The 241,801-nt window shown below is 43.2% G+C and overlaps 3 protein-coding genes across 8 annotated transcripts; 1 reads left to right on the plus strand and 2 right to left on the minus strand.

Moving 5' to 3' along the window:
- Nucleotides 1-54,185: 54,185 nt before the first annotated feature.
- cd276 (CD276 molecule) lies at nt 54,186-116,910 on the minus strand. 2 transcript variants are annotated; one of them, XR_013772600.1, is made up of 8 exons: nt 116,682-116,910; nt 112,241-112,336; nt 101,753-102,103; nt 99,164-99,460; nt 76,003-76,135; nt 72,822-72,863; nt 65,528-65,566; nt 54,186-55,057 (listed from the first exon to the last, which is right to left on the minus strand). XR_013772600.1 is itself a non-coding variant. In XM_079283899.1 (8 exons), the coding sequence occupies exons 2-7, from the start codon at nt 112,284-112,286 to the stop codon at nt 65,544-65,546; spliced, it is 897 nt and encodes a 298-aa protein (XP_079140025.1). In that variant the 5' UTR covers nt 112,287-112,336; nt 116,682-116,910; the 3' UTR covers nt 54,186-55,057; nt 65,528-65,543. The 2 variants fall into 2 exon arrangements, 1 of the variants encoding a protein (XP_079140025.1); XM_079283899.1 differs by having other exon boundaries at nt 76,003-76,140.
- On the plus strand, nt 104,532-121,581 carry LOC306788365 (ubiquitin-like protein 7). Of its 3 annotated transcripts, none has more exons than XM_079283866.1 (11): nt 104,532-104,603; nt 118,167-118,347; nt 118,448-118,567; nt 118,666-118,751; nt 119,578-119,662; nt 119,750-119,807; nt 119,930-120,063; nt 120,186-120,235; nt 120,334-120,510; nt 120,657-120,770; nt 120,962-121,581. In XM_079283866.1, the coding sequence occupies exons 1-11, from the start codon at nt 104,535-104,537 to the stop codon at nt 121,100-121,102; spliced, it is 1,215 nt and encodes a 404-aa protein (XP_079139992.1). In that variant the 5' UTR covers nt 104,532-104,534; the 3' UTR covers nt 121,103-121,581. The 3 variants fall into 3 exon arrangements, with proteins under 3 accessions (XP_079139992.1, XP_079139994.1, XP_079139993.1); XM_079283868.1 differs by having other exon boundaries at nt 104,564-104,690; XM_079283867.1 differs by lacking the exon at nt 104,532-104,603 and adding an exon at nt 117,633-117,664.
- Nucleotides 121,582-125,014: 3,433 nt separating this feature from the next.
- Nucleotides 125,015-209,983, minus strand: shf (Src homology 2 domain containing F). 3 transcript variants are annotated; one of them, XM_079284942.1, is made up of 7 exons: nt 209,443-209,983; nt 194,438-194,570; nt 150,577-150,795; nt 140,092-140,238; nt 133,968-134,142; nt 133,673-133,792; nt 125,015-128,221 (listed from the first exon to the last, which is right to left on the minus strand). In XM_079284942.1, exons 1-7 carry the CDS (start codon nt 209,872-209,874, stop codon nt 128,035-128,037), a joined length of 1,413 nt encoding a protein of 470 aa, XP_079141068.1. In that variant the 5' UTR covers nt 209,875-209,983; the 3' UTR covers nt 125,015-128,034. The 3 variants fall into 3 exon arrangements, with proteins under 3 accessions (XP_079141068.1, XP_079141069.1, XP_079141070.1); XM_079284943.1 differs by lacking the exon at nt 140,092-140,238 and adding an exon at nt 149,449-149,547; XM_079284944.1 differs by lacking the exon at nt 140,092-140,238.
- Nucleotides 209,984-241,801: the final 31,818 nt, after the last annotated feature.

The following is a 241,801-nucleotide window of genomic DNA, read 5'->3' on the forward strand; positions in this document are numbered from 1 at the left end:
TTAGCATTTGGTATGCAGTGTAAATGTCATTGACTGATGGAAGTGTTTACTGAAGTGATGAAGTTAGACAGCATTGGTATTGTCGACCAGTGTACCCCGACAAACAAAATCAACACTTCTCGGAAGCAGAATACAGAATTGACTTTCCCCGAGCACAGTGTATGTGCCATTTTTAGCGTTTCCCTACTGTTTACCATACAGATGGATATTAATAAAGAATAAATAAATATTTATTAAAAACTGTTGTGGATTTCACCTTTAAAGGTCATGCTTTTCGAAGAAAAAGTTATGCAGTCATAAATCCTTTTTCCCCTCAGCTTCCATTTTTCCCTCTGCCTTCCTTTTTTATAGAGGCAGCTGCTCACGTACTTATTCATTCATTCATCCACCCAAAAAAGAAGTAGTGCATTGAGAAAAGGAGATCCCTTTCTCAGGCCATTACCAACTATTTCCCCCGAGGTGCTAACCCCATCACACAGTGTTTTTAGAGACTGTGAGAAAGAGACTTGGCAGGGTAGAAGAATACATTTCTGCTTAATGAATCCCATTCCTTACTTTAGGTATTAAAAGGCAATGGTCTGTTTAACAACTTTCGGCGACACTAAACGGGTAATTAGTCACAGCCTAATCATATTTCATACATTTTATGGGTATGTCCAGGGCGGGGTGTGCTCCCTGGAGGGTCATCCCGTTAGACACCTCACTTATTCCACGCCCTTTTCAAAGCTCCCTATACCTCCACACAGGATTAAGCCATTCCCTTTCTTCTCAGCAGGTTTGTGATTAAAAAGTGTTATGCTCTGTGATCAGATACCCACACCTCAGTAGCCCTTACCTCCGGATCCAACCACCTGCTTCTAATAGCATTGGACACAAACCTTCCTCAATGTGGGACAGCTAGAGGCGGTGTGTGTGAGGTAGAAACCATTTTCTCCAAAATGAAGAGGAAAAAAAACCCAGAATGGCAGTGGGAGCCTGGGCACAATCAACTGTGGCACATGGACTTGCAGCTTGTGCCAGCTGTTGCAGGCAGCCAATCCTAAAGCTCAATACAGCGTTTGTGAAATGTATTCAAATGCTTCGGAAATTAGTACCACTTAAATGGTGAGAGTCGCCCACTGCCCAGGTGTAAATACGATTTAAATAATGCTTTCTGTTCTCGAAATAAGCACAGCTGCTCAGACACACAGCCAGGATTCTGAATTCAAAACATATTTTCTGAGAGAATAAAGATAAAAATAGCTGAATACACCAGTGATAGCTTTAATCTTGGCTTGGTAAAAAGCTTTAAGCGCCCACAGAAGCAGAGGCTAAAGACAAAATCAGTTAAACAAAAGACAAAATCAGTTAAACAAAAGTGCCCATCTTCACAGCCAACTCCAACATCCGTTTGAGAATTAAGATCAGCGGAGTCCTCTATATTCATGCAAAACATCTACATCTTTTTGCTACATTACCAAACTGGACCTACAAAGATGAGATGAACATATAAATGTAACTGATGGTGCTGTTAGATTGCTGCTAGACCACCTCATGAATACATGTATCATGTAACAACGTCTCAGTGTTGTTGACCGTGATGACAGTGTTGTTTTTGAAAGGCTAAACTCCAACATCTATAGATTGTTTGAATTCCATTGAAAGAGAGAGAAGGTGGACTACTCCACGCATTGTTTCTGTAAGTTATTAAAAATAATAACAATGAGAATGTCAACATTATGAACGAAGCTTCAAACTATTCGGTACAGCCATGGAAATGAATTGGATTTGTGATGATAACGTTAAACGCTGTGATACTGTCCCAGCAAACACACAATACTTTAAAGGAAAACTGTTGTTTGAATAGGAGACACTGCTATTAAATACTTTTCATGTTTAGATATTCTGAATAAATTCAGGAATATTTAATTCCGTGACTGACTGTATTGCTTGCAAAGAGCTTCATGGTTCTATTATCCCAAAGCTTCATCGGGTGTTGAGCCACCCGGCTGCCCGACAACACCAGCTGCAAGACTCCAGGGCCTCGACCTCAGCCGGAGAGCCTCTACTGGACAGCTTGGCTGTACCATGTGTAATCCACCTCTGGCTAGTCGTGGTCAGCACATATTGCTACTTTTGTTACATTTTCATCAGCCGTTTATTGTCAACAGCCAAACCACCCAAGATCATTTCAACCAGGCCATTTCATTTTGCTAACAACAGCAAAAATCAATCAGCCTCAACCTAAAGCCTGTGCTATTAACCCCTAAAACGCTGAGGTCATATCTGAGCGGATCATACAACACAGTCTCATGCATCAAGCAGGCTAACACCCCCCCCCCCCCCCCCAAAGCGCATGTCACTGCTGCTAATGTCACATTGCTATGTGCCGTCTGCAGTGACTGCAGCAGTTACACTAATATTGTTCATTCTTCACAGCTCTATTTCACACTATATCTGTGATTTTCCGACAGCTTTTTTCTGCAGCTCTCTATGACATTTGTCTACAAATCAGTGAACATGGTGAGCAGTATGTAGCAGCAAAAACAGCAACAAGTGGCTTTACCACAGAGCATCCATCGCTCCCCACTCACCATTAACCTTTAAACATCCAATAGACCTTTTCTCACAGCAGGCCTTCTGACCTGCAGGAATAGCACAGCTGTAGCAAATCACATTAACGTAACATTAAAGTGTGTACCGTTGGACAGAAAGTGTCAAAAATTTGCATGTTGTGGATCGCGGATTTACAACACAGGTGTCATTAAAACATTGGGATCAAAGCAAGGCTGTTTCTAGATTATTATCTATTTGAGCAACACAAATAACATGTAACATTAAATGACAGACCATGTAATTACATCCAAAAAACTCGGTGGCAAAAATTACAATTGCAACTGTTGTATTATGAATGCTTAAAAGGGGAGCAGGGTACGAGTAATGTGAGGTAGTTATATTAATTATGCAAAAGGTGCTTATCTCCAAAAGGCAGAGATGTAAGAAGAAGAAGAAATCAATACTCTGGTTGGACACTGATCTTCACACAGCTGGACAGTGGTGTCACATCAAGACAGACGTCTCCTTGTAACCCTCTTGTATAGAATATGTATACATAGTAATTGACATGGACAGATTGTAAAGAAAAAAATAAAGACTGCAGTGAAAGTCTTTTACTTTCAGGTACCATGAAAGGTATGAGACTGCACTTGGGGATCTTTTAAAAAAGAGCCCATGAAGGTGGGACCTTAAGAGGACCTGAAGGAAAGGCTGAACCTGCACCTCCTCCGAGAACTAAAGCGCTCAATCTTCACATGTGGAGTTCATTCCTGTCCAATATTAACAGTCCAGAAATGTTGACGTGGAAGAATCCTGGAGGTGCATGACATAGGTGGAGCTGCTCAGCTAGACAGGCAAGCACATCTGCAGGTTATAAGACTGATTAACAGCCTCATTAATAGGCTGTAATGATTGTCTTACGATAAACACGGCCGAAGCACTTTACTCTAAAACAGCTCAACTGATGCATTTTTAAATCCTTGACAATAGTTCCATGTCAAGCAGATATCACTGCACATACTCAAGGGTTGCAGTTCCCCGTTTACCCTGCCGAGAGGAAAGAATCTACACAAGTTGTTTATTTTTGTAATGAAGGAATATGGCTCTGTTAAGATGGAATTCTATGGCACAGATCCATAAGTTCCAGCTGTGGTTACGCTGAATACTTACTGCTGAAGATATTCGTTTGATTTCATCTTTACTTGAAATTAGTTTGAGCAGGGCCTTAAAACACACATGCTGCATTATGGCTGAATACCCCAAGTTGACTGATGCAGACGCAGTGAAGGCTCAAGTATTAGGACTATTTGGCAAAAGAAAGTGTATTTACTGCTACTAGATCTTGAAGACCCTGGAATTCAAATTCAAAGTGTCTCTTAAGTGAAGTGAGAACGCAAAGTGGTTTTTGTTCGGGTTTTTTCATCGCATATGATTTGTTTGATCACAGCAGGGACCAAATGCATTTATTATTAATGGTTTTGGAAAAATGTCAGAGCCCCTGTCTGTTTATTGCTTTACAAGGCTCCTGTGTTGTTGTTAATCCTCTTGCCTTTAATTAACATAACAAAATTATTAATGCCTCCTTTTTATCTTTATTACCGTCTTTTAAATCCCTTTAGCAGCCGAGAAGCATGCCTAATCACGAGGAAATGGGTTGTGATATTTCAGCTTGTTTTCCAACTTGCAGCTGCAGTTAAATAAACTGAACCGGGGCTCGTATTCATCCAGCATCTTAGTGGAGCTAATTCGTCCTAACTGGCCCAACATTCTCACAGTGACGTATATTTGTTCTTACGTTCAGACGAGTGACATTGTTCATCAAATTGTCTTTTAAATTACACATCTTCAGGATTTAAGACCGCTGCAGAGCTATGCCCAACGTTCCCATCAGGTAACCATTGATCAGAAAAGCATGCATGCACAGACTGGATGATCTGGAAATATGAACATTTGACTGAAATGACAAGCTTTTTTTAAAACACATTGAAGGAGCTTGTGGTGACTAATTCTGTCCAGAATAATTGCTCCAGTATTAATTGTGACAAGTTATATATGTTACTAAAAATATATCTGTTGCAATGCATGGCTGATCCATACAAGCAAAGATTGTCATAAAAAAAAAATGAAATCGCTGCACTGGCTTAACTTGTGATTTCAGCTATTTAAAGATGAATGTTATTATGTTATAATTTTTCTTTTGTGCAACTAACTTCTCATAAAAGATGCCACCATCTTCCCTGCATCACATTGAATTCAGATCAGCTTTTTGATTGCACACTGGAAGAAAAAATACAAGCCATCAATAATTGCATCGTGTTGTCACACTGCAATGTCAGTCACTATCACCAATAAGAAAAAAAAGACAAATTCTCCTTCTTTCACTTTCAGATGGAAAACAATATATTTTGGCATTCCAGCCATCCTTTAGTGAAGAGCAGAAGACACCTGCTGTTATTCCTTAGAGAATTAAATCATTTTTAAATCAACAACTGAAGTGAAGAATAAAAGTCTGGTTGAATCAAGGCTTTTGAATGCTACCTGTAAGCGGGGATCTTCCAGCGCTTCTGCACTGACTAGGCTGAAAATGTGAAGTGAAATCAGGTTGGTGAGGCGCTATCTTGCAAGAAAATCTGTTGAATCACATAGGAAGTGAAGCCACACGCTGTTTTAGCTCCGATGCATCATTTATTAGAATTAAACCAACATTTTGGAGCTACAGAAGTATGTGGCCTTTATTCTGGCAGGCGAACACAACTATGCCCTCCCTCAAACCTTACTGTGAATTTACCAACACAAATTGGTCCCCTACTTACACATGAATGCAACGTACTAAGTAAGTACAACTACGCAAAACAATCATCCATACCGACGAGAACACCGCCGTCCTTTCTTTTATGTTCCTGAACTGCTTCAACACTCAATCCGCAGCCACTCAGATAATGGCAAAGCTGTTTCATATTTGGATTCTGAACTTAATGTCCCTGAGCGGATTGAAGTGATCCAGCAGCAGAGATAAATTAAGGACAAGAAAGGATGTTAGAAATGGAAACAACAAGGCTCGAGTATCCTGTGGATTTGAAGGACAGCCGTACGGCAGGGAGAGGCTGATAGGAATGTAGCGCCAGCGTGTTTTCAGTGTGCAGATAAAGAGATGGAGACCTGCAGGTGAGAAAGAATGTGTGTGCAGGACAGAGTGAAATAAAAAGAGCGAGTATGTGTGTGCATGTGTGACAGAGGTGCAGATAGAAAGACGAGTATGTTTGCGGGAGGAAGTTGAGTGATGCGTACTCCCCGCTGGAAAGAATCTTTATAATATCCTGTATTCTGTGATGCTCTGCTATTTTCTAATCTTGTAGTTTGAGAGCGTTCATGATTCGCGAGCAGATAAATCCTTCCTAAAACATAAAACATTCCTCTTTATGCGCACTGTGAAACCCAAAATCAGGCTGGATTTGTTAAACTCCTGTAATCTGAGCAAAGCTTTAAAAGGTGTCTTTATCAGGTTTGTGAATTTGTCTGCAGAGAAAACTCTTAGCTTGAAGCTTTTAATACCATTTAGGGGATTATGTTAAAGGTAAATTAATTCATGAATATACTGTAGCTCCTGGTCTCAGAGGGGTAAAAATGTACGTCTATATTCTTACCTATAAGTGAAACATCTCAAGCGTGACTTCCATTCTAACATTTTGAATGATCAATTTAAATGTCCAGTTGATAAACATGGTAAATATCAACTCTATGTTCATTCTTCAATGTTGCAGTGTCCAGTTGTTGTTGTGATTCCTCTGTCTGCACTTACCACCTGCAACAGCTTTGGTGAGATATTTCAAATGCTAAACGAATTGATCCCTTTATGTATTGTGTGTCAATTTCTAAAATGAATAACGAATATAAATATTTATAATTTTGCAGTGGTCATAAATGTTAGAATTTCAATACCTTTTCATTGTTTTTTCTTTTCATACAGATACAGTACAAGCATTAATCAGCAAAACCAGCATATACCAACTAAAATAACATTGATATATTATGATGTCTATACAGTACCAGGCACAACGTCTGCGTCTGAAAGGTGAAGGCAATGTTGAAGTGCCTTAAAGTTGCATTCTTTCTAATCAGTGGTCGACTCCTCTGGTGACAAAAATAAATCAGATTATATAGAATTCTATGAGAAAATGATCCTACTTCTCACTTGATTTATTACCTCAGTAAACATTAACATGAGTTTAAGATCCAAATTGCTAGTTTCAAGTCTTCTTCAACACTTCTTCAAAATAGATGATAAAGCAGGGTATGCTTTAGGACGTGCCTACCCTGTGATTGTGGCGTTGTCTTACTCAGCGTTCTGTTGTACTTAGCTCCGCCCTCTCATGTCACCCCAACCCTAACCCATTCACATCTTCTATACAAGAAGGATGTTACTTCCACAGATCATAGTCACCTTTACTCTGAAGTCCCTGGAGCTGCCAACGGTGTACTAGTTCATACACTGCAATACACTACTCCTGGAAAGCAAAGTTTTTTCAATGCTCCAGAAAAACGACTTTATGTGTAAGCAGTCTTCATACGGCTTTGTAACCTGCATATATCATAGGGTTACAACCCAACTATAACTTCACACTGGGTCTCTTCATCAGGTGCTGTGATGCCTAGTGTGAATTTCAGTATCAGCACAATGTGTACAAAGCAGTAAATCAGGCTTTATGTGTGTGTGTGTGTGTGTGTGTGTGTGTGTGTGTGTGCCTGAAGAGTATATTGGTACGATGCGCAGACAGGAGCCACCACTGACATTAAGTTGAAAGAGACAATGCGATTACAATTGATTAAACGCTGCTTTGTTGTTTCCCTCTCTGGTGGGTGTTCATGGTATTTAGTTAGAAAGAAGGTGCACTTCATAAACAACTCCTCAGTGCCAAATCAGCTGGTAAGGGCCACATGAAGTGACTGACGTGTTCGTTTTGTGTAGTTTGGAACATAACATCTATTGGATAAGTTTCATTTTTTTTCAGCTCATCTAAATGATGTGACTATTTGTGACTTTTAATGTCAATAAACCCTTCATGTGCACATATCTCTTCAGAGAACCATACTTGCAAAAAGTGTTTCATTACCTTGTAAATTGATTGTTTAATGCCCTATTATAGTGAATGAGTCATGTTAATCATCAAAAGCACTTGCAACTTGCTGAACATTTGCAAAATCTTAACACACTTGTCAAACGTCATCTTCAACATCACATTGTATATTATATTCAAGCTTGTGGCTTTTTCAATTGAAAATACATTAAATCTGTGTTGGGATGCTCAGTATAATAGTACAGCCGAACACAACCCTCAGCATCCCAATAGAACGTCAGTTCTGCACACACAATAAACATTAATACAGGTGTGTTAACGTACGGTATGGAGACACACAGTGAGAGAAACGATATTCACATATTGCAGGGTTCAGTCGCTTCAGTTAACATTTACTCATGCACCATTGAGTGAAATTAGCCTACTTTAGGCCATAGCAACACAGTCAATTCAGTGTGAGAGATGCTTCCCTAGAAGTCAATAGAATGTATTGTATTACACGCTGGCAATGATGAGGGGAGCAGTCCAAAGGGATAATACAGACTGAAATGCTGCATACCTTCGAGGGTTACAGTGGAATCTGCAGTATAATATGGGCAAGCAGAAAAATAACAGCCCCACTCTGTGGAGTGGAACCGGAGGATTCAGAGATCAAATAGATAAGCCACTTCAGACCTTTCCATTTCAGCGCATGACAGAGCTCACGTCTCTAAATTCCTGCTTGGCAAATCATCCCTTTCCCTATTTAGTCCGGGAGCCGTGGGGTCGAACCTTGTTTTGTCGGATAAAGTTTTTTTCTTTGCTGTTTCTTGTAGCTTAGGGATACGTATTCAAAATACAAGAGGGTGCTCGGTGATATCCCTTGAGCATTTTCAGATATTAACCCCTTCTTGCCCAAAATCATGCAAAAACTAGATTTATGATATTTCATGCAATATACTTGATTTAAATGCATATAATTTGTTGCCTACAGTGATTATTACAAGCTAAAAACACTCAGTTAATTCATATAGTGAGTGCATTGTGTCTGTGTATGCCTGTATTGTCACATTTTTGTTTTTTTCCAATTACAAGACAGCCATGTGCTTCGTTTAAGACCATTTTTTGTTTACAACTGGTCACTGCTTACAACAGCTGCCATCAAAAAACAAGGTAAAAACACTGTAAAAGCTGGCAGTGAGATTGGTTATGGATTCAGAAGTGTTCTGTTGGAGGTTCACCTGCGAAGAGAATAACAAGCTGTTCAATTGAAAAAGAGGAGAGTAAAGCCAGGGTTATGGCAGACGCCAAGGACAGGGCTAGACTTTGTCAGAAACTGGATGCCTGCCTCCATCCATTGGAACCCTACGAACATCCAGCAGACAGCATTGTGAACATCACCAGCGGGAAGATAGCCCCACCACCTGTCAATGTAGACAATGCCGTGCAGATTGGAGAGGCCATGTTAGAACATTTTGAAAAGACCTTGCCTGAGGGATTCTACTCCACCATCTCAAAGAAAGTGAAAACAATGACACTAACAAAGAAATCCATCCAGGTTGGAGACTCCAACTTGTGTGATATAAATGTAATCTACTCAAGGGTCATCGCACTGTTCTCCAGTGACCGCAGTGTTGACGTGAAGGATGTTCTTGCCTACGAGCTGGCACCAGTCCCAACTGCCATGTTTACAGAGGAAGGAATGCGACTTTGCAAAGGCAAGTCCACATTGAAGAAGTCACTCCAGGTGGAAGTCTCAAAGAGGAAAGCCGGTGATGCAGACATCACTGTCATTGATGGGTCAGCGCTTCTTTGGACCATTCACTGGCCAGCTGATGGCACTGTAGCTGATTTCATCAAGAATGTCAAGGCACGGCTAACTTCATACCTGCTAGAGAGTGATGTCTACCTTATCTTTGACAGATACTACGACTACAGCATCAAGTCCGTCACTAGAGATGTCAGGGAGACATTGGTCATCAAGAAACATCATCTTCTCCTAACAACCAAGCTACCGGCTCAGAAGGTTGTCCTGTCCTCCATTGAAAACAAGAAACAGCTGAACAGATTACTATGTGATGAACTGAGCAAAGACAGGCTATTCCATCTACAGAGCACAAAAAAACACAAGTTGGTGGTGACAGGTGAGGACCCATGTCCCATCGAGATCAGCATGGAAGAAAAGTTGACCCGATATGATCTAGAAAATCAACAAGAAGAAGCTGACACCATCATTGTCCAACAGGTCCTGAGGTGTGCTGGAGAAGCCCATCAAATCACTGTGGTTTCAGATGATACAGATGTGTTTGTCCTACTCCTTCACCATTACCATGAGGCAAGGCTGGATGTACCCCTCATCATGGAATCCCCACGAAAGGAAAGAGTAATAGTGGACATCAAGTCAACACTGGCCAAGCAGACACAAATTGTTGAACATCTTTTACCAGCCCATGCCATTTCGGGATGTGACACTGTAGCGTCTTACTACGGGGTGGGGAAAGGCTCTGTCATCAAAGCCCTGAAAGCTGGTTACGACCTATCGGCCATTGGCAATTTGGATGCACCATTCCAGCAAGTCCTTAATCAAGCCACTGCCTTTATCTCAGCCTGTTATGGCGTAACAGAGAGCACAGACATGTCGCACACAAGGCTACTTGTCTGGGGAAAAAAGAATGGGAAAGGCCACATGTCTGCACCTAATCTAGCTGCTCTACCTCCAACAAAGGAAGCATTCGTTGAAAATGTTAAGAGGGCCCACTTCCAAGCATACCTGTGGCGAAACCTCAATATGAATCAGTCAATAGTACAGAACCCGGAGGAATTTGGATGGAAGAAAGACAAATGCAACAGGTCACTAATTCCAACCCACCTACCAGAGGACACCAAACTTGTGCCAGACTATATTCTAAAGATGATCCGATGTGGCTGCAAGAGTAACACCCCTTGCAACTCCAAGAAATGCAGCTGTAAAGAGCATGGTTTGCCATGCACAATGTTCTGTGCATGTTTCATGGTAGGATGCTCAAGATCCTAATACCAGACTGCAAGATGTGTCCTAACCAGGAAGTTACTGCTGTTGTTTTTGAGTGTTATTCTGTTTGGTATTGGTATTGTATTTTGTCCTTATTGTCTTGTTATGTCTTAAATTTCTAAAATCAAAATAAACATTGTAAAAAAAAAAGGAAGTCACTAAAGTTTCATTCAAGTTGTGTAATGTTGAAAATAACTCCTGCTACCAAAACGGTTTTGCTGGCATGGCCTGAAAGGGTTAATATTCATAGATTTGTAGTGCAAGACATTTTTACATCACCCTTTGTATGAATAAACACTAGAAAAAGCTAATTTGATTTGTTACTTCAATATATTGCATGAAATGTCATGAATCTTGGTTTTTGTGTGATTTTAGTGATTTGGCCATGAAAGGGTTAATATCTCAAAATGCTCAAGGGATATCACCGAGCACCCTCCTGGATTTTGAAGAGGTACCCCTAAGCTACAAGAAACAGAAAAAAAAAAAACTTTATCCGACAAAACAAGGTTCATCAAAAAATCAGGCTTTGGCTCCCGGACTAATTTGATCTCTGCTACTGATGCTTAGAGTACAAAGCTCGACAGTGTTAGAAGATAGTGATCCAAACTTAAGCTTAATTAAATTCTTAATTATTCAATTGACCCAGCAGCTGGTGATCAGTGGAAATGAAGCATGAAGAGGGTGTTTTATTAAAACCCGTAATGTTAAATTATATAAGCAATGTCAACTCAAATGTGCATTAGTCGGCTTCTGCATGATGCTAATTAGAACAGGAACTAAGTACACATCTTATTAAAAATCACAGTTCGTGCCGGCGTCTCTCGCTCGCACAGTGAGTAAACTCCAGCGCTGAAGTCACGAAATAAATAGATGAACTAAAGACTGGTAATGAAATTACAGACAGGACTATTTCTGGACGGGATCCAGGATAAACTGAAAATAATTAATCCATCAGCCTTTCATGGAGGTTCTCCCGTGCACACTTCGCCCTTTGTGTCGAGCATCGCTAACGGCTCACGGCACCTGTGCTACACCACCACTGAGAGTATGGCAGGCAAGCGGAGGAAGCACTTAAGTCGGGGTTTACTCCCCTTCAAGGACTTCATTGTGCATCATACTTCCTCCCGGTGTCCCAGAGTTGGGGCCCCATTTCTGTTTGTCAACAACACATTTTGCAGAAAACTGTGAGCTGTAGAGAAAAATAAACCTGATTACAGAATCCCGAGTCCTGCTTTCACAGTAAAGACACCGTTTTGATTTTTCATAGCAGAGCTAATGTGCAGAGTGGCATGTGAGGCCAAGAGTATTCTTCTTTGTTCCGCTGTCAAATGAAAACTTTTTATCTCTTAATTCTTCCAGGACTTAAACCCTTAGACCCTAAATGCAGAAGCAACAGTCATCCCACTCCCAGCTTAGTTTATTTTATGATTTCTCCTCAGTTCACCAGATTTACAACACTTCTCACTTTTGTACTGAGCTTTTGAGGGCTTTCGATATTAAGGAACCATCCGCCTACTCAGTTTTGTAAACAGGTTTGAATATTGCTATTCCAGGTTTTCTTGGTGCGTGTTTACACGTGTAAATTGGATTTCCAGTGGACTTGATTCCTGCAGTAATATTCCCCCTGTTTAGTGACATGAGGGTTTGCATAGTGACAGTTTCACAGGGGCCTAGAGCGTCGATAAAGGCCAGATGTTTCCCCTGAACAGACATCAGCAGAGCATGGGGAGGATCCCTGTGGAATCGTGCTGCTCATTGGCATGTCTGATTGGACACTACTCTGACACAGAAGCCCAATAAGTGGCACATTTGACTTGTATCATCAGCCGTAATTACCTTCCCACCAACCTGGTGAGAAGAGATGAACAGATTGCAGGTGTTGTGCCTGCACACTATCAGTGATAAATCTACAAAGTACTATGTCCTTTCTTGGCATTTTGAACTCAAACTCATCAAGGGATTGCCGCTCACTTTGATGTGTTTCAATGAAACACTTGTAATTATCTTGTTTGTGAAGCATTACAGGTTGTTATTTTGAAAGAGACATTTGATCATCCTCAATTTTTGTTAGAGTAGGCCTGCATGCCAGTAGTTACAGTGATGGACAGGAGAAGAAACTGACAGCAACATTATCTGGTGCATTGCCTTTAGAAATGTTTATCATTGGTTTGCAGGATAGTTTAGCTTTCTGCTTCTATAAAGAGCTCAGTCTGTAATAGGCTTGGAATGTTGATTTTCTTATTTCTTTAGCTATTGCTATTTGGAAGAGACGCATCCAGCATTTCACAAAGGTCGCCAGCCTGTGTGCTTCTCTAACCTTGGCTGTCCAGTAATATCTCCAGCCCCTTGCTGAGTGTGACCAGATGGAACCACATCAAAACGGTGGGAAATGAAGGAAAAACATTTGAGTCTTTTGGGCCGACAGGACTGGGACTGAGCCAGACAAGCTACAATATGGTTCGAGCCATGTTCGACATATGTGCTGCTATTTCAGTGTTTTCCAGGAGGGAGCATATGTCCTGACCCACATGGCCCAATATCCTGCAAACAGACTGGGATGTCAAAGACCTGGTGCCATTTGAATGGCGACAGGAGTGCGACCCAAGTGCCACCAACTCGCTGGCAATTCCCCTGCTTTCCTGACAAAGCAAAGCTTTAAAGATCACATGAAATCACAAACAAATTATTCAAACCTATCTGTGACTTTTCTACACTTCTTGCATTTTATTACATCGCTATGCAAAAGGTGTCTGTAATCAAACCGTAGGTGATTGTAATCAAAGACAAGACATGGTGTTTACTGAACTGCCTCATATTTGATGAATATGCGTGAAATGTCAGGTGTATGCTCTCAGTTGTGTTTGTACGAGTATTGATTTTATGACGCCAAGTATCCAAAGACAATACTTCGACTTATTTTGTAAAAGGACAATGACATTTCATAGAAAGGCTAACTGATTACACACCTTCTCCAGTATTGGAGCTGCAACGACTGGTTCATTCATCGTTTAGTTGATCTACAAAGAACTTCTTTACATTTGATAATTGGTTAATCAATTCAGTCATTTTTTTTTAGAAGAAATGGAAAAACATTTGAGCTGCTCATGTAGTGTATGCATTTGGTTTTGTGTGCTTTTCTCTGACAAATCAAATTCTAAATCAACATGTTGATGCAGCCATGCGGCAACCTCCGGTTCTGAAAAGTGAAGCAAATGCTGAAGTTCCTTAAACTTGCATTCTCCCTACTGGCCATCAGGGGGCGACTCCTCTGGTTGCAAAAAAAACGAAAATCTGATAGTATGGAAGTCTATAAGAAAATGACCCTACTACTCACTGGATTTATTACCGCAGTAAACATTGTGAACATGAGTTTATTGTCTCGATCGCCAGTTTCAAGTCTTCTTCAATACAGCATGATGTTCTTTTTAGTAAATTTTAATCCTATTAAGAGTAAAATAGACTTAGCTACCTTGTAATTGACAGAGCCATATACAGCATCTCTACATCACTCCTCCGCAGTCTAAATATGGTTCATTCACTGGTTGCAAAACAAAAGAAAGATGGGGACGGACAAAATGCCTCACTCGAGGCTTCAAAACCACTCTCCACAAACCAATGGATCAATATATATATCTATATACATATATATACAGATATAGATATAAAATGCAGGGATTAAGACTAGGACTAGCATATTGAGTAAAAGTTTCTTATTCATTAACAATTGGATGTGTCTCTATATCCTCAGGAATGTGGATGTCCGTAACCAGTTGGGGTCATAAAACATTAAGTGACCCCAAGTCCTATCTCGAGTTTGTCCAGACACATGGCAAATTAAGAGTCTAACTTAGTGCCCTATGGGTCGTGAGAGTAGTTCCTGAAAGAAGTTCATCAGTTAAGATTGTTTCCTTGTTTGTCCACTTTCCACGAATGTCCGCTACATACAGTATATTCGATTTCTATTGTATTCTATTTTACACATCAACGTTTGCAGGTCTTGAGGAGTACTACTACTGCATACTGTTGGTGAAAATAACTTGCATTCAGCTTTTTGTGGCTCCTCTTGAATCGTTTACCATCCTGTTGGCGGCGAGTTGCATTGTAGGTAATGTAGGCTCCAGGTTTCGACAACGAGGAACAATGTGTGGAATAAAAAAGATGATACATCTGGTTTGGCACCATCATTTTTTTGTTTAAACTGTCGATTGGGAGTCTGAGCGTAGTGCTAAATAAGTACTCTTTAACAAGAAGGTAATGTCATAGTTGAGAATCCGAGTACATCCCTCAGCTGAGCGTTAGCATTTGAGCTTGAAGCTAAAGGACTCTTGATAATACAGGACTGCAGGCCTCAGCTTGACCCTCACAACTGGAGGCCCATTTCTTCTCCTACAGGCTTTTAGTTTGGTTAAGTGAGCTGGGCCGTGGGGCAGGTGGTTGTAGGTAAGTGGGGGACCGACAGAAAAGGCAGAAAAAAAGCTGTGAATTCAGTGACCTCTCTGAGTCTCTCGCTCTCTCGCTCTCTGATGGATGATTTGAGAGGGATCTGAGATTTCCCTGAGAGCCTTACCTTGGTCTCAGAGTGACACATTTATTGCCTGCTATCTCAGACAAGAGGCCGGGGAAGAAATACTGTGCATCCACTGCTCGCACACACACACCAATGAAGTCACATCCTACATCATATATGGCCAAATTGAATAGCCAAAATATGGCCTATTAACAACCATGATGATAATGATCATGATTCCTATTTTTGCTAATATGCAGAAAGGTTACAGATAATCACTTCAGCGTCGCCACGCTTTAAGTTAAGCTCAAAGTGAAATGCAGCTGGAATTAAATAATGATGTGTTTTAGGTGTTGGGGATTAATTGAGGAGAGCTGGGAGTTTTGTGTGATTGGAGAAGAAGTTGACTGCAGGCACAGAATGGGGATTAGACAGGGCTTTGCTTCTCCCATCCACACACTTGTAACCTTAGGCATGGCTTTCTTTTTTTTACCTCCTCCTAGGAGACTGGACACATGAATGAGTTTATTAGACCGTTATCAATCACCGAACTCCCATAGCAAAGCCCAGGTAAAAGCAGAATCATATTAATTAAAAAAAAGAAGAAAAACAAAATGAATCATCTGCTTTTTTTTTCTTTTTAAACGTCATTATGATCTTGTCATTGGCTCTTCTTAACCCCCAAAAAGTTAAAATGATGATCAGACTCCATTGCTTTGGTCTCACCAGGATGCAGGTTTGGTGCTGTGCTGGTAGTATGTCGTACGGGACTATGGACCTGTGCACACTTGCATTAGTTTCAGGGAGTTGTGGTTCCACCCTGAAAAGAGGCAGTATAATAATGACATGAGAGTAGTATTCATCACATGAAATAATTATTCCTCCCCGACGCTAAAGCAGACCGTATCCCTCCAAGCCATCTACACAAGAGTGACTATAAAATCCAACGTTCATCTGAGCATGGCATATAATACCATTGGAAAGATATCATATGCTGGCCAGCTCATGCACAAAGCCTCACATGCGCATGGACATCTACCACTGCTCTCCAAAAGGAATCTTGGCAAATATTATATATACACTTCATCAAGCCATTATACCTGAGCACACATAAGATGTGTGGATCCATGTTTCATATTAAAAGGGGAAATCAATAGGTTGCCGCAATAAGGCTCCAGGCTATAATGGTGCTGTAGGTCCAGTTTACATCTCAGCATTGTTATTACAGTGTACAGTACTAAAAAGCCTGCATAGTGTGGTCTGCATTTAAAGATACATTGACAGAAGCCATTTTGAAATTCATATTGAGCAGCACGTATTTACTTTGAGCATGCCACCTGCACACTCTCAATGCAAAGGCATTCCTTGCGTTACACACCACCACATCGCACATACACTCGCTGTGCATTTTTTCCAAATTGGTCACAGAAAGGTGGGTTGAAAAGCTACGGCTCATTCAGAGGCAGCGTACCTGTTTTTTTTTTTACTTGCTGAATGTGCTGCAATTTTCCTTTACCTTCCAGAAACCCTCTTTCATGCAGAACCAATGTGTGCAGATTGCCGAGTTATCTTCTGTATTCATCGTCGGGTCCCTTTGCGAATGGTTGTCATGGAAATGCTTTTCCAGACCATGACCTGTACCGATTAACTGTACATTGACCTTCAAAATAGAAAATACAATTATCTGAAAGGAGAAGTGGTGAAAGAAGAACAACAGCAATCCCCTCCAAAAAAAGAAAGTCTAGCGGTGGTTTCAGTAAGGTTCCTAGAAAAGCCCTAAACTGATGGCTATCTGTAAGACCCTTGAATTCAAGTATGTTGAAAATAGCAGCGAAGTATGAAAGAAGAAAAAAAAGGATGACAGGGTTAACTGAGGCTTTTTCACACAACAGTGAAGTTGCAGTAGATTTTTTGGACAGAGAGCCATAATGTCTGGCGTTGCAAAATCAAAAACAAAAGCTGCCGGAGGGAGTTTTGTTATCAGCTCCCTGAGAAATGTATTTGATGTTTTTTTTATGGCCCCCCCGATTGCTCAATGGCAGAAAAAGGGTATTAATATGGCACACTTGCTTACAGTGGTCATCTAAAATAAAAAAACATAAATTAGGAATGCAGAATAAATCCCACAAGTGAATCCCTTTTAATACTTTCATCCAGGAAAATGGTCATCCTCCTACTAACTGTACATCCCCATCACAACTGAATATCTACCCAGTACATTCAGGCTCTTACATTTGCTACACATCCGGTGGGGGAACTGGGCAAACATCCTTTTGAGCATAACAACTAATGAGCGTTACACTTCATGCAGTGGAAACATGTTTATTTTTAATAAATGAAAGAACTGGTAATTCAGCATAAGGCGGTGGCCGTCAGAGGAAAGACACAAGAAAAAAAGAAAAACATCCAGATGTACACACTGTACCGATTGACTGACAACCAATCTCCACACGGTGAAACAATCACTTCTCAGCACTCATCACCAAATGCATTTTAGTATAAGTAGTGCAGATACTTCCCCAATACTCTCCTGAACCGATGAGGCAACTTGATGTTTGATAGTCCATCCATCACGAGTACGTGTGTCATAGTAGTGGTCGATTATATAGTGTGCTGGACTCTCACGGAGAGTATACCACCATGACAAAGCATTAGCAGAGAGAGCAATAATAATTGAGCATTTAATAATAATTGAGCATTTGCAGGGCTATTCTCTCCATGCAATGTCTGGGCTAAACCGAGAAGCAAAGTATTAGGAGACAATTTGCATTGGGGAATGAGGAGCTATAGGGGCAGCCATCTCTGCCAGCTCTCTTAATTTGTCTCACTGTCATTTCTTCTCTCAATCACTGAGACGCCACAGACATTATCGGCGGGCCATGGACTCTGCTGGGAGTGCAAACAGTGATGGGTATCAGTATTGACATTGGTCTAAAAGGATCAGTTCGTCTTCTCCTTACCCTGCAGGCCTCACCATTTCCTATTCATAGAAAAACAGCCTGCAAATGTGCCTCTGCCCTGGTGCTCCTATACTCTCCGGTGATCTCTACAAAACACAAGGAGCACTACTGCCTAATGCCCCATAAAGTTCTGACATCACCTTTCCACAGGAGAGGAGGACACACTCGATTTGATGGGCTAATTGTGTGTGGCATAATTAATCAACGTCTCCTGAACGACAAATTCCCACATGCACACTCCCAATGTCGCGTGAATGCCGATGAAAGCACAGGGGGTAATTGAATTTACATAATATTTATTCTCCTTCATCAAGTGGTTTAGTCGTTACTGGCAGATATCCATTACTATTCCTCACAGAGAAACAAATGCCATCACAACTGTGCAAGACGGACTAAGTTTACCTTCAGCAGGGCAAGACGAGTTGAAGGCCTTCGACATCATTCGAGTCCGGTTATTTCTTAATGACTCAGAGAGAGAGGAGCATCAAAACGTGAAAACCTGCTCTTCATGTTGTTTCGCACAGGGATCTGTCGTGCTAAAACATTTTTGACCATCAATACAAGGAGTCATCTGCGTAATCTCTACTCTATATTTAATCTTTAATCTAAATATGAAAGCTTAATCAACATGTGATATGAGCATGTGGTATGGATCCGTGAGTCAAATCTGAAAGCTTCAGTGGATCCAAAAGAGGTGAAAAGAAGCAGCTATACAAGACGAGCAAAAACTTGGCATTTTTGACCACCAGCAGCGCTATGTAGCAACATTAAGGCAAAAACGTTTGTGTGATAACAAAAAAAAAACTCCACTGAAATGTTTAGGTTCAGCTATCATTACATTAACAAAGTCTACCAATTGAATCCTGCAGTGGATTGGATTTCCATTGCTCGGCAAACAGATCAATTTTAATTGGCTCTTCACTTAGTCGTTCACTGCATTATGGAAAAAACAAGCCATCACTGTGTGCATCTAGTACTGTGTACCTGCACTAGCAATAAATAAATAAATCTCATCAACAGAAGATTGGTCGATTGGTTGCTGTGGGTGGAGTGGGACTATATTGTTGATGCTGAACTTCAGTGGTAAGGGATTATTATTATTGTCATTATAGAAATTACTGTATATTGGTTGGGCTGATGAGTTGCCTTTTGTGTCATTAAAATTCCATTGATTGGCAGAAATGGCTGCAAGTCAGCTAAACGAAGAGTGACGTGAGGGATCGAATGTGGCAGAAGACGGCTCATTTTTCACGCTGCCTCTTCAAGGTCCCCATGAAACCACCACTTATCGAAAATATGTTTAAGTCACATCAAGTAAACTGCATACCGTACAGAAAAATGAAGAAGTCACATAAATCACACCCCTACTATTTCAGGTGTGTCATTCCCATTTCCGTTTTTTTGCACAGCTAACACTCTTCTTCTGAGTGAATCCCAGGATGGCAAACAGTCGAATAAGCTTAATTTCCGGGAGCAATCGCAAAGAACAGGGAGTCATTTCAGCAGTAGTGCAAGCTACAGATTAACTGCAACCCTGATGAGGAAACTGTAAATATTATTCTGACCCCAAAATGGTCGTGTGAGAAAAAGGGTTTAAATTACTTTTTCAATGGGACGTGATAAAAAAATAACACATTATAGCTGAAGGGACCTTTGAGTTACAGTTCAGCAATTTAGTCATGGGGAAGGAAAAGGTGATGTTAAAGTTCAAACATTTACACAGACAGCGCAAATTAGAATTGGCAGAGGCAGTCGTACCGTTCTACAAGGTTTGGTGATTTCTATATATGGAAAGGTACATTTTCTGTCCAAAGTCATTCATACTAGAGGATAATGAAATTCAAAAATGTGTTATTGGTGCTATGTTTACTGAGGTATAGTACAATTTCAATATCTTTGATCAACGCATATGCACAGTATGTACAAACTCAGACAGTTGGCATTACAAAGGATAGAAAGCATTAAAAAAGGTACCCTGTTGAGTTTCTTGTAAACAACTCACCAAAACGCAGCGAACACATTCCATTCTGCATAAAACATAACACTTCTTGAATATATTGAATCCTCTGTTGTTCACATCTATGTTTACTAGCTTGCAGTCTTCTTCTTCTTTGGCACATTTATACCTATTTGCACACGACTGCCAACTGATTGTTGAATAGATGCAAACAGAGCACTGACCCGTTGGGAAATTGAGCTCAGCAGCCATTGGTCATCTGTTATAAAGGTCATTTTACACTGACAACATTTGTGGAAAAGGATATAGTGCGAGGAGGCATATGCACATTGCCTGAAAGCATTACGTCTGGAGTGAGTACAGTAGTTCATTTTGTAAAATGGATTTCCCGTTTGATTCATTGTCAGTCGTATAGTAAAAAGCCAAACAGAGCCTCTTTTTCTCATCTTTTGTTATTCATATGCTGATAGCTACGGGCAGTGCTGTACTTTTACGTGTGTTAACTGTGCTAACTGTGGGCTGCTGGCTGGCAGTCTGTGATGTAGGAAGCAACAATCTCACAGCATTTCTGTGTCGAGATTACTGACCAGCCGAAGAGAAACGGAGAGATGCTGTTTGACATCCTCTCAGAGTATATGAAATGCAGCACCGCTTGTAGCTGGGTGTCTGACTTTGGGAGGACAGATCTCTTTGATGGTTGCAAAGATCAAAGGCAGGAGATTTGCTACCATCTGCAGTCATTTCAGAGACCCCCCCCCCTCACACATACACACACACACACACTTCTATACACTCACCCTCCCTCACCCTCCCTTAATCTAGTTTTCTTAAACAAAACATTCAATACAGTCCATGTTCATACAAAAAGAAACAGTATCACCAATGACTTTTTTTTCTTTCTTCTTTTGACAAGATAAACATTAGAATTAATATGAAGACTGTTTTGCCTTATAATGTCAAATGTATTGAAGTAAAAGGGACAACATACATCTTTTCATCACATATCCCTATTTCCCCTTCCACCAGCTCTCTGTCTGCGTTCAGTGCCTCTTCTCCTCTGTGTGCGCGATGCAGACTGATGTCACCGCGCATTGAGCACCACCTCTCCGGCAGCGGCCTGGCTTCAAGCCCGTGCGTGATGGAGCCTCCGGAGGCTCCCACTCAGCCCCGTGTAGCACGTATGCACCACGCCCGGTGTAAATGCAATCAGGTTAAATCATAACCAGATACAATCTTGATGCAAGACATATTTCAATGCAAGGTGTGAAAGGGGGTCACAGCGTGAGTTATTCTGAAAGAACTGGCAAGAGTTGAGGTGGACAGGGAATAGCCAGATGTTACTGCACTATCATGCACTGCTATAAAACACTCATGAGCCATGAGGGGGAGGGGTGCCTACCAGGTGAATTTAGTAACACAAGGCCCACTGCTCTATTCATTTATTAAAAAAAAAAAAAAAAATCTTCAAGAAGTATTTGCACATGCAAGCATTCATGCGACTTATCAAGTAACCTGTAAAGCACATGCTGACAATATATTACTCCGCGTCCTGACAGAGATGAAACATTTTCCGTGTGTCCTCTGCGAGAACATGCAGTGAGCGGATATCACACGGCCCTCTTCACTGCATCATGTCAGCTGAGAGGCCAGATATGGAAGCTGGAGCCCTATTTCCTAAGAGAGATTTCTCTGTAAGAAGGTGACTTTGTTCTCTTGGTGTCCGTTATATTACTTTCCACATTTTTGCAGCTAAGTCGAGATCTCATTTCAGCATCGTGCCTGAGAGAAGAGGCTTAGGGGAGATGACAGGCCAGATTTCCGTGCCAGGAAAATTAGGGTTACACAATTACACACGGTTCCACAAGTGTCACCAAAGATCCCTCTTCGTAATTGGATCCGTTTAGCGGGTTTAAAGCCCGCTTCTTTGAGATATACAGTCAGCGCAACCCTAGGAACAGAATTCATCCTCCTCTCTCACTCTCAATTTTTTTTGCATTTAGATTGGCCCGAGGATGCAACATGTCACTTTAAATCGGAATAATTATATCAGCTTCTATTTTTATTTTTGTTTATTTTCTATACCAAAAAGAAAAGACACCTCTGTCATGTCCCACAGACCTGGGGAATGCTGACTGATATGACAATATAATGCAATGAACTGCATATAGCAGTTCTATTTTGAGCATGAATTGCTTCTCCAGAGAGCTTTTTCCAGTGTTTCACAAAGAAAGCTTGGATACATGGAGGTCAAATTACAATGCTGAGTTCAGATTTCAGTCAAGCCTAATACTGAATATCACTCTTCATAAATTAATAAAGAGAAGTGCACACAACTGCTTTTAGTTGTCGACAAGAAATGAGGCTCAACTGATGAAAGAATCATATTAAAACATCCCAATGTTGCAATCCTTTAGATTCTCATTGGTGTATTTGCATTCTGAGATTACTCTATTAAGCAGATTCACCGGCGGAAATAATGTATTCACAAACTCAATGTCACCGTTTTTACCAAAGCAGTACCAGAGTTGTATTTGTTACTGGTGCAAACCCATGATTTCATAATGCTGCTGCTTTACAACAATAGAGCTCAACTGGGGAATCATGTTGTGGAATTTAATATGAAACAGCCACAGGGAATAGGAAACGTCAATCAAAACATCTTTCACAACCTGAGTGCTATTGACTCTTTATTCGAATAAGTGTATCTACAACCTCATTGTAGTTCTTTATGAAATAAATTAAAACCTAAACATTAAAACATTAATAATGGCTACATTTCAGTCAGGTGGTCCAGTACCAGGGCCTTGCTGTTTTACATAATAATCTACTGGACAGCCTTTATGGTAAGCTGTACATTTATGTTTCGCAGTTGGTTGGTTTGCAGTAGTTTAGAACAACAGTTGAGCAAAATTTACAACAGAAAATCATATTTTTCAGGGAGAGTCACTTAAAGTTTGTTCCTGCACACATGCACTGAGTCACAGATTGTGCCTTTAACTATTGTAAGGCTGAAAGTAGAAGATGGGCCTTTCAAAGCAGAATAAAAAGTCAGTAATTGCTAAAAGACAATGAAAATGTCTTGCTGGCTTTATGAGAAAAGGTCCTTCAGAGCCTGTAGGCCGGGGCTGAAATGGAACAAGCTCAACTGAGCACAGCACTGCCTGAAGATCTCAGGCTGAGCTTCGGCTCGTAGCACGGGTGGAGAAAATGATTAAGAGGAGTCAGGAGCGAGAATTAACGCATGAAAAGCTTGAAAGAATGTACAGTTAATTTCATTTTGCAACAAAATACAGGCTATCTACAGAAAAGTATGCAACATACTGTACACTCATCAGTGTTGAAACAACCAATTTAGTGGTCGGAGGAGCAGAAAATTCTTGAAAAATGTGTTTTGATAAACTGTAGACCAACCTACACACTGCAGCTTTCATACCGATTAGATCCTTCAGTCTTTAATGTCAAGTGAAAGAAATGCATTCACGACAAAGTAGGCTATCACTTCTGTCGTGTCACAAAACCCCAACTGCATGTCACCTTGTGCTCCCCTGGGTGCTTATTTCAGCCCCTGGGGATCACACCGTCTGGGGGAGACTATAAAGGTGATTGCGGCGTTCATGAGAACGAATTTAAATCAGGAAAACACAGTAGAGTGACTTTTCTCTTGAGCACAAACAGGGATAATTGCACAAAGAGTGATAATTGCAGCTCATCTGAAATGACTGTTTTCGCACTCGCTCTCAAGTTGCATCTCCTACGTGCGCACGGTTTGCTAACTGTGCATGACTTGAGGAAGTAGTTGAACACAATGAGATACAGTTACTGGTGCACAATGTCATTCCCCTCAGGCAAGGTGAAATCAAACTTTATCAAAAGCCTGTAAACTTGCAGTTTTGTGCTTGGCAAGGTTAGATGATTTGTGCGTCGGTTAAAGAGAAGACATTTGGATCCTTCTGTGTTTGTTCAATGTTGAGCTTTCATGTTATACAGTGAGAGTTGGGCAAACAGAGAGAGAGTCGTCACACACGGCCACACAAGGCCATCCACACCTACTGTAAACCAACACATAGAAGCTTCATTAAGGTACCTCACTCTCCTCCCTCGCCCACAACACACACACCACCGCAACCCTTCATCCTCTCTTCATTTTCATCAAAACATTGCAGATGAGGTCCTGAGCTCAATTAATCATTCTGCAGCCCTCCTGCACTGCCCCCATATTAATCACCAAGCCCACCACACTGCAGGGCCAGGCCTCAGACACCATTCTCTCTGAGAGTGGTTGTTTTGTCAGTGGAATCGAAAGGCAACGGAATATTTTGAGGGATAGCAACGGCAACAGCAACGGTAACAGCAACGGTAACAGCAACGGTAACAGCAACGGCAACAGCAACGGGCATGGCTTAGCAAACGGTTAATTGAAGAAGACTCTTCGACCTCGAACCGTTTCTCTCCCTGCCGATGGGGAAATACCAAACACAAGAAGTATGCCTTGAGTTTGGGTTTAAAAAGACATGGATGAACTTCTTAGGTGTTGTTTTTTCATCTTGTAAAACAGATATAATAAATGACCTAAAAATCTTTCGACTGAATGAACAACAAAGCACATTTAACAAGGATTGTGGGGCAAAGAAGTGTATAGCTGAAACAACTTTCCACCTCGGCCTAATAATGTGTCATGCAGCTCCTCGTACACCTGCCGTCCAAGTGTCCCAATGTCTTTCTACGATATTTAAAAAGGTGATTTCTGAAGACTTTCATGTGATCACAATTATCCTTGATATTAACTCTTCTACCTTAAATTAGCGCAGCAGATTTGACCGGTATTTATTTATCATGTCTTGCCTTCCTTTGCTCGTCTGGTCTGTTGTTTCGAATGGAAGTAGATAGTACAACAGCTTGAGAGGCAGGGGCAGCTTGCTTAATTCTAATACATTTGTGGCTCTTATCTGTCCTACGTCAACCTTGGCAATTTTTACTGCACTTCCTTTACTACTCGCTCCTCCAAGGCACAGAAAACATTCATCTTTGCGTCAAATATCTGCTTAAAACACAAGACAAAGCCTTATCTACAGGAAGCTGTGAGCGTGCTAAGAGAGCAAATGATTCACTTGCTCAGTACAACACAACTTGGCCTGTGATGCATTGGATTTCTCAGCATTCAAGTGATGCTACGCTCTCATTTTAAGAATAGACATATTTAAATTATTTCTTACCGGTGCGACTGATATTTACCAGGTCTGTCTCTCTTTGTCAAAAAGTAAAGGTAATAACAATGAAAGACAACCATTGATTGTTTTTTTCCCCCCATCAAGAAAAATGCTGCGTTACCCGTTGCACCCCGACATCATCGGCAGAGGTAGCTGCTCCACCACCAGTCTCTCCTGTTCCCTAATCCAATTGAGAAGCTTAAAATGCATTATTGCAGCGCCGAAAAGGAACAGTGAAAATGTTTCGGGAGCACCTAAATTATGTGCTGGTGTGCCTAAATGAAAAAGTTAGGCATAGCAGTGCAACCAATGTAAAAAGTTAGTAAGGAGCCCTATAATCATCTTTCGTCATCATACATGACTCTAAAACCTGATTGAAATCCACCTGCGACAAATTCAATACGCACTTTTCACTCCTGTGTAACAAATGGCACGATGGTCCAACTCCATCCCGGGCCCCGGAACGCCTAAATGGAATGTAGCTGGAATGTTATTTCACGTAAACGCCCAATCTTTTATTCAATCTGTCAAAGTTTAGCATGAATACATGTTACATTTTGCCTTTGTACATTTTGCCTTTGGTATAACTGTTTTTTAAAATAATAACTGCAAAACCTTAAATACACGTAACTCTGCTTTGATGCCATAATCTGCATCACAGCATTTATTGCACAGTGGACTGGAGAAGATCCTGAAACTAGCAGCCCGATGACGCCTTCTGAATCAAGAATTGATTTTGAATCAGGAATGGTTGTGAATAGAGATCAGATTTTGAATCAAATCATGACCGCATGAATCAACATGTAATCACAGCCCTATTTGCAGCCATTAATGTTATTAGTTGCACTTGTGTTAGACAAGTCAAAATGTCCCCTGTACATTTCATGTTCGACTAAAACAAAGAAAACAAGCCTTTATGTCCACAAAACTCTAGATATGCCTCCGACATAGATTGCTTGAAGCTCCACTGAGCTCCAATTTCTCACATTTCTCAGTGAATAGCGGTGTCCATCACTTTCTGTTCATCCACGTGCCAAAAGGTCTTCTGGTAGTCGTCTCCAGATGCAGCACCAGCATGCGAGTAGCTTGTAAAGCTGTGGTTGGCGCACACATGGGATGTGTCGGCCCCTTTGCTGTGCAATGTGTTTGACAGCTGCTTAACTACAGCTGCTTGACTACAACTGGCAATGCATAATGCAAGTGAAATAAACTATGTCTTTGATTACAAGCTGATCAAAGGGTCATCCACAAATTCAAAGCATATAAATCTGACAAAATAATTCATTTCAGCTCAGTTCGCCAGGTCATCGATAGGACGCTAGGTTGCAGTTATGAAATAGTAGAGAATGCAGAGCGATACTGTCAGCAAATGTGAGGCAGCAGCTTACGCTGATATGCAGCTACTGTAAACTGTATGTCTTTTCTAGTTTAATAAAATACTAGGCCATGGTAAAACTTCATAAGGCCTTATTATTAAGAGTGTAATAACATCAATAAAGATTCCTGCTTTAGTTGCATTTATTTTAACTCTGGCTATATTCACCATGACTGTTTACGTCATTCAAAAAGGACTGTGTTGCAATTTCCAGTTCTGCTTCTATTTAAAAGGCAATTCCTCACTGCAAGGCGTATAAGCTCTGCCTCCAATAAAAATGGAGAGCAGCCTCTACAATTACACCCGATGCTTTTATATCAGTGTTGTGTTGTTGAATACACTCAGTCCTCCACCGGGTTCAAGCCGTGACAGGTGAAACGCGTTCTCTTTAGGCTCACATTCATTCCTTCTCTAATAAAGTTTCTTGACTCCACAGGGAAGGCAATTAACAGAAAAGCAGTGGTGTGCACATTTGCAGTGCCCCAAAATCCTCATTTGCACATCAAACAGCCTCCGCCTTCATCCCTGTCAATTTGCATATAAAACCACAAAGGTGCATCAATGTCAAATACAAGTCTTCATCCCAATGCAACAGATATGTCTCCTCTGCTGGGATGCTGTGGTAGGTGCAGCTGATCTACACGAAGCACTGAGTAAAATGAAAGAACAGGGGGTCAGGTAAGGAATAACACACTTCTTCTGCTTCCACTCCTGAAATTGTGTGTTATACTTATATAACTTATATATAGTAATCATGTTGAATCATCAGAGAGATGAAGGCTGCTTTCACATATCCATGTTTCTTTTTCTGGATGCTGGAGCTTCTATGACTGTGGCCTGGGCTCTGTCTAATAGATTGAGCTCAGGATTCGGGCAAAATCCAGTTCAAATCGATGCCCATCAAAGCGGAAGAATGAAGGTTCAGTCGGGGATAGAGGCAAGAACTGAAATCACTCTCTGCAACAATACATGATAATTATCACACTCAGATAACATTATTGAATAACTGCTACAATCCATAAAAAATGAATAAAAAAAAAGACCTAAGTCAATGTCGTTAGTCGTGTGAAATGGTCATCATAAATTGTTCAGTATAAGCACCGTATGCCATAAAATCTAAAATCATAAATAAAATAAAAAGCTGAAACATCATTGCATTGTATTTTCTATGCACATTTCAAGTCAGATGGGTATCTACCGGCATAGACTAGTAATATGGACTCATAATTTCAACCAAAATAAAATAAGTCATCAGAAGTGTAAATGTTGAATTCTAAGAACATAACATTTTATTGTGGTTAAATTGTGCACAGTGTAGCAGTTATACAACAACACTGGTGGTAATAGCAGTAGCATGGGTGACCTGTGCTCCACGAGATGAGAAAGGCTTTCAGTCAACGAAGTAAACAGAACATAATGACAGCAGTGTTACTCCACTTAACGCTAAGAGATCTGGTCTTCACATAGTGGATTCTGCACACACACACATATACCGTGCATACACACACAAACAAAGATGTGGTATAACCTGGTCAACACACTCATTTATTTTCACACAATCCAAAGAAATATATTCATCACAAATCTGAGGGGAAAAGACAATGTAACCACTGACTGTAGTTACACTTTAACTACCCAGCTAGCATAACACACTGGTTTGGATGCATGCATTATTCATGCCTCTCCTCAGAAGGACACATTAAATATTTGTTAACTTATAAAAGCATCATGCAACACTCAGGGCTATTCATTTTCCACACACGCCTCGTTGTAAAGCTCCATCTGCTAGGACACTGGTCCTATTAAGGCGAGGAAGGAGGGCTCGAATATTGGAGGGGAACAGTTAAACCTCAAAGACGGAGGGGAACACGAGGGAGAGATTCTATATCCACAAATAAATAAAGGCAACACTGCGCAGTCACTCTCAAACAACTATTGCGACATCTGAGTCCCAGGGATGTTGTATATTGGCAAGGAGTACACAACAGTACTGCAGAACAAGACGCATGGCAGAGTGACTTTGAACTTTGGGCTGGTGGCTCTGATGGACAAAACAATAACCAGTCCAGTTGAAGTCGAGTTGAACAGCCAATGTTTGTTTACTGTGAAGGAAATGGGACTGAATGCCACAATGATTTCCTTAGTTGTTAAAATCAACTGTCTTTGGGATATCTTTTAATATTGTCAGGATTTCAATATTCTGTTAGGATTACAAGTCGGAGTGTGCATCACATTGGTTATTGTTTTAATTTGTATTCCTTAAAAAGTCCCAATAAATCATCTTTAATCACCAAACACCCAATCCAAGTATCCCTAATTCCATTATATGCATGCGGACTAATTACAGTGCATCATGAATAGAATTAGGTTCTCATCTGCAGTGATTAATTAGGTTCTATGTTTCACCATGGAAACGATATTACAGATGCAAACATGTTTGGACTCAAAGCAAATGAAGATGAAAGAAACCACATATCAGATTACTGTTGAATCGTACACTGAGTTCAGGGATCATGGGAATTCATTCAATTCAAAAGAATTTAACCCAAAGTGATCAGATGTTTCACATTCCATCCGAGCCTCAATTGACCACGGTACTGTAACTCCAGATCATCTGGCTGATGTAACCTCATTTCTGACTCGTGTTAATATCATTATTATTAATCATAATATTATTAACAATGATACTAATGATCCTATATATTATATTAAATACAGGCTATTATGAACCTAGCTTTTCAGATTAGTTGCTCAATCAGACATTTATAAACTATCATGGATATTCTGCTTCCGTCTTGCTTAGAATCGGTAGAGTAGCATATATTTATGTTGACAATATGCAGTTGAATAAATTGGCAAATATCTGGGATCACCAACAGCTTTTCAAAACCGTTTGCGATTCCAACACTTGAATTGGTCACGCACAAATCTTTAATACAGTCTGTCAGCAGCCGCTGGCGTGGAGCTCCAGACAGAAACAAACACAAAGGACTGTAGAAGGTGCTGTCTCACCTGTCTTCATTTCCTTCTACCAGCACACATCTGTGTATGGACATGGGACTGTGCATTTCTCACTGTGTGATTCCTGTGTCTACTAATTAAATTTGACAGTGACTACAATATAAAAAACTATTCTATTTTTTTTTTTTTTGATTTTAAGAAGCTATATTGTCATCAACAAGACCAGCCGGCGAGCAAGTCCTGCTAGTTTGAACAAATCAGATCGGAAATTGTGGGAGGATGTGAAATTTTATGATTTAAAGTATTAAAATACAATTGCACATTATTCTCTGCTCCAACGCAGAATCTGCACTAATACTTTTAAAACTTAAAATGTAGTATTTGGTGTGAATGCAACAAGTCTTTGTTTCTGATCAACTCACAGGGACGAAGCTAGAGGAACCTGCCACATGCAGTTTTCCTGAAAAAGGTCTTCGTAACTTAACGGTAAACTTACAAAATGAAACCGCTTTCCTCAGAGTGACAGCAAGTCAATTGGTGATTAGGTGCTGATTTACTGCATGTAACTGTTCAGAGGGGAATGTAGTATCAGTTCATTTTTTTTAAAGAGTTTTGATTGCATTGCATCATCAAAAGTTCCGTTGCTTCATTAGTACACCCACTAGAAATCATTTTAAAGCGCCAACAGGAAATGTTTTAAAGGCAACATTGACAACCACCTCCCTGGAGTAAAATGTGCTCTTCCTCTCTGCAGTTTAACCTCCGGACACAATCGAGGCCCGTTATTCAAATGTTCTTTTTACCCTTGTGTTTACATTTCAAACCTTTATAACTCCTCTTGTTTTTAGTGGATAAGCCATTTCATTGGGAAGCAATTTAACACTCCAGCTCCTTTCCTCTTGGCATAATTAACATATCCAGTGTTTCTCTAATGAAGCAATCTAGATATGCCCATTAGTAACTTGTAAAAATAAAAAATACACTGTAATAATATCATCGCCCATTTCTTTTTATAAAATGTTATGGGGTATCAATTTCCATCTCCCTGTTAATTGAAAATATGTTTCAGAGATTCAGTGAAAATATTCTATGCCGGCAGGAAAGGATTATCCCAGCTGAGCATATCAGAAATACAGATCAAGACGTGGAAGCTGACTTCAAAAATGTAGGATGTTCATCCTGCGTATTGTCGCGACGGAAATGGGGCGCAAAGGATTTCATCAAGCTGTTAATACAATGTCTGCTCCATCATCCTGCAGTGAAAAGTCCACGGCAGGCAAGAATAAAAGGCCACTAAACAAACAGGCAGAGTTTAAAAGGCTGGCTTACGCTGCCCAGAGGCTCATTAAAGCAGCGTGCCTCTCTTCTTAAAAGCAGCTCCACCGGCTGAGTTGCACGTAGAAACTCCAAACTGACAGGATATTTCATTAGAAGCCTTGAATATTTCATTTGAATACACATCTTCGAATGCATTTCCTTTTCCACTCATACATTATGAATTAGGCGCTGCGACAATTAAAAAACGCACTCATCTGCAAATGAAGCGCAGCCTATAATCTGCGCTCAGTGAATGCAATCCCAGCCTGCGTTTAGAAACCCGGCCTATATAGAAAGGGATTGAAGGGATGGAGCCTCCATGAAATCCCAAACCTGGGGAGTTAGGTCCGAGGCCAGTCACAAGGCTCATTACAGCCCCGGCTACTCCGCACCCCCGTCTGATGTCCTGTGGCCCAGAGAAACAACATCACGCACCTCCCGGCCCGTACGCCTCTGCATCACCATGGCAACCGCTTTCTCGCTCATGACCCCTCAAATATAGATATATATTTTTTCCCAACCACAGCTACATTTTCTGAAGGCTAGTTCCAAGCATGACAGCTCGGCATCTAACTGGCGTTAAAGCTCTTCAAGGTGAAGTTGTGGCACCACGTCATGATCCCCCCCCCCCCCCCACCACCACCTCCCAAAAAAAAGAAAGCAGCAAGGCAGATGAAAATAATTCACAGCTGTGTTATAATCATTGTAGAACTGATCTCATAAGTGCATTACCATAATGCATTGAAGCCATTCTTCTGAGATGTGGTAACCATCTTGTTGTATCTTAGCCACTTGGTTTTCTGTAGCTGCTGCTTATTTATGATGTATGCCGACTGCTTCAGCACTCAACCTCAGCACCAGATTGCCATTACAAAAGGAAAAGAGGCTTGAAGTGAAACTAATCAGAGTATATTCTTGTTTTTTTCCAATCATGCATATATTATAGTTATGTCGATTTGCATGGCTTATTATTCCACTCCACCATCCAACCAATAAAATGATATTTCACATGCTATCAATATAAAATCATCTTAAACATACAGCATTTGTAGACTGGGAGAGTTTTTATGAAATATTGTCATTCGATGATGCAGCATAACTAAAGTCAACAATGTGTTTTACAATCATCCATGACATTTAAAATTTCATTTTTGCTGATGAGAATCTTGTACTTTTTTTTTACTTTACATCCAACTGTCTCTCGGGTTACAGAGAATGCTGCGGTCTAGTACAATCCAGCAGCAACACAGATCATACCTCGACTGAAAGTGGATCATAACAGGATAATATGGACGTAATAGCAGAGGTCATCTTCAGTTGTTGCCGACAAATATCAATGCAACGTTCGTGAAACAAGTTATATTCTAACGTTTTTCACCAGGAACAAATGCTAAGATGTCTCAAATAAAGCCTTTGTTATGTCCAGTGTGCAGGTGGCATTTCATTGCAATAATCGAGGCATACCATAGTGACATCGCATTCGTGATTGCTCCTATTTTGCTTTTGTGCTATTGCATGTTGAGTCAATTATGCAAGTTAAACAGCACATCATCACTAAATCTTTAAAAGGTCAATATCTAGTTACTGAGATGTCTTCTACGACTAAAATAATTGACCAGCCATTAATTGTGGCAGTGACCTGGTTCTGTAGATGTTTACTCCCTCACTCGATTCACGAATTTTCTTCGTTTCAGTGTCCGTGTCCTGTTGTCTACGACACTCGCTGTTCAAGCTGCACATGCCATTTAGACTGACATGATGACAAGCTTTACGTTTGAAACTGACAGCTGCTGACACCTCAGGCCTCGTCACCTTTGCTATTAAAAGGCAAACTGTGACAAATCTGTTAACTTCAACACTATAAAAACAGCATTGGTCATTTATTCAAAGAGTGCTGTGGACAGTCAATATTGGTTTCTGTAAACCATGAAGCTGATCTCCCAATCTTAAACAAGTACTCTGTTTGCCCTCTAAAATCTAAAAAAGCTGGTTTCAAAAAATAACTATTGCCAATAAAGCCACAACCGAAGTGACTTCATTATTCCCAACAGAGCCCCAGTCTAGTCAGTGAGAGGAGCAAAAAGACAGAAATACGTGATGTAAAACGACGAAAACTCAAACTTTTGCAAAGAATGTGGTGTTCTCACGATACGATATACTTTATTGTCCCCATAGGGAAATTTGTCTTGGACTTAAATGCTACACACATGGCATATTGTCTCATCATCATCAGCCTCCATGTTGCCTCCCATCACTCAGTTTCTTATTTTTTAACAACAATGTAATAAAGTCAAAATGAAGAAGACATAATTCAGCATATTATAGTACTACAAGTGCGTGCTAACAGACACTTTGAGGTGCACTGGCTGCCCGAGTATTGCCCTCCAGCCTCCAAATACATGTGCATTGTGCAGGGCTCACTGTGCCATTCGAACACCGCAGTAGATGAGGCATAAGAAAAGAACAAATGTTTCCTGCTTTAATTCCAGCCGGCTGTGTTACAGTCGGCTATCATGAGCTTGTATCAGTGGTCAGTTTAAAAACACACTGCTGTTCTCAAAGCTTTCATTTGCAACCGAATGATGGCACCATCTGGTACCACAAAGAGGAAGAGCTTGAATTTTCAAAAAAGGATTTCCATGGAAAAAAATGATCACCTCGATGCAATATTGAGGCAGTGATGCCACTTAAAATTCCATTCGAGTCATCCTTTCATGATTCTGGTTTCTTTGTGTAGTCACATACTAAACTGTATGGAAAGGGTGCAATCACCACTACAGATTAAACAACTACAGTTATGATTAGATATTTATATTTAAGCTTGGCATAAAATAAAGTCTCATTGTAAAGCAAAATGAATATGCAAAAGTACAGTGTGTTGCGCTATCCTCTCTTCAGAAGTGGTTTTATTGGACCATATTTCATGTCTATAATACAAATGTTGCTGTCTAATCTCATGCAATTTTGAATATGGTTAGATATAATTGAGGACATGTTCAATTGGCCCAAGAAGAAATTCTCCATCCACGTATAGTGAGGTCTGTTCTAAATGCCATTGGTTTATCGTGAAAGCGGCGGCGCCGTTTGTAGCAGTTGCGTCTGTGGGAGCGTCTTTTGTGGACATCGCTATAAATATCGCATGCTTCAGATGCGTTTTATATGACGACATATGACAGCCGGCCGCAGCGCGTGAAGCTGCAGTGCATTCTAGATGGTGCTTTTGGGTCAGAGACAGATCATGACGTCTCTGAGCAGACAGAAATCTGGTATCAAAGAGCTGCCTTGGAGAGGCGACACACAGGGAGAGCGCCTTATCGTGTCAAAAGCTTGAAATATGTATCCGATACAATAGACACTTATGGTTGCTGTTGTTGAAGTGTGACATGATTGAAAACCATGGCAAGCTATCAATGTTTCACGTGTGCTTATGAGTAATAGATGAACCAGACCCATTTCTTTTTTTTTATTCTCATATTATTTATATAGTCAACAAAGACGTGGGGGTAATTCATCATTTTGCTCACTTTTCTCCCCATTTTTCTGCCTTGACAGTGTTGTTCACTGAACATATTGTTTCAACTCAAGGCGCCGCCTTAAATTAATTCTTATTAGCCATCTAAAAATAGTCTCCTGGTTTCAGGGTCTAGGCTGCCTGTAATCGGACAAGCACAGAGGGATCATCATAACCAGCCAGCTGCCAGAGCCTCAATGAAAAAAAAAACATAAGGAATGTTGGCATTGTATTATAAATCTCTCGTGGAATATCAGTAGCTGTTAGGAAAGATTTCTCGCTGATCATTAGCGCTGGCAAATCAATATGAGGAGACAGCCATTGTTTAGTTTATGTCGTACAGTAAATGACTGCAGTTCTGTTGACGATGCTGTAAATCTGCCCATTTATGTACCAATATATACATATATATATATATACATATACATACATACATACATATATACATACATATATACATATATATACATACATACATACACATATATATATACATACATACATACATACATACACATATATATATATATACATACATACATACATACATACACATATATATATATATATATATATATATATATATATATATATATATATATATATATATATATATATATATACATACATATATATATATATATATATATATATATATACATACATACATACATACATACATACATACATACATACATATATATATATATATATATATATATATATATATGTCTATTGTCTTACTGGATGGTTTTGCAGAGTTTGTGTTGATGTTTGCAGCTTACTCGCATTACCAACTGTAGAAATATTCAGAAAACACATCAGCCAGAATAATCCATCCATCCGGACTTGATCACCATTCTATTGCCGGACTAACACATATAGGAAACACGACCACACTCATTTCCATGGTGTCTATAGGGGCCGTTTATAATCTTCAGTTAACCTAAACATGCAGGTCTTTGAATTACAGGAAGAAATCAAAGCACCCAGAGAAAAAAACATCCACCGAACTCCACACGAAATGGACCACATGATGTCCACTGCAAAAGCCCCAGTGCCCCTTGACATTCTATAAATGCTTGGTAAAAAAATGTTTATGAATCTGAATCTTTATTACTTCAAGTTATGCTGATGCAGTATAGTAAATGTGCAATGTAAACTGCGTCAATGCATTTTTGTGGCAATTATTTCTCAGACGCTCGTGGTGCAAGAGTCACCAAACTCAACTCAAAAGTCAACAGTGAAGATCAAAGTCAGAGGTAGTGGGATGAATGTGGAGTTTGTGAAAGAAAAACAGAACCCTTCACAAGATCATTTCTATGACTTCACTCATGGGATCCGGAATCAAACGGCAATGTGATCAACATGCACAGTAGAGATAGATGGTGAGCTCAGAGGGAGTAACTGCTTTAAAATCTGTGTCTTTGAGTGCATTCGGTCTCCCTGTATCCCCTTCAGTTACCATAGGCAAGCTACTATGTCTGACTCTGACGTGCAGCGACCTGGATTCCAATCCACTGGGATGAAGGTGGGGACGCAGGATAACAGACTGCACAAGGGACCTCGGCAAGGATTGGCTTTAACACATGCACCAATTACAGCGAGCACAGCGTGCACCTTTTTCCAAACACTGCTGAGCGCGCCACACACCCCCTGAGAAAACATCTGCTTCTGTACACAGATCCCAATTCTACTCCCACATACACACACAAGTTGTATTCTGGTACACGAGAGCACATGACACACACCTAGTTAACACAAATAATAACAAACAAAATAATAACATCTTTTTGGTAAATGATCACTCGCATTTTAATTTCCGTCTTTCACAATAGAACAAATAGAGCTGTAATGCACTTGTCTGTTGCTATTATCCCGATGTTCACCAACTGTGAAATTAAAATTTACTTCAAAAAGCACCAAAACAATGAGTCTCATACAATCTTTCATAAGTTCTATTTTCATACAAATGAATAAAACCATTTGATGAATGTTCAATAAAAATTAAACTTTGCAAGTCTGTGTTATTTACAGACACAGTGCTGTATGTCCAACATGCATGCCTTTCCTCAGACATTTAAGTCTGGATCTACCTTTTGAATCATGTTTTAGTTTCTCTTTGGCTTCAGTTCAATGAAGCAAGACTCACGGACAGAATTATATTAAGCTTTGTAGTCAATGATAACATATTCAAGTCAATCAATAAAAAACAATAAATGTAAAACAGTGTTTAATTTAAATCAACAATAACAACATTCTCTGATTGGATAGATCTTTATTTGCCCACTCAATAAAATATTGTCTCATTATAACTTAATTAAGCACTGCTGCAAAGAAGACAAACAACCCAATTTGCATGCAGATGGATTATTGGGGAAACAATGACGACAAAATCAAGATGGCTATGCCAAGGCCTAGAACTTAATATATGCAACAGTGTATACGCCTAATTCAGACCCTAAATAAGAAAAGGTATACACTCTATGTTATTATGTCTTCAGGTTGTGACATCTGATTGAGTTTCTTTAAAATCAATCATGTTTAAAAGCTGCTGTAGCAATGAGGAGTACAAGTCTTTACCCTTTCTAATATCTTTAAGGTGCTAAATTCAGGTCAGGATGTCATCATCGGCCGTAGCCGCCGTGTGAGCACAGTGCAGAGCGGCAGCCTTGAGCTAGCCAGTGTGGCACACTCGCATGCAGTAATAGGCACGCATGGCCCGGCCCAGCTGTGTGACTCCTCGATTACAAATAGTTGTTTGATGCGATATTAACGCTCTGAATATCATATCAAGAAACTTCAATCATAAGCTCAGCGCGTGTGGACACACTGCTCACATTGGGTGGAGTGTACAGCTGAGGTTTTTGCAGATAAGGTGACACAGTGGAGATTTGGACACCAGTTTTGACTTCAATTTGTACTCTTGTTACTGCCCATGCAGATAGTTTCTTGAACTAAAAGCACTGCACATCACCGTCGAGTCATGGATACCATGACTCGACGGTGATGTAGGTCAGCACCCTCTGACAGGCTCTATATGCTCAGGGGGGTGTAGCAGAACATTGTAGATGGAGCTCATGCACAGAAATACAGATACATGTGCACACACACACACACACACACACGTAGTTACTTCTCAACCATTACAAATGCTAAACACAGTGAGGACAGGTACACAAAAAGATCATCCCAGCACTCTGAAGCAGACGATTTGGCTCTACAGCAGTGTAGGAGATGAGGATGCAGCATCAGCACACAGCTCACTTCATTTCACTAGACTACAGGAAGATAATGAGAGTATCCAGGAAGCTTAAAATACAGAGCCCATGCAACACCACAATTTTGCTCAGCGATAAGGGCAAGATAAAAATCTGCTTACAACACAGAATTATGTTGCGATCCAAACTAACAACATACATAAACTCTTGTTCCAGAGGATCAGTAAGTAATACAAAAAAATGTAGTCATTCGGAGACATGATAGGCAATAACACAGAGCGATTTCAGCCCTCACCGTAACTCTAATACATTGGCAGGTTCATAAATGTAAGAAGAATTATTAGGAAAGAGCCACAATGCACTGGCCATAAGGCAGGAGTCCCTAATTACTGCCTTGTGGGGCCTTGCTTATCATCAGCAGCCATTTTTGTGTGGCAAATATTCCCACAACAGCCTTTGATGTAATTACATTCCAAACAGCTCCCCTCTAGCCAATATCCTGTTCTAAATTCATGGCTTGGCTTGTTTGCAACGTCACTGGAACACACACGCTTTTCATTTGCTGCCCTGTAGAGAGCAGAGACACTGCAGCTCCGCTGACACTAGGAAGCGAAACCAACTATATTCTCCACTCCAGTGAAGTATAGACGACTGGAAGCACACTAGAAAAACAGTGCTTTATAAATAATCAAAAAGGGTTGAGATGGCCAATTTTTGACTTTGTCAGGAAGCAATGTAAGATAGAGGTAAGGAGGTAGCTCCTCTGAGGAGTAGGAGCGAACCAACCGACCTGCCGTGAGCTTCATCACCAAAATACTGAGCGATAAGAGGACAGAACAGCAGCAAGCCTGCCATCGACTCTTCTTTCTCCAAACAGAGCCGACGGATAACGCTCATTATTTTCTCGACAGATGGAACTTGTGTTCCATCATACATATTCCATAAGGAGAATCCCCAGGGCTAAAATATTTTCATGATTTGTTGTTAAAGTAAAATGTCCATATTCATATGAAAGTGACACAAATCTCCACAAAATATTTATACAATTTAAAAGAGACAAAGCCTTAAAATCCACTGTCAATCACTGAATTGAGCTGGAAGGCAGCGAGTAGACTGAACGGGATAAAAGCAAACAGAAGAAAAGTTGTTGCCTCTGTTGCACATCTTAGATTAAACTACATTACTGCTAGTGCGTTAGCAGCTCAGTGAGTGCGAAATCGAATGAAAGTAGTTATATTGCTATATCCTTTCTATGGAGTTATAAAATAGTCAGGTACGCTATTGTCTTATTCTTGCTTTGAGGCCCCCCCCCCCTGAACTTGTATCTTCCCCATTCTTTGTTTGTTGTTATTGATATTTCTATAGAATACAGGTTGATTACATTTTACACAAACCCCCCCTTACTTAATATACCTGTCCAATTATGCAACTGTTTTATAAAAAGGGTGGAGAAGTGATGATGAATAAACTGACGTTCCAGGCCGGTGAGCATGTTTGATTAATAACACACGTCTCTGGAAGCAGAATATGAGGAACAAAATGCTTTGTAAATTAAGCTCAGAGAGGCTTTAAAAGCATGCTAAATTATGGGGTTTTTCCATTACAATGGCACTATGTAGGGAGGGGGAGCTTGGAAAAAAATGCGTCCGTGTGTTCAACATGTGGACGCCATAACACATGGTCTCGTGTCAGCATTGTCATGTGAAAAAAAAGATAGGAATAATTTGATAGATTTTTCATTCAGCAAACTGTCTGAAAGTCTCTCTGTCCCCCGCCACATATATTGTGTTTCGAGGATTGACTTATGAATAGCGAAATGTGCCTTTTGAAAAATCCCTTCATTCATGTACTGTTTATGTAGCAATAAATCAAACCTAAATAAGTCTCATTGTAATGTAGAAGAAAGTGTTTTGGTGCCTTTCATCACATTTTATGACGATTGCAACTTTATTGGTGACCAAAGTGTTCAGCCAGGCCATTGACCTTGACAAAAGTGCACAATCCAATTTCCCTTCTAGCTTCGAAAAAAAACACCCAAAATGATCATTTTAAACAACCAGACGTAATTCTGCCTAATGGAATACATTAGCACATTGCGATAGCCAGTTCGTCTTTTTGTCATGTCTGTTGATTGTCATGTCCTGGGTCATATTTGCAGTCACACGCACTATAAAAGTACAGTTCACAAACTGGAGGTTTTTAAATGAAAGAAAGTATTTGTCAATGCTTTCACAGACGCATCCCCATTTTCATAATGACTTGATGAAATCTGCTTCAAAGGACACTTTCATATTTAGGGGGGGGGGGGGGGGTGGAAGACGGCAATGCATTTCTGCTCATGTAACTTGACAAATTGTGCTTCAAGGTTTCTATTTATATCTTTCTCATCTCACGGGGAGGGAAGAATCTTCCCAATTCCCTTGCTGTTTGCCAGAGGCTTAGTGTGACATATTGCTAATCTGGTTATTATGCAATTCATCAGCAGTCTCTCTTTTACAGCCATGCATGGATATTATGCAGGTTTCTTATGACCCTAACTGCAATAACACTGCACGGAGCTAATGAGCAGCCGCTACTACTGTGGTAATACGTCTCAAGTCACTTCAGGGTATTCTTGTTGCAACAACTTGTTAGTCTAAGTCACTCCATTAAACTAACCAAATTATTTTTCTGCTAATGATACAGAGAGCCTCTCAGGCTGGAACCAATGAATTGTGACCAAAACAAGGGAGGAAGAAGTCATCAGAGTCCACGGCTTGACAGCGAAATACTTCAGGAAAGAGAAGTTACAGACTTTGCTGCAGACCAAAAGTCTCACATAGCCGATACCCAGAATTGATGCGAGGGATCAGGCGTCTCAGCCAGGATTCATTATTGCCACTGGCACGGCTCAACATATGAGGTATGGCCGCAGCCTCGAGAGGAAGCTTGTATTTTGCAATGTGAGCGCGGCTTGATACGGATTACGGATGGCGAGCGGCCCGAAGCAAACATCAGCTCGAGCATTAGACGGTCATCCTTTTTTCAGCACTAGCTGTGTTTTTGCGCCATCAGCTAATTAAGGGTGGCCTATCATTAAAGACGCGTAAATCAAACCTTAATGTGACTCGGGAGTCGTTGTTTGAGACACCGGGCGGGAAGAATGTGGTCCTCTGATTTAATGGGCCCTGAGCTGAAGGGGGTATAAGTCTTGATAATGATAGCCAAGTGCAGTGTATTGATCACCGCTCCCTCTGGTGTATATGTGGGTTAAAGCAGCCAGGACGGAAATTGAACTGGGATTTCTCAACTGTGTGGAGCAAGCTTTCGCAGGGTGGTCAAAATAACTTGACTAATGTGTTTGTATAGGACCACTCTGGTTCACTTTGTCATTTCTACAAGATGCCCACTCATTTGTCCATCTGGCCACAACTGTGACAAGAATAAGTAAATTCCCGTGAGTGCTTTTCTATTGGGGGGGGGGGGGGCAGACTAACTTTAGCTCACTTGCACAAGACAACTGTCCTGGAAACACGAAGGATTGCGTTCTTTGTAAGTAGGTCTATGATTTGTAACCCTTCAATTGTCAACAGGATAAACAATCCCACACCAGCTAAGTAGTGAATTAATGGTAAACTCTTCAATGTGCAGTCCAATAGTGTTCCTCACACAATTCCCTTCCCTGTCACCGCTCTTTCATGAGAGTGCTAAACGCTGGCAGAGGCTGCACTGGGAAATTAGACGGAGACAGCGAGAGCGTCCTCTAATTACTAGACAACTGCAGCAAAAGTTTGACAGTTAGTGGTTTGGCATTTTGCATTCCCATCATTATTGTAATGAAACATTAAATATTTATCATATACGAGTCAGGGGGGAATAATTTTGCCCAGTGTCATTAAGATTTTGGTTAATTATCACGGCCCATTTGGTCCAGCACCTCCTGCAATGTGCTACTGCCCTCCGTCCATTATCCACTGTGTAATTATCAACACCACTCTGTCTAGCCACCATCACGGCATTTGCTCTTGGAAAACATGTTCATAATCACGCCAAGAGGTTGATTTGGTAAAGCTCGTGTTAGTTGGCCTGGTATTGCAATCAAAAGGCATTTACGGCGACACGTTGGGAGTCCTATGAACAATTCCCTGTCCCAGCAGCTCCCAAATGTCTGTGTTTTCAAAACTGCTGTCCTAATGCATTGTCATCAGCTTGTCAGATAGAAGTACAATGATAATGTCCCATCTTGGTGTAGTGATTGATTTATACGGTCTGTCATGTAGGTTTCAAAAATGTGGGTTTTTTTACCATCCATCATGATACTGCATAATTCTCACATTATGGGATGCTGCTTGTATACTTGTAAATACAGAATAGTGTCAGGAAATCACACGGACACAACATCCAAAGAAAGAGCTGATGAATAAAACCTACCGGACAGGAATGGAGCAGACCTTGGGCAAGTCTCACAGAGAAGGATCCCACTTCCAACCAGCCCTTTCCTGGGTACAACATAATGAGCAGAAAAATATGGAAAGTCCCTTGAGAGCACATATGATGAAACAGACATTTCATAGATATATTAAACATGGATATATTACTAGACATATCATGAAGGAATATTAAGTTACTCTCTTGAAGCATGACAGCTGTAACGTATCTGTCAACAGTAGGTAACAATTGGAGCATTCAATGTGTCCAGTCAATGTAACATTACGGTTGTTGTTTTTTTCCAGAAATGGTGTGTCGATCATTATTTAACACTGCACAACTCGAAGTATTTGTATGTCTGTAAAAGTTTATTTTTAACCACTGATGTAACCACTGACCATGCAAACTTTTTTCATCTCCATCTGCCATGTATTGTTTGTGCAAAATGACCTTTTCCATCACTAATCACCACATAGGTTTTGCATTTGAGATATGTCCTACAAAAGTGTGCATTTGTGCGATACATGAACAATATACAATATGTTAACTCCAGACACCTTGCTGAACTACATTCAGAATCCAGAATATTTTACAAGACCAAACAATTGTATAACAGGCTAGAATTTGGCCCAATGAGAACAGCTCCCTCTTGGCCCCAAAACTGTCAAGTATCTGAAGTACAATCATGGCATGTTCCACAGCCATCAGGTTGGCAAAGCATCTTTTAGTGTAACTGTGACATTTTCCACATCATTTATTGAAACAAAAGCAGACAAGGAAGGTTTGGGTGAATAAAAAAATGTAAATCCAATTCACTTCACCCTGATACGAGAGTGAGAAACCCACTCCTTGTATTCATTTTAGGATCGTGCATTCTTCTCCGCTTCCACGAGTTGTGCCGTTATACTTTCTGTTTTTGTCTCACTTGAAACACACTCAATTTTTAATGGTGCTCACTCCTGAAACACGTAAATTCCTTTGAACAGCAGCACATCAGCAGCAGATAACTGTGAACTCCAAGGGAAGCTTTGTGGCGTTAAATCCTCCAAATAGTTCTGCGGGTGTATCCAGGCTTGATGTAGGCACCATCGAAGTAAAAGTCTCTGGCTATTGAATGTGCCTCAGTGGCTCAGAGAAAAATGATCCATGCATCGTCTTGAATCTGACATAATAGCCTTTTGTCATGCCAGTTTTGTTCCTTTCTTTTCTTTTGACTCATTTCCATTGTATTTTTGAATAATGCTGACATGCTGTAGAAATGTAACAGAGTAGTTTCACATTTGGAAAATATCCTTATTTGCTTTATTGCTGAGCGTTAGATGAGAAGATCAATAGGACTCTCGTACCTGCGTGGTAAAAAGGTAATGGTAAAGGTAAATCCAGCCGCTAGCTATCTTAGCGCAGCATAAAGATTGGAAATCGGGGGGAATAGAGTGCTGCAGGGATGACGTAAGGCCAACCCCAGAATGCATTGCGCTGGTTCCCTCAACAAAATGCCAATGGGATTTTTCCGTTGGATTTTTGATTATTTTATAAACAGGCTCTGTGGCAAATACAAGTTCATTACACTTACACGTTTTGTTCAGCAAAATATTCTTCACAAAATAACACTTTTATGATTTTTGAAGTGTGAATGGAATTGGCAGAAGTAAAAAGCTAATGTTCGGCTACAAACGTACTTCACCATGAAGGCGAGTTTACACAACAAGGCTGTAAAGGTGGACTAGTTGGCGTGATGACGTTATGTAGCCTCATTTGGTCTCTTGCAACTGCCATTTTTAAGACAAAGAATTCATGAGAGGGGTCTTTATTGATATATTTTATGTCATAGAACAAAACGTTAAGATCTCTTAAACTGGTTTTAACCAGAGACCTTATTTTAAGCAACCATCTAATCTAAAACTCTTTTTTTTTTAAAACACTGACTTTGAGATGCAAATGCAAAAGTGCTTGCTGATTTCTTGGTGCTAGGACTCATTCCCTGCAGCACTCTATGGCTGACCTTCCACACTAAACCATACATGACTTCAACATGTTATATTTTGTGTGTTGCACAAGTTGCATTTGCAGGGTTTTGGGGTTTTTCATGAAGCAGAACAGCGACTAGATGAAGATTACTTCTTCAGCGGTGCCACAACAAGTTCATCAAGACAGCCACTGGGGTTCAGCTTTCATAATGAAACATCCCATGAGAAATGCAGCCATGTTGAGGGATTTGTGGATGCTGAACTCCAGAGAGTTCCCCAAATCCAAACACATTGTTACCGTATACTTGCTGTGTTAGTGTGCTGCATTTTGTAAGTGTTAGTTTGATGTCAACAGAAAATAGTTTTCTGGAAGGTTCTGGAGGCAAATAAGGTATAAAATTCTTGTTTTTTTTCTTGAATGAATCAAATATGTACATGACTCCTCACAGTTTTTTTTTGTCATAGCTTTATTGTAATTTGCAACAGTAGATCCGTAAAGGGGATTCATGAGGAGTCCCCACAGGGAAGGACTGGACTAGTTTCATCACCAAACACAGCTGCCAGCATCCCAAAAAATAGGCAAAAAGAGATACAGGCCTCAATATAAAACTTAAATGACTTTTACTTTTATTTTCCCCCAGCTATTCATAGAGAAAGGGGTCATGGAGATGAATGCCAATGCACATGTTTATTCATTATTCTCATGCAGAGTGATAATCCAAAGTTTATCTGATATGGATTGCTGAGAGCAAAGACACGCCATAGGAAGGCATGGATAAAGCAAGCACCCCCACCCCTAACCCCAAAGTACTCAAAGTATAAGTACACCACACAATAGTTTAGCAGGCACTATTTATTTTATGACATTTCCTTTTATTTTCGGCTCCATTGCTGAGACAAACACCCCAGGCACAATGGCTGAAGATGAAAGAGCAAAAATAAATCAAAGTGCTAATATATTATGACCATAGCCTTGTGCGCTACACCGTTGCCTGCGTACAATATAAGCGCTATTTTTATCCCTTGTTAACATATTAGTGGGTGCTCCAGCTATGTTGATGATTGATTAACATGTCAAATTAAATCACTGTCAAAGTAACATTAGCAGTGCTGATATTCCAAACAGTCCAATTACAGCCATTAATTGAGTGAACCCACTCAGCTCTCAAGGACAACAGGAAAGCCTTGACAACCACACTATCTGTAACCACCAGTTACATCTTTGGTGTGGTTTATTAAAAAAAAAATAAGTCGACTAATTCGCTTTTCTTGGTCCAAAACCTATTGCAATAGCTCAGACAGAAAAATGATGTCAAATTTAGACTTTCAAGAAGATGAAAAACAGAAAGTATTCCAAAATTGTGTTAAAAAGGGGACATCAAAACATATGACGGCTAACGTGCAAATATTGAACAATCATGGATTTCACTGATGTTGTGACTCGTAAATTTAGTAAAGAGTTAGTAAAATAGCATAACAATATATATTCTGAAGAATAACAACGATGGCGAATGTGGCTCAGTGGTAGAGCAGGGTCGTGGGGTGAAAATCTGTGTACTACATCATGACTGACAGGCTGTAAGCTCAATCAGTATCTTTCTGGTGTACGTTATAACTGACTGATATATCACTGTATACAACATCAATAAGTTATTGTACAATACCCCTTGCTGCATCTTTCGGAATGTATATAAATTATGTCAATTACGTGAAATATGGTAACATTTTAATAACCAAACTACTGGGGCAATATCTACAGTATTTTCAAACTCTGCAGTCGATTTAAACATTTTTTTTTATTATATCTTATCTCTGCTGCAGGATCCATTTCCCATATTGGAAGTGGGTATTGCGTATCGATTTGCCATCTTGATATTGCACATCCATTTTTTATATCAGTAATGTACATCTCAGTGTCCATTTCACAAAAAGACATGTTTTTTTTATTACAATCTTGTGATATTGCATCGTCATAGTGCATTCTGTCATGCGCTGTGGGACTCCTAGTTGGTTCTCAGTGCGTTCAATCCACAATTTAAATAGATTATTATTATCCTCTATCGCCATATCCATCTCACTAAAAGCATAAAATACTTGGGAACTGAGATTGCCCTTCAACATAATATAATAATAAGAATATTCCTTCACTTTATGAGAAAAAAAACTGAACAGCGTGTGCAACTAATTACACTGTTTTGCAAGCTTTTTTATTTCTGCCTCAGGAAAAGAGAGACCATCGTCACTATTGGAAGAAAACAACAATGTTCAGCTCAAAAGGAAAATGGTTTGGAGATTTGACAGCCCTGTGGTAATTTGTCAGGGTCACTCTCCATGAGCGTCTCTACATCGTCCCCACACTTCATACAGGAAATTATTCATCTGCATCCAGGAGAGAAGTTGAGCACCATTTCTAAATTACCTATGAGTTATCTCCTCAATAACTTCTAATCAGACAGCTGCCGTTTGCTCCACTGTAAACAAAAGTAATTACAGTAGATGTGATGGATGGAAAGAATAAGACAGCTTCTGCATGCTCAGGACCAGTCTGGGACTCTGTAGAGCAGAACACTTTAATTAGGGATGGCCTAGCCCAGCACAACTGAATGAGTCTGACAAAGCACACATTTCAGTTGCTAAAATAAGCCTCTGCTTATGCACTGTATTTTGTTTCCACAAGTTTGGACCAGTGATTTACGTCAGGGCCTCTGAGGAAGCTGTTTTGACAAGGGAATAGAATCTAGCATGATATCACTTCATCCTGATTAAAAGTAATGAGATTTTAAATAGAATTTAGAAGAAAAATCAAATATGCAACCACGGAGTCCAATAAAAGCTGCAGTTTTCATTGGCGGAGCAGGAGTGTCATTACTTATATGCTCTTCGATGCAGTAGGTAATTGATCATTGTTTATGAAATATTAAAACTCTGAGCGGATACAGTACAGTTGGGAGACAAATAAAATCCAGATCTTGTATGAATTCAATATTTTGTATATGGACAAGCAGGAGGGAAAAGTCTGCTCTCAGTGCATTTATTATACTATATTGACCAGGTTTTCTCAGGTAAAGCAACTGGGGTGGCTTCAGAAAAAAATAAAAGCTTTTCTGTTACGCAACTTAGTTATACACTTAAAAACACCAGAAATTTACAGTGAATGACTATCACAATATAATATTTAATAAATGAATTCAGCTAAACATACATTATTTGTGGAGCCTAGTGAGAACTAATAGAGGTAGCGTTGGCATTTTACGAAGAGAGTGACATTACTCTATATCATTACATAGCAAATAGGTGTTTGCTGTTATATCAACGCTCTAAAAGCTAAATACACTTCCTCTAAGGTCTGGTAATGTTGAGGTAAATAACACTAGTTGAAGTCATGGAGAGGTTACCCTCATGGTTGGAATCAATCAATATTTTACTGTTTCAGGAGATGGAACTCAAACCACAGTTTCCTGTGGTCAACCTTCCACCCCATTCTCAACACTGCTTTACAAGAATCAGCAGCTCATTTGATTTCACTTCGAAAAAACCTTCAAAATGTCTAAGGCTGCAAAAAGGCTCTGCATACCAACCTCAGATTTATTCCCCTGTGGTGTGCATCAAATAAAGTTAAAAATGAACCTGAAATGGAAAGTATCAACTGTAAATATTGGTATCCTGTCCCAACATAATGTGACACAGACGAGCAGTGATTCAACTTTAATGCCATTACAATTAAGGAAATGCTTTTACTTTATTAAAATGCAAACATATAGAAATGGATAAAGTGTGTCATTGGAAAGAAACACAATTGTGGACATCTTAGATATAAATGAGAGGTTTTAAGTGAAAATATTGAGTCATGAATTTGGTATTTATTGATTAGGATATGGTGGATGAATATCTCAGCTAGAAAACCTTTGGATTGGATCCCTGCCATACCTTTTGAGCCTGAGGTCATGTATGCATCCAGTATTGTGAAGTATTTGGGTTTTACTGTATATGTTGTTTAAGCTGCTGTTCATTCACATTGTCCTTCTGTAAGAACTACTTGTGTACATTTTGTGTTTGCAACCTGTATGTGATAGTAGTGCTATTGTCTGTATGGGCTATTTAGAAAGTGCACAATATATCGCCATTTCCTCCGGGACCGAGTTCGTGCAAGGCGTACACGATAAAACGCAGATCGGCAGAAATCTTTTCCAGACGTGGTTTGTGTGCGAGTAATTGCAGAATTGCGGCAGTGTATGGTTGATTGCGTGCAGCGTAATGTCTCAGGGAGACATCGATTATTGTTTCAATGTATGTTTTAAATCTCCTTTACTTTTGCCTTTATGCTTTGAATGGTTTCATGTGAAGCACTTTGAATTACCTTGTTGTTGAAATGTGCTATACAAATAAACTTGCCTTGCCTTGCCTATTGTCTGCAAAGTTAAGAGAAAAACATGCAAGTTCAAAATACATTATGACTGCTTTGAATTTGTTCTATGCACATGGGCTTTCCCCCTTTGTTGGACCTTTGACTCCATGGACATTGATGATTAATATTTCCTTTCATGTTCACTGTAGTATCAAGGGATTTCCAGCTGACCTTTTCTTCATGTCTCTACTGGCGTCTTTAGAGACGAACATGTATAGGACTTTGCATTTTTTTTCTTTTACAGAGCACCGATCAGAGAATGCTCGTTGAAATTGCAGCGCGCTGAAAAAACACGCGTCCATGTTGGTGTAGAGGACATGTGCTGTGACTCGTTCGTTTGGCAAATGATGGTATTCTGATGAACTGTCCTGCCAAGTTAAGTTAGCAGGGGGGGGGGGATTCAGACGTTTTATTTCATTTTACAGGGAGCCAAAAGTAGTGATGCCAATTTCAGTGGGCAAGGTTTCAACAGAATAAGTGTAAAAAGGTCAGGTGCAGTTAGCACCTGTTAGATGTGTAGGTAGGCAGTCTGTGCAGATTGCACACTGATATGAATGCATGTGTGCTTGATTTTTGAGTGTAGTATATCAAGGAACAGCAATTGCTCGCGGGGGGAAACTCCTTCATCTTTCATGTCCGGGCTGCAATTCAAAATTCAGGTTAATTCTATGGCCATGGTGACTGATTACCAATAATTACACAAATAATTGAACACTCACAATATACAGTTTATCTCCCCGTAACTGTCACACTGAGTTTGGCCTTAGCGCCCTTTGACCCCGAAGACATGGATGCACTTCAATTGAGCTGTTCAGTCAGACAAAACAGCATGGGAGCAAAAAGGAGCATGAGTGCAATTTTAATTATAACCATTAACATTTTTCACGGAAGTTGCTTTTCAATTCAAAATTAAATGACACTTCACAGTGACTTTTCTATCGACCCTGAATACTGCATAGCAGGCTTATTTATTCACACTGACCACGTCCTCGGTACTTTTAAAGCTCTATTTAGTCATATTATTATGGTAATAATGTTGAATGAGATTCAAAACCCTTTTGAGAGAAAGGAGCGCTAGATGAAGAACCGTGGCACATATTGACCCAGTACGTAATGCACCCGTTCTCAGTAACTGACATTACAGAATAGCCAAAACCTTTAGTTTTCCACTCAACCATTTTCCACTGCTGACCTGGGGGGGGGGGGGGGGGGGGGGGGATCCTAAGACCTGCCCAGGCCTTTGTGTTCTTTATCTGCCCAGGGGTCTCCTCCCAGTTGGACGTGCCCCGAACATCTCCATGGGGAAGATTCCCAGCGGCTTCCTGATTCGATGCCCATACCACCTCATCCTTTGATGCAATGTAGCAGGGGAGCAACTCTGAGCTGTGATTCAACATGCAAACTTATCTTTTCTGTCACGACAGAGACTTACTCAGAGCTCTCGAATGATATCTGTTGCTAAACCAAGAGCTTTTCTTTCAGGCTCAGCCTCCTCTTCACCAACGCCCACCATATTATTAGTGGCGTACCGATCCATGATCTTATTCTCTATCTCGCCCATGCAAATATTAGTTGTCTTTACGCAGTAGAGTAACGGTAGAGACATCAAAAGGACTGACGTGACAGCGCAACCTGAAAGCAATACAAAAATCCCTGTGTATATATTCTGGTATTCTTGAAAATGTTGGATCGAGGCTTTAATTCTCAGCACCTCAATTGTCTCTTTTTCTTTCATTGTTGCTTGGCATGTCTGCCCTCCAAATATAAACTTTCATTTTCTTACTCCCTTAAATCCTTGTGTCAACATCTCATGCCCAGTAAGGCTGCTTGCCATTCAAGGTGGAGGATCAGAGTGTTATGAATGTGCTTTCAAGTTTTGTTTTGTTTATTTTCTTACTTTCACAATGTGATTCACTCAAGGAATTTTGATCTAACCTCGAAAGCAACTCCTTTGTCCTTGAAGATATACGAGTAGCGACGTACAGCTCTTCTTCCCAACGATCCCCACAAATGATACTTACTGACAGGAGGTATAATTAAAGGTCAGTCATTTAAATGTTATTCATTTGTGTAATCTCACCAAAAAAGTGATTAATGAAACATGGAGGTGTATTTGTCTGAATTTGTTCTGTTGTTTGCACTGGTACCATACTACTTTAACTCCCAAAACCCAAAGTTCTATCAAAGGACTATCATGATCATGTTACTTGTGTCTTACCCATTTATACAACGTTTCTGTCACACATTATTTTTTACTTCTTATTTGGTAACCTTATAAAGAGCTGGATGAATTGTCTGACATTTTTTACGCGTATTCGCTTTTTTTGCTGCCTTAAAACTAATAAAAGCAGAAGGAAACTGCAAGCACGGCTTTGTCCAGTGGTAAAACAATCCGGATGTTTTTCATCACCACAGTAAGTGAGTTGTAGGGGCACCGCTGGGCTTTAACCATTGGGCAGACCGAGGGTAGCTGCTTCCAACTGTTTTCAGTCTTTATGCTAAGCTAAGCTAAGTTAACCATGTCCTGGCTGTAGCTTCATTTTTAAGGTTATGGCCAATGGAGAGGGGGATGGTTAACAAGGGGGATGCATTTTGAACGTTTTGCTAACAAGGAGGACGGCATCCCCCGTCATCTACTATTAAATCATCTCATTGTTGAAACAATTATTCCATAGAAAAAGTATGTAATAATAAGTTCAGTTATTCTAGAAGTTATGCCAATGGCTGATTGTTCCAAAATGTTTCGAATGAAATTTGGATTGAAATGAACTTGGATTAATAAATGTAAACTAATACATAATATAAACGTAACATGAATATTCTTAGAGCCTTAATATTGGTCACAGCATCAGCTTTCAAAACCTCATAATGGTGGATCACTATATCAGTTGATTTGCCTGTTTTATGTTCACTCCCGCCTCTGCATACTAAATACATCATCGAGCCTCCTCAGGAGAAATAAAACAGCGTAAAATGCTGGCAGTGTTTTCTCCTTAAGCGGTGAACAAACCCAGCAGATCGTAAAAATGATGCAAGGATGCCCACAGTGAGCAGAATTCGCAGTAAGTGTTTACACACCACGCTTACATCCAGAGTTAACTGATTACCGGCCACAGCCCAAGCTATTTACATGCACCTTGATAACTTGTGATAGAGTATCCCAGGATCCCATGAATAAACCAATTACACAGTGCTCTTCAATCCTGATCCTGGTTCCTTCTTTACTGCCGCGTGCTTAATTGCATTCACTTGCTGTCCCTGGTGTGAAACGGTCCCTGATTAGACTGCTAGAATAGAGCCGACAGAGCTCTGGGCGTGGAGTACTTGGACTGAGAGCCACAGACCTCAGGTGTTCTGTACCAAACAGAACATGGGCCACTCGCTGACAGCTGCTTCCTCTCCATTTGACTGAGGTCTCTTTTGATAGAGGGGAAAGAAATGATTAATGTAGTATTGAAAGGATGTACGTATACATGCGTACCTTGAAGTATCTGCTAAACAAATGAGGGGAGATAAAGGAGGATATTTACTAAAGAGCACAGTAAGCATTTACTGTGTACTCAAATTTAGGAGCACATCGGGCCCCATTTCAGTGACTACTTTATTGGGACCTCATGTTCAAATCAAGACAAATACATCTACTGCATGATTGGACCACAGTCTGAGCCAGGGTATGTGAGCTCTGCGGAGTGTGGAGAGATTTCTGAAAAATAGCTGCATTGGTGTTCTCTCACGCTCCAAGATACTGCTTGATCCGGTCTGCATTAATAGCACATTTTTGCCTAATTCTATTTGAGTGAATTTGACAGCTGGAGTGTTTGTTCAGTCTGTGTTTTTTGGCCACTAATATAGCCGCCCGATGTGTTCCCAATAATATGCTCCAACTTAGTGCGTGAAGTGTGCCTGTATGTATGAGTGTGGCAGTTTAAGCTTTACGTTGACTCCTGTCTCTTGGTCTACTTGCACATATTTCTTTTTTTTTTGCCAATGTGAGCACACCCACATATTTGCCCGAATCTGTGCTGCCTCGGACAAATCTGCTGTTTTTCTCTGTTTGGGTTTCTTGACTGACTCGTATGAACTCACACCAGTAAGCATTGGACCTGTACATGCAAACACCACACCAAGCCGTTACCAGCTTTCAGGGTGTTTGAACTGGAGACAATGTAATCTGTGAAAGGTTGTGTGTGTGTGTGTGTGTGTGTGTGTGTGTGTGTGTGTGTGTGTGTGTGTGTGTGTGTGTGTGTGTGTAGGTGTGTGTGTGTGTGTGTGTGTGTGTGTGTGTGTGTGTGTGTGTGTGTGAAGTAGCGCAAGGCTTGGTTGTGGGGCAACTCGAAACCCTGCCAAGGGTTTTATTTTGATAGTTAAATAAAAATGTGACATGAGCATCTTAAATGTTTATCCTCTTGTGGCCGAGTCCGTGAGAGGTGACATTAAGTGCGACCAATTACGCATGTGAAGTAAGTTAAGTGAAGAACTGTAGTTGGCAGGTGAAGGCAACTGCAGCAGGCTTGTGATGCGTGCTGCTTAGTATCTGCACACATTCAAACTGAATTTGAAATCTGAACCTGCTCTTTAAGTTGGAAGTTGTATTTACCAACTTTATTAACACAGTTGTCTTAACTTCACCTTTCCAACAGTAACCAATTGATGGTCACTCGTAACTGAATGTTGTTTAAAGTAAATGTAATTTGGAATTAAGGATTGTGAAAGGCTTGACAGACTTCCAAATTAATGAGGGCTTGGCATTTGTTTCTTTTGTCTCACAAGAATGATTTTTTTTAATTCCCAAGGTGTTCATTCAGCAGTGAGCTTCTGTTTCATCAGAGTTCCCCCAGTTCGACTTTGGTTTTCTTTCTAATTTACTTCCAAGAAACCATTTTTTCGCATTTCCCAAATCCCAAATTTACACTAGCCCCATGTCCCTTCTTAACTGCGATGTAAGATTTAGAAGTCTTTGCAGACATTTTCGGGGACCATTGGCTCCAGTGCTCACAGTCAGAAGAAAATGTCTTCCAGACATTTTTCAGGCATTTTCTTCCTTAAATCCCACGACATTTTTTTTTTCAGTCCCAGAAATGAGCGCTTCTCAGAGAGGGGCCAACCAAATAAACCCCCTCTGTGGGCCTGGAGCCACTAATCTGTCATTTAATTTCAGGCGGGTGTCTGGGCCATGAGGACACACAGCAAGGTCAAGAGCTACTGTACAGAGAGATCTGCACATTTGGGCACAGCGTGGGGTTTGATCAACAGTCTCATCCAGCTCAACAAGAGGACACAGTGTGTGTGTGTGTGCTCCTGTGCATGTGTGTGTGTGTGTGTTGGGGAGGTATTTCTGCACTACTCATACAAGTCAGACTTGATGCAAGGTAGCTATTTCACATACGACAGCAACAAACAATCACAGAGAAAATCCATTATTCAAAACAAGTCAAATGTTTGGGATGACTGAGCATCTGCAAACAGAGAGGGATTAGCCCTAAAATAGGACTGTGTCTAACTGGCAACAATTCAACATGTCAGTGTTGATCTGCATGGAAATTAATTATTTGTGTCGCTTTGACCATAATTCATGTTTTACTCATTATGTAGAATAGTCTAGTCGGCAGATAAATCAACCACTGGAAAAGTGGAAGGGTGAATTTGAGCAGCATGGCTAATCCTGTGGATGAAGAAATGTCTGTAATATACTCGACCTTGTTCTGCCCGAACAAGCAGAAAGTGGCCCCAGGAATGGGACCAATAATTACCAATGACCAGGCAGTTTCACCATGTCTCTTTAATGTAAATAGGCACTGGGTTATCTGGAACAGAAATGGCTTTGGCATTCACACATGGACATATGGCACAGGGACTTGTTTAAGTACCTAAAGAAATGCAATAAAACAACCAGTACATCCGCTTGTCTGGAACAGATGAAATGTTCCACGCCAGCAGTAAAAACTTGCGGAGATACTCTGTGTTCATTAAAAACAATTTCTCACATATAAGGCTGTCGGGTCAGTGAGAGAATCAGGGTGTATCCCATGCACCATTTGCAGTTTGTCGGAGCTTAGCTGGCATTCAATTTCAATTCCCTCAAGTTACTGAATATAGGAGAACGGCACACACTGACAGGTACCAGTTACTCCAGCGACAGACGCTAATTAGCAAGTGCAGGAGTAATGGAAGAGCCAAGCTCCCTCTCTGGCAGAGAGACAGTGATGGCAACCGAGGCGGGGTCATCTCTTTAATTGTCTCACTTCCTATTAGGCAGGAGATCTCTGGCACATGCCCCCATCACAGCCCATACAGCATGACGTCATCGACGGAGGAAGGATCCTGTCACATCCTGTGGGTTTCAAACAGAGCTTCTCTTCTGCATGCGGCATATGGGCACCCCCACTCAACTGTGTTCACTCACTGCTGTGAACTTCCATTGACGGAAAAAGGGGGAGGCAGGGCGATAGAAAATAATGGCACATGATGTGTTTTGATGGAAACTTGCGGGAAAGTCTGAGAAAGACGATGATGGACTCATCTGCTGCTCAGCGAGGCTCTGACATTCTGTAGGGGACGCTGGAAATAGTCTCCAGGTTGATGGATAGATGGAGTGGGATTACCTGCCAGACTCATCTCCTCCCCGCCGTCTAGCCCCGACTCCTGGAAGAAAAAAAAAGACACAAAAACACAATATGTATAATGTCAGGCTGTTCACCGTCGGAGAGAGGTTATTAGCTTTGAAAAATAATGAAACACTGCAGGATGGTTACAGTAACCAACAGCAAAATCAAAGGCACTCCCACCACTAAAATCTAGTCTCATGTGCATATTACTAATAATTGTCTCCTCTCATCTTTATAAATAAGGGTAAAATAATGAATAAAACAACAAACAAAGCAAATTTGCCGTTATTAAAATGAACAATCGCGCCAACAGGAAGCTGCGTTGTCCAAGGATGCTGCAACCTTCTAGTCTGTCTCCGTCTGCACATCCTCCGTATCACACGTGTCTTTCTCAACTTCTAATGCTTCTCCTCACTCGTAGCCCCCGCGGACCAACCCACCGCTGGCACAGCGAAAGAAATGGTTCTCCCTGCATCATTAAACAGTTTGAATTAACTTGGGTTGAATTTAATTATGTCACACATGAAGCTCTCCTACTTGAAGCTTTTAAAAGCAATATAGTTGGCTGTATGCTTGGAGGTTCGGCTTTTAGATACATCATTCAAGTCGGTCAGCTGTGACTGCATGCGACTGGACTTCTAAATGAAAACAGTAAACTTTGGGATCGTTTCATTTGTGCTTCCTGGAGAGATATCCAGCATAAACGCCCTGCTCATTCTCTGTATCCCATGAAGACCTCAGCTGCACTTGTCTAAACCGGTCATGAATACACTCTTGATTTAGATGTACTGTAAACTTGAATAGCTTTGTCTCTTCGCACATGTATCCTGGCGTTTGAAGCACTCGCTTGTGTCTATCCCAATTCTTCATCTCAGAGAATACAAAATTAGTTCTGCTAGTGAGCGTTCTCCTGCCTCCTAATCATTATCATCCCTTTATTACATTTTACACATGACAGGCTGGTGTGATGCGGTTAAATCCTACATAAAACCCTAAGGGGAATTGCTAACAGCTTCAAAATGTCGAAGCAAAAAAACTGAAACAGTTATTAAAGTCTGTCATTCTAAATGATTCAAGTCTTTGCATCTTGCAAACATATATTGCAAGGCACTTTTCACACACGCATGTTTTTCATCAGATTCGAATACCCCTAGTTTTCCCCAAGAGAGATCTAAAGATCTGTATTTCGAAGAGGAGTCTCGCTCGCCGTGGAGTCCAGAGGTCAGAGGTGAAATGAAAGACTTCTGCGGAGAAACTGGATGAACATCTGCAGCACAGTGATTTAGAATCTTACGAAACAACCAGGCTGAGAGGAAAGAAAAAAAAAAGATTTTGTCTGGGATTGTTAACACAGGCAATCAGAAAGTAAACTCCAACTTAAGTGTTTAACAAACAGCTTCTCTCCGTCCGAGAATCCAAAGCAGCGCCGGACCGCTGCTGCTCTCCATCACCTGAGACACAAGCTGATGGACGGATCCATTTACAGCTGGTACACGAGATTGCACAGTAATTTGCTCGGGCTATAGGAGATTGTTCACGTGAAAGATACAGCGGCACAGTGGATTCAATCCAACGGACCGTTGTAAATCCACACTCTGCCCATTTCTTTCCTCATTTACATTGAAATGTACGCGTTCATTTTTCATTCTCCGCGACGGTAACTTTGCCCTGTTTTGATATTTATATACTTGTGTAACACAACACCTGAAAACAGCAGGCCTGCTGCTTTTTGACACAGGCAGAAACAACAACAATCTGAGTAACTATCAAAGACAAACAGCAGGCATGGGACTGTGAAAGTATCACCTTGGAGAAGTATTCAGGATAACGAGAAAGAAGCTAAACTCGGTGACACTTAAAGATCATTACCAGATCATCAAACACACCGTGGCAATTTCTCTGTGCAAGAATGTCAAATGATACTTCAAAGATCTGCTTTTATGGATGCATTTACATTGCAACAAATCCCGTATTTTAGGTATTCTCAACAACTGGTGGGCCTCAGAGCGCCATCTAGTGGGCTGCGTAGGTACTGCCAAACGGTTGGATAAGAAATAAAAAACGTTCTGTCTAAACGTGCTCAATAATTCATAGTAAAACATAGCAATTGAAACGAAACATTGAATATCACCACGCCAATCGGGACACATCGGGTCGAGACAAAGGTGTTTTGCCGTGTCAGCTAACTAACATTCCCTCGCATGCAGTGACACAAAAAGAATAATTCTTTCGATACAAAATGGAGAGGGAGACAACCCTGTGCCAGTAAAAGCTTCAAAGCTTTTAAGGAAGGAAGCAAGGAATTTAATAAATACATTGAATTTGGATTTTTAATGGCAGGCAGTGGTAGGTGAAGGTGACAGTGGCTTAACAGGTATTTACAGGCCAGTTTATTTTTTCTCTCCTTTTTTTTGGTCACGTTAATTCTCATTTATTGGGCACAATGGCATCAGGTGACAGACCCACATCTTTAAAAGGAGCCAAAAATGTTTTTAATATCGCTTGTTATGTTATGGGCGTGCCGCAGTGGACCTCGTCCAATGGGAAACTAAGATTTAAACTCAAACCAAATCTCACACTCAGGTGAGCCCAGCAGGATCTGGTTGAGTCTTAGCTTTGTATAATTGGTCAACACTCACGTACTCACCCACATGGGAGATCCAAAAAAAAGGAAGAGTTTGACATTTTGGGAAATTTGCTTTCTTGCCGAGAGTTAGACGAGAATATTATGATATAACTGTTAAATTGTGAGCTGAAGAGGTGTTGAGATTGGGGTTTGTTTTACTGTTGGACGTAGCTAGGTTAGATATTTTCAGTCTTTGTGCTAAGTTTCTGTTTTTCCATGATAAAGGCTGCAGGTAGTATTTGGGAGCTGATAGTCAAAGACAATCTTCTCTCGTATGACCCGGGACATCCCGCAGAAACCATGCGCAAAAATGGCAGCCTGCAAAAGTGAGCCGTTGAATGAACAAAGTGCAGACGTTCCCCTGTACGGCTGCTGATGAAAAGATTCAGTGTGGGGTTGATAATGTCGAGGCAATTACGCGGTGCTGCCTCAGTGATAATTCACATCGGACAAAACGTATAACAATGATAGCTATGAATGACGCAGATGTGCTGCAGCTCTTGCTACGGGCCCCTCCACTTTTTTTCCAATAATAATACGCCAGAGTGAGTTTTTCTGTTACCATTCCACTATTATTCCAAAGCAACAGGACACATCACCCTCTAAAAACCTCACACCTTTATCAGCTCTTTTTCTACGGTCGAGGAACCCCGCCCTCGACCTCTCTCCAAAAGCAGCCTGCAGCCCCCTGGTGTTAATTATAAGACTTCCCCCCCCCCCCTGGAGCCTGGGTGGGACGTGAAAGTGCATTAATCTTGATTCTCCACTTCAGACTTAAGGATCATTTGAAGAGACTCCTGTAGTAAGCCCCCAAAGGCGAGGTGATTCAGAAGAAAGGAGGAAGGTAAAAGGAGTGGAACAGAAGTCGCAGTTTATTCTGTGCTCACACTGGGATGCCAGCCTCCTCAAGAGGAAAGCCAGTCATTTATCCAAAACCCACTAATATTCCCAGGATGTTAATCTTGATGAATATTAAGAGTCGCACAGGTTGACACAAACGTCCGTCCTCCACCTGTGCCCGTTCCCTGATGCAGCATGAAGGTGACCGTCACCCGATAGGATGAACGGAGAAGACCTGACAGCGGCTAAAGGACTGCGACGTGCCGATGAGTTGACATTCAGCCCCGTTTCATTGCACACTTCAGCCCATCGCCGGTATGCAGCGGAGTCAATGCGGCCCCTTTTGCAGTGACACCACAACCACAAACCATAGCGGAGGGACATTTACCATTTCTAGTCGCATTCTGCAAATGCATCTTTTTGTTTTTTTCTAAATGATGTTTTAATGATGTTGCATGCAAGAATGTTTCATGATGTGTAAAATAGTTTGGGACTCATTTTATACCATTAGGCACATTGATGCCTGATGCACAATTGCTGATTCCCTACTGCGTCCCTACACCTTTTTGTTGCCAACTCTAAAACGTAGAAATGGAAATGACACAGACACTCAGGTGATTGCTTAAATATGAGACAGCAGTGAGCCAACAAAAAAAAGCCAAAAGTTATAGATGGTGGTCTGAATGCGCATGCTTTGGGGCGACCGTCATCTCATTAGTTACTCTACGTCTACAGTAAAACAACAACAACACTGAGGCAGTTAGTCGGCAGAGACATGCAAGTGTAAGCTCCCACTATATGAGCATGTGCACCTTCTCCTGCAGTTTCGGGATAATGTGAACACACTTCAAAAAGCTGCACATTAAAGTCATCTCACCATTCAATAGGCAACATGATGTATGCATATTCCCATCACCGTCGGGGGGGGGGCGGGGAGAGGACTGTTCAGTATTTAGGTTTGTGCCATCTGTAAATTCTCCGGTGCTGAACAGACTCTCTTTGATAGCTATCCATTGTAAAATTGTAAAAAAAAAAAAAAAGATAGGCTCATTTAGATTCAAAAACGATACTCGGCATTGTTGGTTGCCGTGAATTGAACATTTCCAATGTGCAAAAATGTAAGAGATTGAAGAGAAACATCCAGACATCATCACATTGCCCAAACAGCAGACGCTTTGGTTGGGAGGAAAACTTGCAGCAATCGGCCTGAGTGAGGGATGTTAAGTGATAAGGGCCATGGCACACCAAAAGAAAACCATCACCACGGAGCTCTCTAATGCCCACAACAACATATATATATATATATATATATATATATTAAAAATAATTACAGGTTATCGTGGAGACTATAGAATCAGTACAGCCTTTTTCTTTTAATACATCAGTTTTCATTGCTCCATCTGATGTCCATAAAAGTACTGCAAAGAATATATGTTTGTCCGTGCAGAAAATGTCTGTTTTTATTATTGGGATCATGACTTTCATTAAAGTAGATACAGGACATCATTTTGCTTGTTACGGCCCATTTTTGTGGAGCAGCTTTTATCGACGATACATTGATGGCATGTCTCAGCACACAGTGTCCCAGTTGTCTGTATCCATGCATGCAGCATTTTTTGTGTGTTTTTCCGACATCGCCACACCGCTGATCCTGTACACAGTCTCTCATCTGCATTATGAGTCGTATTCTATGGTAGTTAATTGAGCCCAGAGGCAGTTGGTTTCAATGAGGGCTCCTGTGCTTTTCTGGCAAAAACAGGAGAAAAAGAGACCTCTAGAGAAGGCAGCGCTCTGTCGAGAGGCAAACAGAGCAGAACTCCTGCCGTGTTCATTAGCTGTCATTGATCAGCGATTCAGTGGCTGCGCAACTCCTACCACAGCTCACATATTACCAGTTTCATCTCTTATGAAACGAATATGAAGGTAAGAAAGAGGAGCCAGCGCAGCATTCTCCTCGTTTATATTTTATTTTTCAATGTACTATTTTGATGTGAATGGATGTTTGCCACGGTTCTCATCAACGGTATATGCAGAGACTGCTGTGCAGCACACTTGTCCATTCTACAGTTTTCTGATATCAATATGAGCTACTATATTCAGTTATTGGCTTCCCTCGGAGGCTATCATCGCTGCAGCCTCTTCCGTCACACGAGATGTACTGTAGAATGAGGCTGCAAGGTATAAAAATGCTGATAAATGTCTCAGACAAAAGCATAAATCATGCAGAGATCACAGATACTGGAATACTGAGTCAAACTCCACTTCAAGACACCTCCCTGAGAGGCCAACATAAGTGTCCTGTCTGACATCATCAGTGTCTGCAGGGCCTCACCTGACACATACAGCAGAGAGGAACTGGAGGAGCCTACCTCTCCTCGTCTAAAAGACTCACATCCCATCTTTCATACAGCTGCAGCACGCTTTTAATTCAGACTAGTGTTCTTCTTTCAAATTTCACTCCATTTAACCCCTTTTTGACGTGTCCCCATCCTTTGAGAAAAGACTGCCCGTATGCATGCTGCACTTAAAACTATAACAAAGTAAACCCTGAGCTATTACTGCAAACGACTATAACAACGGGACATATTCTCCAAAGCTGAAGGGAATATATAGGGGCAAATTAAATCAATATTTCACGCTGCTTAAAGAGCTGGGAAAGGGCTATTATGTATCACTAACTGCACCGATAGGGCCTCTCTTTAAAAAGGGAAAAAAATGAATCTCTCATTGGAATTCATCAAAAGTCACCAGGCAGATAACAGGGATCGTACATGCTGCTCCTCATTTCTTTATTCTCTTAATGTCCCTCCCTTTGCAAATTTACTCATTTGCAGCAATCTATGTCTAGGCCAAGGTTCTGCACAATATTATTCTCTGTTGACCCTTTACGCATAAAAGAAACTAACAAGAACATTGGAAATTATGAACAAAAGTTTGAGCAGCCCAATGCAGAAGTTGTAAGGTTTCTCTCGACGATGTTACTTCAAAGACATTCCTCTGTTTAGTCAGTTGAGTCAGCTGTGCGATGTGACGCACTGACTCCAGTGCCCAAAGAACAACAGCACTATTCAACACTGTGGTTACGCAACAATCATTGAGTGTCCTTCCACTGGGGAATGCAAACTAAAACTAGAAGGAGAACTTTGGAAAATAACCAGCTGACTCACTCAGTGGTGAGTATGAAGAGGAAGATACATTTGTGCAACCAACCATCTGCGAACAGGGGGAAGTTGCATTCACTCAACAGGACGACTTCTACTAATCTCTAAGTTCCCTGGGCCACAAAGTTGCCATAATGATCAGTATGTAGTATTTATGATTGCACACAGCAAGTATGAGCCACTAACGATGGCTACAATCTACAAAGATATTGAGTGCGCTGCAGTTAGCCATTTACTATGTTATCTGTGCTGGGCTGCCAGTAATGAAACAATAAAAGTTTGAGTGGCCGGAACATAAGTCACGAATGAACAAATGCATCGATGTGGCAAATGTTTATGAAACCAAAGTGCCGCCTCACCCTCAAACGACTTAATTAAATGCAGAGCCTGGCTCTATTAAATAAGATATGCTGCACTCTGCATAAATGCATTAATCGATAGAAAAGCCGCCATACAAATAGTAGAAAAATTGATCCAGGATGATTCAGCAGCAGAGAGGTCGAGGGGTTTGCAGGATATTACCTCGCAATAACAGTCTCCGTGAAGGTCAGTGGATACTACAGCAAAGACAAATGTCCTCTCTTCGACTCCTGCTGGCCAGACTTTATTTTGGCTAGTTACAGGAAATTACTTTCTGCACCTTCCCTCACCTTCTACACATTCTGCATGCTGTGGCTTTACGGCAATCACCAGTCAGGGTATCATAAAAACAAGCTGTAACTGTCCAACTGTGTTGTAATAAAAAGTATTCACACAAGTGACACCAAACTGCTGGTTATTAAAAGTAAGACTTAGAGGAACAGTGAACAGATACAGTGTAGGTCCATACTGTAACTGTGACTCTTAAAAACAGCGGCGGGGACTTCTAGTACAGGTTTTCCTTAGTGGCAGAATACATTTCAAATTGTAACAAATAACAGGAATTATTTACTAATAACTAAACTTATCAAATTGTGTCTCATTTTCTGACAAATGACAGAGCAGCTACACCATCCTGTTATCACTCCAGGGCCGTTGTGACAAAAACTTCCAACATTATCTTTTTAAATCAAAATTGATGGAGCGCCTCTAAAATATCTCTAAAAATATCAGCAACCATGTCACAACAACAACAATTACACAGATATTTTGCTTTTCAGAAAAAAAAAGCTTTGAACACAAAAATATCCCCTTCCCTCCTGACTCAAGCCCTTTGTTGGTTACAGCAATGTAGCTTCCCCAAAAATAGCTTGAGGTTTTTGTGCTTTCCTGGCCTATAGACGTCCATGTGGTGGGTCCAGGGAGGGATATAGTGTCTGACACAGGCTGGTGAACATGTGCCCAGCAGGAGGTACCACAGAGAGGGAGTTGCAGTGAAGTCAGGAAAAGGCATGGACGCATCTCTCATCAAGTACTCCAGAGATGCCGTACAGCATGTGGTATTATATCATTTGATGACTCCATGTAATGTGGCTGTACCGAGGAGGTTTACTCTCGGTCTTGTCACACCATTTCTTAGATTACATCACGATTCTCCACAGGTCCTTCAGGGAAAATCCAGTTACTAATCCGTTTGTCTGTGTTCCCAGTTATCAACACTCGTCCTTCTTTCAGGTCGTTTATCTGGGTCATCTACTAATACAGAACAAGTCACAGTTCAAATCAAGCAGGTCAGTTACAGTACCAGTACCCAGTCGGAGCGCACTCCTGTCTGCCTCTTCAGCATGGGACAGTCCAATAACAGCAAAAATGCAAAAAAAGTGATCATTAATAAGAAATAGGAAATCTATCCATGTCAACAAGCAACATCAACAGGACATTTGAGATTAGTTTCTCACCTTCCTTCAGGCACCGTCTTCTACTGTGTGAGAAGAGGAGCTGTCCATGGTACTGAATGCCTGGTCACAGTACATATGAAGAGCTCTGAGGAATATATATTCGTCTGTAAAATATGCTTTATGTTGCTACTGTTGTTGGACATCCAACTCCATCTGTCACTCAAACCCAGCGAGGCATTCACATTAACTCGGCTCCTGGACTGTGTCAATGCCATCAGAGACTGGACGGCAGAAAACTGCCTGCAACTCAACGACTCTAAGACGGAGGTCCTAGTTATTGCTCCAGAGGAGTTTGTACCCATGATCAGGCAGATTATTAGTCCACTCTCCTCTGCTGCCCATTGCGCAATCTTGGGATTTTCTTTGATCGATCCATGTCATTTGACCCTCATGTTAAGCAGCTGTCCAGGTCATGTTTCTTCCATCTAAGAAATATCAGTAAACTGAGATCTGTATTATCAACACCTGAATTAGAAATTATCATACACACATTTATCTCTTCACGCATTGACTACTGCAACTCACTTTTCACATCACTCAGTGTATCTGCTCTTAACCGTCTGCAGGTCATCCAAAATGCTGCCGCCAGATTACTCACCAGGACAAATCGACGGTCTCACATCACCCCCGTACTCCGATCTCTCCACTGGCTTCCTGTAGCATCTAGGATACACTTTAAAATTCTCACCATCACTTACAGAGCACTTCACGGTCAGGCTCCGGCTTATGTAGCTGATCTACTTCGCCCCTATTCACCCGGCCGCACTCTCAGGTCAAACGCTCTAGGTCTTCTGTCAGTCCCACGCACACGATTTAAGAGCCGTGGTGACCGAGCCTTTGAGGCAGTGGCCCCGAGGCTCTGGAATGCTCTGCCTGCAACTCTGCACCTCGCAGATACTGTGGATACTTTTAAAAGCCAGCTCAAAACCCACCTGTTTAGGCTGGCGTTTGTGTAAAAGTAAACCCATGTCCTAGACCTGCTCTTAAAATATGTTTTACAGTTTTATTTTAGTTTTTTATTATTATTATTTTTTTTTTTTTTAATTTTCTCTGTGTAGATAATTTATTGACCCTTGGGTCACATTGTGTTTTTTTATGCTTTTAAATGTCTGCTCTGTTAAGCACTTTGTGATACGCCTGTCTGTGAAAAGCGCTATATGAATAAAATTCATTCATTCATTCATACTATGGGGGACATTGTTATACTTCGCTATGTTTCTTTAGATATCGGTTTGTATTGAAGTGTCCCTCAACCAATAGTGCTTTAACCAACACATGTATTTATAAGCTACTGGCAGCTACAGGTGTGGCTTAGGTGTGTGTGAGACGACATAGAGAGGCGACTGCTCATTCAAACAATGCTGCAATAGCATCACTTATATCACAACTGGATAGTACTTCTTCATTGAAAGAAGTGCAAAGAACGACATTGAATGCTTTTCTCTTATATTATCGCGCAAGTTCCACAGTAAATATTTCTCTCCTCCAATGCTGGCTACATTTGACTGAGATTTGCTTGTAAATGTAATGTGCCAGAGTGGCCAAACATCCATAAAAAACATGCTATTAAAATTATGATGTTAGGCTTTTACTGTGTACACCAAAATGAACTGCCACAGCTCTTCACAAGCTAAAGTTGGCAGATTGAAAACATCACGAGGATGACACAGAATATGCACAGTTTCAGACAGAACAAAATAGAAAGACACGACTCACACCTTGAATGTTTACCATTAATCAGACTCTTACAGTGGCTTTGAGTAGGGCAGGGAATTTGTGTTTGCATGCCTGATAGAAATGAAATAGATTTGTCATATCAGTCAGTGACCCTGTGATTCCTGAAATCAAAATGTCAAGACTTCACATATCCCCCACTGTCTGCCGAATTAATGCAGCCGAGCCTCATTACAGCAGCACTTACCCATAACCTACAGAGGCACTGTGTCCTCCAGAGCATTACTGCTGAGAAAACCAGGCAATTGGGATAAGCAGAAAAAAAAGCGTACTGAGCGACACAGAGTTGTACTTAAAGACACATTTAGACATATTTGAACCGTACTCACCTCTATTCTCTCTGCCTTAGCTGTTCAGTAGTGTCATGGCTGAAACAGAGGAAAACAAGCAAGAATGAATACTTGAGCTCAAAATATTGTGTCATTGAAGGATCTGTGAGAAATACAATGACAGTAAAGTGGTCGTGCAAATCATTCTCTAATATCTCCGACTACTCCATTAACTGGAGTAAATCATCCATCCTTCCATTAGATAGTAACAGTTGGGATGGGGCAGCCCACACACCACCTATCCCTTTCTGCACAGGTGCCATCACGTATTTGGGAATACATATTTCCCCCAGGCTGTCAGAGCTGTTCACACTCAACTTCACTCCATTACTTAAAACAATAAAGGACGACCTCCTCCGCTGGATGAACCTACCATTGTCACTCATGGGCAGAATAGCTACAGTTAAAATGACAATACTTCCTAAAATAAATTACCGATTCACAATGATACCATCTCAACCCACCCACTCCTGGTTCAAGTCGCTTGACTCAATCGTTACTCAATTCTACTGGAAAAATAAAACACCAAGAATTAAACTGGCCACTCTACAAAAACCAAAAACACAAGGAGGACTTGTAGCTCCACATTTTTTTCACTACTCTCTAGCAAATAAACTTCAGTACATTCTTAAATGGATCCACCCCAGCCAATCAGACAACACATGGTTAGATATAGAACAGACAGTTTGTGAGGACATTCAGATTTCTGACCTACCATTTTTAAGCCAATCTATCAAACGCCATCCTTGTTTCAAAATACTAACAACAGCAGAAACTCTGACAGCCTGGTGGAAATTCCACAAACTTTTTTTCCCTCCATCTCAAAAGGCTCAAGGACATTCTCACACACACACACACGCACACATACACACACACTGACTATATGATATTTGCTGGCTTTTATCCCACTGTTCTTGTCATCCTCTTGTTGTGATGTCTATGTATTGTCTTAATATTGTCTCGTGTTTTTCAATAAAAAATTTATAAAAAATAAAATAAAAAAAGTGGTCGTGCCAGCGTCAACGTAACTTTGTCTGTTGCCTAAGCATCATTACAGGCTCGGTAGTTGTTATTGTGTCCCCTCCTCCTCCTCTGCTCCATCTCTGTGCACCAACCTTGCCATGGCTAACAGGAAGCAGAGGGCACATCGCTTTATTTAATTAGTCACAGCAGCTGAGTGCTCATGTGGAACCAAACAGGGGAGGCAGATTGGGGTAGTGAGATGGATAGGCACTCTCCCACCGGGCCTTGGCTGTGCTGTCAGAGGAGCGTAGATTACATGACAGAAGGGGGAATGGGGGGTGCGGGGGGGAGGTGGATGGCAGGAGGATGTAAATGGCATCTGTACAGGGGGATCATCCCAGGAAAAGAATTGCCTTCACTCCTAAAGTACCCCAGTGTTCTCACAAAAGCAGTTACTTTTGTCTGATATGCAAACCAGCCAGCAGTGGGTTTGGCCCGTTGTTGTGATGAACAGCACTGAGTGGTTTGACTGCTTTTATTAACTGTGACAACATTCATTATTCCAAATGATTTAGGAGCTGCTATTTTTCTTCTATCTCGTCTGACAATGATCGGTTGGCCTTTTCCTCACGGACCGGCAGATAACCTCTGAGAGGTTGCAAAAGTAGCTCAGTGTGCAGCACATCTTCGATGAGCTCCTTCCCAAGCTCAAAGCAAAGGACGGAGAAAAAGGGAGAGAAGAAAGTTTCTCAGCAACTGACAATCTCCTTTTGGAATCAAAGCCTTTGTCATGTTCAAGGTGGGAAATAAGAGAAAGAAGCAACCACAGGAAATAAGACTGTACATAACTTGATCTTCAACACCATCTCTCAGGGTTCACCCTTGGAGACAACACAAACATGTAGCTTATGCTATGGTGCTGAACCAGCAAGGAACATGAGTGCAGTGCTTGAGTGGTACGTGTGTGCAACTACCAAGCAATGGTGTGCTGGGAGCTTTTTTAATTAGTGCTCTTGAAGTTATCCAGTGACCCACATCTAATAATGAAGGCAACATGAATGCTCTATTTACATATCTTTAGTCGGTAATGTGTGACCGCTGGGAGAGCCCAGTGGCTGAATATGTGCTGGCAGTGAAAAAAAGGGAGGGCATGTCAAGCAGAGCTGCCTGGGGGCTGCTTTCCAAGGCCCTCTCAATTCAAACTGAAGTAATGTGGAATGGTGTGTTATTGACCTGCAGGTCTGTCAAACTGGGTTATGTTGTAAGAATACTTTATGCACCTTTTTAATAAGCCTTGGGCTTGTAAAGCCATGTGTCTAGAGCGTTTTTTAAGTACGCATTTATAACTCAACCACCTGCAATCTATACTGTGTGGCTTGGATTGGGCTGTAAATGTACGTCAATACACTATTAAGAAAAACAAACTCACTTAAAAGGTGCCCTGTGGAGTTTTTTTTTGCAAACACACAAAACATTAAATTTCTCGCCAAAACCCATTGTGTGTATCCTTGAGGTTCAGCAAACATGTTGAGTGCATTTCCCTCCACATTTACGAAGCCAATGTTAACAAAATATCTTAAATAGTGCATGCACTGTTTACATCCATCAGTGTGTTCATCAGCATATGCTTTCTTTCTACTTTTAATGCATACTGCATTAACTAATCTGTACTGCATCCATTGTACGAATTGCATTCAATTGGGACAAACTACATCATAACGTTGCACCTCAAACTTTGACTCTCTAGCTCATATATCCACTACACAGAGGATTGTGGGTCAGAACAGCCTCAAAAGCATGCTGCAAAATGTGACCAGATGCAGTCCAGGACATCCTGGTATTTTTGGCATAACCATGTTTTGCGGGAATCTATTTCGGCACATTACCACCAACTGCCAGTGGACCAGTATAAAACCTGCAGGATGCGAATTGAGTGGCCAGCAAATAAAGAAAACGGGACCCGCGTGTAAAATCATTGCGCTGCTTGTGGTCAAAAACAACCATGTTTGGCAAAAACAAATCCATTACATTCATTTATTTTGTTGTTACTGGTTGCCTACAATTATCCAATTCCCTACCATGCTGTGTTTATGGATAAATGGACAGACTATAATTAAACTGTAACCACTAAAAGTAATTTACCCATTCATACACTGACCCATCACAACTGTCTAACCGTTGAAACCCATTCATTCACCGCCTACGGGAGACATTTGGGGTTAAGTGTCTTGCCCAAGGACACATCGAAAAAGTATTGAACCGCCGACCCTCTGACTGAAGGACGACGCGACCACTGAGCCACAGTCGCCCAAACATCACCGCCATACTCTGTTCTGAAATATTTAACAAGGCACTCCATTCACACGCGATGCGACACTTTGATTCCCATGAGAGAGGGGATATTATGTTCCTCACACATTAAGGTGCTGTATTTCCATTACAATGTGAATAACTCAATAGACAGGACAGAGAGTGGGATATAATAAGCACAGAGGTGACTTTGACTCTGGTACAGCGGTCATTGTTTCTGGCTGTCTGCTCAAAAGTCACCTTTCCACAGCCTTCGCAAGCTAGCTTCTTAAAATCATTTAGGCCAATGAGCTACTGGGCTTGAAGCTTTAATACGATTTAGCAACTGTCATCCATCTTTTCAGTGGTGGCCTTTGCATGAAGGAACCGTAATATGGTAAAGAGTGTGGCTTCCTCGTGCTATCGAGCTTCATACGGCCCGCTATTCCCTAACCTTCCACCTTCATGGGACTTTGCTCAAGAAGGGTTAAGAAAACAGTTTTTTCGCGTGAAGCTCCCTTTTCAGAGGGCGTGTCAAATTCTCCTTTCAGACAATTCTTTGTCTATGAAAGAACTGGGTCACTGACTCACCCTCTCTTCCAGGGCCTCGTTGCTAAGGCCTGACTCCTTAGAGTCTAGGATTTAGGGAGACAGGGGCTAGTGCACACAAACTAAAGCCAGCTTCTAACAGGAGGAGCTGCACGAGTGACTGCAGCCCCCTCATGCTCAGATTATTGAACACATTTCAGACAGAAGGTGGGTAGGTGAGGGATGAAGCCAGCAAGAACTGTACACACTGCACATCCCTGCATGTGGATGTAGATGAGTGTATAGCACATAGACTGTATATCGCCATGTTGGCTTTTTGCAACCAGAAGTGACACAAAAGGGTTTTAGCTAAGTACAACCCAATCCTAAATCAGACATTTTTAAGGCAACCAAGTAGAGTACAATTAACTTTCATGAACTGAAAACACACAGAGAAAGGTATAAAGTGATAAGACGGAAATAAACGGACATGTCAATCAAAAGTTAGCCACGCCCTAAAGCAATACCCGCTTCAATTATACTCTAAATTGGACAATTACTTACAAAATGAACATGAATTAAAGGCTTGAAACTAGCGATTGACACAATCATACTTTTTTTCACAACCAGAAGAGTTGCCCACTGCTCGCTATTAGTTAGAATGCAAGTTTAAGACAATTCCGTATAGTCTTCATTTTTCAGACCTGGAAGTAGCTGCCTGGTATAACGGTGCTTCTTTCTGTGTGTGGTGTGTGTCCCCCTTTGCATGTGTAGACCTGTCAGTGTGTGTGAAGGGGTTGCTCTTGGCTTTAGCACCTGCAAATAAATCCAGAGTTTGAGCTCCACTCTTTGTTAAACATTTGCCTCTGCTGTAAAGGCAACAAAAGGTTCCTACCCAATTGCAAATGAATGAGCCCAGGTCCCTAGTTATCACTAGTTATTGTTCAAATCAGGCTGGCTTTGAAAGGGGAGGCATGCTCTCCTCTGGACAGCTCATTAAGATAACACACAAACGTGGCTCCCCCGTCATCCTGGGTTTATTAAAGTGGGACTCATTTCAGCTCCTTTGTCTCGTGCAAGAACCTCTGCCTTTGTCAGTGAATTGAAGCCAGATGGCAAAACAAAGCTTCCTGTCTGTAGTGCTTACAGCGTGATCTCCGAAGGCAGAATCATGCGCTTGATTTCACCAGCTCACCACCCACAACGTCCACCTGGCTCAACCAGGTGCATGGACGAAGACGAGAGGCGGAGGCAGCGAAGGTGGCTGCCTTCTCGCTGGAGCACAGGCATACTACAGTCTCCCAGCATTGTTCTCCTTTGCCCCGTTAACGAAAGCTGAAGTATTTATGCCTTGTTTCCATTGCATGGTTTGGCTGGACTCAACTGGTACCGGGTCCTTTTTGTCGATTTCGTTTTCCACTGCGGGTAGTACCCCCTCAACGTAGGTGACGTCATCGTCAACGCAACATTCGTCCCTTCGTCGGCGACCAAACAGAGGACCGTCTGAACTTCCTCTATGCTTTTTGCGTTTTGCATTGCATTCTCGAAAAATTGTTCGAGTGAATATAAAAAAATGACAGTCACTATTGATGGTTGCTTGGCTATTTAAAAATGCCGGGTTTGTACAGGATGTCCCATGCTGCGCTCGAGATGAGTCTCTCCAACCAATCAGTGGCTTGCAGTGTTTTCACTCCATCTTCTGGCATCGGCTCAGCTCAAACAGAACCGAAAACGGAGAACCACGGCCGAGGTGACAACACAAAAAAACACCAGGTACGAGCCACTACTTTTGCAAATGGAAAACCGAAAAATAAAAAGCGGTTCCATGTGAGTCCAGTTGAATAGAGCTGTGCCGTAGCATGCAGTGGAAATGCAGCACAAGTCTCACCAGTGTGTGTGTGTGTGTGGGATGGCTGACCCCACTCCTGGCTGCACGGATCTCTCTGAAACATTCATGAGCGAGGCATTAGAGAGTGAAAGTCATTGTCCCCCTTCACTCAGAGACTCTCCTTCACCTCTCAGCTTATTAAAATCGCATGGTATTAACTTTACCGTTCACAGAAAGGCTAAATAATTCAATCAGACTATAGACGGAGTCAAATGAATGACTCTAATGACATTAATGCTTGAGGGAGAACTGTGAGGGGCAGCCACCGAGGCTGGGCAGGCAGAAGAAGCTTGCCCTGCTTGCTAATAGCTAAATTAATTCTGGGCTCATACTCTCAACACAGAAAAGGAAGCACACCAGCATCATGGAAAGCAAAAGATGAATGATGACAGAAAAACGATAACTTATTTTAAAGTGAAAGGAATCTCCTGAAATCCCTCTGACCGTACCTCTCATTGTGAGGATGTCAGCATGCAGCATGACATGAACATTGAGCTGGAAGCACCACTCTGGTTTAGTAAAGCCTCACAGTGTGGCTGTATACTTTGAACAGTCTATTCTATACAGCTCCTTCTGGCCATTGCCTTTGCGGAGTGATTCCAACTAGTTTGTTTCGAAAGAATAGGCACTTGCCAAACTCCGTGTAGCATTAAGTGGTGCAAGAACTGTCAGAGTGGTTGTCTGTCCATTCGGCTGGATGATTCATCGTAACAATCCAAAAGAAACTCGTGACAATAATATGCACAACACATTTCAGTCAGGACAATTGCAAAATCAATCGGGCTCGGTAAACAGGATCATTTGAGTGCAGGACACGGCAGCACCATTGCTGGCATTTTGTGGAACTTGTTACCATTAAATTTATAGACAAGATAGATTTCACTGTTATAGCTGTAGCTTTCGGGGAACCTATAATGTAAAACAGCTTGTTGGCATCACTAAATTAGTGCGCCCGTCTCCCTGTCTCTGCTGTAAACACACACACACACAGAATGGAAGAGTTATGCCACTGGGTTGCTGTGTTGAATGGATCTCGAGCCTGGAGCTGGTTTTCACGTGCACACATTCTTCATCAGAGTTCCTTCACACTTAAACAAACTTAACATTCAGATACTTGTTCTGTTGGGTCCCTACCATCCTGCCACCTGGACTTCTTTTTAAAGAAGACAGGCTAAACTGTGTATGTGGAAGTGTGTGTGTGTGTGTGTGTGTGTGTGTGTGTGTAGGGGGGTTGTTTGATATCTATTCAACTTAAATACTTTGCACAGTACATCGAAATGCATTTTTATAAAAAAAAAAAAAGAATTCTGGATCAAGCGTGAGATTTTGCATGTGTACAGTTCATCAGCCTGGTGTTCCTGCCCACTTGATCCACGCTCCAGTGGATAAAACGCACTGTTGCCTGTTGCTGACATTGTTTACAGCCTTGCGTCATTACACTGCTCAGAGTGCCGAATGCAAAAGATATTCCAGTGTTTCAATATCGGTTTTAGCTCGGAGGTGGAACTGTAACGGGTGGAGTTTCAACTGCTTCCTGACCAGAATTTGCCACAAGCACCCTGCACAGCAGCGGCTAGTGAAAACATACAGCGGAGGCTGAGCTTGACCAGGTGTGGATTGACTGACCTGTCTTTGACTCCCCTTCTTCCAGTTCCTTGGCCTCTTCAGCTGTGGGGAGACAGAGGAGCAATGTTCAGTGGGAGCCACAGTTCATCACGAGCCTATGGTGAGCTGATCCTTCACAGCTAAAAGGACACGCTGTGGTGAGAGGCCTATATGGCGACGACGCTCCATAAAAATGCCACATATCACACAAACACTCACGCACGCACGCACACACACACACACACACACACACACACACACACCCACACACACACACACACACACACACACACACACACACACACGCACACACAACTTAACCTCCTATCCAGCCGTTTCGCAAAGACAGTAATCATATTAGGCTTTAGCTGCTGGCTCTCTGGAAACCCACTGTCAACAGAGTTAGGGAGGCGACCCAGTGATGGCTGTCACACTTACACACGTGGGGTGCATGTGCGCACATTCATATGGGCTAAAAATAGGTCTGACACAGGGTATCCAGGGACTGATATAAATTATTTGACACGATTCTCACAGCAATTGGGCTCGAGATCCAATATTTAGTGTCTGATACATGAGATTAAACTGATAATTGAACCAAATTTAATGTCAAGGCTACACAATCCATGTTTATATTCCTATACGTTTGCCTGATCTTCTTTGACAGCAGAGACTATAATCCTTATATATATATTACAGCAGCAGAACATGCTGAGTATCCACATTCAAACAGGCTGTACACAGAATGCATAAGTCTACCCGAACCACATTCCACATCTTTTCTTTCTGTGTTAGCCATGTTGTATTTTGAAAATCTGATTTCATATAATTACATATTACTGTAGTCCACAGGATATGTGGAAATAGGAAGAAGGGTGGTTATGGCTTCAGCACAAAAGCTGGACAAACCACATAAAAGGCGACAGAGTCAGGGGAAAGAAAGCTACTCACTGAAGCCAGAAGACTGTTACTGTTCCTCATCATCCTTTCTTCTGCCTCCATGTCTCCTCGACACAGAACTGGGGCAGCCCTACTCTGAATCGCCAAAGAAGCCACTGCTGTGACATCATGAGTGTTTCAAATGTAGAAGCAAAAGCAAACAGCCTGTTGGTAAACCTCTCGCACTATAAATACACTGATAAGTCGGTCTAATTCATTTATTCTTGCACGCCAGAAACAGCAAAACCTTCTTTTTCAAACCTTTGTGCGTATTAAGACATACGGCTTAATGACAGGAGCATTTGTGCTGCGGCGGCTTTAATTCATTTTCTCTCCCTTTGAATATCAACTCGTGTTGATTGAATTTGGCTCATTTGAAAAAAAAGAGGAGGCACGAGGAACAAAACGCTTTCTTTTGCCAATAATTTGATCAGGGATTTTTATAAATGTCTGTTTCTGTGAGCATTTGCTCAATAGACTGGGAGTGAAATAAATCTGCGTGGCGGCTATTTAATGTGAGTCGCATGCACACGAAGGCGATGAATGAACAGCATTTGGTCCGCGGTAAACCTGAGGGTTAACACCCCTGTGAAATATGTGCACCGCTGTGGTCAAAAGGGGGGGAACGTCCCTCATGACTTTCATCTGTCACACAGGGGAGATCTGTCCCATGTCACCTACACATGATATCCAAGCACAAGTCAGATTAAATCATATGCTTATCTCAATGCATAAAATATGCCTTGGAGAAATGGAGCAGCAGCCCCGGCTCGGACGCTTAAAGATTACCGGTAGATACATTAGTAATTACGGTATGTAAGGAAGGACAGAAGTGAAGGAAATAAAATCTCAGAGAGCACAGAACCACGCCGGTGTTGAGATACAACACTGCCCCAGGAATTGAGAGTCCACAAGCTGCTCTGCTCTCTCTTACGATACACATTCAGGTGCGCCACATCCATCATGACAGGTAAGAAAAATGACTTACTCACTTCTCCACTCTCACTGACCCTTCCACCCTCGCTACCCAGACACGGTGAAGAGAGAGAGTCAACTTCAATCTGGCCGTACCCCGGAACGCCATTAAAAGATAAGACAACCACAATTAGGTTGCACCTCCCTGCTTCCTGTTCTCCCCACAGCTCCGGATATGTGCATACCAATCCTATTTTAAGCCCCTACACATCTGTATTCATACAGTACCATTCTATCAGGAGTACAAGAGTCTGCATGATATGTGAATAAGTCAGCGTTCACACTCTTTAGCTTTGTGCTTGAAGAACACCAAAGACTGCTGAAGCATTGCTGGCAGGGGACAGAATGAGAGTTAACAGTTCAATCAGGCGGACAGTGGACGGCCACATAATCAATCCTGCCTTTGGTGGCGGTGCCTCTTTGCCTGTGGGAGGAACTGCATTATATTTCTCTCTTTCCATTCCATTTGATTTCATATGTTCCATGGAGCTATTTACTCTTTCCTCTGAGTCTGTGTCACTTCCATATTTATTTTTAAACCTCCGGGCCGTGGTGCAGACACTGGCTGACCTTTATTTAAATGTCTTCTCCACTCTGAGCGGATCTCATTACAGCAGAGCTGGTGGCTCTGCACTATCTGTCTCATTTCAAAAACTTTTTCTCGTTGCACTTGCGGCAATCCTCGGCTATTTCGCAATGCTAATTACTGGACCCGAGTAATGATGTTCCTCTTTGCCGAAGATATGTTTTTCCACCATTCGAGATCCTGCCCATCGCATTAGGCAGAACTCCCGCTGGAATCTCAATGCTCCTTGAGCAGCTAACATCTCATCACTGCTTTCTGCTCGATCTCTCCCGCTCTCGTTGTGCCTCCCACATGATCGAGGCAACATGTCGCAATTATGCATATCATCTACTGGACCACTATGTGAAGAGTTTAAGGAGTCATTCTGCATTTTAATGAAGGCCCTGAGAAGGGTTGAAAGGGCCTGAGAACATGATAGGTCAGCATCCATTATTCATCAAGACCTTAAAACGTGTATACAGTAGGCTAACACGTAATCATTTCATTACTTCATTTTTTGTGCATATAGCTCCAAAGTTGCATTCATATTGCCCCTAATGAAGGCAAGTCAACCCAAAAACAGGCTTTTATTTAACCATGAGGATTGAACATGGATTTTTCAAGAGTCATCACTCATGAATTGTACTCGTAGTGAGACTATCCACTGGTGCTGAATGTGATGAGCCACCTCTCCCTCCCCCTCTCCTCTTCCATTCGCTTTACCTTCTCTCCTGGCCTCCTCGCAGCTCTCCTTGATCTTCCTGCGGCAGACAGCAGCCAGGGCAACTAGCAGCACCAGCAGACACACGGCCAGGCCAACCGTTACCCACAGAGCCACCGGGGGGAACGCGATGTTCTGACCTGAAGCAAAGGGCGGAGGGAGAGGGGGGGGGGCAGAGAAGGGAGAGCCTCATTATTCACTCTGGCAGACCTAAAATAGGAGCACAACTGTCACGGATGTCTCCATCACCATTATTTCACCATTTGACAATTTTGCTGTTTGCATTCGTTGTCATAAAAATCCTGAATTATCCAGACGGCAGAACATGAAGCCCAACATGATGACACATCTCTGTCATCATCGTCCGCATCGTCAAATCATCTCCGTATAACGTTTTGCTCTCAAAGACAGTCGGACTGTCAGAGGAAAGACAAATGAGTGACGACCTTTTGCTTAATGTGAACAAAGTAAGAGCTTCTTTACTTGCGTCCAATTAAGACACTTGAGTCATTTAATTGAGTCCAGATGGCAGATGGCTGAGCAGCCGCACAAGACTGTGTTGTCGTTTCACTCAAACAGCATTGGCACCGGCATTAAGAGGACGTTGGCGCTAACTATCCCACCCCCTGCCTTCTGTTACGCATCGCTCAAGCGACTGAAGTTCTGATGCGTTTGCTTTAATTAATATTCTCTAATTTCTTAACGTCTATAATATCATCAACAGTATACAACAGGAAGGAAAAGTCAATATTCGGTAATATATTTGGAATAGCAACAAAGTAAATAAAGAAGCAAATATGCATGGTAGATATTTTTGACTTTTTTTATTGCACAATATTGTATATCTTTCAGCACACCACTAAAATTACGTTGGAGTCAATTATACATGAAAATGAGTGACAGAATGTTGGCAAACTGCGAACTGATGAGGAACAGAAAACTGGTCAGCGGGACAAAGAAAGATATCAGAGACACAGCCAGATCTCCCTCGGGTATCCAGACTGAACAGAGGGAGAAGAAAGGAAAACAGCAGAGCCACTAAATAGCTGTGAGCCTGGCTGTAGCACAAACAGGCCTCCCTCAGAGAGCGCCCGCTCTGGGCAGATAATATATATATTTTTTTTTAAAAGGCTGAGAAATGACTGGCACAGGAAAGAGGAAATGATGAAGCATCTGTAAGGACTTGGCATCAGCTATACAGACAGACTACAATACAGGCCAGCTGAGATTTACAGAGGCGTCCTTTTGGAGGTGATCAATTCTCAAATGGAAATCCAGTCCATCTGATGCTGAGCAGCAAATGTACCCGATTGTTCCACGAGACAGAATTAATGAAAGGCCATAGAAGGGAGGAAGAGAAGGAACATGTACTTACCGATGATAGAAAATGTCAGTTCAGCCTTTATGCTGCTGTTGTTTTGGATGACAATGCCAATCTGTCGGTTCTGGTCTGTCCACCACTTAGGTCCAGACTGATATATCTCAACTACCATTAGATGGATTGCCATGAAACTTTGTACAGATATTTCCATGGTCCACACAATTTGAAGTCCAATGATGTTGATGATCCACTGACTTTTCTTCCAGCTCCAACATGAGGTTACTTTTTGTCGTTTTGAGTGAAATGTGTCAACAACTTTAAAGGGTGCTCCGATTGCTCGACCACCGATTGTTATCAGACGATTTTCCCTTTTGATCTGTAGTGAATTTATGAACTCTGAGACCTTTGTAAAGGCTGATCTCACAGGGTTTAATGACCCCACCTTTTCGGTTTTACGAGCATCCACATTCCTGAGGGACACATCAGAACTGGGGTTCCAGGCATTGAGCTGGTAACTACGTGAATACTGGACCGGGCTGGAATCACAATGAGGTTTTGTGGTATTAGGCCACTCTCAACTCCTAAGCCGTCTCATGTCAGACTGCTACTGACCTTTCCTGGGTGGAAAGTTGGCTCACAGTCCAAAGACTTGATGCAAAATAACATGTACCTTAATTGATATGCTAGTCCTATTAAGTCCTTCCATTTTATATATTTTAATCTACCTCAGAGTAACAGACTCTTGACTGTTCTGTTTGCATTTATTCTAATCTTGTTCTGTAGTCAAACAAAACCCATCTTACATTACTGACTCACTATAGTGTGTCTTTTTACAGTAATTATGCAAGTTTAAAGTTGTGTCATGAGAACATTTTCCATCTGTGTTTTGTAATTTTGTAATTGTAATTGTTTAATTCAATTCTGTGTTTAATTGATCAGGTTTAATTCAGTGATTTATATCAAACTGTTTAGTACCATTCTGCAGCTGAGACAGTCCAGCGTTCAAATATGAAATAATTAAATAGACTATGTAAAATAAGGTTAAATGAAATAATCAAGACAGTGGTTCGGAAGTAGTTTGCTGTTCCCACCATACACTTCTTTCTCAGAAATAGTCAGAAGAAACCTCGCCCTTTTCGACTCCGGACTTCGATGCTGAAGGGTGATCTCTGAAACCAAAATGATTAATAAGAAATTTTAAAGTTTTCCCAATTATTCCAAAATTGGATGAAAAAGCTCCACGAAGACGGTTAACATAGTTAATAGTATACCTGCCTAACATTAGCATGTTAGCCTGATGCCATTAGTATTTAGCCCAAAGCACCGCTGTGCTTAAGTACAGCCCCACAGAGCTGCCAGCATGGCTGATTCGCAGTCTTGTTAATACGACTTGGTTAAATGTCAGCAACAGATTCAAAAGAATGCCTCCATTATAATATATAGGCAATTTGATGCGGAGACAGATATTAATATATATTAGATGTTATACATTTCAAATAATGATTGTAATCCTGAATGATTTTACTAACTACAGTATATCTATTTTGAGAGACACTCTCAATACAAAAGGCACGACAAAGACTCTCTGGTACTGCTGCAAAGCAGAATAAACAAGCAAATGTCACAGAGAAAGGATAACATCTGGAAAGTCAATCTTGTCATTTTGATGAAGCTGCATATGCCTCCCCAGGCTAGTCATGACTGATGGTGCTGTGGCTCGCTGTCCACCCAGCCCTTCACTCTGTTATATTTAAAGAATGACCATCTGAGAGCCACTTTCTACGAACAGCAAAACCACAAAACATGTATGAAAAGAGGAATAATCACACACAAAGCTGCTCACCTCAGACAAATCACAAATGTGTCAAGCTCTTTGTGGCGAGTAAAGAAGACGCCGTGCTCTTTGTTTCCGTCCTCTTTCTCACTCTCTTTTTATTCTCACACCTTCCCGCCACACTCTCCCTCCCTCAAGGCAGACTGATAAAGACAAATGCCATAGTCGGCTATCATTGCTACGCCGGGGCCCACAGGGCTGCAGGATCATATTTTTCTTTTTCTCTTGTTTGATGATGTGATTTTGTTTTCTTCAGAAATAGATTTGTCTCTAATGGCTCTGTTTATCTATCCTTTCTCTCTCTCTCCCCCTTTTCCCTCTGTGCAAGGGTAAGGATGGAGTGCTTCGGGCTGCACTGTCACATTACCAAGAGCCTGCAGATTTCAGAGTTGCAGCAAACGGGCCAAACTTCACGACGCACAGGTTTTCTTCGACGCGATGAATGTGTAGCACACATCGGAATACGCACCACAGAAGTGGAAAGTGTGTCTATAACGAGCAAACATGATATGATCGAGAATGACACCCGCTCACCAGGGTTCCTGTCTGTATAAACTTCCACTTTTGCTGATGTCAACACTCAATGTCAGTTGACTCGTAAACATAAAATGGATAAGGGCTCAAGTATGTATGAACCATGTCAGTGTCGATAAAATGACACGACAACTTTCAGTTTTTGTCATTCTGCACATTTCAGCACATTCAAACCGTGTGCCTCATTTATGAATTTAGTTTATATGATATATGATTGATGTGTGTGTCAGTAAAACTGCACTTGGTAACACGTCAGCACTGTCTGCCACCGCATGCAGTGGTTAGAGTTTGCTGCCACTACTTTCCATGAATCCTTCCCCAGAGACATGTTGTCACATCACAATTCAACAGTGATTATTTTCAGAGGTATATTAATCTATTTTGGTCATTCAAAATGCCACAAATAACACTGCGAAGGTCACATCTGCCTCAGACATTACTGATCCAGGAGGTGGACACAATTACAGGATCACCTTCACAATATACTGCAAATGCAATATAGTAGTCGACTTAAAATCTAATTTTCACAAGTTCAGATTTTATTGAAACTGGGTCTGCGAGATATCGAGTCAACACGATGGCAGTTCCAGAGGCTATAAAATGGTTCTGTTGTATTATGTTCTATTATAATGTACATATAATGTGATTTGTTTTTGTGGCCATCCCTCGCAGTTATTTTGTTGTTGGGGGTCTATCAGACGTATATATAAAAATTATATATCATGAAAAGGTACAACTGGTAGATACAAACGCACCTTCAATTAATGTTTGCAACATTTTTTACAGGTTGTATATCGACCACACCTGGGGGCGCATCCTCTACTGTTACTCCTTATAGGTGGTGCTTCGCCCGTAGGTGTTTTGTGTATCAGAGGAGGCCGCGGTAGACTGCTACGGTAAAAATAGATATTTAATGGGGGCAGGCAAGAGTATGATAAAACACCAGCTCCATATGGAGCCTCGAACACAGGGCACATCACCAGTGAGAAATGAGGCTCCCTTAGTCTCTGGAAGATACTATAGGGGGACTCGCAAGGGGCCAGCTTAGGTATTGTTTGGGCTTCAGTGAATGTGAAAGCCAAGATTTGCAGGCACTTTTACAAGCCTGAGTGTTTTCTCTCCAGCACCTTTGGTGGAATAAAGTGCTCCTAAGACTCCCTTGCCTGTCATCTTGGTTCTGCAATGTGAAGACGGTGGAGATCAAAGCTGCTTTCCCTCCAACTGTCAGGCCAGTTTTACCTGCCAAGCAGAAACCTAGCCTCGTAAGCTGTGACCAAAGGAGAATAATGTCCCTTGACAGAAGGATGGCTTCGGGCTAAAAAGAGCCTCAAGGCTCATTGTAGACAAGCTGGAAGGATGAGGAAGAGGAGAGGAAAAGTCAATTAGGTTTTTCTTTCATTGTCAGGATGAACAACCTGACCTTATTCTGCCTGGTTGTGAAAATTGAGGAAAAGAGAGAGGGGGGGAGTGTTGATCAGAGAAGAACGAGGTGGACTAGAGGCTAGCCCAGGGGTTGAGCAGCAGCAGGGCTGGGCCCTGCTGGAGGGCCTATACAGCCCTGGAGACCAGAGAGGCACAGCCAGGCTCAGCACTCAAGGCTTATATATCTCTCGAACAATGAGTCGCATGGCAGAGATAAAGACATGCATTCAGACAATACAGTAAGACTGGGAAGAAACAGTAAAGTGAACGAGATATAAAACTCAGTGAGACAAAACAGGAGCTCACACTTCAATCAATTTCAGCCAACTCTGGCGAGGTGATTGATGCATACGCGAGTGCAAGCAGGCTCGCCGTCGTTGCCGATCCGAACTTCTTTATTCAGTGTCTGTGTAGCGCCGTCGATCTCGCAGGAAAGAGATCGGCAGAAACAATAACAACGGCGCTCATGGAAAGAAGATGGCCTCTGTGTCAGAGGACACGGATTAGTCAGAATGGAAAACATGAGCATGAATATTAGGCTTACATTGAACGAATGACTTTGAATTTGTGTCAGCTTCAGTTTCAATTACAAGCCTTTATTATCCACCTTAAAGGTGTCCATCAAAATCAAATCCCGGTATGAAAAGCGTGTGAGCACACAGGCACGCCAACTGTTATTGCAATATTTCTAAGAAAGACCTCTCCTCTCTGAGAGAGGACAAGAAGCTCACTTATTGAGGCAAAACTTGGCAAACTGAGATGGATGGCGACAGGTTTTTCTCCTGTCAGCATCTTTGCTCTGAGCCTTCTCTCCTCTTTTTGCATTTCAACAAATTGCTTTTCAGCGAGATGCTACCTCGCTGTCTTATTGGCATGCAGGGAAGGAAATGCGCTCGTCTCTAGGACGACATAGCGCCCATTTACTTACACAATTTGTCTGACATTATTGCCCTTCCCTTGACGCCATGGGGTCGTGGCAAACACGAGTGTATGATGTGCAGACGTGCACATTAACACAGAGTAATGGCTCTGCATTTACAGGAATAAAGTTTCTAACAGCCCTCTTTTTTTCTCAGCGGGAGAACTATAAAAGCCATCTGGTGGTGGTGGGGGAAGTGGTGGGGGGGGGGCGAGCGGGAGAGTAAGGAGGATGAGTTAGTGAGTCGGTGAAGGTTGGAGAGATGGGGTAAGCGGGTGAGTGACCAAGCGACCCAAGAAAGGGGGAAAAACAAGCGGTTGAATGAGTTTTTGGGTTGTGGGTTTGCAAGCAAGCAGGCATTGAGCTGGTAACTACCGGTACGTGAATACTGGACCAGGCTGGAATCACAATGAGGTTTTGTGGTATTAGGCCACTCGCAACTCCTAAGCTGTCTCTCAGACATGTCCGACTGCTACTGACCTTTCCTGGGTGGAAAGTTGGCTCACAGTCCAGAACTACTCTGCCTATAGAGCACAGTGCTATGGACTTAATCGTTAAGCTTAAATCTGATCGATCCAGGTGAATATTCCCTGCCATCCAACGGTCACACACTACTGAGAAGCTCCAAAGAGGGTTAGAGACGGACTGAGCTTGAGTTCAAATTGACCGCTCGCTAAGCCGCATGCCGCTACTCCCGTCAAGGTGGCAGAGCGACTGTGCACTTAATGCACTCCTTGAATAAATATGATCTAATATCTAGAACAATTAAAAAGCTATTTAGTAAAGAAGCAGACAGAAGGGTCTACAATATGCATTTGTGAAATTGATAAAGCAGCGAAAACGGGTTCAAAAGATCACAGTGTGAAAGTCAACCACCACATCACCTGGCAAGCGAGACAAAAGACAACGCAGTTATGGAACAACACTGTTCCTGGAAAGCCAGGCTGGAGTATCTCTTTAATTAAGATGGACCACTGGTGACTTTAAGTACTACCGGTACACATTGGGCTGCCCTTTATTTATATTAGCAAATCATGTGTGCATTTTTAGACACACATACATCACGTTATTTAAAACGTTATTTAAAACATTATTTAAAACACAGAGATGTGTGACTGACATTAACAATCCATGTCATCGGACAGGCTTTTTCCCCCACAAAATGTCACAGTGCCTGAAATACAAATGAGTGAAACTGAATCATTGAAGTAATCTCAATAACTGCCAGGAAGCTTTTTGTGTATTCCTACAGTAAACAACAAGACCAACACATGACAGCCAGTGATTTGTCTGGGAGGGCGAAGCTAACTCGCAGGTATATTTAAAGGTCTGATTTCAAGTCTCACTCAGATATGCCAGGGGCAAGGTTAGAGGGAGTTTTCTCATCTTTACAGTTGAAGGTAATCTCATACCCAGTAGACTGGCTAATTAACTGAAGATACAGCTCAGAGCACGGTTGTCGTGTTAGCAAGGCAGAGGCTACATTACAGGCAGAGAGGTGTGAGAATGTGTAATAGCTCTGTGCTGGGATATATAAACAATGGCCTGAGGTAGCGGTGGGCAGTATAACCAGAATAAAACTTCACGGTGGATATACGAGGCCTGATGTGGATCTGGCTACATCTTTTGTTCTGGGTGCAGAATGGAAATGAAATGTCACATCAAATTGCACCTCGAGCCTCAGCTTACTGCATGTTAACCAGTGGGCATAAGCTTCCCTTTTACTCTGAAACAAACGCACACTTGCATGCTAAGAAAAGGGCGGGTGAAGAAATGGAGTCAGACAGCTCAATAGAGACAGGAGCAAACCATGTGGAAGCATTTCAGCAAGTATGAGCAATGTTTGAAAATGTGCTCCAGCTCTTGCACAAGTAGCAATGGCAACACTGGCAACACTGGCAACAATGGCAACGCATTGTTGACAGAGTCCCTGTCCTAAGGATGAGACAAGTCAGACGTGGAAAGACATGGTGAAAACACAGGATCCATGGTATGTAAAGCAGAATGGGAAACATTTCACCCAAAACAAAATCCTGGAATTGTACTGCCTGCAGCTGTTCTGAGAAAGTGAAGCAAACAGCGCGCGCACACACACACACACAGCTGTGGCGTGTAATAAGCTCTTCCACCAGGTATGAAACTCTCCTCCACAACTGCTGTAATCTACATTAACAGTTAACTGATCATAACTTCAGCTACTACATTGTCACTATACCAGTCTGTCCTGACTTTGAATCTCATTCGATTGAAATTATGAGAGAAAAATATATACCATCAATATTGACAATATACTGCGACGTAAATTTCATGTCATGCTGCCAAGTGCTGCTCTGGGAGAAGGATGAAAGTGGGGCGACAATATCGTCTCACAACCGGCCTTCCCACCTCATCTTACACTGGCCCGGGCTAGCTCTCTCAACATCTCCCACGTCCCTCCCAGCCCCACTGGGGCCTCAATTAAAAACTCCTCTGATGTCTAGTAACTGACAGAGACTCCATCACTTCCACACACCCCTCTCCACTGAGAGTGGCATTAAGATGTTGGAGGCAGAGTGGACTATTGATTTTTCTTTGGGGTTGCTTTTTCTTTTTTCTGGTTGCTCCATTTCTTCACCTGGCCATCTTTGCAATGCAGGCGGAACTTGGGTAGAATACTCGGTTTACAACATTGTGTTGTGTCTAAATTGTTAATTAGCTTTTAAAGCAAGAGCTGCCTGTGAGATGCTGAGGATGTGTAGGAGAGAATCACTAGTGACAGCTATCAGTACCACAACAGGCTGGCTAGTTGATAATGCCAAGTAGAGGAGCTGGGAGAGCAGAGTGACAAGGACAAATAGCTATGAAAGGATTAAAGAGCCATTTAAAACAAAGAGTATGCATTGATCCTGCTAAAAAAAAAAAAAACTGAATTCTTCAACTGAGCTACATCGAGGCCCTCTTCAGGCAGGATTAATTATTTGTCTAGCCCCGGTGGGGCGTTGCAATAAGCTGTAAACACAACATTGACTTATTATCATCCAAACAAGCTGTTATGACAAACGGCTACCTATTAACACATAACATGAGCACTCACTTGCAGTTGTGTTTTTGGCAAAGCGCACAAATATAAGTCCAATATTCAATCGTTCTGTTTTGGTCTCCACCACGAAGAGAAACGTCTTGATCCTCAGCTGCTCATTGCTCACCAGCTACTTGGCTAACATTGCCAGCCTGCCATTTAGTGCTCGGCAAGTCGTGTACATTGTGCTCTGCCTCTTTGCTTAAAACAGCTGCTTGCTGCTGCTGCTGGAAACAACACAGATGAGAGCGGAGAGACTCAACCAAACAATACAATTGTGGGCCATAAAACCAAAACAACGAGCTGAAAGTCGCTAAAATTCCACGTAGAGCTGGGGGCAACTACATAGTGGGGTAATAATTCGCTGTGGGTTTGTTACAACGCGCAACTCCTTTCACACAACATTCATGAATTCAATCCATTTTCGTTCGCAAAAATATGAATTGTGCAGCTTTAAACTGGGATCCGGTTCCTACTTTGTTGTTTTATCAGTGGGTATTCACATGCTGCTTGTGGGAAATGACTTTAAGAAATAAAGTGCACAGCTAAAAGCATAAACAGGGCTCATTACACGTAGAATACTTCAATGACATAAAGACGAGTAAATAATATTTAGTCCCTGTATAACAGAGAACCACTAACATGGTAGATGAGCCACAACATTGCGCTCATTGGACCAAGTACAAACTGCAGCTTGAAACTCTCTGCAGACAGCCTGTGAAGTGCACACCTATTGCTGAAACAACTCCTGTGTTACATCAGTATAGTGCAAAGTGGGTAAAAAATATCACCCACCATATAAACTAAAACATGACACTTGAACCATCCATTTAAGCGTTCATTTAAGGCAGGAACACGCCGAGTAGTTGCACTTTCCTCTTTCCTCTTTGCCTCTTTAGATTGCTATGAATCTGTAATTGAACAGCTAAACAGCATCAACACTTACTCCTTGTATCAAATGTGCTCAGTCTAGTTATAAAATTGCCGTCAAATTATCATCTTTACAATTTGTTTTTTTTTACATCCGTTGTTGATTATGTCTGATTCAAATGATCAATGTTTCGTTATGAGTAAACAAAGCCACAGCTCAAATCCACAGGAACAGTTGCTGCTTACATGATAACATCTGAATACAAAATGACCCGATATGAGATTAACCCTATATCACAAGGCCGTGCGGGCTCTATCAAAACATTAAAGAACTGCCTGGACGCCTTCAAAGAGCAGGAGTTCTTAGTATGCTTCTCCCTCTGCAGTATTACTCGGAGAATATATAATGACAGATTTTTTTAAAAGACATATCTCTGTATGTCTTTGCCTAGGGCTCTCATTATAAAACAGCATTTCTCATTTTCCTCCGCTGCACTCTTTGGTGGTTACTGGAGAGACAGATGAATATTTTCAAAGCACTTAATCACAGGATTAAATGACTACAGGCCCGTCGCCCTGACGTCTGTAGTCATGAAATCCTTTGAAAGACTGGTGTTGACCCATCTGAAGAACATCACAGGACCCCTGCTGGATCCCCTGCAGTTTGCCTACCGTGCAAACAGGTCGGTGGATGATGCAGTCAACATGGGACTGCATTACATGCTGCAACACCTCGACTCCCCAGGGACATATGCAAGGTTTCTGTTCGTGGACTTCAGCTCCGCCTTCAACAGCATCATCCCAGCAAGACTGAAATCCAAACTCTCCCAGCTCACTGTGCCAGCCTCCACCTGTCAGTGGATCACAAACTTCCTGACTGATAGGACGCAGCAGGTGAGGCTGGGAAAAAACACATCCAGCACCCGGACCATCAGCACTGGCGCCCCCCAGGGATGTGTGCGCTCCCCACTGCTCTTCTTCCATCACTGTGTGGTTTGGATCGGCCACCAAGCAGAACAGAAACAGACTGCAACGGATTGTTAGGTCTGCGGAGAGGATCATTGGTTCCAGCCTGCCCTCCATCCTGGACTTGTACACATCCAGAGTCAGGAAATGTGCAGGAAAGATCACTGCAGACCCATCACACCCTGGACACAAGCTGTTCCAACTCCTCCCCACAGGGCTCTGTACGCCAAGACCACCAGACACAGGAACAGCTTCTTTCCACTGGCCATCGCTCTCATGAACAATAAATAGGTTATACTACACTATTACCACCACTTACAACTCATGCCATTGTCTATAGGTTGATGTTCACATGTATGTATATATATATATATATACACACTTTTCTTCTCTTGGATATATATTTATACTTATATTATAGCTAAATGTTTATACCTACATCCGTTCTACTTTTTTTGCTGCCCTTTTTGATTCTTTATACATATATTTTTCTTGTTTATTGTAAATTTGTGTTTGTACATTGTGTTTGTACATTGAGAGCGGAGTGGAAACCGGAGACAAATTCCATGTATGCGTAAGCACACATGGCCAATAAAGCTGATTCTGATTCTGATTAAGCTGGACAAAGCTCAGATTTTGGAGAAGGTCAGCTCATCCCTCTTAGCCATTCATCTCAAGAACAAACCTCTCCACATGATTGCACTATCATTTGATGAGTTTAAATGCAAATACAAAATAAAGACTGTTGAAACCACACAGCTGTTGTCTTCAGGGAGGTCAGAGGTCTGATTTAGCGATTGACTAACACCCCTAACAGCGTTATTATTAACCCCACTGCCGTTCTTGGTGAGACCCGCCCTGCGAATAATTCAAGTGCTTGGATTGGTCAGGAGTCCAGGTTCGCAGAGGCCAGGGTAAGCCTATCTGTTCAGGTCCTATGCCCTGACCAATGGGCTACCCTGACCGTAACTACGATGCTTAACCCGAACCAATCGGCTCTGCCTGACCCAGCTACATAGGGCGGAACTTGCCAAACAATGCAGTGGGATTCATAATATCCCTGAACGCTCTTGGTGCTAGCAGGGATACAGTGTCTTCTCTGAGGACAGGGCAGTCTAATTAGTGCCCATCTTGCTGGAGGGTAATAACGTAGCCTTGTTCATCTACATCTCAACTATCTTTTAAAATATGACTGCAATCCAGAAGCTAGCACTTGGATCTTTTGTGATATAAAATGATACAAAAGGAGACATTTTAGAGATTTTAACACTTTTAAATTGCTGAAACATTTGTCCATTTTCCATCATGCCTCAGCCGCATCAACACATACAGCTCCTTTTATAATATATGGTCTTTTATTGAGTTTAAATCATGAAAAGTTTCTTCACTCAATTTTAATTGAGTGTGTTTGACGTTCTTGTGAAATACCTTGTAACCTAAAACCACCACTTAAACCGATAAAAGTATGATTATTTATTGCAGAAATGACATTAAAATATAACATTCATGGCACACTTACATTCATTTTTTATCGCAGTCATTTTACAAAAAGCTAAAAAGCTACTCGGAGCTGTGCTTTGACAGGTCTTTTAGAAGAGTCATTAACAATGCCTTTAAGCCACGGGTCTCAAACTCATTTTCACTCCGGGCCACATCAGCATCATGGTCGCCCACAAAGGGCCGGTTGTAAATGTAACTATTCGTAACATATTGTTAAATAACTCTGCATTCAGTTTAAAGTAGTCTTCAATGTACTCACAAACATTTCCATGTTAAATGTACAGTAACCAGCCAAAGAGCTGCTTCTATAACTGTGTGTTTAAGTATCTCATCATTTTGACTTTCAATCTCATCATTTTGACTTTCTACTCAGAATTATGACTTCCTATCATAGTTATGACTTGCTATCTCATAACTTTGACTTTCTATCTCATAATTTCGACTATGGGGATATATTTATTATCAAGTCTAACTTTAAAAAAAATAATAATATTTTTCTTTTTTTAACTTTTCTTTTTTTTTTTGGCTGGCTGATTCGCGGGCCACATAAAATGACGTGGCGGGCCGCATTCGGCCCGCGGGCCGGGAGTTTGACACCCCTGCTTTAAGCTGTTCCAGAATCACTGTCAAGTGCAGCTTCTCATGGCTCATTGCTTAAATATACTTTGTCTCCTTCCAGCACTTTCAAAATATGATATCTTGGACAGACTGAAAAAAATGACTTTGTAAATCTCTCTCTCAGTGGAATATAGCGAATCACAGTCTCACAACTTGTGCGTAGCGAAGTCATTTAGCGTGAGAAAATGCTCAGCTGCTGGCTGAGAAAGGAGTCAGGGACAATATGTTCATACCAGTGTCCCACAAGGGTAGCACTTCCCACAAAACGAATACATTATTGCTAAAACAAGGCTAGCTAATGCACAAATGAGGACGTTTATTCTCTCATTCCACATACGATATCTACACTCAGGGCTTAGAGCAAGTTTAGTAGGTTCTGAAAAAGACTAAAGGGAGAGATAAAACAAAAGATTAAAGCCTATGTTGCCCAACTTTTACGCATCTTACGATAATCAAAGTGTCAACAAATGAATAATAATTGCTGCTAGCCTTGAATAAATAAATGCAGAACAACGTAGGGAAAAAGAAAGAGGAAGAGAGAGAGAGAGGCAAGGAAGAGTGAAACTGATGGGAAAATTAGATCCTTTTCTGGTTTTTGAAAGTTGACATGGCAGAAAACAATTTACAAGGCTGCAGGCTACTGTTGCGCTGTCCTCGAGTTGGGCATTAACCCCTACAACTCTCCTGTGGAGCTGCTCAGTGACTGACAGAACAGGTTTGTGGTTTCTCCCGGGTGTGAGGGAACGTGTGATCCAGGCCACCGCTATAAACAGCATGCATGCTCAGCAAGCGTTTTCTGGGGGAAACAAAAACAGAAAATGACTCTTTCACTTGGGCCATGACTTTGAGACAATTTTCTTCCAACAGAACAATGGATGCATGGGTAGTCAGCCCACTATAACAGGGTTGGTGCGGGGCTGGATTATAATGTAAACCAACAGAGTGGAGTAGTGAGCCGTACACTTCACAAAATGACTACTACTTTAAAAAACAACGAGAAGCTCATAAGTCAAATTGACTATATGTGACGGCTGATGTGTCAAACACACCCACCTTAACAGCACACATACAGAACGGGAGATCATTACTTCTACCAGCAACTAGATCCCGACACTCTGTATTGTTATTTTGTTGGATACACAGAAGGCCTCGATAGCCCCCGTGGTGAGGAAAGGACACCTTGAAGCAACTGTAAAAAGGAGCCTGCCCTCTTTTCCCTCCTTTTTATCGCTCTTTGACATCATTATGATGCTCACTTCTGCCCATCTTTGAAGCTGTCTGCCCCATGCTTTAAGAATGTATGATGAACAACAAGAAAATACTGTGAGAAACATTATTTAGGACATTCTTGTAAATCAATGGCAGATTTACAATGCACAGGATTACAACTTGAATCCTATTTTACTCTGTAACCTTGACAGCTTCTTTCTCTGCTTTGGAGCACCAGCACTAATTATTCTCGTGGTACACAATACAAAACAGGACACACTTACTTTCATCTCCGGATGTAAGTCATCACTCTGCTGAAGCAGCACATATTTCAAAACTACAACCAGTTACATGATCGCGCCCACAATGTCATCACTCTATGTCACATGGCTTTATGGAGATGAGGTGAAATATTGAATTCCAAGGACACCGGTCTGCCTGCACATGTCATTTAGCAGCCTGCAACAACTCATTCAATCTGTGGGATGTCAAATGAGAGATTTCGTTGAAAATTAGAAATTATTTTTGTTTGAATATACAGTACAAAAATGTCGAATACACGTGTGTGTGCCTCATTAATTGATTTGTCAGAAATAGGCTTATATGCTTTTTGGCTGAGAACAGCCAGTTAGCTTAGCTCAGCGAGCCTGGCTCTGTCTAAAGGTAACACAGTCTGCCTTACAGCACCTCTAAAGAAGTTACCTTTGGGCAAATCCAGGCTAGCTGGTTCCCCTGCTTCCAGTCATGCTAAGCTAACTACCTGCTGGCTCCAGCGCCACAGCAAATGCACAGATATGAGAGTTGTATCGATCTTCTCATTTAACTCCCCAGCAGAAGGCGAAAAAGTGCATTTGCCAAAATGTTGAAATACTTCCTCAAATCATACGTAATGCATCAATTCCAACTCCCTTTCCAAACATTAGCCCTCAGCTTGGTTGAACTAAATGTCTTGGTTCCACAACACAGCCACGGTACTCCGACACAGTCTTAGCAGTGTAACCCCGTTTGGATGGCTTAACCCCTCTGACAACCACATCAGGAAACGGACCCGCCATTACAAATGGCATCACTCTTCATCTGGTGGAGTAAGTGGGCGAAAGCATCGAGACAGATACATTATAGATATGACAGACTCTTGCGGTGTGGGTCACCGAGCTGTCTCTGCCGTTGACAGAGAGTTGCACTCACTGCGGCAACGCACACGCGGAGAGTAAGCGATGAAATTAAACACAGTTGACAATATTAATAAGGTAAGAGGAGCGAGTTTGTTTCCTCGTGGACAGTTTGTCTGTAATGAGCTGCAAGTTGTCAGGCTCCGGGGAGACAGGCGTGGCTACCGAGTGCGAGCCAGTGGGAAGATATTAACGCAACCTGAAGAGGGGGTGAGTCATCGCGAGCCTGCTGTCCGTTCAAACTGGTATCATAAGGATCAGGGCCGCAGCGTGGCTTAATCACAGTCATTACTGTGGTATTTGACACTGGGGTTGAAATAAAGGGCTCTGTAATAGGTGTTCCTTATCACGCAGTGAGTCAGTGGGTGCTTATACGTATTTCAGAGTCAAGCTGTCAGTACAGGGGGAGGTGAGCCAGTACCAACGCTACGCCTGCTTGAAAACTCCTGTCCTCTGGGACGCAGCCACACTCCGTCCTTAACTTCCATTTCACACATGGTAATCAATTACCGGTCTCTAGAGCCATCGAAGAAAAGAGCCACCTATCCTGAGAATAAGCTAAATCTCTCAAGGCCTCCGAATTGAAAACACATTATATTGCTAGACAATGCTCTTTGTGTGTAGCCAGCCACTAATTTGGCCTGTTTACATGCAGAGAACAAAGCAATTTACTGAGGTTGCAAACATCCTTTGCAAGGACAATAACTCACGGTGTTATCAGGCGCAGAGTTTAAACGGGCTGAATAACTAAATAAGCAAACTTTGAAGGCGTGCCCAGCTTGTTCGTTGGTGGCTATTCTCCCAGTGACTCTGACAAGCTGAAACTAATATGATTTCATATCGCGACGCCAAAGACCGATGCCAGACCTCCCGAAACCAATCCCTCTTACAGGACTTAGCAGGAGCTGTGTGGCCCCACTGGTCCCGATGATAGTCAAATCAAAATGAACCCGATCAATGACAAAAGAGGGCTTTTGTGTGTTTACTGCCATCATAAATACAGTGCCCTGAAAAGGAAAGCGAGGGAGGACAGAGAAAGACAGGTTTCCACCAGGCCGGGGACGGGCATAAAGATGTCAGACTGCTGTGTGAGAGAAGGTGGCAGTGGGGAGGATCACATGCATGTTGACATGCAGAGGACAGGAGTAAACTCAAGGTGTATGCACGTGACACAACAACACCTACTGTACAGAATGTATCCACAAACAGACACTGACGCCCTTTTCTTACAGAACAAATGCCAAACCTGTGCTTACACTGAATGGCAATTCTTTGGTTGATGGGATTTTCTGGTTTGTTTAAAGTATGTTGTCTCTTTTATGTGATTTTTAGTCTGCTAATTGTGTTTTTTATGTGGTGCTTGTGAAACTTTTACGCTGCCTTCTTGGCCAGAACCCTCTTGCAAATGAGATTCAACATCTCGATGCGGTTATCCTGCTAAATTAAAAATAACATTGGAAAAAAGGGGGGGGGGGGGGGAAGCATCTTCCAGGAGGAAGTACTATCGCACCGTGGCTTTGAACTGTGACAAAGAAAAGCATTTTGACACCGAACAAGAGCAACAAGAACCTTTAATGCCAAAAAGTCAAGATGGCGGAGAGGGAACGAGAATAAAGCAAAAAAATAAATCCCAGCACAAAAGAGAGGAGCTCACTTTATCTTTCCGATTGTGCCGTTCTAAAAGAGCAGTGCACAGGCCGGAAAGTGCCCACGTCTGAATCCAACAATCCCTCAGAGTCGCTAACAGTGAGACCGGGAGCATGACAAATAACATTGCCCGGGCCATAATACAGGGATAAAATTCCCTCCACTGATGGCCCAGCAGAGAACACTCAAACGTCTTAAGAGTGCTGACAGCTGCAAGTGGCCCGGGTTGATAATCCTGATAGGAATTAATGTGCTTACAATGGTGCCATTGCTGCCTACCTGAATGTATTTTAGATTGCCTACATTACTTCATCTGTCTATTCGCTTGTTTTCCCTGGCTGGGCTCCTGATAAGACAGAGCAAGCATTCAGCAAGAGAAAGAAGGCCCGTCTGTGCACTGGACACTAATTAATATCGTGCTCCGGCGGGAAAGTTGCCTGCTTGCTGCTCTACTGACAACAGATTCATTCACACTGCTGTTTTCTGCTTCCACGAAGGCTCTGTTAATTGCATTTAAATTAGACTGTGTTCGGCAGAGAGCGAGGACCAGCACAGTGGTTTGTTACAGAAGCTGCAAGCAAAAACATGATCGTGGCCAATATATTACCTCGAAGTCGATTGACAGAGCTTTTGATCGAAGGTCCTACTCCGACCAGAGAAATGGCCCAAACCTGCTTGTAGTATATTTCATGAATAATTTCAATGACTGCAATTTCAACCCCAACAGTTGCTCTAATGAGAGAATCTTTGAACCAGTAGATCACTGCATCTTTCTGCTTGGGCACAAACATGTTTAATGTAAGGGACTTCTTAGAAGCAAAAGAAGAATGAGCGCTTAATGGCTGGAGTAAGCATGGCAGGGAGCTATTTAAATGGCAATGTGATGCCAGGATCAAGCTTTGAAGACTTATAATAACAGTCAGGGAAAAGGGGCAAGACAGAAAAGAAAGCTCGCCCACAAATAACGAAGAAAAAAAAGTGGAATAAATCGCTGAATGCTCTCACGCAGACCACCAGCAAAAAGATTCCATCTTCACAGCAAAGGTCAATGTTTATACAGCAATTAAAGATGTGTTTTAACCTTGATTTACCCAGTAAAGGTTGGTTTATGATGCACGTGCTTCATAATCATTCAGTAACAAACGGTCTCCTTGGGGGAATGTGCCCCACAAAAACGGTGCGGTACCTGGAGTTGAATAAATCACCTTAACAAAAAAAAGACTCTGAAGGAAACCAGAAGGATCTGACATTAATTCTCAGCGACCGTGTGTATTGCATGTTCATTCCCGCAAGGGAATAAACACTGGAATAAGCGACCGTGTTTATTCCTCCACACGGGCCTTTGATGAAGTTGATTGAGTTGGGCAATCCTTTAGAGAGCGGGGGACTCCTGTAGATTCAGGGGAGATTAATACGAGCAGCAAAGCCGGGCTGGGTCCATGACAGTCGGTTAAAGAAGCATTTGACAAACAAGGGCACGCGGCGTTGTTGATGCACCGCCTCTAAAACGTGGCCCGGACAATTTAACCGAGTTGTGCCACCTATGCGCGACACACCAACAGCAGGTTACATTTACATAACACCAACTACTGTTGGACATTAAGCTTTGTTGATGTACTTCTGTGCTTTTTCAACACCTACTAAGTGCCATTATCAAGCTCCTACTTACTTAGAGTAGTATTCTCACCACATAATAAAAAGGAGAGGGTCTTGCATTAGCCGTCTTTTATTTCATGGGTCCATTATAAAATAATTAGCAATATTCTAAAAGGGTAACATTTTGAGGTCTGGGAGACAAAATACAGAAAAAAATGACGATTAGGAACATGAACTATAGAAAATGTGAACAAGCGAGGAAACAAAGGGATGGGAGGAAACCCACAGTAACACAAGAAAGCAAGCCAATGACACACAGACAGGACTGGGACTGGGAAGGACATCTGGGATCCTCTCACTGTGCAGCAACAGTGCTAACCGCTGAGCCAGAGAATGCCAGCTAGATAGTAAAATTCAGCAAAAAGCCTTCCACACCATGTGGGGTGAGCTCCCTCCCCTTCAGCGAGTCCATCTCCCGCCTGTCAGGCCGTAGTGCCACAACTCTGAGCTCAGCAAACGTTTTCGTCTCCATCTTGCTTTCTGTCATCCACTTCTCACCCCTCCTAACCCTGTCTCCCTAGCTCCCTCTCTCTCTATCTCCCTCCCTCATCTCGCTGTCTCCTTCCTTTCCCCACTCTATATATCTCCATCCTGCACACTGTTCACTGTAAATGCTGTGCCAGCAGAGTGATGCCGGGGAAATGGCGCCATCCTCATTGAGAGAGAGCAAGCAGACGGAGTGGGGGTGGCACTGGAGGGGCTTGTTCGGTGACAGGCCCTGAAACCCAGCCATGAGAAAACACACTGCAGCAATCACACAGCTCCAGTAGATGGGATACACGGCTAAAGCTCCACATTCAGAGAAGGATCAGTACCAAAAATGATAGGATATAGACTCTTGATCCCCCAAAACTCCAACAACATTATTCTTTTTGTGAGTGGAACAAAGTGGTCGAAATAGGGTGGGAGTGTGAGACAGTGCAAGCCGTCAAGACAGGTGGAGGAGGAGGAGGAGGAGGGGGAGGAGGAGGGGGAGGACAGGGGTTGGTTCATAAGCAAGCTGGCCAGGCAAGCAGACAGGCCACGGTTCATTTGAGGACTGAAGCTGCTCCTTTCCATCATTCGACTGTTTATTAATACCAGCTGTTCCTATGGGTCTCCCCGCAACTAAGCCTTGCTGCACTCTGCAAAAACCTATCAATATCCCAGCGACACAAAAACACTGCCTATTGCAGAGCGCGGCTTAAAAAAACAACAACTGTCCAGCGCTCCACCACAGGGCGTGTTTACAGAAATGGCCGTCTCTCCGAGATGCCTGATAATAGGGCGTGTGCGTACGTTATTGACAGGCTGGATGCTTCTGGTGAGGTAGTTAAATGGGTGGTGACTACAAAAGAGGTGAGAATGACACGGGTCACTTAACACAGACTCTGAAAAAGGTGGCTCATGCCAGCCCACATAGTGCTCGGCTCAGTGTGTGTAAAGGGTTCAGTTTCTCAAAATTAACCTTGTCAAACTCTGGTTCTGCGTGGGGGGGGAGATTTGCATGACTCATGCTAATTTTTCAATCGGAGATTGTGGGGGGGGGAGTGTGTCATTTGAACATGCTCGTTCACCTTCTTACCATCATTGTGCATTCTTTTTCTTCCCTCCCGTAGTCCATTTCGGAATTTTAAGCAGATTTGACCCATTCATAGCACAGGATTCTCCACTTCCTGAGTGTGGCACGCGGTGTTGTGTGTTTGGAAGTGCATACAGCGAGCCAGCGTGTTCCCCATATCAACTCAAGCTCGGCACACTCCACACTCTGCTACTCCACAGCGGAAGAGTTCTGCTGGGTCAAAATTAATTAGAGAAGCTGTTAAGCACACACCAGCTGTTGTAAACAAATGCAACTACATTTGCAGTCCAAACAAGCCCCCCTTTTATCACAGCACACACTGTAAATCTTCTGCGTGTTTACCAACAACTTGGGCCATCATCAAGCAGGTTTTTCCCCCACTTCATTTGTGGATTTGTTCCTATCACAGTCCCTCTTTCAATCTTTGCTTCATCACACTTCAATGACTCCACGCTTTTTGGCTGGTTTTGCTCTTGGACTCTTTCTTTGACAGGATCTGTTCTGACCAATTCCTTTTCATTTTTTGAAGTTTGGGGAACAGCAGGACCATGACACTCTGAGTAAGGGAGATGACAATCAAAGCCTATATACACGGCTATGATCCTTCCAGTGTTAGGGCTGCGATCAGCAATTACTTTCATAAAATAGTGAAAATGGACGTTACATTTTCCCACAGAACAAGGCAGCGTGTCAATGTCAAATGTCTTGTTCTGTCTGACTGTATGTCCATATTCAGTTTACATCATGTAGGACAGAGACAAGCATCAAATCCTCCCATTTAAGAGGATAGAAACAGAAAATTTGCTGAGAAATTGACTGAAATGATGAGCTGCACAAAAAAAACTCCACAAATTCTCCTACTGTAGTACAGATGGCTCCCGCAGAGAGAGTTCATCTGCACCATGAAGAAGAAAAGGCCGGGGGGGCCTGGAGGATCTGGTCGGGGTGAAAGCCCCATTCTGTACTACACAATCAGGGACTCAGAAAGGCAATGCAAGGTGTTTCTCATCCACATTAAACAGTGCAAAGCTTTAGAAGCACAGCACACACTATTTGGTTATTATAGAAAACTGACAGTTTTTGGGTTGCACATAAAAAAAAAGGAAAGAGAAGAATGCTGCCAATCCATCACTCACAGGGAGTTTAGACTCTTATCACACTGGCTATGACAATGTGAACGGTAGAACGCCTGTTCTCCGCACAGCACAGCACAGCAGGGCACCCATGCTGACAAGTCGTCTTAACTGTTTGTAGCTACTTTGTATTCCAAAGAGAGATGACAGAGACATTGGACTATGATGACATTATTGCATCCCTGAGGACCAAGCCACTATGTTTTGCACTGTGAAGCCATCTAATAAGAATATACAAGATGATTCAACTTTGGTACTGTATATAACTAACTGTTTCTGCTGAGTTGTCAAATTGTCCACCATTGGGGAACCAACCTGCGGAGTTAAAAGGTTTGGCTCAAAATGCATGATTTGAAACCCTATGGGATTGAAGAAAAGGAAAGACCAACTTGGAGACGTCATTGCCACTGATTCACAGTGACTCGCCGTCCCCGAAAAAAGACAAAGATTCACGACTATTTAAATGACCAATCCAGCTGACTCAATCAACATTTCTTCAAAATGAGAGTTTCACTTGTAGAGGGGAAATAGAGGAGACAAAAACGGAGATTGGGAGGTAATAAAAAGATCATATCAATTTCAACCAAACCTGAAGTAGTGCATCAATCTGGCAAAGGTCAAAGGGTAATAGCAGCCACAGACTACTTTACCACTGGTACCTTGCGGTCATATTTCATTCTCACTGTGTGTTGAGTGACTTTCCACTACCCCAATGGCCCCTCTGACTGGTTATCTGTGCTGTTTTCAAAGAGGCCCGACCAAACTGTTCGAAAGGCCAACCTCCCTCAGCCGTCCGGCAAGCCTGACTTGCCAATCGGCCATCCTGTTTCCAGACAGCACAGTCATTTCCCAGCCCAGTGGAGCAGCACTCCCTGACCTCTGCCTCAACAGCCCGAGTTCCAGCACCAGCTCCAGCCCAGAGAGCAGGCACAGGCCACCTCGACTTATTTATGAGCCATTTCACACAGTGCTGCTCCCATTAGAGACCCAGCCTTGGCCCACCTTACACGGCACTCTCCTTGCACTTAACACATACAGTACACCAGCAGGACCAGGGGGACATGGGCGGGCGGGCGGGTCGAGGAGACCATTGGACCTCGGTACTGTCACACACCCAGCTAAAGAGTACATCAAACAATCAGAGAATGACAAACGCGTCAATCTACTTCCTAGTTGGCAGACATTTCCTGCGGACAGCTGCTACGACGCCAATCACTCCATCGAACGCAATCTTTTGTCTCCTTTGTATTACTGGATTGCCTTCTGAAATCTGTAATGACCCTATTCAGGGACGTGATCACCCACTGATCTAATTTACTGACGCAAAAGAACCGATGGGTTTCGCTTATTGAACCATAATTGGACATTTCTTTCTTTCTCATTCATTTGGTTGGAGCTGAACTGTTACTCTCAGCAGGAAACAGAAAGACAAAGAAAAAAGTCTCAACAGCATAAAACTTTGATTGATGGATTGATTCACAAAAAGCATAGCAGAACCATAATAAGAAACTCTGCTCATGCATGACTGAGAACAAGATTAGCCTGAGCTGGTAACATTCTAAAACTACAGGAAGCCAGTAAATATTAGCTTGTTTACTTTGCACACCGAATGAAGGTGACAACGTTGATTGGAAGACCTGGGAGCTATTTAGAGAGAGAGAGAGAGAGAGAGAGAGAGAGAGAGAGAGAGAGAGAGAGAGAGAGAGAGAGAGAGAGAGAGAGAGAGACGAAGACGACACCCACCTGTGATCGTGACAAAGGCGTAGCCCTCGCCGCCCAGCAGTGGATTGATCAGTCCGCAGCTGTAGGTGCTATTGGGCTCGAGCACCACTGTCAGCACGCTGGTCATCGTGAACAGCCCTTCCTCATTGGCCACCAATGAAGTGGTGATATTGTCTGTCAGGTTGCGCCCGCCCCCATCTTTCCATATCACGTTAGCTTCAGGATAACCACCGTAGGCCACACAGGTCAGGGCCACCTCATCACCTGGTCGCAGGTTGGCTTCAGTCTGCAAAGTCACCACGGGTTTGGAGTACGGGGCTGAAACAAGGCAAGAGTACACAGGAGGAGGGGGAGGAGGGGAGGGGTTGGAGGGGGGAGAAAAAGAGGTGTGGGGTGGGTGAGGTTGGAGAGGGGATAAGGGAACATCAGACACATACTGAATTTAGTTGAAGTATCTGCAGTGAGAGTCACCCTGGGAACTGTTTGACATGATTCCCATTAAATTCTTAATTATATTTAGGGAGCTTAGCATAACACAGTGCTTAAGATCCCACAGACACAGACAGCATCTGTGGCACATCGTGACGCTGCACTCTTAATGCTGCTCTCTCTCTCTCTCTCTCTCTCTCTCTCTCTCTCTCTCTCTCTCTCTCTCTCTCTCTCTCTCTCTCTCTCTCTCTCTCTCTCTCGAGACCCAGACCGCCGAGCCCCTCCCAGAAAGGGAATACGGTGCAAGGCAGGAGGTGGGGGTGGACAGGCCTCGGATGAAACTGGCAGGCCCAGAAATCTGGGGCGACTCAGCGGATAACATGGAAAAGAGCGTAGCGGGGTGGAGGTGAGGGGTGAATTGTCCGCCTCGGCTGAAATCACGCTCCTCCAATCCCTTGAGCTAAAACACGAGTATAGAGGTGGTGGAGAAATAGGCTGCTGTATTCCCAGAGCCAATCATTGCACAGCAAACAATGGGGTGGAGCTGAGGGCGAGATTAAAGAAGTTTGCCTGAGCTGCTTTTTGAAAAGTGGACTCTCAACACAAAGACAGATTTAGCGTGGTACACACTAACTTCCCCAGCTGTCCATTTGACTGACAGGCAGATATCCAGCGAGGGATCCTTTCATTTCCTTCCAGCACAGCATGAAGGAAGTCGACAATGTTCACCGTAAATGTTGGCTAAAAATAGAACATCTATAAATTCAATCGCATAAAATGGAACCAATTTGTCACTGTTGGAGACATTGTTTTCTCTGTCCCAAGCCAGGAGGGAAAACAAAAAAAATGTTGTTCATTAACACTGCCGAATGCACATCCGTCCTTGGAGGATACAGGAACAATCTCACAACAGATATAGAAATGGGAGAGGGAAGGAAAGGCACACAGCATCATTATAAATAAATAAAAGGCTCTCAGCTGTGAAGGCGAGAGATGTAGTCACACGGCGGAGAAGATGTTAGTGATGGCTGATTGACCCGAACAACAGCTAATAATCAAAGTCAGCAGATATTGACCATGACAGACCACAAACAGTGCTTATTGACCAAAAACACTGCTCAACAGCCCCGAGGAAACTATTTATCGCCTACTCACGGAGAAGAGAGGAAATTATCATGAATCACCATCTCCATCGGTAATTGCATATTACACTTTACTACATACTATTAGTGTATATGTCTGTATAAGTGCTGAGGTTAAATCACTTGCAATACGATCAATTCAAGTGTAAAGTGAAACTATAACACAATCATTCTGCAATTAAAGAGCATATATATGTTTATGGGAGCATTATAATTATCCTGGACTTTAAAACAATAAACCTGTGTGTGTGTGTGTGTGTGTGGTGTGTGTGTGTGTGCGAGTGTTGTGTTTTTATATGAATCTGGAGTCAACCAATGTTTGTGCTTGTAGATAAAGTCTAGACAGCCTGCAGTACAGTCTGGGGGTGTGGAGATTAGAAGATATGGGCCGCTAACAGGCAGAAAAAGCAGAACAAAATATGCTAATAGGTTGCATCATGGGAGATGTAGACGTTTTTCGGATTCTAACCCGTACACCCGTACCACGGCCCCCCCCCCCTGACTAAAAGGTCAAGATTTAAGGGCTTGAATGTTTGAATCTGTCTCTTGTGAATACCCAAACTTTAAATTGCTTGAATGTCCCTATAAAAGGGAATTAATGCAAATAAAAACCTGGGCTGTAACACATTATTTTATCATCAATTCATCCTTCAATTGTTTTTCTATGTATTTCAATTCATCATTCATCTGTAAAACATCAGGAATTTTTTGCGAAGTGTAAATAATGAGCGTACGGTTGCCTGTTTTGTGACTTTTTTGATTGTGAAAGAGAATTTAAGTGAATATCAATTATAAATGTTGATTAAAGTCAGTCTTGGTGTGTGTTTGTATATTTAACAGGAACAATACAAGTAAACAATGTTCTAAAAGGAAAAGGACGTAATGACCTTCATAGAAGCTGTCTAGCTGAAGGTAATTTGCAGTCCGTCCCTGCTTGTGTTTTTGTGTGTATCCACTTTCTATATGCCACTGGTCGCAAGTGGCCATGTGCGTGTCGATCTTGTTCTACACGTGTCGTGGACGTCGCGGCTGGACTCACCGGCCACCTGCAGCAGCAAAGCAGCGCTGTCGTAGTCCTGCACCCTGACGAAGCAGGTATAGCTGCCTTCATCAGCCACCACCACCCTGCTGAGCAGGAGCGAAGCGTTGCAGAGGCCCAGCTGAGCGGGGAATAGGCCGGTACGGTTGGCGAATCTCTCGGCCTGGTCCGTCAGCTGGTCGCGTTCCCCCCAGTACCCGTGCACACTGCGTTTGGTGTCCGTCAGCTGCCAGAAGACGCTCAGATCAGACAAGTTGAAGGAGTTGGCGTGGCTGAAGGAGCAGTTGAGTGTGGCATCCCTGCCGTGCAGCGCCACCACTGGCTGCTCCGGGACGAGCACTTCCATCACAGCTACAAGAGAGGAGGTGGGACATATGAGTAATGCTCATTAAAAGATTGACATCCTTGAATTGAATGACAAAATAATTGTGTTTTTATTTACTTAGAGATGGCCGTGTTTTGCTGCATGTTAAAAGAAATGTCAGGTATGTCATAAAAATGTCAGGTAACATACAGTATTCACTGAATCACAGCAGTAATTCAGTGTGCTGTGTTGAAATGTGACAGACTGAAACCTACTCAAATTTGAATACCTTAAAAAAAAAATCATCAATGCAGTATTTTGAAATATATGCTGTGCCTGCTTCAGAAACATCCACTCTGTTTGTGCAGCATGTTAGCACGGAGCAGGTGAGGCAGGATGAAGGCGAGGGGGAAGAAGAGGAGGGGGAAGAAGAGGAGGGGGAAGAAGAGGAGGGGGAAGAAGAGGAGGGGGAAGAAGAGGAGGGATCTGGCGGTAAGCGTTAGGACGTTGTTTGCGCTCTTATAGGCTTTGCCTCCTAGCGATGGCTCAGCGTGCCGAAACTCAGCGATGAAAGCACCAACATCTGTGTAGCTTTTTGTTTGTTTGTTTGTTCGTTAAAGGTTAAAAAAAACATATGTTGTGGGGTGGGGTATAACTTCAGCAAAACTCTTGAGTGTGTGTGTGTGTGTGCCTTTGTAGGAATGAAAAGTGACTCTGCTTCTCTCAAAAACGCTTCACAAAGGCTGCAAATTTTGTTCTGTGCATCTCTGGGTGTGTGTGTGTGTGTGTGCACTTGTGTGTATTGTTTGTCTAGACTAGGCCAAGAGAGCAAATAGTACACTACATCATCATTCTGAATTAGTAGCCATCTCAGGCGGTCCAGAGTACATCCATAGTATTCTCAAGAGTCAGCATTCTCCATTGATCCCTGCCTGCTCTTATACAACTCTGAAACACTCATCACTATCACAGGGGAGGAAAGAAGTCAGCCGGCCCCTGGAGCAATGCACTCTACTCTATGCTCAGCCTCTCTAATTGTTATAATCACAGTGGCATTTTAGCCTCCTCACCCATTTTTAAGCTCCGTCAGCCACACAGCCAGCATCAATGTCGAAGTGCTGTCGAGGAGATTTGAGTGACTGCTTTCCCTATCAACAACAAACAAGTCTTTCACCTGAGAGCGTTCATATATGGCCGGGTATTGCTAAGTCAAGGCAGACCTATTTTCAATCACATTCAAGCCATTCCCAGCTAGGTAGCCCCTCCACATCACACCACAAACAAGCCTGCTCGTCCTGTAGGAACAGTGCCACCTATTGGTCAACTCCAAGTGCAGAAAGTGCTACAGACAAATGCACAGATTGCTGTACAAATACCACAGGAATGCCATATCTAAAACAGGGTGCCGGGCCCAAACTGCTCCGCCTTTTCAGAGTGAAAAGAGTATTTTAGATCATTTAATAATCGCGGTATACAATCATGTAAGTAAGTGATGGCCACTTTTTGTGTCCTTCTCAATAAATGCTTCCCCTGAAAACAGAAGCAGGATACATCGGGGAAACAATCATGGGGTATTACTCTTTGAGGAAAATGATGCTCTCAATTTTAGAAGTCTTTTTTTCCCTTTACTGCGATTACAAAAGCTCTCTTGGTGCTGCGGGGGTTGTGCCCACATTCACTCCGCTGGGCTACGGCACGGCAGACAATCCAGAAGAGTTATCAAGGCAAAGCATGAGAGGAGCGGTATTGTGCCGCCATCAAAAGGGATAACGGAGCACATTTTCTGGAGTGTGTATTTATGCTGTCTTTGGAGGTGGCCCAACCTTCGCGGTAATGAATAGGTTGCTGGTGGGGTTTTTTTTTTGTAGGAGTGGAGGGTCAGTGACAGCCCTCTGTTTGACGTGCATGTTGAAGGAGGAGGAGAGAGAGCAATTAAATCACTCCCCGAGCAGCCTGGGATGACTCACACCACTGAGTTCATACAGGAAGGGGGGGGGGGGGAGGGAAACTGAGAGAAAGAGAGGCGAGTGTCGACCTCACACTTAAAGATAATATCTGGAAACAAGCCAAGGGAGCGACTGTGGTAGAGCCTCGCCCACTAATCCCTCAACACAGACCAAAGCCATGTCAGAGAGGAGAAAGAGATAGAAACTCCCCCTTTCTAATTCCACATCTCTCCACTCACTGCTGCTTTCAAACCAGTGACCTACCGCGGCTCTACCCGGGGACCTTGTGTAGAGACGGCCGACCTGCACTTGGAGAGAAAATTCAAGGGGAGCGTTTTGCAATGCATAGAGGGACAGGAGAGGAGGGCAAGCTAGGCCGGCTGACGTCATGGAAAGCGCGCATCTGATGTCCTATTCGTCAGAGGTGAAATACCACAAGCCAAAGTGAATCACTGCGCACACTTGGCTGTTTTTTGTTTTTTGATCTGCTGCTGCCGTTTGCACCAAACAGCATGCTCGGTATACTAGCCGCATGTTTGATCGTCTCTCCTCGGGTCTGCTCTCGAACATGAAAAGAAAGGCATTCTCCAAAGAGACAAGTGTAAGTAGAAGAGGTTAAAGATTACAACACAAGGTGAAGGGGGCCGGGCCAGCACCTTGCAGCCAGGCCCGCGGTGTCTTCTCAGGGGTAAGTGGGGATCTCACCTCTCCCTTCTCCCTTTTTTCCCCCGATAAAGAGATGCTCAGAAGCCATAGAGGGCAGGCTGGGAGACGTCAGGCTGTAGGGATTTACACGCTGCACTTTGTGTTTATGGGCCTCAGCTCTGTTTGAGTGCCTGCGAGACAGAGACGGGCACTTTCACAGCCGACATGAAATAAACTCATTACCAGCCTTCGCGAGCGCTGGCAACGGGCCCCGCTTAGCAGCGAGGCGGAGGGCTGGCTAGAAAAAGGCTGCAAGTGATCTTCACACTGCTCTCCATTCTACTTTCAAGAGTACACACCACCTTGTCACCATCAAACCTCCTTCCATCTTGCGTTCCCCCGGGTCTGCAAGGCATGGGTGCTGCTGGATTTGCCTCCGCGATGTTATTGGTATCGTGAAAACTGATGCTAGCTGGGTCAAGTGGGGTGAGTGTGGAGGCTGAGTGTGAGACAGAGACAGCGTAGGATGCAAGCAGACAGCGAATAGGAGGATCACAGCTTTCACAGGGGAGGGTGCGTGCAGGGTGACTCACGAGGCTGTTGGTAAATAAAATCTTGTATTTCGTATGTATGTTCCCAAAATCAGATAACTGGAGTGAGATTATACCAGTCAATCGAGGCAGTTATTTGACTGATGTGATGCGCACACCTTAAATGAAACAAACCTGTGTTGGTTTTACGGTTGCGCAAACTTCCATCTAAACTGAACAGATGATATCTAAAGCTCAGGCGCAGCTCAGGTTCTCTGTATTTCACTAAAATAACAACATACGTGAACTGAATAGCTACTGTATGATCACTATGAAGTGAGGTAAGTGGTAAGGTCGGTGCCTCCTTAACATGCCTTTTTCATGGCGGACATTTTTACATTTTTACAGGAAGAGAGCTGTAGTAATAACGAATCAATAACGGCCACGTGCCATTCAAATATATTAGTTCTGGCGCACTGGTATTGCGGCAAAGCCTACTGGGACACTGTGACATTAATATCTGTGAGTCTGTCTTTTCATTCATGTTTTATTTATCGTAAAAATTGTACATATATCATCTAACCTTGAATTATTAATGTTTTCAGTGAATGACAGGCTAGAAAGACATGGTAGACTTTCAATGAGAGGAGTAGGGATACATTCATTTTACATGTATTCTGCTGTATTTGTATATTTTCATTGTGGACATTGTCATAGACGCCTGGGTTATTATTCTGTTATTTGGGGTTTTCAGCAGCTTTATACTTTGCAAAACTCGGACTTATTGTGCTGATACCGTGCACATTGGGAAAGTTTAAATGTACTCAACAAAGACAAATGAACCACATGAATGTAGACTCATCAAATGCAATACAGACGCAAGGATCCAGGCAAGACATGGATTTATAGACCACAAAGTAACGAACCAGACTGCAGCCACAATGCGCGATCTTGTAAATAAGACTTTCTAAACGGCAAGTGTGCACTGATTACTGGGAAGTAACTCACTTTCATCTTGTCACTCACTCACAAATGTGCACCGTAAGCAGGCAAATGTGTGGCACAGCAGAATGTGCAGAGAGCTGCATCCTTATTCCATCGACTCATTTTTACACCGACCCTTTCTGACTTCTTATCCTGCAGCCGCTAAACGTGTGTCAACACATGGCAGACGTAGGAATGTGTGCTCGCACACCTTGTTTTACACACAAGTACACACACCTAGGGATGATACTCGAGAAGTGGAGCCAAATGATCGCATATTTTCTCTCACATTCCCTCACAGCGTAGCATAAACACACTAATAAGTCCAACGGACACAGAGATTGACAACAATATGTATGAGAAAATGAATGTTGTGAACTATTTAATGGTCATTTGTTGGTTTTTGTCCCATTGTGGAAACTGGCTACGTTTAGAATCCGTTAACTGACATGAAAATAAACTTTCTACGGCCACATTTCAAGCCTACAATACTCAAATTAAAGCAATTCAATAGAAAGGACTTGAGAAAAGTCTTTCTCAGAGGCTGAAATAATTCCTTTGATCATCCTTCATTTATATCCCAGCTCACTAGAGCCACAACATGCTCCAGTAGTAGGGAGTTGTATCAAACTGTTGATCATTGCACCACTCTATCAGCTTATCCCTTCTGTGATAAAAACAAATACTCCGCATTTCAAAATACCCAATCGTGCCAGAAATGATCAGTTCAGTATGAGTGCGAGTCAGATTTTTAACTTATGGTTATTTCAGTTCTGCTTTTGTTTATTGATTTTACAACTTGAGAGGAACGCCTTTGCACTTTGTGCGGAAGCAGTAACAAGAAGTAAACATAAAGTATCGCAAAGGATTGTCTTAGTCTTGCTGGAAAAAGGAAACAAGGTACAAGTACAAGTATTAGTTAGCATTGGCTTTCATCAGCGGTATCAGCATCCATAAACTCTGAACAATATCCAGAACGCACACACCTTGCCACACTTGATTTCATGCAGAAACAGACTCCCACAGGCCAGAGAATGCATTGATATTCCACACCTGTATGACTCCTGACAGCTGCACAGCAACACAGTCGGAGGAATTGGACACGAGGTACTCTGACACTACAATGGAGATGCTGGTACAAAGCTGCTCTGGGGCAGAGGTTCCCATCAGCATGACCAGCAACAGCCAAATAAACAAATACACACACGTGTATGCGGCACTAGTACACAGGTACACAAGTCGACACACACACACGCACACACACACACACGCCAACAACAGCCAAGCAGATTTATTCAAGTTAGTCATTTCTAGAGCTATCTGCAAGGATTATTTTCACAATTCACTGACTTCAGCTGCGATTCATACATTGATGCCCGGCACACACGAAGACATACATTTGAACAATTTAATACCAAATTCATGGCCTTCCAGCTCAATAAGCAATTCAACTTCACTCCCAACTTGACTCAGTCCGATACCAACAACAGCCGCACAAAGCCTCTCCGCATAGGAGGGAGAAATGGCGACTCAATAACAGCCGGTGAACAGTTATATCCACCCAATCATTTGGGTTTGTTAAATACAATAAGTACGCATGTTTAAAGGGTCTCGCTCAAACCACGTGGAAACCAATGACATGGAAGGAAGAACAACTGGGATGTCACACATAGAGAGAACTGAGCCCGAGCACTGGAGGGGGCGATATTGACACAGCAAAGTAAACAGGTGCAATACTAACAGACCGCAATGACAGTCGGGCTCAGTCGGACAAGCAGACAAGCAGCAGGGGATATGCTTTTACAACGCTGCCCCCCTCTGTTGATGAATGGAACTGCAGCCCAACTCATTTTCACTCTGGACATTTTGCACCACCTGAACATCAAAGGGTTTTGCTCAAAGGATCCGTGAGCCCTTTCATACCGATTATTCTTATGATATAACCAATCCCTGTAAAAGTCTTAGGGGAAAGCCGAGCTTTTGATTCCATGCTGACAGGAGCAGATGTCCATAATACTCCCATTCGGAAAAAATAATCTGGAAAAAACATTAAACGGAGCGATGGCAGTGCGTGCACAGTACGCATGATTTGGTCCGAAAATTTGCGATCTGAAAAAGAGTGTGTCTTGAGAAGGTTTTTTTTTTTTTTTTTTTTTTTTAAATGGCACCTCAGTGGAAGAGGCACACTGTGGATGAGATTAAGTGAGACTTGAAGCCTTCTGCGGTGTAAAGGGGTCACTTTCAACATTAAGCTCTGAACATAATCTCTTCCTCTCCCATTTTTGCTGCAGGAACTCATCATGGAGTGTGAGTGCCCTCACTCAGAGAGAAATACAGGTGATGGCAGATAGCGATGTCATCAATCAAGAAGGGTCTCACTTTTGTGCTATTCTCGCCCCCTTTTTTTCCCGCTCCCTATCTCTGCTCCCTCTGTCGTGCCTCCTTCATAGATGTATGCCATCTCATTTCCCGTCAATAACCTGGTAATGGGCTCCCGCAGTCCGATAATATGGCCGGCTGACGAACAGTGGAAAGATAAGGACACGTTTCTGCCTTTACGAACCTGAGAGACAGACAGAGAGCCTTTGATGAGCGGGAGGCCGGTGATGGAAAGGGGGTGAGCGCCGTGGTGTAAAATGAAGGGTCATAATGTCAGATCTGACTTGAGTGCAGCTAGTTTCTCTTAATGGCATACATCCACCATGCTCATCATTACAGAGGAGGCAGAAAGAGTTGATGAGGCAGGCGTTACCATCTGCTGTCTTATAAAATGATTTTTCAAGCGCGTTCACAGGTTCATATACTTTGCTGATTCATGGTTTCATGCACCAGGAGCGATGCGAGGTTAAGCACGGGTCAGCTCGTCGCAAGCTGCGCGTCGTCTCGATGACAGAGCCCCCCCCCCCCCCCCCCTCCCCGGGTGGGTGTCTCCCTGTGTCAGCTGCCGTTGTGTTGCTTCGTCAGTGAGGCCGCGATGCCTTCCAAGCACAGATCGGCATCCGTTCAACCAGTTCATCACAGCCCACTGGGCACACACAACAGACCCACATATGGCTCCAGGCCCCCCTCTTCCCCTCCGGAACTGCAATCTCGGCATATTAACCGTATCAATGTTTTAACGATCTCACGAGGCGGAATTTTTAGGACTTGTTGAAATAATCATGAGGCGCTTGTTGGGTAAATGCACTCAGTTTCAATGAGCACACTGTGAGAAAAGGCAGAGCTGGGAACCGGTGAGACAGAGGCGAGCCAACGGAGACTGGTCATTACGTATTCATTGCGGCGAAACCAATCTTTGTTGAGCCTGTCCTCGACTGTTTTTAAAAGGATACTTCACTGGACGCAATCAAATTAGCCAGAACATCACCGATATGGGGTAATAACCCTAAATTGAATTTCTGCACACGCTAAAGTGTCCCCTCTCTGCAGAATCAATTGCTGTGAAGAGAAAAGGAGGACAGGAAGAGGGCATTCATAGTTAGCAGACCTTTAAAAAGTACACCAGAGAGATGCAGGCATGAGCGGGCTATTTTCACGCTCCGGAGCCCTGCCATAATGTGTGCCTGCTGACTACTATGCTCGATGTAATCTATCCAATTATGCTCATTAATTTGAATTACCTTACAGCTCCCCATCACTGGGAGGGAAATTGGGTCAGCTTTCCATTTCTGCAGTTGCATGAATGTAATTCTCCTCCATTGTTTGGGTGCTAAGAGCCGCACACGGCGAGCTCTGGCAGCCGAGCAGCTGCGCTAACTGAACAGAGACTGACAACAACAAGCAATTAGCTCGACAGCCTCCCGTTAGCTCTGCCACTGGCTGACACTGCTGTGTGCCGTGCTGGAGTGAGCCAAGGATGCTACTGTTCAGTCATTACTGTACATATGCAATGACATTTCACACATTTTGTAGCCACTTCGGGTTATAATGAGTGCGGTAAAAAATAAACCTGAGCCATTGTAAGCAACCAGCGGTGTCAAGGGTCAAAGCCAGACTGGGCCGGAGACGCACACTTTTTTCTTGCTTTCGGCATCTTCAATAGTGCATTTCAGCACAAGCACAACAACCCCTTGCAGACAAGCCTCCTGCCTGCCGCAGTGACACAACAGCTGTGCAGCGCTGTACGAGCAACATCGTGGAGAGGTTTCCCAGAGAATGATCCATCATCTGACTACTGAGTCAGGATACAGCTGGGAGCTACAGAGGCAACGTTGCTGCGTCGGGCATGACAGCGTTGTCGTGCGCTGTCCTTGTGTTTGTCTTCCACAGATACTGTTGTCATGATAGGAAGCGCGTTGCCAGAGACCACAAAGTGTAATCGGGTCTACTGATATGGCCACTTGCAGGAGTTATTGAGCAATGACACGGCTGAACACAGGGAAGATGACAGCCAGGGAGGGACCTGGAGACCTGGGAGACCCTGAATCATATCGACACACACACACACACACACACACACAGCTGACACAAGTCTGTAGGGTTTCTGTTTGGGTGGCCAACAGCAGCAAATTGACCTTTAATTAGGCAACCAAATTGACCTTTAATTAGTTACCCAGATAATTACTGTTGTCGTAAACAGATAAAAAAATAAGACTCTGCATTAATTTGTCTGCCCACAAGTTGATCAAGTTCGTGCCACTGCATTCCAAATATTCATTAACTCAGAATGAAAAATGAAGCGGGATTGTTTTTGTCTGTATTGCTCCGAAATGCGACTGAAACTCTTTGAAGCTGGCGGCACAGTTACAAATATTACACTGAGTCCTATCAGCTCCAATGAGCAAGTGGTGTTTTTTGTGTCAGCATACAATGTCACACATGTGCAGACCATATAGCATGAAACTATCGACTCCAGCTAATTCACTCAGTGCTCCAGTTAGCAGAGAGAAACTGAATCATGGTGTGAGCTACAATAGCCCATTACCCGCGAGTTAAAGAGCTCCATCAGTCCCCGACACCTCCTCCTCCTCCTCCTCCTCTTCTTCCCTCCCGGTGAGGGGAGCGAGTTTGCGGACGCCACACAGCCAGTAATGAGCAGGCCGCCGGCCCATTTGTGCTGGGAGAGAGAATAGGTCCCTAATGAACCACCGGAGACACTTATGTCCACTGAGTCAAGATTGAAATGTGCCACTGATGGCTGATAGGAGGTTGTGTCAGCTCAACCAGCGAGAGCAGAAAAGGCGAAAAATAGCTCTTTTGAAATGATGGTGTTTTGGACGATAAAAGTTCTTTGTGAACTTTGTGGGTTGTATGTAGCTTCTAGTATACAGAGTCCAGTTTGGGCATGTAGAAAAAAACAACTTTTAGAGCTAAATTCCTCCTTCTTCTTTAGGCTACTCATTAATATAAAGGAATAGCATTTGCTATAATATGTTAGTTTGCATGATGTGTCAGCCACACACCGACTGGGAAAAGGTTGGTGTTAAAATACATGCACTGTCGATCCCTCCTTTGACATTCCCAATTCCCCTTCTTTTATTCACCGCGTCTTGAGACCTTATCAGGCCCGCACAGGCTATTTGTCTCTCTTTTTTTACGATGACTCAAGTTTTTCTTCGAGCACTATTTTCTACTGAAGTAAAACTTTTGAGTGCGTGAGTTATGACTCCTCAGTTGCTACGTCAACCACCAGCCAGCTTCCCGGTGTTATAAATATAAGAGGATGACCTCCCTGAGTCACAGCAGGAAAAACTGCACTTTTAGCACTTTTCATCGAGGGCCTCACCCTAGCCCCAAGATCTATTCCTCACCTGTCTGGAAAAGGGCAAAGCTATTCTGTTTTACAAGCTGAATTATCACAAAAATATATAAAACACACACACAGTTGTAACCCTGTAAAAACTCAACTTAAAAATGAAAAATGCGTCTATTTTACTCCCTGAGGCAGGGCGTCGACACATAAATAAGACGATGTTCATTGTCCACTTGTCTGGATGGCTTTAAAGTTTAAACAAGGAAGGGTTTATAACTTTTAAAGTATTGGCACATTATTTTTGGGAGTAGCCTCATTTGAGCTGTTGTTTTGCTCAGCGCGGTGACTCTGATCTAATGGCAGGGCAGAGGCGGGGGCGACACCCACCCATTGCTTGGATGGTCAGCATTGCGGGAAGCAGGAGGGACAGCATGCTCTTCCAGGGTGGATTGGAACCGCAGGTCAACTTCTTCAGACACAGCGCTGCAGGGGGGGAAAACACAGACGTCTGAGGAGGTGGAAGACTGTAATAACATGGAACACAACAGCAGTACAATATAAGACTAGAAGTGGACAGAAGGCTGATTAAGGAGTGAGACGTAAAGGAGTTTTATGTCTGTCTCAGCTTGCTTTGTCTCTCAAGAGGGTTCCTTCCAAAGTCGACAGGAAACAGCTGAGCCAAGTCATCCTCTGCTTTCTAAAGGGGAAAACACGACTTCAAGAGGGAGCAGAGGCAGACAACACTGTCCTCTCCCCGTCTACGTCCGCTCTACCTCACATGAAACATTGATGAGGTATCATTTTCAGAGAGATTGGTAGAGGTCACTATTTGTTTCTGTTTCTAGAAAGATTCTACGGACATTTGAGTCACTGCATATCTTCTCCAGGTAACTCTATTGTGTTATAATGTGCGAGACATAAAGCAGAATAGAATGTGAGCATCTAGTGTGACGACATTTCTTAGCACAAGAGCACGTGGTTCTGCTTCCTTCCTGTTTCTTTACACTCATTTCCTTGTGGTCAGTTATTCACGTCATGTCTCCTGATGGCAAATGTGTTATAGAGAAACGAGTCAATCTTGGGGAAAGGTTGCGTGGACTACGTGTTGCTTTCAGCACATTGATCTCAGCCTCTCACATGGTCAGATTGGGTGCGTACGTAGATACCGGGTGCTTTACTCTCAGCAGCAGTGTCTTCAGATCAGTTGGGGTGTTTTATTACTATATAAATGATCATATTCGATGTCAGCTGTAGCTCCACCTCCGGCTGAACGAAAACCTTTTCCATGTATGGCTTCAGCAGAGAGGATGTGGGCAGCAGTGCAGCTTCATCACTAAGTTTCCATAAAAGAACACTCACCATTCTCTCTCTGGACTCTCAGAAGGCATTCGCTTGCCGGAGAGACGAACTCAACAGAGACGCTTGTAACACGGTCTGAATCTCCCAAGATATGTACCCTCAGAGGCAGAAGACTGTGGGTCGTTCACTGCACAGGCATTCAAAGATGCGCATAAATATTCAGCGAAGAAAAGGCCAGAAGGGCCAAGATTACTGTAAATACATCTGTTCAGTGTCCTATGAACTGAAATGCGCCAACACACCAAACCACAGTCTGTGCCCGTGTTGTCCAGACACCAGGAAGCCATCAAAGAGTATTTTACTGAATGACTCAAGTGCTTTACCGACCCCGTGTCAGCAAGTAAACGCTGTGTTCTTCCTTTCATTTTAACGATTCAACATTTTAACGACTCACTTCAACGTCAGAGATCAAAAGAAGCTGACCGCACTTAAACCGCAAACTCAAAAATATAATGACACAATTAAAATGGAAGTTTATGATCACTGAAAGTTGTACTTTTAAAAAGCTATGTTATCCATCACTATATCACACCAACATATCAAAACTACTGCTGCTTCTTCATTCAGATTCCAATACCTGCTCAGTAAATGAACGAATAACGGTGCTCCTTAAGTTGAAGACCATTAAAATGGAAATAGGAACGGTCACCGAGAGACTGTTTAAAACAGTCTGAACGTCTTGAAGATCCTTTAGTGATCAGTCGGCAGCTTTTGGGCCATAATCAGCAGTGTATTTCATTTTGACGCTGCGCTAAGGATTATTAAGCTTCTTACTGAGGTCAAAGGAAAGAGAAATGACTGTGAGGTATCACAGAACATTAAGATTTACTATTTCGCCACAGTCGCTGCGCCGTCGCAGTATACTTTGGAGAAATCTGACAGTTTGTCTTTTTACTGACGCTGTACTGCTCTTGAGTCCACTTCTTCTCTTCGACGAAAGGGCCGTTCTTAAACACCATTAATATAATGAATCTGACTGACCTTCTGCTCAAATGTCTCATTGGCATATGGCTGGCACCATTGCCGAGCTTCTCAAACCATTGGGAACCATTCAACCCTCGGCTATAGGGACATTCCCAGCCTGGAAGACACCGGCTCCATAAAAAGGGCCGCATCACGGGACGAGAGTGAGCCTTTCAAAATCCATATGGCAGCGGTGGGGAGAGTTGAGCAAGCCCTCGGGTGACTGAATTCACTGCATGGTGGGAAACGTTCCCCCATAGCAGTCAAGTCAATTCGTCAAATTATACATTTAGCTTGTCAAACTAAAGAAAGAAGAGCTCCATAAACTTCTCAAGAAAGCTTTATGGGTCAGATGTTGTCTGAAAGTTTTACTTGACAACTTTCTTTTTAACACTCAAATGTAGCATTCACACTAGGCCATGCATCATATCATACAGCAATGCAATACTAAACGAGAACGCAGTATATTAGACGGTCTACTTTTATCTCACTGATAAGCAACAACTGGGCCGACGTGTCTTCTGAACACCAGTGAAGTGTGTAGGATCAGTATGCAGTGGGACGGATACTCCAACATCCTACTTTTGTAAAGCCACAGGAGCCAATTTAGAGTAACCTTTACCTTACGGCAGCTGGACATATATGTGTAATAATATGGAGATTAAATAATACTGTGAACTATCAAACTGCAATCACATCCCTGGCATTGTGTACAGTGTAAAATAACATCATTATCTCTCCACTATGTCAGGAATCATTTCCTACACAAGTCCGAACGGTAAATACAACATCCTCACACATTGCACAGGAAGCGTTACCTGCCAGCAGACCACAGCTGCACTATCATGCGATAAGGGCAGCATGAGGCCAGGCACCAGCCTCACTGCATCTCCTATTATAATGGCTCCCAACCTTTTCTGTGTGTGATAGGCCAGGAAGAAAGAAGCATAGTTCGGTGTCGCAGGAATATCTATTTTATACGTCAGCTAAACTTCTCTATTGTGTTAATTATTTATTGACCCTTAAGATTTGTCTTGTGACCCCTTGTTGGGTCTTGAACCTCAAGTTGGGAACCACTGTCCCCTAGCTTATTCTGATACAGTTAATTTAATCCACAGAGGGCGAGAGGGCGAGACAGAGGGAGAGAGACAGAGGGAGAGAGAGGGAGAGAAAGAGAGAGAGAAAGAGAGACAGAGAGAAAGAAAGAGAAAGAGAGAAAGAGAGAGAGAGAGAGAGAAGAAAGCATACTTGTAGACGTTTTTACTTATTGAAGTTCATACGTTTAGTTGTAAGTTGTAAGTTATTGCACTGACTGAGTGAGGATTTATTAAAAAAAAGAATAAAGAAAAAACAGACTAACATATGATGCATGACTGGGGATACAGTAACCTTTCAAAATCAAACTTCATTTGTTTATTTTTTTTTCAGAACTGTAATAACACACATGTTTGACTGTCAAATGTAATGTTAGATCTCAGGCCACGAGGTATACTGAACATGGTTCACATGAGTGGGCTAACATGGCTGAAAGTAACAGGATTGAGTTTTTAGTACAAATACATGAGCAAATACAGGAAAAGTAGTCACGTGACATCAATGGTAATAAGCATGAGAACACTTAGCACCTCTAAATTATTTACTCAGACTATTTTTGAAAAAAGACACAAAAACATTAAGAAATAATTTAGGTAACAGGACTACACTTTGAGACTGACCTACTCAGTCATATTTACAATGTGATAAAAAAAAATTAAAAAATGGAGTGAGAGAACTTGCTACTGGTCTTCAGGAGACCCAAATGATGCTGCTTCCTGTTGATCATATGACTTGTGTGATGGCCCACATTTTAACCCCCCCCCCCCCCTGAGGACAATTATTAAACCTGAGAACATGACTAAAATCTATATTTTAACATATTATTATTATAAATGTCTGATGAGATCATGTATTTGTCATCACACACACATTGGGGCTGAAATGCTACTTTTGCAGTGTTATAGGTTGTTTTTGAGGTTTTACATGATCAGCAATCAGGAGAAGGAGCAGGACACTTTACTTGACAATATAGTGTTTAGTATGCGTCTCCTGCATATTTATGCAAATAATGTGCTGGCCCAAATGTAAACGTAGAACTGTTACTTGCATGTGACCATCTTGAGTTATGGAAGTCCCCGTTACACAGATTAAATTGCTGCAGTGTTTACTTTCTGTCAAACGGGGGCGCAGTCGACTTCACTCACAGATGTTATGATAGCGCCATCTGTGAAACTGTATACCTACTGTGTAGCTTAGCACAACTACAAACTAAATAGCAGACATGACACAGAGCCAATGAATGGAGCCAACTATGCGGAACAGTCACCCTACACTGAGCTCACGGAGGTTCCTCTGCCAGCTGTTGAACATCTTTGACAATAACGGAAGTTCAAAGTGATCGATTTAATTCGATATGATAACCTTTCTGTTAGCTCGTGCTCTGCTCTCTACCACATTATTTACGGCTTACCATATTAGGAGGGCGAAACTTAGAAACCACCAAGCATCCAGCGGCGGTGACTCTTTTCTTCTTCTGTTATTTCCCAGAGTAGTTCATTCCTCTCACAACAAAGCGCTGTAGAACTGCTGCCGATGGGCTCGTACTTTGTCTCGACGGTGGATAAAGCTCTTGTGTATGTATTTTTTTCCAGTGTGTGGGTAACGTTATATGTTGCATTGCTTTTGGGACTGTTCTCACTCAGAAACCCCTCCTTGCTGCTTTGTCCAGCAGTGATGTCATACCGAGGGGAGAAAACCGACTCGAGAGTCCCGACCCCCGGGTTAACCATTTGTGAACACACCGATATCTACTTTGTTTTATTACCACATACAGTAGACTCTACTGTATTACAAATGCGAGTTTTTTAAATCACACTAAGCTTTTCTTTGTACAGCTGAAACTATTTTTCTTTGTATCTGATAAGTTGGATGTTGACTTATCATATGGTCCTTGAACGTATCACTGCAACTGCAGCCTATGCCGTTGATGAAGCACACAGTTTTACCTGCCTACTTTTAGTTAAATTGACCTCAAATGTGACATGCTTAGCATGAAATTACGTTTAACCAAGACGCGACAACTTAAGGACATCTTGAATATGCAGCAGGAAAATAAATTGGGAACTTGGTGATATTTTACTCTTAAAACAAAATAGGTAACGCTGGTGTTCGACTACGGGCACAGTGTTTATAAAAGCCGGGGCAGTGATTTAAATTGGCTTAACAATGCTATTTTTGTCTAGAGGAGTGTATGTGCGCGAGAGAGAGGGCGAAATGGGAGAATTTAGGATTGCCAATGGTTAAAAATACAATTAAGGACAGGGATAAATAAAAAAAAACTCCTTGGTTTGGATCATGGATGTTTAAAGAAAACGGTTTGGACCAGTGGACTTAAACGTAACGTACACCACGTGACTAAAACCAGGAAGTGGTTTGACTGTCAACATTACAATGGTGAGTGAGTGTGCTGTTCTTTTACAAAGACAGTGGTCGTCGTGGTGTTGATGTTTGACATGTCTTTTGAGTGTATGAAGTGATTGTTCTTTAGCAGGCACACTTTACGAATAGAAAACGTGTAATTTAGCGAATCGGTATGTTTGTTTTTTAGCTAAGCTAACCAGCTAACCGGGGTTAACGTTAGGTCTGCTAACGTCGCTCTTCATGTCAAAACCCCCCAAAAAAGTTAAATGAGGGGATAAAATGCGTTTTGTCCCGAGTCAATCCTCTAGAGTCTAGAATAATCGTTGTCTTATTCGTCTAACGTTTTTTTTTCTTACGTATGAGCGAGGTACTGAATAAAGATACAAGTATCATTATTTTATCTGACATATCTTCAAATGAAAGGACAGTGACATTCTATAATACAATTTAGCTTTTAGCTGACTCAGTCTTACTCCAGTAATTACTGATCAAATCTGTACACCATGTTAAGGTTTTGTTCTGTTTGTGGAAAAAGGTGGAGATGACTTCTTCAGAGTGGCACCTGTCCTTGAAGCTGGTGAATCATCCCAAATCCACCTTCCACTTCCCGGACATGATGCCAGGGGATGTTCCCCCTGGAGGATACAGGATCGCTACTTTAAAACAACTCGTTGCAGCACAGATCCCAGACTCCATCCCAGATCCTGAACTCATGGGTGTGTTACAGCTGCAGATGTTTGAACACAATAAATCAGCTGTTAATTAAATGTTTCAGCGTTTTAAAAATGTTCCATCTCTGTTCATGTCTCGTATCAGAGCTGGTCCACTGTGGGAGGAAGCTTAAGGACGACTTAACTCTGGATTCCTGTGGGATTCAATCGGGAGCCACCTTACACATCCTCAAAAAGATTTGGCCAGAGCCAGTGAGCAATTCCGGTATGTTTGTCATTTAAGTATTGGAATACATGTAGCTTAAGCTGTACTGTTAATGCAATTAAAAAGCGTGGATCTGAATGTGTGTGTTTCCTTTCTAGAGCCTGTAAACAGAGCAACTGCAGCCAGGGAGTTCAGGGTGTTTCATGCTGCTCTTCACTCTCTAAACTCTGCCTACAGAGACTCAGTGAGTGGAAAACACACACAAACAGGGGCATGCATGCTGCCCATGACCCCCCCCCCCCCCCTACAATATGTGGTCCAAACTGTTTAAATTATGTCCCATTTGCTCTGCTTGGGTGCTTAATTTTAGAACATTATTTTAAGGTAGTAGATGTACTGTGTATTTATATCTCTTTATTTTTGTTTATACATATTTGCACATTTGCAAGTAGCCATAAAGCTAGAGAAGAGGGTAGTTGTTTATATTGAGGTCATTCTCTCCAGTAGGGTCTGGTAGCTTTGTCATGCCTTTCACACAGTAAAAAGTTAAATAATCGGTAAATAAGTTGTCCTTCACTGCCAGATGTAGGAATGCATTTGTGTGTTTGCACTAAACACATTTTTGGACAAACACCTTGAGACTATTTGTCTTGGGTGATTGGATTTTCCTCCACAGTCCGCTGGGTGCAGACACCTGTGCTCACAGCCGTTTACCTCTGATTGGATCCCCCTCGATGCATTTCAGGGTATGGGAGAACAGGACCCTGGTTCTCCTCAACAGGAACAGGTTTAGCTGTTCTAGACTGGCAGCTTTCCACAAACAGATTTAGAATACTTAAAACGTGTGACCGAGGGATCGTTCAGATGAGAATGTGCATAAGCGTATACAGTATGAGCTACTCACTTGTATTGATATTGATCCAATATTGGTTGTCAGCAGCACATGGGATCAGTTGTGAAACCTTTTAAATCACAAAACGGGACTCTATCAATGTTTCTACTTGCTGAATGATAGAGAAATGGTTCTAAAAACAATCTCTCGGGACTAACTTGTCTTTCCCCACACGTAGGTATATAAAATGCTGACAAATAAAGAGTCTCTGGATCAGATCATCGTGGCTACACCAGGGCTCAGGTCAGACCCAGTCGCTCTAGGTAAGACCTGCTAAGTTGTCTCTTATGCCATCTCATTGTGCCATGCAAATAGTAACATTTCCCCTAACGCCCCTTTTCTGTGTTCAGGGGTGCTCCAAGACAAAGATCTCTTCGTGCAGTTCACAGACCCTAACATGCTGGATATGTGAGTGTGGCTCATCTTTGTCATTGGCTCTGATGCGACGCATAATCGGGGGAATACGGCGAAGACACACAAGTGGAAGGTAATTCAAAATTCACATCCAAGCTCTTCTGTCTGTTTTGCAGATTGATCAGTTCCCACCCAGCCCTCGTCAACGCCATCATCCTGGTCCTGCACTCTGTGGCAGGCAGCATACCTGCCCAGTCCAGCGCCAGCTCCTCTCGCAATGTCTCTGCCAGTTCCTACAGTGATATGCCAGGTGAGGAAGCGCGATCGCACAGTAAAAAACAGCGAAATCGATGACGAGCAAGAGAGGAATCGGGACAGCTACTTGCACGCCAGTGTCTTGTTTTCACTCTAAATGTTCTTTTTATCTGGCAGGAGGCTTCATGTTTGAGGGCATGTCTGATGAGGAGGACGATTTCCAGTCCGTGAGTCACTCTGCTCGATACTCAACATCAGATATTGTGTACGTGAGATCTGACGGTGCTCTAGGGGCTAATTCTGTGTGTGTGTGTGTGTGTAACAGGGGAGCCCAGCAGGTCCCTCCAACAGAGCAGGAGGCTCAGCGGGAATCCGACCGGTGTCTCTGAGCCACAGCGGAGCAACAGGCCCTCGACCAATCACGCAAAGCGAGCTGGCGATGGCTTTGGCCCTCGCCAGCACTCCCGACAGCAGTGCGGTCACTCCTACAACTTCAAGCCAGGTGAGGTGTATTTACATTTCACGACTGAAACAATGTCGAATTTACTGATACAAATTTAGCACATTAAAGACATGTATATGTGTTGAAAACAGGATCTCTGACACATATATTTATCTTTTTGTTTTTCTTTTCTGTGTTTAATACAGGCGGACCCCTCCAGCGGCGTGGCCCCTATGCCAGCAGGGACCCCAGTCAGTAACGATCTCTTCAGCCAGGCTCTACAGCAAGCTCTGCAAGCCTCCAACATGTCTGCTCTACAGGTGAGGCTGTCAACTCCCAGACTAAACCCCACATCTTCAATTCATTGAGGGAATACACTTAGGTATACACTATAGCGGTAGATGATTTATGCAGGGCTAAAATGAGGCGGGACGGAAAATGATTGGCGCTTTAGACTGATTGGTCTTTGGATAATATACTTATTCAGTGAATGTGTTTTTTGGTTTGCTAGGGCCGCTGGCAGTCCCAAATGCAGCAGCTCAGGGACATGGGGATCCAGGATGAGGATCTGATGCTGAGGGCACTGCAGGCCACAGATGGGGACATCCAGGCTGCACTGGAGCTCATATTTGCTGGAGGCCCAGGACTCTGAGTTCATACCCCAACACAGACTACGGCCTTCATAAAGCAGAGAGAGCAGGAAAAAGTTCAGCATCCTATTGCCCAGACATTAGAAATGATGGCTTTAGACATACAGGATACATATTCTTTTTAATTATGACCCTGTTTACCCAATTTACATACAGTATCATATCTGAGCTCAATGTTGATGACAGCTTTTTCTTGTTGAAAGGAAGTATAATAAATGCAGTTATGTTTACCGCATCACCTCCTGAGCCTGTCTTCCTGTTTAACAGGGATTGATTGGAAACGTATTGCATTGGTCCAGTCGGTCTGAGTGCTCTATTGAGCTGTGTAGAAATCCAGATGTGCAATTATAAGATTACTCTTTACTTGTGTGTTTACTTTTGAATCGTACAAACGTATATTCAGAAGTACCGGGTTGCAGTATTAAAATGTGTGGCTCTAAAAAAAATAAAAAACAGATGTAATTCATCTATTTGTACACTAGATGGCAATGCAGTAGTTCATTTCTATCCAGACATGACTGATTATCATCGTCATCCGAGCAGACATTGTGCTCCTTATTTGAGCTTTCCTCAATTTCAACTCGTGATCTCTGTTGAACAGTTGATACATTTGTATTTGTAGCTGTGGAAGAGGAAGTTGTGCAGTTAACGTGAAAGGTTCATTAACATCCACTGAGATGTTTCTGTGCTTGTCAGAGCATTGGTAACATTAGCAGAGCCCCCTCCGTCCCCCCCCTTCAGCCTTATTACAGAAGGCTACATTTGCTTTGTCTCGTTGTCTTTCCCCCCCCCCCCGCTATCTGTTCTCCATCTACAGTAATTGCCTTGTTTAGTTTTATGACTGCATCTGTGAATGCGACAGCTCAATCAGCGGCTTGCCCTTTCATGAGCACAGCACCCAAACAGCGCTTTGTGTCAGTCTGTCCCCATTACCGTTTTATATGCACGCACACCTGCGGGCAATTTCCACCTCCATCTGCCTCCAAGGGTATTTTAAAAATAAAGCATTCCCACTGTGCTGAAGGTTTCAACAAAAACGGTGAATAAAAAAAATGAAAACTCATTGCTTTTCTAGGTAATTAAAAAAGGAGACAACTCGCCCAGATAGAATCCAACCATGCAGGAGTGATGTCGAGTCGTCTTCCCATTGATGTCCATTACTTGCTGTTCTGTACTTCTGTTGCTAAGCGTCAAATGTTGTGCGTGTTGCAGCATTTACAGTCGTGTTTTGTGTCCGTTTACTGTTATGCAGAGACTACCATCACCAGCCTCACATCAGCTTTCAAGATATTCTAAACTGTGAACATTCATGTGAAGTTGTCATGGAAACACTGAGATGCCGTCACGCATATGGGATAGAAAAGCTGGTATTGCAAACCATATTCAGGTCCAGTGTGTCGTCAAACTGAGAGTAGTATTGACTATAGGTAATCTCTCAGGGCCTTGCCTGATATTAAATCCACCCTTTTTGTCACGAGAGAACTGATATTGCTTTACACACTATATGAAGTATTGTTTGCACCTGCCGATAATTTTAAAACCTCTTCATCAATGTTAGATCTGGCTATTCCAAAACCATCGAGAGTATATTCATTCCACTAAAATCACAGGAGTAACAACCAACTTTTAAGATCTTTGACGGAGCGGAAATAATGAAAAACATGCTATTTCTGTTTATTCCAAAGGTATATTCCCACCGTCAAAGCTGTGAAGAGTCACATTCTCCCTCAACGTTTGTGAGACTTTCTCTTTGTGTTATTTCCATTTTGAAATGTTATCACAATGGCACTGTGGTGGACACCCACTTCTGAGCAGGAACAGGAAATGCCTTTAAAGAACCGGTGGAGAGATGTCTTCTTAATGAATAAAGCCCGGAGCGTCGAAGCTGCCCAACTACTCAGTGACCTGGGGTTCACGTAATGAGCAAGGTTTTGCACCATGTCATTATAGGCAATATGTTAAGCCAATATAAATCATCAATGGAAGACCTTTTGAGATGGTGTAAAAGCTCCAATCAAGCCCTCACAGACGGGCAGAACAATACCAACACTATTCTCTCCAGATGAAATCCTCCAATGTGCCAGAGGAGGAGGAGAGGATGGAGGAGGAGGATGGAGTTGGTACAATGGCCTCCATCCGCTTTTGTCTTTTTCAAAAGGAGGCAACTCATGTGTTATTAACATAAGGTCTGTTACCTGAGATTGCTTTCTACCTGGCATGACTGAGCAGAATATGAAATGAGCTTCTGGTGGACACGAGGCCATTTTATCGCCTCGACGGCCATTCATTGCTTTCAAGCCTTGCTCTTATTCTTCCTCTTCTTTTTGTCCACAATGGCGTCTTTGATGCATTTCATCCCAGGTGCTTTAACCCTTGATGGAGCTTCCCTGGAGGGGAACAGAGCTGCAGGAGACGGAGAGGCAGAATAAACCACCGGGAGAAATTCTAAATAGCAACGTCAGTCCTTGTTTTCGTCTGAAGACGTGGATTTGATTAAGATGAGAGATATGAGGGAAAATCAACAACTGAATCTAAAATGTAATTTTGAATTTCTCAATAATTCAGTGCATAAGCATGTTGGTAGACAGTGCTGAGATTGAACGAGTTATTAATTCTCTTTTAATGTGGAAATTTACAAGGCCATTTCCAAAGGAAAGCGGCCAAAAACAAGCAGACCGGTGCAATAACATCTATCGCGTCACTCATCATAAAAATGTTCATTATTGCACGCAGACAAATGCAGAAAACAGTTTCACTGTGAGCCGCACAGACAGAGTCCACACTGTCTGACTCTCAGAAGTTAAACTCGAGGTGTGTGCGTTACAGATTCTGCCTACGAGCAAGAAACTCGAGCGGCTGTGAATGTTCAATGTTTCTTTTCACCAGCTCGCTGCTCGTGCTCTTTCTGAATGCCTGCCAGATGTTGTGGGGCCAGAATGTGCATGTGTAAAAGCTGCTTTTGCTTTCCACAATGCAGCAGTTCTGAAAGGGATTTTTTTTAGGGTATAAGATTCGGGATCGCTCTGTTAAAATTGGCTTTAAACCGAACTAAACGCTGGACTCTGAGCAGTTCCATTTACACGTAGCAGTACCACCCGACGGTGTGATACCTTGTAAGTATCATAGTGATGTGTCTGGCTGAAAAATATCCACAAACAGGTAAGAATGCAGTGCAAAAAGTACAGCTTGTGCAGGAGAAATTCAATAGAGGCAAACAATTAGGACAATCAACAAGATGTTGTAGCAAAACGTCTATAAAACATGGATTTGGTCTGATCTGGTATTCCCCTGTGTCTATGGAGCTTTGTAATTCAGCTATAACACAGACATCGTTTACTTGGTACACCTCCAGTTAATTAATTCAAAATAACCTCTAGCATAACCTAGATGGTCTTTTTTTTCAGTACTCAGCAGGACATCCGAACATGCAAAAAAATGGAAAATATGTCTACATGCAAGCGTCGAACATTAACATATCCTGCATTCATAACAACGCTTCCATGAACTTCTTTATTGGAAAAAAAAAAGGCCAGAGAACCTCATTGCACGGTAGGAAATATGGACGAGCAAGCTTCGGGACAGACACACATCAAGCAAACGCTTCTGGGATGAACAACCGAACGGAAAAAACAACAACATTACAGGTCTGTGCTGCAGAATGGATCAATAGAGGACAAGTGCCGGAGCACTGGCTTGATAATCGCTGCAGCTTTCTGTCCTTGACTCAAACAATGGTCGCTCTCCTACTGCTTCACAAAAGGCTTCACCATGGAAACTGGTGATGGTGAAGATACAGGGAGGGGCTTTTCCCTTGATAAAATAATTATGTGGTCGGAAAAAAAAAAAGATCACTGAAACATGATATCACACATTAACTCATAAACCCAATTTTATTTATTTTGAACCTTGATGCCTCTATGTCCCCATACAATACATTCAGTATATACATTTGGCCATGAGGGACTGTACAGATATGTTATAGTAGTGCATACACACGCGGCACGGAGATGTACACAAAAGGAAAGTCATACGTGCCACTTTACCACGGTAAAGTGATTCACAAGATACACACGGGGCAAGTCAATGGCTGATGTTGTTTGCTTCCACCACACACACACACACACACACACACACACACACTTTAAGACACTTCTGAGGGCGGAGAAGAGCTCTTTCAGGCTCTCTTGATAGAAATACACAAATGTAAAGAGTGTGTCTCCCCCTGCCAGGACACCCTCCCCTCCGTCTCCCCCCTTTTTTTCAATTTTCCCTTCCTCCAAAGCTAAGGCCTCTCTCTAGGCAGTGCAGCTGTCAAACACAGGCTCTTCCCTATAAGAGAGTAATACTCATCAGCAGCAGTAACTACGTAAAGAGCCATACTGTCAACATTTGATCTCTTAAACAGGGAAGATAAAGGATACATCACATGTATAGTTTATTTAATTTGCACTTCTTCTTAGGATATCTTCTCTCAAGGAAATACATCGGTCCACTTCAACAACATAATAAAGCTGCAGAGGTCGCATTATCACATGAACAGACACCCTCATTTGACTTACTTATCTAACGCACCCAACAAAATAAACGTCTGTATACATCCAACTTTCTGCTAATTACGCTCATGAACTAATCAGGTCATTCTGCTGATAACATCTCTTCCTGGTGGACATTTTGTACCATCACATTTGTCATAAGCATTTGGTGGAGGCACACACTCCAATCATTTCCCCTTCAATGACTGCAGTTCATAGTTGCATAGCACACAGCGGAGATATAGTCAAAGCCAAAATGTCTTTGATTTTTGTATATACAGCGGTCATGCTCGCTGCATCAGTTTCTGATTCTAAGGGTCAGTCATTTTCCACTTGGACCAAAGCTCCCAAAAAATCTCTACATTTACTCGGATTTGCTCATTAAACCACAGAATGCGCAACTCATACGACTGACAAAGGTTTCATCTGAAGAGTTTGTCACAAGCGCTCATTAGACTCGGCTTCTTCTTGCTGTAATTGGTCAGCGGTATTATATGCTGACATATTATTGGTTCTGTTACAATAAACTGCAGAGAGCCGGCCACAACGACAGCCGTGTCATTCGTAGGAGTTGCTGAAACAAAATGTGGTTCATGAGAAAATACAAGAAGAAATGAATATCGATGAATCATGGGGCTGAATTATACTTTGAGGTCAGGGGAGAAGAAAAAAGGTGCCGACAACCAAAGAGGTTCAAGCAAGGGCCGTCACCAGTTTGTACCAGCAGGGTCAAAATACACAATCTGTGCACACATTCTCATATGCGTACAGATCCCACACACATGTTGGGCGTGTTGGACACATGCATACTCACTCGCAGTCACACATGTATGCACATCTGGTAGTAAAGGGTAGATGATAGCGGGACGTGGAAGCATGACGTGGAAGCATGACAGGTAGGTGTATTTCCGGTTCAAACAGGCTGCTCTGTGATTGGTCCGGGGGAGACCTAGGAAAACGTGCATTTTTTCCGCACAACTTGAAACAGCAAAAAAATGCAAAGCACCACAGAAAAAGAGGCTGGAGTAGTCCCAGAAAACACGATCACATCGGCACGGAACAATGAGGGAGAGCGGGCCACCACAAAGGAGTAACACATCAGTGATAATTACCCCCAAATAAATTACAGTCACAGAACAATCGTTAAAAGCAGAACTGGAAATCAGCTGATCTAGCCGACTGATTTGACCCATGCATTATAAGGCATTAACCAGACGCGTGTCACCGACATCACACAGTATCATATTAGTGACTAAACATACAATTGCTGATCTGGAAAATCCGCTTGTTTTTTTTCATTTAAAAAAATCTTGGTTAATCTGTACTCAAAAAAACAACAACATATTCCTAAAACTGATGATGCCATTTTTAAGTGAATCGGGAATGTTGAAGGGAGGGCAGATAGAAGTCTGCAATCCCATTGTACCTATTGATCTGCAGATGGGCGAATGAAATTGATTTTCTGAGGTAGACAATGCAGGCATATTTCATTCTCCCGATGCAAAGCCGTTCTAAGGAGGGGGAGCGGGGGGCGGGGCTAATTTGGTCCATTTGGACAGGCTCTGGTCTCCGGCCTCGGCCAATTGTACTGTGTCAGACGGGTTGACCCATCCATCATGATCTCCTGCCTGTCTCACCACTATGGTACTTACACTGCCGTTGGTGTGGTACACCCACTCAGTGATGGATAGCAGACAGCATGCACTATGACAAGATAGAGAGATCAGACTGCAGTGCTCACAGACATGCTATTTCTGCGGCAGCTGGGGACTCCCCATTCATAGAAGGCCCGTTTATTCAATATCCTGACCACTGTATGTGGCCCATGTGGACAATATCCCTCAACATGCCTAATAAATGTCGCTTCCTTTACACGCTGCTTACAATCTTCAAGCCCCCTTACCAACAACTACAGTATAAACAGAGCCGAACCAAATGGGCAGTCAAACTTGTTCATACAATTCTCATGAAGTGCACTCTCTTAGAAAAACATTGTTTTGATAAAAGGTACACCCCAGTGACACATGTTACAACGTTGTACCTTTCTGTTTCTTTGAGTGTTAAGTGCTAAGGGAAATCAGCTCAAGAATCAATGAAATGATGTTCATCAGATAGTCTGTGATGCAATGAAGTGGGCGTCTGTCATAAATAAAATAAGATTAAAACAATAAAGACTTCTGCAACATTGAGTCTGTATGTGTAAGATAGTATGCAGTGGGCCTTCAAGACAGGTCGGGAATCTGTCGGCCGGTGAGGTGAGTCGGGAGCAGCAGTTCTGGGACGCCGCTGTTCATCTTTCCCATGAGCCTACTGGGTTCTGTCCAGAGGGACAGGAAGCGTTGAGCCACAGGGTGGGCCCAGTGGGTGCTGCAGGGAACGACGCCTGCAGGTGACCCGGAGCACTATAGTGTCCTGATGGCCACAGGGTAGAGCAGGGACATGTGTTCGGCACCCTTGATGGGCAATTTCCTGCTGGAGTAGAAATGGATGATCTCTGGCACGCTGTCAAAGGGGCAGCTGTTCTGGCCCAGGATGTACTTGTTCTCTTTTGTCCGCGACAGCTTCATGTGCATGAAGCCCTGGCTGCTCCTGGAGACAGAAGAACACAGAAGAGAGGGACGGACAAAACGGTATTAGTCCGATAAAAAACACATTTTCTAAGAGACTATGGCAACACTAACGGGTCCGAGCTAAATGCTGATGTCAGCGTCATGGATGTATGTTTCTACTCGTGGTACTGAAACTGAAAAATCCCCCTTTGACCAAAAAAGTATTTCCCCCAAAAAACGTTACAAAAGGGACTTCTTTAAAAGTGTTGACAGGACACCTTAAACAGCAAAGATGATCAATTGTTACTCTTTGTACTGGGAAGTGAAAACTATGCCACCTCATAATTGTTGAGATAATTTAGTCTCTAGACCGAAGTAGTGGACCAACCCACTATCACTGAGCCGAGAGCCACGACGGCTAAAAGCTGGAAAAAAAAAAAACTATTTAAAGAGAAAAGCGTGCCAGAAGCCTGCTGATGTGGGGAACTCGACAGATCTCCCCTCCTCGGCAGCGACTTTCTCATTTACTCCCACAGTATAGTTGCTCCCTACAGTACGTGACGATGTCCTGAAAGCTGGATTACTCTGGAGCTGTCTGGGGAGGAGACTAAAAGGCAGGTTGCTTAAAGTGCTGACTTCCACATGCAGAACACAAGGATGAGGCCAATGGACCCTCAGGATATATCACTCAAGCTACAGCAACAAAGGCACGGCAAATTAAAAGCTCCCTGTGTGTTTCTAGGCCCCTTCGATCAATACATTTTACGGCTTGCCAGTAATCTTCTGCTTTAAAATAGAAAATGACTTTTTTTGGAGTTAAGCTATGCAACAGTAAGCTTCAGCAAGGAACCGATACAAAACTAATGGTCCCCATATATCCTGCTGTAAATATACCGGTTTGATCATCTGTCGTCACAAAAAGACATTAGCATAATAGCTTCTTCAATCAGCAGCTCATGCTTCCAGCAAGTTACGATTGCTTCAGGCTCAAATACTGTGCACTCCCTTGCTGCAAGTGGGCATTATGGCCCATTATCAACACAATGTGCACCCGTTCTTTCCAGCTCACTAAACTCCCACCTATCCTACTTCGTATCTGCTCCTTCGCTAATCTGAAATGTAACCCCCGCTGCTGAAACGCAGAACAATGGCAGCCAGGAGGATAGCAACAGACTCTCGCGAGGACTGTGCACATGCAAGGTGTTAAGTGGAGATATTATTTATTCGACTATCGACACAACTAGGAAGTGGGAATATCCTTCTGACAAGCAGGCATCTCTGATTTGATAAGACAGGGCGGTCAAGAGTGTTGAGGAAGTTTACAACCTGTATCACATGCCAGGCTTCTCTTTTCCACATTCCTTTTGTTTCTGCTCTTATTACTTATGGGTTGATGGATAGTCGGTCAGACAAACCAAACGACTGATATATAAAAAAAAAAGCCATTTTCTTGAGGTCGTTGAATATATTCCCAGTGTAAATACATACTTATTATGTGTGATTTACAGGAGCAGGAATTAGGCTTTAGGCACCTCATACGTACGAGGCGAGTCTATTCTCTACTTATCTTGTAATTGCATGTGTAAAGCCTGCGGACGTGTTCTCTCCGTGATGCAGAGAGAGAAACCTGGACAGAGATAACACTGAAGTGGAAAACAGCCAAAGACGTACAGGGTTCAATACAGAAACTCCCTTCAAGAAAGAGAACACGTGTAAACCGATAAACGGAGATTCCTTCCTGTGAGGTTATGTCAACAGATGAGACCAATCCTTTCTCTAGCATTAGTGTGATTACTATTACTATTACAGAGAAAGAGATCTATGAGGTCTATGAGCCACACTTAAAAGGACAAACACATCAATGGCATCGTTTTTAGATTCCCAACTGATGCTACAGTCGGTGCTCAGGGCTGCTCATCACGTTACAGTCCTAAACAGGACGACGGAGCAATATGGCCGAGCTGTTGATAAAATGAATATGGGGGCTATTTTTGAGAAGACAGGCCCCTTTGTGGCGTTATCATGTCCCTGTGTTTGCGGGCTTCTGTTGTCTAATCGGGATTGATCTCAGCGGGGAGGTCTGCCGTCCTGTTTGTTGATGTTTATGACTTTGATTTGAACCCTGCAGTCCTCAGAGCAGGAACACAGCCTGGCAACAATCACAGCTTATCTCCACCTTCAACATATTGGATTGCTTCCCTGGATGATGCTCACAGTGTTATGAATCTGGGGCACCAGAAAAGGCAAAGTCATCCGCCAAAAGATAATGATCATGCGGCAGAAGCGATGACCCTTTTTAAGCATTACTGGGCATTAGATGTCCTGTTCGCCTATTATTTCCTATGAGCCCAAATTGAATGAGTCTACCTGGGAGGAGCCCAAGCATTCTGTAATACACGATTGATAAAAAAGAAGGAAATGGTTGGTGGTGTGAAGTAGGCGAAGAAGTTTTAAGAAACAAAATCACAATCTGGTTGATGAAAAGCTTCAATTGGCTGTATAAGCGGCAAAAAGTCAGATTGAATATTTCTCGTCATTTGTCTTGTCTGAGCCACAGAGAGGAAAATCTGTGAAAACAAAAAGCAAGACGGGCCTTTGGAAAAGTATTTAAATGGCCGATGCAAAGACTTTTTGGTTGTTCTTTCAATTGGCAATTTAGTCTCCCTCAGTCTGTGTTGTGGCATCAAACTGACTCTGGTCGATGGATTTTCTTCGTTCACTAACTTTCTCTTCTCCGCCAGCGGAAACATGCTGTGCAGAGCTCTCTCGCAAGGTGAGGAACAGGACGACACTGTGCTCTGACAGACTTGTGAAGGGCTTAATGTGTTTCAAACACCTAAAGGGTTGCTCTCCACAGAGAGAGAGAGAAAAAGAGAGAAAAGGAGCGGTGAGGGGAGAGCGGCAGGTGAACAGAAAAAAGGGGTCAGGAGGGCAAAACAGACAGAAAATGCTTTCCGTCAGACCGGGGGACTCTTGGGGCTGGAGGTCTCAGCGACGTCTGTCCTTATCAATAATGCAACACACATATGTACCACCTCATGGCCTTATACATTTGTCAGCAACCTCAGACATGGAGGATCCTCACCTTGGGTTTCGACTCGTTTTCAGCGGCAGCGGGGGAGACGGGCCTGTGTGAGCAGGCTGAACTCAGAGCAACCTCTGCCTGTGTGCTGGCACCTGTCATTCCTGCCAATCAGCCCGCTGTTTTCTAGGCTTGATCCGATTGATGCCAAAGCCAGAAGATTTGACATTGTGTGACAGCCAGGAGCTGACTCACACAAATATACACATGGCAGTTCACACACACACAGAAGCACGAAGCTTCAAGAAACAGTCTACGTTAATGATTTTGACGACTTTCCTGCCAGCTATTCAGCGAGCAAATGCAGCAAAAGCATCATGTCCCAGAACTATACACATTTTCCCCTTGTGGCCCCTGGCATGAAAGGTTAGACCACCCCTGCTTAGCCGCTCCTTTCTCTATCACTTTGACTTTTGCCCGAATCAGCGTCAGCCCTATCAACTGTGCGGGTTGCCTAAGGCATAAGCAAACCAAAAGGGTCTGCTTAGGGCCACAAGGGCACCGCTGAATCCCGTTCTGATTACGGCTCCAAAAAGCTTTCAGGGTTTGCTGAGGTCATCCACATGTGGAGAAGTGGTGAAGAGTATAGTCCAGACCAAACTGCACTGCATGGTTTCTCTTCTTCTGCTTCTCAGGAGGACAAACAACCATTGTTAGCCTTTAGGTCAGAGAAGCATGGAAGTGGCAAGTGCATGGCAAATAAACCAACAAGTAAAGCTTCCTCCTACCTCACCAACTGAGCCCATTAGTGAAACACTTTAGCAGCTGTGCTCCTCTCTCATCTGCTCTAATAGTGCAGCTCATTATTGAGAGTCAGCTGCACAGCTGTGGGATGGGTATTGTTGTTCCTACATGAGTGTTAGTGAGGCCATTACTGAAAAAGAAGGTTAACATAAAAGAATTCTGCATTTTCATGAAATTTGGTGGACGGGTGGCACATGGGCAAACCCATGAGATCTTGGAGCAGATCCGCATCACAATACACAATCAGATACACTCATTATGTCCAGCGCTTTCTGGTCTTCCTCCCTTTAAAACGTCCACTCAATGCTTTCAAAGAATATAGCAATCAGAAATTGTATCTGGTGAGGTAAAGCCTCCAGCATTCGGTCATCTTTTACACCATATTAGAGAGATGGGGGGGATTCATACTTTCTAGTTTGACAAAAAAATATCTCACTCTCGGTTCATGCTCCAAAAGTGCAATTAGAAGTGTATTAGCAAAATTCGCTCCCTGCAATATCACTGTCAATGTCAACGCCCCCCTATAGAAAGAACCTTTTGTTCTATCTACATGGAGGTACGTACGGGTATAGTCCACCTATACCTCTGTTCATCCTTAGTCTGCTCCCCTCTCATAACTGCCGTAAAACTAGTAATTGTTGTTTGTGCTCAAATGACACCCTCTTACCGTCTGTCCCTGAGGCTCGCACTGAAATGAGCAAACAGGCTTTTATGTTCTCGGCCCCTGTAGCCAGAAACCGCATGCAGACAGAGGGTTTGGAGGCTAATTCATTTGGAGTTTGTAATTGCTTCCTTAACAAGGTCTGTTCCCTCCTGTTTGTCTTCCTCGGCATATGATTCTGGATACTATGTGTGTTTTGTTTCGTGTGTTCAGTGCACTGTACGCTTGTTTAATGTCTTTTAAATGTTTGCAAGCGTCTTGTCTGAAACACTGTATTGTTGCAAGTCTGTCGTTCAGCATTTAGGAGGCTTTGCTGTTTTCTTTTTTTCCAATGAGTAAGTAAACAGATGATCAGCCTCCGAGACAGGAAGTTAGACAGTCAGCTACAGTAGCATGAAAATAATGGAAAAAGTTTTCAGATGGCTACAAATTTGTGGTTATGAGTCATGACACCTGGTACACGCACCGCACAAAGAAAATCATGAAACCAAACCCGCCAAAGGTACACATTCCCGTAAAAAGAATGGGATGCGACTTCAAAACCAAAGCAACCCTCTACCAAATGTCAGACCAGACTAAACCAATCACAGCGGCTCCTTCAAACCCTCGGCTGGATATGCGGCAGGGATCAGGGGGCGCTGATGAAGGGCAACGTTAACTGTGTTGTGAGCATGACATCAGCAAACCAAGGAGCCCACGGGGAGAGGTCAGAGGGGTTCCCGGGGGAGGTGGAGGACAAGGGACGGGGAGGATGTAGGTGGGAGATAGAGGTCTGAAAGGTGAAATCGATTACCATATTAAAAAGGCCGAGTCAGCAGACTAAAAGGAACCTTTGTGAGCAAGACGTTGGATTCGTCCACAATGGGTAGCGGTAAGCATGGGTAGCTGCTACACTTCTCTGGCTCTACGCGTCTCTGAAAAAACCCTTAACCTTTATTACAATCTAATCTTATCTCAGCACTGTTTGGAGAATGCTATTTAAAGAAAGAGAGTGGTGTCCTTACTTAAGGGAGAGGGAGTAGTCGTTCTTGCTGGTCTCGCTGTTTCTCACCAGGTAGCTGGCCTCCTTACACAGCCTGAGCAGAGACTCCGCATCTGTTCGGCTGATCGCTCCATGGTACCAGCTACAGGGAGCAGTAGGAAGTAGGGATGAGAGCGAGAAGAGAGAAGAAAGCAATGGCAGAAAATGGAACAAAAGAAATGAAACAACAAGGGTCAAATCTGCTCACGAAAAGGGCCAAAGTGGTGTATTTGCAATAAAATGCAGTCATAACAAAGTGACATCGTGATCTGACTCACAACTGGCCTTCCAGGGGCATGGTGGGGTCAACACGCTCCCCGAGAGAGGAGCTGCAGTGGTCCAGTGAAGACATTTTGGTGTTGACCAGACAGCCACTGGAGTGTCGCTGCAGCGGGCGTGTTTTCCCCTCCATGGTAGGCGACATTCGGGACTTCTCCACACCATCAAACTGGACTGTAATCAGGAAAAATGCAACAGTTGAAACATTTGAATCTGGAAGAATATGCATGCACTGTATATGTATACCTCAGCTAGCTTTTAGGTTAAGCTCACTTGGAAAGCTGGTGTGCTTAAAAACATTGGAAAAAGTTATGATGTAAATTGCTGTTAAATATATCTACTAAACTAGAACATAGCAATGGAGTGTGTTGTGCTTTTACACACACACACACACACACACAATGTCACTCTGTGTCACTCATCCAACTGAAGGACGTACACACAGTGGTGGAGGCATAAATCAATCCTGCCACACTGTGCACACATCCCATTGAGACAAAACACACACACACACCCACACACACACACACACAGGCAAACTTCCTCCCAACCACTCAAACAACCACACGCATCTGTAAATACACCCGCATATACTACAGTATGTGTGTCCACGTACACTCTCTAACTACACACAAACAAATGTGCACAGCCATGCAAACAAGGCCACTTGGAAAAGTCATGCGAAAAAAATCCCACGCACAGGTACTGCAGGTCAGAACAAACTGGCTTTCCTAAACTCTCACGGTCAACGGTGGGCATGATAAGCTGTGTTGGCAACTTCACAGGGAAGTGTTTGATGGCATGTGGGGGCCGGAGGTGACCTGTGCTCACGACATGACTGCTGGAGGTCACTGAGCAACTCCACAGCCAACCGGGACACGAAAGAACTTTTACTGCTATTTACTGAAGCTAACATGAGAACAAAAGAGAGGATAATGTCCACAAGGCCGAATGCAGAAGTGAATTCTCACGTCTGTCGGGGGGGGGGGGGTTATGGAGGTTGGAGCAGCAGTGTGGTCGTCGGTGTGCCTCTACGTACATGTGTTTTTTTTAGCCCATTCCCCGCCGTCATCCATCACTGTGATTGATATCGTAGCCCCCTTGGCTTTGGAAAGGCCCATTTAGAGCCACTGACACGCTTCTCGAGCAACAACATCAACAACTATATGACGAGCTTTAGCTGGAGATTGCTGGCAGCTAAAATGTTTAAGATCAACACATAGCTGAGCCTTTGATGGAAGGAGTTAATGTGGCATGAAACTCACAGCCATTGCCTCGCTAATGGCCGGTCTTGCGTCTCGTCCCGTGTTTAATTACCTGGACTGAACATGGCAGGTACCGTACAGACAGCCAGGCACTGTGTTCTCCACATGTCGATGGAGATGGGTCCGTCTAGACTCCGTATTCCAGTCAGAGGATTCCATTACACTTAACAGTTTGTAAGTTTGCCAAGTATTCCTGTACCACACTGAGCGGGAGGGCTGAAAGTATCCATCAATCAATTTAGGCTACACGAGACACGTGTTCAGCCCTAAGTAGGGCTGAACACGAGAACATAGGACTGTCTGTAGAGACTGTAATAACAATACATTATTATTATTTTGATTATTGTTGTCTACAGAGCCAACCATTTACAGTGTGCTGGAGTAACAGTAACTCTCTATCGGCACCATTCATTGAGAGCGATGAAAGAGCGTTGTTTTTGACTGGACCAATAAAATCACCAACGTTCTATTGAGACAGTGTTCCAATAAAAGGAATGAGCAATACATTGAGCACCTTGAAATTGTTGTAGTAGTACTTCTTCTTAAGTAAAGGATCTGCGTACTTCTTCCACCACTGCCTGTGATGGAATATGAGCCAACAGCAGGTACGACTATTGAAACAGAGTGCTGCAGTTTCAGCTCCGACCACCAGGTGCTCCCCTTCATCTCCTACTCAACTCCAGGTTTAACTGGCTGGCCTTCAGCTCACTGAAGCAGTCCCCTAAACATAAACTCATACAAAGGATTATAGCACATGACTCCGCCTACCGTTGTTATCTTGGCCTCTGCACTTTTGTTCATTATAGGGCTTTGGGCCGAGTCTTAAAACGACAGCCAAATTGTACTGTTGGATGACGGCTGGGCAAATTGTGGCTCTAACCTCAGACCCGTGGACGACTGTGAGCTGTAGCGTCTCTTCCTCGGGGTCTGATGCTTGAACTACAGGCCGTCAAATGATGTTTCTGTGTTGCCCATAAGTCCCACATGGAAGACGTCATTAGTTCTCTACTTTCTCCATACAGTCCATTTGAACCACATGCTGACTGCCGGGGGAATACAGTGCAGGCAGGATGAACATACAGTATATACGTGCAAGGGTGAGAGATAGCGTTTCCATGGAAACTGACCAAGGGGACAAGGGAGATGCATGTTTGCTCCGCTCATCCCCGTCAACGCTGACACACCACAACATGAAGACGCAGTCAATAGCTCTCTCACTCCCTTCCTCGCTTTCAATTTCTCTCTTCCTGTTTGCATATGTCCAGCCCTTCCTCTCTTCCCCCCCCCACCTTTACTTTTGATCCTTTCATCCCACACACTCCAGTCCTGTCTCTCTCGGTCTCTGTGTTTTTGTTTGTCAGGGAAAGAAAAAGATAATGGCAAATTGGCTGTGGAGGAATGTCTGCTCGTCTCATAGAGAAAAAGCAGGAGCAGCTTTGATCCGTTATCTTCTGATGGCCCTAAAGCAGCACTATCAGTCTCTAGATATGTCTGATCCTGTAACTAAATTGTTAAACGCAACCTATACGTCCATATACAAATTGGGTAAAATATGCACTTAGACATAATGTGTTTTGTTCAGGGATCTTAACAGTTGAAGCTAGAAACGGTGGAGTGGAATAAGGATGAATGTTGCTATCTTGGTTTCCCCGCACAGTCCATCTGTCAGTGGATCCACAGCCCTCTCAGCCATCCGCCTGACCTCAGCTCTTCACATTTTAAATCCTCCCAGCACCCCCACTAATTCCTATCCTACACTTTCCCAGATTTAACACAATCACTGCCTTATGTGACCTTGATTTAAACATTTTCTTTCCTCCACTTCCTACAGAGGGCTGAGTGGCTATTGTCAGAGGAGCTCACCCCATCAACCTTCCCTGTCAGAGCAGAGTCTTTCATTTATTTATTTAGTCTCGTATTACCCTGAAGGGAGAGGCTCCAAACGAAAACAAAAGCTTCCGTTTGATTTGCTCGACAGTGAATGAACCCGTGTTTTCTTTGATTTGCCAGGCGTCTCACAAACACTACGGCTTCAAGTTGCTGTAGAATTCGGTTTTAGGGCTGAATATCAATGGGAGGTAGCTAAACTCATTCTCCGGAGCACACGGTCTGAGACATGGCGGACAGGAGATTGACGAGAGGATTGGCCCAGGAGGGGAACAAAACCCTGATGAGAAGGTGAAAACACACGTGCACACCTTCACATGCACGCAAAAAGACACGTACGTAAATGTGCAGGGGCATCGGTGTGTGTTATCAGTATTGTTGCTTGTAAAGCACCGCAAATGGAATCTGTGTATCAGATTGAACTGTCAGTCAGATGGTGACTGATGGCTTAAAGACCTGCCCCCTTCAAACACATGGCTTCCTTTAGAGAGCTCTATAAAACACAGAGGGGTTGAGTTAGGGAGAGGACGCAGATAAACACAGAGGTCAAAAAGACATTTCCGTGATTACACTCCCGACCAATCCATAACACAAAGCGCTGCAATGTAATTCAGCACAGCACAGCACAATACGAGACAAAGTAATGCCGTAAGAACGTAGAGAGATATTTACAGTGACCATTAAACATCACAAAAAAAGCCTGTTAAATAAGGAAACACTGTAAAATGGAATGGTAAACTTTTCAAGGGTGTTCAAAACATAAAGTAAGAAAAACACCAAAAAAACAGAGTTAGAATAATATGCATGAGGCCTGTGAACGGCCCGAATATGACCCTTCCCTTGCACACATTCCTGAGCAAATCTCTCTAATTAGGCTGTTTAATTAACCATCATTTACTAATGGTGCCCCTCTCAAAAAGGATGACTAGTCTGAGGGGTAAAGTGTGCCATCGACCGTCGTATTGTGAAAATTTCCAGCCAGGACGTGTGAAATGATGAACAGGTCTGCATCTCATCACAATGCACCGCACACTGAAAATAGTGCTCGGCGTGGTGATACCCCAGAAACTGGCAGCTTTAACAATAGCTTACTTTTACGTTGATATTAATTATGTGCATCAGGAACTCCAATACTGATTTGTTGGACGCTTTTTAATAATATATGTTTTAGAGCTGCTTGTTGCTGAATCCAGAAGTTAATCTCTAATGATTCCACCATCTAGGAATATGCCAGATCCAAAAATGAAACTCTCATTAGGCTTTTTCAAGACTAAGGAATGACCCTCCAAAGTGTCAGCTAGTGGATCTATTTGAAATTAAATTTGGATATACTTTAATTATTCTGTTTTCTTTAAGTCTTCTTAGGAGTAGAGGCAGGAGAAGGTGACACCAATGCTTCAAAGTGTGGGATAATTAATTCATGTAACAAAAAAAGGGTCAATTTCTTCATTATACTCAGAGGAAAGTGACTTCCATTTATATGTAGATGTAATATCTGTCCTGTCAAGTCGCATTACAATTTTGATAATGAGGTTTACGGATCAGTCAGATTCCCCTGAACTGTAATGGATGTTGTTTATTCTTGGTCTATATTAGAGCAAGCCACAGAAGCCTTTACAGACACGTACAGACTCTTAGCTCTGTATCCTGGCTGAGCCAATCTAGAGCACGTAAACACTCCCGTGTGTAACGGATGACTAATGTCTTGGTGTGCGACTGAGGGTCCGCCTGTCCGCCCAGGTCAAGAGAGTGCATTGTAACTGTATTCACAAGGGTTGCAGAGGCCATCACCCCCCCCTCTGTCTGCCACAGTGGCCTCTGACTCCTATGATGTAGAGTGGGGCCACACTGGCTCAGACAGGGAGAGGGATCACTTTACAGCTGGACGCCAATCTTAAACCCACTGACATCACAGAGGGAACCAGAACCTTTCCCATGGATTTATGGATATAAATCAGCTTCTTGCCCTGTCCTCGCCTATAGCACACAGCGGTGTCCTCTTACATGGTCTCACACTCTAAGTCTTCCCACTTTGCCAGGGGAAATCCCATTCTTGGCATTAGTTCTGCTACACGTCCCTCTTTTCCCCTGGTAATTACAACAGTCAAGATTCACGAATTAACTAATGGCTTTATCGGTTGAAAACAGATGACTACTTGTCCATTGTGATTGATAAGATGGTAAATAAGGCTAAACCCTGAGGTGAAGAGACTCTGATCAAGAGGTGACTCAAATGAGTTGGAGAGAACAGCGGGCCAGAGGGACATCTGGGACTGTTATGAGTATGTTGACAAGAGGAAATGGGGGTCACAGCGAATGGCAATTACGCATGCAGAAGGCAGTTTAGCACAATCAAAACTAATGAGCCGTCAGCCCTAAAACCGGCACGAGAATTAGTGATTTTCTGCCACATGTAATCCAGATGGAAAAGTGCAGTAATTACTGAGCTGCTACCTAAAGTCATATCACACAGATGTCAGTAAGTCATCACTGACCAGTTAAGTGTAAGCGGACATGTTCACATTATCCTAGCCCGTCTGAGCTGCTGGTATGTTTTGTAAGGATGATCCTTAAAACCTGTTCTGTTTCCAGTTCATACATGAAACCATTTTAAGCAGGAGGATTATTGGTGATATTCTTTGCAAGCGATATGTATGTCTTTGGTAGCCAGCTATGTGATTGGTTAGTTATTTTTCTAAATTCCCTCCTGAAATTTCAGCGCATCCACAAAAACTGGTGTAAAAGTGCAGATATGCAACAAATCAGACTTCAATGCTACTGGTTTAGTGAACGCATGCACACTCTTCACCAATCAAACTGTTCCTTAATAAGATCAGATAAACAGAGAGAAACAAATGCTTATATAACCACATTGAAGGGATTAGGCGGATGGATGATGGATCAATGGATCAATGGACTGACGGGTGGAAATGGGGGGTAATTGATGGGAAAGACGCCGGACAACACCCACCATGGTGGTGCTGGTCACAGCTCGTCTGTCCTGGCGAGGGCTGAGCTGTCTGGGAGGGAGACTCCAGCTCCTCCACCAGGGGAGGGCTGGTGTTGAGCTGCCCCACGGGAGGGGGCCACGGTAGGTCCTTGATCACTTTAATCTCTACTGCAAGTGTCGACCAAGTCACCGGAGGAGAGATGGGAGGGAAGGAGAGGACAGCGGAGAGAGGCATCAATGGACAACGACAAAGGGAGTGAGGAAAGGTAAGTAATGACAGGAAACAGGGAGGAAAAAGGAGAAAAGGAAGAAGCGGTAAGTGAAAAATAGATTGAGGCAGAAGATGCCAGCATTGTGGAAGAGATACGTTTTATACTGTGATCCAAGAATCAGCAGTAGCTGAAAGGAATACAACAGGACTGAAAAAGAAGTGGTTAGTTTACCAGTAAATAGGGTTGGGTTCTGATAGCGGGTGCCATATTGGATTTGATTCCAGGTTATCTAACATTCCTGGATTTCTAAAGAACTACGGGCTAATGGTCAAAGGTTACTTACAAATGTTCAATAAGGGATTTGGAAGGACAGATTCAGATTGTATAAAGCGCTATTAAACCCCAACCCTACGTGAAAAGTTGGGCTCTCTGGCCTCTCTTCCCCTCTCCTTTGGCTCTCACGCAACAATCCAGACTGGAACCCACAATGACTAACCTCAATCTCACCAGAGATACAGGGCAATGCAAAGTTCTTAATCCCTACTTTTACAGGAATGGATGCGAGACGTGCTGCATGACAGGCCTTAGTTCAGAGGCTGGCCCAAATAATACACTGCTGCACCACACATGTGAAGGCCATAATGTATTAAACTGCCTTGAGCTCAGCAACAGATAGTCATTGATACAGTACATCAGCATACACTCCGCTGTTAGTCTTTGTGCTGAGTTTGAGAAAAAGATATAAGGTTCTATATGAAGATAAACAACACTGCACACAATATCCTTCACTGGAATGTACCGCAGAGCATCCATCCTGGCAGTGGACGCTCCCCGGGCTTCGCCCCTTAAATAATGTATTCCTTATGTCCTGCCTGGGTAGTACCAGGGTAAATGGAGCACCCTTGCAAAAGCATATCTGTCACTGAGCAAGGGCCACTTGTCAAATAGCTTAAGATAAGGTTTTTTTCACATCACCCAAGAAAGCGATCGTGTTAGAAACCAAGGCTAATAAAGAAACATAGGCCAGCAAGTGGAGCTTTTCGAAAAACACCGTGTGTTCCTCCAGAAGTTAAAAATGTTATGTATTCCATAACTCTTTTTTTACATGAATGATCAAACACAGATCTTCAAGTGGGGCAACTCACGGTGCTACATTTTAATATCACTCTCCATGGTGCTGGAGATGTTACCGCCGTAGATGGACCTAAGTACAAGGGACTAAAATGAGTGCGATTTCATGAATTCAGTTCCTACTAATGTCAGACAATGTCCTTAATACGAAGTCAGAAGCATCAAAAACAGTGAAACCAGCTTACTAAAGGTGCTGAAAGAACAAACACTGCAGGTGTGGCCCGAAAAGAGACACCTGAGAAGCACCAACCAACAGGAACCAAAGTACAGACGATTTAAGAAAAAGGGAAAATATAACAAAACTAACGATACAACACATAGACAAGTGGCGAGAAGACCTTCAGCCCAATTTAACTTTAGAAGAGTTAACTGACAAAAACTCACATTCAAGTATGAAATGAACATATGGGATAAAAGTGGCAAACAAAACTTTCAGTGATATCAAAGCGAAATCATCTGAAATCATCAATGTGACAGCGAGCAGATATTGAATACAGGACCAGTTTGGGACACCTCAATAAGTTGCTGGGTTGTAGTTTTGTAGCTTTCGTCAACATCGGTTATAGGAACCTTTACTGCTCATGGAATTACCCACAGTACAACATGTTAATAACTTCTAATTTGAGACTAGAGATTCCTATTAAGACAGTAGTAACAACCGCAATTATTGTGTCAGAGTTAGAGGCACATTTTGATTCAGAGTAACACTCCTCCAAAGAGAGTTGACCAAGTGCTGCTGTATCTCAGAGGAAAACAATGCAGCTGCATACATAACCATTAGTGCTGTATTGGCTGGCATACAGGCTGGTTTTCAGTGGGAGGAAGAGCATAATGTTATGAACTTGTTTGTCTTCCATCCTGCAAGGAATTGCAGCAGCGGCGGTGGTACAGGACATGCTAATGAGAAAGAATATCTGCGGGCTGGATGTATGGGAGAAGCTGGAGAACATTCAATCCGACAAGCAATTAAAGAGCTGCTGCTGCCCCCCCCCCCCCCCCCCCCCTCGAGAGAGAGAGAGGTGGCTGGAAGGAGGAGCTGCTTGCGGTCTACCCTGATGGACCAGTGGGACTGGAGGGTGGGGAATGGAGACAGAGGGTCAGAAACTCTGGGAGATAATGTAACTTCCACTACTTTGGGCTGATGTAGGGGACTCTCTTCCTATGAGATTAAAAGCCTAATACTCATTTCACATTGCAGATTAGCGTGTAATTGTTTGGGGAGCAGAAGGCTGCCTCCACTCTGCAGCCTCACTGTGAGACCACTTTGGTGAGTGTGGCTCAGATGCACTTGGTTGCACAGCTGAATGACGGCATTTGGCACTGTGAAAATTAAGACAGGCTGCTTCAATAGCCGAGTGTTTTTTGTTGTTTTTTAAAACTCTGAGTGACTGGAATCTCCTTCACCTTGTAACGCATTTAAAAATCCTGCTGGCCCCAAGGCTTTGAGTCATCATTGACTCTAGGTGCCATCCATTGCCGCATGGATGAGTGCATCTTTACACCTTGTAGCATTCTTCAGTGACAAATTCAAATGCTGGACTGAGGCGGCACAGCAGCACACTAGAGCTGATTCACACATCAACCCCGAAGGCTCTCCACACGATTTTGTCTTGTATCAGCTCTGTGGATGGTACAGGTTAAGTGTTTCACAGACCGCCGGTGAATATCCGGGAGGAAAATAAAATAACAATCTGTCTAAGTCATGTGAATCTTTGTTGTTGTTGTTCATTAGTCATTATCTAAAGTGGTACGCCTGCCCACTGTAAATCACTTTATGCAAAGACTTTGTAGCATAACACAGAAAGTCGCTGTCTGAATTCATGATTATTGAATACAATTAGGCTCGGGCTTTTGTAATTATTTCTAGCAGTGTCTGTGTTTTCTGTCATCAAAAGACAGAAAGCCCAACACATGGACTATTTCTGAGGGAATATGTAAACACAGCCAAAGAGAACGACATCTTTGTCATCTCATCTGACTGCATTTGGATCAATACGCCACCTCTGATCTGCATAATCCATATTAGTACGCAAGGCCGAGTGTTGACACAGGAATAGAGGCTATTAACAATTCCAAATCCGACAGAGGGCATACAAGTTAGGCACACAAAAGTGGCCATGTTAGGACTTCAAATAGGAACATTTCAAAACAGCGTGTGTGTGTACATTGCATTGCCCTGCTTGCTTTGGAAAGGCGTGATGTCACTCACACTGGACACCGCCTGGTTGAGCACCGGTCTGGAGGTGGGCATTCTGTAAGCTCGTGTGGCGTAAACGCTGCGGCTGGTTAATCGTTGCCTGCATGTTGATTACAGCTCATCAAAAGAACCAGAGAACACTTGAACAATGGACAATGGACCCTATTTATCGTGTTTACCTCCCCTTTGTTCTCCCCGGAGCAGATCTATCTTTAAAGCCAGGTATTTGTTTACCCAGGCTTTTCATTAGCCCACAGCACTTCATCACTGTAAACATTGCAGCACCATAAATCAGCAGCAATGCTTGTTTCCACCAACGGCATTTCATTTAGTTCTGCTTAATTTAGTCGGGGCTAATTGCATGAATATTCAAAACAAGCTGGAAGATTGCAGTGTTTATGCCACGCATTGTAAGCAGAAGAGCTTGGAAACAAAACCAGCCTCTTCTGAAGACGTGTTTGTTTTCCGTCGGCACCCAAATCATTACAGATAACAACTGTGTAACGCTCCGTGGGAACTGAAATGCCACCTCACGATTCTCCGCATACTGTATCCGCCACATTATACGGTCCGGCTCTCTTTCAAAGCGCAGATCTGCTTTGGCATTAACAATGAAAGCGGCAAGGCCTTTTCCCTGTTCTTCTATCAGGAGAGAGAAGGAAGAGATGCGTTAGAGATGCCCGGCCAGCAGCAGCTTCTACGGGGGCTTCCCGTAGAAGCTCCTGTACTTTGTGAGGGAGGTTTACAGTGCTGTTGTGTGTGTGGCCAATGTGTGTGAGTGAAGATAAGACCTGTGGCAGCACTCAGGGAAAAGAGGGCAGGACACATTTGAGGCCCATGAAAGAGCGCTGTCAGGAAGGTTATCAGCAGGGTGTTGCTGCCGAGGCCGGGAGGACGAGACAGAGCTGAGGAATGACAGACAGCGTGGGGGGGGGGGCCAGACAGAAACGGAGCCATGGCACCCACAAAACAGCTGGCTTTAACCCAGGTGAGGTGCAAATAACCCGCGCAGGACTGTAACTGAATCAATTATTTATTTTAGGACATTAGACTTGAGCCTCAGGTTTCTGGGGTCGTTAAGCCCACGAAGATTCATTAAAAAAACCATAAAGCTCCCCAAGACCTGAGGGAGCAAGCGACAGCGCCTTCTCTTATCTTCCGTGTTGAATGCATGGTATCCCCGCTGGCCGGGGGCCAAGTGAAAGGAGTTAGTAGCAGGTAACGGAGGGCAAGGAGATTAAGTGACAATGGCTCTCAATCCCAGTCCTGCTGTGACGAGGCTCAGATTTCCGATGGCGGCATGTCCGCGTCTGGGTGTGCGAGTGAGTCAAAACATACGGGCTTACGCTGGCGGACATGCGAGCACACTTTTCTCTCGGCCTCACACGCAGGCTTCTTCATACGGTCAAATTCGAATGTGTATTTCTCACTCTTCACCTCCCGTCTCATCCATCACCAAGTCAGCAGCCATGAGGGAGGGAGGAAAGAGGCTGTGGCGAGTGTGGGTCCAGTCTAGAGTGAGTGTGTGTGTGTGTGTGTGTGTGTGTGTGTGCATGTAGGGGGGACAGCGAGGATGAGTGATTAACCAAACCACAAGTACACCCCCCCCCCTAACACTCTAACAAGGCAGGGAATTTACATTCCATTGCATACCTGTCAGGAGATAGCCCAACAGTGAATAATAACACCAAACCAAGTGTTGTGACGAGGCAGGCGAGCGAGCAGGCAGCGGTACGGACAGCGGAGGGAAAAGGTCTGCAGCATGGAGCGTTAGTCTGCTCTCCTTCCCCCATCATTAACGAAGACAAATAGTCTTTTATGCAGATAGCGAACCATGTTACACAGTGGTGGGAGGGCGTGGGCAGCACTTGGTACTTATTTAATCCGCCCTCCTATTTCTTTTTTACACCCACTCCACGGTTTAGTCAGGCTGTGTATCTTTTTTCACGATCCGTTAATTATTTGTTCGCAGACACTTTCATTTGCCGCGCAGCTGCAGGAAAATAAAAATCCAAACAGCGAACATGTATCATTAGTCATTGATATTCCACGGCCACGAAGTGTTGCAGCAACTATAGCAACATAACTGAGGAAAATTGATCTCTGGAAACTCAACGGCACACGGAGTTATAGTTATGGCTGACCTGAAACTGCCCTCGAAACATTTTTACACACTACCGTAATTGCTGACGTCTGGGGACACAGCAACATCACCTGCATGGAGCTTGTTAACAATTCTCCATTTCACCCGTGTTACACTTAACAAGCATCGGACTGAAATAAAAGCTCCACAAATTGTCGTAAAACAACGTAACATTGTGCTATCATCCTCTGTATAAAACATCTGCAGTAGATCACAAACTACAGCAAAACAGCATAATTCACCGGAAAATCAAATGGATATTTACAACGTACAGATTAGCTTCACAAATAGGTGGTTTATGTAATGCGTTTACATGTTCCTTGATCATTTATATGAAATGACATATATATCAATAAATGTACATATGCATACATTGTTTTCAACCCTTGGTGGGTAGCGTCAAAACTGCACTAAAAACACTAACAACTAAAAGAGGTTCAGATAATGCTGATAGCACCAAACCCACATGGCCCTGGTCTGAGAGATATTGTGAAACAGCTGTTGAGATTGGCAGTTTCCACCCAACAGTTCATATAGCTGTTTCAGAACTCCAGGACAACAGCAGGGTAACCTGGCGAAATCTGACAGCAGGCTCTAAGCTGTCTGGAGACAACTTCAATATTGAAGCAGTGTATAATTTATTGATATTGGAGGGAAGCTAGTTGCAAAGATCAGAGCCTCGGGTGGAGGCACACATGCTCAAGCCTTGAAAGGTGGGAAACTTAGTCTAAGCCCCTTTATATCTGGATCCGAGGCCGGTCTACACCGAAAGCCTCGTTCCCAAAGACGTATTTCACATCATTCCTCTTTGTTCCATGTCCTCCAAATAGTGGGGAATTACTTCTGCCTGAATAAAACATAACGCAGAATGAAGACGAGCAACAGATCAAAGGACTTTTTGGACTGCAGCTTTCGTCTTTGAAAGACAACTTAAAGACTTATCTCTCAACACTTTGACATCCAATGGAAATTAAATGAATCATCATCAAAAGAGGGCCGCTGTCTGTATGCAAAGGGGAGCTGAAAGAGGGATGTGTTAGTGAATAACGGCCATCACAAACGTCTGAGTGCTGCTTGACAGAAACATAATGACGGAGAGGAAGAAAGTGATTAAGAATGCAGCATCCCTTATTTAACTAATCACTGGCAGAGGCAGAGCAGCGTGACTCCTATCAAGACCTCAGTGCCTAGAATACACAGAAGTAAACAGGAAACAGAAACGAAGTAACAAAAAAAATAAGGAAAAATAATGATGACAAAAGAATAGACTAGCCATATGATATTGATGCACATGCACACATACAGCCTGCTCTGCCTGTCAGAACTGCGTCGATCTAAACATGCCATTTATCATATTACTGAGTCATTAAACTATCTTTCCAGCTGCTGTGAGGAACTTTTAACTGCTTGTGAAACACTCAGTTTAACTCCGATGCCTCTATACGACCAACATAAGTAAACAAGACAATCAGCGAGGAGATGGTGTATTTCTGTGTCGTTATTTTTAATGCTCGTCATCGATGCCCTCGGGTCGGATTCCGCGTGAAATCAGATGAAACCATCTGTCAGGCCGTCAGACCCTGCTGCAGTAAAATGAGAGGTTGTCTGAAGGGACTCGGGGTTCTCGGAGCGCTACTGCTTTCGTGAACAGGGATCGGCAAAATCAACACAAAATAAAGGTTCCCTGTAGCAGCTTTAATGAGGTACAGCAGGTTGGTAACGCTCATCACCTGCAGGTATGCACTAAATACTCCCTCAAGTATTTTTCTTCCTCCACAAATGAGATTGATGAGCTTCCATGTCATGCCACATGAGAGAGTTCACACACACTCAAACATATTACATACAGCGAAGTCCAGCGCAACGCCTGATCTGTTTCTCCACACTCCTCCATGCTGCTGCTGTCACATGGACCGCTCACCTGGACCGCAAGCAACTGAGTAATCAATGTAACGTTAACATCTACAAACATAGGCCAGCTGGAAATTAGTCAAAAAGTATAAAAATTTGAATTATGCTATCATAAGAGACTAAAAAACAATATTGAAATTAATGTAATTTTGATGTAATGACTCAAACAAAAAGTCTAAGAGTTGAGAATCAGGAAAATGTGCTTAAATACAAATACGTTCACTGTGGGCGCTCTAGTGTCCTTGGATTTGTTTGATTTTGGATTTTAGACATTGAAGCGCAAATATTTCCCACCATTCTGTCACAGAAAAAGAGCAGTTGTAGAAATCATTAATATCCCCAAACTGCCTTGACACGACTGTCCCTTACAGGTGTATATATATATTGACCGCAACTATGTGAATTATGCTTTAAAGGGTGATTTCATTTTAACATGCGGAATCTTATGATCTGCCTCCAGATGTCTCACAAAGTTCATCTTTCAACAGAAAAACACCATCAAGGATTAATCTCTCTCGCACCATCTACTTCTAATCAATTTTGCTTTATTGAAATGCTATAAATGCAATGCCGTGTTCCCAAAGCAAATATGTGAGGAATACCACAGAGGAATACATGGAAATAAAAATAAAAGTATGGAAGATAAACTAGAATATGATCAATATGAAGAAAATGTCCATCATTTTTATAATGCTCTGTGAGATTACATTTACACTTCCAAGTGTAAAAGACCAATCACAAACGTAGCAACTTATTCTCCCAACTGTATTCCACAATAAGACTTCGGGCCATGCATATTTATAATGGCTTCTTTCATTCAGCTGTAATTAAAAAAGAAAGGGTTCATCCACTGGTGAATTCGTCATCCTGAGGAGTTGACTTAGGCAAGATAAATGTTTTTGTGCAGAACCCCCCCATGGAAGTAAAAACAGCATTTCAGTATTGTTCTAACTGCAGTGTTGATTAAGGCTGCACAAATAATCAAAATGTTGTCAAAATCATAATATAGCCTTTTGCAGTTTTCACATTTTAGGAGGCCGAATATATTGTTAAAGGCGACGTGTGTCAAAACAGCATTTTATATTAAATATTGTCACGCTGCAGCGATGTCCTGGCCGACACATCAACATCTACAGATAAACTCTTTGATTGATACAGATCCCCGCAGAGATCATACCATCATCATTTTGACATGTTTTTCAATGAAAATGAGAATAATTATGTCAAAATGATTCCCTCTAATATCGCAATTTCAGTCATAAAAATTAGCAATTATATATGTTTTCAAAATCGTTCAGAATGTTAATCCTCCCTTGGAGGTGGAGGAGATAACATCGATTCCCACACTTCACCCGTCACCCCTGCTTCTGAGCAACAGGAAGTGTTACTGCACTTATACATTCATGTACACTGAAAGGCTGATTTAAAGTCCACTTCAAGCATCAGCCAATCACACGAGTGGCTTCCTGATAATGTCATTCTAATCAAGGTGATTTGTATTTGAAGTGGATGACATTTTCTCAACAAACTAGTAAAATACATTTTTAGGGCTCACATGACCATTTTTTGCAGAGTTAATCAAATCTTACACACTAATAATCTGCAAAACATGCTTATAACATTCATTCTAAAGGACAATTAACCTGTGTGCTGAGGATTTAAGCAAGCAATCAATCAAATAGCAAGATTCAGGGCAACCCGTATGTTTCAGGCATCAAAGCCGAAGTCTAAGCTGAATATAAAGACAGACAAGAGACAATCCCCAGCCCCGTCTCCAATGGTACCTGTGAGGGATTTAGAGGTGCAGTCCTTTCCTCCGGGGGGACCTGATCCAGTGCCACTTACAGAACCCTCGTAGCTAATGCAGTCATAACAAAGCAGAGCTGTTCAAGGATAAAAAAAAGACAAAATATAAAGAGAAAAGGGGCGATGAAAAATAGAGTCATGGGTTGCTGATTTTCTATTATTATATCAGATAACAGGCTTGGCATTTCGTTCCAATTCGGGGTGCATTATTCATATTCCAAAGCCATATTCTTTCCAGGAACAGCCCTGATTGATGTTATGGCTGAGTTAGCCATGCTGAAGCTCTCAACCCACAGCGACTACCTGCACCTACATGCACCTGCAAAACCAATCATGCCCCCCTGAGCAGCATAGCTATCATTGTTTAGCTGAAACAGGCTGCACTTGGATCAAAACAAGCACATAGTAGACTGGACACCTGCAAGTGAACTTAGCGGGGGCTTTGACAGAGGAGGGGGAAACGGGAGCGTTAACAGAGAGTTTAAAGCAGCAGCGACCCTCACAACCTGACAGAAGCCAAAATTCAAATGTGTTAGAGCTGGAAGAGACAGACACAGGGTTAGTAAAGCAGAAAGGAAACAGGTGTTAAAAGCTTGCAATTTAACAGCAGTTATTTCTAAACTGGATTAGTTTTCACTGTCTGACTGTAAGTAACAGAATATCTTTTTTTAAGTTAAAGTGGCAATGCCTAAGATTTCAGTCCTGGTTAATATTTTCTATTTAAGTCAAAACAATGTAATTGTGCTTAGAGTTTAGCAGTCTGGAGTCCTTCTGTTGATACATTAGCTTCACGTATTCAAAGCTGTCGGCATTTAGTATTTTTGTGTGTAAACACCCAGTTTGTAATACTGCAAATATACAAATATTGGAATACTTTCATCAGGGGGCCATAGGCGAAATCACTATTGTGTTACCCTCCTATGGCGATATTTCAAATGAATATCTTTGAGATTGCCACTTGAAAAGTGTTGTTGGATCAGGATACAGAAAGCACGTTTTCAGTTTAATATTGATTGTACAAGAAAGAGCAAAGCGTGGAGGTCTTTTCATGCTCTGCAGTATGTTCCTGATTTTTCTCCTTCCGTCATATTATGTCGGTGTCGTACCTGCAAATGCTTTGGAAATCCTCTCTTTCTTCCACTCCCAGGGCTGGTCGTACTCCTCGGGGGGCCGCTCGTCATCCTGGGGCAGCCGGCTTTCTCTGGGGCAGCGCGAGTGCTCCGGGTCAGAGTCTCCGCCGTTCTCGGCCGGCTCATACGGCGTGTCGTACAGGGGCGGCTGCCTCATCGACCCTTCCTTGGGTCCTCGCCCACCGGATCGTATTTCTACAAACAAGGAGAAAGACCGGTCGTTAATGCCGGGCTACTGTGTTAAAACTTTACAGACGAAAACGGCTCCGTTGGGCAGAACACCGGCCGCATGCGAGAAATGAGGATTTATGACAGTAGATGCAATTACAAAACACTAAAGCAGTACAGTTTGGAAGGCCTGACTTGCACATTTCGTGTACAGCATGTGATGAATGTGTCGTGATATTTTAACTGATTTGACAGAGGGTCACAGCTTCAGCAACTTGCATTCTTGTTATAAGGCTGAATTCACAGCCAGCGACAGTTTGCAGGTTAAAGGGCACTAACAACATTGCCTATCAGACTAAAAGGTTTCTCTATTTTCCTCCATCTTTAAATGAGAAAGAAGCTGTAAACCAAGTAAACCCTGTCATTTATTATGGCTGGTAATAAACTATTTCTGATCATTGTAGAAGAAACGGTACACAAGGGTAAAAAGGGTAAAAAAAAAAAAAAGATTGCTCATAATAATGTTGGTACGTTCTTGTGCTGAAGAAATCATTTGTCCACTGAAGTTGCTCAAATGTTGCACTGCCTCAACAACCTGGGGTGTGTTTTTTAGCATTGCAGTCAAGCCGTAGCCTCAATGCACACTAACTACAGTTAGCAAGGCGCCGGTATGAGACGGCTACAGGTGCTACATGTACCGAGTTCACATCTCAAGTGTAAATCCCCCACCAGCCACGATCAGGAAGACAACAACCTGCACGTTGAAGGGATGTGCTGTGTGGGATGTGCAAGCGGTATAGACGGGGGCCTCTTACATGTAGGGCGACAGCTTGCTGTTGTTGGAATGATAACAGTCGTGGGAAGCAGAATAGTGTTGAAATCAGGGGAGGCCAGGAGGGCCTGGGGGGGGGGGGGCTTAGCACCTGCAACAAGGACACAGTGTAACCTCCCTGAGCACAGCAGAAATCACACCACGGTTCTGAACAGCCTTGCCCCCGGGCTGCACATACCTGCTCTGTCAGAACAGAGACTGCACCGATTTCCTTTCTCACTTTGTTCCCTCTATGTGCCATACTCAACATAGAAGGTCTCTTTAATCAATAGTTGGTGAATATACATTTACACCAGTCATTTTAGTAGTATTATCATTTTCTTAAAATCGAGATATACTCTGGTATAATGTCATTTCACCTTGTGCAATCTCCACACAACGCACAGAGGCTCCTTAGTACATGAAACAGGAAACACTTTTCAACATCTGTGGTTTGTCTGTAGTTGGATATTTCACGTGTCCTTGCTTTCTGCATGAATATAAAATCACGACTAAGACGGAGACTGCCTTGAAGGATGCCTGGCAGCCGTTTGAGATATTGGATCTCATACAGCAGTCAGGCTTATCGCAAACATTTCAAAGAGGCTGTGAAAATCACATTACTGAGAAATATAAAGCAAAGCAGCGGCAAACATTTCAGCAAACCCCAAACATGTCAACGTTTCAAACTGTTTCCTGAATATGGCTTACTCTATATACATTTGAGGTATGTTAAGAATCATGAATCGAACTCATGTTATAAATCTCGTTAGCATCACATGACCGAAACTAGGATGTAAGCGAAACCTTTCCTTCTCCATGTAAGCAGGTGGAACAGACCTGACTCCTAATGAAGCCTCGTGCCCTTGAGAACTCTCCTCATCTCCGTTTTTGCATCCGCCTCCCCTCAGCAATCTCCCTCCACTCATATGAAGTTGTTAGCAGCCTGCACCCTTCCTCCTGGGCCACATGAAGCTGTTAGTGGCCAGCACCACCGTAGAGTAGTGCAATGTGAAGCGAATGAAATATTATGCCACACTACTGCATAATTGCCTCTTAGCCCAAGGGAGCTCTTGCGTAAAAATGAGCAATGCGTTGAGCCTAATGGAGCTACCTGCCGGCGGCGGTGGTGGTGGTGGTGGTGGAGGCGGAGGGGTGGAGTGAGGTGAGGCTGCCTGGGCCCGTATCGCAGCGTAGTCCCGCATTAGGCAAACTCACACTCTTTGATCTAGCAGTTAAAAGACTTGGTACTACGAGATCCTGCCATGATTAGGTCATCCCTCCCCTGCAGGAGAACAAATCGCTCTAGAAGGGGGTGGAAGAAGCAAAAGCGGGGCTGCCTGCCAGAGGAGGCAAAATGAGAGTGGGATGGAAGGTATTACTGGTGGTGAGTAAATGCTGTGGGAAGAACCCTTTAATTGGAGGCACGTTGCCTTCGATAAACTGCTGCAGTGGATTGAGACTCCCAGCTAGCTCCGAATGAGGCCTTGTGTGTGCAGATAGCAGCCCCGTTAGCCTTCTTCCTTCCAACCTCCTTTCCTCGTTTCCGTCCTTCCTTCCTCCACTCTTTTCTTTTTTCGCTGTCAGCTCCTGTTCAGGCACGCTTGGTAAGCTGGGTGGGGACACATCAGTCTAGCCAAATTACAGTGATTGGCATGGCAGTGGGGTTGCATGTTTCAACACAGCTGCAGTCTTTTTGTCTTAGACCTCTACCCTGTGTTCAGGGTCAGAGGTTAGACACCACACCCTCCCTTGATGTGCCTCATACCTCCCCCTCCCCGGATGACCGACTTCCTGTCCAGATGCTGCACTTCCTCTCCCTTATGCTTTTTGCCCCTTGCCTACTTGGTCTTGACAACTCCTACATTCATACCCCTGAAATGCTTGCAACATTTGTATTATTACCTAGTATTGTATAAGGGGAAGGAGAGGATATATTTTATGCAGCCAAAAATAAGTGTTTGCTCCAAAAGGTGTGTTTAAAAGTATTTTAAGAGACAATTAAACACAGAAAGTGTGCCACACTCCACGGGGTTTCGACAGTCATGCAGCAGCAGCAGCAGCACTGACCATAACCATCTGTTTAGTGCCACTAAAAAAGCTGCATTCAAGCTTTTTCCAACAATGAGAAAAGACAGATACGAACTGTCATAAAAACTTTAAAAGCACCAGTCAGGTCAATGCAAGTTTCCACATGCAAGCAAAAAAATAAATAAAAAATAGAGGCAGTGAGAAGAAGAGCTACGCTTTGAAACAAGGCTCAAATCCTGTCTTCGTTATCATTTTCATCTCTGGTTCATGAACTAGAGATTAATCCTATGGGAAAGAGAGGAACATGCTCCTTGCGATACATCCAGGGGGGCTCCTGTTACACGCACTGCAATAGAAGCCCTCAGGGCATATTATCAAGGCAGTGCATGGGCAGGCAGAGAGCTCTGGATTCAATTTAAAAAAACATTAACAGCGACCAACCTGGCAACCGCATCCTGCTGCACATAAAGGACTGACCGGGCCATCTAGCCCTCATCGTCCGGACCGCTCCTGCATTACGTCGTCGTCCTCCTCCGTTATTGCCAACCGGTGAAAGTGAATGCATTTGCAAGAAAGTAGCAAACAATTGCATAACTGTGCTTTTATTGCAAGGCTAAAGCTTCAAATATGTAAAAGGGGGAAAACACATTTATCTGCCTCTCTGGTTGACTGCCGCCCGCCCACTCCTACTGAGCCAGAGAGAGAGAGTTTGCTGTGCGATGCGCTTGCAGAGGCACAGTGAATATCTGGATTTGATTGAGGGGGACCTCTTGTGCACGAGTAAAGGATTAAATGCGATTGACTTTACACCCCGAAACAATGGCCAGAAAATACCCAGGCTTCAAGGATTTGCTCTGCCTGCTCCCTGAGCTGAGTCACTCTTAAAGAAAGCCTGAACCTCAGGAGCTATTGTCACTTCATAGAGCTCGGTTATCAACGAGGTGGATCTCTGCGGAGAGAGCCTCCATCTGAAGAGCATGACGAAATATGCGTGAGCCAAATGGGTAACTAAGTATATATTATAGTAAAACACTCTATGCATGGTTCAATGTTTTAAAACAGATAAATGATAGAGCAGATGCTCTCTGATTCAAACACATGAATTACTAAACTCATGCTCATGAATGCTAATAAGTATTTTAGCGATCTGTGACACTGGCCCAGCCAAGCTTGTTCCACGACACAGACACACGTTCATGAAGGCTACAGGGTTGATGAACAAAAGCCGCTGCAGCGTGGCTCATATGTGGCATGTGAGGCTTTTCTGTAGCTTTGGTTACAGTCTGTCTGATTGCCCAGGTCTGTGAAGAGACAACAGGGTTTATCTTGCCTCGGCAGTCACAGATTTAAGCTATATCGGGGGCCACCCACATGTGTTGTGCGTCAGTATGAGAGCCGGCTGACAAGAGAAGGTGTTTTGCTCCTTGACCCGTGGCGGCCGGCTGTTGAGTGTCATTCCGCTTATTGAGTGGAGCCAAGAGGAGGCTCCTCCCTGAGACAGTTACCCAAAGACCTCTGGGAGAACCGTTACGATAAGCAAAGACAAAACAACCCTGTCGGCATTGTGCGCACGGCTCACCCCCGATTTTGATTTCATGTTCACGTCTCATAGTGTTTTAAAAAGGAACAAAAGCAGCAAAGACAAACGGAATTAATTAACACGCGCGCTTCTGTCATACGTCTCTTTTCACAGCATGCACAATTTCAACATTCAGTACTTTGATTTGATGTTTGGAGACAATTTGTAAAGCTTTGATATTTTTTTTACAGTCGTGCCCGTCTCTCGGCAAACATGACAGGTTTGTCAATCTGCAAGGGGTGTGTGTGTGTCTGTGTGCTGCTGTGTCTCCATCAGCCTCCTGCAGACAGAACAAAAGCAGCCATGCCTTTGTTCTCGCCGTCTCCTTCTTCCTCCTGGCTCACACTGTGCCAGGCTTGCGGTGGGCACACTCCAAGGCCTCTGCCTGCCTGTCACACGTATACTTTCCGGAAGCCTGGAAGCCAAAGCTCAGACAGTCTATTCACGCTGGGCCCAGAGAGGAGAGTATTTTGGGTTGTGCTTTCTTATAAATGCCTACTGTTTCAGCTGGACGTCATACTTTGTTGTCATTCAAATGAAACATAGTGAAAGGCTCCCGTCATCTTTATGAATTAATGTAAGGAAATCTCTCTAAACGTTATATCAAACAAGACACGTAAGTGTATCCATTTAAAGATGGTGCAGCCAGTCACATCTAATATCCGAGTGTGTGGGTGTGTGCACCCGCGTATGTGTTAATTTGCTGTTCCCCCAGATGGCCTGAGGGAATAGAATCTGAAGAGTGTCTTCCACAACACGCTGACATGTATATGTATTCGTTCCCTTACTGGAGCAAGAGAGTATGTCTCAAGAGATGCCATAAAACAAAGCAGAAAACAAGAGGGAGGCGGGTGATGACGGAAGTCAGCCAGACAAAGTAACAGAGACACAGAGAGTGAGAGTCGTAGGGAGACTATTGAGGATGTATGAGAAAAGACAGAGACAAAGAGCGTCAGCCAGTGAATAGAAAAAGGGAAAATTGGAGACAGGCATGTGATGCAAGTTTGTCACATGAGGGAGAAATAAACAAAGAGACTGCGACAGGAAGTCGTGGAGAGTGATGGGAAGAGAGAGTGGGAGACACAGACACCAGGAGAGACTGGCAAGAATAATAAAATATGCACAGCAGTGAAGGGCGCTCCATATCTAGCAGCTAACGAACATGCATCACTTGAAAGCTCACTGCAGATGAAAATAACTGTTAGGTGACTTATGAGGTGCAGTATTTACAGACCACTGCTTCTGTGTGCAATAGCCTTCATCACACTAGACGGAGCTTTCCAAATCATTTTCATGTGGCAACGCTTTCTTCGTTCTCGGGTGTAATATCAGTTGATTGTGTCTTTGGCTTTCAGTAAGAGGAAAGTCAAACTAAACGTATGGACACATCAGTCGCCCTTAAGACTGTCAGCAAGTACAACGGTGCTTTAAGGTTAATGCTCAAATCAGCACGCTAACATGCTCACAGAACGACGCTGCCATCCCGAGAGCCAGTTGAAATCAGCATGAGGTCAAGTCCCAAAGACGGACGTGCTTGAGATGGAATAGTTTCCTGTTGTCATTGAAGGGATTGCTAATCAACGAAGGCAGGCATCAGTGATGAGTAGTTAACTGGATCTGCTCTTTGACACGGGATGATGTAACACCGTGGAGGGACTTTGATGCCGCCTCACTGTGTAACACTGGCAGTGCCTCACCTATGTGAGATCCTTTTCACCGCAGTGCCGCTTGGATGGACGGTGGCATTGATCCTATGCGGGGCACAATCACAATTACAGCTCGTTAGGACTGAGCTGAAAGCTTATTAATAGGAGATGAATGAGGACAGCTGCTTGGACAGAAGCCCATCTACCGACATGAATCACAGAATAGCCCTCACCGCTAGCTCGCGAAAAACACCGCAGTGAACAAACACAAAGACAAGCGGTAGATCAGCACAACGACAAGGCGACACGAGTACAGATGCGATTAGTCATTGTCGATTGTACTGCAGTAATGGAAATTCCATTTGGACGACAGTCAAGCGCACAGAAGCGAGGATGTTTTTTCTCGACGCACAGTGAGGACTTAATGCGAAGCAGCGACAGACAGGCTGCTTGGCTGACGCTGTTGGACGCAGAGGGTCCGCGAGCCTTGTGGGAGTGGAGCTATTCTTCTGCGCTTGCTCTGTGGCTGTTGTTCCTGAGCGGCGATAAGACTGGCGGTGGATTAGAGGAGAGTGCACCCAGAGTTCAGGTTGTGTATGGGCTGCTGGAAGGAGAAAACAGCATGGGAAAGGGATTGGTTCTGGGAAGGGAACTGGGAAGAGGAGAGGCGATAAACAGAGGAGAAAGGGAAGGAGAGACAAGTACGCCGTGCCAGTGAGTGCCTCTTGTCTTGCCTAATCTGCCTGTGTGGTCGCAGAGGAGGGGGACAGGGAAGTCTGATGACACGAGGACGTGGCTGTGATGAATAGTCACTTCATGGCCCCCACCCCGCAGGGGGGCAATAGCCCATTAAAGGCGATAGGCCTTCGGCAAAGACCCACTTGCACCCCCACCACTTCGCTGCTTCAACCTTCAACTGGCTCGCATTCCCTCAGGGGACGTCGAGACTGCTCATCTGCTCTCCTCTGTGGGACGGAGGGGAGAATTGAGAAAGATCTCGGTGATATTGTGTCAATATGTGGCACAAGGGGAGCACTGTAGCGACCGCCGTGGTATCACACAGACCTGGGTCAGGCAGAGGCCATGTTTGTAGGAGCTCATAGCAACCAACTACAGACTTTTACAGCTTTCAGAACGCCTGAGCTCGAGTGTCTCGGTGTCTTCATTAATATTAACAATTCAACACTCTCAGTAGCTCATGCTGGGAATCAAATGAGTGATCTTTCCATACGAGCACATCACCTTCATCCTGGTGCTTGCATTATCCAACGATTTTCCTGAACAGCCATCTGCAAAGCTCAGATTCAAACAAACACACAGCTGTGCACTTAAACTGGGGCCTTGTAGGACGAATCCCGTACTTTTTTAATTCTTTTTTTTTTTTCCTCCGACATGTTTTTCCTTATTGTGTGATAATCCGATAATCTCTCCCCGCAGCACAACAACGCAGACAGAAGCCACAGCCTGAGAAATGAAGTTCTATCACCTCCATGCTGAGCAGAGCAGACAGTCACTGCGCTCTCCTTGGGCTGTCTCTCATTAGCGAGAGACGGATGCGTGCTGAAACGCCGACATATTTTACTCACAAACTGGGTCACAAACAGCAGCAAATCTCTTTTTCTTGTGGCAACATTACACAGCCTGAACTGTGCATGACCTCAGTTTTACTATTTGCAACACGCCGGCAAGTCTAAACTCTAGAGGCTCTTACAAATACACCCCAACAGCACGCGCATATTGCCACTCGTACAATTCCTGAACTTCAAAGTCAAGGTTCATTATCGAGCCTAAAATGAGGATGAAGCTGCAGCAAATTCCTAAAAACAAATTGTGTAACTAGTTCAACAGAGAAGCATAAATATTCATTATGTCAACAAACAAAAAAAAGAATAGAAAAGAAAAGAAAAAGCAGTTGCATCTTGGGGCTGGAAGGAAAGCAGATATGGAGACGCTGGGCCGCTTGGTATCGATTTGTTCCCTTTATCCTACTTATGCTGGAGTAGCATTGTGACCTGTATACCAATCCCTGCAGTCCACGGGACGTTCATGTCCTCTGGGAGACGCGCATTACTCGGCCTCTGGCAATGCAAATAGTTGCACAGCAGTGACATCACTCGTGTGCTGTTCTGACCTTCAGATGAGTGCAGCCTCTCGGTAGGCGCTGCCCACACACGACCAGAGGAAGGGGGTGAATACAGTGACAGTGGATTACCGCTGTAAACTGCTGACCGTGTTTACACGACTGTGTGTGTGTGTGTGTGTGTGTGTGTGACCTGATCCTTGTCACCCGCCGTCAGAGCGACTAAAACACAACATGACCGCAGACAGATTAAACAATGGGAAACACTGAACACAGGAGCGGAACACAGGAGCCTCAACTGGATGCTTTAAAAAAAGGTGTTGTTGAGTCATTGAACACTGACAGATTCCTTTGAGCAGCTGCAGCACATCTGAGTCAAAATGAAGCATCAGCCGACCATCATTTAGCGTTTTTGAAATTTCTCTGGGGATGAATGGTTGTCGTGACACAGAGACACTATGTATCTTAATGCAGGACCTCGATAAAGGTATCGCATATGCAGCTAGGCAGGTGGCTCCAACTCCACATTGTGAGAATGGATGATGTTCGTATGTTTGTCATGTTTCATGTTCCTCATACACACACATGCATGGACAGTGGTACAGTTCCACGGTCTGACATCCACTGCCTCCAGTACAAGTAGCAGATATGAGATACCGCAGATAACCACCGTCGAATTAAAACCCACTGTACAAGTGTCTGCCTACAGCTCGGGGCAGTGTTGTTGTTTACTTCACAACATGAAAGCCTTACGATGTTCCTAACGATGAATATGATACACTTCTAAACAATGTCTGCCCACTCTGGTCCTTGTCTCCGTGTATCCGTACTGTACCCGTTGAGCTGCACAAGACTATAAGTCTAAAGTGCTGGTGTGTGTGTGTGTGTGCCTGCTGTCTGTCCTGTTCAGCCTCCATTAGATCAGACATTCGACAGCCCAGAGAGAAGCTTCTGGAGTCCAGTCAGACCTCTCAGCTCCGTCCAACCTGATTCCCTCCGACAGGGCAGACGGAGCGATGCGCCTCAGATTTACAAACGAATCTAAGGTAAGCAGACATATAGACATGAAGGCCGTTAGGTACTGTCATTGGTGCCAGAAAACATGCATATATGCAGCAGCTTTTCATCTTTGCAACCAAACCACATTCATAGAGAACACAAATAGAGAACACAAAAAGTCCTCACACAGCCCCCAGCCCCCCCCCCCCCCCCCCCCCCCCCACACACACACACACACACAATGTCATGTGTCTCACCCACATGCCAACCAGTTGGCAGAAATATGCTAACCAAGCTCCACGCAGGTGCACAGGAGTGCAGAGCTGTCCTTATACAGTCCGGAGGAACGAACCCAGAGGAGCAGATGGTCATTTGCATTATTTTCTTCTGCACCATTGTAGCTCTGAGGACATATGCGGCATTAAGTTTTGGCTCAACTTCCAAGGTGTGTGGAGAGTTCACCCTGATGACAGGACACACTTTGTACTGCTAGTGTTGCTGGAGTGTTCAGACGTCGCAGCTGTTTAAAACCTTTATGGTATAGATGAGCAGGATTTTAGCAACATTTAGAAGCTTGTTTATAATTGCTTTCTGTCAAAAGAAATCAACAAACAATGAATAATCGCAAGAAGAGGTTTCAACATATCCTGCACAGGCCGATGATTATCTCCCATTTGTTCATCGGCTATAGACCTGTCATAAATATTTCAGCAGGCATGTGACAGCCATGTGTTGAATTTATTTTTTATTAAACCCGTCCTGTTGTCATTCCTTGTATTTTATTACATTTCATTTGATTGATTTGTTACACAGTATCAAAATCTAAATTTGAGATCCCTTGTTGGCATTTAAGTCAATATTTGACAACACCGCATAAGTTGATGCATACTTTTTTCCAAGGGATGCGTTTCTGAAATTTCATTAGCTAGTCACACGGATCGCTGTTAAGCATTCACGGGGAGAGCTTACATATCAATACTGCTGAGCGCCTGTCCCTGAGGAGCAAGACACCAGCAAGCCAAAAGAATGGACGTCATTTAGATTGAAAATAAAGTGTTTATACACTGTTGTGAATTTGTGTTGTTGGACAACTGAGGCCGATTTACTATTGAAGTACATCAGTACTCACGGTGCCATAAAACAAAACACAAATCCTGCTCGCAATGTGCGTGTATCATGACAGCTTGAACCAAAATGAAAACATTAGTTCAGTCTGACTCCACATAAACGTCATTGCTCACAACCTTTACACATTTCTTTTATTCACACTCTACAAAGAGCCGTCCCATAAAGGCCGACTCATTTTCCTTAATGAGTCGACCGCACAACAAAAACTCCAGAAGACTGAACAACGAATGCAAATCGAGCCCAAGGGTGCAGTGCAAAAAATGAGCTCTTGTAAACAAAACGGATTACCCGGGAAAAAACAAGCTGCAATATATTGTAAACCTTGACTAAGCTAGTTCTATTACTGGCTCATGAGCAAACCCTTCCACACCTCCTGCTGCCATTGGTGCGAGGGATACAACATACGGTAGTTTATACACTGCAAGAGTGGGACTGGTTTAGAGGCTGCTGATTGATGGTGCGTGGGAATTAGTGTTAAAGATTTTTGGCTTATTCGAACAGCGACCTCAGGTTAAAGTACTGCTATGCCGATGTAAGCTTGTAATGGAAAAGTCATTGGCATTAGCATATTTTATTTTGAAGGCCGGATCTCTGGGATTGATCCTGGAAATACGATCTATCTGCAGCAGAAGTCGGATTTCTCATCAATATCTCAATATTCATGATTTTTTGGGGCAAAGTGGCCTTGCACTAATTAATAATATGCAACTGGAATGATAATCAGAACCTCATTATACCACAATACCAATTTGCTAAATCATAACCTAAAAAAGGTAGAAAAGACAGGAAGAAAAACATTGTAAAAATGAAAGTGAAAAACGGTTTATGAGATGAAATAAAGGAAAGACAAACACATCTGCCTTCATTAGCTGAACGAGGATTACGCGGTAATAATACTGTGACGGTGTCTGCTGAGCAAGGCCGCATACCTGACTTTTATGACGCCTCTCTGTTGGCCGGGCCCCAGACATGTGGCTGCAGCGTGCCACATGGGCATCTCCACCAACCTCGCCAGCAGCACTGCTGCCAAACATCGGTCAGCATGCCACCGACTTTTATAGCCTCAAAAAAAAAAAAAACACCAATAATGAAACTATACGGCTTTGAGGGGGATCTCTGCCAGCACACTCTTTTAGGAAAGGCAGTGTCACCGTTGCAGAACAGTCATTAACAACTGAGTGGATTCGGGCTTGGGAGTTGCGTGGCAATGTCCCAACGAGTGTCTTCCCGTAAAAACACTCACGCCCATAAAAGATGGAGGATGCCGAGTGAGTAATCTTTGCCTCATCCCCTTCCCGGATCCAATAACGTGCTACTGCCATTGTGGAACAAATCCCAGCAGAGGGTTGATAAGAGTGCCAAACTATGAAGCACACCACTGACGTAGCAGCAGAAGTTGACAGCACAAGTCAAGAGAATTGCTTTCTCAACTGTGTCATAAACTCATGGCCATGCAGCTGTAAAGTGAAGCAAATGTATGTATGTGTACGGTTGTAATGTGATGGAAAGGAAACGCAGGCAATTCTATCCGACACACAGTAAAACAGTTTTATTATGGTTAAAAAGTAGGCGAGGGAGCGAGAGCAGGCAGTGAACATGCAGTGCTGATGTGCCCAACTAGGTTTCATTCTCCCACTGCATCCGCTGTTTCCCTCAGGAGTGTAATCATCCTCCGTGCGGTCTGGCTGCCTCCTTCAACCCCAGCAGGAATGCCTCCTTATTGCCAAAATCCCTTTCACCAAAAACGTGGACGCAAGCAAAACACAAAGAGCCTGAGCGTTGAGCAGGACGAAGCCCATTCTGTCACTAAGGCCGGGAGCACGTTATCACACGGTTATGAACAGCTGCCGAGCATGTTTCGTAAAGGAATGCCGATGTTGATCTAAGCCGTCTCCCTCTATACGTCATGCTTTACGCAAAGGAATACCGCACCGCCCATTTTTTACTATAATTACTCACACACTCCCGGACACACAAAGACACACACACACACACACGTACTTAAAAAGTCCACTTTGTAGGAGTAAACCCATCCATTACTGAGGTCTAAAATACCACGTCAGGGCCTCACAAGGCTGCATATCTGCTGTTAGCCTGGTATTCAGCCGGGTGAGAGAAGCAGCAAATGGAAGGTTTCTGGATTCCTCCTCCAGCCGGCGTGGGCCGACTACACTCACACAAAACTATGTTGAAGAAAGATCAGCTGGCTCACACAAACGAATAAGAGGCTTGAAGTTACGTACACATTCGAGGGCACACATGACTGGTGCAAATGCCCGCACAATACACAAGTCGCATACCGGGGACAGACAAATGTGCACACAACCATAGACGTACGTCACACCACTGCAATGATACTACACACACACACACACAGCTCCACCCTGCAGTTTACCAAGGGTGGGCTGACAAGACCCGTCCCGCTCAGAGCTGCTCACACATTCTTGCACCTGCTGCCTCCCTCCTGACTGCTGCTCATCCACTCTCTTCGGGGAGCACACACACACACACACACACTGGATTCCACACTGGTGAGGTGGTTGAATGTCGAACAGTCATAATCTCTCTGGTGCGCGCAGTCGCGCTGTTAACCTCTGACAAGTGTAAGTCGAACTTGGCTTACTCGGTTTTCTCCAATGAATAAAACATGTTTGTGCTGAGAAGGAGTCTCTGAGGAACTGACGGGAAATTAGGCCGACAAAGAAGAAATGTTAGCGGGGTCGGGGTGGGGTCTCTACTCCGGTGGAGTGAGAGAGACTTTTGATGTATGCTGCATAGAAGTTCGGAGTCTGTGTGTCTGTTTGGCTGCATGTGAATAAGTGAGACAGAGACAGGCATAAAGACAAACAAACATGAAGGCAGATTATTCCAGCAGCATGTGGACGAGGCAGAGTCCGTGCTGTGGGCGTGGAGATGAAAGACGGAGAAGTCTGACTCCTTGCACTTCCTGCTGAGACATAGGAAGCTACCAGGATCCTGTCAGGAACAGGAGGGGCCAATTTCTTTTGCCTCAGATTCTCCAGAACTAGTGAGTCTTTCCTTCACACACACACACACACACACGGTTTGTGGGGTGACATTATTGCCGGTTTCTGTGAGTACACAGTGTGATCATTCCAGAAGAGAACATGATTCATCACTCGCTACGCTTGTTTGCTGCTAATTCCTCTAAATCACAGTGTTGTAGACTAGAATAATGTAAGTGTCTTATCACCATGCTCTCTATGTACTGTACTGACATTCTCTTCTGCTGTTGTGTGAATTCTCGCGGACACGCTGCGGAGGACGTGGCACCAGTAAACTCATTCTCCGTTGGTAAGTGATGGCTGACCTTTCCACCGGCGGTCTGCGAAACAGGGCCAGCTGACGAGCGGCACGAGGAGCGGAGAATTGACGACTCCAGAGAACTCATGAATACAAACCTGGATGGATGAAAAAGATGATGCGGTTGTTGTGGATGATTATTCCGTCCCGTCGGTTTTGTTCCCTCAAAGCAGTTACATTTGAATTGCTGTCCGCTTGCATTAGCAGGCTGCGTTAACAACATTCATTCGCCATTCAGGGTCTATTTGAACAGAGCGGCGAGAATCCTCAGCATCTCCTGGCTGCAGTCCTGATACACTTACATTTACCGTGTGATGCTTGCAGGGTAATTCAATTAGGAAAGAGGCATTTGATCACTATTACGACTTTAGACTCACACCCTAAAAGCATCATTTATAACCATCAAGGTTTATTGTATGGCAAAAGTAGATTAGGGTGTCCTGAACCTTTTCTGGAAGGTGACACATGGCTTCCCAGAAGTGTTACGGGTAAATGAGATTAGCCTTGTATGTGTCTCTCCTAAAAATGGAGGCCAGCAGAATTAATGGCAGAGACTAGCTTGTTTTTATTGTCTGTCCTACAATAGATGCTGGTTGAACATGGGCCATTTGTTGGCCCTCTGGTCGTAATTGCGCCGCTTCCAGCAGGGAGCAACAGAGGGAGATGAAATCAATCAAAATGAGCAGACGAAGCTTTAAATCATCCTCAAATCACACCACAATCTTCACCTCAACAAAAAAAAAATGGAGAATTGTGTTGAAACAAAACCCCTCAAAGATGCATTTGTGCTCACTGAGACTGAGCCACGTGGGAGAGGAATGAGTAAGAGTTGAAAGTGAAAAAATGGGGAAGAAAGGAAACGGATGGAAGATGAAGATGCCAGGAAGTGAGCGGCCCCCGGTGCCAGCTGACCCACTGTTGGCAGGTCTGCTCGCTGGGCCCACGGCTGCTCTCAACAGTGTCCAGGCGCAGAGGGGAATCCGAGGTAATTTGTCCACTTGTTTGGATAATCCACCATCTGCCACTCTGCCACGAGCCATCATATTGGACCCAAATGCAAAACATATGGGGGCGAGCGAATGTGAAGTCCAACTTCCTCTGAGGGCACAGAAATTGCAAAACAAGTCTCAATCGAGAAGCTATGTTTAGAGGGAATATGACTCTCCACAAATGTGTTAACTCTACAAACAGACGATGCCTTAGGGTGTGCACTTTTGGTTATTCATGTAACATTGTAGGTGTTATAGATGGTGAGTTTAGAATTTGAATGAAGGGTGCTAAATATTGCTGTCAATTCAGCAGTATCAGTATTGTTTGTAATGACTGAAAGGAGCAGATGAAATTCGTTTTATATTTACAAAAAGAAAAAAACGGTTTCGCTTGAAGCAACTGTGATCGTCAGCGTTTCACAAGGATGCTCCCAAAGATCTGCCAGCTGTCGAAAAGTGGCGTTTGGAATTGTTATGCCTCGACAAATGTTTATTGGAATGCAATAAGCCAAGCACTAAGCAGAGTTGATTAGACGTCTCCATCTGCACCAAACAGCACAATGAAAGTGTAATTGGTAAACTCCACTGGCGGAAACCGACCAATATCTGTGAATGTGAAAAAAATAATCTGTTGGCTGCAAAACATATCAATACTATGTATCCTATGAGAAAGAGAAAGCACAAATGGCAGTTCCTCCCAACAGTGGACAGGCTGCCTCTTCACTGCGCTCCCTTGGATCAAAGACCATCCTCATCCTCTGATCTCGTCAAATCTCGCCCCATGCTTTGCTTTCTCTGATGAGAAACAGAGCGCACTCGAGAATGAATGAATGAAATTCAAATACAGGTTGTAGAACCAGTCTGCACCATCCATAACAGAAATGATATTTGCAGAAGTAGCAGGGGGCGTAGAGGGCTAGCAAAGGCTACTCAAATGTCATGGAAAACCCATCTCAGACAGGTTTGCCATCCCGTAAAAACCAATTTCCTGGTCGTTTATAGGGACAGGAAAGGGAGATACGTGGAGTATGATCTTTTTACATGACTGGATTCTCAAACAACCTTTAAGAAATAGATCTGTTCAGGGTGAGAGGAGGATCAGGGCATGGCTGAGATGGTGATATTCAAAGCAATTGCTGGGAAAAAACAACCCAGAAATAAATAGGCCAATCTCCCTATTGTGGTTGAGTCTGTAGGTGCTATCAATACTGAGGGAGCTCCTTCAAAATCTCATGAAAAAAGAAAGAACCTGAACCTAACCTGTTGAAAATTAGTTAGAAATTCATGCTTTGTCCACTTTCAAGCTAACGTCAAAGCTAAACTCAGTTATAGAGCAAAGGATGTGCAGGTGAAATGAAAGCAGAGGAACGGATCATGGAGTGAGACCTGGCAGAGAGAAATTCAGTGAATCACTCACTTTGTTGAACGCCAAAGATTGCACTTCAAACTATCCTTCTATTGTATTTCCTTTGACAACAGTGTATTATGGCGCGGGCACACTGCGCTTTGAAGTGTTGTGAAATGACACACACATACACACACACACTGTACTTTCATAAGAGGATGTATTGAGTCACCGGCCAGCGGTGCGACTGGGCCTGGACATGATTACGGAGGCTGTGAGGTGAAAAGGGGTTCGGCTGTTTGCTCATCAGCCTGACAGCAAGGCTGAGGTGCTACTAAGGCTGAGTTGCTATTATAATCCAACAGACTGATTTACGTTCACTTGAAAGTAATTACAATGTTGATCAAAGATGGGGTTTCCCCTCGAGCAAACAACACCTACTGGTCTTACACTAACATTACGCCCTGGACGACAGATCCCTGCGCATCCGTTCAATCGTTTGGTAAATTTACGACGGCTCTGTGGGCTACCAGGGAGACGATGAAACAAATAATGCAGAGTGCGCTCACAAAATCCCCATCAGGTAGAATGTCTTTCACAAAGGAACAACATCAGAGGATGGAACACGGAGCACTGAGGCAAATGCTGAAAAGAGTTAAACATTTGAGGACACATGGTGCAAATGGCGTGTCACACTGCAACCGATAAGAGACAAGGCTCAGGGAAAAAGCAATCTGCAGCAATTTTTCCCTGAGGCCTTTTGGACATCAGCTTTCTTTGCCCCCCCCCGTGACATACACCTCCGGTGCTTGCTTCAGGGATTTTGTCTCAGCTGGGCTTTAAGAATACAACAGAAAGGACACGTATGTATCTTGAGTGTGTGTCAGAGAGGATGACCCTCACTGGCTGTCTAAATATGTAACTTGACAAACGCATTACGTAGAGGTTTCAGTGTCATCTCAATGAGTGTCATTTGGTGAGAAGCGGGCCTGGTTCATTTTCGCAACACTCATCGGTGCAACTTGAGCATCTGCACGCTCTCCCAGAATGCTGAATGAGTGCAAATTGCTGTAATGAAGCCGTTTCATTATGGGGATGAGCAATGCTGAATAAACAGGAACAACAAGGCAGACTGCTTCATTGAGCCATCTGTGGAAGCACTTTGGCAAGGAGCTGTGTTTACAACACTGATGGCTGGCAGGAGGACGGAGATGACTTTCAGCTCAGCGGAACAACAGTCGTCTCCAACTTCCAGGGATCTACAAACAAAACTAATGAACAGCGGGGGAGTCTGATGACAGCCTAAAGCAGGGACTCCATACAATAAGCCATTCAGATTCAACTTAAGTGCAGTTGGTGTCATCTTTAAGTTCATCATCACTGAGTTTGGAAAGCGTTAACATCATTATAACACAAGGAAAGCAAACCTCATCCACCAACTCTTTATCTCAAGTTATGGAATTATGAATTATTACAAAACACAGAGAGAGAAACGACAGTTTATAGATATGGATAAGACAGGTGAAGAAGTTACTTTCCAGCTGATGTTCAAGATTAAAAAAAAAGATATTTTCTTCACTCCGCTTATGGAGAAAAGTGCGATGAAAAGATACGAGGTAAAGCGAAGGAACACAGAGAAAAAAGTCAGTTTCTGTGGACTTCAGGGAGTATACAGGAAGCAGAAAATAGGCCGAGGGGCAATTTCAGCACGTTCAACAGGCAGCCAGGAGACAGAGACGAAATACGGGAATGAGAGAGAGAAGAAAGAAGGTATTAGTACGAACCATTGGCTGTGAATGCAGTTATGCTCCCACTGATGTCACAAGTTTGTTTTAACAATGTGAAAGATAGTTCTTTGAATTCAAGAGACTTAATGTGCTCTTTGACATTAACGATGGTGAGGCACATGAAGGGGAAAGATTCACAGATCCACCTCATACTGAGGACACCGCATGCAGCATGTGGTCATTCAAACTTAGGGAACATTTCATCCATGTCTGTAAAAACATGTCACATTTATAAGAAGACACAAGAAGACACTCTTACTGGTCAACTGTCCAGCAACAATAGTTCACCTGTGACCTTCTGCTTTAAGAGGTGGCCTCTCTAATTACCACCATACTCTGCTGTAAATCACGTAACCTCCATTACAAGGCCTGCTCCACAGATAGATACATGCTAAAGACGAATATATATATATCCGCATCACATATATCAGCTCATTTTCATGCCAGTCACATTCTCCAGACATGTCATAACTACACGTCTCCTGACATTCATTAAGTAACATGCTGATTTCCCTCCTTCGCTCAATGGAGCTTAATTGACCGCTTTAAAAAGCCATGCTGGTTCTTCCATTAGAAGAAAGGCCAGACAGCTAAATAGAGAACGAGAAGTGTGTGTGCGTATGTGCGTGAACACAACCCGGCACATTCTCAGCACTGTTAGCTATAGTCTATAGCTCGCCACTCATGCTGCATCTTTTCCTCCCGTTGCACTGCTAATGAACATTAGCGCTGAATGAGCAGCACTCCATGGGGGTTCACCAATAATCCAGACTTTCCCCGGGGGTAGGAAAGATTACGATCTTTAAAACCTTAGATGAAGCTGCGTAAAAAACTCCAGCAATTACTTACACATGCATCTAATTTCATACCCCTCGATGTGTAAATGACATGAACGCTGTCACATGCGCGTAATGCATCAGAGTTAATGGTTCCAAATATCCTAGGAGCTCAGAGGAAAGCAGAACACCTGCAGGGTATGCTGTTCGTACGGGAGTTTGTTATTCTGCGTTGCACCTGCTGTGATGCACCGTTTCTCATGCCATGACAAGCGGAATAAAGCAAACATCCAATATTCCTCTTAATAGCCCTCCTAATGGAGGGAACCAGATGGGTTTAATCCACAACACATCCATCTCGGGTCTAAAACACAATCAGATTAACACAATCAGCAGTCACAGAGTTTGCCGATCTCTCATTTCCCTGCTGTTTAAACACATCTCACCCTCAGATTGCCGACCGTGTGCCATGTCTCAATTGCACCTGCTCCCACCCACACAATGATAATGCCCTTAACTCTTTATAATGCCATTCGATGTCACAGCCAATCATCCCATCGCGCATGACTTCACGTTCACGAAGGCAGAACAATCTTATTACGCCGTCTTACATTTGTTTAGCATTCTATCAGTAGCACTACCACCACTACATTTAAATATCTTTTGCACAGCTGTAAAATTGAGGACACTTTAATTGAATTTGTCTTGACTGAATAGGTGTGTGCTGTAAAAATCTTGAGTGACATTCAGGGCTTCAGGGTCCGTCAGTTAGCATAATTGCAGTCTAACTGTACTGGAGATGGTGCCGGCAGGAAGTGGAGAGAAAGGAGAGTAATTGAAAGGTGGCTGGCTGGATTCTTAGGAGCAACAGGAGGGAGGGGTCCTGCTCTGAGCTGCTAAGTGACGGGTGCCACTAAACCTAATACTGCACCGTGGGTCTGAAGAATGTGGGGAAAGTAATAAGTGCAAAACAAAAAAGGAGAGATACTCTACTGTATGTGTGCTCCTCCATACATTGAAGTTGTGTGCATGAGCTAGCCTACTACCTACTGAAGTGATTCTAATGTCGTGTTATTATTTCCCAAGGGCAAGAAGCACAGTTGGTTAACATTATTTTGAGACGGTTGTTTGAAAATGCTCCATTACAGACTTGAACAGTCACTATGTGGTGTTCACCGACTGCGTGGGATTGTGTATAGTACGGTAGCTGCTATGTACTGCTCCTCATTGGATTTGGGGAAGTTGACACAAAAGAGCACAGGACAGTACATTTAAATTCTGTTTTGTAGATTGGCAATAAAGTTATCAACGTGTTCACAAAGGTCAAGACGTCTGCAGGCTGATCTTGAACCGATAGTGTCCTGTGGCCTATACGTTTATTTTACAAGTATTTGAGGAATTCAGAACTGGTAGAGACAAACCTTGCAAGATAAGGCGACACTTCTCCTATTCCCCGCCCATGAAATGATTTTACTTGAGTAATAGGAATAATTTAGTTATGCCCCTGTTAAGATGCAAACAAACACAATGCAGTGCAGAGTTAGGGGAATAATTAGAATGAGAAAACACACACAGACCCCCACTGTGCCTTATTTAGAACATCTGCAGTGCTTATCCTTTATTAATATGATTTCCATTGTACATCGATGTCCATGTGGGATCACCATTCCAACGTTCATCAAGCAACACAGAGATCAGCAGGTTGCTTCCGCAGCCGATGTTTCAAACGTGAACATGTAAGGTCAGGGCCGGGCCGTGCCGGGCAAACTCTATGAATATAAATCAGCTATGAAGGAGAGCTGCCAATCCAGAGGCTGCTACACAATAAGCCAGATGGGAGAGGGATACACCCACTCAATGTGTCAAAAAGCATCTAATAATAGCACCCACAGAATAAGCATTTTCTCAATAATTCAAATCTTTCCCAAATGTTCTAAATAAGATATGGCCGTGGGACCGGATCCTAGAGTCTACAGCATTGTATTAGGGCCAATGTCATCAACAATATGTGTTCATCATTTGCCTGTCCATGTCCCTGTTGTTGACAATATTGCTCATTAAAATTGTCCCAGTCATCTATACTCGGGTTACATTTACCAAATTGGATAACGGGAGCAGAACACGAGGGCGGCAATAACATTTCAAGCATTTACGCATGACAGTAAATTACAGGAATTCTCTATTTTTTGTTAGCTTTTGGGTGAACGCTACATGCCCTCAGTATCAATGCATCCACTACCTCAAGTGCAAATTAAGCTGCAAGCCATTGTCTCTGATGCCATGACGTGACATAATGAGTATGATGCTTCAAGAGGACACCGAGTCATGATGAAAACTCAAACAATGAGATAAGAGAAAGGCATCAAATGGTGAAGTGCAACATCATTGTGGGCGTCTCTGCGGAAAGAGCAAACATTTAACCGTTGACTGTTTAAAATAATACAGATCTTGTGTACCTACATCACACATTCTTTAGAAAACCTCCAGCTGTTGTTTTTTCTGTCTTATGTGTCGTTATTTTAAATTGCAATTCGTTTAGAGTTACAGTTTGCAATTCTGGAAGTAGACTTACAATAAGAGCAGTAATAATAGCTCTCCACTGGCTCGAGATATGATTTATCAACAGGATAACAGCTTTTTATATGAACACATCTGATCGGTCCTTTCAGCCATCCAGTTATCATCCAGAGTTAACAGGCTTCTACATACGAACAATCAACATGAAGACAATGTTTCTACAGTAATCTATACTACATGCAAGAAAACCATGTAAATTGCTAAATCGCTGAGACATGATTTCTATCATATTACAAATATCCATCCATCCATTTACTTCCGCTTATCAGGGGCAGCGTCGCATTTATTACAAATACTCCTTGATTAACCTTTTTCTTTAAAAACAAACATGAGGTCCATGAGTCATTTCATAGAGGACTTTGCACACTTCATACAATTCAAGTAGAGAAACTGAACTACAGATATTATGCCACTATTGTGTTCATTTAATCCATGGAAATGTGTGATCTTTAATCTACAGTTCTAGACCTTCTGTGAATACTATATCGTAGTCCATTTGTAGTCCGAGGGAACAACTCTTCAAGTCCGGCTTCTCTATTAGTACACCTTGCCTGGCCAGTTGCAGCAGAGGTGGGAGACATATTCGCACAGTTCATTGAGTGACTTTGCCAAATGGACTCTCTGCCCCACATCCGAAGGGCCAGTGTGAACTTCAGCAGGCACCTGAAGCTTGTTCTGAAGCAAGGTTTCATCAATCCGACGGCCCGTATTCAGAGAAGTGAATACACATTGTACCAACAAGCAGCACAAGAGTCTCAGTCGGTGTATGTGAGAGTGTGGCTTTGAGACAGCTGGATATCTAGGCTGGCAATATTCTTAAAGACAAAGATTATTATAAATAAGGAATAAAAGCTACCAGATACCTGCCTCTTCCACGTCTGAACTAAATTACTACGCTGCATTTTAGCAAGGCAAGCATTCAGATCCTGCTCTGTACAACCCCATCTCTCTGACTCAACACTTTCCAGAGCCCACCTTAGCTCGCTCTGGCCATTTCAATTATGCATCAACTACTGATCAGAGGCAATTAATAGGCAGATGAGCCTTTTGACTCTGTGGCTCTTAACCTTGTAAGGCCTTCAGTTCTGTTGAATAAATGATCAGCCAAAGGGATATTGTGTTTGCACAGCATTGTTTGTAGATTAAGAGGTCTGCTGTGTGGATAGCGGCACACACTTATTGGTTTGGACTTACTCAGCCCTCTTGGGGTACATCTGCGAGATTTAGTGCATCTACAGCATTGGCAATGCCTCACTTCGTCGACAGCGCTGATATTTATCAGCTGATCCAGTCTCACCTCCACCAGTGGACGACCAATCCCTTTAGTAAACATCATCAGTACTCTAAAAAAGGTATCAGGATCAGGGCATCGGGGCGCAGCAATAGGGAGCGTGATTCAGGCACCAGCAGCCCAGACAAACCGGTTAGTACTCTCAGAGGAAAGGAAGCTGGAGAAACAGATGTTTTGTTTATTTGTGCAAGAAAGCACACATGCCCTTTGTCAGCGGGACCTTGTTTCACATTCATGCTGGATAAAGAGCAGCTGTGGGCCAGTCACAATCTTGTTAAGGGATTCAAATCAACCAAAACAATTAAAAAGGGAGTTTCTCGAAAGTTAATAAGGGAACAAGCTTTAGTGAAGTTTAAAACACCAAACAACAGCTACACCTTTCTTCTCTAATTCTACTTTGTGCAGTGACACACAAACGCGTATTTTAAACATATAAAACCAGCAGATACATCACTGTAAGACTTGCTTAAACTGTACATAAACTCGGTACAAAAACACATCATTCACAGACTACATCCCCTAAGGTTTCCTGCAATATCATTTTATTACAGAAAAATAATGGTTCAGCATCTCTTTACATTATTCTGTACACACGAGACCAACTGTTTTGTTACACTCTATTGCAGGAAGCGCCTACCCTTTTCTCTGGATAGAAAAGTGTGCTGCACGTGACGTTTGTTCGACTCAACTGGGAGGAAAGAAAGAGTCATTATAGGTAGTGCAGAGACAGGCGGGATGTCAGACTCCTTCTCTTTTGTTTTGTTTTAAGAACATGACCTATTTCAGGTCATGTTTCTTCCATCTAAGAAATATCAGTAAACTGAGATCTGTATTATCAACGCCTGAATTAGAAATGATCATACACACATTTATCTCCTCTCGCATTGACTACTGCAACTCACTTTTCACATCACTCAGTGTATCTGCTCTTAACCGTCTGCAGGTCATCCAAAATGCTGCCGCCAGATTACTCACCAGGACAAACCGACGGTCTCACATCACCCCCGTACTCCGATCTCTCCACTGGCTTCCTGTAGCATCTCGGATACACTTCAAAATTCTCACCATCACTTACAGAGCACTTCACGGCCAGGCTCAGACTTATGTAGCTGATCTACTTCGCCCCTATTCACCCGCCCGCACTCTCAGGTCAAACGCTCTAGGTCTTCTGTCAGTCCCACGCACACGATTTAAGAGCCGTGGTGACCGAGCCTTTGAGGCAGTGGCCCCGAGGCTCTGGAATGCTCTGCCTGCAACTCTACGCCTCGCAGATACTGTGGATACTTTTAAAAGCCAGCTAAAAACCCACCTGTTTAGGCTGGCGTTTGTGTAAAAGTAAACCCATGTCCTAGACCTGCTCTTAATATTTGTTTTACATTTTTATTTTATTTTTATTTTATTCTTTAACATTTTTTATTCACTCTGTGTATGTAATTTATTGACCCTAGGGTCACATTGTGGTTTTTATGCTTTTAAATGTCTGCTCTGTTAAGCACTTTGTGATAGTACTGTCTGTGAAAAGCGCTATATAAATAAAATTCATTCATTCATTCATTCATTCATTCATTTTTTTCCCCAGACTTCTCTGTACATTTAGTCTTCTTTCCCCTGGTACATTTCCACGCTTTCACAGAACAGAGGCCTGAAAAGGAATGGGAGTTTTCATTCCGGATCTCCTTTTCAATTAAAAGGCCTCGCGTGCCAGGAGTCCAGCTCTTATGCAATCCCCTTCCAAACACTGAGGCTAAGTGGCAGTGTGAATAGAGAGACACCGAGTGAAAAGAAGGAAGAGAGACAGGGAGGAATAAAAAAGGAGTGTGGTGCAGGAGGGGCGATCCTCACAAGTGTCTGGCACTGTCTGACCCAGTGAGTGGCTTTCCTTTGTCCGGATATGGAGAGTGTGTGTGGGAGGGAAGCAGGGTGCTTCCGTCTCCATTCACACGCTTTCTTCATAGACATGGCCACTCTGACGCCACACACCTACACGCGGCTCCCGTAATTGTGCGAGGCAGCAGGTAAACACACGGTCAGTCCACCTGACGTCACAGTAGCAGTTTCCACCAAAGGAGCTGGCGGAGCTGGAACTAAAAGGGGGCTCTGACTGGGACGGCAGAGAAACTTTGATAAATTTAGGGGGTGATAACAAAACTCCCCAGGGAGCAGGAGAGAGGCCAGAATGAGAAATGGGAGAACAAAGGCAAGCCGCAACATTTACGAAAAGTGAAACTGCTGCGTTGGCTGTGCATGAAGGGGGTTCATTCCAAACCCCACCAGCAGCTCCTGTCTGCAACCTCAGAGTGCACGGCGCTGCTGGGAATACTACGTCAGGCTGCGGACCGCTCATGGTGGGTAATTCACTGCTCCATGAAAGCCCGTCCAATTACTCAAGATGAAACTGCAATCACACAGAAGTATGCTGATCAGCATTATAGGTTGAGATGTCTGTGCTTAAAGTGACTTCTAGATTTCTGTGTAAAAAGAATTCCTGTGATTATCTATGGACAGGCAAACATCAGAGAACGTGAGAAGACATGAGCTAACGTTTTTGAATCAGTCTTTAACAGACGTAAATGTGCCAATTTCATGAGGCACTGTGGCACTCCAGTCACGCTGTTCAGACACCAACAGAAGAGCACACAGAGATTTGCTTTACTGTTTGCCTGTATTGTCACTACCTGCATGCATAAATGTAATACTCAGAGCAAACAATCCCCACGGACTTCCAGTTCTAGATGAGGAGAAGCTCGAAGGAGGCCTCTAATAGGAGAAAGCCTCTAAAAATGCAATGCATCTTTCACGTATTGAGGAAAAAGCCTGTTGTATGTTGCCAAGGGATGCATGCGAATGGGACGGAGCTGCAAATGAGAAACCAAAGGCATAGCATATGCTTTCCACTTTCTAGCGACACTACTGAGACACTTAAAGAAACTTAAATAAAAGAGAGAAAATAGCAGATTGAAAATGTGCGGTACACATTTCCATTTGGTCAGGTTTAGATTGTAGCAAAGAAACCAAAGACGCTCCTCTCCCGAGCAACTTTCTCCAACTCCACGTGGGGGATGGTAATCAATTGGCAAAAGGGGGATACTTAATCTCTTCACTGCATTCTGGCTCTGCCATAGGGGCTCTAGGGTGGCTTGCATCGGCTACACCGTTTTTCAATCACCATACAAAGCTCATGACTCCAGGGAAGGTATAGATCCAGTGGCAAAACAAGAGCTTCATCTTCAGATGCAGCTCCTTCTTCACCACGACCGTCTGGCACGATGCTTGTACGATTGCTGGACCGATTCACTTGGAATCCGACGGTACAAACTACTCTCACCTGTGAACGAGATCCAGGAATGCCGGCTGCAAAAACTGCCACACAGGGTGCCAGAGGCCACAGGTCGATGGAGCCATTTTTTGAAATACAGCTTTGTGTTTAGAATAACTTTGCAAGCAGCTCACTCAATTGAGTTTGAGGCTACTACCATCCATGTTTGATTCAGAACCTCTCCTGTTAGCCTCCACATTGCCTTCTCACCATTTCCGTAAAAGCAGTCTGAATCTCTGAAATCAAATCTCTCTTGGTATTTACTCCCCTCAACACCGCTGAGCAGCACTATCATGTTTATTTGATGCCCTTCAAGATGGCTTTGGTATTGTAATCACTCGCAGTGTGCCCCGGGTGAAAGACTAATAAAGCATGAGAAGAGCCCATTGTTATTCTGATGGCCTTGTAGACTCTCTCTGGTCAGGAAATGACCCACCTGGTGCAATCCAAGTGGAGAAGCTTTACTGCTCAAGTGTTTTGTTGAGCTGAATTCGGCCTCTTAACATAGAGGGAGCATTGGCTACAAAGCAGAGGCTGGAGAGGGTAAGGGTCTCTTCAGATAACCTCCGAGGGGCCTCGGTATGTTTCCTTTCTGAAAAAACTCATCGCAGCATTATACATCAATGCACTGGCGCAGCTGTGAGAGCCTATGAGGGTACTCTGGTACGGTTAAAACCTGTCCGAAAGGTAAAAATAAAAATGAGGAGTAAATGCATGATATGCGTTTTTATCCTGAACACTGGCATGGGCACACGCAACCCGATGGAAAGCGATATTGGCTGGAAGTCCGACCGCCTCGGCCAAATGTTTTAATTGTGTTTCCAAGAACCACATGAGGAGTCCGCTGTCAGTCTCTCTTCTCGTTTGATCTGTGTAATCACATTAGCCCGCTTCACTCCTTCACACTTTGAGAAGAGAATCTGAGCTAACACACTGCCTGACTAATTAACAACAACACACACACACACGAAGCATTGTCCAGCAGCACTTCAAACCTCTCAATTCAGCCACTTTCAGAAGCTGCCTGAATAGCGCTAAGATCACGCCCATAGGCAATAATCCCACACATAACATGGTAGTTGATACTTTCGCTTGAATGACGATTACTATGCATGGCATAGGTTTTTTTCGGTGTTGATAACGGCTGAAAATAGTTTTTGACTGAAGTTGTTTACTCCAGTCCACTTCATCCGTCCTGTTTATTCTGTTTACTAAACCGAGAAGGCAGCCAGGGGACACAAAGACTGCGAAAAAGAGGGGAGAGAGAAGAGGGCGACACCAAGCCAAGTGTCCTCTGTGTGTTGGTGGGTGCTGATGAGCGGGGCTGAGAGGATATGGAGAGCGTGTCCTGCGGGGCAGCAGTCTGCTCTGAATGGAGCAGCTGTTCTTTGCTCATTCTGGTGTCCCAATGCCCGCTGAGCAACCAGAAGGACAGACAGAGCCTCGCTACACTGCACGCAGTCACAATGTCTGCTTTTACGAGGGGTTCCATTGAGAGGTGACCAACAGGCTGCAGGATAACTGCGGAGAGCATATGCTCTTATCAGGGCAGAGCTTCTGGTCCTTCTCCTCGGGACATAGTCCACCTCTATTCAACCCCACAACTAGTCCGGCTTGACCCAGCACGGCTAGCCCGCGGGTGACCTAGGGGCCCCCAGGGAGGTGTTGATTCGGCTTGGTGTCCCAGCCTGGAAAGCCTACGTGAGCGGCCTGCTGACAGTGACATGTGGGCCTGCTGACGGAGCACCGAGGGGGAGCTGAGAGCAGCACCGTGGAGACATGTAGCCAGACATCTGTGGACTTGTGTGGGGCAGCAGAGGGTCAACCCCAAGGCAGAGGGGTGCAGAGTAATGGATGCCTCCACTTTGTTCGTCAACAGGTGCAAAGATAGGTGCATACGGACACAACATAAGGACATAATAGAGCAAAGCAAAGCAGCAAAGTTCATCATTCACTTCTGCAAGCGACTCTCTCAATTTCTGAGAGTGGCAAACATTGAATGTTTTCACTCTGCTGGGAATGAATCCACTGTGGAAGAATACAAAAAGCCAGCAGGTTAAATTTGAAGCATCACCTTTCGAGGCTCTGAAGGAAAGCGTAATGGTTTTCTAATTAACCTTGGTTGCTTATCTCATTGAAATGATGAGCGTGATGAAATGCACATATGCTCTGATGACTGAGATACTCTGCTATCATCATTAATAATAACATGGTCCCAACCCCCCCCCCCCCCACAAAATCAGAGCAAGAAGCAAAATAAGCACTGGAATGGTGCTGAGTAAACAAAGTGATTGATTGTATTCACAAGGCAATAATCATTGGATGTCATGATGTAATTACACTTTAATCTAACTTCCAATGAACTCCATTGCAGAATCCATTTCTCATCAGGAAGAAATGACACGCTGCTCGTGCCATTTAAACAGACGTCGCTGAGCGGCTTTACCTATCATTCCATATGCACAGACATATTCCAGCGTTGACCAGACTGCATATGTGACAGTGTTCATAACATCGTCTTTTCATTTTGGCAATGATGGCTTGCTGGTACCTGATATGCATCAAGCACCGTTATTTTGTATATTTTGTACATTTTGTTAATGTTCCCATTTGTCCTTAAAAGAGCTGAGTCTGCATAAGACTGACACTAAAAACATTTGGTAGTATGTAATGATTGGTGCCAGAAATCCCAGCATGCAAATAAAAAAGGGAAACAAATTTAAAAAAGAAAACTTGAATTTCTGAGTTCATTATCAAAAGCAACCTGATGACGGTCTATGTACCGAAACGTTGCCACAGAACATCTCTGAGTGCGAGTGAAGAAGACTTTTTGTTCCACATTGTCTACCCGGGGTATTCTCCTACACACCGGTCAACCTATTTGCAAAGGTTTGCTCTTTTTTTAGACTTTAATATCTGAAATATCTGCACACAGACAAAGCTGCTGCATACAGACCAGTATTGTCAACACAAAGTACTCGCCTCTGTAGTTCACCTGCTGCCTTGCGTAAGCAACAGATCTCTCTATCTGCCGCATCTCCTTGGGCTTAATGAGCTCTGAGGCCTGATAATGACATTACTGCCTGCAGTGGAGAGGCTTCCTTCCTCTGTGCATAGGGGACGAACCAAAAACAGACGGCCACATGCTGTCAGTAGTCATTACCGAGAGCGCAACATATGTGAAGAAAAGAATAATATGTATGGACATGTCGTCAGCCATCTTGTCTCCAGCCATTACCCAAAATACACTGATGCGTGTACATTGTTTTTACCACACGTGCTGCACTTTGATGCGTCTCCTTGGTTCTAGCTGACCGGCGCGGTGACTGGCCCAGCGTTGAGCTGCTCCTAACAGGATGGGAGATTTCCTGTGGCTGTCAGTGAGGCCCGAAAAGCGGAAATGTCACCAGTTGAGATTTTGCGATATTTATTGCCAATCTCCTCGCTTGTACTCCTCCACCCCCAAAGCTTTAGATGCTTGTCAGGGCGACCTGTGACTGAGTCAAGCGCAAGTCCTAATGTAACACAGGCTGACAGTGCTCAATGCGAATAGGCTTCGTCGTTAACACAGGACATGATGTCTTTATATGTTGTGCATGTCTGTGGGCGGTGTTGCAGAGAGGCACACTATGTCCCTCTCAAAGTATTGTTTTATATAAAAAATATCCTTCTTTAATTAAAATATGTGGTGCATAACTACATCTACGTTACCATGTGTGTCTGCTACATCCATCTAATATTGGATTTGCATTTTAGGTAACAGCAGATTGGAGGGTATTCAGACGCTAAATTTAGTTTCTAAACTTTCCAGTTAATATCTTGGTTCTGATTAAAAAGCAATAAGCCAACAATAACATCTGCATTGGTGGACAGCAGGTCAATATTCAAATCATCACCTTATAACCTCAGCAACCTACTTTCAGACAATAACATGCTACATGGCCTTAAGACTGAACTCATGCTCTGTCACGTTGACCTAACACATCTCCACCCCTCTCATTGATTTGCATGAGTCAGGTTTTGCTCGCTGACGGTCTTCTAAAAGACGGTATTAGTGTTTCTGAGTCACATAAACAAATGCAATTATTTATGTGACTCAGATCTTCTGCTTACTCAGCAACGAGTGTCAGTAATACACAGCAAGTGACGCCAAGAGATTAAAAGAAATGTTGGAAATAGTTTTTGAGTGTGTGCGTGTGCGTGTGTGTGTGTGTGTGTGTGTGTGTTGAGCCATACTTGCTCAGCGGCTAGCCTCCAGTAAAGTGACAGTGATGTTTCTACGGAGGATGAGTCAGACCACAGATGACATGTCTGGCTGGTTAAACAAGGACACATGCTTGTCAAATGTCAGACTGATGTCATTTACATCCAAACTACAAATTACACAAACTCACAGCGGAATGCAGCTTGACTGTTTAAACTTATGTCGGTGTGAGACACATTAATAATCTGGGTTAAAAATGAAATTAGAAATGACAAGACCAGTCTCAAGACCAAGGCCGATCTCAAGTCCCAGTTGTTTTGTTAAACTGCTATTTCTATGGTCAGAAGTGAACTTTGGTGCTTCACTATAGACACACTTGGCATTGACAAAACATTATTTTAGCCGTTTCTTGTGCTTTGATATTGTCACAACTCATCTTAACTTGAAAATGTGATTCCCATATGAAGGCAATATTACTTCACACTAACTCTATTTGCTATTTTATTTTATAAAATGGTAAAAGTCACCAGCCAACTCCTATTGTGACATATCAGGTGACAAAAAAAAAAAGCTGTATTTGTGAAACCGATGGGCCACCGTCCTTCTTGGTTGTCTATTCCCTGTTAAAATCAATACTGGTTCTGTATTCAGACGGCATGAACCAGTGCAATGAAAAAGCCTAACTGTCCACCACAGAGGCTCTGGGGCCAGGACGGGCAGCCGCTGCTTCCCCCCCTGTGGTAACCCCCTCAAGTCCCACATCAGCAGAGGTCACCTGACTGCTGGGTTCCTCTCAGGTACCGTCACTCCACTGAAGACCACAAGTCTCTATTAGGCAGAGACAGATGTAGACAACACAAAGAAAGGGTCTTCATCAAGATGTGCAAAGATTTTCACGCAAATCTCCTGAAGGTCAAAACAACACATGAATCGGGGAACTTCCATCAACAAGTGCTATGTGTGAATAACTGTTTCTATCTTCCCTCAAACTGTGCATGAAGGCAGAACATGTACTGAGACGGAAAGCGAAGCTTAACATAAAATAAAACCTAAAACTGCTTGCTGTTCATCCACTGTGAAACAAATTAGTTTTAAGAATAAAACCATCCCTGCACAGCTGGATGAATACACACAATGGATGAGGATAGAATAATGACTCTGAAGACTTGTCAGAAGGAAATCAATCAAGCGGCAAAAACATTTTGTGGGCAGCAACATATCAAACTACCCAACACTTAAGAGATGCGTCTTCTTTTTCCAAAATCAGCCAATTATTTTTGAAGCCTTGATTCCTTGTAAAAGCTGCTTACAGACAGCAAGACTGCAAACGAGGCGAAGGAACTAACAGAGGAGCCCAGCCAGCCCTGTAGCAGCTCTCAGCGTCCACTGTTCCACATCAATGCGGCGATCAGTATTTCCAGATGACCGAGCCGGGGGTTAACCACCGCTCTGTGCTCTGGACAAAGGTGACCCAGGATAGGCTCGCTGTGAGGTCCAGTGACCGGACTCTGGGCTCCAGTCTGGCCCGGGCTCCCTTTAATCACCAGGACCAGAAAGTCAATACTGTGCACAAGTCAATTACCCAGGAAGGAGAACTCATGGCGCCACGTGATCTGGATCATACCATGTTTCCCTTATCCACACCACCAATCTTCCTGACAGCCAAATCATAGGCAACTCATTGGATTCAGTGGAGAAGCAGATCTTCACATTAATAATTCACTCTGTCCACAGCTGCATCTCATCTCCGTGCTACCGAGAGTGAGACCACACCGGTGCACGCAGCAGGCGAGGAAATGCAAAGCTTGAATGGAAATGAACCTCTCTCTCTCTGAACTATCTCATTCTCTGCTTCTTTGCGCCCTCCGTCCTCTTAGTGTCCCCCCCCCCCCCCCCCATCTTCTTTTTCATTCTGGTCGACTGGTGATAGCATTCCTGTTTCTTCCCCTGTCACAAATTCTCAATCTCCCTGCTCTCTCTCTGTACCGGCGGTGCATTCGACTACACTTTCTGACTGTCACATCACAAGATGTATGCCAATCGAAGATGGTAGGAAAACTATTCTGGAAAAAAAATGATCTACAAACTACACTATAAAAAGAGGTTACATGCCTATTCCTGGTATACTGTTAGTAGTTTCCCGGTACTCTCTTCCTCTCTGTCTTCATTCCCTTCTCCACTGACCCGTGCTGCTCTGGTGCTGACAGAGCCGGAGTCCTTTCTCTTTCATTCTCCTCTCCGTCTCCAAACGATCTGCCTTTCTCCTTCTCCCCTTGCCTCCATCCCATTTTGCTCCTGCCAGCGGTATCCCGGCGGTGATGGAAAGCCTCGTATCCCTTTGTGGGCTGCTGTCCCTAATGAGGCTCCTCAGCCACACACCGGATCAAATTAACAGGCTGCACCAACCCATTACAGCCCAAACCCACCAGCCGGGCCCCCAGGCAGGCCCAGCGCCTCACCTCATCGCACCGGCGATCACACTTTTGTGATTGATAAGAGGTGGTGCAAACAAAGACAGAAGGGCCAAAGGAGAGATGGAGACAGAGGTGGCCAAATTTAAGATACGCACATCTGTATTTCTCCTGCCGGGGAAAACATCAGCCTGTCCGATGAGTAATTATCCTCTTGATGGAATAAGTAATGAGGGGAAAAGGTCACAGATTGCCTGAGTGAAGAATATCCGTTTTATATTCGTTGAAGCAACAATGATTCCTGCCAAAGATTCTCAAGGCCTCTCTTATCATAATAATGCACAAAGATCATTTGCAAACTTTTGGTTATTCTCTTACACCGCTTCCTGCAAACTTATTCATTTGAATGATTTAACGTACGAGTATTTTGGCAGCGGCGACATCCAGAAACGTCATGATTGGTTCACCATCAGGCTTCAAGTACGCCAGTTGGAAGGGAACACACAGGAGAGCGTGTTGTGCTGTAACCGTCCATCTGGCTAATTGGATCTCGAATCTTGGAAAGCACACTCGACATGCTCTGATAAGGTTATAATCTCCCTTGTGCCTTTATGGTGCTAGCTCACTATTTTAATTAATTAGTCCCCTCAAGTTTACGCACGGCATTCCTTTATAAACTGTGAAGGAGGGAAGCAGACGCACAGGTGTGAAAGTTGCAGTTGGGTGTAAAAGCATAAATTGATATCGTACATGTGTGTTCATTGTAGCTCAGAGATGTATACAGACATGAAAAAGGAAAAGGGTAAATGTTTAAATCAAGCTACAATAATGGTCGGATTAGCCTGCAAGGAGAGATAACGCTGCGCGTTTCTGGAAGACAAACCCAGAGAAGGTCAATCCTGAATAAATGTCACCAATAAATTGGTTCCCGGAGAGAGAAAAAAAAGACCCCCGGGTTATTTTACAAGACAACAAGGCTCCTATAAAAGAGCTTAGTTCATAGTCTATCATGGAGAAAACAGGAATGTGCCAGACTATTGCCTCCTGGCTAGACTGATAGAGGGGACCAGACACCCAGTGGAGAAAGACAGATGCAGGCAGAGGGAAACGGAGATTCAATATATCGGAACTAGATGAAGGCAAGAGGAAGTGGGCAGATAGGAGTGAAAAAAATGGCAAATAAAGACAGAGAGACAGACAGAGAGTGAGAAAGAGAAAATGTTAACAAGAGATGGAGAGAGGAAGACGGCTTCACTGCGTGCTGGCTCTTCAAACCCTCCTCATCCAACGCTGTTGTCAACAGGCTTCCACCTCTCATATTACTCGCACTGCCTCCTCGGATCACTCAGACATACACGTTACCCGTTTTCATTCTACAACAAGCGGAGGTTTCAGCTACAAATCTGTGAATCCTGATGAACAGATATTGAGACATCTTTTGCCTGCCAACTTCACAATTTCATTTTTTGATCCTGACATTTTCAGTGTCTTTACCAACACAGGTCTGCTCTATTGAGGACCACATTTGTTGAAATTCGCTGCATCACTTCACAATTCTTAATTTGATAAACCAACCTCAAACACACACGGCCAACACACGCTATATACTTCATGCAAACACATTAGTCGACCTGTCATTCTCAAAGTCTGTCCCTCTTTCAGTTTCACAGTCGGCGTGTTCACACAGAAATCGTTTTACAGTCGGCTTCTTTCTGATTTCTTGCTCATGTACAACCGGGTTTCTAATTAGCTTTTTACATGTAAAAGTAGCAGAGCGGCAACGCAGAGATTGTGACATCCTCTTGTTCAAAATAATTCCATCCAAAGTCAGACCGACACTGAAACTGACTTAACACGCACACACACGCACACAAACAAAAGAAGCATGAGAGAGGATGTCAGGTTATGATGAACCAGGTGAATGGAGAGATGCTCCTGAAACGTACGGTTACAGAAGAGGTCTACTCCAACACATGACTGCACTTCAACCCTCTTAGATAGTTTGTACAACATTTACTCACAAGGGTGCAGTGGACAAGATTGTTTTCGCTTTATTTCTGAGAAAAGTACAGTTTAATGGTGTACAGCCGCAAAACCCTGCCATTGGATCTGCATGTACTGCATGATACACAACTTAAAAGTAATTTAATGAAGCATGTTTGTGACTTACACTCACGCACTACTAGATACCAGTGCACTCGTATGTTTTGTACTGGGTTCAGTGGATTTTGCGTTTGTGAGTTTTTTTGGTGCCCATCTGTTCCTGTCGTGTCCTTCAACAGCTGCAGAGTGCTAGCCGCCCACTCGCACACACTCGCACCTAAAAGCTCTCCGTCGCCGCAGAGCGTCAACAGGCCAGATTTCCTCTCCAGCTTGACTGTAGCCACCGCAAAAAATAAAAAAATAAAAAACACATAGGCCACAGTGGTGCCAGCCATGTCCCCGTCTATTACTAATTCACCAAGTCTGTCATTCTATCTCCTTCACTCTCTCTCTCTCTCTCTCTCTCTCTAGCCAGTAAAAACTGGACCAATAACTCCCATCAAGTAACTGCCTGCAACAAAGATACAGCTACAGCTACAGCTTTAAGTTCCATCACCACTTTACGGCAAATGGATACCCGACGTATCAGATGACCCCAAAGTGTGTCAGTGTGCAGGACAGCTGTGTATGGCTCAATCCGTGAATGTGTGTGTGAATTACCAGACACCATGCATCTGTGCTGCGGGCTGCGAGTAGCCAGCAGTGGGTATGAATTCTGCCCCGCCCTCCTTCTGCAGTGGGCCGGACATGGATTAATGGTGTCATTAATCTTACCGTAAAAATGAATGACTTCAGCACCTTCAACCACCCAGTCCCCCCCCCCAGACCCCTCCCTACCTATTCAGCTGTAACGGATGGATAGCGGGTCTGCCATCCTATCCATCCTTGGCTTGGCACAGCGGGATATCAGAGGCCAGAAGAAATGCTCCTGCCAGTACACAGCACTTTCTTCACCTGCTTCTGGTTGTGTGCCTCTGTGTCCATGTGTGTCTTTGTGCACTCAGAGACTGTTGAGCTGTCGCCCTTTGCAAACCTTAAAAAGTTCTGGGTTCTTTTAAGATGTGTAACGTTTTACAAAAAAAAAAACACAACAGCACACGTAATGATGTACTCCAATCGGAACTGCATGTGACAATATCTAGTGGAAATGTCAGACGTATCGACAGCTGGCGAGCACCAAAGTCATGTGTGAGCAGTCGTAGCTACAGCGCTAGGAAGCATTCATCACTAAGTGAGGGGGAGGGAGGTCATCAGGCTGGAGCTTTCTCATTTCATCAATAAGTCATCAGTCTTTCTGCTCTTTCCCTCTCTTCCCACCTCCCACCTCCCTCCTCCTATACCATCCGCTGCGGCTTTGCCAAATGACCGTTCACGCCGCTATATCCAGTAGGCCGGACACGCAAACACACGCAGCCACAACCCTTTACGCTGTAGATCTGCGTCAACGTCCTGAAAACACGGGAAACTATTTTTAAATCATCAGTTTAGCCAGGAAATGGTTTGCAGCACGACACAGCTACACGGCTCAGTACAACCTCGTTCTTCTTGTTCTGGACACTGAGCACCTCGTAAAAACGACACCTCTTTCCTCTGAAGTGGACATTGGTGCTACATACGGTGAAAACAGTTAATGAGGTGAGATGTGCTGCTGAGTCGCTAGTTTAAACCAAGGAAAACAGGAAAACTGGGCTCATTTACGGTAAGTGTTAGGCCGCGTTTCCTCTGCATGGTATGGCACGGCTCTACTCGACTCGCTCATTTTTTTGGTTTTCCTTGAGCAAACATGGTGGATAGTACCGGTTGCTTTTTTTGGTATCCCCTCAGACGAAGTTCCAGACAAGCTGAGTTGATACAAGAAAGGTGAAGTTAAAACAGAATCGTCACATGGGCCATCCTGCACAAACCCGCTATTTTGAAAAAGCCAATCGACTGTCGAAAGCAACCGCACTTTTTAAAAAAAACATTTTTGGCTGAACAAAGACGTTTCCTGTTTGGCCTGCCTGCCACAATAAACAACCACATACATCATAAATCATCACACCTAGAGTCTTGATATGAATCATGCGCTAACATTACAGAGTTCTCTTACAAACGAGCTGAACTAAACTGCAGCCCCGCTGTTCTCCAGCTCTGCTTCATTACACTGTAATGTTTGCTGACAAAATTATTTTGAAACATTAAAATAATCGGAATCAAACAATAGCACCGAGCCAAAAAAAAAAAAAGACCAGCTGACACCAGCTCTGGCGCTGTGGAGCGTTGGTTTTGCAGTCCTCGGTACTCACCCTGTCAGATCAGTGTGTAATAACTGTCAGTCGTTTCTCATGGGATCATGTAGATGTGACAAGTGGATAGCATGACAAAATCTGGCAACCGCCGAATGGGGCGTAGACATGACTCGTCAAGGGGCGGGATTGGAACAGTGGACTGTTAAATAAGTGAACACCCCGTAATGAATAGAACATCTTAAAAATAGCATTAGTGTAGCTATTAACGAGGTGTAAACTTGGGGCCATGTTTTTTCTACATAAAAGGAGGCTAAAGGTAGATGTCAGACAACAGATCTCAGGAACATCATCATTGATAACCTGCTGTGTTGCAGGATGTCTTAGGTCTTCGTTTAGAGAACTCGTTGTTGCATGTCTCGCACATTGTCTGTATAGTTAGAAAGGTGGTGTTATTTTTAGAAAAGCATGATTTGAGCTGGAAAAAAGAGCAGCGGCGAGCTGATCGAAGGACCCAAATACCCTTAAAAAGTAGCTGGTGTGAGGCGCGAGAGGAAAGAGGAGGTGTTAATGATTCACTTCCCTGTCCAGTTTTCAGCTATGACCTTGCGGTCCAGGCTTATTTAAAGCTGCCTATAATAAGCTAGAGTAATGCATAAATGTGTTGCTGAGGTTAATTAAGCAACCCTTCAAAGGCAGATGTGATGGAAAGGAAACCAAAACCAGACATGAGAGGAGAACTGCACAGTTATTGTTTGCTATACCAACACATTGAACCACATGTCCCATACTAATGGCACAGATTTTAAGAATAGTAAAAAAAAAAGCAAGAAAAACAAAAAGCACCACTGTCGGTGCATGCTCCAGATATGCCTCGAGTCACGGCTCTGGGCAATAAAAGCAGGGTTACAGGCCAAGAAATGTAGCACTACAAGTACCTGCTGTCGCCTGGGGTGAGCTGTCACTCTTGTGAGGGAGTGAGTGAGTGAGTGAGTAAGTAGGTGAGTGAGCAGGAGATGGAAACCTTTCAGCACGCCATGCCTCCATTTTTTACTCTCGACATGTCCCCATAAACTAACCCACGGATGCCGTAACATGAATTTGTTTTCCCTCTGCCTCTGTGTCGCTCTCCAGTCACTCTCTTCACTTTTGTGTTTTTGTTTCGGCCTGTCTCTCTTCGGGTTCTCTTTTGCTCTTACGTTACTACTTTCCCTTTCTTTTTCCCTTCGTCGTCCCTCTTTCGGCATCCCCACATGTTGTCTCACCCACTCAGGGCCTTGCCAAACTGGCAACCTTCCTGGCATTCATACGTTGGAGCCAACAGGAGGCTTAGCACCACATTATCATGAGTAATTGAAAAAATCAACTCCATTGCCCATGACTCATCTCTTGGCACTGAACGCTAGTCTCCACATCATTGGGAGTGCGGTGCTGGAGGTGCCAGCGCCCCCGAGACATTTCCCAGCACATTTCTCAGAGAGAAATAGCGAACACCCATCTCCCGTGAGTCAACTATTATGGAGAACATCACGGTTATTTTCCCCCTCGGGCATTCAGGCCCTGTTGCACAACTCCGTTGCCGCTAAATGAGTGAGCGTGACCTGAAAGACGCGATGAAGACAAATTGAGGTTTCAATGTTGAGGCCGTGTGTAACAAATTCACCACTGCCGTAAAGTATTTCACACCGGAGGGTTGATTTCTGTCCGATAACCCCACGCGCACGTTCGCACTCCTCGACACACACTTTAGGTGCAGTCAGTGAGTGGCGTGGCTGCGGCTTGAGGACTGGCAAGTGGACTGGGCTGCCGTGTGTTTGTTTGGGGGAGCTCAGTCATGCAAGCTGTTTGCACAACATGCCTCCTCGTGCACTGTGGGAACACTCTCACACGGTCGTCTGCCTGCCCGATTGGGGAGTATGACGACGAGAGCGCCTGTTCATTGAGAAATGCCTTGATGCAGACTGCCCTGCAATGCTAGCCCAGCCCATTATACTCGTCAGCGTAACAAGTCTGAACAGCTACAACAATGTGTGTGGGAGTCGAGTTGAGCAGATAGAGTAACATCACAGACGTTGATTCAAGCTTTTCTTTTTGAAATCTCCTCTTGTGAGTAGGTGCTGCTGCTTGTGTTGAGGTATGCAGGGAATGGCCACGCTGACAGCTGAGGTGTGTGTGTGTGTGTGTGTGTGTGTGTGTGTGTGGGGGGGGGGGGGGGGGGGGGGTCGTGTGAATATGTCTGTGCTCTATTCTAGGCGTGAAAGAGACAAAAAGTACAGAAAAAACATCATGTGCGAGTGTGAAATTTGCTGCGTCATTGCACACAAGACGTACACCCAAATACAAACTATACACACTTTCAATACATTTACTCAACATGCCAAGAGACCAGCTGACAATGGGGGGGGGGGGGGACGTCCCCTCTCAGGCCGACACATACGTTCCAACAGACTGACATGGATACAAAGTTAGCACATGCAGTCGCTGCCGCGTGAAGACATGGCAGATATTCGAGGCACTGTGGAAACGCATGCCGGAAACGCTGTAAAGACAGAGCGGCTGTGCACATGTCTTCTCACAACTGCAGGTGGAGCATCGACAGGCAGCCAGTGTGCGGAGCAGCTTACGCGGAGGTGGGGCTGGCTTTTCAGGTTAAGGAAGTCGTGACATGCCCCTCCAGCAGGCACATAAATCAGTCGACTCAACCTCACTAAGGATGGCTCTTGGGAGAGGGAAATGGAGCGCACACACATACACACACACACACACACACACACACACACACACTCTGTATGCTATGTAAACGGCTGTGGCACTTTCCGCCTCAGGTCTGACATGCTACACCTCCCACTATGTGGTCGGGTGCATGTGTTGGTGTGTCTAAGGTGTGAATATTGTGTGATCAAGGAATTTTAATTGCATCTTCAAAATAGCACATCTGGTTTCAACATGATTTAACTGTACACTTCTTGACAAACACGTGCCCTTTGTGCTCGTTGCACCCTCTCTTCCCGAGGGGACTGATGGGGCCCCTATTTCCCGGTGCGACTGTTAAAACGGGTGGACTGTCCTCGGTCTGTCCTCAGCCTGTGGTGATGTTGTCTTGAAACAAGTCGTGTTTATCCATGCTTTGTGAGTGTGACTTTCTTGCTGTGTCATCACCATTCATATCTATATTAATGATTACATTATTTACTGATGCACAGTGTAAAATACTCAGTTACATGAAAAAGGTAATAGTACAAAAGTATTAGTTCCAAATATTACTTATAAGTATAGCCCACTTATTACGTGTAAAATAAATAACACATGTATGGTCGGCCTATATACGTACTCATATTCATTAATGTGTTCATCACTGTAATGATGCAGCTGGTAAAGGTGGAGCTAATTTATATACTAGGCTATATGCTACTTAATGATGCATCAACTTTATTAGTTGATCTATATTTTGCATTACTAATACGAACCTGCATATCAGCTTCTCTAGTGACTAATATTGATGAATAAATGTAGTGAAGTTAAAAGTACAATATTTCCCTCTGAGATGTCGTGGACTAGAAGTATAAAACTACATAAAATGTAACTACTCAAGTGCAAGTACCTCAACATTTGACTTAGAAACAATACTTGAGCAGCCGAAATGTACGAAATGTACCACTGCTAGAACAATTGTTTAATTAACAGCTCAAAGTTGTTCAAAAATCTAGCCTCTTCATTTTGCTCTCTAAGTGCACCATATTGATGCATTCAACTTTAAAATGTACAGACTTTTCTTCGGGGGGTTAGCATGCCCCCCAGACCCCCTTAGAGGGTCTGAGGTCCACCGATCAGAGTCTCATATAAATCCTGCGAGAGCAACATTCTGGTCTGGAGGCTTTCAACAACGCAGCGTGCCTTGAGATTAATTTCCTCTGTTGTAGACTATAAACTAAAGGGAGGATAAGTAGCCTTGAAAGACTGTAAAGAGCTTCTGTGCATGTTTCACACTTCAGTGAATGGAATGACATCAGCAGCGGAAATAGGACACGCAGACATCTGATTCTTGTGCAACAAGCCTTTTGTTCTCTATAGAAAATGAATAGCCTTCCTGTAGCTCGCAGTGAATCGATGCTAGAACGTAATAATCAATCAGGTTGTTTCACTCGTGAGACTCATAAAATGCAAAATGCAAGGGAGAGAGCGGAGGAATGTGAAAAGCCTTTAATAAATCAGTATACGAGTGCAGACTGACCTCAGAAGCTTATACAGGAAGCACTGTGTCTTCTGCATCACTGGACAAGTAGAGCTAATCAACCTTTAGGTTCGGAAGAACAATCTTTGCATTGAAAAGACTTCTAGTAACCTACAGCAGTAATACCATGAATAATATAGAGGTGAAATACCATTTATACACTCCATCACTGCGATTCCTAAATCAAACTTTACAAACTAAATCCCCACAATTTTCCCTGGATAAGTATCTGTAAATGAGAGGGTTGTGGAACATTGTCAATCCATGGAATCAGCTTAATCACAATATTGCTTTACAGAGTACCTACTGTCTGGTCCTCCAATCTCTGCTGCAATGCAAAACCACAAGTGATTACTCAGCAAAAGACACTAATCTGAGGTGTCCACTTCCAGGAGGTTACGACATACAAACGGCTCTGTATGTGAACATATGAGCTTCGAACGGAGATTTCACAAGTTAATATGCAAGATCCATATCAAGGCCTCTTATATAGGAAATTATAAATATCCGTCGTAGTAGTATTCAATAACTGAGATTGATCTGGAAATAAAAAATTCAAAAAAACGTAATTGGCACAGCGGTGTGTGCAAATGTGTCTGTTAAGTGAGATCCAAGCCGACAGCAGCTCAAAGTAAATCTTGTGCTGAAACCTGAAAGGTAAAGGTCGTCGGTGAAGACAAACTGAAAACGTCAGGCCGTCTGATTCATTTTCACTCTACTTCTTAGGAATAATTGGAAACACTTCTCATGGGAAACTATCTGTTACACACCTTTGAATTGTACAAGTTGAGACAGCTACAGCCCATTTTATGGGGAGGTAGACTCACCGTTTCATAGACGATGTGAATTTGGCTGGTGGTAAATTAAACCCTTGCTCCGACAACCATAAATAGAAAAGGTGTCTGTTGTTTTGGCTTGTTTGGTTTGTTTTATGTCCATCTGCACTCGTCTGTGAAAGCAAAGCGCCGGGAAGAGACGAAGAAGGGAGGCTGTTTGACGCTACGACTATCTACAGCAGTCTGAAGGAAACAGTGCAGGTTGTCATTGAGAACAAACACACTGTCTTGCTTGGTAAGAGAGGAGAGAGAGGAGAGAGAGAGGAGAGAGGAGAGAGAGAGAGTGCCTTGACCCTCATTACATCATTGAGGTACCCTTGGGCAAGGCACTTAACCCCCAACTGCACCGGTGGGGCTGAACTGGGCAGCATCCAAGTGTGAATGTGTGTATTTGGAGGAAGGTGTTGCTGAAAAAGAGCATTCATGCGCTGTATGTCTGGCCTGGATACATAACCAAATAATGAACCAGTGAAACATAATATTTGGGTTTTTAATGCAGTTACCCATAATTATACTTTTAGATTTTCCCCTGATCCTCATTATGTATTATGGGTGCTATGAGCATGATTAATATTACATTACAACTCACAGACATCAATATGGCCTGTTTGAGCTACTTCCACACAATTGATGGAATTATTCTGTAGACGTGTCTGCAGGTGAACATATCAAATGATGTTAAATGTACCCTCTTCAAATAATGCCAGTCCTCCTACCTGTCAGCGTGTTTGAATTAATTAAATGCATTATTTAATTCAGGCATCTGCGGAACAAGTCCATGGACGAGTATGGATATTAAAAGGATGATAGTGGAGCTAAAGGAATCCACTCAAGTCTCTATTTAAAACGACACCCTGCCGGCTCAGTCAAAACAGCAGACAAAACGTTGCGATCAATAGATATGATGGATAGAAGCAGGGAGCTTGAAAACAACACCACTTCAGGGTTCAGGAGCAACCAGAAGCTAAAAACAAAACTCCACACAGACAATTGGTGCCAGCAGAGTTTAGCTCGTCAATAAGAGTCAAAATGAAAAACTGTGTCAAGTTTAAGTTAAAAAATCTGGAATCAGTTCAAGATTCAAGGAGTACCACAAAAGCCTTGCTCAGATTTCTCTTTTTCTTAAAAGCTTCCTCCACCTGAGAGAGGCGATAAATCTTGAGTTTTTGTACTCAGCTGAGGCGTTCACCGGGTCAGAGGTCAAAACAGTACGACAGATCAAAACAAGAGATTGTCTGGAGGCCCATTAAAAGAAAATTGCCAATGAGGGACAGAGACATGTCCTGCCTTTGTGTGTGTGTGTCTAGTACAGTATCACATGCGGGGGGGTGAAAGGTACTTGCATATAGATGGTATGACTGTCACTTCATCAAGGTAAAAAGTACCGACGTCTGGTTCCAGAAACATCCATTTAAGGCCTGACCGTCATTAAAACGTTGTTTTGTAACATTCCTTTCTTTGGTCCTAAAGTCTGTTTAGGAAAGAACAGCAGCGGCCACATGTTTTGTTTTCCACACATTGTTCATCATTTCTCTTTTTGCACATTCTTTGTCGCTGCTGGGCAGAGTGAGTGTGCGCTGTGACAAAGCTGTGTGGAGAATGTGGTTCAGCTGAATTCTTCTGTTAGCACATAGCTATTGTTGTCCCTTCCTGGAAATCCCAGCAAGTGTCCGTCTCCACATGGATGCAGTTCAGCAGGAGGAAAACATATAAAGAAAAACTACTCTCTCTTCATTGGACCCCTGAGGTGTGTTGTTGTTTTTGTGACATCTTTCGTGTCACACGGGTCATTTTTGCTCTGCTGCACCTGTCATGTAAATCGGCATTAGGCATTCTAAGCCTGTTCATTAATAAACATATGGCCATATGACGCCGCATACTAATGAGTGCTCCACTGGGATAAACAATATGAAATCATAGAGCCAAGACACAAATCCATTTCTTGTCCCTTAACCTGCAACCACTGAAGGTGTGAAGGTTGGACGGCGGCAGCTGGGTGACACGGAAATCGAGATATTAGAAATATGAGAACCGATCTACCTGCCATCATCTTCTGGGCCTCATAAGGCTCCATGTAGCCATCGTTCTCCGTCGTCACCTTTTCCGTACTGGTCCGAGTTCCGCCGGCCTGCTCGGCATCGAAAGGGTCCGCGTAGTCTTCAAGGATGATGGGCTGCACAAGAAAAGAAAAAACGTTACATATCAAGAAGGGAATTCATTTTGCTACTCTGTTAAAACAATACTACATGGGTAGGAGTCAGGAGAGACAGCAAGACAGATACTGCTGAGGCCCAGGACAGGACTTAGTGATCGAGGTATGGCCGGAACATAAAGGGAAAAACGCACACATAAATAACAACCCCCCCCACCCACAATGCCTCAGCTTTTAGCCTTACAGCACGCTCTCTGCTACTGCTGGTCGGCCTAATTATACGACAGGCCGACATTTTTCAAAAGAAGAGGAAAGAGGACCACAACTGCTCAACTTTCTGAGGAGAAACAATTTGGTAGATGTATGCCAAGCTGGCAGTGAGCCACGGCTAATTGCAGTCTTTGCTCTTTTCGTGCAGTAGATGGCAATTAGGTGAACGTCCCGGGACACACAGCTCAAACCCTTAGGGAGCGGAGCAGCTATAGTCCGCATCTATAGATCTATAGTGCCCTGGGGGAGGATATTTGTTTCCTTAAAAATGTTTGCTTCATCTATAAGGAGACCCGCTTCAGAAGCAGAGATCCAGCCTATGAAAGGAAAGAGGCGACTGGCTGAGCCATCCGTCCTCTTGGACATTGGATAACGAGGGAGAGGGTGTGACTGGGGGGGGGGGGGATTTTTTCTCTGTTGTGGCTCCAGATAGTCTAGTCCTGCCAATCAGTGGTCAGAGGAGAAGGGCACCGGCCGCTTGTTCCGTTACTTGGAAAGATTTGAGTCAAGGGTTTCACAACAAATAAGGAAACGCTCATGCATGCACCTAAGTGAGCATGTAATCGCGCACATGACTGGCACTACACCCTATGAGTCATGTGTGAGAGGAAGGGATTTGGGCTCATTATGAACAAGCTCATCACTCATCTGGTGGACGGGGTCGGGTGGGGCAGACAGGTGGTGGACCGAGCCTCGTGCCCGCCAAGCCGTGCCTCCAACCGAGCCCGCTTCCCTGAGACCCAACCGCTGTCCGTCTTTGCCACAGAGGGAGCTTCCCAAAAGGATTTGCTTCCCAGAAGCAAACTCCCATATGCAGGCCACCCGTGAGAGTGCCACACACACACACACACACACCTGCCAACCCTCAGGAAAGCAAGTAAAATGTACAGATACACCTTTCCAACTCTGGGATTTCTCTTCGGCTGGGAAAGCACCGGCATTTTGACAGTACTGATGGAGGTCAAGTATCATTTAACGCACGCCAAAAAAAAAAAAAAAGATTTCCAGGTGTTATATACTCGAAAGTTCAGCAGGGATAATTTGTAAGCCGCTTAGCGACATAGCAATGCTGGCACAAATCATCTCCACTATACACGGATTAGTGATAATAGCAAGGGAAGAGAGTACCACGGATGTTTTTCAAAGCAGCTACTGTGTGCTGAAGCCACCTTCTTCAATGATCCCTCTCTTCGTCTGCTTTGGGGAAAAAAACTAGGACTTTTGTTTCTGCCACAGCATAATTACAGGTTCCTCAAATGTTTTTGCTTCTGTGAATTCAAGCAGGAGGGGGGGGGGGGGGGGAGAAAATCCAACGCAAACATTTTCCTGGTTTGTTTTTGTGCCGCAGAAAGATACATAATTCACTCACAACTCAGATCAGCAACATCTTTGCTGCCCCAGAGACCCACCACATTATCATGCACTACAGCCACAGTGTCACTATTACCGTCTCGCACCCTGTTGCATAGAAACTCAGCCGTCAGTCATCAGAGCGTGTGCCAAACCCACTTCAGATACAGTCAGTGCAAACACAGCCCGGACCTAAGAATAAGTAACCCTGACTAAAGAAACATATGAATCACCTAAACGGGGAGGGATGAAGGCCAGTGCCCATTAGACTGCAGCCCACATACTGTAGCGGAGCGGCTCGAGGTTTGAGACCGTAGCCCACAAATGTGATGAAACACTCCGAATGCTGCGTCTTACATTCTCTCCAGCAGCTTAAGATGACAGCAGCAGCTTACATATTTTCCCGCAGTGAGGTTTAGCCGGTTAGCTTGGAGCAGAGCTCACACCTTAGATCTCTACATGCACCTTCATGAGCCAAAGGAGGGAAAGAATGCCCCTCACGGAGTTGTGTGTGGAGCCACTCCAAACACATTGCGTCATAGGTTTCCTTTCCGGTTGACATAATGTAGCACAAACAATACGGCAGGGTGTGTGGTGAAACTTTCTGATCGACAGTGATGCAATCACAGACAAAGACTCAAACGCTCCACTTTTAGTTTTGATTTGCAACAGCTCTGCTATCCACAAGTGGTTTGTATTCATGGCTTGGGGAATATTAGTTTGGTAATGTCTGAAGTAGCATGGTACTAGAGGGCAGATGAGGTGAAGCACTTCACTTGATACTCTAATGTATGTGCATTTGTGCCGTCACAAACAATCAAAATCAGGCTGAATCAGAGTCGAACAGGCTGGAGCTCTTGAAGCAAAACAGGAATCTGCAATCAGTCACAAGTGGATCTCGGCTGCTCTTTTATAATGACCTTTGCAGAGGCTGAGTCAGTATATGTGAAATGAGCTTTTGTCATTTTATAATCTTAAAACCTTCTGTTTTGAGACATGTCAAGACAAAATGCAATTATAAAGTATCTACAATGGTCTGATTTAAGGAAAACGCAATGCAAATATCTTAATTATGGTCGCTGTATGCAAGGTTGCAAAGGCTTGTCATCCAACAGCTACTCCAAAAAAGGATTTACATTGTACAGGCATGTGTGTATTTAGCTCAGAGTTGGGCAGTAAAAGCTCTTTACAGCACCTGGCTCGTGTTCTTATTCCATTTTTGAATAAAAATGAAACAAAAAGAAGCTTCTTGCTTTTTCACTTTCATTTAGAATTATTGGGAAATTGTGTTGCGAAATAGCTCAGCGTGGCAGTAATACAGGTGACTAACAGGAGCTGTTTGTTTGCGAGGTGTCTTTTCATGAAGGGGGAATTCCTCCGCTGCACGGTCATAATCGGCTCCACCCTGTGTGTCACATTCATACCTTTACAAAGCTGTCATGAGTACACTTACAACATTCTACTGTTACCCATTAGCAGGCAGCGGTGTAATTCATTTCAGCTTACACAGATCCTCCATGAGCATCCGGGGAGTTGAACCATCACCGAGATAAACAGACACCATCACCCAGCCCCTCCAGTCTAGTTCATGTTTGGGGTGGAGGAGGTGGTTAATATTTCCAAATTGCCCCAATGTGTCCTTCCTGTCCCACAGTGCTAACGACTACCGGACAGCAGGAGCGGTGCTAGAGAGCGGCAGCGTCGCCTGGGGACACGCCATCTGCCTTGTGGCATACCAGGGTGTGTCAGGACTGCAGCCAAGCCAGCCAAAATCCCCCCTCAGCACAAGACTGCCTCAATACATCAGGTCTTTGCTAAGCCGCGCTGTAAGCCTATATGAATCTCTCAAAGCCACCTCAGAGGCTTAGGCCATGTCCCCGTAGAAGCTAGGTCCTTTACTGCTGTGCAGCATAGAGAGAGAGAGGGAGAGGGAGAGGGAGAGAGAGAAAAAAGAAAGAAACACTCAAATACTTTCATTCCACAGCTCAGATCCCAGGCTGGCCGTGCCTTACACCTGACAGAGCTCTGGCAGCTCGCAGGCGAAGAGAGCAACTTCTTGAAATGCACCGCAGCAGTCGGGCAATGAGGCCGACTTGAAATCAGTGGGAACGCGTTAGCGGAGGCGGGAGACTATAACACGCACCTGCCTCTTCGGCTCAACGCCGGAGCTCGACGATGCCGGAGCCTTGAAGGATTGCCATTCGATCGGGCCTCAGACTTCCATTAGAAGTGAGAAAATACCGCCCACGCTTCTCCTCCTGCACTCTTAATGGAGAGTAAATCAGATATTCAGAAATAATAACAAATTCAGAATCTTTCATATTTGAAATTTTGTGGAAATTTGGCAGTAATAACAATAATAATTCGAAAATAGGCTGCAACATTTCTCTTTGTCTGCCTTGTGAGCGAGCCACATGTCCGGTGTTGGCACCATAAACAACCAGAAGCAAATGCAATGCAACAACCAGGCGATTATCAGATCAACACCTTTAGACGTGTGAAAATAAAGACGGATCTCACTCCGGCCAAATGAGTGCAGGCAGGAATATGATATTAATGTCATGGCTTGTCCGGGAAGGATTGAACGCGTCTCGGGCTCGTCCAGGTTGAAGCCCCCCTGAGACTGCCAGAAACGTCAGCAGGCTGCAGAACGAGAGAGGAGGGGGGGGGGGGTGGAAACGGAAAGAAAGAGGGCTGACGTGTGTGATTTATGTCTCAAGCCACGAGGGATTTCAGCCACTGATAACCTAATACAACTCAGTGCTTAGCAGCTCAATTGCATTAAGGCATTTCAAAAGGCTTTTATTTCTTTGCTGCTATTGCTCTTTTGTTCTTCGGTGTAGCAAAAAAGAAAGCATGATGCCACTATTGGGAGGACAGAAAGCCACTTTGAAGAAGAGGGGTGAGAGGAGACACAAAGATAAGGAGACACTGTTTTTGTTCTATCTTTGAGCTGCCGTGCATAAAGTATGTTTCCTCCTCTTGGATGGCAAACTGTTCAAATGTTCATGTAAAAAAACCCAAAACTCAGCAAGCTGAGCATCATGGCAGTGCCTCTGCTGATAGGTCTTCCTCTTTACACATAGGATGAATGTCGTGTGTGCGGTGTGCAGTCGTCCTAACAGAACTTGGCAACAGCATCTCTAGAAAGAACGTACTGGCAAGAAACATTCCCTGAAGGCAATTTATTAAAGCAAGCGCGATCACAGCTTCTCTGTTGACATAATGCAGTTACTATCAATGAGATACTTTCATGTTTTCGAAGAAGACAGAGCGCAAATCTGGTTACAATTCATCGGAGCCCCCTTGTGAAGACGGAGCCCTGCTGGGCTCTACCAAACAGATTAGGCAGACGGAAAATTGTCTTCGCCTCTAAAAGGAGAGACATTTCCCACCATACAGACCTGACATTAATGAAACTTTATTGAAATGTTTCCAGAGGAACACGGCTGCTGCTTGAGCTCCTGGAAGAGTGATGTGCCTCCTCTAAAGGCCTGCTTAGGAGTCTATAGAGGCCGCTAATCAAATTACTATATTTGCTATAAAGACGCCTCTTTCACAATCAGTCGCAAGCTCCTGCGGTCCCCCGCACCAACAGAGAGCACTTTCACTCCAGATGAAGAACCATTCTGTTTATGTTCCAGGTATATTCATTAGCTTTGCTTTTAAGCTAATTGGAGAATCATTCAAGAGCAGCGACTCAGCGTTAGCGAGCCGGCTCGTCCTTGAGAATCAATACAAACAAATACTGAGTTCACTGAAAACAAGACTTAAAGCACGGCCAAACCTCTCCACAACGTGTGTGACCTGATGATCATCTTCCCTTTCCTACCACTCACGACTCAAAAGTGCATCTTCTTAAACCACAACAGCAAGCTCCGGATTCAGAGAGTCTATCTGCGACATACATATATACTGTCGTACACCGTGTGTGTATTACATTTAGCAATCCCCTTTAGCACAACAATGTGCTCAGCCATCCGTTTCACATGTGGCTCCCTCAGCGACATCGGCGCTGTTCAAAAGAACAGCTCACTTCTGGCTGCACACACTTTATGTATCGCACACACCACCATCGTCCCCTTTAAGATTCAGACCGCAGTAAATGTTGGTCCTTCAGATCTCTGGCACTCTTACCCATGTGGGGGCGGTTTTCGGGGTGAAGCCGGTTCCTTTTTGGCACAAACTGATTTAGACTGTTGTTGATCGTGGCCTGCATGGGAATGCTTCCAGATGCAGCAGCAGCAGTGATAACCTGCACCGCACTTGTGGGTAAAACATCAGCAATACATGAACTAGTGGAGCCACAACGGTGTTGAATGGAAAATGTGCACCTGGATAGTCCACGCATCACCGCTGTGTGTATGGGTTGCTGTGCATTATGAGGCTTCAGGTCTCATAACACTGCACATATGCACTCACATATCCGGGTATGTGTGTGCATGGGTTGCCCAAATACACACACACGTGGAAAAATGAGTGGACTAGGTCTCAATCAGTGAGGTAGTAGGATATCTCGTCTTCATTCGTCAATGCTCATTCAAATCAGACCATCCAGAGACATTCAGTCTGTACAAATGATTACTAAAGAGGTTCGCTGGCAATCACACTCAACTCCTACAAATTTCACTTCTTGCGACCTGCAAGAAGTCATTTTAACTTGATGGCATGATAGCCGTCTTTCAGACTGGAAAACTTCTAGTGACATATAAGATCAAATATCTTGTCCCACAAAAACTAGGCGGCGTCTTCATACGAGTGCACATTAACAACTACGGTTGATTAAATCATCATACGCTGCTAATCGTATTTTCATATCTCTTTTGCTACTGAAGCTTTTTTCCTGTGTCCACCACTGTATCCTCAACATCGCTGAGCAGCATTCTGGATTCACCAACTGAGGGTCTTTTGCCTCTCTCGTCCCTTTGGTATCCTTTGGTAAATGTCAAAATGAGATTTAACAGAATCCCCCCCCCCCCCCCATATGATTTCTGGAGTGATCTGCATTTGTAGTGCAGAGGTTATGTGGGTGTTATCCGTTTAAAAGTATCTTTAAAATCCAATCACAGTACATTGTAGCATCCCAGAACACCCCTATAGCTATTCTCAGCCCTCAAGACACAGATTGCAAACATTCTAATACAATCGAATAATCGTATTAATCCGTAGCTCAACTTTTTTTCTGTATTTTGACCTGAAAAGAAGTTGAAAAACTAAAGTGTTGTGTATTTTAAAAAGGTCAAGGGGCACAACTATTGTTTTGAATTACTACTTATAAAGCATCCACATGAGCTGCTAATTGGTCTACTGTACATGCCCCCCCGCCCCCCCTCTGCACCATCAATATATCATTCGGCTATAAAGTAAGTAGATGTGTAAAACGAGTGTCTTCAGGATCTAAACAAAGCTAAACTAAACTGCACAAGGAGAAAACTTGTGTCCCGCATCCCCCATCCATTCCTTTCTGTACTTCCACAATTTGAAGCAGCTTTTCAATGAATTGCCACTCTTGCTGCATGCCCTCCTCTCCTGATGAATGACTGCATCTTCCTTTCGCACCCAAAAGGCAGCGAAGCGCACAAAGCAGCCCAACTTGTCCCCGAGGACCTCCTTCATTGAAACACACTCCACACGGCCACTTAAGACCCCCAGTGGAGAGAGGGGAGGAGGCCATGGGCCGCACACTATGAAGGTGCTCTTAACACGCAACAGATATTCAAGATTAAGTACTTGACGACACGCTTGACAAAATCCAATTTCCTTCCTCTGCCCCCTTCTCTCTGTGATAGATGTATTGGCAGAGTTTCTGCTACATACAGTTAGTGTGCGGTACAAGAGTCTGTAATAATCCAGGCGCTACAATGGAATGTTGGTATTTTATCAAATATGATAATCCCTCGCTCCTGAGAATGAGGGATTTGTCCTCAGCATGGGGTTATGCTAATTTCCCTCAGCACTACAATTACAATTATTGTGCAAACATCAATTTGTTTTTTTTAGTTTGAGAACGAGGTAGTAGGAGAAAAGAAAAAAGGAATAATGAAGTTGTTCGCCCATCAAATACACAAACACGCTGATACACACCGTGGACACGCGATAGACAACGCAGAAGCAAAAACACAATTGTTTATCGCAGCAAAAGAAACAATTAGGAAAGTAGGGCTTCATGAAACACGAGGAGATCCGCTGGGACGGAGGCTTTGATTTTGGGTGAGTGATTTATGAAGCAGGGCGAAAAACAAGCCACAGTCAGGCTGTAAACAAAGCCGGCTCGATTGAGGCTGGAAGCTCTGCGGCCTCAGATAGCCTCCCTCTGTGTGGCGGGGGGGGCACCGAGGTCCCTGCACGTCACCTACGCTGACAATAGAGCGAGTCCCAATGCACTGCCATTGCTACGTGGCTGTCCACCTCTCAGAGCAGGGTTGCAAAATGCTGGAGAGGCAATATCAAGGGTGGGGGGGGGAGGACAATCATCCGTCTGTTGCCACAAAGGGCCTTCCGTGGGGCATGCAACAGCCAAGCCACCATTTGTCACTATTTCCGACATCTCCATTGCTCATGTCGAAACAGCCGAGAACATTAACCCCGGTTCGATTTTAGCGAGCAAGCAGCAGCCAGAATGCCCGGACTGCACACACACACACACACACTGGGGCGAGCACAGACATGTCAAGTTAAAAAGGGAATGTCACAAAGTTGTAAACACTTCCTGACAGGATGGGAGCACTTCCTTAATCCTGGAGCGAGCAACCCATTCCTTATTTTCCACCAAATAACTGCAGATAGTGTTTCTTGCTCTATCCGCTGTCCCCGTCTCCATAACAGCTAATTTTAACTGTGACCAATAAAAAAACAAAAGAATAAAATGTGACCGGAGCCTCATTACAATAAAACTGTTTGGTGGACTTGTTTCTCATTCACAGAATGAAATGAATTGAAAGTGTGGAATCTCACGAAGAGGAACTGGAAGTGTTCAGCTTCCTGGTGGGCACTCGGATCACAGAGCTGCTCTGTTTGCAAGACGGAAGTCTGGCTGCCTCCTGCAGTGTGACACAAAAACAAAAGTCTGCACTCACACGCAGAGAGATTCAAAAACAAAAAGGTGAATCACATCTCCATGACCTCTACGTATGCTGTATTTTGATGTAAAAATAACTATTTGGTTACAGCTGAAATTTGCATAGTTTAGACATCAGAACTACTGAAAAAGTCAATGCTTCATGCAGATTCTCCCTTTGTGCCTCAGATTGCATTCAAGCTCTGGTCTCAATTTGTTTATTTTTGTTTTAAATCGGTGTGTGACGATCTGCCTGACCGATCAGGACTCCCTCCTTCTTGACTCAGCTACACACACACACACACACACACTAAACAAAACAGAGCCATGTGTCTGCAGCTCCCCAGGGACCAGCGCTGCAGCGCTAGTCTGCAGGCTAATTGTGACCTGGTGGAATCATGTGACTGATGTTCCGGTGCTACGCTAGCAGAGGCAAATCGAGCAACAAACACAACAGACTCCATCGGGACTCTTTAAAGTGGAAAGAAGGCTCCCAGATGGAGGGGAAGAAGACAAATAAGCAAACAATGGCTAAAGGCCATCGTTTCCAAGTCCTCTAACTTTAAAGCGCATGTGGCGAGATGGTTGTACATAAACCCCTAACCATGATCAAAATGATATCTTGATGAAAAGCCAAACCTTTCGGTGCTCAATTGAATAAGCATTACATTAAGGCTTCCAGCATATCCTCCACTACAGGATGACTTCATTCTGCCCCACAGAGGTGGGGCTTAAACATGTACACTGCTCGGCTCTGTGCTCCTTCCTTCCTTCCTTTCTAAGCGCCCTTCCAGGATTCTTGTTCAGGTCGCAGGAAGCCATTGTGGCGCTCTTTGGTCATGGACAGTAAAACATAAAAAAAAAACATGAGAGTATCAAATATGTTTGGCATGAAATGAAGTATTTGTTGTATTCTGAGCAGTGGGTAATTAAAGCCAACTATCTTGTAGTCTTGGACTAGCAGGGGTGGAAAAAATATCTTAGATGCTTAAAATAGTTGAGGAAATGCACGGCATTCTTTGACAGCTCAGCGAACAGTGGGTCAAACTGGAAAGAAAAAAAAAAGAAAAAAAAAAAACACACCTGCCTCTTCATGCCAACAATATCAAAGTCTGGACCCAACTGTTACAGCATGAGTCAGAGTAGCTAAAGCAACACATTGTCTTTGTTACATTTACGCAGTTTCTCATAATTGTCAAAATAATGGTCATCGCTGACGGTAACACATGTGTCACTACTGAGCACAAGTCAAGAAAACAGCTGTAAAAATCCAAGGCATGTATAACACAGCTTTCACACCGATCTGTTGATTATTTCAACCTGGATATCACATTGTCACAGCAGTGGAAATGAGCTAAAATCATGATGCATTCTGCCTGTGCAATCATGCACAGGCAAAAGAAAATAATCTCCTGAGGAAGAAAATATCCCGTCATGTCCAACACTTTGACTTCTACTCAGCCAAAGAGCACAAACACATCCTGCACCGCCTGCTATCAACCGAACCCGCCTCCATCCGATACAGAAAGGTAGAGAGCGGCGCTATAACAAAACATGATGGGCTCTGATGTTTTCATCCATTTATTTTGGGCTCCCTGAAGAAAAAAAAAACACTCACAGACCCAGGTGATATTGACGTCTGCGCTTGACATTTCTCCCATCACTGGCAGAGATGAGAGCGTTAAAAGGCCGGTGGGATGCATTTCTAAAAACTCCTCGGATGTCTGGAGTGCCTGGGTGAAAGGCCGAGCGAAGACATTCGGGTTGTGGGGAAATGAAGCCGGGCAGAATTCAGCAATGCTCTTCAGGCGCTGTAATCTACAGGCCAGTCGACAAAAAAAAAAAAGAATCCATCGTCTAACCACGCTTGAAGACTGTAGTTTGGAAGGAATGTCTGGTGAGGACGTAATTCAGCTGTTTGGCACGCTGCAGTCCATCTCAGGTTCAATCTCATCATTACACATGCAAAAGAGAAATGAAAGGAGGCCAGCAACTTTTCCACAACAAATGAAGGCGGACGTAGCCTGTGGCGGAGTGTCATTGCGTTTGTAGGGACGGCTATTCGTGGTATGTGACGTATTATCTACTATGAATCACATGACTTCTTCTGGTTACTACTTTGTGTTGTTGAAGCTGAAATCAGTCACGTTTTTTCAAATCACAATCTGATTAGTGTTTTGGCTCCACTGTCTTGTGGTATACCGCAGGGCTCGGTTCTGGGGCCTCTGTTATTTTCCCTTTATCTGTTACCTTTGGGACCGATCATAAAAAGCTATAATGTGTCCTATCACTTATATGCAGACGACATCCAACTCCATCTGTCATTCAAACCCAGCGAGGCATTCACATTAACTCGGCTCCTGGACTGTGTCAATGCCATCAGAGACTGGACGGCAGAAAACTGCCTGCAACTCGTCAACTCGATTATTCGTCCACTCTCCTCTGCTGCCCATTGCAACCTGCGCAATCTTGGGATTTTCTTTGATCGATCCATGTTGTTTGACCCTCATGTTAAGCAGCTGTCCAGGTCATGTTTCTTCCATCTAAGAAATATCAGTAAACTGAGATCTGTAGTATCAACACCTGAATTAGAAATGAGCATACACACATTTATCTCCTCACGCATTGACTACTGCAACTCACTTTTCACATCACTCAGTGTATCTGCTCTTAACCGTCTGCAGGTCATCCAAAATGCTGCCGCCAGATTACTCACCAGGACAAATCGACGGTCTCACATCACCCCCGTACTCCGATCTCTCCACTGGCTCCCTGTAGCATCTAGGATACACTTTAAAATTCTCACCATCACTTACAGAGCACTTCACGGTCAGGCTCCGGCTTATGTAGCTGATCTACTTCGCCCCTATTCACCCGCCCGCACTCTCAGGTCAAACGCTCTCGGTCTTCTGTCAGTCCCACGCACACAATTTAAGAGCCGTGGTGACCGAGCTTTTGAGGCAGTGGCCCCAATGCTCTGCCTGCAACTCTGCACCTCGCAGATACTGTGGATACTTTTAAAAGCCAGCTCAAAACCCACCTGTTTAGGCTGGCGTTTGTGTAAAAGTAAACCCATGTCCTAGACCTGCTCTTAAAATATGTTTTACATTTTTTATTATTTTTTATTTAATTTTTTAATTTTCTTTGTGTAGATAATTTATTGACCCTTGGGTCACATTGTGTTTTTTATGCTTTTAAATGTCTGCTCTGTTAAAAGGGTCAACCAGCTGATGCCTACTTGAAGCATTCACGACTTTGAAATTTAGTTAAAAATTTTGCTTATAGGACAAAAATAAGAAGTGCTTTTAAAAGAGGCCCCATCAGACCTACTGTAAGGCCTGTGGACTCGTTTTTAAAATACCTCACTAGCACACAAACACACATCCATCGATCAGAAACATAACCTTGGAGGTGGTACCGATGGTTTCCCACCTCAAGCATTCTCTTTTGAAATGCTGAGCCAGGTCTTCTAAAAACAAACAAAAAGCTGCAAAATAAGCACGGAGGAAAAGTGTCGAGCTGGATGCCTCTGTTGGCGGCGCAGCAACTGCCTGTGCTCCTGATCCAAAATTCTATAGATAGATATGCAAGCTGGCTCGTAGGATCATCGAGTTAAAGGGACCCCGGGGCCGTGAAGGGAGCCGACACTGGATTGGAACAACAGTTTCCCAGGTGCACGGACAGATACTGATGACGGGCTGCACATCACAAGGATGCTGCGGCCCGTCAGCTCCGCGCTGCTGCTTCTGTTTACACATTTCCCGAGCGGGGAGCCCGTCGTCACTTTGGCGTGTCCTTGAGAGAAGTTGGGTTAGTGCTGAGTAGAGCGATAAGCTGGGAGATGAGGCCTTTAATTAGCTCCAAGGCGGGGTGACAATTGATCATCTCCCTCAACTCATTCTACCATGAAGGGCTTGCCACCAAACAAAACACACGTCACGACGCCTCGAAAACTCAAAACCACAAGTAACAATCAAAATAACGCTCCACGTGAGGTGCGACTCCAAAGGTGGACAGAAATCCACCGAATAAATTGACACTTCTCAGACGATGACTGGCACAACAAAAACAACACAGAATTAGAACACAGAGACGAAATGAGGCGCCCGTGAAAATGCAGCAGATACTTTATATTTTGCAGAGTTTCATTGCACATCAAAACTTATTTAGCTTGTATGTTTCCCCCCCCCCCCCCACATGGAAGCCTGGGGAATAGAAATGGACTATTGTCGCTACTATTGGCATTTCAGGAATTGAGTAAGCAGTGATATAATTAGCATTCATGAGTCAAGTAATTAAAACATCAATGGAACCAAGCGGTGCCGTTTAGGCACTTGTGTGCTCTCTGCTCGGTCTCCAGCAGTCAGTGTTTAGTCTGTGCAGTGAGACAGGTCTCTGTGAAGCCACTGCCTGCACTCACTATCACGCTGATATGCATGTACAGTATTTGTGTCTACAAGCCAGATATACGCTCTTTTCATTTTTAATCACCGTCCAGATGTCTCTTAGTTTGTGGGGAAAATTACCCAAAATAAACACGTTCAACTTTTCAACTCCAATCTTGAGGGGAGAGTATATATATATATATATATATATATATATATATATATATACACATACATATAGATATACATATACATATACACACACAATATATATACGATCTGTTTTCCATCACAATTCCTTCTCCACTCCTACATCATTTTGTTAAACCTTCAGCGCCTGACAAGAACCCCTTCTCTCGACATATTGCTTGAGCCCACCAGCTGTCAGTACTGATTTAGCTCGTCCATAACATCATTCATACCGGTAGGTGTGAGGTATTTAAAGCATACTATACAATCATCTGCATGTCTGTTAAAGCCATATGTGCACACGGAGAGGGAAAGAGGAGACTGGGGGAAATCCACACAAGCTTCAATTAACACGAGACAACTGTAATCTGTTGAATCAGTTTGAACAGCTGCATGCGGCTGGGTGAAAAAAAAGAAAAAAGACAAATTCTGGTTTCCCCTCGTTGTTCTCCTGATAACACATAGCTGCACCATTGTTAAAAATGTGTACTAAGTTGACGAGGGCCGCTGAAGACAGTGGCTGCCTGTTTTTTTTTGGGGGGGGGGGGACACTGGCACAGAAGATGGTGTTGAACCAAAAGCAACTGTTAACTCGCCCACACGTCACCAGACAGGTGCGAAGGCAAACACAAGAGCGGGAGGAAGTAACGTGAAGGTGAAATCAAGACAACCACAAACCCCCCCCCCCCCCCCCCCCCCTGTACATGAGCTATGCAGACGACGAAACATTCCTCAGCCGGATCACACTCATCATACGGTATGTCCTCAACCTCGCTGACACTGACCATCTCAGGTTTCTCCAAATGAACCCTGTGTCTACGAATTCCTGGGAAGCCTGACATGACTGTGCCCCCCCCCACCCACACCACCTGCCTGTCTCCACGTTCATTTTTGTGCTGATGAGTGTGCCACCACCTGAAAAGGTAGAACACACGAAGGCTGAGGCTTTACATTCAGAGAGCCATCTATCCATGAACCCATCACTAGTAATCCCCCCCCCCCCCAAGGCAGAAGAACACTCGCAAAATTGATCTGTCATGTAAAATAAGATTAGCTTCAAGTTAAGAGGCATTGTGTGAATAAGTCTACATGACATCGTTGCATGGGAATAAGCAGCAGAGAGAGCGAGAGATGGGCACACAGCACACACGTTTGGAGGAGAGTTTGCCTGCACTTTTTTCACAAAGTAAGAAATCACAATTTTCAGTGTTAAGGCATGCCTGCTCCGACACTGAGCTCTGTGTCAACACAGGACATGGAGCGCTCCCCCCACAGCACTCCCTGTATTGCAGGTTAGTTATTAGATGTCGCAACGCGCGTGGACAGCAGTTGTGCGGCTGTGATAACAAGTTCTGCCGGTTGTAACGATTCATACAGGAGTAGGTCAAGTGCTTCACAGACACGCCATGTTTAACTTAAGAAGAAGAAGAAAACGTGTTATACGAGGAAGAATTGTAGGTTAACTCTTCGTTTCTAGAAAATTTGGCAAAAAAAAAAGTACGTTTAGCAAGTTTCATGAAGGAATATAAAGGCTTTTTTGTTTCTTAATGGTAGTAATTAGAAGAACAGCTTATAGTTCGCATGTGGGTCGTAGCCCTGTAGCCAACACGAAAGAACACCGTTTGGACTCAACTTCACCCACCTTCTCCTTGCTGTCGTGGTCCGACGGAGGTGAAGTTGGAGACTTAACGCTCCCTACAGCAACAGCTTGGGTGACTGTGACACCGCCGCCTGGAGCCGGGCTGCTCTTTTCGATTGTTTCCACCTTGATAAGTCGGTGTTTTGGCGACACATACTTGATGTCCGGCGACCCGCCACTGTTCAAGCTCGGGCCAAACGAAATGTTTCCACCTGGAGTGTACGGGTCCTCGAAGTCCAGCTCCTTCTGTAGTTTGTACGCAGCGAGGATGTCCGGTTGAGCGGGGCTCGGGAAGGTGGCTCCGGAGCTTGTGTGTTGGTAGCCAGGCGCACCGGGCACACCGGTGTGACAGTTTCTGTAGTCCGGTTTCGGAGGCGCCGGAGGGGGTGCTTTGGTAGTTTTGAATCCTAGGTGCTCCTTGAACCACTTGGCCATGCTGCCAGTGCATCGCTCTCAAAGTCAATGAATGTAGTTTTAGTTCCACCTTTCCCTGCCGGCGGAGCCCGAGCGCGTTCGTCAAAGTGGGATCCTCGGGTCACCCGCGGCCAGCCGACCGGTGTTGGAGCGTGTCGCCAGTCTCGTGCGACTCCGTCGGTCCGGAGAGGAGTGCGCGAGCAGAGAGAGAGAGAGGTGGGGGGGGGGGCTTGAGCGCGGTCACAGGCACTTTCTGATCTGCCCTGCCGCAACTCTGTCACTCACCGCTCGGCCGCCCGACCACGTCAGGTTTCCAGCCTACGCAGCATGGGAGCGCTTGTGCAAGAGGAACACACGCCCCCCTCCACAACCTGCCCTCCCCTACCTGAGAACATTCACTGCCACCTACCGGACTTCTGAACCCCCGCTGACTGTTGACTACTGAGAATACCAGCCACCGCTGCATTAATGTGTTAAAAAAATAAATAAAAACGCACACAAGCACCGAGCCCACATCTGCTGAGCGCCTTGTCCCGGGTGAGGATTATTGGTGTTAAATGCAGACTTGTGATGCCAGTGGTGGAAAAATAAAATTGACTACAAGTTTTGCTCTAACATCCTGTAAGTGTGCATGTTTCTTAGACCCATCGTTGGCCCCTGACTCCAATTTTCTAACCAGTAGGCTACCAGGTAATTTAAATCCTCGGACATAAACAGTATATGTGTGGTGTTGCATTTAGGTCAAATGAGTCCTGAAAAAAAAGATTGGGATTAATATGAAGAAAAAAATGAGTGAAAATATTTCTTTAACAAAGTAATACAAATGTTTGCTTAAGAGCCCTTCGGGTCAACATTTTTTCCACCAAAAGGCTTCAAGGGTAGAGTGTCCTATGCTCATTCTCAGTGCTCTCATGTCCAGATGGCCACTGCAGACTGTTTTAATTGCAAATTGCATTGCAAATGACCGGTGGAGAGAGATGCTGGAGCCTATATTAACTCTGGACGCTGTTCTAGCTAAGTTCATTAGCTACACCAATCATGAGTAGTGGAGGTGGATTGTTCAAAGCAACAATGCAAGAAAACAGTTCTCTCCAACGTGTCTTTCAATCTCTTTGAGGCATAGTGCCATAGGTTCGCATGCTTAACGCTAATTGCCTTTACAATCAAAGGACAGATAAAAAAGAAAAAATCCCAATTTCCCCTCCCAGCAACAGTCTGCATTAACACGAGTCATGGCTGCAGTGCAGCAGGTTTTTATGAAGCAATATTTCTTTTTAATAACACCACACACACACACACACACACACACACACACACACACACACACCCTTGAGCAAGTCACAGTGTACAGATCAGAGTTTAACCCTCGCAGGCCCCTGGGAGAGACAACTCCATGCTCCGGAGATCAAAACAAAAGCTATTATTTCTATCCTGAAATCCTGCCATCACTGCACTTTGGGCATGCGGAGAGGAATTTGACCAGTGCAATTTCCCTGCACTTCAGAATTTCACTCCACCGCCAGGACATTAATCTGTTTAACTTGTGCATTTTACATAAAACCTTTAAACGGAAAAAAACAACAAGCACAATTGGTTTGTTGCAGCAAGATCTGGGAAAAACAATTTCTCAGAACAAAGAGAGAAAGGCTTGTTCCAGCTCACACAGTATATTTTAGGGCTGTATTATACATACTAGGTGTAACCTCAGTGTTGCGTTTACATGTACACAGTATGTGATATCAATAATATAGCCGGTCCCCGAGAGTAATAGCCTGTCTCATGTTGTAGGTATTAGAGGATCTATAGTGAGCAGGAGCAGGTGCGTCATTTAGGTTACTGAGCTTGACTCACATCACAGATCATTCATTGCATTACAGTTGCATTCACCAATTTCCTCCAGCTGCCATGGCTGACACCCTTTAAAATGCAAATCCTGTAATCCAGCACCTCACAGGACTCAAATAGTCTCTTAAGTAGGCAGATGGCTTGCCAGGAGGAATGTATCAATGTAAGGGGTTCGACTTAAGTTATATAAAATGATGTGAGAGGTGCTGGTAGTGTATTAGCACATACATGCTGCATGGCTTAATAAACCATCAATAACTAGCATGTTGCAGATTCCACACAAGCTTTCTTTCCATATGTTTGCCAATGATAGGGATGAAAAAGCATGACATTTTCAGAAAAGATTGACAGCTTGGGTTTGCTATCGGCTAAAGTGAATGTCTTCAACAGTTGCTGCAGAGCTCAAACGTTTGACGTGGTGTGCGAGACGTGTGACATCTTTACTTTCCTCTTTAAGTCTGTTGGCCGCAGGGTTTCTCGGGCGCTGCTGGAAATGATTTCACAGCAGAACCAAGTAGTGCCGTGAGGGCAAAGACATCAGAGAAACAACTTAGAAGAGATCAACCCAGGACAACGTTATACATATTATATAAATGTCTCCTAACCAGAATATGAACTGCATTCCCCTCTCCGGTCCTCCCATAAAGATTTATTTTAATTGACCCCTTTATTTTGTGCTACATGTTCTATTCCGACTGTATTGGTTGGTTTTGCCACGCCATTGGCAGTCATTGCATGCTCTAAGCTCGCAAAATCTTCATTATCGTAACGCTTGTTCTCTTGCATTGGCAAACTCAACGATATATGCAGCCCACTTTGTGCAGAATGCTTCTCAATGTCAAAATACTTCGGTGGAACATTGTGTGTGTGCCGTACTACTGCATTACTGTGCCAGGCATAGGGGGGGAAGTGCCAACAGGAAATGAATCATCCTACTTTGAAGCATTAAAGCTTTTGTTCTTGTGCTTGAAAATAGACTGATGTAATCGCACACTTCTGATTGCTTGGGCTATAACTGTGTCAAAGGAAGCCACTGAAAATGAATTACGGTGTGTGAAAAAATGATGAGCAAACAACTGAAGCACTTCGTAGGAATTTTTATGTTTATGTTCGTTTCCTCGAGGTATCAAACAAAGCCCTAGCTTATAACGCAATCACTTACTGTCGAGAAAATGTTTTTCATGTAAACACACTGAAACTAGAGCATCCTCTTTCAATGGATCTCTCAAACTATGTGACTTTTTTGTCATTTTGCTCCAGCATGTGAGGCCGACATCGGTTGACCCTAACTAGAAAATAAATTGAGCAATTAACGCAAAAGAAGGAACAAAAAAAGATATTTAACAGTTTATGGCAGCAGTCAGTTATCTCTATTTCTCTGCCATACTTAATCTGAATTGCTCTGCCTCTCTCTCTCCTTCCCACGATGCCCACATCACTCCCCTGGGCACACAGGCATATAATATTTCCTCACTACCATGGGTTGGTTTAATGTGTCATTTTTTTTTTGTCCTGCAAATCATCCAAAATGGGCTTTTTCTTCCACATAAATTATGTATCCAACATTTATTTACCTTTTCTGGTAAACAAACAGTATCCGAACTCCAGTGGTCTCCATCGGAAACATGCTTAAGTGATTTAATCAGTTGCAAAAATACAATTTTGTATTTTGAAGCAGGTGGTTTTTTCTTTATTCTCCAGACGGGAACATCTGTGTAGGTGTCTGTCTCCTGTCTATCAACAGCCAATGTCCTGAAGCAAGGGAATCAATATCTAACGCTCAAGTTGACAGCAGTAGACCCACTGTGAAGCTCCCACTGTGAATGTAGTGCAGGGAATATATGAACATAAGGTGAAAGCAGTGCTGATGAACAAGCAGCACACCTAAAAAAACGTCCTCAATCAATGAAGGCTGAATGAAGAAAGATGAATGTCAGCTGAATATTTAAAACAAATGATTTTTAAGCATTTACTGTGATCAGCCTGTCAATATTTCATTAAAGGTGTGTGCATGTGAATCAGACACAAAGTGTGCATCAGACAAGCAAACAAAATTGGATATACACGGTATCAACACGTACACAGTAGAGGTTAGAGCAATTTTTCCCTCCCTAACAAAGTCATGTTACCCTGCGGCTCCATCCCTTAGCGTTTGAGCCTGCGTATCTATCAATCTTCACCATTTCTTCAGTCTGACTGCACAGGTTTGTTTACTTTCCCATACCTGTCAATCATGGCAGGCTCGGATAGTAAAAAGCAAGCTCCTTCCTTTAGCTTTAGCAACTGTGAGGCTGTCACCTTTGGTTGTTCCAGAAAGTCTCGCCACTGCAGAGATGAAATGAAGTATTAATGGGCACCTCTACTGTGAAGGGAGGACAAGGACAGATTACTAATCTGATTTATGTGTGTGGTCTCCCCATCTTCCCGGATGAAGGTGCGCATTGATATGAGCAGAACGTGCATGCGCTGTTTTATTACGGGCTTTGATGGCGACAGTGGGAACAGGTGCAGTATATTGCAGCGTAGTGAAGCCTGACCTCTGTCTGGTGAAGCTCTGTGTGCGTCTTCTCCCTGAAGTGGCAGTTCTATTTGTCAATTCTGTTTGTCAAGGAACTCATTAAAACAACACTGCTTGTACCACTTGTCCCTCGCCGACGGAAGAAGTACAATATCTTTATAATAGTATAATATAATAGAAAATTAACGAGTATTAGCTGTAAAATATACGAAACATTGTGTACTTTTTTTGTACTTTTACAGGGTGGATGGCTTTCACACTAAAGAGAGGAAGTATTCCTAGGATCACACCATTTCTGTTCCAGTGCTCAGACAGACTCTGGCCTTCTGGTCCTATCAAACATTAGGTATGTGTATGTAGCTGTTGAAGTTCATATTCAAACTTTGCAGAGGGTATGGTGATTAATAATATTCCAGTGCTTGTCTGAGCTTTCATGTGTGGAGCCTGATAATGTCCTCTATGTATGAAATCACCAACCGTGTGAGATTTTTTTCTGCTGCTGGTTTGCATACTCAGTACGACTGGAGCCGCTGCAACTGAAATCACTTGGATAGTTACTTTTTGATTTATATGTCAGACCTATAGCATAGATCCAGCCTACTTTTTCATGGCATTATTCAAGGCATTTCTCTGCTGCTCCTAAAAGATTATTCCTCACACTGTTGCACAAATCATGAAAAGCTGATATTGCAGGGTAAACAGAGCATCTGCAGACCGGCTCAGTGAGGGGGATAGATGGAATCTCAGGTGTTTGATGTTGGCCGAGTGTAGCCGTTCCTCAGCGGCAGTTTCTCTGCCTTTTTAGAGTCCCAGCTCCAGGCTGTCCTCTGATCCCATCATGTCTCACAGGACTCTCCCCCTTGAATGGTTTTTTTTTGCTGATCTAACAGCACGTAACAGTAAAACCATGTCAATTAGTTCGGGGATGCATCTCTGAATTCTCCTAAATATTTTCTGCTGGTCTTAGTTCAATGGTTCTTCCGTCACTCTCCAGTGAGAAGCTAAAATCTGTTGGCAAGAGAAGCACTCCATGTCGACACGTTACCTTTTGAACCCGGCTAAGTATGGCACCCAGTTTGATAGAATCCACACCGCCAAACCGTGCAAAATAAGGATGTACTGCCTATTAACGGGGATCCGAGTGTGTAGTTGGAATGCTTAGGATGCTGCAAACCCTTGCTGAAATTGAAGTAGAGTATTTGACATTAAAATTGAGTGATTTATGGGCTTGATGAAGAACATGAAAGGAAAGGGCACAAATGAAATGCTGATGTGCAATTTCTCAAGATGACCAACATAAATCAGGAACAATCTGCAAGATATATAAATTTGCAAAATATCAGAAACACTCCTGCAGCTGAAGTGAAGGACTTCTGCTTTCTGTGTTAACTGAAGTCATATTCTGGAAGACTTTGTGGCTTTCAAGGACGACAGTTGTTTAGTGGTCTACCATAGTTATTAGGGATGCGTATTCTGTGTAAATGTGATGGATCAGAGAAGCATGGCTCACAAGCCTGCGTCAGCACTCAGTGTGACACAGTCAATGGCCTCTGACGAATCCTCTGACGAATGGAAATTTACTGATGGCACTCGTCTCTCCTCACTGACACTTCTTCTTTATAAAGCACTCCTGGTATGCAACATCAAAATTAAACAATAAATAGATCCTCAAGCCTGCTAATAGAGTGCTATCAATGGATTTGGATAATGCTTTTATAAGGTGAAAACCATGTCCAATTCTGTTAATCTTTTAAACGAAAAGTCATTAAGTCATTTCAAAATATAAGCCGACTGTGGTTTCAAAGGTCCATGCCTTACACTGAGGTTGTTTATATCGTTTTCTAAAATATAGTAATATTTCTAAAATGCAAAATTTTCAGCCAGAGATAATCATCTCCATATCTTGTTTTTTTCCTCTCACTCCCCCTCCGGTTATGGCGTCAACAAAATGATTATTATGTCGGTCATGCTTCACCTTGAATGCGATTTCATTATTCCAAAGCACAATCACCAAAGTGAGACTTGCCAACAGTTAAACTCATATTGATTGCCTTGCTGGAGGGTACAGTGATTGGATACCCCCCACCATCCCTCCCTCAATCCCCTCCCTCCCTCCTCCGTCACACCCATCCTCATTTTCTTTTTTCATTTTAATTTTAAATTATAATGTATTTTTCAGGCGAGGAAAGTCTCCAACTGTGCAGGTAAACTGTGGCTGGTGTGCGATAAGGTGAATTCGGTAATCTTAAAAGCTGGTCTCATAGCAAGCTATTAGTGCAAGTCTTGATGGGGAAACAGGCTCCCAGGCTCTTGGCATATACACTGTAGAGGGGGAAATTAGCTTGATGGCGGAGCTGCAGAGAACTGTAAAGAGCTGTAGAAAGTCTCTGGGCTGTTTCCCACTCAAATACTCTGTGCTGCAATTTTTGGGGGGCTGTAAAAGATGAGAAATGTTACCCAGCGGCTTCTTGCATTACTGCGATGGTTATGCTAATGTATCACCAATGACTGGCTGGGAATGTGTCACAACCAACCAACTGGCTGATTGGGGTTTCCATGTTCAATTCTGTCTTGAATGTCATCTTTTCGCTCTAATGGCTGCCTATTTAGTTTTTTCCCCTATGGGGTAAGTGCACTGCTCTAAACAGAGTATTCAACAATAAAGGCAATATGTGCCCCTCCCCTGCACTCCTCACACATGTATGTAGGCCGAAGACAAAGAACACTGATGGGCCGGCTTGGTAGCTGATGGTTGTGTGATACTCAGATTACTGTGATGTGTTTTAGGGTGTGCGGTTAAAAACTAAACCAGGGGATATGTTTAAAATGCAAACAAGCTGGCAACGTAACCAAGGTTCCGGCTGACCTTAGTTCTCCACAAGTAGATCTCTTTCATATATCCGTTTCCAAAGATGTTTAAATAGATTTCACACCTACATATATAATTGTATTAATTATTGATCCGTGCTGTTTGTTTATGTTGTTGTTGACTTGCTCCCCTGAATATTTAGTATATCAATAACTTGATTGTCTTGTAATTGCATATTGATTCAACTAATTCAATTTTTTTTAGTCAATTCCCTTTAAGACAGAACAAATCCCCGCAGCCTGATACAATCTTTATTTTCCCTTTAGAGGTGTATGAAAACATTTATTCGCCAACCAGGTGCATAATAATCATTATCATGCCTTTGGAATTTGTGGAGCACCGGGAGACGCGGACGGTTTACCGTTTACTGTACAGGACAAAACAATGCCTGAGTTGTGGAGATATGCAGCTGCTGAACGAGTCCGCTGTGAGATTTCACATGCCACTAAACGTGAACATCCAGCATTCTTGAGTACCTTTCTAACACCTTCCCAGATAAATTAGACACAGCTCAGTAGCACTCAATGGGCTTCACCCCAGGGAAATTATCATAAGACAATGGGCTTCCCATCTTCCTTTTATGTTCTGAGGCGGAAATGGATAAAGTGACAAAAAAAGAGTTTTGAGACTTCTCTTTAAAAAAAAAAAAAAGAGCGAGACTGGCAATATTCGACAATCAGAGAGCTGTGAATGATAAGTACATTTCTCGTGGGTTTGTCAATGCACAGTTGGATCCCTGAGACTCCATAGAAGTGGTGTTTTCAGAGGGATGATTACATCCTGAAGATGATGGATGCTTGCTGGGTAATGTGGGTGACAGGAGGATGTCCAGGCTGCTCAATGGCTGATGACTTGCCACTGGCAGCCATAACCACAGCCTCATTACACACATAGCACGAGCTAAACTCTTTATCCTGCAGCATGAACAGTAGACAGGTGATCTCAATAGTCTTGCTCAATTAAGCAGGAGGATTCACACTCCTGTCCTTTTAGGTGGAAGTCTGTTAAAGATTCCAAACTACAAATGAGGATGTCATAAAAAAGGAGTGCCAAGGATCTATCGCGAAGGCTGCAGGTAACCCCACACTCTGAGGTGCACAAGCAAAGAAGTTGGTTCATTGGTTCTGCAGGTATTTTAAAATTAGTATCGAACAAAATAAAATTTTGACCTGATGGGGACAAAACAAAAATAAGTTGGAGGATCACTGAGGTTACATTTCTTCCGAGAGGGGCATAATTGTCTGTACAACATGTAACGGCAAGTCCAGTCAGTCTAGATCAGATGGTTAGACCACTGAAAAAAAAATGAAATCCAAAACCTGCAGACAGCATCCAGACCGCTCATTCTTCTCTTACTGGCAGGGTTCTGGGTTTGTTTCTCTCACAGGGGTTTTATTCTAAAATGTAGACTCTGAGTCACAGTTAACTGGTTGGAAAAAATGTATATGACATCCAGTATGTAGACTCACTCCCCCAGTGACCGCCTCTCTACTGATTAAATCAGTGAGTTTGTTAACCTGATGACCTTTTATTTTTTACTTGTGAGCAATGCTGCTGTAATCCTGTAATTTCCCCACCGAGGGACGAATAAAGGATTATCTTATTTTATCTTATCTTATCTAGACAAATATATATTTCCCATTGAAAGACTCAGATGTGTTTTCTCTGGGAAACAGCCACCGTGGCAATAACCAGCAGTAGTTTATTAGATGTATCTTTATGTGCTGTGAAAGGTGGGAGAGCTCCAGGTAGTTGTCTTACCTATTCCTTTTCTCTCCGACTATTGCCTCAGAGCAGCTGTAATTCTAGGCCTGTTAGGCTGATAGCAGCTGTCTGAAGACCTCACATGTTCCACAATACTCTGAGCAATGAAGAAAGAGAATACAATTGTGTAGTAATCATGAGCAAAACGTTACCAGTTACCAGTGAGGATGCTCTTGTACGTTCCATCCTTGCAGTAAAATGTTTATTTAATCCTCTGATGTTGATGACCCCAGATGCCTGTTGCCCATCAATTCCCCACATTGTTTATTTCACATACTTTACAACATTATCACACGCTTCATTGACAGTACAGTACGTATTGTGTGAAGAATTCAAGCCACAGATGCCATTTTTAGGCCCATAACATGGAATTCTTTCAGTCACATTTCTTTGGAATACAGCATGACTGTGACGTATGTGCCATCTTTGGAATACTTGGACTAGAATTTAAAGTGAGTTTCTGCAGATTTGAACAAAGCGTGGCCATGCAACATGGCCTTGAGTTATGGAATGGAAAGGTTAAGCAACACACAGTACAAATGGTCATAATGATATTGATGCAACGAACCCTCTTGTGGTCTCGCAAAAGTTTGGTACATGTTTACTGTAAATATCCAAGAGATGTATGAACTTTGACGATTGCTGTAAAATAACTTTAAGTGATTTAAAAGAAGCGACATTAACCCAACACTGAAGAACCTGGGAGGATGAAATTAGTAAATCATTATGCCCAGCAGTTAGGGATGCACTGATACCAGTATGATACTGTGCTCATATACTCCCAAAACTAGAGAGAGAGAGAGAGAGAGAGAGAGAGAGAGAGAGAGCACATGTGACATGCTGCTCCTCTGAATTTTGCTCAGCTTTTTTAAATGCTTTAAAATTATTTTACGAATCATCTGATCCCACAAATAAACCGCTAATTATTAAAATGCTTACTGAAAACCTCTGATGAAAATAAAACATGATTTCAAAGTAATGACATTATTACGTAATCATATCGGTACTGGGTATCGGCAAGTACTCAAATGTTAGTGGTTGGTGCATCCCTACCAGCAGCGCCACAGTAAGTGTGCAAAAAAAGGTAACTTATTTTGCATGTGTGCAGACCAGCTTTAGCATGACAGGTATTGAGCTCTAAATGGAGCGGTGCACGCCTTTTCTGTTTCCCCCAGGCTCAGGACACCAATCCCTGTGACAGCTCCTCCCCCGAGAGAACAGTCTGTATCTTCACCGTGACAAAGTTCTGGGAACAACAGAGAGAGAGACAGTGCGATAGAGAGAAAACTAGGTTTTCTGTTCTAAAGATATCAATATGCACCAAGGTAATCCACTATGCTACCAGGCCTTGACCTTTGCACTTTCTTTCACGGCTTGAATTAAAAATGTGGCAGATAATTTCATCATTCAGAAAACCAAAACTGAACATGCAGTATATAATAGCCTTTACAGTAGTAGAGGGAAACATTTCATGGGAAAGCCTAATTTCTTCTGTTTTTCTTTCATAGTTTAGTTGTAAACCAATTGCCATGTTTTCCCCCCAAAAGAGAATTAGTGCTGCAGACAGACATGTGACCAGACAATAATCTATAGTTCAGGACTGGAGAAACCCGACGACCGATCCATACATTCGCCGTTGCAGCCGATTCTCACCGTGCCGAGCTCCATTTTTACCATTCCCTCAGACGGATTCAAGCCATGTCCCATCTGAGTGAGCATAATTAACACCCGGTGATAAAACCAAGTCCCGGGGGAGCTGTCCACTCACAATATATTTAATTGAAGCGAATCATAAAAAAAAGTATAAATTGTGAGTTATGAGCTGCCTTGACCAACGGGTTCAACCATAAAGTATTATACAAGGCGCAGTCATTTTCTTTGGAGCATTCATTAACAAATAAAATGGTTCCAGGCACTGAAAACCAGACGAGGATTCAGACTCACTCATCCCATCCTACTCCGGCTCCTTTCCCTTCAACAATGTGTGTGGATACAGACCCAAGTGAGAGTGAGTGTGTGTTTTTGTGTGTCTGTGTACAGTATTTCTTCATGCTAATGAGCCACTCCTGACGGCCTCTCTACTCACCTTTCTGCCCTGGTCTGTTGAGACCTCTGACAAAGCATTCAGAGGTCAGGCCTTCTCGAGACAGGCTGCTGGCTTTCTGATCCACTGACTTCATCAGCATGCACAGACAGTATGCACACACATTCAAGTGAACAATTCCCACACACACAGACAACCACAAGAAAAACTGAAGCTGATTGACGTATAAAAACCCACATTCACCCAAACAAAGGCACACACATTCAATCACTTAAGACCATATTCAAACCAAAACGATCCAATCACAATGCAAGGAAGAGGTTTACAGATGTATTCTCTAGGTAATATAGCCAGACAGAGATTGCATTATAATACAAGGTACATTTGTTCTTTTTTTTGTCAGCAAGGACAGCAACAAAACAAAGCAGTTGAAAACATCCCAATTGCTTTCATTGGCTTCAAATGACTGAGAGTTTGCTTCTGTTATATAACTTGTTTCAACCCCTTCAACACAATCTGTTTATCATCAGAAAAACGAGGAGATACCATATTGAAATAAATTAGAGTGTTAAATAGGAGTTGATACAGAAACATTTGGGATGTTGGGCTGCATTGCTGAATGAATGTGTTCATCTTGATGCAGCTCCATGGCGATACAGTTAGTCTAGAGCAGCGGTTCCCAAACTTTTTAGGCCGCGCACCCCCTTCTACATCCCGACTGGGTTCGCGCACCCCCCCCCCCCCTTAATAAAAAAAAAAAAAAAAGAAGCAACAGAGCCTTTTAAGCCTTCATAGCCGCATAAGAATCGGACCAATGAGAGAACAGTTTGCTCGCGCGTGGCATTTGTTTACAAGATTTAGTCCGCTGTTAAATGTTGCAGTGTGAACACAAACCGAACAAAGGAGCAACTGCAACAAAGCAAACGAACTGAAGGTGTGAAAACGCCCTGACACACTGCAACAAAGTTTCAATAACTTTCAGTGACACAAGGCGTCACTTTTAAAGAGCAATCAGGATGCGAGGACACACGCACAGGCTCAGAGGCAGATTATCACATTTAATTTACAATTAATGACAGACTAATGTAGCCAGGATGTCTTCGGACAAAGCATCGATGCGGCGCGACACAGTGTTGTTGGACACCGGGATCATGTCCAACTTTTTTGCTTCTTTCTCCCCAATCATACATTCCACCATCTCTCTGGCAGCTGGTGAGCTCACGTCTTCGGCGATTGTGTGCGGTAGCCCCTTTCTCGCTATTCTGGAACCAGATATAAAGCCCGTAGTGCGTCATTTATAGACCAACACATGAATGAGACTCCAGTTGTTTTTGGCTGTTTTGTAACTCCTCCAATTTCGATATAAAGAATGTAAGGGGCTTTTGACTTGCACTGGCATGCTTGGTGTTCAGGTGGCGACGTAAATAAGAGCTTCAGACTGTTAGCCAGAACCTCACTGCACACCACGCACTGTGGCTTTGGGCAATCTGCGTTGCCAATCCAAGTGAAGCCCAGACACAGATACTTTTCATCATATTTCCTCTTTTTTTTCCCAGTCTGATGCTCACTCTCGTTTCCTCTTTTTCACCTTGACTCCGCGATGGGCCGATGTGCTCCCGATTTGTCTGTGCTGCACCTCTCCGTTCCCCTCGCCTCCGATTCCTCTCTCTCTCTCTGTCCCTCTCCTCTTTTACGACTGATAGCTTCAGATGTCCCACCTGACAGTTTTTAAATTAAAATTACATTTTTTTTTAATATTTAATATTATTACACCATCAGACCGCCATTACACTTTTCCTCTCGCGCACCCCCTAGAGGCAGCTCGCGCACCCCCAGGGGTGCGCGCACCCCACTTTGGGAATCCCTGGTCTAGAGCACGGTCCGCCCTAAAGTCGAGAGTAGAAAGTGGATGGTTGGAGTTCCTCAGTTACATTTCATTTAAGATAATGTGAAGATCACAATGGAGAAAAAAGAAAATGACAAAAGCTTCATTAGAAGAATATTATCTGACTCATTTAAATTCACAGTGGGATTACATTATAACCTGGGATTCAGCTGGCACTGCTATCAAGACTGACATACAGAGAGTGAGCAGGTAAAGTGCCAGTGGCGTGTTAAAGGCCACTTTGACACGTGACTCCAATCTTTCACCAGTGACCTTTTGCTGACAGCGAAGCCTGTCTGCGTTTGGAGTCTTCAACATGATCTACTCCTGCATTTCAATGACATCCTCACATACAGGTTTATTTAAATACAACTCTGCAAACAATAGCAATCCCCATTGATACATTTTGTAACTAGAAGTGCCACCATGAGATGTTTGGTTGGTTGTAAGCAAGATATCCTTGAACTAACCATTTTGTGCATCGATGTTCCCGTCAGGATGCATCGTAATAACTTTGGTGATCCCCTGTCTTCTCATCTATCTTTTGATTTACCTGCACAACCGATGACAATCCCATCACTCTCAGCTCTGTTCGTGTCAATATGGGCATATTACAAACTAAAATGGTGAATAAGGGAAACATAGTGCCCGCTAAACATCAGCATGTTCAGCTGAAAAGCACCACAGTGCTACAGTCTTGCACAGGCGCTTGCATAACTTCTCTATTGGCTTCAAATTGCCAAGAATTTCCACCTGTAGACGCCCAGCAGAGGATCCAACATGCTTTCCTACAAGGTTTCAAAATAAGAGCACATATTGAAGTGAACGATCTATTTCTCATCTACATAAACTGAGGCCTAAACTACAAAAGTATCTTTCATCACTTTACCAGTTCCTCCTCAGCTACTGCAATGCATCCTACAGTGACACATGTTCAGAAGAGTTGACTCTGTCTAAACACATGTGTGTATATTTGCATCAGTGCCAGTGCATGAGATCATGGATGATGAAAAATGCACACTCAGGAAAAGCCATTGTGTTTACTAATGGTAAAATGATGTCACAGAGGCTTTTTGAGCCACTTAGCTCTGCAACCAGATCAATAGTGTAGCTTTGGGATTATTTACACCGTCCACATCTCCATTTCGGGTAACGTCTTGTTCATCACTCACAGATAAATGCATGTTTATGTAGCAGGCAACTGAATAGAGCTGTTGTTTGGGTCAAACAGCCAATTTGATGAACCTGATTAGGTAAAGTGGGTGTCTATTAGAGTATTGATTTTTGAGTCATTCTGGTTGAGATCATCAGCTAAGTGGGGTGACACATAGAACTGAACATAGACCTGAATCTGCAGGGACTTTATTGACAATTGAAGTGAATGATAAATACATGTTCACGTTTAGAGCACAGGTCTCTTGATCTAGCTGAGGTCAGTGTGGATTATTTACTGTAGCTGAATGCAGGTATGATGGTAAACTAATGTGCTGCTTTGTATTGACTCCTTTTAGTTTACAGCTTCAACGGGCAGGGTTGCAAATAAGACAACAGAGGGATGTGATTCGCATTGTGCCAAAACAAGAGAGGTATAAAAATCCAATGTTTGGCAGATATTCGGTTCACCATCAATCTAAAAATATTCACTTTGCAAAGCAATCTGAGAAGGATCAAGCTCTCCAGTGTGTGTTTACTGCGCCCTCCTTTTCAATACACCTTCAGTGTGATTCTGACATCCCATTGTTTCTTTCAGTATCTCTATTCCTGCCCTCAGAGGCCAGGCGACGAGGAGCGATGGTAAGATCTTGTAACATTGCATCTTTGATTCCTGGACCTCTGCCACAGTCCTGCGAAAGCCCCCGCTATGCTGGCTCCTGTGTCTCCCCACCTTTTCCCACCCCGTCACAGATGAGAGAGGAATACAAATGCCTACGGTCCCTGAAGCCCAGCCCCCCCCCCCCCCCCCCCCGCCCCTCCTTCCTCTGCTGTATTCCTTCTCCCACATCTACACCACCCCTCTGTCTGACTCCCTCTATCCCTGACTGCTCTCCTCCAAGGACAGCCAAAGACATTCTCCTGAGTGCGATAAGAGGGATTTCAGCCAACACAACATGGCAGCGCTGGCACAGCCTGGTGGAGCTGCACTGAGATTGAGACCTTGAATGCATATGTTTGGCTTGCTGCTGCGCCGCCAGTGATGTGTTGCGCTGGAAAACCATCTACATTTGTCTTTCTTCATCTGTGACAGCAATGTCAGAGGACCACCGCCTTTCAAAGCATGAGGGGCTTGTCATGTTACAGATACACTTGCACGAGACGCCGGTTGAGAGGCCAAGGCCTGCAGCATGAATGATGAATGAACGGGTCCTATTTTCAACTGTCAGCAAAGATACCGTATGATGCATGTCGTGTCTTCTCTTTTTTTTTGCTTTTTTAAGCAACAACATATCAATGTTTAGTCTTTCACATGGTTGATCACTAGATTCTTGTTGTGTACAGAATGTCTTGATGCTGTTTTCATTTTATCCACATGGACATTCAATAAATTATATTTTGATGCACATGCTGTTGAAGGTATAAGTAAATATGTTATGCCATCCTGCCAAAAATAATTCAAGGATACAACTATAGCAATAAATCACAGCTTATCGCCATTCAACTCGTTAAATCGAATTACTTCTTCAAACGAATCAATTAATCAGCATTTTGTGTAATAAAAACAAAAAGCACTTTAAAAGCTGCTAAGAGGTAGAAAGATGGTTAAAGATGCAGCAGGTGACTTGTGAACTCCAAGACCATGAATTTGTATTTGGGCCAGCATGCCGTTCTTGACAGGTAGTGTATGGGTTTTATGACCATCATCTATGGAGTTATTTGGTTCCAGGAGGACAAAGCAGAAAGAAGGTGATTAAAAAGCAGAATGGAATGTCACACCTAATAGAAACAGAGCCGCTCAGAGGAAATAGAAAAGGAGAGCGGGAAGGGACAGCAAAAGGGGAGAGGAGGCAAAAAGCAAAGAAAAAAGGTCTATTTAAGTTTATGTGTGTGTGTGTGTTTGTGCGTGCACGTGTGTCTGGCAGTGTACATGTGTATACTGCAAGTGTGTGTCCATATGAAGGGGCCTGTAGTGAAATTGGAGAGTGTGTGAATGGAGGTGTTCTTGGCTCCACCAATTTCAGGTGTAATTACCCAGACAGAAAACGAGACTTAAGTGGACGAGACAGAGCCTCCCTGAGTCCCCCTAGATACAGCCTCCTCCCTCCCCCCTCTTCCCTCCCTCCTCCTCTATGCAATGCCAGGAGGACAAGATTTATAGCAATAAAAGGTGCAGTACACTGTACACCACCTTGGATTGTCGGATTTAGGGAAATTTCTAGCATCACCGGCATGTCCTATGAAACCTATCCTATAATTCTGACCTCTGCTTGGGTATAAAGGCAGTAAATATATTAGATGGCCACGAGTATTTACAATATTATTAGGTTGATTCACCTGCAACAAAAACACATTTGAGGAAAACAACAAAGTCTGATATCAGCAAAGTCCTTAACTGTATTAATATGAAAGTTTCACAATATCTCCAGTGTCCTTTTTATTAAGTTCGTGTTCTTTTTTGAAAATTTGTGCAATGACGGTTGAATTGCTTTTCTCTTCATCAAGAGAAGCTGCCCAGTACTCCCACTCACATTTGGCCGCTGGGCTTTTCACTGAAGCAGTTCCAGCTTAAGGACGCATGTGGTCCTGCAATCCCAATATTGGCTCTAGAGTTTGTACCGTCACATTCTTTACACAGTGCATTTTTTGGCAGTTGTGGAAGTTTCCTGGTGCGGCATGTTTGTGCCGTGGGAAGTCAAGTGATAGTGAAAAATGGGCCAACGTTGTATTCAAACTCTCCAACATTTACAGGATCTTCAACCATCACTCATGCAAGAAAAGAAAGCACAATGGGCTGTTATTATAATGAGATTGTATGGACGCAGTAGTAGTGAAATGCTGACCCATACTACTTTGGAGCTGGTGGCCAGATCTTACACATTGCACCTTTAACAACAACGTAAGACTATTACAGGGTCTGGTGCTTTTCATTGATACTTCTGCAGCCGGTATGTAGCTAGCTTGGTTCCAGTGGTGTCTCTGCCGGTTTGAGAAAAAGTGGACCAATCATGGATTCTAGGCGGGATTAAGAATGTCAACATCATACAGAAATAACACTTCTTAAACTCTTACATTTCTTCCATTGTTCTGAAAAAACATTAGGAAAAAAGTAACCACCATTGCAACTTCTGTTTTGACTGAAATTACATTTTAAATTAAATAATATTTTTTGCTGCCATGTCCTTTTCCCCCACTTTGAACCAACTGCGTAGGCTGTATTAAAGCATTTATTGAAAATGACTGATGTCCTGCCCCTTCCTTTGTCTCTCTGCAGCATAATGCTTCAAACGAATGTATTTAGTTGGCTGCTCAAACACTGGACTCTCTGACAACATTGATCTCCGTTAGTTTAAGGCCTGTGTGCTTTAGACATCATCTCTAAGAGGTGAAGACCAGCTCTTTCCCAAGCTCACCCAAGCCTGTGTGGAAGGATGGCTCCCAGATTGTTAAATTGTTAAACTATGATATTCAGGTCTGTGGCATTTGTGCGGAACGAGGCCTAAATGCAAGGAGACATCTATTACAGTGTGACCTTCTCAACAGACACCCCTCCTCTCTCCTCTTGTCTCTCTCCCTCCTTCTGCATTCCCACTCTGTCCTTGTTTGAAACATTTCCTCACCTGGCTCTACAGGGGTTTTGTTTATAGGAGATTTATTTCAGCGCCCCTGCATTTACCAACTGAAGAAGACCATTGACTAACAGAAACAAAAACCAGACAAGACAAACAGATAATAGATCTCATATATGAAAAGACACATGTTCTTTTGTGAAAGAAAACAAATACAGATTTCCTGAGTCATCACTCAGTCATCACTCCGTCATTTGGTGAGTATTAACCCCCAGGATGCAAATTGTGAATGTTACTTTCTTTATTTTTTGTCATTTGAAAATTTGAATCATGCTCCAGTGGAAGCTCAAACTAAATCATTATGAGGAGAGTCACAGACCAAGATTCACCCTCGGGCAAGGTGATGGAGCTGGCAGGTGGTGGATACAACAAGGCCGGGTAAAATAGGAAACAGAATAATTGACTCTGAAATGTGCACTAGGGAAAAAACATCGACATGCTTTAGAGGAACAACACACTACAAAACCCAATGTGCTTACCTTTTGCGCGTGCGTGTGTCTGTTAAAATGTTTATTCCATTATTCCGGCCTGTTGATGACAGTGTATTGTACTGTATAGGTATGTAACATTTATCCAGGAGTAAGTATTTTGCACGATTGCAAACTTTCAAATTTGATTTTGATTCTGAACTATGGGCTAAAATCCATATTCTTCATTTCTGGCGCGATACTTACAAACTTGATAGCTGGGAGAGCACTGGACTTGCATTTGTGTAGCGCCTTTCTAGTCTTCCGACCACTCAAAGCGCTGTACACTACATGTCAACATTCACCCATTCACCCATTCACACACACACATTCATACACTGATGGCAGAGGTGCCCCCTGCCCATCAGGACTCTAAACTAATTCAAATTCACGCACACTCACACACCCTTCGGGAGCAATTTGGGTTTAGTGTCTTGCCCAAGGACACTTTGACACGCGGACTAGAGGAGCCGGGGATTGAAGCACTGATCTTCCGATTGGGAGACGACCCGCTCTAGCTCTGAGCCACAGCTCAGAAAGTCTAGGAACTGAATGAGAAACACGTTATCCTCCTGCAGAAAGTGTCTGTTGGATTAGCAAAGACGAACCTCAAGATGAGGAAGAAGTCGATGGTGCATGTTAGTCGTGCTGCTGAGATGCAATAGATTTACTGATGCATGTTAACAAGGAACTCTCCCCAGGCTTTGCGCTGATGTAATGTCCTGCAAAGGTCACGTCAACATTGTAAACGTTTCAAGAAAGAAATTGGGTATTCATGTGAGTTAACATAAAAGGCACTGTGTTTTTCCTTTAGGTGCTTCTTGTGCTTCTCCAATTTTCAACAGTGTTTTCTTCAGAGTCATCTCACCTTGACGAAAAATGTATTTTTGTGACACTACGTTTCTTTACAAAAAACATCGTACTACTGTTTTCCATATTTTGATGTAATTTACTTGCTTTAACTCAGTGGTTCTCAAACCTTTTCTGTCGCGCCCCACTTTGGAGGAAGAAAAAATGTTCATGCCCCACCGCCCCAACAAAATTGTAACAAAATGGTCTATGTTGAATTTTTATTGAAATAACATTTTGTGACTCCTCCGTCTGTGCTTTTTCAAATAATAGAATAAAGAAAATTGCAATCACTTCAGTAAACCAGATTGCGTGTTTACCGTGGAGCATTTTGACGTGTACTACGGAGCAGTTTACAATACAGCTGGTTTCCGAGACAAATCTTTGGAGCCCTGCAAATTAATGAGGCAGATGTTTGTGATGTTGTCATGAGGTCAAAATACACAATGTGGACAATAACGCATCAGAGGCCACAAGAAAAGCAAAGCCATACAATTAAGAATTCAACCAGCCAAGAACACAGATGTGTCAAGTTGAGTTCATTTGAGTTTGGCTGAAGGTCACCAGTTAACAGGGTCCCTTCTTAAACCGTAACCCTGCTCTGCTATGCCCCGCCCTCAGTCACTAAGTCATAATAATGAGATACTATCTCATTAATCTCATTATTATGAGATAGTAAGTCATAATTATGAGATGCTTAGTCATTATTTTGAGATAGTATCTCATTATAATGACTTACAGGATCTGTAACCCCACCTGTAATACCCACAGTTTGAGAACCACTGCTTTAACTGGAGGTCAGCAGGCATCACATGAGCCCCTCTGCGTTTCCCAGTTTTCCCTCTGTGAAGTGGATAAGATGATGTCATTTTGACCACATGATTATTGGCAAAGGGAGGTCCAGGTTTACTCACAGTAGTCACACTGTAAATACATACACCAGTTCTTCCATTGTATTTCTGAAAAAGTAGTTGTTCCGTATCAAACGATACTTTCCCACTGTATTATTGGACACCTAATAACATTTACATCAAGAAAATATAACTGAATCCCAGTAAAGAATGGCTTCATGCTAGTATGGTGTTAATGCAATTTCTGTTTCATGCTTCCATCAGCTTCCAACTCCCTCGCACTCCATCTTGCTCCCTCTCCCTCTGACACACTCACATATTCAAACGCACAGATGGTTCAGTGTCAGCAGAATGCAGTTTTATAATCAATTTGGACTCGTGGGTGGAGTGGGTTGATGTTCCTTACTGCAAAGTAAATCCCAAAGTGACTGTTGCCCATATAGTGCAAGGAGGGCAATCAATTTCACCCGTCTGACCACTGGAAAGCTGGGTGCTGTGAAAGATACGAGCTGAGGCAGAGTTCAGGCAGAGAACACTTTTCCTCCTGTTCCCTCAGAGTGGGGTACACTTAGTTCTCCCTGCTCCCATACAGATCTTCATTTTCACTTCAATCTGTATTGCCGCTCCAATGAGGACACATTGTTCAGATAGCTTTCAAATCATATCATAGCCTGCAATTGCATTCACGCCGGTGAAATACTCTCCTGTTGAGAAACTGAATTGCCATCGGAGGTACGAAATTTGAATAGCAGTTCCCTTCCACTATCTTAAGCCATCTTCCAAAATAAGATGCCACTGTTGTCTTGAAAAAAAAAACGTTTTTGAAATGAATGAGTATATTATGCCTGTTCAACAATTAACTTTTAAACAAAGTGACAAGCAAATAATTGATGTTGTTTTAAGAGATGAGGCTGGCAAAGTTATGAAATTGCAAATACGCGCTAAATTAAATAAACAAGAAGACATGATTTATTTCCTATGCAGTGCTGCATTTCAGATACAGATCACCCTTTTCCAATAAAGGAATGTTGCAGGATATGCCAATTTGATGTAGCTGCATCAAAGCCATTTGTATTCCTTAGAGGTTCTCTGGTTTTATTGGCAATCTTATAAATGTGATTCTCTGAAATTGTAGGCTGCTTCAACAGTGGGGCCACCGGGTTTTTAATCTGTCTTAAAAGCCCATTAAAAGCCATGAATCAGTTGGCAAGATAAGAAACTGTGGAGGACGCTGTCGCCTTTCCCTCTTTAAGAACTGTGTATTTACTTCTCTCATGTTTTATATAGGTTCATGAGAAACACAATTTTCTGGGAATGGTTGACGAGCTATATCTCATCTACAGAGATGAGGACAACTATCGCCTTTGGTGGGTGAAATCTTTGTGTCTCTAAGATCTTGTGACTGAAGACGGTTATTTTCAGACTGTCTACTGTGTATTGGTGAAGTTATTGCAGCAGAGGTTTTCAGGTTTCAAGGACCTAACAAAACCTTCTGTGGGCTGCACCTGCGCTACGAGTCCCAATGGAAGACCAAATGGGGTTCGTCAGCCCAGTGGTCTTATGGCAAACTGGCCAAAGTGGGTTCAGTCATGGACTCAAGAAGTTGGACACGGAGAATACCTATTTTGGGGCCTACAGGTGACGTGCCCAACTTGTGTACCTCCTTGGTCCATTTATTACCTGTATTTTCACAGTAAGGGACCAATGTTGGGCCTGAGGATGATTCCTCATATGGGCCCTACTTTAAGCTCACCACTGCGATCAAGAATGGACACACATGGCGGCAATTTGGCACGAATAGGACACAAATACCATGTGAGACACGCATGGACATGTTTGCTGGGCAGTACATGACCGTGGCAAAATATGAAGCACAACAATCAAGCATTGTTTGCGTTTGTGTTTGCTTGCTTGCAGTCTTCTTCATTGCCTTCTCAGCACGTTGTAGCACCACACCAACTGCTGAACAGAATAATGGGTGAAATGGCATGTGCGTCCTCATGCGTGTGCATGACACAGAAAAGAAAACAGGGACCCACATATACTGCTAGGGTGAAAAGATTCCCCGCAGCAGCCTGTCTCTCATTTCCTCGACGACTGCTACTGCTGTAAAACATTCAAATCCATGCCAGTAAGCCAAAGCACACCTGTTGAAGTCCACTGGTCTGGCCCAAATTCGCCTCTTCAAAGCTCCCAGAGAAAAAGTCGGACACTTCGTTCACTCTGCAGCCTCCACGCTCCGTGCACCACTCAGGCCCACGCACACCTGTTCAAAGTGCTGGTCTCCTCTTCCTATCATCTAATCTGTGATTCATATCAAATGGATGCATGGCTAATGTTCAAACTGTTGGCTTTCAGTTTAACTGGATATTATCTGGATGTGTTCCACAACCTGAAAATGATGACAGCTATGTGTGTGTGTGTGTGTGTGTGTGAGATGTACTGAGAGACTTTGATTGTCCCTTCCTCGATATATACACAATTATTAATGAGCCACTCCAGTCATCATCTACCATCTGTTTGCTCAGTGCTGATGGAACAGTGTCCAGTCGCTATGTTTCATGCAGCTCCACAAAGTCTCTTGCTTTAATACAATACTCACATGTCATATGTAAGTAAGAGTTGTCGTCATTTCTTCTCTACACGCTGGTAGTGAAGAGACCCCCTCCTATGCTGTAAGAAATGCATTCTAAAGTTAACTAAAATAAAAAGGCATTCTAAAGTTAGATTAAAAAAGGTGCATTACAGTTAGATGCTATCTTCCAAAATGATTTGCCTGTTTAGTATGAAATTCCACATTTGTGTTTTGTTGCTGAGCCACAGTTGCAGTTTGGTTAATACTGAGACACGAGATCGATATTAAACCCACTCTCGATTACGAGGACGAGGATATTCACTTGATTCCAGTGACTCTGGATGCTTCTGAACTTTTAAAACGCTAATTTGCACAGAATGAGAACTGTGGATTTCGTAGCTTAATTGTTATTATAATTTGTCGCATTAGAATGGAATTTCTTTACGGCCAGTAAGAGGAACATTTTTTTCACAAAATAACTTTTTTTACATAGCGTACTGTACGTCATATAGGCAAACAAACTTGATAAAATGTAAACCTATCCTACTAATAAGTTGTCCCTGAATTCTGAATCAACAACTATTTAGTAAATATACAGATACTTCGTACTTTTGTGCACCCTTAACAAAGGAAGTGCATCTTATTGAGTAGGTATGAATCATTATTCCCCCTCAAGGCATCATCTTACCAAGCTGACAAGCAGCAACTGTTTTTCTACAGTTCCCAGCTCGCAGCTACAGTTCCTAAATGACAAACCAAACACAGCAATACAGGCTACTTGAAAAAGATATTTGTCATCAATCAATTCTTCATTTATACCTATCAATTTCTCACTGTCTTCTCTTTGTCCATTTCTGCTCCTATTCTTATATCCCTATCTATCACTTGTCCTCTCTCTTCCTGCCTTGCCCTCTCGATATTTATCTTGTGTCTCTTTCAGCGCACTCATCTGTCTCTCCACCTTCCTCTTGCTCCACCCTTCTCATCCTCTCTTTTTCTCTTTCTCAACCTCCTTTTAGTCTCTCCCGATTTCTGTCTCTTTCCCTTTTCCTCCATCAGTGTTACCACACAGTCCTTTGGCCTCACTGATGTAAACTGACATGTGAAATATAGCTAATTGGAGGGTCTGGCGCTATTTAATCCCATCTGACAAAAGATCCATTTCCCCCTTCCCCCTTTCCATGCAATGTTCATCAACTCAGAAACAAACTTGTTGCATGAGGTATCTCAGGATCAATCATAAATGAGTCACAAGCTTCCTTTACAAAAGGAGAATGACAGGATATTTCCTACAGTGTTTTTGAGACTCAGACCACGTTGGTCTTGACATGGCTGACTGATAGCCAGGTTCTTATTGATGTGGGAAAAAATAGACCTTTTTTTAAGTCAAGCATTGACATCCTGTTCATTTTTCCACATTTCGTTGTGTTGCAAACTCGATGAACTCTTCAAATTTGAGACAACCCTCCCAGAAAACGATGGTCCATTCTCTGTGGGTAAGGCAGACAAAACAGAGAGCCACTCATAAATACACTGCTCCATAGCACTTCAACTCATAGGGTGCAGATATTTTAAATTTGACATATATTGTGATGGAGCACAGTAATGTTCTTAAAATGACTGACACAGTAAGTCAAAAGTAACCATCAAAGAGTCTTCATCCAATTTAAATCAGCAATCTGTTAGCCAGCTGAACATTAACAACAATGCATGTACTTATTAATCTTTTATGTTATATACTGTAATGTGTAAACGTATACAGGAGGTTCTTTCATCCAATTTCAAATCAGCAAAAAAAAACAACAGAATAGGTACTTAGTTAAGGTAACAAAAACATCCTGGTTTGGGTTAAAATGACGACTTAACTAATGCTAGGTGACCTTCCTCGTCATGGTTACACTAATAACCACACCTCAACTTTTAAGACAATTCCCTCATGAAGGGGAAATTCATTCTTGTAATCAGAGCAAAGGCACTTCCAAGGTCCCCTAAGCATGTCATTCACTGCTGCATAATCCTTCTATATCTCCACAGAGTGGGCCAGGGCAGTGAATTAATAATACTCTTGAGGGCTGCGGCTCAAACCTCTCTCAAAAATGAGGTCTGACAAAGTCTCAGCTCTAATTGTATAAGCATTGCCACTTTTTGTTCGCTTCCAAGCACATCAGTGGAAGTGATGCTTGCAAGAGCTGCCCCTTTGGCCTTGGCGCTGCTGTCATATCTCTGCCCTGCCAGCTACCCCCTCAGCGGGAAATCAAATACACTTAATGGAGAGGGGGAACATTACGACTGTAATCGAAACCTCGAACGAGATAAGTGTGTCACCAATCGGCACCTTCCTGCATCTAGTGGAAAAAACCTTTTTACGATAACTCCAGTGTCAGCGGTCTTCATGATTTCACTTGAATGCTTGGATGACACGGTGCTTCATGCGCTGAATGTATTCAACGACCTTCAGGCACATGAAACCGTTTCAAAATTGAATTTCACCAATGCACAGCAGGCAAAATTACCTTTTAAAAACAAAAGGTTTCAATACTACAGTGGATATTAACACCGTCATCACTTAACACAGGTTTTGTATTTTTTTCATGTCTTTGTGTTGCTTTCAGAGTCACTCAGAAACACACGAACACACGTCCATCTACGGATGGTCTACCCAGCTCCAGTGGGCTACATGAGTGCATGGCCAGTGGATCAAGTTCTCCCTTTGATTGAGGTCAGTGTTCCTGAGAGCAGAGGCTTAGCGGTGCTCGGCTCACCACAATCCAGCTCCTGTTTCAGGGGAAATGGGCAGACCTCAGAGGGCAACCTCCAGGTGAAAGACATGATCAGTGTTGGGGAGTAGTGGAGGACCGATGCTGTGTCCACATTATAGATGTGGATTGCCTCCGTTGAGTCAAAGGACTGAGGTTTCTGAGCGATGCTGACAGACTTTGAGTTAATTAAGTTAGTAATTGTCTTGTATTGAAGAAGTTTACAGGATTTGTATCTGACAGCTGTTTTCCAAATGAGAAAGAGGGAATATAAGGCTATCATCAGTTTAAACACGGGAATGCAAACCCTGAATGATATAGGCCTTCTGTACAAATTTGATATCATTTTTGGAAAAGGACATTCTTTAACAAAAGTCTCTTGAACGAATTAGCGGTAAATAACCTTTCACAATTTTCTAGACATCTACAAATAATAATTTAAGTGATCACTCACTTGTTAAAGAAATATCAGTGAGTCTTTTATTCTTTTGATCTGACATTTTTAATTCCATTTGTTTGTGAGAATAATACAGCCAATATTTAATGTCTCAGCTTGGATGGAAACTGGCAAATCAATCTGGAGAACACAGTGAGCCACGAGGAGTTAAATTATCCTGATAAAATACAATTGCACAGAAATCCCTGATTTCCTCATTTTCACATCACTCTTTGACAGTTTCTTCATATCATCCCGATTTGTATTGATTTATTTGACCGTGAATATTCGTTCCATTTTCTACAGAATAGATCACAAAATATTACACTTTCAGGTCTGTAGCTGTGTTACAATATTGCATTTATTTATCTTTATTACTGATAAGATGTGCTTATGCTACAGGTAATACAAGGTTCAAATTACAATACTGCAGTTTGAATCACAACATGACAGAATTATCCAGTAATGACAACATAATAATGTGGTAAATTCCTGTAATTACTGGTAGATAGAGTTTAATTACACATCATAATTATACACCCCAAAATACTGCATCACATGTGCATCAGAGTCCAAAGCAGCCTTCCAGTTCACTCTTCTTCTGCGTAAACTGTCAAGCCAACTCTCAGTGCCTCACGCTTTCACAAGCCAATACGGTGTAGAACCAACAGCCTTCTCTCTTCATCATGCCTATACAGTAATACATTAACAACTAATGATGAAGAAATTCATCAGAGAAGACTTTGCATATAGATAGCCTACTTAAGCCGGAAGCGACCATCAACATAACTTGCAGGGAGCGGTGGATAATTAGAGCGACTCCTTCTTTCCTCCCCTTTCTGTGACTAATGGAGAGACCATGGTCACAGAAGGAGGACATGTCACAGGCTTTTAGCTTCCCAATCTATGATGAATCTCCCATTCAATGGAAATAAATTGCATGTAACTCTTCAGTATTGTTTTGTTTCACCCATACTCACAAACTCTACCTGAATTGAATCACCGTGAACCGAACAACGGTCTTTGAATGTTGTGTTTACAAACCTCAACCAACAAATCCATGAAGGAACATTTAAGCGCTGTCCCTCTGGCCAGGCTCAAGTGCCCCTCCGGTTTGATTTCAGGCCAAACATTCACCCAAACCTACACATACAAAAGGTATGGCAGAGAGATTAGCTGTGACAGTTTCATGTCCACACATGGGCTCCTGTAGTTGGGTCTCCAACCACCTGTGGACGAACAACTCTTAACCTAATAGATGAAGCGCTTATCTCTGCTAAATCCCTGACAGCACTCAACTAATTATACAAATCTCTGGGAACAGGTCATTAACTACAGGATGTGTTAAATATCCGAAGGATTTAGACCCCATCCATCAAACATCCTGTCTTTACTCCCTTCGACGGGATTGGTCAATCACTGCAGGGCGCTATTTGAAGCAGGTGGAGGAGTTGGGGGCATATGCTAGACAGTTGGACTGAGCGCCAGAGTTGTAGCGTAGATTGAAAGTATTGCTTCTTGTGTGATCACTGTTGGCAGCATGATAGCAAGTTTTAAATATGCATGCAACTTATTTCCCTCATTACCTTTTTCAATCTGCTGTTTCCTGCTGTCAAAAGCTGCTCGCTGGCATTAGCGACCCCAGCTGTTCTCACTTTTTCTCTTGACATTCACTGAAACACACAAAGAAAAACAAAGAAATGACTAATGGCTAATGGTGCTTGGCTTACATTCGGAAGGCGGTGCAAATGAAGGAGTGCAAAACACGGCAAAAATCTGCTGAAGCGTCCCTATTACGGTGCATGGAACTTTCTTAAGGACACTCCCTGCAGTGCCAAGTGATATTTAAACAGCTGGAGATACCGCTATTATTATAGCAAAACATTTTTCATAACTTTGGATGGCTGCTGCAAAATAATGCATTTCCCATGATTCCCATAAAAAAAAAATAAAAAAAAACCTGCAGGTGTTCTGTGGGATATTAGCAAAAGAGAAAAATGCTGTGCCTATATTTTCTCGTTTGCATTTAAGCTCTTTTCAGATTATTCAAAAAACAGAAAAGAATTTGTCTGTGTCAAAGGTGCAACTCAAGAAATTATATTATTGGTATATTTTGCGATATTGGACACACACACATACACACACATCGTTTAGCAGCTCATTCATCTGACATCACTGCCCTAGCATGAGTGGTATGTCAGCCGTGCAGCCGCAGTGATTCCGACCTGATGACATGAAATGAGCTTGTGTGCATTACTCATGTGCATGACTGCTGCTCTGCTGCGCTCTAAAGGTCTGCTCAAAGTTGCCTGTCAAGAATGCCGGGGTGACAGTGAGACGTCAGGCTGTGAAAATAACACATTAACACAACAGATAATCTATATCTATACCTTACATAAAGTCTGACCCTGAAACATGACATGACACTGCCAGGTAATTGTTTATTTATCACATTCATGTATGGGAGTGTCTGTCTGTGTATGTGAATGCACATTTCTCTTTTATTCATAATGTGTGGCATGTCAATCATATTCATGTTAATGAATATCAGATTTGACAGGACATGTCATGATTTATGCTCCATGTGGAGCATAATTGTGTGGCGACATTGTTCGGGGTCATCTATCATTTCTAGGAAATCATTTTTCCGGCTAAATATGAAGCTACAACTCTGAGATTTTTAGCTTAGCTTAGTCGAGGAGGTCTCATGCAGCTAGCATAAATGCCAAAAACTCTCAAACAATTTACAAGTAAAAAATGTGCACATTTCTCTCATGGATATCTATCTTTCTATAAATCCATACTTGTCCTTGTATCTGCTTATGCAGCCATATATTCTCATACATCTATAATTCAAACAATTCTATCTGAAATACATGTCTCATTCACATCCAAAACACCCATGCAGCTGCAGCAGCGTGACGTTCCCATGCAGCTGCAGCAGCGTGACGTTCCCATGCAGCTGCAGCAGCGTGACGTTCCCATGCAGCTGCAGCAGCGTGACGTTCCCATGCAGCTGCAGCAGCGTGAGGTTCCCATGCAGCTGCAGCAGCGTGAGGACAGCTGTGACGTTCCTCTTGTTGCGGACGAGACAGAAGAAAGGAGAGGAGGTGGGAAGATTGTCAGCAGCGTTCATTTCTTCCCCTCACAGTTGACGATGGATGGCTGCAGCACTCCACTGTCACTGTTGGCTTCTGATAAGCCCATTTTTTTTGAGGCCCAAGGTGGCAGGCCGTCTTAATGGAATTGCTCTCATCTGGGTAGCAGTGGTCTATCGACTGCTCTCACCCGTGAAAGAGGACCCCCTTTGTGAACCGAATGAACTGGGAGATTGATGAGGCTTAGCTGTGTGAAATCAGCCCCATCTCCAATCTAGCCCGAAGCCTCCAAAGGGCGACTATTTAGGGGGTATAATTTATATGTATGTGAAAATGAAATGCCTCCACCGGGATGTTGGAAAAGCAATGTAATGCCAACATATGTCACACTCAAGTGAAACAGCCTGGAGATCCTCGGTGTAATTGGCAACAGAAAACACAACATAATGTATATCTCTGTCTCAGCGTTGTGCATCACCACCCTCTAAAAATAGGATAACATAGACTGTAGAACACTAGAAAAAGATGAAAACGGTTATGTAATAGTACAATAATAAATGGCACTGCATACACTTTTAGCATGACCCACTTTCTGCCTGAGAAAAATGGTTTACATGAAATGACTTAATTGATACACTGTCAAAGGGGTTTTTCTAAATGTATGCTGTGCAGAGAAACAAAAACAGAAGAGCCCTTTGTCTGCAGGAACCAGTGGCTGTCTTACATTCTGTAATACAACAGGTATCCAGAGAGTTCAGGAGGCAGACGACAGGCAGATAAGATACTTATCGCCGCTGAGGCATACAGCCTTATCTCTCTTATAGAGGCTCTTACCTTTTGGCTCTCACACAGGCAGACAATGATCCATTCTCAACAGGAATTTCAGCTCTGTGTGGAAAAACCTATTTGTTTTCTGTTGTAACTTCATTGATGTCAAAGAAGAGTTGGATAAAACATACACATTGTGAATTAATATAAAATGAGGGTCTTTGGGTCTTTTAATTGTAAAAAAAAAGAACTGTTTAGTATACCGTTCTGTTGGTATGCTGATATATATTCTCGTCTCACAGGTTCCTGTGTATCCGGGTTAAACCTGGACCAGGTCTTGCCTCCTGTCGTGGTTGTGTCATACATTGAATGTGCTGTAATTACATTGAATGTGTTGTAATTCACTATCCTGTTCTACACATGACATCATTGCACTTCTGTCCATCCTGGGAGAGGGATCCCTCCTCTATTGCTCTCCCACAGGTTTCTTCCTCTTTCCTCCCCGTTAAAGGGTTTTTTTGGGGAGTTTTTCATGTTCTGATGTGAGGGTTCCGGGACAAGAGGATGTCAAATGTGTACATATTGTAAAGCCCTCTGAGGCAAATTTGTAATTTGTGATTTTGGGCTATACAAAAATAAATTGAATTGAATTGAATTGAATATACATGACATACAACTATTTCCATATTAGGCTTATTGGTCAATGTGACGAGATTACCTTGCAATGTATGGTTGGCCACAATTATGGTCCTCACGTGTCCACAGTAACATTCAATAATGCTTTTATGAATTTTGTGCTATATTCAGTGCTGTTAGATTACTGTTAGGTCGCCCTGTTGTTACAGGAGCGAACTGTTTTTGACGACACAGGAAATTTAGTTTTTGAAAGGCTACAAATATGGATTGAAGCAGAATCTTTTTAAAATAAATTTAAACTTTTGAGACAATAACATATCGTCAATTTAGCGATTTTCTGGTTTTAAACCAAATGAAAAAGGAGAAACTGAACGTGAATAAAGTGTAAACTGTGCAATAAACAAGTCGCGACTTAAGATCAGAATCAGCTTCATTGGCCTCAATAACGCATCCAAGGAATTTTACTCAGTTTTTTCCGTTGCTCTCAACGTACATACACCAGAAATAGACAAATGAACAAAAAACAAGGACAACAAAGTAGAATAGAGGTAAGCATAAACATTTAAATATGTACACAAAAGTATATATATGAAAATAAAACACAATAACATGGAAACACTACACCAACCTCCGCTCTCATCTTAAAAACTCACCACCCAACAGAAAACGCCTGCGTAAATGGTGACTGCCATAGACTTTGTCCACAAAGAGCAGCCAGACCAAAACTCCTATCACGGTGATGAATCAACCCTCAATCATCGGCTTTTTGGACAATCATTTTTATATTGTGTTTTTTCTTAAAGCAATGTCGTCATTTGGGGAATGTCAAAATCGCCCAACCCTATTCCAATATCTTTGTAATGATTAACACTAGCCTTACATGATGCACTATACTTTAGTGCAAATGGCAATTAAAATATTACTTCATGGCAAAAAGCCCATTCTGTTAATGCAATTGTCCCCCAGTAATGGAGAGTCCTTTGTCTTTTCTTCTGGCCCCTGTCTCTTCAATGGTGGTGTAGCCATTTAGCCAACGTAGAGATCTCATTCATCAGGCCTGTGAGTGCCCTCATGTCTGATCATCTGTCACCAGCTTTCTTACATCTTCCACATCACTCCTGCTGCTTCTCAAAATAGAGCAGGAGATTAGGAAGAGGGGAGCATTTTAGCCAAGTCCCAGGAGGTCCATCATCCCCCTTCATCCCTCCTTCAAACCTCCCCGTTTTCCACCCCTTCCTTCCCCAGTCCCTCCTTTAAACATCCACATTCTCTTCCCTTCCCTCCCCTCCTCCTTCCTGCTTCTCCATCCCATTTCCTCCAGCATCTTCACCTGATGGAGCCATCAAGGGAAATCATTGTCCAGAAGATGTGCTGTGTGCTTTGGGGGACCGCCATCAGTCACAGGGAGACAGACTAGTCCAGACATGGACACACACTGGTGGGGCAGAAAGGATAAATATTGAGTAACTGCAGAGACTAAAAGCATCAGACTAAAATCAAAGTTTTCTGAGCAACCTATATTTTAGCATTACGGGTAAAATCTTCAACAGTATAAATGTGAATTAATTGCAAATGGTCTTAAATGAAACGTAAACCATAAGTAAAGGAATAGTCGTGGGTAAAATGAGAATTGCTTGCACAGTATATACAGTAATAAACATTACCAACATTACCATCTCACAGTAGTTATTCTCAGTATTAGCGAGTAATGTTTTTGGGAAGGGGGCGATTAGCCAATGTTAACAAGGTTAATCAGTGAGCTCCAAGCACCATTTTACATTAGCTAAACTTTAATATTGCTAATGT

The sequence above is a fragment of the Melanostigma gelatinosum genome (assembly GCF_949748355.1).
Source record: "Melanostigma gelatinosum genome assembly, chromosome: 2".
Classification (NCBI taxonomy): Eukaryota; Metazoa; Chordata; class Actinopteri; order Perciformes; family Zoarcidae; genus Melanostigma; species Melanostigma gelatinosum.

Bases quoted from the DNA above. Each gene is read 5' to 3' on its own strand.
- LOC306788365 (XM_079283866.1), top strand. From the start codon at position 104,535: ATGTTTGATCGTCTCTCCTCGGGTCTGCTCTCGAACATGAAAAGAAAG. The intron at 120,236-120,333 runs GTGAGTCACTCT...TGTGTGTAACAG, and splicing joins AGGAGGACGATTTCCAGTCC to GGGAGCCCAGCAGGTCCCTC. The intron at 120,771-120,961 runs GTGAGGCTGTCA...TTGGTTTGCTAG, and splicing joins CCAACATGTCTGCTCTACAG to GGCCGCTGGCAGTCCCAAAT.
- cd276 (XM_079283899.1), bottom strand. From the start codon at position 112,286: ATGCTGTCCCTCCTGCTTCCCGCAATGCTGACCATCCAAGCAATGG. The intron at 99,461-101,752 runs GTGAGTCCAGCC...GCCTTGTTTCAG, and splicing joins TTTGCTGCTGCAGGTGGCCG to CCCCGTACTCCAAACCCGTG. The intron at 76,141-99,163 runs GTGGGTGTCGTC...CCTTTGCTTCAG, and splicing joins CGCCTTTGTCACGATCACAG to GTCAGAACATCGCGTTCCCC.
- shf (XM_079284942.1), bottom strand. From the start codon at position 209,874: ATGGCCAAGTGGTTCAAGGAGCACCTAGGATTCAAAACTACCAAAGCA. The intron at 150,796-194,437 runs GTAGATCGGTTC...CCTTGTTTGTAG, and splicing joins GGCCCAGAAGATGATGGCAG to AAATACGATCCGGTGGGCGA. The intron at 133,793-133,967 runs GTGAGTCAGATC...TGCTCCCTGTAG, and splicing joins ATGCCCCTGGAAGGCCAGTT to CTGGTACCATGGAGCGATCA.